Source organism: Falco biarmicus, chromosome 5 (genome assembly GCF_023638135.1).
Source record: "Falco biarmicus isolate bFalBia1 chromosome 5, bFalBia1.pri, whole genome shotgun sequence".
Classification (NCBI taxonomy): domain Eukaryota; kingdom Metazoa; phylum Chordata; class Aves; order Falconiformes; family Falconidae; genus Falco; species Falco biarmicus.
Genome location: NC_079292.1, coordinates 34,174,876 through 34,463,233, shown reverse-complemented (window position 1 = coordinate 34,463,233; position 288,358 = coordinate 34,174,876). Strand labels below are relative to the sequence as shown.

General features: G+C 39.7%; 1 protein-coding gene across 1 annotated transcript; it reads left to right on the top strand.

Moving 5' to 3' along the window:
* Positions 1-50,718: 50,718 nt before the first annotated feature.
* TRHDE (thyrotropin releasing hormone degrading enzyme) lies at positions 50,719-265,025 on the top strand. Its single transcript, XM_056338965.1, has 19 exons — positions 50,719-52,235; positions 58,009-58,282; positions 89,296-89,422; positions 132,422-132,576; positions 138,401-138,514; positions 150,342-150,479; positions 167,237-167,302; positions 185,038-185,103; positions 187,589-187,776; positions 206,901-206,989; positions 215,864-215,997; positions 216,096-216,151; positions 232,180-232,327; positions 234,418-234,515; positions 234,995-235,102; positions 249,617-249,784; positions 250,345-250,485; positions 255,477-255,558; positions 257,434-265,025. The coding sequence occupies exons 1-19, from the start codon at positions 51,424-51,426 to the stop codon at positions 257,575-257,577; spliced, it is 3,108 nt and encodes a 1,035-aa protein (XP_056194940.1). The 5' UTR covers positions 50,719-51,423; the 3' UTR covers positions 257,578-265,025.
* Positions 265,026-288,358: the final 23,333 nt, after the last annotated feature.

The following is a 288,358-nucleotide window of genomic DNA, read 5'->3' as shown; positions in this document are numbered from 1 at the left end:
ATATTTTTTTTTCTTTTGTAAACTCATAAAATGAGCCTGACTGAGAGCTATATGTTTTCACTTCACTTATGAGAGTCAGCCAATTGCTGTATCCAGCTCAATTAACATCTGAATTTGCTTTCATGAAAAAAGGCTATTGGTTCTACCCCAGAGGTCGCAGCAGACTAAGAAAATAAAGGTCATGTTGTAGCTTGAATTCAGAATGTACAGATGTTATATGAAGATAAAATCTGAAACCCAGAAGGGAAAGAAAGACATATTTGCAGCTATACTATGTATATGTAAATGGTAACAGATGATTTACTGCTGGAAGAGTGTGGTATCCTTTTTTCTTTTAACAAAACAATGTCATAAAAATAGGCAAATAAGAAAAAACCAAAATGGACCAGTGAATAACAACACATACTCAATCACTCTTAAATATGAGACTGGGGGAATATATGCCAGTATATGGCCAGTAAATATATAGACCCTTAGTGGCAAATCTGGTTTCTCAGAACATTAGTTCCTATATCACAGATGAAAATAAGGGTATAAACATCAAAAATAAAGGATCGAAACAATACATATACCCATGAGATCTCTGTATAATCCAAATCAGTTGTCTGCAAGAGAGTTAAAAAATACTTTATGTATTCAGGGGATACAGCTTTCCATCAGATAAATAACATAGGTATATCTATAATGTATCAGTGCTGGTCTCGTATTTACTTTCTTTGGGGTTTACTCTGATTTGATTTCATAGTAGCCGTGATTTTCCCTTTGAAGTTCACCATCCTTAACTCAGATGTAGGGACAAGGCAGAACTCTTGGCACAATTTTTGCCCATGTTGTAATTTCATCCTGTTTCACATTTTCAGTCTCCTTCTCTGCCTGCTGTGACTTCTGGCTTGAGCTTGGGCTGAGTAACTGTGGAGTTCACTGTGTTCGAGACATGGCAAGTGCAAAGCTAATACATCATTTCACCCTCCACGGGGTGGGGAGGGACATGTCAACAAGGAGTACAAGGAGTTTGGCCCAGTTTTTCAGCCAAGTTGTCCGTGATAGCTTTCAAAGTTTTATGAAGGAGTTGTCTTTTAAAGCTGTTTGTGGCTCTTACAGACGTATTTGTCTATCTGCCTGTCTGTATTTATTACCAGCTAACTTCAGGAGCGTGGCTGCTATGGCTTATGTACTTAGATAAGTGCCATGTTTAGATATGGGCAGCTTTTAATTTCATTTGGTCTTCTGAGGAGCAGTGCCTCTGTGCGCTGATGCGGATGGAGAGCTAGGTCACCTGCAGCCTTGCTGTGCTTTAACTGCTGTGGACAGACAAGCAGCGCGTACAGTTTTACCTAAGAATTAAGGCTGCCCAAGTACACTTCTTGACAAAACCACAAACCCTGAAGTGCAAAAAATCCTAAATGGGGGCAGCATTCAGGGCTCCCGCCAGAGGCACCAAACATTAGCCAAGTGCTGCTGCAGCTCGGTTATACCATCACGCCAATGACCTTCAGTGCAGCAATACTGTCACTGTGTGTAGTCAAGGAAGAAAAATGATGTTCCAGTGCACGGATTTAAAACTTACAGTATTTGATGAGGCGCTGATGCATTGAATCTGAAAATCATAAATTTTACCATAAAAGAAGAAAAACAAATCAAGCTGATAATTTCTGCCTATCCTACATTACCTAAACCTCACACTTCTAATATGTTTTATTAAAATATATTATGGTTTTTAGAGTGATGGATGATTCACTGTTAACTGAAACCACATACAAACTTATTCTGAAATCTACCCATTCCCTGCTTCTTCTTTATATTCATAATGTACACAGCACTTAAGTGACTGTAGTCTCCAGATGTCAGCGCGGGATGTTCTGTTCAGTCTCACAAAGAGGGAACTGAAGCTCAGACGGAATAAGTTAAGTTCCCTAAAGTCATGTGATGCTTGCAATAGGAAAAAGAGCAGCACTGAACTTCTCTGGTAGATCATTAAATGCGAGACTGTCCTGCCATGGCTTTGTCAGAATAGGCTAGCAACCAGTCAGGGCAGAACGTGAGAGTGTCTGTGTTTTAGCGTGTGCATGTTTGGGAAGACTGGTTTATGACACGATAATCCAATGCATTTATGGAAACTATTAATGTTTTTCATAGGATCATAAGGGCATTGGAGCAGGCTTACAGTCCTGTGTCCTGTCTTCTGTGCCTCAAAAGCAGGTGAAGCAAATCTGCAGCAAACAGGTGTAGAACTTGGCTCTCACATGATATCTCATCCGATTCTCAAATAGAGATCTGCATGACCTTAAAAACAACAGTCTTACATACTCACAGAAGAATATGTTTTGAACTGTGATATATGCTTAGCCTCTATTACAGGTTGAGGTGCTAGATTTCTCTGGTCTTTATTTTAATAAAATGTCTATTGGTTCTTGTGACACAGAAATAGATAAAATATAAACCAGAACACAAATATAATTTAGCAGCGTGGATCAGAAGCCCATACAAACCTGAAGCCAGTAAGTCAGTTGTCATCTCTAAAAGGTCTGGAATTGATTTGTTTGTCTGAATGGTATGAATAGTCTTAGAGCAATTCTAAGGATGATTTTAAATGATAGATTCATAAACTAACAGACTGTGTAATGTATGTGCACAAAAATTTAATCAGCATGTAGTGTATTTCTTACTAATTTTCAAAGGCTGCTCTATGTCCTTCTCAGAAAACACAGAGGTTTAAACTTAGCTGTAGCCAAAATTTTAGTGCAAACTTAGAACTTATCTATTCTTATGTCTACTGAATTCTATATTGTTTATTACTTTGTCTAAATAATGACCTGATAGTACTCCTGGTCCATTTTAGCAGTGAGATTAATGATGTCTTGTGTAACTGATGTCTTAAGTGTGTCCCAGGCTACATCAAAGGACAGTACACTTTTCATTTAATGTGGAACTTCAGTAATAACACTCCCCAGGTTTTCATAGGGTTGGTCATCACGCTGGAGAAAAAGGTGATTTTTTTCTTGCGTACTATTTACTTTTAAAAGTTGATAATACACAAGAAAATTAAGATCTTTTTTCTTGCATAGAAGTAAATAACAACCATTTGATGAATCTTTGCAGCATGTGTAGTAATTAAATTTCACTCTTCAGTCAGTTTATTTAAAATAAAAATCTTGCGTGGTTCCTTACCAGTGATTCCTATCTAGCTCTGGCTTTTGTAAGGGTACCAGGAAGTTACCAATGGAGGCTTGTTTGTTCTCTTGATCCATACAGGAGGAACTGTACTGCAACACAATTTAGGAAAGAAAGGTAACAGTGCAAGGAAGCCCAATTTGAATCCATGCCTGGCTGTATAAATGTCACCTTGATTCTTCATTATCCACCAGAGAAGGTAAAATGTCTGTGTTTGTTAAATATTTGGCCTCAGTCTTACAATTGCCATTCTGGATCTGCAGCCGTGACATTGCAGCTCTCTGTGAAGCTGAATTCAGAACAACCTCACTCTGGCTCCGAAGGCAAATGAAGGGCTTGGATCAACTGATGGCAATATTTGGAACAAGAATTTAACTGGTTGCCTGAGGGTAAAGGGTTTTGTATTTGCTTTATCGATCCCCTGAGCCTCCCAGGCTGGGCCACATCTCATGGTGAATACTAAACTTTGCTATGGATCTGGACTGATCTAGTTAATGGAGCTAGACCTCACCACCTCTGACCTTTCCCAGTCCTCCTTGTCAGACTGGGCTGGGCATTCTCCTCCAACCTGCACCCGGGGTTGCCTTCGCTGAAACCCATGAGCCAATGCTTATTGCATAGCTCCTTTTGCAGGATCCCTGCATTAAGGCCCTCATCTTACATTTACAGCCCTAACATTACAAGTGTGAATTTTCAAATAAAACCCAAAGATTTTCTTTCCCTGTAGACATAGTACACTGTGGCATCTGTAAATACTTTCTGCTCTCCCCTGTGAGTCCAGAATAATGCTGTAGCATGTACAGGTAGATTCAGGGCAGGAATCACCAAAAGTTCCTACTCAGATTAGGAGCTCTTTCCTTTTTTGTTGTTGTCGTAGTGGAACCTGTAGTTTCTTCTAGAGAAATGTCCACTCCTCACGGCTCCTCTGAAAAATCTCCCAGAGATTTCCTATGTGATAAGTTGTCTCTAAAATATCTTGACGAGTAAAGTTGGTAGAGCATTTCAGATATGTTCCTGCAGAGAGTGTAGTACTGTTCCAGGGAGGGGGTTGCCTGGATCTGCTGTCTAATACCTCTTTTATCTGTGGTAGAACTTAGTATAGCTACGACAGGATGAAAAAATGGCTCTCAGTCACCTACCAGTGGAAATTTCTCTTCACAGCATCACTTTAAAAAGAAAGCAGCTCCCCTAAAATGTTAAATTGACATTCCAGCTGAGAAAAATAACAGTAACTTTCAAAAGAGAATTTGATTTTTATACTCTTCTGGTTTAATAGCCAGCAGCCTTAGGTATCAGCAAATATATCCTGAATACATAATCAGCCTATGCTGAAACCAGCACAACTTTCATGTATCTCTTGTAAATACAGCTCCTAAGAAGGATATTTGCACTACAGCAATACACAAAAATCACTGCACAAACTGACAAAGTGCTCTGAAATCCTTTAAAAGTTAGTGCCATCAAGTAAACGTCATTTTCCAGTTTTGTAATGTCATGTGGATAAATACCTCATTTACCAACTGGGAGGGGACCACAAAGCTCTGTTATTGTAAAAGTTTCATTTTCTGTTTCTTGGGATTGGAAAATAAAATACAGATTTGTCCTAGCCTTGTGGCAGAATTGACAAATCATTAATTCCATTGATTCTCATGGCAGTGAAATTTATCAAACGGAAGTCCATTTGTATTAGCAAAAAAGTTTATATGCCATGGCATGGAAAGCCCTCTTCTCTTGCTTTTATATTTTAACCTTTTGGGTTTTTAAGCACTGTTATATACCTTGTAAAGAACCTAGAGTGGTAGATTATGAAGCCTCCTTATTGTCATTCCCCATTGAACTCAATGTGCTTTATGTCAAAACTGCAAATACACCAACTGCTGCAGAACGAAAAACGTTTGCCAGTCTTCAGATGGATTTGGGAGGAGCAAAGGGCTGCATACAGCAGGCTAACCCACTGCACCTCTTCCCCCCCGCCTGCAAGCCTCACTGATGCAAAGGCTTTTGCAGGGTGTCAGACAGGGACCAAATATCCTTTTCTCTTGATTTCAAAAAGAAAACACTCTGTTTCTAGCTTGGGTGGGCTTTCCCCACCCCAGCAGGTTTTTGACCCTGGCTGATGTAGATCAGCACAGCTGCAGCTGGAGCAGTGGTGGTTTACACCACTGGCAATGCTGGTGGTGAGTGCTCTGCTGCTGTGGGAAAGTGCTGTGCTTCCATGGGAGCTCAGCCTCTAAACTCCACAGAGGCACATGAGAAGAGGGGGTTAAGGGAGATCCTGATTAAAGTTCCATTTACTGATGCTCTTCACCAAATTATATCCAAGTGCTGCTTTACTAATTAATGACTGCTCATGAAATGCCATGTGTCAGCAATAAATCACTTACTTTTGTTGCACTTCAGTAGTATATGGCTAATGAGCAAGGACAACTCATATAATTAAAGCCTAAAATAGCCCTGTCGGTAGGACACAATCAAGTCTTTATATCTTGCTGTAGTGGCTGGACCAGACCATATCACTTTCCTGTCTTTGCCTTTGCTAGTTTTACAAGAAAAAAGATAGAGGGTTCAAAAAAATTTGGGTCACTAAACACTTTTTCAAGGGTAGTAGTACTAGGAATTGAATTACATTTCAAAAAACCTAAAATCCTGCCAGTTACCCATATCTGGACTAACCTTAAAATCAGACTGTCTTAATTATTGCTTTTAATGGGCCTCATAAAGATCAAAACTAATTAAAAAATAAATAAAAGGGAGAAACAGCCTGGATGAAACTGGGCAGTTTAGTGCAACATTACAGCAAAATCAGGAGTTTGGTGCTCCACAGCTGCACGTAGCTAGGAAAACTGAGAAACAGTCAAGCCCTCTGTGAATATATGTAGACAGCTGTTCATACTTCAAGCAACATCTTGAAAAATCTGCAACTGAACCAGTAAATAGCATTTCTCCTGCTTGACCTGGTCAGTGCTAGCACAACTGAATATTTGGTCCATCTGTGCACACTACATCCCTTTCCCCACAGTGTTATACATTGTAGCCTGAACCACTGATTTCCTCTAGAAAACCACTAGTTTTCCTCACAGGAGAAAAAAAATAATAAATATCCTATTTCTGAGAGAGCAAGTAGCTACTGTTAGCCAAAGTACACCATGTTGGTAGTCACATGCACAAATGACATAAGGCAAACTGTTTCACAGATTCAGCAGTAGGAAAACTGAATCCCATCTCCTCTTCCAAGGGATAAATCTGTCTCTTGTGGATCAGCTTATTCTGATGAGCATCAGGAAGGAAAGGGAGTGATCTATGTAGTCTATATTGAAAAGATAAAAAAAAAAAGTATTATGGAAGGCATGGGCAGAAGAATGGACTTTTTATTTTAGTATTTTGGGTACAAAATATTTTAATCTTTAGGAGTTTAAGTTTGTTATGAAAAACAGTTTTATGAAAATATGACAACACCCCTCCCCACAATAGCCCCTGACATCTTCCTCCCACTCCCTTTTACACACACCTATGTGGAAATTCAAGTTTTTGTGAAGGAACAAAAAGCTTGACCAACAGTCATGAGTGCTCCTGCTAGAAAAGAGCAATAAAGGTGAACATCCGTTTTCCTTGGAACAGGTTCTGAATACTTTCTCAGTGTGAGCAGACCCAATCTTGCTGCTCAGCAGTAAGAACAACAGCAGCTCTCCTATTATTGCTAGCACGACAAATCAACGTTTGTCCTCGGTATTGTCTGTAGCAAGCACTGGGTAGACCCTTTGTATTGGCCTCATACAGAGGTTTAAAAAAACATCCCATGAAATGAGGATCTTTTCTGAAATGACTTCTACAAATTCTCAGAAAGCTTTGCGAGTGCCTGACAAAAGCCCTCACTCTGGTGCATAAAGGGCAGTAGGATTGCCAGCTGTGTGTTTTCACAGTCTTGTTTAGGAAAAACACTCCACTCAGGTTGAGTGGGGAAGACCTGAATCTCCTTATTCTTGAAAACACTGCAGCCCTCCCCACCTGGTCTCGCTTGAATGTTAAGCAATGAAGATGGATGTGCTGTCTGGATCTTATCACCTTCATGGTCCCCCTGTGATCTCCAGTGACGCCCTGACACCAGGGAGTTCCCCAATGATAAATTGGGAAACAATTCCTCTTGTTGACATCTGCTTTTCCACGTTTGTTCAGTGATTTGGACGCTGTTTGTTTGCATCGACAGAATTGTGGATGGTTATCCCTCCATCTGAGCGGTGAGATTGTGAGAGAAGACCTTGGATGGAATTAATTTAGATATTTTTGGTCTCTTGACATCCATTTTGGGTAAGTCAAGGCTCTCTATAACTGCAGAGTGGAGGCAGGGATGACAGTATGAGACTGTCAGAGCATCTGCAAAATGGGCACTTCATGTTTTTAAAAAACATGCACTGTTGTGGAACAGAAGTGTAATATATGCCATTAACATTAGTGTCATTGAGCAGCCTCTAAATTGCAGATTGGTGGGAAAAAATTGATATGAAAATGTAAACAAGAGAAAATGAAAACTGTAATAAGCTCTCTGCATAAGAAGGGTAATCTACAATTAAATATAAAGGCTAAATTGAAACAATGTGAAAGATGAGATATATTTCCTATTTTAAAGCTAAGACTGATGCTCTGTCTCTAACCCCCAAAGCTGTGACAAAAACTTAATGGTGTGAAGCAGAGACACCATGTCAGACTTCACTCTGCATTCCTGGCTCTGGATGATTTATCACTTGCAGCCATTCTGTTTGCTATTAATTCAGTACAAAAGTTATTTTAGTAAGTTGGTTTGGCTGTGCTGCATCCACTTTTGAGCTTAGTTGAAAGTGAAAACAAAGGCCTTTATTGCAGCTGCTGTAAATTCAGGTTCCAAGTGCATTTCTTTGCATTTGCACACTCATAAAATGAAAAAAGGCAGCCTCAATTCTCTGCTGTAGGTGATCCAACATTTGTTATAACATTTGTTATAAATGTGGTTATAAAAACTGATTACTTCTTAGCAAATATCCTGCATGTATTATAACATAGCCATGAGGATGATGTGATCTGGATGGTATTGCCAGATAATTCTGCGTTTTATTTTTCCCCTGACAGTGGACATATGGGCTTCGGTTTATGCTTTGGAGGGCAATGAACTATTGACCACCAAATGATGGGAGAGCGACGTTTGATGCTGAGAAGGCCCTGCTGAAAGTGCCCTCTGGGAGACACTGCTCAGCAGCACAGGTATTTCTTGGAACTGGAGCTGACTACCAGCCAGGCTTCTGTCTGTAGCTCTGACTGCTTTGGAAATGTCAGTAATGTCAGCCAAAATGGGAGGCTCATGAGAGGGGAAGACAGAGCATCTTGCTCAGCTACAGCAATAACAAATTTGTGGCTGAATGTGAGCTACTGCTACCTACTAGCACAGCTTTCCGTGTTGAGCGGAAAATGCACCCCTTTACACAGCTTTCCTGGTGACGCATCCCTACTCCTCTGGGAACTCAGATAAACACATACCTATGGCAAGGAGCTGTTTTTTTCCCAGCTCTGTTGAAAATGATTTCCTGTTCCTCCTGTTGCATCAGAGGAGTGCTGGTCACCTTCTGTTTCATTCCTGTTTTTCCTTCTGCCCACAGAGTATTAAAGCATTCCCCCATTTTCTTTTTCTTAATGGGAGGTGGGAAGAATGAAAGATAAACTCCAATAAAGGCAGTCCCAGAGTGTCTGGGTAATTGGATGTCTTGCTATTCAAACTACGTTAGAATACAAAATACAAAGCGATGACTGATGTGGCTTTTTGTTCTCCAATCAGCTGATTATAAGGTAAATGCTTCCTTCTTTCTTGTACAATGATGATAAATTGAAGACAAGGTGTGTTTGGGTGATGCAGGGGACCAGACACTCTTGAAATGCAGGATGCGGAAGAGGATTTTGTCCTCCTGGGTGTCTGAAAGTCCCACCGAGCGCTCCTGTCAGAGAATCCCTGTGCGAGTGGGAGAAGTGCAGCGTGGATGAGCTGAGAAAGGACAGCAGGGGCACAAGAGATGGTGGGAGTTAGATACCATGAGCGGCTTCCAGTCCTTTCGTCTGGGTTGCAATCATACACCTTATATCTGTTTATGCCTCCAAGGATCTCCAGAGTTCTGCTGCAACCCTGCACCAGTGTAGCGATGCTGCGCAAAGAAGAAATCCAGCTTTCACTCAGAGTAGAGATTTAAGCGTTCCCCTCTAATTCCATGCCGAACAGCTGTTCGGCAGTTACTTGTGTTGAACTTCTGAGGGGCCAGCCTGCAGCAAACGCTCAAGGTGCTTTAACTAAACACTCTGATCCTGAAGTCATCTCTAAAATTTCAGTAATCCAGACAATCCTTCAACTCCCAGTTCAGCTCATTAAGAAGTGTGGGTCCCCGAGAGCAGCAAACACAGCACAGGATACCTGGTAGGTAGTGCTGTCTTTCCTATGCTGATTCGAACAGCTCTCCAAAAAAGAGGTTCAACTATAGTTTGCCTTGGGAGAGGCTTTCTTCTGAGCTGGCTGAACCCTCCCAAGCCCCATTTACAGACCAGTGCCTACCAGGGTTTGATGTTTGCTGGAGGAGGTCCAGTCCAGGGGCAAGTCACCGGCTCCAGCTCCTGCTGGAGGGGCCAAGTGGCACACAGGCAATGATTGCAAAGAAGCACCTGGGGACTTCAGAAAGACAACACTCCACCCAGAGAGGTCATTTTAATGCCTATCAGTTTCCCAGAGCCAGAATTGCTTGCTTTTCTGAAAGTAAGAATTTTAGCTGGTTGAAATGAGGATACGTGATGAGAGAAATTTAGTCTTGAAGGAATATTCTTATCAATATTTTAATATGACTTTTTGCACTGAAGTATCTCACTGCGCCCCATGAGAACCATCGTTAGACATTTTGAAACACTTTCCATTCAATTCAGAAATTAACAGAGTGGTTTTAATGTTCAAATAAATGCAGTATGAATACAGGGATACAAGACAATTATTTTGTTCACAAATCAAGAAGAAAACAAGCAAGAGCGTATCTGAAGATTACAAAGACAATGTCAAAGAAAATAAAAAGATAAAAGAATGACTGCAGCTATCATTCCCTTGAATATAATGAAATGTGTTTTATGACAATTAGCAATACTCAGGGCTGTTTGCTTGGCTGTGTGATCAGATCTGAATGTGTGTGTATGAGAGAGCAACAGTGGCTGTACAAATTAATTTTCTTGTGAAAAGCTGATTGCTCCACCTGTTATAGTCTGTCTACATCCTATATTCCCATCAAGTGTCGCCAATTAGTTCACAGAATGTAATTGAGGAATGAAAATAGAAGAGCAAAGTGCCTGATTTATAGGCTGAATTGGTTATGCCCAGTGATTTTTTTTTTTAATGCTGGTTTAAATATTCTGTTATTAAATTGATTAAATAATTAAATGCTGCTATAAACGTGTCAGATGGTATTGCACATCAATTTTCTACCGCTGAGCGGGACTCTCATTTACTTACTGAAGTAAAGTTGGTTCTACTGTTGAACAAAAATTCTAAAGAACACCAGGGAAAGAAGGAAGGGATCAAAATGCCCTCTGTAAACACGTTAGTGAAAAGCAGCACGGGCAGCTCATGCTGTTTGCATGTACCTTATTCATGTTAAATATAAAAGGTTTCTTTGCTGGATTGAGCAGAGCTGAAAGAATAACTGATTCCAAATGGAAAAGATTATTTCAATGATACCTTGTTTTCTTTAAAAATAGTTTTGTGACAATACAATCACCAGACCACAAGCTGCACTCCTTGTATTTAGTTGTAGAACTGTATATTTGAGGAAGCACGAAAAGTTAAGACTGTAAGAAATCCCAAGATCAAAACAAAGCCACTTGCTGCAAATCATGATGTTAGTAAAACAGATGAAGTAAAAAATATTTTTTTGGAAAATATATAAGCTGATAAAAGCCAGGTGGACCTGCAGGAAATTAGTACAGCAAACTGTTATAAATACTGTCAGCTGTAGCCAGAGAGAAGGAGATCCAGCTGCTGTGTGTTGCTCTGCACTCAGAGCTAAGGCACTGCAGGAGCTGTGCTCCCTTTGCAGCATCGTAGCTGAGCTCCCTTTCCTCATATCTGATGGCACCTGAACTCCTGCTACCTAGTTTCTATCTTTCAGTTCAGTCCTGCATTTTTTGTTTACCCTGAACTTGCTTGGAGTCTATTTAAGATCTACTAATGGCTGTAGTCTGATTTAATAATCTCTTGTAAGGTCACAGTCATTGCCTGCATTTGCAAATATTTCAAGAGGAAAAATCTGTAGGTGCCTTTCTGATGGTTTTCTGATTTTGATGTGTTATTTGGCCCACTGACTATTCTCCACCATTGTGCACAGAAGAGGATGCAGTTTGTGTGCCATGCAAAGATAGGGTAAAAGAAGTGTGGGAATCCATGAAACCCAAGAATTTCCTTCTGCAGTGGCCTTATTGCATGGCTCAACTGTCACACCCCATCTTGTGCCTTGTTTCTGGCCAAACACACCTTACAATATCCAGAGTGTCTCTATTTGCCCTTCAGAAATACCTGGGGCTTTTTCTGGGTTGTGGACAACATCCCAGATGGATTTTGTTTAGTGAATAAGTAACAGTTATGTGCTTTGGATTGATTGCTACTTCATGCCCAAGCCCCTGCAGTGAAATCAGTGGATTTTGGGCTGCAGAGCAAAAGGAGGCACTACTTCCAGCAGTAACACAGCACCGCTCTGCAGAGGAATCATTCATTTGCACTGTCGGCACAGTACCTAAATATTAATCTGTGTATAAAAATGTTTAAAGACATTTGAAGAAGTTATATTCATTGATACGCTGTTGTCAGGTATATAGCTGGCTTGTCAAAGAGGTTGGCTCCTTCACTGACGCAGGACCCCTCTCATGAGCAGCAAATGTATTTGCATGGAAAGAGATACCATGGTCAATACATTTTTCAAAATGAGTTGAGAGTTTTTGTTGCTGTGCTTTGCTATGATTTTAGTTTTTGTATACCTTTAATTTTTAAGAGCATTCTGGATGCAGTGTATGTATTTTGCCCCTAAGACTTTACTTACTCTTTTTTTTTCTTAATGTATTCCATTAATTTAAAAGAAAATCAAGACAGAGGCTAAAGATATATTCCCTGTATTTGGCAAACAGCAATTTCCATGCACAAGTTTGCCTTATAGCAAATGAAAGACTCTCGTTTTAAACATTCTAGGAGTCCCAATCTACATCAGTCCTCTGCCACAGTGCCCACTTGCATTTCCTCATCCTTTTTCTTGTTCACTGGGTATTTTTGGGACTTAACTGTTTAGTGATTTATAACTTGCATGTGAAGGCAGACATTCCTGCTACTGCAGCGGCAGCCAGAAGCCTGGATACTTCCCTACTCACTGTCATTTTGCAGGTGCAAAGCAGAGGGCTTTTTGCAACTGGTCATTAATCATGAACTGTCGGACTCAGATATAAAGATTGGACACTGCTTAATGCACTTCAGGTTCCCTTTTCAAACCAGTTCTGACTGAGGGAGACTGCACAGTCACTATTCTCTGAATATATATCATAGTGGATTGCATTAAAGTCCCTTTTTAAAAAAACTTGCTGGCAAAGAGATTCATTAAGAACTTATGTTCCAATGTGCCACAAGAAACTTGGGAATTTGACTCACTGGTCTGAAAGTATGTACTCCAGCTGAAAGCATGATAAAGGAGGTAAAATTGGCATTGCGATTTTGAGGCTAAAGTTCCTCCAGATTTATTTAGGAGAGCAAGTTAAATAATACTGCGAACAAAAGCAGAAAGCTTATAAAAGGATCAGGATAAATACTGAAAAATAAAATTATTTTTCAGCAGCAAAGGCACTGGAGAAGGCCTATAGATCTCGGTGACAAGTCAGCAATGATCACTACAAAAGATATACTTGGAATGGACACCTCCACAATTCAAGTGACTGGCTTTACTCCAGGTCTGTATTTCTAAGTCTTAAAAATGTGTCTAAATAGCTCCAATGGCTTGCAGGGTTTGGGTTTTGGTTTTTTTTTTTTTTGTTTTGTTTTTTGTTTTGTTTTTTTTTTTTGGTATAAATTGCTGTAACTAAGAACAGATATGATTAGAACCTGGAAGGCAACATTTGTCACTAAACTTGTTTGCTTATATTTGCAGTTCTTGAAGAAGTATCAAGTGAGGAAGGTTTCAAGTTGAAACAAATCTGCAGTGTTGTTAGAAGACGTGAGAGAGTAGCTCCTTTGAGATGCTCTCTTTCTGTCTTGTAAATATACTTCGTCAATTTTATGTAGTGCATGGAGAGCCAGACATAAGTGTCTGTACATCTCAGTTCATTCGGCACTGTTCAATCTGAGGATTGTACTTTGGTGTACATTTTATTAAGTGCAAAACTGAGAAACAGAGAAAGCTTCTAAGCCCCATGTCAGTGAACCACACACTAAAAGCCCAATTATAGAACTATAATAAATATATATGCACTTAGTACATATTGTAAAGTGTGCACATGCATGGAATAATAAAAGACTTAACACTGAAGCACTTTCTGCTTTGCAGATTACTTTGGGCTACCATGGCCCACCTGCTTTGGAAGCAAGATTATTTTCTTTTGCTAAAAGTGTATATTTTAAGATTTTTATGTGCATGAAGAAGCAAGCACTTACTTGTATCTGTCAAGGAGATGTACATGACATAATGTATCCAGAGTCAATATATTCATGTGGTGTATAATTGTCACTTTTTAGCAAGTGGAACCTCGTCCCTTTCTATGGACAAAAACTGAGGCTTTTTTTGTACTGTTTACTAGGCTTACCCTGATTCTTATTCTGTCAAAATAAACCCTGACATATAAACTCTATTCCTCTGCAGAAAATAAAAGCTCTACAACGTTTTTGTTTTTTTTTTTTTTTTCTTTTTTGTGAATGGAAATAAAGAAGGTTGAGAGATAAATCTGGGGGCTATAATTATACAAATGTATAAATGAAACTGTCAAATAATTCCTTTGAAGACACTTTTTAGCATGTATTTCAGAAAAGGAGCAATTTGTGTGATGCCAACCATCATTAATTGGAATTTCTGTGCCTTTGCTTTAATAAATTTGCTTCAGTTACTTGATCTTTTAAACTCTCCCATTAAGTGCTCTGCGCTTGCTAAGGGAATGGCATGCAGCATGCGGTCTGTGGGTCTGTGTTGAATTCTGCTTAACTGCTACGTCCATGGATGAAAAGATAAGAGGTGCTCATCCACTTACAGCACAAATTACGTGACCTCCTTTCTGTGGAGAAGTAGGTGGAGAAAGAAGGCTGGAAAGGGTGACTTAGACATCTATTTCTGTAGGGCTTTGTCATGCCATTCTGTGAATAACCTGATCTCATTCACCCAAGGAACTGAGCATATGAGTGATTCCCATATGGCTAAACAAGGATTTTAAGGTAAGAATGTGCTTTTGAGTGCAGGATCAAGCCAGTGAACATACACTAAGTGCATGGTAAGCAGTGGCTTGGAAGTAGCTGACAAAAGAATAAAAAACTACATCAGGGTATGTATCGCTAGTAGGAATCTTTCAACTGGATAAGGTCACATAAGGTTTTCTGGGGAAATACTCCAGCCCCTTGCCATCACAGGCCAGGATGTATTTCCATCATGTGGACAGATTGGTGGTCATTTCCCCATGTGACAGATGTGGCAGGAAGGTTCCTGAACCTCAGCCATGGACTCTCCTTGCATAAGTGTTGTGTTTCCACCCAGATGAGAGGACACCAAGAAGTCCTGGTGCAGCATGCAGCTGGCACCTGTCAGCCAGCCTCTGTGTTTTGATTATATGGTGAAGGTGCTTCCTTCTGGCTATATGAAGACATGATGTGGGGCTACAGGGAAAGAGGGCAGCAGGGCTGGCAAGACAATTCAGTATCCCAAGAGAAGGGACAGGATCAGGTCTTGGGCCAGATTCAGTTGTTGCAGCGGACAGACCATTCATAGGGACTGAAGGTTGCTACCTCCAATGCACAGCGAGGTACCTGTCAGTGGTGGTTTGCCTTTTCAGGGATATTGCGCTAATACTTTAATGCACAAACAAAGATTGAGCATGTATACTATGATTCTTCCTCATTTTTCTCAGTATTATTTCAGCTATTATGCTGATACTGTGATAAACATAGTATAAAACCATCACACATGGAGAACGTTAGTTTGCATGTCTTCCAGATTTCTAACAACATGGTAGTACACAGGGGCTGGTAAGTGGGTATAAGTAGGCACAACCAAATCTAATCATTAATGACATCAAGAACATCCTACAGATCACACCTTTAGGCAGGTACAGGCTACAGCCAAAACCTGATGTGTGTAGAAAAAGGTGTCTAAATACGGTGATAAACAAGGATCACCCACCCCCGCAAAAACCTTATCTCTGCTTAACTGCACCTTTGCTCGGCTGGCCTGTCCCAGCCTGATCACCCAGAGGGGCCTGTCTGACACCCAGGCCAGGTAGGGAGGCAGTAGCCTCCCAGGTGGCAGCATCATTGACCTTTTAGATGTCAGCCTAGTTCCCCAGGCGTGCTGTTGCCTGCAGAAACCACATCTGAGCTGCTGGCACACCCAAGCCTGTGCCCATCATCACAGCTTCTTTCTGTGGGTATCCGTACAGTGAGGTCTTGGTGCATAATTGTTACCAAAAAAAGAGGCAAAGAAAAATGGTAGCAAGGGCCTTAGTGGGGCCTTAGGAGTTGCTTCAGCTATAAATTGAAGCTATCTCCATGGATAACTTGAAGGAGTCAGTTCACAATGGGTAGCAGGTCTTTTGCTATGATTAGTAATTAAACACCTAGAGAATATGATCTCTTCCACAAACACGTAATGCATGTACAATTATAAACTAGGTATGAATCATATAATTGTATGTCACCTTTTTAAATGCAGCAACAGATAAAACTACTATTGAGCACCATTTTTGATACTATTTCTTTGAAAGCCACAACTACTGTTGCAATTCTGTGCCCAGTTAGGAAACAGAGTGCCTACCATCCACAGTAATGCGTGTCAGAGGGATGCAAGAGAAGGATTAGTGTTTTATACCAACTTGATTCAGCAAGTGAACTCAAGTTACCTAAATAACATGAAATCCTAGGGTAGCTCATATGCTTTAAGCTAGGATGTCCAAATACCTTGCCGGGCTGATAGGCTTAGGCTTAGGCTTAGAGGATTCCTACAGGAATCTGAAATAATTTCTGTTCCATATAGTCACTGCTGATGTGAATTAGTTATATCTTTATTTTGCACTGAAAAGTAGTGGAGTTTCAGCTTTAGATTTTTGCTCTGCATGTTAGACAGAAGATGGCTTAAAAGGCACCAGGGGATCTTCCTGAGATAGGGAGATATCTCAAGAACAACCACTGGTTGATGGAGGCTTCTGGTGTGCAGAAGAAGTGGCAAATGGGCTCCCTGAAGAGAAAAAATTTACACCTCTATCAACAGCTTGTCAAAATTAGGTAGATTAAGAATTTATTTTCTTCAGCTGGATTTTCACACTTAAATCCATTCTCTTTGATTATCTATTAATTTATAAGCAAATAATCTTCCCTGTAAGTCCTTTTCCTTTCCGTAATCTTCCTTTCTGGCTTCTCAGAAAATAACAATAATAAATTCATAGCATTTGAACTCTCCTGTGCCAAATTAGGATACTTGTGTTTTAGGTACAGAATTAACTGGGAGAATATAAATTACTTACCAGCAGTGGACATGACTGGTAAAGAGTCAGGTGCCACACTGCAACTTTTTAAGTATCTGGTTCCCAGTAAGTAAAATGCTTAACTCTCCCATGCACTGTGCCCCAGAGTGGTAACAGAAAACCCTCTCCACCGAAGTGGAAAATCAAGCAGAGATACTCACAGGAAGCAGTTTAGGGTTACTCAAGAGGAACCCATTCATAGCTGCCTTTTCAACAACAGTCTGGAGCTCCAGTGCTGAACCCAAGGTACCACCTTTCTCAGCCTAAATTTCTCTCTCTTGGATAGCCCCTGACACCCATTTGATCAAACAAATCAGCTTTCTCTTTCCTTGAAATCTGGAATTAATGAGAGAGATTTGTGCAAAACAGAAACAGTCCCAGGAGCAGGAGTAAAACTAGTATCCTTGTTTCTCTGCTGAAGGTCCTGAGCACAGGGCTATAGCCCTGGTGAGGCTGCCCCATCACCAAGACCTCTGCAACTACCATGCCCTGCTGTTCTTTCCAGTGGCTCTGAGACACACCTGCATGGGAAAAGCAGTGGAACAGCCACTGATAGGAACAGTTATTCTCCTCCTTTTTGGGTGAGAGTAACCCAGTTTCACTCTTTGTGAATCTTCCTGCAAAAATGTTGGTTTGGACTCTTGCAGCAGTTGTGAACTCAAGTCCCTTCTGGGTGACAAGGTCCTAAAAAGGTAAGGATTAGGAGAAGGAGGATAACAAGTGGCTTTTTATCTTTATGTCAGAAAGGAACGGCAGGATAAGCACTGTTTGACATTCTATTAAGTGAGCACTGGAGGGTGCCCTGTGTACTTGGCTCCTTCTCTGTGCTGAAATAACTTCAGTGGGAATTCTGTGGTCACAGCTGTCAGGGACAGTCTTATTCACCTACCCTTGCACACCTCTGCACTTTAACACTTCCTTTTTCTTCCTTTAAACAAATAGAGAACAGTATTTCAAAGGTTTCTTTCTGGCTGTATTTATCTACTTTACCTTTTACATCATTTGCATCATTTGAGGCTGTTTGTAGAAAATATACTCGCAGCACTTGGGAATTGAAGCATGGAAGGAAAGAAAATTACATGTTTATCTTTATTTGATTTCTTAATTTGAGAAGCAGGGATAAGTTAATTAATTGACAAAGAGGTTTTAGATTTATCCTATTAGCAGTCAGGGCTGGGACTGCTGAGCAGTTAAGTATTTTCGACATGTCCAGAACCTGAGAAGATTGGTTTTTGTTACATACTGTTTTTTCTCACTTCAGGCTAAGGTACTTTTATATTGTTTTAATATTTTTGCTAAGTAGTGAGAATGCTAATAGTAGCTAACAGGAAAGGATCTCTGCTTCCAATAGTTTATACTGAATCATTATTTTGCTGGGAGACTAACAAGATGATTTTATACTACAAATACATAGCTCTGATTCCATACCTTCTCAACAGCTGATAGTGCTGAGATTCAGAGGTCTTGCTAGATTCTGGTAAGAGACAGCTAAAGATGAACTGGTAAGAATTTGTAGTAGCATTGCAGAATGCTGTTAATGCCAATAACTAATAATTAACTTTTTATCACTTTTGTGATAATTATTTAGATATCTAATCGATAAGCTGAGTCCATTGTGCTAAGTGCTGTAACTGAAAATTGTGGTCTAAATATCTAAAGCAGGCAGATAAGACATTTATACTTAATCCAATGTCCTCTGTGTTCTATATATTTGGAGGAGACATTTAGTCATAGACACATCACTAAGTGAAAGCATCTCTGAAACTCTGTGAGGTTCTTCCACAGCCAAACTCTTGCTCTGGCACAATTCTCCGTATGTCCTTCAATTTCTAATCCCTTTTCCAGGACAGCAGTGCATTAGGTATGGGGTAGGAGAACTCAAAAGTATTTTCATATTCCATTCAGCTCTCAAGTAATTTAATCAACACCCTAAAGAGTTACACCCAGACTTGATCTGGCTCTTTGTATTTAGCATAACCTAATACTAGGGCTTTATTTCCTCTTAAATGATCTGACTGAATGCTGCTGTACATTATTCTGCTTTTATCTGAGCATTATTTCATCTTGGGCTCATGTTTCATAACTCTCAGAATCAGAAGAACTTTTTCAGCTTATTTCCGAGATTTGCTTAGGTGAACTTTATGACACGTCTGCAAGATTTGAAACAACAATACATATCTTGAGGGGTAGAAGGACATCAGTGACATTTCATATTGCCCCAATCACAAAGGGAATGTATTGCATAGCTTAATTCCTCTCTGACACATATAAGATTATGGGGTAATCCAGGCTGGAAGGGGCTTCAGAAGGCTTCTAAGCCAACCCCATACTCACAGCAGGGTCAGCTACAAGGTCAGACCAGGCTGCTGCAGGCTGTACCCAGGGTGTGGGCTTAGAAACCTTCAGGACAGAGGCTTCAGACACAGCCTCCCTGGGCAACCTGGCTCCACTGCTTAGTTGTCCTCATGGGGAAGTACTTCTTTTCGTCCAGTCTGGACCTCTGTGGTATCACCTTATCACAGAATCACAGGATGGTCAGGGTTGGAAGGGACCTCTGGAGATTAGCTTAACCCTCTGACACAGCAAGTTGCACAGGATCACGTCCAGGTGGGTTTTGAGTAACTCCAGAGAAGGAGACTCCACAGACGCTCTGGGCAGCCTGTTCCGGTGCTCTGTCACACTCAGTCTTCCTCATATTCAGGCGGAACTGCCTGTGTTGCTGTTTGTGCCCATTGACTCTTGTCCTGTTACTGGGCACCACAGAAAAGAGCCTGGCCCCGTCCTCTTAACACTTGCCCTTAAGATATTTGTAGACATTGATAAGATCCCTTCTCAGTCTTCTCCAGGCTAAACAGGCCCAGCTCTCTCAGCCTTTCCTCATAAGGGAGATGCTCCAGTCTCATCACCTTCATAGCCTTCCGCTGGACCCTCTCTCTTGAACTGGGGAGCCCAGAACTGGACCCAGCACTCCAGACACGGCCTCACCAGGGCAGAGCAGAGGGGCAGGATCACCTCCCTCCACCTGCCGGCCACGCTCCCCCTAATGCCCCCCAGGATCCCACTGGCCTTCGTGGCCACACGGGCACACTGCTGGCTCGTGGGCGGCTTGCCGTCCACCAGGGCTCCCAGGGCCTTCTCCGCAGAGCTGCCTCCCAGCAGGTCAGCCCCCAGCCTGTGCTGGTGCCTGGGGCTGTCCCTCCCCAGGTGCAGGACCCTACACTTGCCTTTGTTGAACTTTATCAGGTTCCCCTCCGCCCAGCTCTCCAGCCTGCCCAGGTCTCGCTGAATGGCAGCGCAGCCTTCGGGTGTATCAGCCGCTTCTCCCAGTTCTGTGTCATCAGCAAACTTGCTGGGGGTACACTCCATCCCTTCATCCAGGTCACTGATGAACAAGTTGAACAGGACTGGACCCAGTACTGACCCCAGGGGAACGCCGCTGGCTACAGGCCCCCAGCTAGACTCTGTGCCGCTGATCCCAACCCCCTGAGCTCTGCCGTTCAGCCTTTTATGTCCGTTGCCTCTCAGTCTCCAGAGAAGCACTGCTAGGAAAAGCCTGACTCCATCTCCTTGACAAGCTTCTTGTAGGTACTGGGGACTTGTGTGTGGGTCCCCCCCAAGCCATTCCCTCTGCAGGTGAACAAGCCCTGGTCCCTCAGCCTGTCCTCACAGGGTACATGCTCCATCCCTGACCACCGTGGTGGCCCTCCCCGGGGCTTGCTTCAGTTATCAGTGCCTTTCCTGTACTGGGGAGCCCCAAACTGGATGCAGAGCTCTAGATGTGGTGCTCCAACAGCTGCTGAGTACAGGGAACAATCACTTTTCCTCGTTCTGCTGTCTGTGCCCCTGCTGACCCAGCCCAGGGCACTGCTGGCCGCCATCGGTACCAGGGCTCGCTGCCGGCACTGCCAGGACTGCCCCACGGAGCTGCTCCCCAGCCTGCCTTGGTGCACGGGTTTCTTCCTCCCAGGAGCACGGCATTGCATTTGTCCTTGCTGAATTTCATATGGCTCCTGTTGGCCCATTATTGGAACTTGACCTCAGGCAGGGCTGGAAATATAGTGGGAAAAAATTGAAAGGATACAATTGAATTGAGAGGTTGCTCTTGAATCATTCAGGACCAAAATTTAAATACATTAAAGGGAGGAAGAATGTGCAAAGGTATTCCAATGAATCCTCGAAATACCTTGAAATACAGACAGAGCCTTTCATCAAGCTGTGTATGGTGTTAAGTGCAGTGTAAAACCTGCTGCTGCAGAGGCAGAGCCCACAACCACTTGACCAGAAAAAAAATTATTAGCTGTCACAGCATGGAGCCCCATGCCTGGCAGCTGTCAGCTACACAGGCTGAACATCAGGCACCTGAGGCGACAGGAGGTGCTGTGTATGCCCTCACACATACATACGTATACACAGAGTGCAAGAATAAAACTGACAAAATGTTGATGGGACAGGCCTGCACATGGGTGGGAGCATATGCCTGCTTGTCATAGGGATTCTTTAAAATCAAGCAAAACAAATGGAGGCAGCTACTTTAGGTCCTGAGTGTAAACAAAGTTACACAGGCATAACTTCATTGTTCTACCTACTCCATAAATTGGGCCTTTTTGAGAGTTATTTAGTATTGAGGAAGGACATGAATTTAAAGTGAAATAGCTATTCTAATTTTTCATGTAAACAAGCTCTTATTTGATTTTTCTCTGTAATTATTCAGTAGCAAGAAAATTAAAGACTATTCCCTATCAAAAATCTTTGTTGAGTATTTGGCCCAAATGGCTTGATTGTATCATTTTAATGAATACAGAAAAAATTAATCAGCACAAAAATTCATTAATTATAACATGGAAGAAAGCCACTGAAACAGAAAACAATGGTTCTTTAATAGACAGATAATTACTCAGACAATTTCAAAGCCATCTTGCAAATTTATTCAATGTGTGGGCAACAGATTCACCAGGGGTTCATAAAGCCCTCTCGGTGCTTTACCTACACGCCTACGTATTTCAGTAGGAGTCACACTGCTAAGGCTGGCTTATTCTACAGTAATTTATGTACACAAAAGACAGAGGAATTTACTGCAAAAAGTGGATCCTGATATTAGGAACCATCTCTCTTTTCATAAACACAACTTGATCAAAATTGAAGACTTATGAAAAGAGATATTACACATAAAAGAAAGCCAAAGAGATTCTTATATGGATACAATTTAAAGCCACATCAGTGGTACCAGCTACTGCAGTCCTCACAAGGGAGGATTAAATTGTAAGTCTGTATGGGTGACATATTTTAGACCCGCAGAATTCAGGATGCTGTGTCTTTTTCTTGAATGCAGTTCCTTTCTTGGTCCATTTGTTCCAATAAATGGACAGCAATCGACTTCTGAACCAGAATCCCAAACAATAGGTAATATCAAGTGCCTGAAATCTGAAATGCTGCTCCCAGCTTCTTAGACAAGAGAAATTCTGAAGAAGAAAACTGGGACAGTGTCAGCAAAAACATCCTGAAGACAGAAATGGTTCAAAGTGCTTGCTGGCTTCTTGCAGAAAATAGGAAAGCTGCACTATTTTTTTGTCTTTAAATTTTACCCAGTAACAACATAGTAGCAGGACTGTGTCAAGTCCAAAAAATCAGGCTACGAGGATTAGAAATTAAGAGATAATATTTTTATTTATAAAATCTGAAATAGCAAGATCCTTTTATTTGCTTTTGGGTTTCTATTCAAGCATTTAGGCTAGAAAGTAAATATTCTTTTTTCCACACAGATGCTGAGATTCCCTATCAGTGCTGGCACTGCCTGGGAAGCATCAGATGGAGGGAGACCTGGGTTAAACCTGAGAGAGGCTGGAACGCTAAGACTGCAGCAGACACCCTTGCACTGGTGTGTGACTGGAAGACCTACTAGTGATTTCCATGGGCCAGGTCTTCAGATGGTGTAAAGTAAATTAATTGTGAAGAAGTCAATGGAGCTGTGTTGATTCGCACCATCTGGGTATTTGTCTAAATCATTCCCTGACAGAGTTACAGAGCTATAAAGGTGCCAGCGCTCTTCCACCATCACTCTTTGAGGGTTGATTCTATATTTGCTGAAAGAAAACAGTAATTGAGGCACTGATATTTGCTTGACAGATAATACTCATGGCAACAGTCTCTCAGGCAATTATTGTGTACACAGTTACTGAGAACACTGACAGTTTCCCTTCTTTTGATGACATAATAAAATACTACAATTAGTACAAAATGTACTCAGCATTCAAAATTTAGTCGTCCAGTGATATTCATTGTTCTTGTGATCGACAGATTTTAGTGGAGAAGGATTCATTTACTTAAGTGACATTTGCCTGTATTTTTCAATTGATGCTGATTGATTTGAACTAACCAAATGCAATGGGATTTCTAGATTATTTTTTTTCCCTCCCAGGACCACTTATATTTATTTTGAGGTTTCCCATTAATTTATTGAGTAAATTTATTGAGCAAATTACTATTTATTTCATCATGGATAGGTGCATTTCCTATGATGAACAAATGCTTGGTCTTTTGTTCCAGCGGCATGTCACTGAAAGGAATCAATTACTTGTCTCCTTATGCTTTGCTGGCTTTAAGATCACAAAAATAGGAAGTAAGGTCAGTCTTCTTGCTGAAGGAGGCTGTACTAGCACTGCGACATTCACAGGAACAAGGCTGCTTTTCTAATTTTGTTATAGTCAAGTGCTGTGACAGTGCAGTGATATCTAATGGAGTGAACAGTAGGAATACAACAATGTTTGTGCTATGGAGACAGAAATGGTAGAAAGAACCCCTGAAGGATCAGTGGGGGAGATAATGACACACAAGGCCCTGGTAACTCTTCCTGTTACTGCCTAGCAGAATATTCAGAGGGTTTTGATTCCTTCATTCACTATCAGCCACTTGCCATAAAGCATTCAGTTACCATGTAAGTCTTTTGATAGATAGCTGTAGAACAAATGCATGCGAACCTTTATCAGCATGAGCTCAGGATGCTTGCCGAGGCACATCCTCATCAGACATTAAACCTGGGCGAGAACTCAGCTGTGAGGCTTGAAATTTGTATGAATCATTGAAGCTCCCCAGGATATGTGACAACACCCCTTAACTCTGTGCCCTTGGAGGTCAGAGTGCAATAGAATGGTTAGGCTCACTTCTGAACTGAAATAAAAGAAAACCAGTAAGAAACTGCTGTCTGCTTCAGCGAGATCACTACTAATTCTGGAATTGCAGAATGGCAGAGTGAGGAAGTGACTTCTGAAGGTCATCTGGTCCAAGCCCTGGCTTGAAGCAGGTCCACTGAAATCAGATTGCTCAGGAACTTGTCCAGTCACATTTTGAGTACCCTTGTTGACGAAGCTCTATCTTCTCTGGCCAATCTGGTCCAATGTTTGACTGCCCTCAGGGTGATTTTTTTTCTTCTGATTTCTAACAGGAATTTCCTGTGTTGCATCTTGTGCCTTTGTCTCCCATCCTGTCTTTGGGAGGAATCTGTCTCTGCCTTACCTGTACACTTCTATTCCGTAGCTGAAGACAGCCAGAAGATTTATCTCTTCTTAGGCAGTCTCTTCCTAAGATTGCATGAACCCAGCTGTCAGCCACTCCTTGTACACCATGTGGTCCTGCCCCTGCTAAGGTCCAGGAAAAAGAGGGGAAGCGCGAGGAGGCTTCCCTGCTCTTTATTCCCTCTTCTGTTCCTGGATGCTCAAATCAGGTATTGGTGCTGATGTTGGAGTTCAGGGGTAACAAAGAGGAGAGGGACTACTCAGGCAGGTGTGATCTAAGCAGGCTGCTGGTGCCTACGTCTGTGAATTCAAGAAACCAAACTTCAAGCCCAGGCTTAATAAGAAGCAACCAGTTAGGAAATATTACAAGCCAGGGTCATCCTGATTTGGGACAGAGCCTCAGCTCAGAGCCACACAAGCTTTTTGAGAAAAGAGCTGGCTCCTTCAGTGTAAGACTTCTCTGCAGCACAGTGTATACCAATAAAATTTTTGACCATGCAACACATCATGTGCAGAAGTTGTTTATGTTCAGTACAGGTATTTTTAGGATAATTTAAAGACAGTTTTAAAAGATGCTATTGTGGAAGAATACTTGCTTGTATTCTTCCACCTGAACATTCATTCTGAGAGATACAAAGTGTGCACCAAGCAAAGAGGAGCAATGCACTGGTGGTACAAGGACTCATTCAGTGCACCACTGACAAGGCTGGATTCAGGGAGACAAGCTGTCTTCACAAATAAGTTAGCCATCCATGCCCATCCAGCACAGAAAACCTTTCTTCCAATCACTTCCATGACTGTGTTGCTAAATACAGAATACCTGATGGTGTAAGATGAGTTTAGCTTCAGAGGTGAGGTTTCGATTCTACCAGACTCATTCCCGTTCCTTAAACTACTTTGAGCTTGAATGGAGTAAGGGGCGCAGAGGGGAAATGAAGCAGTGGCTCAGTTCTTCCCTGCCTCTTCCCCTGTCCTGCACAGCCGGGTGTGCAGGATGGAAAAGCACACTCTGTCCCTTAAGATACATTGGAGTGGCTGCATTCCCTTGGAGCTCCTACAGCCAAGTAAACACAGATTGCTAAGTTGACACTCTTTCCTGGTACTCAGTGACTGCTCCAATACACCAGTACCCAGCAGCTTTCTGGGGGCTCATCTTCTTGTGAAAATCCAATGAACATCTGCGAGGACATGGCAATTTTTCATGCCTCTCAATCTGTTATTCTGTTGCCAATGCACAGTGTGTCACAGAAACATTTTCAATAGTAGGAAGTAAAGTCTGGTTAATCTCTGTAAAGCCCAGAAATAGTTCTCCTATCATCCCAATTTAATGGGTGATTCTCCAGCAAGGATAGCAATGTCTACAAATTTAAGGTAGCTGTGGATTCAACAGAATACTAACTCAGATACAGGGGCTTTCATAGGACAATCTAGTGAACCATAAAGATATGCATGTACAAGCGGTTTTTAAATTTCAGTTTAAATTTCAAATTGCCATGCAACATCAACAAAACTTTGTCACAATGTTTTGTGGGAAACACTTGGAGCAAAATATTACCTTCTCAGCCAAATATGTGTCAGAGAGAAATATTCATGTCTTTCGATATAGCTGTAGATACAAACTGGATCTAAGAAAAAAAAATAGAACATTTTTAATATAAGCATTTAATTTAGGGTGATTTTTAAATGAAATATTTGACAGCCCTGGAGTACAAATATTATTTACTGCAGGATTTAATTAAAAGATGGCTTTTTTTGGCAAGAATATTATAACTGTCCTGAAATATCAGTGTTACAGTACACAGGCAAAAATAAATAAGGAAACACAATTTTGAAGTCCACATTTATTGTATGTATGCTTTGATGTCCTATTTATGGGTCAAATTCAAGAACCTGTAGAGGACATCTGTGCAGATGAGGAGTCTGTACTGTGGGATGGGAAAAGCAAGTAGGATCCGCATGAGACTCTTGTATCTCTTCTTGCTACCCTCTTTTCTCCCATGGAGGATGGCTGATTTCTCCACATAGTCATGGAGTTTTATTTAAAAGCCAGTAAGTTTTCCTCTTCTTCCCTACCCTATAACTGCACTGCACTCATCGCTGAGTTGGAGTCATTCATATGAAGAAATTGGCGGTGTCTGTCCCAAAACAACTGGTGCAATATGTAAGCAGGTAACTGTAACTTACCCTCAGTTGTAGTGGTGGCAGGGGACTTATTAGGGTTCACAGAGCTTTGAGTCAGAATTGACTTGGGTCTGCAGAGGATTCCATGAGTGGGAGCTGGACCTCCTTGTGGACCCATGTGTTGTGAAGGCAGGCAGAGGAAGGGAGAGCTGCACACATATTCCCAACACTGGGTGTCCTAAACCGAGAAAATACATATTTCACTTATAAGATGGTGGAATTGGCTGGCATTTGGAACAGATGTGGCCGTCTCTGTGAGCAAACCTTTTGCAGAAATAATCTGGATGAGTTCTCCATTGATGCCCTTAAAGTGAACTGCTGGCCAGAAACGTTTGTTATACAGAAAGCCCATCAGGATAGAAAAGAACATGTGCAATACACACCTTCCTTTGAAAACAATGTCACACTGCAGGTGCACAAAAGGCCAATGTTTTCAAACTTTCCTGATCAAAGTGCATAATTGCAAAGGTAGGCTGTGGGCATGCATGTGGAAAACGTGCAACACTACCGTCGGCTACAGGAGAGTCAGGGCTTCCCAGAACTCCACTTCAAGTGATCTTAATGGATGAATACCACAGATTTCCTCCTCTGCTTCTTCCAGGTGCTTTTTCAATAGCACTGCTGGAGAGAATAGCTTTCAATCACACAAGTGGCCTCAGTTTCTAGTCAATGTATTGCTCACACTAACACCCTGAAGGGGAATCTGAAAGAAGGAGGGTCTTAATCCTGTCTGTATTCAAGGCCAAGGTAATCTGTCTCTCCTTGGCTTGCACATGCCGCTGTCTACATCAGGTTAAGAAGGTATAACAATGCTGCTGACAGCTCCCCTTAGGGATTCCCTTAGGAATTCTTACCATGTGGGATAATAAGCAGGGCTCCAGTGAAGCTGAGAGGAAGCTCCGTTTCCCCTTCAGGGACTCCATTGAAGAACTCAAGCTCCCTTGGTCAGCTTTCCCTGTAGGATGGACCAGAATCTAAAGCAAATAAACAGGTAGCTAGAAACAGACAAAACCAAGCAAAAAACAACCTAGCCAATGTCTAAATGGAGGATCCTGCAGCCAGACATAGACAAGCAAATAAGTGATGTTTTTAAGGGTGCGTGTTCCCAGAGCAGCTCCTGGTGTGTTTGGTGGGAATTGCTACCTCCTTGATGTGATGAAAACCAGGTCATTCACTGAGTGACTGAACGTGGATTCAACATCCTTACTGGGGGTGGATGTGGTTTTCCTCTAAGGAACTCCTGGCCTTATGTTACATGCTTGCAAAAACACACGCTTCTCCCCCCAACCCTAAAAAGAAAAATAAAAAAACCCCAACTGCTGTAAATCAAGGAAAATTCATAACTTGCTTGAGGTATAACAGCTGTTGATTTAAGGCTCAACATCTTTGGGAGCGCATTGCTGCTAGGAAGATAAAAATCTTTTTGACAAAGTTGTGACCATAAAAATTGCAAGGCTGTAGTCAACATTTAGAGAGGATTTGCATCTCCCTCATAATAAATAACAATAATAATAGCTCACATTTATATAGTTCTGCCCAGATTCAAAATGTTTTACAAACATCAGCTAATTAATCTTATTGAAATATTTTCCCTCGCAATACAGTGATATACAGTCCAAAATGTATCTCATAAAGGGGGCTGATGACTCATAAAATGCTGCATTTTCCTCGCTGTGTGACTATCACTGGCTTTTAAAATGGCAAATATAAAAATCACACACCTTTATATTTATGCAGCCTATTCTTCAATTATTACATCTGTGCAGTGGCCGCTATGGTTAATTTGGGCTGGGACCATGACTGGAATTTGGATCTCTGGTCTGATTCTCTGGTCTCCTCATTCTGTGCTCTGAGATTTGTTCACCTTACAAAGGACCTGTGGCAGTCATTGTCAGCATGCCAAGGCTGGTGGTCCCCAGCCCCTGCTCAGGGTCTGTGAGCAAAACAGGCTGCTCCCAGGGACAGGTCAGAGTGGGCACCAGCCTGGGGGGGGGACGGGGGCAGCAGGGGAGTTACTTCCCAGTCTGCAAGGTCTGCAGAGGCCATGGAGGGAGAATAACATTGGCAGATCTTGCAAATACTCCCCAAAGTTCTTTGTACTCTGTTTTGGGAATGTAAAGGAGACCTGAAAGGAATATGTGCCAAATTTGCATTCCTCTTGTATCCCCCTCCTTGTATATCCCACCTCATCCCATGTCCCTGAAGGAACATGAAACAAGCCTATGATGGTGAAAAGGCGTTTTTGCTAGCACAGTTTCTAGCACATATTTCTTGACTGACAGTGTATTGGGTTTGCATGGCCAGGTTTTGGTAGTGGGGCAGGCTACAGGGGTGGCTTCTGTGAGAAGTTACTATGAAGCTTCCCCCAAATCTGACAGAGCCCATGCCAGCAGGCTCTGAGACAAACCTGCCGTTGGCCAAGGCCAAGCCCATCAGCGGTGGTGGTAGTGCCTCTGGGATAATATATTTAAGAGAGGGAAAAAAAATGCTGTACAAAAGCAGCCAGAGAGAGGAGTGAGAACATGTGAGAGCAACATCCCTGCAGACACCCAGGTCAGTGCAGAAGGTGCAGGAGGGGCTCCAGGCACCGGAGCAGATTCCCCTGCAGCCTGTGGTGACGACCATGGTGGGGCAGGCTGTGTCCTTCAGCCATGGAGCTCCACGGTGCAGCAGATACTCACCTGCAGCCCACGGAGGACCCCACGCCGGAGCAGGTGGATGCCCGAAGGAGGCTGTGACCCGTGGGAAGCCCAGGCTGGAGCCGGCTCCTGGCAGGACCTGTGGCCCCGTGGGCAGAGGAGCCCCGGCTGGGGCAGGTTTGCTGGCCGGGCTGGTGACCCCGCGGGGGACCCAGGCTGGAGCAGCCTGTGCCTGAAGGGCTGCGCCCCGTGGGGGGGACCCCGGGCTGGGGCAGGGGCAGAGTGTGAGGAGCCTCCCCCTGCGGAGGAAGGAGCAGCAGAGACAGCGTGGGATGGACCGACCGCAGCCCCCACTGCCCGTCCTCTGCACCGCTGCGGGGAGGGGAGCGGGGAGAGAGATGGGGACTGAAGTTGAGCCTGGGGAGAAGGGAGGGGTGGGGGGAAGGTGTTTTAAGATTTTTTTTAATTTTCTCATTGTCCTACTCTGATTTGATTGGTAATAAATTAAGTTGTTTTTTCCCCAAGTCAAGTCTGGTTTGCCCATGATGGTAATTGCTGAGTGATCTCCTTGCCTTTATCCTGACCCATGAGCCTTTTCTCTCCCCTGTCCAGCTGAGGAGATGGAGTGATAAAGTGGCTTTGGTGGACACCTGGCACCTAGCCAGGGTCAGCTCACCACAGCAAGTCAATATTTTTGTGAGAATCCTACCAGACAAACCATACTGTTGATTTACTGTCAATCTGATCAAGGTTTTCCTGCAGTTCCCCAGCAAAAAAGTCTCTGCCTCCCAGTGCAGAGGACATGTCCTCAAAAGCTTGAAGCACAAAATAGGGTTGTAACTAGGGATTTACTTCTCCCAGCATGTGCAGTACCTTTATTCAAAAAGATCAGGTAACTTTACAGCTTTCACCATTGTTTACTGCTCCTTACTTAAAACTGAATGTAGGTGAAAATCCCATAATCTTCAAATTGACTAAAGATGAAACCATACTCAAGCCAACCTTTGCACCAGACACATATACTAATGACTTTTCATGCTAATATACTTCACGCTTTCTTTGATTTATAAATTACTGCTACAACTATGGTAGAATTTTTTTATGGTAAGTGGTAAGGTAATTGCATAGCTGTGGGATTATCTTGTGGGACGGGATCATTAAGTACTTTTGCTTTCTTTCTGTAGAAATTTTGAAAGACTGCATTTTAGGTCTTGACTCTTGCATACATGAATGCTGCTTTACTCCATATACCTCCATATACGTAATATCAGAAGCATTACAGTGAATGCAAAAATAGTTTACTGAGTCTACAAGGCCCTTTTAAGCTGACAGAGTCCTTAAACATTTATGAGAATCGGACTGCTGGGGTTCCTGTTTAGCTTAGATCCATGCTTGGTTTCAAACAGTTTGTTGACTGAAGAAAATGATAGCAGAGGAAATCAAAACCTATGGAGTTTGCTGTCCTCTCACAGGCGGGTCTTTTTGCAAGACAACACAAGAGATGATGGCATCCTAAAAAATTTTCAGCAACTACAAGTGTGTGTCTTTCTGGGCACCAGGTGTACCACTCAGCCTTGCCAGTCCCGGCACATCACAGGTCCTGTGGCAGGTCTGGATCCAAAGCCTCAGCTGCCCTAAGTGACTTGCTGAGACTTTAGGAGAGGGGCAGCCACCAGCAGCGAGGAAAGCCGTGGTAAGTCAGCACTGGAGAAGAAGGACCTGGAGGCATCCAGCCATGGCTGTCAGCTGCTGCCATGTAGGCCTAGCCTGCCCCTTTCCTCCATCCCTGTTCTTGACAGTCCCACCTCCCACAGTGTAGCTCTGGGTTTTCTAGCAGAAGCCCTTACCTGAATAAGCAGGCTTAGAGGTATCTGAATGCTTTAGCTAGTCTTGAAATGCTTTGCCTCAGCTGTGAAAGGTCACTTTGAACAAAGGGGATAATGTAACTAACTGACCTTCTCCCCTTGTGTATTCAGTCATAAATGATGACTCCTGACTCAAATATGTTTGCTACTTTTTCCTTCTGTTACGGCTGAAGAACCACCATTACTGTGGAAGCGTGAGCCAGGTTCTCTCCAATTTGTGCTTTCGTCAGCAGGGAAACTGCCTGAGTTCAGGCTTCAGCATGCTTGTCGCTGGTGATGCGTGAAGTCGGATGCATGGAACCAGTTTTCTGCTCCTAGATCCACTTTGCAGGATTTCCCATTAGCAGAAACTAACTTTTCTTTGGGACTTCAGCAGATTTGTTGACAGTTGTCAGCATGTGAGATGTGAATGTAGAGCCTTTATGGTAGAAGTTCTAAGAAGTTACCTTTTAGACTAGAAACCATACTTTACGCAGTGAGACATGAAGTTTCAGTGACAGGTATGTTTTTCAGATCATACCTTCCTTCTAATAAAATACTTTTTTTGTCTGTTATCACACCACATGAAGATGTTTACACCATCACTGAAAGAGTATTGCCATGACCTCATACTTACAGAGTAATTCCCATGCTTTATTTACACATGTGAGAATGATTTTGTTTAGCTATAATTTCCATTTAAGCCTGAAAATAAACGTTTGAGATATCAAGCATGAGTTTGTTGTTCAGACTATTCTTTACATTCAGTACTGAGCACAGAGCCTTGTCCACATTTTAAAACTAAACCACATTGTCAACTGGGTGAGGAAAAGACTAATGAAGACTTTGCTGGTAAACAGGGATCAGTGCTAAGGAATTGGCATAAATGATTGTGAAACCGCTTAGTGATAAGTAGGAAACAGGTAAGGAAAAAGGTGTTATCATATGACCTGAAATTGCCATGAAACTAGTACCTTCCTCTTTGCAAATAGCTATGTACACAAATTCTCTGGATAGATGCTTAGGCTACTCTATTACAAAAAAAAAAATAAAAAAAAATCTTAGAATCTACAGAAGAGAAATAGGTCAAAATGCGGAGTTAGCTGGTAAGGAACTAAGGAGGACAGGGGAGTCCAAATGGCACATCTTACATCATATGGCTCTTTCAATCATTGTTTTTCTTAAAATCAGAAGGACTCCTCTGCATTTTACAGTCCAGTGGGTAAAGCCTCCAGCCGAGATGTAGTAAACAGAGGGTCACCCCTCCTCTTTTCCGGAGGTCTTGAAAACCACATCTCCATGTGCAAGGAGAGAATGTTGTGTTACCATTTATTTTGGGACATACAGATCTGAATCTTCATTGGGAAAACACCTGTTTCAGTGAAGCTTCTAGCATCAAAGTTTTGAGTTTAAGTGTGCAGGCTTTTGGGTACCCAGGCCAGATCCCATGAGCATTGAGATGACAACACTGCTAAACTGACAGTAGCAGTTATCACAGCACATCTATGGTTTTGATCATAGTATAGGTGTCTTATCTACTTTGATATCAATACCTCTTCTGAAAGAGCTGTTGAAGAGAAGTAACTTTGGGTCTTGTCATATGAGTCCTGTTTGTGCAGGAAGTTTCTGACAAGTAACTGTAATGTCCCTCCTCAGCCTCCTCACAGCCTCTTCTGTCAACCCATACATTATTAACAGAGTTGTTTTATAGATTTTATACATTTTTCTTTTCATGACTTTTAGATCATTTTGATTGAAAAGAAGGCCATTACAGAGAAAATTCAAAACCATTTCTTATACATAAAATGAACATTTTAGCTCCTTTTACTCATGGCTACATATTTGAAGAAAGATGAGAAACCTCTCTGCAGTCCTGGAGGCCCTGTAAAACATCCCTTTCTCTGCATCCTTACCCTTAGAGAACTATAAGGAATAGTTAGGATAACCCCATATAGATTTAAGCCTTTTGTAAAAGTTTGTTCTCCCCAGTTATTACCATTATTTATTTATATATTTTAAAATTTCAAAAGCAAGGGACTTGATATAGTCAAGTATAGTTCTTCCAAGCTAAACCAGACTAAAATTTGACAACCGATGTAGCACACTGTGGAAAGAAGAGAAATAAATAAATCAGCTGGTGAACCATTATCATTCACTTTACATAGTAAAAAACAAATATAGCTGTCATTTTCTAACTTTCATTGAAAAGAAATTGAAAAAGTACATCATTCTTTAACCTAGCCAAGAAAGAGAGAACTGCCTAATATTCTGCAATGCACATTACTTGTGTAATACATATTACAAAGTGGGGGAAAAAAGACTGAAGTAGTGAGATGGTTTAAAGTTGTAAAAGTGGCTTATCATATCCCAGAATCATAAAAGACTCATTTGAAAGAGAGAGAATAAAGAAGGAAAAAATCAATTAAGAGTAAGCAAAGTAAATAGCAGTTGTTTCTATCTTCCTACACTGTTTTGCAGCTACTGTATCAAGCAGATAAAAGGGTAGGTGGGTGTGGGTGTCGTAAAAGTCCAATATTGGAATTGGCTCAAAACCTCAGATTTCTGAAATAGTTTATAACACTGAAGTATTATTTTTCAAGGATGCCAACATAATTGCGTAGACTTTTCTTCTGAAAAGTAAAAGAAACTTACTATCTATTTTCTTCCAGCTCAGTGGACTGGAGTGACACAAACAAAGCAAAGATTAAGACCCCATACTTTGTCAGTGTGTTCAGAGGCATGTGAAACTTTGGTAGCCCAGATGAACTACCACAGTTGCAGTCCATAGGATGTCACCTCTTTTCCAAACACTTGACCTGGGAGTCAGTCAGTCATGCTGAAGACAGTTTTGATCTTCACTCCTCATTGACCAGATTAGGCACTGAGCCCAGTGAGCTCCTTGTGTAGTTCGATGGGTTCAACTGCATGAATCACGCTTGCCCTCCTACAATCAGAGCAAGCCTACAAAACTAATTCCCAGGGCAACGTGAGCACAGTTTACAGTAGGTCTCCTCCAACCCACAAGGTTTTGGACCAAGTAGCTACACAGAAAGATTTCTTAATCACTGTCACTTAACCCTTCTACCACTCAAGGGTGGTTCAGCCCAGTTTCTGGCACTTTGTGTCTCATTACTGCTGAAATCTGTAAGAATAGCAGAATCACTATTTCAGGTTTCAAAAACAGTTTGGTTGAGAATTTGTCCCTCTTGAAGGACTTCAGATAGCCCATGCCAGGGGATGATCGACGGCCAGCTGACATGTCCGAGGTGCTGACAGTTAATGAAACACACACTGATGAGAAACCTGCTCACAAAGATAAAAGGTACCGTATGCAATTTGATTATACATTACAAACACTGTCCAGTTTCCTTGGAGCAGTTGCTGATCACACATAAATTACCCTTTAGAAAAGACCATTACCAAAGGCTAATAGGGTTTAACTCCAATGAGGGGAAAATACTTGTCCTGTAAAATATTTCTTAATAGTTAAGATATAATAACTTCAGAAAAAAATGGCAGATGCCATGTTTAGGGCAAAGTAAAGACTTACATAGTGTTTGGCTCCTTCGGAGGACCTCGGGAGACACAGGACATGAATTATATTCTAATTTATGGTATCCTAATAGTGTCAGTTTACATGGAGAAATAAACAATGCCTTTTTCATACAATATACCTGACAAGCATCTATTATAGCATCCTCCAGAAGCAATTTCCAGGGAGCTGTATTTTCATGCATAGTCTTATTAAAAAGTTAAGGAAATTGGAGAGTGTATTTGACAGATAAAATTAGAAAATTAATGGAAAAGGATAATCCACTCAGATATTCAGAAAAAGTGTGTGAAGGACCAAATACAAGGCACAGGAGAGGAAATACTTCAATTCATGCAGAGAAAAGTGAATGGTACTACTGATTTGCTTTCGTTTTCTTCAGTATTATTAACTGACGTACATTCATACAGTAGCTCCAACCTAACCAAGACTGGAACCTTTTTATATTAAATCTTTTATGTAGACTAAATCTGACACAGTCTGATTCTCCCTTCTTCTCCTTCCTCTCTGAAAATTTCCATTTATACTTTCTACTCAGAGTAAGAAGCACACAAATTGTAACTGAATGCTAAATAGAATTATCATTACAACAATTCTGCTTTGCCCATACAGAGCTTCATGGTGTCACGTAACGTGAATAATTTCCTGGTTTGTGAAGAAAGACATCTAATAATATTGTTTTCACTTTAAAATGCCTGCTATTTCCTGCAGCAGTCTTGGGAAAATGTATGAAATAGTTCATACTACTGCTCAATTCCTTTTAAATACAAGATTTAAACTGTATGTGAGATGGGTGCATCTGTGCAGACTTTAAATGTCATTATATGAAGTTCTGTGCATGACTGTTCATTTTGGAGCCACTGGCAAAGCTCAAATTGATTTTGAACTTTTCATCTGCCATAGGAATGCATACTAACACATGATGGACAAATCTGCAACTTAATACAGTGGCTACTGTGTAAGTGACAAGTCTTACACGGGCTGGAAACGGTGATGTTCAGGATTATTGTCAAGAGAATCTGTCCAAAAGGATGGTTTTTTTCATTGTTTTGAGGATATTCTGCCTGAGAAGATATTTTTTACATAATTTCCTTAATTAATTTTTATGGAGCAAGAAGCCATTTGCAAGCAATTATTTTCAATATTTGGCACTAGGTAAAATGCTCTTTTAGATGATGAATATTATATTTATCTTCAGTTTGGGGAGGTAATACATGAAGATAACAATAAAATAAACCGCAGTCTGTGGTATGCCTTAGATGAGGCATTGATTACGCAGCTGCGACTTTTCCATTGTGCCCTGTTCCTGGCACCCAGTCAAGCTCCTGACAATAATGATTCAGGTTCTCATCCTTACTGAGCATCCCCTTCTATTTCTGTAAAAAGCCTTTTGGCTTAGTTGGCTTCTAAACAGGTGTATCCCGTTTTTCTGTACCTCATTAGGCACCTTGCCAAGGACAGAAAGGCTGATTCAACTTTTGTGTCAAATGGTCTCTTTTAAAGTGGCACCTCTGAAAGTGAGATCCTGTATTTTGCTGGTGTGGCTGGGCTCAAGTTTGGGAGAAAACAGAGCATTCCTGGTTATTACAAAAATTAAATTCTTAAGCTTTAGGTCTTCCTGTGTATCTTAACCAAAAATATATATACATTGTGTTGGACAACATATGACCACAGATAAATAGATCTTTCATGGTTTTCTTAAGGTGGAATTATTCATATGAAAAAAGCTTTTCAGGAGATCCATTCTGATAGTTTTTATTCGGGAAACATTTCCTTTGGAGTAAAAGGGGCCTTGATCCATGCAGAAGCTGGAAAACCAGGTTCTTCATGTAAATAAGGTTATATCTGATGTGTTTAGCTTCTACGTGTTTGGGCTGAAGCCCTCTCCAAAACCTGCTGGGCTGTTCCTCTCTGGGGAGCTACCGCAGCCCCAGTGCCTTTCTGTGTACACCCCCAGCAATGACACCCTGCAGTGCCATTCCCCGTGGCCAACAAAGCTCCTTTTCCTGAGTGACAGTGCCTTGTATGTTCTCTGATTGATTCTGTCAAGGTGGTTTCCCAAGGTACTCAAGATTCTGATTCAGTGACTTACCAGTAGGCAAAAGGCCATCTCTATTTTCATCCCTTCCAGGGTATTTTTGATAGCAGGGGGCCTAGGGACAAATGTTTTGCACTGGAAGTCTCTGGCCTCTGAACTGGTTGCAAGTTGGGGTGTGGGGAATTTTACACCTGGAAAGACCAGAGCTAGGTATGACAGATGTTAAGGCTGAGGCTTACAGAGCCAGCTACAAGGTTTAGCTAGACCACTGCACACGGAATGAATAGCGGTTACGTGGATAATTCTCTAAGTGGTTGAAATTAGACAATGCGGGTGCAAGTGTGGACATGCTGGATGGATAGATGATAATAATAATAATAACAACAACAACAATAATAATAATATTTTTTAAACCACCAGTTTATTCTTGCTTCTTTGTAGATTTAAGTCTGTCATGAGCCAAATTAATTAATTGTCATGAGCCAAAGCTGTGTGTTCAGTACATCACATAGGATTTTGATAATGACTTCCTAAGCTAAAGCTAAGTCTGCTTTGCACATTTGATCATAGTCTCAGCCTACGTTTGTGCTCTTGCTTGCCTGTTTTCCACCCAGCCAGCAACTTACATATAGCTCCCCTCACCCTGGACTCAAATGAGCTCATGAAATAAGTTATCCGGTGCTTTTGCCATGGGACTTGGATGCCACATGAACAACAACTGGCTGCCTCCAGCAAAGCCTGGGGTGTAGGCTTGCCACCCTATGCTCCAGCCACTCGGTGATAGACCCCGTGGTTGTGGTTCTGACCAAGCCCCCTGGGGCACCGTGTTGGGGATCAGCCCCTGGGTGGGTGGTAGTTTCAGCTGGGAGGCAGGAGCTGGCAGTCGTCACTGCCTGGCAGTGGGACCAAGGATGGCCAGCCCCAGCTGTGGGGCCTGCCTGTGTCCAAATCCAGGCTCAGGACCATGACCCAGGAGGCTTCCTTGGCTACCAGCCAAACAGGCTGTATGGCTATATCCCACTCACCTGAACGCACATGTCGTTGTGCTGCTGTAACACCTGTGCTGCTATAGACTACCCTAGACTTCTACCATACAGCCTTAAAAATTAATAATTTAAAGAAAACAAAGGAAAAAATTAATTTAAGGAGCTCTTGATGATGCCAGCTAATGTGGCCATCTATCCAGAAAGAGAAGATTATATACACAAGTTACAAAGAATGTTTGCAAACATTATCGTTAATGTGCACACCTTATCAACATACATTGATTTTATATGCATCCTTTAATTTAAAAAGCTTTGATTTTCTGTCTGGAAGACAAAAGAGAACATTAATAGCCATCGCTTACTGGATTTACAGAACTGTACATTAGCTACTCTAAAATGATCTTGTGTTTGTTATGCTTTAACTATTAATATTTAAAAGAGTATTAAAAATGCTGGAAAACTGAATCAGGTAGACACTACATAAATAAATTGCATTTTTGATATTAATTCACCCTGTTACTTTCTATCATCCTCTACAAAACTGTATACTTCTTGCAAAGCTACCCACAACAATCTCTGTGTGCCAGTTTATTACCTGTATAGATATCATTATTCCCCTGTGACAGCAAAGTCAAATTCAAGGCATTTTTCATAAACTAAGAAAAATTACCTTTCCAGTGACATATGACACAACCTTCAACTACTAAATGAATCCAAGAAAAATTCTCCTTTGGGAAAAGACCTTGCACATGATTTGTCAGCCTTAAAAATATTTTTTGAGAAAGTTAATTCTGAGAGGCTTTACAACTGAATAATGTTTTCTGTTTATATTTAAACTGTCCTCTGCTGTGATGCATTTCAGAATCAAAACTAGAGAAAAATGTTTTGCTTTGCTGTATTTTAGCTTTACAAAGACTATTAGGCTCATATGGTGAGATCTGAGACCTTATTGGAAATCTCACACAAAAATCTTATTTGTAATGTCACGTCATGATTTTCAGCACTGAGGTGTTCCAGGAGATCGATGCTGCGATGAGGAGCCCGAGGAATGGAGACTAAAACTGAGGTGAGATGTCTGGGGATTGACAGGGGAGTTAAAGCAGGATGAAGTAGCTGAAGCAAAAAGCATCGGCTTTGGGGAGGAGGGGAGGACAAAAGGATATTCATAAAAAGAGCACATTCCTTCCAAAATCTCACATAGATTTAATCTTCCTTCTGCTGTTGATAAAGATGTGTCTGTAAAGCCCATTGACACCTGGGCTCCTTAGTGCTGGTCCATATGCAGGCCCAGCTGGGTTACTGGGATGGAGTGAGTCCACTGTGCCTACCCACAGCTCAGGGAAGGGTTAATGAATGGCTTAATTACCTCCGCTAGCTAAGATCAAGCTGTGCATCTGAACCAGCTGCTCCAAGAGACAGCTGCCTGGGTATCATGGGGCAGCAAGCCGTGAGGATGCAGGCTGCTCTGGAGAAGCTTCAGAGATACAGGCTGACAGGAGTGGTGGAAAAAGCAATGAGGAGAGGCAAATTGCCAAACAGGGAGCTAGGAAGCTGCAAAAGAGGGAGAGATAGGGAATGATGATCTGCTGTTGCATGTTCTAGAGCTAGCAGGAAAGAGCATCCTCTGGACATCCCAGGTCCTACCTGAATGGGCTGGGCTAGAGCGTCTGCAAATTAGGGTAGTGGCTCGTAGCTGAGTTTGCAATCCCTTGCATCTACAGGGTGTGACTTTCTGTTTGTTATCTTTGTGGACTAGCTCTCTTATGGTTGGATAGGGCAGCATGGGATGAGGATGCTTGACTGCATTACAAGCATGCGCAACAGCCTTCTGCTGCTCAGAGCAGGCTTCTGCTGCCCTGGTGGGATTCAGCTGTGCAATACCAGCTAGGTGCTGTGCAGAGACCCTGAGGCTACCTCTAATGGCAGCACTGTGTGGCACCTGTGTGGCACTTGGTCTTGCACAGGTGATCTTGCTGAAAAACATGTTGGAGCAGTCTGAACAGCATGGTGTCTAAAGCAGCTAAATCCCTTCAACCCATCTGGATCACAGCTCTTCCAGGTGATGCTATTCTATATAGACACGTGGATAGCTCTATTCACTATAACCGAAACCGCTGCAAAGGCAAGGCTCTGGTGTTTACTGAAGCAGAGTGATGCTGGTAGTCTTCTGTATCTTGCAGTCTGGGAAAATTAAGTTTGCCATCTGCATATAGTGTTAAAATGGGAACTTCCTGCAATGTGGAGAACTTGTATTTCAAATAAATCTATGTGAAATGATTTATATATGCAACTTTTCAAAAGCAAATTGAGCAGCTTCTTCAGGAAGGGAGGTACATGTCTGTCTGAGGAGTGGGGCAGGCAAGACAGTCAAGTCTCTGAAAAACTGTGGTCTGTCTGACTCATGGGACCTGACTAGTCATGAGTGTACCTGCTGGTGAGATGGTTGGACTGTTGACCAGCTAGGGATGAGGGGCACCATGGTGGATGTGTTTGATAGGAAGCTAGGCCTGGCAGAAGCATAGCTTGTGGTACACGCTGTTTCCGAAGCCTCAGAGGCTAAAAACCCTTCATTGAAAATGGAACTCAGTTCTTCCAAAAGTACTTCCAAAAAAAATAATACAAGGCCCTTCTGTAAAAACAATGGTTGCAGTCCTGGGTATCCCGTTCCTTTTTTCTTTAGAGTATTTGTTGTATGCCAATACACTCACTTTCCCCACTTAAACTTCATCTGATGCTTTCAGAGAGGCAGATTAGCAATGCATCTCTTCTGGTGCTGGTAAATATGTAGAAGTACCTGATAACTGATCATAGTCTGGTTTATATGAAGATTTGGGTGGGAAAAGGTGGGGAAAGAGTGGTAAGAATAACTGATGCATGGTGAAGTCACGCAGAGACAGCTGTCTCTGCAGCTGTATCCTGAGCAACTGCTGAGATGTGAGCACAGGGTGAAAGCTCTCTCACTTGTCACGTGACATTCTTCACTCATCCTTATTGCAACTATTATCTGTCCCTTGTCCCGCCCCCCCCACCCCACCCCCCAGTCTTCCCAGTAGAGAAGCATTTGCCCATCAGTGTTTTATAGTGGGTGGCTGTTTGGCTCACAGCAAATTTTGGAATGTGTTTGGCTACAATAGCCACTGCTATCTCAGTATTTCCATGGGGTGCAGCATCCAAACACCATACAGTCATTAATAGCTCTTTTCCTCAAAGGCTTTTCCACTCTTTGGAGGGATAAAGCTAGCAAAGGGGTACAGAAATAGAGGGGTTATGGAAGAAGGCTGTGGCTGTACTGGGAAGTCAGTTGCTGATTTTTTTGCAGCCTGGGCTAGTGAGCTGTCTGTTGGACCATCCTTCCTACTTTACTCTGTTTGCTTGAGCTGAAATTACTGTGTTTAAGACTCAGAGAAACTGCTGAACACCTACCTACTTGGTGGTAGGGTGTATACGCAGGGGAGTTTACGGAGCTTTTCATCCTTGGGAAATCCCACTGAACTCAATGAATTTCAATGCCTGCTGTGGCATGTGCTCCAGTGCAGCTCCCTAGTCTCTTTCCATCTAAGTAATAGCTATACCTGATCATGGGAAACTGCATTTTTCCACTGTCTTGTATTCTCTGTCACTTGGTCTAAGGATGGAATCTAATTTCAGTAAAACCCAAGAGCTACCATTTAAAATGACCCCTATCCTTACCAGCAATATTACCTGGTATAGGAGAACTTGATTTAGTTTGAAGAGATTTTAAGGGATGACTTGCTTTCCTTTGTAAGTCTGTATTTATTAAGAGAGAATGCAAAGGAGGTGGCTAGCTAAACCCCAGAATTTTTAAGCTTGAGGTGGCTTGTTGCTTTTAATGTGTATGCAGAATAAAATGAAGAAATTTTGTTTGTGGGCTTATAGTGTACAAAACCTTCTTTCTCATAGCTTCCAGAACTGTTGGTATTAAGAAAAGCAACAAAAAGGGTTAAGAAAAGTATCAAAAAGGGCTTTTTAAAAATTAGAAACATCAGAAACATTCTCTCTGCTCCTTTCAAGAAGACAAATTGAATATAATTCCACTGTCCACAGTTCCTCCCAGTAATGTATGAGGATGTGTTTGTGCAGTTCTGTAAGGTTAGGGGACAGCTGAGTTATTAGTGCTGTATTAGAGAACATGTATTGTGACTGCACTCCAGCCAAGTCTTGATCTGAATGTCCTTTGCAGTTCATGTGTCCCCTGACACTTTTAATTTTTTATATATGTTTTTGAAGATCTGTGCTTTATCACCAGCAGAAGATGAAGCTGCTCTGCGCAAATCCACCCTGAATTTCACAAGTATGCCATGATATTGCATCTGATCATTCATCTTTTCTGAAAGTGGGATTAGTGGGAGTTTACAATTATCTAGCTTTACTTCTCATGGAAAGCTTCTGCGAAACTAATGGCACTAAGATGCAGGAGCATTTTTCTTGTAGCAAAAACCACACAAGTCAGAGCTTGCCACTTACATTTTCCAAGATAAGTTTGATGATTATCCTGTAAATGAGCATTGATTTTTTTTCTGTAGATCCCATTACTTTCAATCCCAGAGATATTGTTCTGTCTTCTTGCATACCTATTATAAATGTACAGCAAACATTTTATCTGTACGTTATTGCTTTTTCCTTAAAAAAAGGACGCCCTAAACCCCCAAAAACACAAGCTCCCCCCTTCCCCATGATGCTCTGAATGCCAGATCCTGTTTGGGTTTTTTTTTTCCAGCTGGTTTGTGTGCTTTTATAACTGGCTGACCCACAAGGTGGCACTAAAGAGAAAAAGTGACAACTTGGCTAATAAAAAGTGAAAACCAAAGGCAAAATACCATATGCTGAATCAATATTATTTTAATTAGGAGCACGCTTCCTTTATTGTCAGTTAAATTTTATTTTGCAAAAAGCCTTAAAGCTATATAGCAGCAAAGATGGTTCATTCTCCCCATCCCACATCAAAAGTTAAGTTTTAAAGAGAATGAACCAGACATAGGTCATCTACTTATCACAGTTCCAGAATCTCAAGGAGGATAATTCTGATCAAAATGTAGTTAATTAATTTTCCTCTCTAAAGAACAAAGGAATTCAAATGAACTAAAAGCTGAAATTTTCTTTTCAGTTATTAGTCATGTTGGTAAGAGATATGTCATGAAGAATTATTTATCGTCTGCAATGTGAATGAGTTTTCTACTGGAATGTTTTGATTGCTTAATGTTTATGCTTTTGCTGTTGATTGCTCTGGTCTTATTTCATAAACAAATTATTTAAAATAATACAGTTCTATGATCAAGAATTTCATACCAATGGCGGTTAAATCTTGCCATTTTGATAACGAGTATGAATTCTCACCAAAAACATCTTAATCATGAAACTCCTTTTGAGATCCAAGTTAGAAGTGAATGGTCAGATTAACACAAAATTTGTGTTTTAACACAAAAGCAGCACCCATGACTGTTCGGTGGGTGCTGACCTGAAGCTTACAACATGTCATAAATTGCATCAGAGTAATTTCTAGACCTTTATAACAAGACTAGCTATAATATTTTAACCTCTTCTGAGATGTGTGCCTATGGGAACACTACTATTAAGGGCAATGGGGGGCAGGAGTTTACTTGCAGAGACAAACTTAAAATAGCACCAATGCATCAAGAAAAAGAATTCCTTAAAGTGATTCTAAAATATTTTTCTGTGAGGTGAGCAGTATTACAGAATACCTGGTAGTGTGCTCTGGGACCCGCCACACGATCAGATGTATTGGTGTCATGTTTTAACCCCAGCCAGCAACTAAGCACCACGCAGCTGCTTGTTCACCTGCCTCCCCCCACTCACCCCGAGAGGGATGGGGAGGAGATTCAGGAAAAAGATGAAACTCATGTGTTGAGATAAGAACAATGTAATAACTGAAATAAAATAGTAATATTAACAATAATAACAACAACAACCACAACAACAATTGTAATGAGAAGGAAAGAGAGAAGGAGAGAGGAACAAAATCCAAAAGGGAAAAAAACCCCAAACCAAAACCCAAGTGATGCACAATACATCTGCTCACCATTTGCTGACTGATGCCCAGCCATTCCCCGAGCAGTGACCACAGGCCCTGGCCAAGTCCCCCCAGTTCATACACTCAGCATGACATTCTATGGTATGGAATATCCCTTTGGCCAGTTTGGGTCACTTGCCCTGGCTGTGTCCCCTCCTGGTTTCCAGTGCCCCTCCAGCCCTCTTGCTGGCAGGGCCTGAGAAACTGAAAACTCCGTGACTTAGTATAAAGATTACCCAGCAGCAACCAAAAACATTGGTGTGTTATCAACATTGTTCTCCTACTAAATCCAAAACACAGCACTGCACCAGCTACTGAGAAGAAAATTAACTCCATCCCAGCCGAAACCAGGATTGGTAATTGGTAATTTATTTTGATGCTTAATGAAATTGTAACCACCCTGGAAATCAAGAGTGACCCATGTGTAGCTTGAACGACTGGAATCTAGAATTACTAGGGATGATATTTTCATGTATTTTAAACATTGGTTAAAGTTTAAGTGCTGCTGATGCATTCAGAATAGTTTTATCACTGCAAACAGTTCTTTTTTTTTTTTTAATCAATAACTGGTTCGACCTCGTTCGATTGGTTTGCATTATTCACTGTGTGAGGAAATAAGAGTGTCTATTCCTCAGGATCCCAGTAAAAGCAAACCCAGGCAAATTTTGGCTAAGAAGAGCACTGAGGCAAATGATCCTGCCCATTCAGCTGAACTCTGCTTCCCTTTCATAGTTTTTCTCCCCCTGTTTAGTTTATCTCCCCTTTGGCACTTGCTCCATTGTAAAGGCTAGCACAAAGAAAGCCACGTTTCACCATCTACCAAAGTGCTTTGCTGGAATCAATTATAAAAAACACAGAAACCGTAAACACATGCTGACTTTCTTCCTTCCAGTCCTTACTCAGAGAAAGTTTGGGATCAATTTGGACTGAGGAATTTCACAGTCATTCTGTTTGTAGCTGTATTGTATTGTTTTTACAGATCATTCTTCTTGAAGGATTGTTGCAGGCTGCATTTCCCTCAGCTGTTAAATTTTGGGCACATGTCTGCAAAACCTGTCCATTTTACACTTATCAGGACATTCAGCAAGCCACAGATCCCTAAGGTATTTTGATTGGGAAGGTGAAGATCAGTGCCTATATCCTTACAATTACTCAGGGTGTCCATAGGAGAGTACAACTGGTTGTGGTGGAGGTGACTAAATACATTCACATACTTGTACAGTGTCTACTGGACACAAAAATGGGTCTGAGGCAGGTGATGGTGAAGCATAACAAGTGCTCTTGCACAAGGAGGGCCTGTCTAGCTTAGCTGAATCAGGAGACCCACAAGGTAACATCCCTACTTTTTCCTTGTAAAATGGGAATAGGATATTGAAAGAAACAAAAAGAGTGCAAGACACTTACAACACTTTACAAAACACACGAAACTCTGTCTGCATTGACATCCAGTATCAGAAGTCTTTAACACTTATTGTGGAGTTAAATGGATGAAGAGATTATCCACAAATGTTTTTAAAAATGTGGTTTAATATAAATTTTAATAGAAATAAACCCTTGCCTTGCCCATTACCATGTTCCTTGCATTTTTTCAGTGAAAAAGGGGCTGAACTAGAAGATAAGAGAAGATCTAGGTGTGGAATTGTTGGTTCCTAACACAATCTGGAGTTTCCACAAATTCTTCTTCTCCCCTTGAGACTAACTTCTTACCACTAATTGATTCCAATTAGCCAGCTTTAAGTGTAATTATTCTGTGAAAGAAACAAACAGTATTATATCTATGCTCTGCATCCCACTACTAACAACACGGCATTATTGAACTTGTGGAATTGAAATGGCTCATGCTTGGAAAAAAACACCTTCAAGAAGCTGTGTTTAAAAACACTGAGAAAAAAAAAACCCTTTGTAAAGAAATTTAAATATACTTTAACTAAAAGTTGCTAGTGGAGAATGAGGACACTCATTATCCTTAAATTGCTGCTGAAATGTGGAAAAAGAAATGAAAGGAAGAAAAAGAAAAATCAGTTGCTGAATAGACATGGATAAATACAAAAACAAAACATCTGGAGAAAATAATGTATCTCAGCCACCTAATTTGGAAATTTAAAATATTTCTCATGTGAAAGTAGATATTTTTATCCTAAAACTTGAGTTAGAAAATGTTGGCTTTTGAGTAAAAAATGTGTTATGATTTAGTAGGGTAGTACTGAGTAGTTTCAAAAGGATTGAAATAAAAAAGGAAGACAATTCCACAGCAAAGGATGGCGATGGTATGATTTCAAAGCACAGGATGAATGGGAAGCAGTGAGTGGTCACTGGGGCCTGGTGGTACACAGGGAACACTCCATTGATGCCCCCTCAGGTGCTCCTTCCAGCTTGAGAGGTGACCGAAAAGCAAGAGGTGATCATAAGAGAGAAAGGTGGGAGGAGGAGAATGGATCCAGATTACCGGGGAGCCTGTCTGTCCGTCCTGTGGCAAACTTCCAGCTTCTCGTTAGACAGGACTTTACCCACACCATAGTGCAGCACTGTGTCACTTCCTCTTATGTCTGTTCCTTCATAAAATGAAAAATAAAACTAGTCCAAGATGAAGCCGTATCTAGTCATCTGTCAATCTTTAGTTATAAACACATATAGTGCTTAATGTCACTGGACTCAAGTAAGAAAGAAGGTAATTTATACAGGTGACATGAGGGTGAAGGAGCAGAGGAGAATGGTGGAAGGAAAGTTCCTCTTCTTGGTATGTTTAAGCCAGCAAAAATCACTGTGTGTCAGCTTGTTTTACAATCCAATTGTTTTGGCTGTTTTGGCTTTTAATTAGAAAGTCTTTCCCTTAGCATTTTTCTTAGCAGCAATTTTTAAACTAAACAGAAGGTGTATTCCCCAGTGCCATATGTTAAACCTGACATGTTACTGAAAATGTCTTCTGGAAAAAAAACCCAACCCCAAAACAAAACAAAAGCAACCAAAAAACCACTAAAGTTAGGACCACTGTCCTGATTCACTCCATTTGGCCCACTTGCAAGCCTCAAGAGGACACAACAGTCCCTCGTTAGGCAGCAGCACTTCTTCTTTGAGGAATTTGTCACAACTTGCAAAGGCAATGGAGTCATAGGCTGCCGCTTCCCTCTTTGCTTCTCTGGCAGCCTGTTGTGGTTTGGAAACAGTCATCCCCCAGCTGATCTTGTAAGTAACAGCCACATGGAAGCTGGGTCTCTGAGACGTGAATAGTTCATAATACTTCGAGAGGTCACCTTACTGAGGTTTTTAGACCAGTATGTTAGTAGGCTATGAAGTGTATTCTGTTTTAGCACTTAAACAGATGGGATTGAGAGCTATGGGTATCTTCAACTTTGAGGTATGCGAGGAGAATCCAGCTATGACCACAGAAATGGCTGACTGAGGCTGAAAGGGTCACTGGAGCACTAACTGATGTGGGCTGATGTGGTCTTTTCGCCCTGTAATTCTTCCCCATATAAATTCTGGTCGTTTCAGGACTTTGCATAGGAAGACATTTTCTGAGCCCTTTACCATGGTTTTTTTTTTGTGTGAGTGGGTTCAGTCTGCTAAAGCATGTCTGTAAACCTTTGATATACCCAGATGGATGGAAGACAGGTCACTCAGGTTAAGAAGCAGAAAAAGTTAGACAGCCTCAGAAAACTGGAATGTGCTGATCCCCCATTTGGATGAACTGTACCCAGCTGCATGATATACAATAAGGCTGCTCATTTATAGAGCTTTTCTTCCAAGACTGTAAAGCACTGGTGTGAATACTGAGAGGTGTTTGTGTGCAATTTTAACGTAACAAAACCCACAGCTTTATGGGGGTCCCTCGTCAGCTCTTTGCTGGCCACAGTATAAGCTGGTATAGAAATGGAAACCGTGCTGTCTGAAGTTTATCAATGTTTCTTCTGATACTTGTCTAGGGAGGACCATCTCCATAGCAATTCAGTTAAGGTGAGACATGCTCTTTTATTTTGTATGAGTAACTGAAACCCTATTCTATAAGCTCATAAAACGAGATTGCATACAAGATGTTGATGGCCTAGGGGAAGTTTTGAACAACTGGGAGTCATTATGAGGATTTTGCTGAAAAAACGATCTATGATCTGATGTATTTTCCAACAGTCTTTGCAGAAAGACCAAAGGAGTTGCAAGCTTCAGAGGCAATACCCAGGAAATCCATGTCTACGCTTATAACTGTGGACAAATGAAAAAACCCAAGAATTTTTCCCAGATGTATACAAACTGTTTCTCGGGAGCTGCATGCCTTTGTAAATTCTCATCAAAATGGCTATATATAACAATCTGTACAAAGAACTACTTGCAGAAAGCAGCATTTGAGAACAAATTAATAAGTTAATACCTCCCTTGACCTGTATCTGGTCAAGCTACATTTTAGAAACCCATCATTACTAATATGAAGAAGAAGTTAATCTAGTAATGTGCAGTTTTAGAATGATGGATGAGTCCAGGCACATGAGCTATTTAACACAGTACCTAGCAGCACCTTCTTATCGTAAGTCTCCAGACTGACAAGAAGCCCAAGGAGGAGTGGAAGGTGGCTGCAAACCTCTTGATGCTTTGTTTGAGTAATGGGACCAAAGTTGGAGGTGAATATAAACAGCCTTAACTCCCGTCACTCATGCCTTGCTCCAGTATTTTGACTGTGCTATTTCAACTTGGCTTAAAAGGTATTAGCCTCATGGCTTCTTACTAGCATCCACTTTAAATCTTTTACATACCCTCTCTGATACTGGCCTGTCAATTTATAGACTAATATTGTCAAAGCCGAGTTGTGTGACTGATTCCCTTAGCTGCTTTTGGAAGATCTCAGCATGCAGGGTTATCTATTTGTTATTTGTATATCGAGACGGCCAGAATGATGTTCCTGTGCTGTCACACGCAGCTGTACATCCCTCTTTAGAAGTGGCAGCGCTGGTTATCCCAAGCTGCCTGGCACTCAAAGGCTTCGCAAAAACCTTAACCTGTGAAAGGTCTAGCTCTTCAACTGTATTTAATTAAAATGTGATTAAAAATATTTCTAAATGACACTCAAACTCTTCCACAATATTCCAGGCTATTTCAACTCTTGAAGCACATCTTTGCCTGAATGTCTCCCTGCTCTGCTGATGGGAACAAACATAATTTAGAAGCCAGTGCAGAAAGCGATAGAGGGAAACTGCCTATTTTACTAATGCCTGATACTGACAGCCTGCACACAAAATCTTAAGAGCACTCAGGCACTTCTTTTGTGCCCACTTTTAAAGGGTTTAATGAAACATATAGAAACTGACATTTTAAACCTGTAGCTCTGGATATTCTTTTGCTGTGTTGGTTTGTTTGTGGATTTTTTTTGTTTGTTTTGTTTTGGGTTCCCCCCCCCCCTCCAAATCACATAGCAATAGTTTTCTGCATTTCTGCCTCAAACTTCAGTCAAGAAATAATGAAGGTTATTTTCACATAATATAACATTTTTGTTCTTTGGTCTGTTGCCTGTTATAACAGGTGGGCAGCCAAATAACGCCACAGTAAATATGTGGGAACACTAGTTACAGAGCAAAATCTTTGTCCTCTGAGGACATGCACAAATAACAAGTGTGTTGGTATACTTATCATTAAGAATAGTTAAGATTACAAGACTGTGCTGCAAGATAAAAATAAAGGCTCAATTTCCTCCAGGGAGAGCAGACCTGTGCATAATCCCTGTATAGGAATATATAAGGAAATATATAAGGACACTGGTTAAACTCCTTATAAACTGGCATTCCTTAGACTTAAACTGGTTTGAGTGTCAGTAAATGATCATTCGTATTCTGCAACAGCGTGCAAAGTCAGTTAACATTTCTAGAAGACGTAGTAGATTCAGGGAAAACAGAGATCAGGCATTCCTTTGGGAGGTAAAATAGCTAATATATCACATTTCATGAAACCCTGCAGATTTGCTTTGCTTATGAAAGAAGTGTAGGACTTGGTTTTTTTTCCCCCTTCTTTTTTCTTCACTATGGAAAATAAGGCCCTTATTCTGCAAATTGTTATGTACGCATTTAACTTGACATACAGCATATATTCCTATAGATTCTACGGGACTGAATGACATGGATAAACACATCTGTAACTGCTTAAAAGATTGGAGCTAAAGAACTTCAAAAAAGAAAATGAACGGTGATAGTTTTTGAAGTATGCAAGCAAAGTAAGGGGAACAGGGATGCTTCCAGACATTGATCTAGATCCTCGCTGTGCACATTAATTCTGTGTTTCTGCAGTCCTTATGTACAAAGCTTTGGGGGCAGCTGGAAGAAGCGGGTTCCCATTCTGTAATTCGGTTTCCCAGACCGGGGTTCACTCCTGGGGCTACTGAAGCCACGGGCTGGCGCATGACCCCGGGCAGCATGGAACAGATCCTTAAATCCCTCCAGCTGAGAAGCGGGATCCAGCGCGGGCAGGAGGGAGAGCAGAGGCGAGTGGCGGCAGGGGGATTTCGGAGAAGTCCCAGCCAACACTTGGAGAGTGGATTTTTCTCTGCGTATTAATCCTATCGATTTAAGCAGGAGTGTTTATCCCGTTTTCGGCTCCATCCCCGCGTTAGTATGACAGCGCTATCGTCCAAACGCGTGGTCGGCGGCTCTATTAAGTCCGTATCAATGTGACACAGTGCCGGCGTTCGCTGTCTGTGTGGCGAGCACACTCACACGCGTATAATCCCGGGGAGTCCTGCGACCCGGAGGCTTTGCAGCCGGGCAGCCGCTCCGTCCCCGTCCCCGGCGCGGCCGGCTCCCGCCCTCCGCTCGCCCCGGCCGGGGCTCCCGCCGCCGCCACGCCGGCCTCCCCGCCGGAGCCGCCGCGGGTGACACCCCGGAGAAGAGCCTCCCTCGTCCCCGCGTCGCCCCCGCCTCCCGCCCCCGCCCGCTCCCCCGGGGCGCCGCCGTCACCGCCGGCAGCCGGAGCAGCCGCCGAAGCCGAGGGGCGGCGGGGCTTGCCCGCCTCTCCCCCCTTCCCATCCCATCCCTTGCCTTCCCTCGCCTCTCCCCGGTGCCTATATATAGCCGGCTCTGCCCGAGCCAGCCGGGAGATTGCTGCCGTACCTGCAGGAGCAGAAGAGGCAAAGCACGAGAGGAGCCGCGAGGAGTGACTCTCCGGAGCCAGCCCCGCCAGGCGGAGGAGAAGGACGGGCCCGGCCCGGCGCCGCTGTCCGGTGCCGCCGCCCCCGGTGCCCGGCGAGCCCCGCGGGGGGGCCGACCTGCGCGGCGGCGCGGGGCGCGCATGGCTCGGGCGCTGCCGGGGCCGGGCACGGAGCCCGACCCCGGCCCGGGCGGCTCGGGGCGCGGGGGGAGGAGAGCTCCCTGCGGGCGGCGGCGCTAGCGGGGGTGCCGGGGCGGCAGAGCCCTCCCCCTTGGCGCCGAGGTGCGCTCGGCGGCATGTGCTGAAGTGCCCCGCAGAAGCCGCACAAGTTGCCTGCGCGGCGCGGCCCCGGCGGCCGGACGGCGGGGAGCGCCCGCCGCCGCCGGCTCCTGCCCGATCCCGTCCCGTCCTGCTCGGCCAGGGGCCGCTCCCCGGTGGGGCTGCCGGCAGCCAGGGTGATGCGGCTCGTCGGGAAGTGAGAGGCGCGGCGGCGCGACCCCCCCCCCCCGGGCCGAGCCCCCCTCCCCCCCGCCTCGGAGCCTCCCATGCTCTCGGGGCCCCCTCGGGTGGCGGCGGCCCCGCGGGAGGCGGGGGCGGCGCTGCCGTGATGGCCCTGGAGGAGAAGCGGGAGAAGCGCCCGCCTGTCACCCCCATGATGATCGAGGAGGAGGCCGCCCTGCGGAACGGCAGCCGGGGGCTGCCGCCGGGACCCTGGGCCGAGGCAGCGGGGCCGAGACCCCGCACCACGGAGCGGCACATCGCCGTGCACAAGCGCCTGGTGCTGGGCTTCGCCGTCTCCATCCTGGCGCTGCTGGCGGTGACCATGATCGCCGTGCTGCTCAGCGTCCGCTTCGAGGAGTGCGGCGCCGCCGCCGCCGACGGCCCGCCGCGGGCCGGCGGCAACGGGAGCCTCCCGGGGGCGGCCCGGCAGCCACCCGGCGCGGGGCAGCCCCCCGGCCGGCCGGAGGAGGAGGTGCGGGGCGGGGAAGCGGCGGAGGAAGAGGAGGAGGAGGAGGAGTGGCAGCGGCGGCGGGAGCTGCCGCCCTGGGCCCGGCCGCGGCTGCCGCGGCACCTGCGGCCGCTGCACTACAACCTGATGCTGAGCGCCTTCATGGAGAACTTCACCTTCAGCGGGGAGGTGAACGTGCAGCTGGAGGTGCGCAACGCCAGCCGCTACATCGTGCTGCACGCCCACCGCATGCACATCGAGGCGGTCCGCGTGGCCGAGGACAAGCTGGCCGGCGGGGTGCGGGTGGCCCGCTCCTTCCTCTACCCCCAGACTCAGGTCTTCGTCGTCGTCCTCAACCGCAGCCTGGAGGTGCAGAGGAGTTACAACCTCAAGATCATCTACAATGCTCTCATCGAGAACGAGCTGCTGGGCTTCTTCCGCAGCTCCTACGTCCTCCACGGCGAGAGAAGGTAGCGGAGCGGCCGCGTCGCCTCAGCTCAACTCGGGCCGAAGTTGGCGGCCCCCGCCCCTCCGCGGCAGCCCGCGCTGAACTTCGGGCGGGGTGGCGCTAGGACCCGGCGGGCCGCGGCGCCGCCAGGCGGGGGAGGCCGCGGGCTTCGCGGCGCGCTGAGGGGCGAGGTGCCCGGCCGGCTCCCGGGAGGGGGGGCCGGGCTGGCTGTGGGGTGCGGAGTGGCCCCCGCCCCAACGGCCGCCAGCGCGGCTGGACGCCCGGCCGGTGCGGGAGCGCAGGCCTGGCCTCGGCTCCAGCCGCCGCCTTGTCGCGCCGTGCGTCCCTTCCACCGGCCGGCCGCTCCCGAGAGCCGGCGCTGGGAAGGCGGGGCTGCCGAGGCGCTCGGCGCCGCGAGCCCTGATCCGCTCCGCGCCGCCGGCCGGTGTCGGGAGAGCGGCTGCAGGGCGGCCGGCGGCGGCGGCCGAGGCTGAAGGGGTGTGTGGCAGCGAGCGGGGGCAGGCCCGGCGTCGCCGGCGGCGGGCGGAGCTGCCTCGGGCGGGCGGCTGCGGGGCGACTGCGGGCCGTGCCGGGCCGTGCCGGGCGTTAGCCGGGGCCGGGCGAGCGGAGCGCTGCGCCGGGCCGCCCCGCCTCGGGCGGGGAAGGCTGCAGGCTGTAGCCGGCGGGTCAGGAGATGCCCCAGCGCGGGTGGGAGACGGGCGGTGGTAAGGGGCGAAGTTCCAGGGGTGGCACGAGTAAAGCACCCCGCCCGGCACGGAGGCTGCGGGTCTGCTTGATAAACACCCTCTGTGTGCGGCTCCCCGTGCCCTCCTGTGACACAGCCGTGCCAGGTTACAGGCAGCAGCGTGCAGGGGAGCGGAACTTCTCGGCTGCCCTGGTTCTATTTTATTATTTGCAAAGAAAGGTGCTGGGATGTAACTTCCCGTAAGGTGAAAACGTTTACGCCACTTGCTGCAACTGAGTCGCTGCAGATTTACACCCTGTGACAGGGCAGACCTGGTCAGCTTCCACTGCCTTACTGCGGAGTGGGGCTCGATCTTGGTCTCTATGTGCTGCTGTTACTGTAGCCCCTGGGTCCCTGTCGAGGCCCTTGTTAGGTAGGCAGGCCCGCTGTGGAGACCCCCATTTAGGCAGGTACAGAGGCATTTTTTAAATTTTTTTAAGTAGTTTTCTACCCGTAGTCAGGCTTTGTAACAGAAAAGAAGGATGGGATGGGCTTCCTGATAGTTCTGGTGCAGTTTATCATTTTAGAATTAGTTTGTTTTTAAGCTGTCCTTTCTTGAAACGTCTGTGCAGTAGGCAGGTTTTCTCTTACTGTTTGATACTGTGAAGTGAAAAGTTTACAGTTGGAAGAACCGGGCAAACAGTAAGTCAGACAGAAAAAGAGCGCTCACCAATTCAACTAAGTCAACAGCCCTTGTATTAAAACATACTTTCCTTACTATGATTACTGACACTTTTAAACAGCCCAATGTTAGAACTGCTAGCGGAATTGAAATTCCGTTTGTGCGATTTGTCCTCACAGTGAAATAAACTGGAAATCTGATAATGGCATGGTTGTAGGAAAAGATGCAGATAAAATACCTTTTATCACAGAGGAGCGAATGACTAGGGTTATTAGGAGTTCTTACAGACCTGTATGGAAATGGGCAAATCAAAAAACAAAATACTGTTAGCAGCAGGGGGTATAATTCACTTTACAAACCCAACAAATTATTCAAGCAGTTATTATTCTTGTGTATTTAGACTTTGTATAGGGATAATTGAGCTGTCAGGTGTGGCAGTGACATTTCTCCAGAGTTACTGTACTACACTTACATACCAATGCCTCAGTTATGATTTAAAAAACAAAAGGCCTACTCACTTTTTGAATAATCAAGGTAGCTTAAGACACAGGGTGGAAGGTGCTGTTTCCCAGTACTCGTCGTGTAACTTTTCAGATACAAGTTGCTTTGTTTTTGATACACTTGAATATAGCCATATTGGACAAGATCCTTACCTTGGGTAAGGTAGCATTGTTCTATTGAAATCAGTGGCATTTTTTTTTCCTCATACCAGCTCACTTATATTTCTTTCAGTAAAAAGTTGTTTTTAAGACTGTAATCAATGCATGGTTACAGTTACAGGTGTTTAATAGAAGTACTATTTTTCTTTCTCAACTGTCACAGGCTTAACAACTCACTATAGTATAAGGAAATAATACATGTTCTAAACCAGAGAACTTCTTTGTTCAGAGCATGTTCTTGCAGTGTAGCAATTTGCATTTTGATTAATAACCAATTTTTAAGGTAATACCTATAACCATTTGCCGTCCTTAAACATGGACGGCTTCTACTATGTTAGACAGGCTTCTCTCACGCTCTGAGAGACTTTGATGTTCCAGCAGGGCTTTAGCTTCTTGACATCTTTATATTCAATTAAAATACAGCAACCTCGCTGGAGTACCAGTTGCTATAAAAGGCTCTAAACCATCATTTTTCACTTTTGTTGTACATGAGGAGTGAATAACTGGCTAACTGTGAGGCTTCAAAAACATAGTAATGCCTTCACTTTATATTCTTTTTTCCTAAAGTTAGTTAATTTTCTCTGGTCTTCACAGGTGAAAGTCGTAAATCTGCCTGAAATGTTGATAGCTGCATAAAAGTACTTATTTTCTTACTGAAATCTTTGCTACTTTAATTGAAATGTAAAGTGCAAGTGATATGCTACAAATTTGCTTTGCATTATGTGCCAGAATTTACTGGCAGTAATCAACAGGCATTTAATACAGAGCTACTGTGGAGTACCATAAGAATATGCACGCATAATTTAAATGAACATCAAACTTTGGCATAAAGGAAAAGGAAAAAAAGATCTTACATCACATAGACAAAACAAACAGACATATTCTTCCATCTTATCACAACTAAGATGTCAAAATAGATAGGCTGTTGAGGAAACACATGTCTTCCTTTAATAGATAAAGTGGAATTAAAACACCGGCAAATTACTGCCGTGGGTACGCTGAGAAGACAGGCTGCAAGCCTGTCATTCCCAGAAGTACAACTTTTTTATAGTGATATTTTGGGGAATTGGAGATAAAAATGTCAGTGCCCAGGGAGTTGTGTAGAGAGATGGATGAAATACTCAGCCTGCTCTTCACTTTTGGCATGCTTTAGACGTTTTGCTTGTTTCTTCCTCCTAACATAGAGAGAAATAGATAAACATAGACAATGTTTTGGTTTTGGTTTGTTTGTTTGTTTTTTAAAAATGTGTGTAAGGGTTTAGTCTTTGGGAAGCAATTTATAACTTTGTTTTGCTTTTGTTTGGCACAACAAGCAAATTGATGTTTGATGGTAATGCACATGTTATAAATACCACTGCTATTGGTAGCTGATGTATTTTTAGTATGAAATATTGACCATCCAGTGTTTGCCCCGATATGTGTGTGTGGACATATCTATCTATCTGTGAGAATACAGAAGATGCAGCATTTACCAGGTTTTATTAGCCTGCTGAAGGGATTGTTTTGATAACATAACACATAACAAATATTAAAAGACTACTGATAAGACCTCTGAGAAGTAGGAAAAAAAAAGCTTCCTTATTTAGAGAGTGTCAGAATATATACTGTATTCCCTAAGTACGCATTTACATGTGTGTCGGAGCTCATTGAAATTGTTAATTGCAGAGGAAAGTTCATTGTTCTTGCTTTATTAATAGCAGGACAGTACAGTTTTCCATGCTCACTTGAAGCTTCTGTTGATGTCTGTAGCTGTTTAGAGTGTGCCTAGAATGCAGAATCAGGTCCACTTGAAATACTTTGCATATAAATTAAGTTGCTTTGCTTCATTTAATTGGCTGATTTGGCTTAGTTGCACTAGTGCAAATCCACTGATAATATGGAATTTTCTTGGATTAACATTGGAATACCTGGCACCAACTTTTTACTTTATATTTAGCAACCTTATGCAGAATTATGATTTTAGTAATCCATGTTTTATAATGAGACAAGAAAAATGCGCTATGATGAATTTCTTCAATAAATACTAGCCAAATAAGACTTTTTATTTTAGGCAAAAGGCCAATGTTAACTGCTTCAGTGGTGGAAAAATTTTTCAGGTCTTTAAAAAACTAGCCTTATTTGAAAGAGGTGATAATTTCACTGGAAAATATCTATCTAGGTCTATCACGCGTGGATGCACTATAGCAAGATAAAAGTGTAACATTTCAAGAAGTTTTTCTTCTTTGGTTTTTTTTTTTTTTTTATAAAATGAGGCTCCAGAATTTGTATAAAACCCAAGATGTTTTAGAAAAAAATTAATGAGATACTTTATTTTCTTATTATGGGCTACCTATTTTTTCTCCCTTGGCATTAAGAGAGTATCATAATGCAGAATAATGATTATAGACTGATTAATATAGGTGCCACCATTTTCATTATATCAAATCTATCCTCCCACCTTCTTCCCTCAGAGGAATAACAGATGATTAGTCAACCGCTAAAATTCTGATAAATTTTTACCTGGTATCTGAAATCACATAGTTATTTCCACTGACGGAACCTTGGAAAGTGAGACATGAATCAATACCACTCAAAAAGCCTACATATGCGCTACCTTTACAGTTACCTAGTTGGCTTATAGTAATTTTCTCATCCTGCATACCTCCAGAAAATATCCTTATCAAGCTCCATAATGCAGCCTTTTAAGTGTGGCTTCTTGTTTTGCGTAGAGATCGTTGCCACATGGGTTTTCTCCAGGTGTGTAAATACAACTCTTACCCAGAAAGCTTCCTATTCTCTATCTGGATTAAAATCTCTTTAGTTCCAAAGAAAACAGTTACAGATTTTATTGTTGAACTAAACTCTTCCCATTCTGTACAGTGGCATAATAAATATCTTTTCTTCCTTCAGATATCTTTTCATAATTTGAGCCATTAACTGAGAACGTTGATTTGTTGTCTATAAAGTACGCCAGAAAAAAGCACATGTAGAAGACGGGTGAACTACTCTGTGCTTGTTTAATCATTTGCTTGTATTTGGAGTCCTTATCTGGAGATATTAAAAACCCACCTGGATGCGATCCTTTACAGTCTGCTATATGTGAATGTGCTTTAACAGGGCAGTTGGGCTAGATGGTCTCCAGAGGTCACTTCCAACCCCAAACATTCTATGATCCTGTAATTCTGCAAAGCTCACAGGACGGTTTTTTGGACTTGTATGGTCACAGCAGTTTTGTGTAATACTGTGTCTCAGACCTACATGCAGCTGGTAGGGAAGTAATCAGCAGTGGAAAACAGTGACCCTCTTGAGTGTACTATGTGACCGTAAGTTGTCATACCCAAAGGAAGGCAAAGTGCCCTGTCGATGTCTCAGGGCAGAGTGAACTCCCTGAAGGCTGTTGAAATCCTGTTTTGAACAGAGGGCTGTGATTGTTTTACACTGTGTAACCGATATTGGCTAACTTGTTTCACATACTGATGAACAAAAGTGCTAGAACCTGGAGTTTGATTCAAGGCCAGGGATTGTTTATTTAACATCAGTTAGATGTTAAACGGTTGTGTCTGCAAATTTGTAGGAAATTTGTAGACTATTACTTTGTATCAATTGCATAGTCATACAGGTAGCAAGAGTGATAAAGCAGTGTTCCCACACTGCACACTTTGTACAGTTTGGGGTTTTTTCAACCTTTAAACCGCAGTAGTCAAGCAATGTCTTATTTGGTACATCTGTGAATCAAGTGCTGTGCGCAGTCAGTAATTGCTTTCTTTTTTTTTGTTTGCTTCTTTTCTAGGTTTCTTGGTGTTACGCAGTTTTCTCCTACTCATGCCAGAAAAGCCTTTCCTTGCTTTGATGAGCCCATCTACAAGGCCACTTTCAAAATCAGCATCAGGCATCAAGCAACTTACTTATCTTTGTCCAACATGCCGGTTGAAACTTCTGTTTTTGAAGAAGATGGATGGGTTACCGATCATTTTTCACAGACCCCTCTCATGTCCACATATTACCTAGCTTGGGCAGTATGCAATTTTACATACCGGGAAACTGTCACCAAGAGTGGAGTAGTTGTAAGTATTTCTTATGCTGTATGAAATAAATTTCATTATTTTGAAAACCCTCACTTTTTGTAATGGAGCATAGCATCGAGTACTTAAAGTATTTCCTTGATGAGCATTCCTAAAATTTGCCAGTTTATTCAATGATAGTGTGCATTGTTTGGGACCTTTTCTGAAGGTTTGTCTAAAATTTTTGGGTTTTTCTGATGATTTTTGTAACTAGTTAGCTTAGTAAGTGTGGTTATCTGATGAAATTTTAAGCTTTTAAATATGCTATTTCATTTCAGTTCCATTTTCTTGGGAAGTTTTCTCTTGTTTTTCCTGTAGCCTTTTTAATACCAGTGTTCGTGAGACTATTTATTAAAAGAAAGCAGTAATACTGGCAGGGTTTCCAGTCTCCTTTCAGTACTGGCATGCCCCTTGGCATGCTGTGTGCTAGCTCAGGAGGCTGATAAAGTAATTTTTATCTTAGATCTCTTTCTCAGGAGCAGGACTTTACAACCTGTCAGCTTCCTGTTGTTGATGGAAGCACTAACTTTCTGGAACTGTCGTTTCCAAATACGGCATGGTTCCAGGAGTTACGCCATGAAAAAAACAGAGAAAATCCTTTATTTGTGTCAGTTTTGGTTTTGTTTACAAACATCAAGCTCAGAACTATATAACAAGCCAAACGTACATGAGAAATGCTGTCAGCTTAACAGGATATTTCATGGCATCATCATCTTAATTTTTCAGGTGAACATACAGAGAAACCCTTCCTTCATAGTTACTGTGAGTAACAAAACAGAGCTAGTTCTGGAAGCAGAGGGCTAGGTGGCAGCTTAAGCTGGGTGCCTAAGCAAAGTGGGTGTTTACCTTATACTTCTGCAAATGTTGTATGATTTTGTGCTCTAGCCTGGGGGCATGGGAAGGACTGCATCCCTGCCTTCCATGGCTGATCAGGTCAGGAAACGTCTCCATAACCGCTTTTAGCTAGCCTGAGCGTTGATCTGCTGTGGAGGTAGCTGATCCCACTTTCTCTGAGCCAAAGGTATTCCTTTCCTTCCTTGTGCCAGCTTTCAGCTCTGTATAGCCGTATGATCTGACTGAAAACTGACCTGAACAAATAAATGAGAGTGTGGTAAGTTTTCAACTAGATCAGTTCTGATCCAGCGCTTTATGTGACTGCCAGAGCCCTGGTATGAATTCAAGGCTGTGCTGATGGAAGGTGGAACCAGGATGGCCCTCCGCATTGGCAACCCTCGTTTAGGCCGTGCTGAAGTGATCAGGAAATAAGTCTTGGTTTTATCACTCCAACAGCTGGGTAAGGGTCTGACACTGGGGGCCCTTCACTCCTCTCCAGCCCTTCAGTACCATGGCCAGCAGACTATGACGTTACCCTCTGGCCCCATGAAGGAGAGGAGGAGGAAGCGTGGCTAGGAAGTGATTCTCTGAGGTGCTTTAACCTGAGTGTGAGGATGTGGGAACTGCTGAGGCCATGCTTGCAGTCTTCGTGGTTACTTGTGATGGCAGAAAGCCTTTGGGTTTGTGGGGTTGTTGGTTTTTTTCCTGTTGTTTTTTTTTTTTTTTTTTTTTGCTGTTAGTTCAGTGAGTTCACTTAGAAAAGGATCTCACAAGTGCCAAGGCAAAGAAGTAAGGAGGGAGAAGTTGATGCCTGGTTCTTAGCGTTGATACCAGCAGATTAATTATCTGTAGAAGAGGGATTGCTGTTGGGATAAGGAATTGGTTGCCTCTGGCTGTTGTAATAGTCATAGAGTTATATAGATGGTTGGGGTTGGAAGGGATCTTAAAGATCATCTAGTTCCACCCCCCCTGCTATGGGCAGGGATGCCCTCCACTAGACCAGGTTGCTCAAAGCCCCATCCAACCCTGCCTTGAACACTTCCAGGGATGGGGCATCTGTGACTTCTCTGGGCATCCTGTTCCCAGTTCCTGTGTCTCACCACCCACACTGTGAAGAATGTCTAATGTAAATCTACCCTCTTTCAGTTTAATACTGTTACCACTTGTCCTATCACTACACTGTCTGATAAAAAGGAGTGTTCACTGGCCCAGTAGAACAGGATGAGGTATCAGGCCATCTCTTACTCCCTATCAACCACTACTGAAACAGACTTTTGTCTGTGTAGGAGTTGAGGATTTTTTGTAATATACTCCACCTGCTGAAGGATTTAATCTTAAGGTAAGAATGGCCTGGTATTTTTCAGCTTTAGAAAACACTGGTTACTTGAGATTCTCCTGTAAGTGTAATAAGACTGAAGTTTTTGGTGTATGCTGTAGTAGAGAGGTCTTGTGCTCCTTGTGCTCTAATACAGTGTAATGTGTGCAGGTTTGTCCTCTTATCTCACTTTGAAATGTCCTAGACTCATCTGAGAAACAGCTGCAAGCAGTTCAGCTTCCAACATCAGTGTAAGCAAGTACATGAAACGGGCAGGATGGACCTTCAGGACCATTAATTTGAAAGATACAGCCCACTCAACTAATTTTCTTGTAGAGCTTGTATCCTGCAGACTTTTGCTGCTTGAGTATGTTTGATACCCTGAAGACAGAGGCACACTCGTGTCTTATAGGCAATATTTGGTAACTTTCTGCTGTTCTTGTGTTTGGAAAAACTGTTCTAAAGACTTTGGGTTTAACAGGAATCCGAAGAGAAAATCCAAGTATTAATGTGTTAAGAATTTGTGGCTACTAGAGCCTGACAGTTACCTTGAGTCTGTTGGTTCAGCATATGTAGGACATACATACGTATACTGCACTAGCTTGACAGTGCCACTGTACAGAACTTTGCCAACAGTTATGCAAATTACTACATAATCTTCATAAAGATTTGAAGACCAAAAGCCTGCATAGATTGAGATAGTCTCTTATCCCATAAAATTGGTTAGTGTAGAGTTTTAGCTCTTTTTTTATAATGCCTCTATCACAAAGGTATATTAATGCCCAGGAATACCAAAATAGTTTACACTGAGTTATTGGTTAAATACATCTTGCTGTTTTTCAGTCCATTTGTGATCTGATCTTCTTTAATTGTTGTGCAGTTTTTGTTGAAATATAATCATTTAAGGCATGAACTCACAGCAAAGACTTCAGTTCAGAGCTATGTTCATTCAGATGAATTGCTGAGGTGTTCCAGCTTTTTGAGGTGTTTTATTTTATTTTTTTTATTGCCATGCCAGGTGTTCATGGACACTACTGGGTGAATTCGAAATTATCCGAATTCTGGCACATGCAATTTTAAACTTCTTTGTTTCCTGCAAATCCACTTTTTCACTAAAATTGAGTTGCTTCCATATCCATGGCAGTGAACATAAATGTATGGCAGAAGCAAGTTTGCTTCTAAAAATCAATCAACATTCAGGAAAATTAACAAACCTCCATATTGAAACATCTTGATTGGCCATTTCTTGCATGGGGGAATATTTCTTCAGTTAATGCGATGTATATTTTATTTATTTTGTAGACATGTAGAGAAACACCTAAAAGACTTCAGGTAGCATATACTTTTGCTTTTGTTTTGGCACTTTCATGAACCTGATTTTGGTTCACAAAACATTTTGGGATGAGAGGGCTGTCCTTTCAAATTTTGACAGCATACTAATGATAAAATCTCACCTCTCTTCCAGCTGACCGGTCTTAAAGTGCTATGGCCGAGGGTAGGTAAACTCCCCAAGCAACAGAAGAAACCGTGAGATTAAAAAACTTAAAAATGGTTAAGTATTAGCTGTTCAGTTTTTCTTAAAGAATGTCATTGACCTCAAAATTCATTTTAACCTAAGTGTAAGATTCAAATACAAATCAAGTTATAAATAGAAACTGACTTTTGGAAAGCCTAAGTAGCCAATCAAAATTGTAATTTTGATATATCCTGTATAATTCTTGCAGACATGAAGATGTTCTATATTTCATATACTAAAATTAATTTTGGAAAGGGGAATTAAGACAAGCAGTGCTTTTCTATCAGCACAGCCCAGTTGATGTGAATCATTAGCAGAGTTCTTCAGTCCACGTGGGTTTCATCAGAATCCCTTCCAGAACAGGTAATTTGAAAGCAAAGTTGACATTTTATATGCATTACAGGTACATAATGTGTTGTTCAGATCCATTTGGGATTACAGGAAATCACTGCCAACGGCTTTTGCCTTTGGGCAGGGGCTTGATTCCTGCAGCAAGAGCTGTGGTGCAGTCATCTATGCTGCTGTGGACTAGGGAGCATCATAGGTCTACCATGGTGCTGCCTGAGGTAATGCTGTATTGAGGGAGCAGGGGATGCCCTTACAAGCAGGCTTAGCTGATCTTTGTATGGCTCTAGCAGTTGTACCAGCTGTAGTTGGTGAAAATCACGGGATCTGTGTACTGTCATCTTTGCACAGTGCAATAATGCAGAAAACTCCACTTACCTTCACATGCTTGCTTCCTTCAACTTGTATGTTGTGTTTCCTCATCATACCTCTTAGGTATGTTCTTTGTCAGTAATTCTTAAAAGCAAAATATATTTGGCTGGATTGTAATGCCTGTCGCATCATTATCTGTGCTTTCAATCCACCAGGCCTTTTTCTACTATTGTTACTTTATTTTTGCCCTGTCTGGATTCATTTTTACTGTACTTCTATTCCCCAAATCCTCTGTTTCTCATTGCTTTGTCAGGTTGACATGAAAACTCACTATATCCTGCATGCCTTCTCACTGTCTCATATGTTATTTTCATTCCTTTTTTTCCCTGCTAGTTGTTTCTCTTTTCCGCTAGTGGAAGGAGTGAGCACTCGGCGACAAAGCACAGTGTATCAGCAGAGATGAATGCATTGCTGGAAAGAGATGTTTCAGGGAGATTCATCTTCTACCATTCTTGTCTTTTGCTGTGGATGGATTGTGGAGATAGGTATGGAAATAAAGTGCCAACTGGCAGCTTTAAAGTGTTTGGCTCTTATCAGGGGAGTATCTGCTAAAAAGAAAAAAAGAAAGTGCATGGAAGTGACAGGAGTCAGGTGGAATTGCGAGAGCAGGGCTCAGAAGAGCAAGTGCAGTCAGCACCAGAGCAGATGGGAGTGAGCAGCAGTGAAAGGAAGTGGCTATCTGGCTGGATGGTGGTGAGTGGGAGGAGGAATGCTGATGGAAGGCAGTGCTGAAAGAATTTTGCATAGTCTCACTTATGCTACTGCTGTTCCTGTTCCAGAATGGTTGCAGCATATGTTGCAGGGCTGGCAGCATGGGGGCCTGACCACAGCTTGGTCAGCTGCTCAGGGTAGGACTTCTCTGGCTGGTTGAATCTGTGCATGTTACACTTTTGAAGAGACCTCTACAACTGCGTATGTCTTGGTTCAGTGATATTAAATGTTACTGTAGAGTCATCAGTGCCAAGTGATTTGTCATGATGCAGAGAAAGACCTTGAGGCTAAGAAAGATCTTACGAGAAGAGTCATACCACAATAAGGCCAACTTTTATTGCACTGCTGTTTTGTTTTTACTTTATCTAAGATGTAATTAGAGATCACAAGCTCCTGGTTTCTAAAGATCTTAATTCAATACTTTACAGTACAGTTAAGTCTTATCCTGAGCAATGAGGAGGAGCTGTAATTATTGTTTTCATAGCGCTCTCTGGCTTGCAGAGAGCCTGCATGAATGTCCCAGCACTGAATTCTCTTAGGCTCACTCAGTTTGGCTCAGCGTCACAAGAAAAGATAGAGTGGTTTCAAAAATGGGATCTGTATGTGCAGTATACACAGTGCAGTATATGTGCAGTAATAGTGGCTTGATTCTGCACAAGTGAAAAATCTTTTTTGCCCAGGAAGGGCTAGTGGACAGTTGCATAAAGCAGACTGTCAGCAGAATCAGCCTGTGTCCAACAGCTCATGTTAGTTTAGGTCCAGCACTATGGGACTATATTTTTATACTTGTCCTTAGGACAAGATGACTGGAGGTGTAGTGTAGTGCTTTTAGGAATCCATGAGATGCTGGAGAGCTGGGCTGGGCATTCCCTCATCTGCAGTGCAGTGATCAGTCTGAGAAGACTGAAGAGCTGACTTGAATATTCCGAGTAACTTTTTCCCCAGTGGGTTCTGCCATTTTTTCCTTGTGAGAAAAAACCAAAACCATCAGTTCTCTCTAAAATAAGTCTGCACTTATTGTGCAGTTCCACCTGTAGCTTTTAGAAAATTATTCTGTATTTGAAAAATGTATCAATATCTTTATGTAGTAGCAGTTATGACCTCAAGACCAGACATTTTATGTCAGTTAATGACTACCTGGGTTAAAGGCCTGAGGCTCTTCCTTGGGCCCTCTCTTCAGCTGCTGGTTATTAACTGCCAGCAAAGTCTCTCCATCAGTTATTATTTATTAATCAGTATTGAAGCAATTATACACCAGATGATTCTTTGTGGGTGAGCAAATTAGTTACAGCAGAACGATTTAGCTATCAAAAGTAGAATTAGTCCTCAATTAAAATGTGGTTTTCTTCCTCTGCAACCTGAATTTAGTCCAGCTCCAGAGCTGAGCTCTACTTTCTAAGTGCCCCTATACTTGAAATGTAACTTTTGTTAGCCCATCAGTTACCACTGGGAGGCCACGTGTGTATCTGATAAACAGATAGCAGCTAATGCAGGAAGCTCACCAGACGTATTTCTGAAGTCTGGTGCGATGCAGACTTACAACATTTAATTTTAAGATGTCCTGGATTGCTGCTCTCATAGTGATACAATGATATCCATTCATTTTTGATCTTCATTACAAATTTCCCACTCTTGCCTTCTCCAAAATGGCTTTCATCAAACAAAACACAATGCATGTTACAAAGAATGTGTTGAGAGGTATGCAGTTACATCGAGCTAGAAAAGCACATACACTTATGAATGTAGATAGGTGTGTTTGTGCTTTCTTTTGCTTGTATGAAATCTTCTCTGTAGTAGCAGTAGAAAGGCTGGTTCTACAAGTACCTTTTACTCAGTTCAGTGCTTACTGCTGTGAATGGTTTTAGTTAAGTGGGAAACTGTAATTTAATGTAAATCATTAATAATCCAAAGAAATCACAGCTTTCTCAGATTCACCGCATCAATATTTGTTTAGCCATTCTGTTTCAGGTTTGTATATTGAAAATGACTTCTAGTTTATTAATTTTTAAATACTATAGCTACAAACTATGCCACAAACAAACAAAACCCTATGTGATCAGCATGCATGCTAAACTGAATATGCCAGGGAATCTGTTAAAAAAATAAATTGCAAACTTGCAATCCCTTGTTATTGATTTCTGGTTGAATTTGCAAGTTGAATGCACTAGGAAAACACTGTACATGTGTTGTGCTTACTCTTCTAAAAAATGCTTTCCATCAGCACTTGTAGTACATGCAGTATTCAAATGTGGTATTTGTTTTATTAACGTAAACTCCCAGCTGCACTCTGCAAATAACATTATTGAATTGAAAGACACGTTTTGGGGAACATCGTTTTGTTTCAGTTTTGGTTAGGAAGATCACCTGTAGGTATCTGGTGGCAGTGGTGTACTTAAGTTTGTATGTAGTAGCAAGAAGACTGTTGAAAAGCACAATACAGTTTATTAGTTTGTGGGTTTATGGCTTGCCTGCTATAACAGAGAACAGAGAGAGAGGCAGCATGTGTGATTCCTGGTCTGATGGTTGTCAGAACAGCATTCTAATTGCAATTCTGTACTTTCAAGAGCAGTTCAGCCTTTAGTTGCTTCATCTGGGGTCTCTTCTGGCTAATGAGAAGAAAGGTCTGAGACTCTTAGTACTTTCCATTACTTCCTGCCATTTGCTCAGTGGAGAATAGTGTGAAGTCCTTGTAGTTCCTCCCATTTCCTACATTACAGGCAGGGGAAGGAGGGAGATGGAATAGGCAAGACTCTTACATCCTTTTCCCTTCATGTGCTAATGAGCATATGCTTAGTAATACGTGCTATGACAATATAACTCATAGTGAAGGCTGAACACTTGAGCTGTGCTCTGCTTTCTGTACGACATTCTTTCATGTCTCCTTATGCCTCATGTTCTGCTGTCACATTTGACTTCATTAAGTTATTTGTTAAATCTCCGTCCTTGGCATCAACATGAATTCTGCTTTCTGACATCCAAGGAAGTAGCAAGACTCCATTAACATGTTTCCATAAGAGCTCTTGCTATAAAAAAAAAATAAAAAAAATAAATGAAGTGCCGAATAATCTGTAGGAGGTATCTTGTTCCAGGACAATATAAAGGTGAACATTCCTGCACCAGCCTGAACATCTGTCAGTCAAACCAGTGTTACACTGTATACCTACCATAGTAACTGTGCTCTGTGCAGTGAAAATGGATTACTGAGGCAGGTGGCTTAGTTGACATCTAGTTGAGTGACAGATACTGTATTCGTGCGGGAGGAGAGTGATGTGTAATTTTATTATTTATAGACCAGTCTCTCCTCCAGGGTTCAGGTAAGTTTTAATCATATTTTTCATACAGGAACAAAGAATTTAGCTTATTTTTTCCCACTTTTTATAGCCAGCGGTGGGAAAGTAACCACTCATTTCAGAGGTTCGCAACTGTTGCCAGTCCAACCCCTCCTTTTCAGACAGTCAGGTGTCTGTGACATTCACCCTTTTAGGCTTGCCTGTACCTGATCTTTTTTTTTTTTGTGTTGGAAAACCTGCACAAATGCCATCTTATTTTTGCCTTTGTCCCAGTATTTTGTTCCATGGAGTAGATGAAAGGCTCTATGGTTTGTGGTGTTATCCCCATTTGTACTAGTAAAGGAACTAGTCTTTTTGATTTCTCTATGAAGGTGTCTGTAGGGTTACCAAGACTATTTCATTCTTCCAGTGGGATACTTTCACACTTCAGGTACCTCTTCTGAAGACTTTTTTTTTTTTTTTTTTTTTTCTTATCGGATGCCAGAATGGCACAGCTTCATGGTGTAAATGTGCTTTTCCAGGGTACAGGCTGGCTTCACATGTCCTTCCCTGCTACTCTCCGAGGGTGTAATTTGCACAGGGAAAACTGCAGCTGTGGGAATAGCCAGGGTGGCTCTCAACCATCTTGCAGATGGTGGTCTCATTCTTGAGTTTATTCCATCTTGTAGCAGGCTGCTGCAACTGCTCAGCCGCTTTAGCCTGGCATGCGGCTCCATTGCCTGGCACCCCCCTTGGGCAGTGGGGTGGGGACAGGTGGCAGAGAACCAGCTGCATTGGCCTGGTTCCACTAAAACGGTACCCCTAGGAGATTCTCTGCAGTTCCTGTCTGGCAGCTTTCTGGCTGATGCGTGCTGTTGAGACATAGCAAGAGCAGCCAGAGATGAGAACCGAGCCTGTTATCTTCTTATTTGCAACAGCATAATTTGAAAGCAGATTATGTTTCTCTTTGAAGGATAAATGACCTAAAGTGTATTAACAAAAGTTATCCTGCAGTGGATTATCCTGAAAAATATTTAGTGATGCGTTTTGTTTCACAGCATGCAGTGGAGCTGTGTGGCAGTGAGGAACAGAACAAGAAGACTTAATACTTCATTTATTTGAAATGCCTGCAGTGGGGGAGGGGATAAGAAGCTAAAGGTGGCTATTAACATTCACTGGGGGCACCTCTGGGGGTACCCACACTTTCTTGCCTCTCACCCTTCCTTCCCCTAGAGCAGTGGATAGTTTGGTAGTCACAGCAGCTTGGAACCTCAATTAAGAGTTCAGATCCTCAGTGCAGCAAGCAGTACCTTAGTTAATAAAGATAAAAGAAGAAGGGAATAAAAGGTGGAGGAGGAAGAAGGGAAGTGGATTCCTATGGATTAATTTCAAAGAAAGAAGTGTACCTACCAAATCTTTTGCATACCACATATGTGTTTCTTGTAATTCTCCAGTCCTCTGACTAAATAAATCACACTCTGTGGTTGAACAACAGTACATAATGCTATGCTTTGCTTTACTGAAAAGTGTTCCTATATGTATAAAAAATTATAATGCTGTTCTGGAATAAGTTCATTGTTACCTTTTAAATACCATGGGGAAAAAAGTTGTGGGTTTGTTTTTTTTTTATTTATACCTGGTGAGAAAGTTTGATAGTTTTTAGTCTGACCCAGGTAATTCAAAGAGAAGCCCAAATCTGTATGTGGCAATGTCAATGAGTGATAAAATGTGTTGCTTCATTTAAAGTCATAAACATATTTTTGGCTACTGCTGTGTCAGAGAAGACATAAGCTTCCTCCCCTACCCCAGAGTAAAGGAATAACTATCCTGGTTTTACTGAAGTTTTGCTAACTGGATTCAGGTGATGGAAAATGAGTGCTGCCCAAACTTGGCTTCTCTTCATTATCCTTAGCAACTCCGTATGTTTAAAGTATGTTAAATATGCAGTGCCTAGAGTAAGAGAGGAGTGATCACAGAGAATATCTGATACATTTCAGTCCACAGTACTTCTATTATATCATCTTTCTGTGATAAGCACCAGTAAAGGTAGTAGTAGCATTCTGCCCTTGTTTGGAAGCCTCCTATCGTCCCAAGCTCAAGTTGTATTCATGCAAATATTTGTCCATCTACCTGCACAGAGAGTATGCATCTGTGATGCATGTAATGTGTATGTTTGCCTTTGTGCCTGAATTTCAAAACTCTTGATTTTGGTTCCTGTTGGGAAAGAAATATGTATTATTTCCTCTCTATTCCTTTTGTTTCATATGGAGTAAATAGCAGGGGTTTCTTCTGGAACCTGGGACCTTCCTCAGTTTGAGGTTTAGTTGGGGTTCTCCATGTGGCTGTGATTCTTAGTATGGTTTATTGTTATCTACTGTTTTACTCACAAAATGTGGAGTGGTGTTGCCTTTCAATGTTCAAAAAAACCCAAACACAGAAGGTTATACTTTTAATTTCCTTGGTGCTGTTTAATGTTTATTCTTGAGCCAAACCCATTTGGTTTGAACTGGAAATTTAGGCAGTTAATGTGAGCAATTCTAAAATCCCATTGCAGTCACCCTTTGACCCTGACTTTAAAAAAGTTTTAATATGCAGAGGATTAAGAAATAGAGTAAAATCTAGTAAGTTTTCTACTTAAAAATATTACATCTGTTGTGGAAAGGGCTAACAATGAATATGTGAAGTTAATAGGCCCCAAGATAGCAGAAAGGTGAATGCAGTGGGAATATGATATCTTGGTGTAGAAAAAGAAAGTTTGAAACTTTTCCTTGGTCTCTGTATTACTTGGCTTGTGATGATCCACAGAGAACCGATCATTCAGAGTTGCCATGGGAAGTATTGTAGAATTTGTCTGCCAAGTCAAGTTACATTAGCTTCTGGCCATAGGAAATGTGAGGCATACAGAGGAGATACGCTGGTAGCTTAGAGTTAAGAACCTAGTGCAAACCTTTTCATAACACTGTTGTGGAACGCATGAAGAGGCTTGAGAAAGTGGAAGGGGATGAAGACAGCCACCTCTCAGAAAGCTTGGGTCTCCTTGCTGTGAAACAACTTTGAAATGCCTAACTAGGTTGTATGTGAGAGCTGCTTGATCAGCGGAAAAAGTTCGGTGAAAGCATAATTTAGGTATGGAAATGAAGATTTGTAATTTGCATGGTTACAATAGGGCACATTATAACATTTGATTTTACTACAAAATACTTTGATGAACCACACATGACTAGGAATGATTATACCACCATGAAGTATTGTAAGGATAAAAAGGATCAGTGAATCATAGTGCAGCTGGTGGTGTAGAGTTGCCTGGTTTCATAGTTCCTGTTAATCAGAGGTTGATGGCTAAGGAGAAGTATCCTGAGTACTGTTTTTTACGTACATATGTGCTTTAGCAGCATTTAAATTATTTAAATGGATTTAATTATATAGTCTGTTCCCTAATTGAACTCGCCGGTACAATGATACCTTGCAGTACCTATGTCAGGAAGTCCAGAAGAGAACAAAACTGATTTCCTTGCAGAATCTATCTGCTCTGGAAGATGCTTACTTTCAAATGCAGAGATTTACGGATGCTGAGGTGCTTTAATGAAGTTAAACTGCTGTAACAATCACAATAAACACAAATGGAAGTGCTTTTCTGTATTTACTGAGCTCTGTCACCTGTACTTGGACAAGCTCCCCCCTACCCTACCAACTTTTAACACAGATTTTCATATCTTTTTCTTCTTCAGTGGCTGCTTTGTGGCATCTAGTCACTTCAGACTTGCTGTCTTTCAGGTCCAAGGACTTCTGTGTTGTTTGTTCAGCAGACCAAGTTCAAATAATGTTGCTGAACTGCAGGGTGCAGTTTAGCATTGTATGTAATGCAGTGTAGCTGAGAGTTCCTACTGAACAGAGTTGTTCCCTCCCTGCCCTCACCTGCACACTTTTACTGTATCATTTCGGTTCGATCTAGTGATCTCTGGCTAAACAGTGAGCCTGTTCACTGCAATAATCCAAAGGAAAACTAACAACAACATTTAATAACCTTTTGACCGAACCATCTCAACTAATGTGTGGCTAGTCCATGGATCTAACCTGAGAGGAGGATGAAATGCATGACTGTACTTTTTAGAGATAATGCTGTCATAACTGTGGAGTAAGAACAAAATAAAACTGTCTACAAAAGTATTTCACCACTGTGACTTGTGGAGGTGTTACTCTTTCACATCCAAGCTGCAGTCAATATTACTGAGGTGAAGAAGTTAACGCCAGGTGTTTGATATGTGTGAATTACAAGTGAGACCCTTCAGAGGGGTGAGATGTTTTTACCATTTCTATATCTGTACCTCACCTTCCTGTTTATTAAGAACCCATTATGAGTTATTTCCTGGAGTCTAGCTGTGACAGTCACTGTAGCTGGAGAAAAAACCCCAACATATTATCCACAAGGAAGAGGCACTGTGCAAGGGACCCACAGCCAGAGCTGGTCTTCAAGTTATGTGTTAGATCACACTGAAGTATTTTTTTCCAGTCTTTAAAAAAACCCCAACATGCTTATTGTAAGAACAGCCACAGAGGGAAATATATTTCTGTATCCTATATGGAGACCAGTTTAGAGATGACAAAAAGTGGAGGATTACTCCTAGATTCCAGCTATCAGTAACTCTGACCTGGAGTTATACATGGACCACTGGTTTTAATAGCTGCTGAAGAACCTGCTCTCTATGAATGTGCATTGTCTGTGTTGGAAGCCTTTGCTCTCTGTGACATTTGGTGGCAACAAGATTTGTATTTTACTTATGTGTGTTGTTTACTTCAGTGCATTTTTTCCACATTTGCATTGGGTGCCCTCTTCTGCTGTGACGATCAGTGACTGGTTTTCTTCATTCACTTCTTGTGTACCAGTCCTGAATTTATAGATGGTTTAGCTGTCCTTTTTCAGAACTCAAAAGTACTTAATCTCCCCTTGTGTGGGATTCACTTCCCATCTCTTTCTTGTTCTTACCACCTTTCTCTGTGCCTTTTAAGTTCTACAGTGCCTGTTTGAAACACTGAGTGAAAGAGAGGGGTGGTGCCACAACTGCCTGCAGTACTCAAAGTTTATTTGCTTGAGTTTGTTCTGTGGCATAATAATGCTTTGGGTTTTATTCTATCCTTAATCAGTTGTAACATTTTGTTTGCCTACTGAATATCTGCTGAGCCCTGAGCTGATGTTTTCAGAGAGCTGTCCACAGTGACTGCAAGAATTCTTCCCTGAGCAACAGCTAATTTATATACATTACCGTGTATGTGTAGTTATGGTTATTTTTTCCTGTTTATGTTTCTTTGCACTTACTGGTGTTAAATTTCGTCTGCCGTTTTACCAACCAGCCACTCGGTGTCATGAGATTCACCTGCAGCATTTTGTACATATGACTATTCTGAGTAATTCTGTACAGACTGCACACTTTTCTGCTTATATGTCCATGTCAGTTCTGGACACATTCCTTATTGCTTGTCTCTGCTGGTGTGGCAGAAGAGTTCATGTCTAGCAAGAAAACAGCAGCTGCATGTTCTGTTTTGTGGTAAGAAAATTTAGTGGAACTTTACGGAAAAGTCTTGCTGAAAAAGATTCTGACAATGTGATAATATACACATGTAAACAAGTGAACAGAGAATGAGGTTGTTGCTAGAAGTCATGGGTAGTTATGGCTCAGTTCACTGCTGGGTGAGAACTCTAGCGACATCAGCAATGGCAATTGCTGTCCTGAAGGTTGACCAACATCTTCAACACTTTGAGTGTATTTTAGTCACTGTCAGCTGACCTGAGTAGGTTTATCTGTTCTGGAATATTCTGAATCACTCCTTAGGTTCTGTTAACTTTATTGAACAGACCTCCATTGACAGACGGTGGAGGTACAAACGCCATCTTGTAGGCAGACATGTACATCACAGAGACCTTTAGGACCTGAGGGACATCTGTGCTTTATGAAGCATCACTCTAACCATAAGCTGTAGTGTTTTGACTGTAATTCTGTTACATTTGTGTTTGGAGCAAATCTTAGGAAGTTAAACATTCAGCTTTATTTCAAGGGGAGTGTATTGTCTCTCATGAGATGAAATACTTTGGTTTTGTTTCAGTGGGAAAGAGGGTTAAGGCAATATTGATTCAATACTAACAAACTAAGAATGGCAAGTTCAGCTGGTGAACTGAAAAAATCAGTTATTTGCACATCCCTGGTGAGATGCTAACACACTTAAAGGCTAAGTACTAGAACACTGGGAAGATTTTTTTCTTCTTGTTTATATTTCCAGTTTTCCTGATTTTTATGGATTGCTAATAACCTACAAATGTAACAAGTTCAAGGCAAAAAAAAAAAAAGTAATTGTAAAAATTGTGGTTCTGATATATGGAAAACTGTTTTTGCATTGGTCGCTTTATTTTTTTATTAAAAGATCCAAGGCTGTAGTGACAGGAAGATAATTCTTTTCTTAACAGAGCACATTAGGACCATGACAGAAACATCATGTCGCTGAAAGTCTGTCTATTCTAGAGAGGGACAGGTAGTGAAGTATTTAACCGATCTTTATATAGCTGGACAATGCCAAATACACAGCTTCTTTAGGAAGTCCAAAATGGAAAAAGTTGGAGCTTCCATACCTGAACTTTTAGTCTGAAAGAGTCTGTCTTGTGGTTTTGTACCATTTTCTGCTCATCAGCATTCAGCAACACTGCAGGATAGAGGAAAAATACAGAAGCATAAGAAAAAGATAAAAGGAGACTGGGAGCTGAAAAAAGATAAATGACTTTGCCGTCAGTGCAGTATAATGAAAATCAAATCAGTGCTTGGCAATGCACAATTGCCTGGTATGGCTAACCCCAGACAGTGTTTTAAGTAAAATGCATGCCTTTTGTTTTTTGTTCTTGTATTCATATAAAGATAAATTACTTTTTTATTAGTTGATTGCAGGGAAAATAGATGTCCTGATTTTGTAAAGTCATAAGGATGAGTGTGACATGTGTTTAGTGTTTGTTTGGTTATTGGCTTTGCCAATAATGGAGTTTTGTTGTCAAGGTAAGGCCTGTTACAACCCCTTTTTGTTTTGTTTGACCTGGGTATAAAAAGAATTTACAAGCAGGATACAGTCACCCTAAAAGTGTAAAACAATTATTTGTTTCATACCTGGGGGTTAACAAGCTACTAGGCTCTATGTTAGTGTGCTCTCTATTGCTCACAATCTTTGCTGACCTGGCAGGCATTGCCTGGGGAGGAAAGAATGTCCTGTGTGGCTGCTTTCAATAGACCCTCAGTGTTGCTGAGCTGCCATGTATCACCAGCTCTGATAATACTGATGGCTGGAGATGATGGTTCCCAGTGGGGCCAGCTAACTTCTGCATGATTTGGTACCATTGTATTGGTATTTTCTTCTTGAATCCCTGAGCTAGCAATGATGTTGTCTCGGTAATATTAACCTTTGCAACTTTCATATTTTTTTCTGTCACCAGACTTTCTCATAGCCCTTCTTCACGAGTTACACAGCTAGGCAATACTAGAGCTGGATGTTGGCATGCGGGTAGCTGAACCCCTGGGTGGTGAAAGCAGAGTTACCAGAGAGGATTATAGGCTGTAGTGCTAGTATTTACATGACCAAGTTACACTGTAATTGAAAGTAGTATAAAAAATAATTTTAGCAAACTTATCAATTTCTTTTTATCAAAATAAATAATAAAAGTACCTTTTCTGTGTTATTTTCAAATAATATTAATGTTTCAAATTATTATGCATTGGCACAGTGCTGCACTGCTTGTGGGAAATGCACAATGGAAACATAATTCATTTTAGAATGTGCCTACACTGGCATCAAGACACAAAAAGGAATCCACAATAACTTTGAAAGACTTTTGCAAACTTGCATTTTGTTCCTGATTGGATCTGACAATGTATTTTTAATGAATGTAGTCTGGAACATCTGCAAACTGTTTGCAAGCTGGAATTTTCTTTTCGAATAGCTGACTGTGGAATCACAAACTCTGTAATCATGAATGATGTGTTTCCACATTACCTATTTGCAATATAATATAATAATAGCAATAATGAAATCCCGTCCCTCCCAGTTAAAATTCAATATTCTGGATAGCATTTCATACCAGTATAATGTGTTATTGGCTGTTTGTCATGGCTCACAGATGACTGCAAATGGCCTCCAAACACCTTGTACAGCTGAAAATACACTTGTTTTCTCGGTTGTTCCTTTCCAGCTTCTTCATTTTAGTAAGTGAATCCCAGAATCCACCAGTGTACAGGAAACTTGTGAACCAGAGCTCTTCTTTCTTTCCAGGTTAGATTACAATGTATAAACCTGTTGGGAGCCCTATTTTTGTGTCCACAGAATGAACTCAGGTTGCTTCTAACTCTCTCATCATGGGAGTTAAATGAGACAGAATTGTTCTCAGGTTCATATTGTTCCATGCATTCCTGTACTTGATAAATATTTGATTGTTGTGGATTTTAAGGCCTTGGCTACATCCATATGAATGCAGTGCAGTGTACAGCTAGGAGAGCTACTGGTATATAAACTAGCAGGGATAGGTAACATAGCCGCTAAGGTCAGGTGTAGACACACCACTAATTTAAATGGAGATACTGTATAGTTGTGATCATGCTGTGTAACGTGGGAGTAAATGCACCGGAGATCAACTCTTCAAACATTGCAGCATTCAGTGTAGACAAACCCTTAATCTTGTATTTACTTTCTTGGCTCAGTTTTTTTTTTTTAAGCTGCAGGACCAAAAGGGGATGAAGCTATCAGATCTTTTCCTTGCTGTGCTTACTACTGGCTTGCTTATGTGATCGACCTTGTAACTTGGTCTGTTTCTATTCTTGAGCCCCCAGTGACCTAGGATTTGGAGTTTGTTCCAAAATACCCTCTCTTTTTAGCATGTGATGAAGAGGCTTCAGCTTTCATGAGCTCAAAGGCCACCACCTATTAAACTGTTCCCCCCCCCCCCCCCCCCCCCCCCTTCAGTACTACCATACTGGTTTCAGAATGCCTGTTGCTTGAGTCTGAAAACCCCTTGCCCATCTCAGCAGTAATGACAAAGTAAAAATCAGCATTTAAAGAAGAGTAATTTCTCAGGGTCTTCCATGAAAGTGCTTTGCAGAGTGTGCAAGTGCACCGGTGAAATTTGGGTCAGAGAAGATCAATGAAGTGTCCTTTGCTGCAGCTTAAGGGTCTGTGGTGTGGTGTTGAAATGATGGAGAAGAATGTGGAGAACGATGGCTGTTAGCTGACTTACAGCTATCGCACAGCTCATACTTGACCCCATTCCTGCGTTGGCATAAAATGAATGAAGCACATCTGTCCTTTTTAGGGAGAGGTGAGTAATCCTCAGTGGAGTACAGTGCAAGTACAGCATGGTGATCCCTTAATGGACACTGATTTAGCTGCCTCTGGAATAGAGTGAGATAGCAATGTCAGCAGAGTGGTGTGTCCCAGGTCATTTACTGTGCTGCAAGTCAAGGCTTATTAGCTTAGACACAGCTCTTCCTCTGCTGTACACGTGTCTCTGAGCGATGCTGGATTGTAACACGCAGCGATGCCAGTGTGCCTGCTAGCTCTTCTGTGCCATGCTCTGCTGCCTAGGGGAGCTTTCTCCTCACAGGCACAGTCCAGGCTTCTCCTGAGGTTGCATATGTCTCTATGTGCCCTCTCCTCTAAAAGTTTACCATTTTTTTGAGACTGAGCTCACCATCTACAAGGCTGCCCTGATCTTGTGGTTAGTTTGATGGGGTTTTTTTGTGAGTAATGAAGCCTTTTCATCTTATTGGAAAGAAAACCAGAAATGAAATACTCTTTAATTGTTTAACATAACCTGTGACTACTAACCTTGTTAATTTTTTTTTTCATGAGCAAGCAGGGCAATGATCGAATGCAGCTGCAAATGTCACAAGATCTGTTTGGATCTGTAAGTGTAATGCATGGAGGCACTTGGGAACAGCAGCTGGCTGGGTAGTGTTTGGGAGTCCATGAAGTACAGCAGCTGGAGGCTGTCTCTCAAAGGCTTAATCCTCTGGGGTGCTGATGATGAGATTGACTCCTCAAATGAAAGGCCAAAGCTTAAAATGTTTGCTAGTTCAAGGACCAGTCAATCAGCACCGTGAACATGCAGTCCAGCAGCAATGCTTCTCCCGGGGATATCTTGTTCCCTCATCGCTTCCCCCCCACCCCTTTTTTCTCTGCCTAATAGGAAATGAGACAGCTTTGAAGATCCTCATGAGAAAAGTGTAGTAGGTATTTTAGAGGTGGTAGCCACAAGCTGCTTGAGAGCTTTAGGCGAAACTGGCAGCAGAATATTAGGCAGTGATATTTATACAAATGCTTTTCTTAAAAGCTTCTGGTAGCAGTTTCCTTTACTTCATAGGCTGATCTGAAGACTCTCAACTTGTTATTAGTTTATACTTTCATAGCCTAGCTCCTTCAGTCCCCTCTGTTTTTAATAATCTTCCTGCATCCCCATGATGTTAGTGACTGTTTGCCTCCTACAGAAGTCAAATTTTCAAGCACAGGGATCCCACTCCTCACTGATACTTTCTTGGAGATAATTAGAGTACACAAACTGTGGGACAGCATGAGACCGTTTATCCTTCTCTTCCATGGTCCTGCCAATGACAGAGTCAAGCACCAGAAACTTGGGGAAAAAGCATACTTGAGGTCCTATTCTGATATGCCAAACCCTAGAGAAAGCTTCCGTGCAAAGTCACTGCTTGATCCTTTCCAGTGTTCGTATCCCATGGAAGCTTCCAAAAGATTTTGCATTTGTTCATCAGTTACTTACTAAAGTGCACAAGGGCACTTGCTGCCCACACACTGTTGATATTGCCTCTAGTAATTGTTCTTAATGTTTGCTAATCTGCAGATGCGTCAGTTGCAGACACAGTTTATGCTGTGGGTACAGGTACCATGAGAGCAAATAAAGCCTGCCTTTTTAAAGGTTTACTTTGCACTGTGAAGTCAAGGTATGCCTCATGAGAGGGAGTGCTATCTTAGGCTCTTAAAGTGTTAAAAAGAGAGAGACTAATGAAGCTGTTAAATTGATGTGAAAGTCAGCTGGAAGCTAAGCAGGGGAATAGCTTTCTTCATCAACTAGGAAAAAAGAAGGAAGGTCTGTTCAAATAACGGTGATCTGTTCCACTGTCAGCAAAGGAACATATCTGCACAGTCTGTTTTATTGTGCTAGGAACTGAAGAAATGATTGTGGTAAAAATGCCTTTGTCTTCCTATTTCCCTAATTGGCAGGCTGTTTAAGACATTGTGTAAGTTTTAGTTTTTAGTGCGAGTTCAGTATTGCCTGCAGTATGATCGCCATGCTTGCAGCATCTAGAAGGTTGGAAACCAGGTCTCAGAAATATTTCCTTTCTTTCCATCTTCCCATAATCCATCAGACCATGTTGTTGCTTTGTGCTAGTTAGCTTCCTGGGGAAGAAATTAGCTTGACTTTTTTATAAGGGAGGGTTTTAATCCTGTTTCTTCTTGATATGATCCTATTCTAAACAAACTATTTTAATTTAGTGCTAACCAGCATATGTGTATGAATGAAGAGGTTAGCTTTCACCAAATCGTTATTTTGGAAAACCTGTGTGATAGTCATCTAGACCTAGTTTAATCTCAGCTGGTTAGCTGACTGGCTAGCTGTCCAGATGTAAACCAGATGTGTTGTTTGAACGGTGGCTGATCAGAAAGTGTTAGTAAATTGGCCTTTTCCATAGGCACGCAGAGACTATCACCGATTAACTCGCATCTTCCTAATAGGAAATATGTCTTGAGTAGTGAAAGTTTTAAGATGAGGAATGTAATGTGAATGATAAAATGTGCAAAAATATTTTTTTATAATCATAAACACCTGAACATTTCATATATTGAAAGGGATTAGATTAATAACCTTGCAGTTAAACATTACATAGTTTTTTATTTTAATTTAAACAATTCACATGCCATATTAATGTGTTCTGTAGATTAAACCCAGCATGCCTCAGAGTATTATTCATCACATTTGTCTAAGTTTGTTATATCAGAGTACTTGAATTTTGCAACTTTTTCTGTCTTAAGGTGCAAAAACCCCTCTGTTTGCCAGTTCTGATTCTTCGTGTACATGTGATCTGCCACTTCTCATCTGTGTCTCTGCTGGTTAGGCGGTTAATCACTTTGGTCCCTGGTTGTGGCCTTGATCTTTCTAAGATGGGAGTCCTGAGATAGCAATAATGTTCTAATTGATTCAAACCTTCTATTTTGCTTTCTGTATTTATAACTCAATTTGCCTTTGGATTTTTTTTTTCTCCCTCTTCTAATTCGTGTGTTTTACACTGAGATTGGTGTGCTCAGAAGGGATCTGGAATCTGTCCAGCCATGGGTTGGAGAAGTTATTGATAGGTAACTACTGCTTACCTGATTTATTTTCTCTGGCTGAAGTGCTCATTCTGCCCATGGTTTTGTAAGAGGCTAGTTGTGCAAAAGTGTTTGGATACCATTAACACATTTAGCTTTTTTTGTTTCATTTTTATATTGTTCTGTGGATTTGGAAGGTTTATAAAAAACATTTAAAATATTAGTTGAGAGTCAGAAATGGAGCCTTTAATGAAGCTTTTTTAGTGGGTTTTAAAGTGTGTCCATACAAAAAATTTGATTTCTTGTTTCCCTATTTCGTGGCTTATGGATTTTGCTTTTATTGGCCAAATTGTTTGTCTCTCTGCTCTGACAAGTTTTTAGCCTGCAGGAACTCTCACTGTTAATATGGTTGCTGCTTTTATTGATGCAACCCGTTTTTGTTATGGATTTTATACCAGTCAGAGCACAAAATTTCCCATGTGCATATTTTCCTCCATCCTAAGGGCTAGCTATAGTTTTTCAAAAACTATTGTGGGCTCAGTCTAGCGCAATGCAGACTTGTCTACAAAATGCTGAGTTTCCTCAGTGCCAACAAGTTTTAAAGGGTACTTTAAAATTCAGCACCTTACAGTACTGATCTGTTTACCTTGCAAATAGTTTTTCTGTTAAGTTTACATATAGCTCACAAGATACTTTCTTGTGTTCCTTTTGCTTATTGCTGCTGTTATAAGCTGTGTATTGAGTAAATGCATTTGAGCTAGGCGATGAGCTGTGCTCCTGCTTTGCTTTTCTTAGGACTATATTTTGTCATCGGTTCTCTTTATTTACCACAGTTTGGGGTTTTTTTTTCTGTTTTTTTTTTTTTTTTTTTTTCTAATATGAACTGAGATTACTGCAGACATAAAATGAGTAAGGTGAAATGTGTATCTGCCAGGCTATGGTTTCCTCTAAGATTGTGCTGAATTTGATGTGAAACATGAAAGTACTGACGTGCCCTTGCAAACATCTTGGTTGGATTGTCATGTACAGTATACCTCCTCCCAGTTTTTTTGTTACACTGTGGACAGCCACATCAGTAGTGGCTATTTTGTAGGGGACCCCTTTGCTGAAATCTCTTACTTTTAAGTGAATTAATTACTTTTAAGCGATCAATAAAATAGCCTTTCCCTTTAAACAAAGATACCTAGTTTCAGCCTGGTATCCACTTGATGAAAGATGTTATTATGTGAATGGGATTGTTACTGTTAGACATGAGTGAACATGGGGAGTTTCAGTTTTCAGAATGCCTTCTGAAGTTGAGCAGTTTCAGAGGTACAGGTCTACAGTTTGACATAGAGTTTAGGTCTGGCTTTTGAAAAACATATTGTGACTGAGGAACCTGAAACCAGGATATTTTATTTTTTTAAAATTTGTAATAGAAAAGATGCTGTTTTCCAGAAAATGTATTTTAGGAATTGTAATTTTATGATTTATGATGAAAAGATGATTTATCAGTTTGGGGCAGTAAGGAAATTCAAGTTCTATTTCCAGCTGTTTTTCAGATTTTCTTTCTGATACTAAGCACAGTTTTCTTCATCCTTCATGTATAAAATGGAGATAACAAGAGTTAATTTTCCCCATGTTTTGCCTGTCTCTCTTCAGACAGAATGATTTGAGAATAAGTCAACTCTCACTCCTATTTATGTATCCGGCTGAGCACAGGGGAACCTCATTGTCAGCCTCTAGACAATGCCAAAATATAAATCAGCAGTTAGAGTGGCTGCAGATTATAATTTCAAATGGAATTACTCTAAGGTAACATCTGTGTGCTTGTGACAGAGCAGTCTCTAGCCAGATGAAATCGGGCATGCTGTAGGGCTGCTGAACATTGTAGGTCACTTGTTAGCACTTTCTTTAAACTTGCATACTTCTGTAACTCTGTTTTTTATTAGAGTATAGGTGAAATATTATTTATTAATGATGTGCGATGTGAATGCTTTGACTATAAAATAGCCAATGGAAAATAGTGTGAATAAGAGAATTCTATTAAATGTCAATCCAATCCCAGTCCAACCAAAGGAAATGGAAACTATCATTAACCCTTGGAATACATCTGCTGCAGATTTTTCCTGGAGGAAAAAGCCATTCTTACATCATTTTACCACTACTGTTACGATACAGAATTTTTATGTGTAAAAGGTAAATAATGTAAATCTTTGTGCTCTGTTTCTTAAAGCTATGCTGATTTTTCACCTTCTACAAAGAACTGGAAGGGTCTTTAACCACTGGGAATCTCAACAATTTAGACACTGAATTCCCCATAGTAGTGAAGTTTTTCCTCCTAGGTTGAAGGTCTGTGATAACTCAAATTTATCTGTATCCAGTCTATCATGGTCCTCTCTTCTCTCCACAAATGTTTTCTCATTCTGTCTCTAGCACTGACCTGATGGGTGACCAAGTGAGGAAGCTGGGCTGCCTGGACACTATCCACCTGGTTGGCATAGTTGGATAGATCATGTGGCTGACAGCTTGCTGTGAGATGAGATGAACTCTAGCCTGATGTAACGGAAGAGTCAAGGCTGAATGACTGAGTATGTGATGCTGGGATCGTGGCAGTCTTAGGTGGCTGAAATGGCTATGAAATGGTGTCTGTAATTACATTTGCTATACATTAGTTGTTAACATGCTCACTTTCTGTCCCTGAGCCATTTCAACAAGATGATACAGATTCTGAGTGCTCTAAATTAATCTTAATGGCACTGTGGTCAGTGACATAGCCACTATTTTATTTTATGCCAGCTGAACATTGGTTGGATTTATGTGCGAGTGCAGCTCATTAACTTTCCAAAGTATTTTATGATCTCTTCTCAAGTTAGAAATTGTAGCGTATCTTCATGACAGTGTTGCCTCCTGGTGGAATGTATTTTGGTACCTTTGGCTGGAGCTGTCAGCATTTGTTTTTCTTCAGATGAGAAACCGATAAGACAACTAGATGCTTCTCCCATACAGTCATGTTTGTTTAGAAAGGAGATGCAGAAAACTATCCTCCTGCCCCCCCCCCCCCCCATCTCCTTCACAACTCTGAAAATACGTAGCAATCTCTTTACTTAATATTCCTTATTTCCCCACTGTCAGTTGGAACTGCAGAAGGTTCTTTCACTACTTTCCCCTTCAGGATTGTGCTGTGAGTTTGTTTTTTTTTATCCAGGAACATCTGCTATGTCTGTTTGAAGCCTCTTTCCCCTTGCACTGCAACAACGTTCAGGCATCTCTGTGCTTGCATTTTGTTCCCTGAGACTCCCCTCTACCAGTAGAACTCCCTCCATGTCCATTTCTTTCATATAAACTTTATTTGTAGTGGTGACTTCTCTTAATTTGACTGGTTTATTAAACCAGTTAAACCTGTCTTGAATGAGGATGGAAAGATGATATTTGTTTACTTCAAAAAAAGTTCCACCCAATCTCCAGCAAAACTGTTTTCTCAGAAAGTATCAGGTCATTGAACTCTTGACTGTTTCCAGCTTGCTTTAAAAAATACTTCCTAAATTTATTAAATTTTTTTGGTTATAATTACATCCAAAAAATGCTTAGTGCAGTGCTGTGTGTGACTGCTTAGTTTGGAGAAAAGACATCTCCGTGAGCTGTCCCTTTGGTATTCAGTAAGCACATTTCATTACCATACAGTCTCTTTTGGGTTTTGTCCGTGATGAATAATGAATAGGAGATTGAAACAAGGCATTCTTCTGTGATTTGTTCCCATTATCAAGTTTAACTATGTTCACTACAGCAGAATTGATATTTCACTACAGCTACCTCTCTCTTTCTCTCCTTCACTCATCGATGTAAAATTTATTGCATTTGAACACACAAAACTTGTGGAGTTATGCATGCACGTGAAACAATTCATACCCGTTCTTAGTGCAACTTGGCTTGTAGCTTGTTCGCTTATGTAGTGAAGTGTTACTTCTTTTGAATTTATCCCATTTAAAAACTCATTTGAGAGGTAATGCCTTGTTTGCAGAAGGGAGGTTTGTAACCAGGGAGGCTGCAGCCAAGACTGTTGCATCCAGACATCTGTCTGCTGTATTACATGTGTGATGTGAGCATATATTTATCTATGTAACAATAATAAAAACAGTACATGTCCTTAAAATAGTGAGCAAAATAATGATAAAAGAGATCTCAGATTATCAAGTAAATTGAAGCTTTTAAGTACAGAGGCAATGCATGTGTTTTTCGTTTGAAAGTGTCACTTGCTGCAGAACTATTATGGATCTTGAAGCAAAGAGCATGACTTTTCTCCCCCTTTATAAAATTTTTCTCCCCCTTTATAAAATTTTTAAGTGGCTGCTCTGCTGAAATGTTAGGGTGTTCTGAAACACATAGATGCATGGTTGAGGTTAAACACATATTTAAAATTAAACATATGCATAAGTGCTTTCTGAACTGAGATTTTTTAGATCATTGTGAGTTCGATCCCAGATGTACCAGCGCTGGGCTGAGCCTGTGGGTACAGTCACACAGAGGGCTGGAGCTAGTTTGGAGGGGCCTCCCAAGGACTGTGCTTTATGTGGAGTCTGCTGCTTTTGAGGAAGGGATTGAAGAACACGCGTTATTCCCAGGGTGGCATTTCTGACACCAGTTGATGTGCAGAAACATCTGTAAACATGTTAAACATGTAAAGGGAAACATGTAAAGTAAACATGGTAAAGGGAAAGCCCTGCGAGTTGCTTTAAAACACCTGAAAAAGTTAGTTTTAATTCTGCTTGAAGTAGGTGGGAGGGGAAACTTGGTTTTAATTGTGTATTCCTGTGTTGATACAAGGTTACCTAATCCATGCTTGTCTGACAAAACAAAAAGATTTAAAGTTGTCCTCAGACTTTTGCTCAATTTCTGTACCCCCCGTTTGCTCCCAATCTGTTCAAACTTAACTGCAGGTAGCAAACTGGACCAGAAAGGGACAAAAGGGGGAGGGAAAGTCAGGACAGTAGCAACATGGGTAGATGCCATCCTTGGAACATTTCCACATTTGCTTGGAAAGATGCTATAACAGTGCCAAGCTGAAAGAGAGAGATATTCAGGTCTCTTGTGGTCCCACAGGCCTGTGTGATGTGACAGCATTCAGGGCTAGGTAAAGGGGCTCTGTGGATGGGGGTACCTTTGGGAGTGGTTTTGTGTAGTCATGTGTGTGGCAATGTACGTGGTATCAGACGGTGCGAACCAAGGGCTGGGCTTACAGATGCATCTTCTCCCCTTGTCTGAAACAAAGGTGGCCTTGTTGGACGTGATGCTGTGGCAGATGCAGAGCAATGATTACGGCTGTGTAAATTCTGTGTCAGGACGTTTTCAAGATGCAGAGAGTTATTTTACTTACAGCACATGGGATATAAACATAAGATAAGTCAGCAGTCCTGTTCCTCATGTTCTGAATTATCTATCAGTGGTCATGAACACAGCACTGCCATTTAAAGGAATATTTTTAAAACTTATTTTTTCTTTTTTTCCTGTGCACCGCCTAACAAAGACTATTTGAGTAGTGTTCTATAAACATGGGCTGTAGATATGGCAAACGCTGTTGGTGAGGGTTGCCTTGACAGAATAGTCTCTAGCCCAGAGGCTGGATCAGTCATGTCTCCTCTGAAAGTCTGATTTAAAGCCCCTGTACATATCAGGAGTCACTCAGTTGAAATCAGTGGGTGTTGTGTTAGGCCGTTAGAGCCCAATGAGCCATCTGCTCTCACAAGCTTTCCTTTGCTAAAACAGAGGTGCCCTTTATTGCCTTGGAGCAGTATTTCTCATCCAGTGAGCTGTGATCCCCCCGGGGCATCAGGGAAGGCAGTGATGGCAATTGGAGTGGTCTTAAAACATGGAAAAGATGGCTAAACATTTAAAGAAAAGATGCCTTGCAGAATGAATACAGACTGTTTTATGGGATTACTATGAGCAGCAAACTTTACTATTGCAATAAACGAAAGAATAAAAATATGTCTTGATACCAAGCAAGGTGATGCTCTGCTAAAAAGATAACACTACTCTAAGGATGAAGTTTGCAAAGGGGATGCATACATAAAATAGAAGGTGGCATAGAGAATCATGTCTTCAAAAGCAGGCTTCAAATGTAGAAGTGCATATTTGATACTAAAGTAAGAGGTGGGCTCTGGTGTATGGCATGCTTCAGGCTTGCAAGCCTCTTACTGTAACATCCTGATTTCTGCCAGGTTGTCAGCTTCCTTAGTTCTCTGGGGAAGCAGGTTGGCAGGCTTGTGGCACATCTAGCAAAGGTTATTAGTGTCTTCCTCTAGTGCCAGAGGGGGAATATTCTGTGGTTCTTTCTGGTCTTCCTTTGTCTTTGGTGAATTCCTGCAGGAAGAAGGTTGGATAACAATCTTTTTGCAATTAGACATCTGTAAATAATGGATTTTTAATTTTTATGTCCATGGTCAAAATGCTGAATGTATTACATATTCCTCCTACCTGCAAAGCAGAACTGTACAAAGCCTTCAGTTTGACCTGAAATATTTCACAGAATGTGAAAAAATGACTGCAGATTTTCATTTACTGTTCTTGAACCCTTTCATAATTTTCTTTTTTTCCACATACTCCAATTTTAATGAAAAAAAATATGTATTTTTAAAATGTCAAAATAGAACAATTCTACTTCCTGTGAACCTGTCCTGTTTATTATGTGCTGAAATTATCACATGTAGGTGCAAAGGAGTCAGGACCTGCCCCCGAATTTATGTTGACTGAACTTTTTTTTATATTCATAAGTATTATGGTAGTGTCATTACTAATATGTTCCTTCATAATATTTTTCTGGTATTTATGTCACTTAGACGGACAGGGAGCTACACTGCATCAGGCCAAAACCAATGTGCCGTGAATATACCTGTTATCTAAACCAGTCCTACCTTACTAGTTCCCAAACATGGAAGGTGCTTGGTGCAGGCTGTCAGGTGGCTGCAAGGCTGAATGCCATCTTTGAATTCCCTCCCTACCTCTGCCACTGGAGTTGCTATGCGATATCGAGAGCAAATCACATAAACTGATACAGTCTCATTTAGTCACTAATCGTGTGTTACTAATTTTCTTAATACCCAAACTAAGGCACCTGTGACCAGACTGAAAGCTGTATAAAGTGTTCACCACTGCAATAAGATATAATGGAAGCAGTGCTTTAAATGTGTGCAATAAAACTGTTAAGTATAGTTGACAGAGTGTCTCTTTGTTCTGTACTTCCTTACATGAAAATAATAGCATAACCTAACTTTGCAAAGATTGTGAAAAAGAGCTTTGCGAATATTTGCAACGCAGTAGGTGCCATTGCAGTGAGTGATGAATTACACACCTAAGCTAGAAACCTATTTATCTTTTGCAGGAGAACACATACTACTTTTATTTATATTTAGGTCTGACCCTGCAGAAGATTTTTCTGTTCTTTCTCTTATTTAAATTAATGTAAAATCAAATTCACAGCCTAGTGATCAAACAGCCAGTGGGAAAGTATATAATAATTATGTGTTATTGTTCAGTCCAACATAGTTATAATGTAACACAAGATATCCGCCTTTTGAAATGAAAGCAGTAAACAAACAAACAAAACAATATGCTAAACAAATGTCATGTCTTAATCTTCATTCTGTTTTATTTACTTAAGCTCCTCTTTGGAGCAGTATCTGAAAACTTTTCAGTCTTTGTTACTTAACACTCAGAATTTCAATATAAGCTAAGGAAATAATGTAATCCCCATTTTATGGATTTGGAGATAAAACATGGTTAAGATAAGCCCATACACATTAAGGGACATTGGTGTGTGAAAGCCTGGGGGCTTCAATTTGAAGCTTATAGGTGACAGCCTTTAGGCTGAGCTCTGGACTAAGCTCCTTATAGTGTGAATGGCACTTGAGGAGGTGTCATCCAAATCAGCCAGCCAGGTAGGCAGAGCCCTCTGCTAACCAAGAGGGAATTTTCTGAGGCCAGGGGTAGGTCTGCAGCGGTCTCTTTAAGGTTTCTCTATACATTTCACGTTCAGTGGCTGTTGGGGTGAAAGGCAGAAGCAGACCCAGCATCTGAAGATGGTTGGCATGCCTCTGCAATGCCTGTTGCCTCAAAGCCCCTGAGAGGCCTGGGCAAAGGCACCGGTAATTTCTGAGCTGTGTTCCAGCTTAGGGGTGACCTTGGTGTGAGCCATGGAGCCCTGGCAGTTCAGAGCTGTTCTGGGCAGGCAGAGATGCACCCAGGGAAACCTAACAGGCAAAATAAAATTGTATTCAATGTCACGCAGGTGGCAAATGAAAGTTTGCAGCATTGCGGTTTTTGAGCTTTGGTACTCAAGCTCCATCTCAGACACCATTAAATGCCTTTTCTACATTTGCCAAGACACACATTGTAATGCAGAAAGTCGAACCTTGATTTTTCTTGTATGTACCTATTTTTTTCTTCCCTTCTGTTGTCCTATTCCTTATTATGGGCACATTTGGCCACTGTCAAATTGAATGATTTTTTTGCATACTTGGTTGGCTGACATTTTTTTTTTATCCTAATTTGCTGATACAGTCAACTGTGCCAGTAAAGCAATTAGGCAAAATTGTGTATAAAGGTTTAATGATACGAAACAGTGTTCATCACAAATCTAATTGTGATTCTTAACATCCTTCCATAAACTAAAGGTTTTGAGATGTTTGAATTAGGATCTCCGTGGTTGATATCTATTTTGTTAAAAAAATATATTTAGTTTAGTATATAAGGGAACACTTAATGTACATGTCACTGTTAACTTTGGAAGGAAGCAATAAAAAAACCACAAAAAACAACCAGTGACTTGGAGGTATTCAGATAATGAGTTTTATGCTTTCAGGTGGTGATTATGAGAAGTCTGCTTTATTACATGTCTCATTAGGTTACACTGTCACCTGTTTTACATGACAAGTGACAACTACGTGTGGTTGATTGTGCACTGAGTAATACAACAGAACTACAAAAATATAAAGGTGGACATAGTAACAACGAAGAATAATGTGCCTGCATGCTGAAAACAAAGAGATAGTGGGTTAAAACAGAATTGACAGGTACAGTGTGCTGAGGTTTGATATCTATTTTCCACTCGGATAACTGAACTAGTTCAGGAAGAGATCAGTAAAGCAATATTTGGTGATGCTTTCACTGAAGATGAAAATCCCATTGGCTTTTCTTGGTCCAGAACAGAGCATTCAGAAACATTTCAAAACTGATATTTCTCCTTTATGTTTGCATTGATATTTTCTGATTTCTGCCCTGCTGCTTTTCACGGAACCCTGACTGGGATTTAATCCGAACACAGAAGGTATTAGCAAGTCAGATATTATTATTAGGACTGACATTTAGTAGAGTCTCATTTGTATCAGGTCATTATGTACAGCAGGGAGAGACCTGCCGGAGCCACTAGAGACAAAGCACACGCTGCTTCCATCAGACAGCGTATGAGGAGGGAGAATGAGAAGTGGCTCTACTTTATATCCCTTTCTTGGTTTGCACTGAGGAAGCGTTAAAGACTGTAAGGATGGGGAATAGCGAGTAACCTGGCAGTGCTTTCCGCTACCTCCTTTAGCAGGGTCATGCTTGAGTGCTGGATTATGAAGGTGAGTTTTGTTCACTTGGCTGTTCCACGTAGTCAGATGTGTGAGCTGTTTTATACTGAACACAGTGGTCTGTGGCTTGTGTAAACAGCTTTAATTTACTGCTTTCTGAAAACGGAGGCCTGAAGCAGTTGTGGAGGTTTCAGGAATGTTAATTGTTTGTGTACATGAATGAGCTTGTAAATGGTTGTTTTTGCAGTATTCCATAGCTCATCGAGGGTAACTGTGTCACTGCTGGAGAAAAGAAAAGAGAACAATTTTTAATTTTTTTTTTTTCCCCCAGTCTACTAATACTTTCAGGGCTTGATATAATGTGCCTTTAACAAACCATGAACTTCTCTCCTACGGAGCCACTGCATCCTGCCTACATTCAATGTAGGCAGAGAGCCATTATACTAATCCACTCTCCCATCATATCTCTAGCAAACACATGTAAGTGTTTTCTTGGAATATTTATTTTCATGCAAGGAGCATTAAGTTTTTTATTTGGCAACATAAGTAGGAGATTGTGACTTCTGAACTTTATAACCTTAATTGTGAAAGTTCTGGTTTTCAGCTATGACATGTTTTGACAAATGTATGACAGTCATATTTGGCTTTAAGAGAATAATCCTGCCACCTCACAACCACCTTGGAATATTCACCTCTGCAGGTAGGATAGCTTTAAAATGTATTTAAAGATGCTGAAATGATCAGTCTTTCACTTTGTTTTTTAATAGGTGCGGTTATATGCAAGGCCTGATGCAATCCGAAGAGGATCGGGGGACTATGCTCTGAATATTACAAGGAGACTCATTGAATTTTATGAAGATTATTTTAAAGTGCCCTATTCCCTGCCAAAATTAGGTAAGATTTCCCCTAGTACATGAAGTTCACTTGGAAACGGAGCATACTACATTTCAAGGTAAGGAATGTTTGGGTTAATTTAGAAGGATCAATAAGTAAGGAATTTTTCATCCCTTCCTTGCAGAGGAAGAGAGGCCAAATTGTCCCCTGTCCAGCACCACGCTGAAAGAAGCAGAAAGCAGACAGTACTTAAATTTGTTAGGCAATTGGAAGAGAACTTGAGACCTGTCACAGCTGTCACTGATAATTGGGTTAGGGTTTTTTTTTGATGCTGTTTATTTTGGTCCTTGCTTTCCTTAGATAGCCATTGGGAGATGTTTCTTCTGTAATGTTTGTATCTTGATCCCTCAGCTTTAGGTAGGGAACAGAATTGAAAATATTTGTGGAAACTGGGAACCTGTAATAGTGCAAGGCTTTATTTTTTTTATGTTGGCATACGTGGGTTTATTGATGATGATTAGTACATATGCTTAATTGTATTGTTGCTTATTGAAAGAATTGCTGTGAACTTGTTTTGCTGCTCAAATGACCTAAATGTAAAAGCTGTCAATTTCTATTATTTTTTAAATAGTTTCTTGTCCTCCTCGCTTTCACTGCAGTCAGTTGTTATCCTACACACCTGAATACTTTACACCATATTATTACACCCTCCCTCCTTTGGAGCATGCTTGATCAAGATCCAGAAAAGTGTATTGCTCAGCAGCAGGAAGAGAGCTTGTATTTAATCAAAGCGTTAAGAATTGGAACCACAGGTGATCCTCTCAGGAACTTGGGGTCTATTTCATTAATTCCCTTGCCTGCTGAGTAGCTTTTATTAGTCTTACAGCTAACGGTGTAGAAGATGAAGTAATTGATGTTGCTAGATGAGGGTGTTGCATGATATTTTTTTGTAAGAAAGTTGTGGAATTTGTTTCTTGTCTTTAAATGATGGATTACAGGCATATGGGTTAAACATGGCACATGCATCAATCCTTCTGTGTATACTTTCATACCTGGCTTCAGGTATGTAATGATAATTTCATAAAGGAAGTTACAGACTTATAGGTGCCAAAAATTTAGAAGGAAAAAAATAATCAGAAACTTTCCGTTGACTATGAAGGATGAACATCATTACTTCAGGTAGTCTACTGAGGATGCTGGGTAGCAGCAGGCAGTAGTGACTGTATCTGCGTCAGAGTATCTTTCACAATTGCAACATACAGTCTTTCAACTCAATGTGCTGTATGCGTTATTACACTGTGATACATCTTTAAAAAATATCTTATTGGAAACAAGTATGTTCCAGTATGGATCTCTTTGGAACAGAACAGGAGGATGTATTTTTTCATCAAGTATTTCTAGTGAAATTGTTGAGTTAATACGAATACTTCTTGAAAACTTTAATTATTCTGTAGTGATTCTATAGGAAATAGTTTGCAAAGTTTTGTATACTACAGTAAGGTTAAATTTATTTAATGTAAATATAATAAGGACAATTTCAAAAGTCAGTGATACAAGTATTTTCAAAAATGTTATTTGCGTATGAACATAGGTATGTTTGTTCCCAGCTCAGCTGAACACTGATTACTACATTTAAGCATGCGCTACTGCCTTTAACCCTAAGGACTGCTGAATTTATATGTATATATATTTTTTTACTGGAAAATGGAAAGTTAGGGACAGTAGTTTGGTGGGTGAGTAGAAGGACTAAAAGTCTTTCTGTGATAGTGATTTTGCAGTAGTATTAAAGAATTTTCTGAAGGAGAAGACAAACCAGCATTAGCTACAGCAGTGGAAGGTGTGTGCATCAGGAGGATGCATTTATACCAAAAATGTGCCTGTGCTCTCTGAAGCCTTGGAGCTGTCTTGATACACTGCTGTCACTGCTGCAAAGGTTTGTGTACTTCATTAAAGTTTTAGGACAAATCAGAATGGTTTTTGTGGGACATTTTAGGAGTTTTTAATTTGATTTATAAATTAAATGTGAAATGCCATCAAATGGGAGTGAAAACTGAAGAATGTGGTTTAAAAAGCCTTTTAAACCTGTCAGTTTTGTACAAAAGCATTCTATTTCAAATGTAGATGTTTTAAGACATGAAAAATTTTGTTTCATACATTGTCCAACTCTAACAAGAGTGAACATAACGAAATGTAATTATTTTTGTTGAAAACACAATTTATGTTTTCAAAATAATTCTGTTGTTGAAATACTGACTAGTTTACTATGCAAGTGCTGAATCAGCTACTGAGCAATGTGTTGTTAGTGTCAGTCCTGGGAGGGGGGTGTATGTGGGGACAAGGGACCTGTAACCCTTGGTGAAGCACTTCCATCATGTATGTGGGCATCCACTTGAACTCTGTATGTTAGGAGTATCTGAGAACATGTAGGCTTTTGGGATGTGTTGCTCTGTCAGAGGGATCTGTGTTCATTTGCTCATTTCTTATGTCATTGAGGTCCATTTCCAAGGATCCTTAGCATTTGAAACTAGTGCTTCTCATCTGAGTTTTTAATAAAACAGCTAGTGTTCTCTGTAAGAATCACTTTGTCCTGACGTTCTTGACTACTTGACTATTTTTGACCAGGCTTTTTTACTGTACTTACAGGCAGTCAGATGTCTGTGGTTGCTATTGCCAGTTGTGGGCTCCTCTGACTTCTTGGCAGCCTCTATTACTATTGGGAACTGTGGAAAATCTGAGGGAAGCTTTCTGTCACCCAATGACTAAGATTTTTTAGGTCTCCCCTGGTCTGTATGAACTTCTGAATGCACTGGAACAGTAGATCTGCTTGCCAGTTGATGTGAATTCTGGTAATGAATGTGAATTGGGGATTTTTCTAATTTGAATAACCAATTTCCACAGTTAAAAGCTTTACTTGGCTTGTAGATCTGTGCTTTTTTTCTTGCATCGTACTCTGAAATGGAAGGTGCTTGTGTAGTATTTTAAACTAATAATTTTTGTATGAATTTCATTTCTGAAAAGTAAGTCAGGTCTTTAAAAAAACATATTTTTTTTTTCAAGACTGTAATATCATTATAAATGCTAGTTAAAATGAGAGGTGGATAAAGCATTGAGTTTTATTTAATTCTAAAAAGATAAGCAGTAGGGTTTTCAATTGTGTTTCTATGGCTGTTGAATATAAAATATTCTGTATTTGTGTCACATATTTATTTTTAATTCAGTTTGCAATACGAGAAAAATATCTTTGTATGCGTAGAGCTTTTCCTTATGAGGATTTTGGAGACTGGAATAGCTTCTCTACGGGGAATGACCGGGTGAGCAAGTACTCTTTACATGTGGACGGTTGTGAATGATTTGGGGTGGAGGGGCTGACTGCCTTTTCCAACCAAGACTCAAGGGCCACCCAGTGAGGTTAGCAGGAGACAGGTGCAGAGGACACAAAGAGATTCACTGTTGCTGCAGCAGGTGGTAGGCTTGCGAGACTCCTTGTCAAAAGAGATTATAAATGCAAAAAGATTATACAGGTCCAAAGAGAGATGTGGATGAGTACTTGGAGGGGCGGTCCATGGGAGGAAATCCCATGGTTTGAAAATAGAAGCTATGAAGTACTGAAGAGAGTGCTAATTATACTTCCCTGGTCCTACTATTTCCTGTGCATCTGCCTGTGGCTGCTGTTGGAGAGAAGAATACTGAGCTAGGCAGTCTCTTTGTGCGAGCTGGCAAGGTTATCCATGTGTTTGTAGTCTTCCAGTTTTCGTAGAATCTCTTTCCCAGAATATTTCATGTACTGGAACTGGGAACATAAGGCTTCAGTTATGAAAGACTGATAGAACTTGGTGTGGTGCATAAATGAGCCACTGCGAAGAAACCCAGGTGAAGATTTTTGGGTTTCTGGGCCTTGATTTTCCTCCTCTTAACAGCATTGCGGTATCATGGTGTTAGTGGGATGCATTTACTTCTTCTGTAAAAAACTCATTTTACAACTCAGTATATTTTATTCTGATACTTAATTTAGACACCTATGTAATTAGCATAACCATTATGGGTCCTGTAAAGGAACTTGGCTGTCTCAAGGGTTAGGCATACAGTGCCTAACTCAAAGGCACTTTGCTTGGATTCATTCAACTTTAGGCACTCCACTGATGTGTCTAAAATAGAAAGCTGATTGCCCTAGGTTCCTTAGTCATCAATGGAAAGGAGATCTTCCTGGAGGTGATTTGAATCTTATATGGGCAGAGTCCCCTACCAGAGCTGCCCAAGTAAGAGGTTTTATTAACCTCTGAGCTTAATTTGTCATCTGTATCATTAAATTTTTACAATATGCAGACCTGTGAAGGAGATGTTTGATAATGGAGAGGTGTGAACAGGGTTGGGAAGAACGTGGCCTTTCAAAGCTTTTAATTCCCCATTGGAAGTGGCCTGAAAGGTGGAAAAATGAACAGCAGAATTTCACTTTGGGACATGGCTGCATATGTTACAGAAAGACTGAGTAAATCCCCTTGCTGTTTTGTCTTGAGGTCAGCAGATAGGAACCAATATTTGATTTATAAATAACTGGATTTTTTGTGAGCATTATAGTGTTAAAATATATCTTAAAAAAAAAAATTCCAAGACTGTAGGAAGTATCTTTTTTTGTAGATTGGCCATGCAGCAAACTTTGGAGTTTTATCTGATACAGTTTATGGTGGGTTATTTCCCCCCCACCCCCTTACAGGTATGTTCAAGGTATTAATTCCCTTGATAATGCAAAAATGATATGGTCTTGTTTCATGCAGCATAAAACACTTCAAAATTGTGAATGCAGAAAGCTATTTACCAAGGGATTTAGTGAATGTGCTGCACAATGCAAGACAAGATTGGACCATTAACATTTGCTCTTGAGTATTTTTGGAGAACAGGATTCAGTTTTTAAAGTATGTCATGGAAGAATTTAAACTCTGTCTTACGATGTAAAAAATAGCTCAGCCATGTAAAGAAAAAAGTTCAACAGGAACTGTTCTGATTTTTAAAGGAAACTTACTCACCTCTGCTCTGTTCCCTGACTGTTGTCAGTATTTTAGTGAGCAAGACTGCTGCTGCCTGCTGCTGTGTGAGGTATTGCAGGACCAGAATAAAAGTGTTGGATGCTGTTGTAGGATAGCCAAGTGACTTGCTGTGAGCACTAGTGATTAACCGTTCGTTTTGATTTGATTGCTTTACTATCAGCTTGACTATTTGACATGTTCCTAACCTGTTCATTGCAGTATTGTCTTCTGCTCTGCGTGATCTTCCATCATCTTCCTCAGCACTCTTTCTGCTGTGCTACCGCTTTCTTACTTCCCTTTTGTTTATCCTTCCTCCTGCCTCTGATACTCCAAGGATGAACCTCCATGTTGTTGCCTGCATTCTTTGCTTTAGTTCTGCTCAAAGTTTCACAATTCCTGCCCTCAATACTTTGCCTTTCTCCCTAGCAAGGTGAGCTCTTCTTGCCACCTGTCCAGTTCTGACCTGGAATTGCTGTATTACACCAGGCATGATAGCTCATTTTTCCTTCTCCATCTATAAAATGAAAGCAGTAAGTAATATTTTTTGGTCTTGTTTTTGCAGTAGTTGAAAATGATTGTCAGTTTGGTTGCATCTTGATTAAGAAGTTGCCAACCTGAAAATTTAAGAAATGCTGATGTGGTCTAACCCAAAGCATGGCAAGGCTTTGTAGAGTTTCTTAGCATTCTTAAGACATCATAGCTGTAGTGTCTATGTGAACTGTACACAGTCTTTCTGAAAGAGCTCTTCCACTGAGAGAGAATCCATCACAATCCTGTAGGAGAGAGGGAAAGGAACGTTAGAAACGGTTAAGTGTGAATGAGTTGTTAGTTACACAGTCTTCTGAATTGAGAAGAAAGAGGTGCAGAAGGGAGATGCTCTGGGAATGGCATAGAAAACTTTTGGAACGAGGGAGGGTGGGAAAGGAGACACTAAGGACCTGATTCATGTGCCTAAACATAATTAACTGGTACCTTTTATAATGCCATGGAGTATCCTGAAGACCCTTAGCTGCTGCTTCTGCTGGCATCCAGGTTAGATCCTGTTGGGCCATGGCTGGTCCATACCAGACAGCTCCACATAGATTTATTTTTTTAATGTATTTTGTTTTTTAGAACTTAGCCCCATTTGAAATGGTCAATCTCCCATGTTTAGGCAGCAAAATTGACATGCTGTTTTCTTTGACCAGCTACTTGAAACAAGCATAATGCCTGTGCACAGAGAGGACTATTTGTTGGTACAGAGCAGTCGTACACAGAATAAACTATGCCACTTTTACCCTGATGTTTGAAGCCTCTGTTTGAGGTTGTTTGGGTGGTTTTTTTTTTCCTTTTAAATTTCTAAGCTGTGAGCACTTCAAAACGGCAGCTGGTCAGGGCTTCAGAGGGAAAAATTCCAGCTCCAGCCATAGTAAAAAGCTATGTTTGTTCTTAGAAATAAAATACTTTTTAGATAGCTGTGGCTAAAGTAGTTTTCATTATAGCTTCTTTCACTGTGCTTGAGCAGAGCTCTCATCCCTGATTGTCTTCTCCAGGGCTGCTAGTGATTGTCTTTTTGTTAGTTTAATCATACTGTTCTTGACCAGAAATGTTCACTTATGAATATCATATTTTTGAAGGGCAGTACTGATTTCTACTGCAGAATAGTGTTGTTGGAACCAGAGTGCTCTTGACCATGGCCAGATTTTTAACTTTTTTTTTGAAGAGGAGGCTAATGAAGATTTTTGATAACCTGTTAGACCTGACAGTTGAGAGGGTTCATCAGAGACTTTGACCAGCAGCTGAAACCTTTTACAGCAGCAACTGTAGCTTTGTCATAGGTAGAAAAAGAGTTTAGGGCTTGCCCCCACAACGAACTTCCATGTTTGTATAGGCATTGGGTTCTGTGGTTTTTATTATGGGATAGAGGCTATATGTCATTAGGATATTGGAAGAGTTACTTTCTGTGCATGGTACGGCATTGTGAAAATTAGCATGTGGAGATGAGAGCTGCATGGCAGAAAAACAAATACAGAAGGGTTTGGAAGAAAGAGGAACGATGTCACTGAGGATACTGTGATAGATTTAGGTGGTGCTCACGAAGAGGGGTGTGAATCCTTGGACAGTGTGTAGGAAGATTGGATTGCAGTAGGATGTGCTAAACTAGGAAATTTTTCCTTTTAAAAATCATACCTATAATGATTACTTTCAATGAAAGTAGGTAACATGTTTGATCTATATCAATTAACTAGAGTACTGAGGAAATAATGGCCTTTTCTCTCAGAACTGAGGTAGAAACCTGGTACTGTCTGCATCTGAAGCAGTGCTCATCTGCTCAGCTGTATTGTCTTTTGATGGTAAAGGGAAATGACTGTTGGTGACCTAATGAAACATGTAGCCCACCTATACAGTCTTCTGCAGTGACTGATGGTTTAAACAGCACCTTCAAGATAACTATATCCACACACAGAGCTCACAGAGCAGTAGTAATGTGTTCATAATGGCATCATTTGAGTAAATAAGAAAGTTTACTGAGGACTTACTTGACTTGCTGTAATTTTGCGTGTTTGGTTTATATTTATAATCATATGATAAATTTTAAATTAAGATAATTTCAAATTAATTTCATTAAATTCCAGTTTTTCATTTAACCCTATAGTTTCAAGTGTGGGGAAAAAACCAAGGATACTATGGTGACTTCTGTTTTTTCATACATGTGAAGCAGAGGCTTTCCTGCCTGAAGAGTGAAGCTTAGTGATATCAAGCTATTATGCTGATGAGGAAAAAAAAAAAGTAACAGAGTACTGTCCACACTATCAAACACCAACATAGTTCACTCAGACTTTTTTTTTTTATATGTACAGTTTGAGTATAGGACAATTTTAATCTTTTCTAAGGGTTTCTGTTGTGACTTGATTGAAACATACTGGAGCTGCAGCAGTATGTTTCAGTAGTATTTTCTCATTCAGCATTGTGGTAAAGGTTTTTGGCCTCCTGCATTTCATTTGAAAAGTGAAGAAGACTCAGTTACAGGCTAGACTCAGAAACAAGTTCAAATGAATCTAAGAGGAGCGATAAATGATTACAATGGACTCTTTTCTCACAGTCCTGTCTATAAACATGTGTTCTGTACTAGTTTTAGCTCTGCCTAGTGTTATGCTCGCCGAGCCCTGCAGTTGCTGCATTAGCTCTCCAGCCCTGGAAGAGGTAATGTCATGACAAAGCCTGTTCAGACTCTTATTTCAGAAGGACAGCTCATATAGCTTGAAACTTGCAGAGCAACACCAGTATAGCCTATTTCCTTGGTTGAGGCAGGCTAGAAAGGCTTAAAAGAATTTTCTGTTGCATCTTCCCCTCACTCCAGGCACTTAGAGCTGTTATGGTTTGCCCAGCTCCCTGTCTGCTTTCTTTTAGGATATCCTGATGTTTGAAAAGTTGTTAGCTGAAAGTTTTTTTAGGGTGCTTGGCTGTAGTTTCAGAGCTAATTTGTAACTTCTACCATGTACTCAGAGTCTGTGAATGGTTGGAATGACAACTTCTATGCAAAAAGACTAAAAGATAAGGCCAAGAGGGTATTTCAACAATACTTTCATTGCATTGTTTCTTCTTCAGAGATAGCAACTGTTTTCACAGCAATTTCGATAACATTGCCATCATTTTCATGCTGATTAGGACTTTTAAGAGTGTGTGATTTTTATTATTTTTCATATCAGCATCATTGCTAAACTTAAAGGAGAATGGAAAACAAGTTGGTTGGTTTTGGTTTTTTTTTTTTTTTTTTTGCTACAGCACTGGAGAATTGTTCCCGTTAACTCCCCATGTTTGCAATTTTAGAAGGACTGTGCTGCTTTGGGGTAGTTTGTTATACTCTCCAGATGGTACTGTGACAAAGTTTGTTTTCAATTAGATACTGATTTGAGGGCATCAAATATATTACTTTGAGAAACAGAAGTTTCACTAGGCAAAGCTGATGAGAAAGCACTTTGTATACTGACTCACTTAAACTGACTTGCATTTGGTTTTATTTGTTTTCTTATGTTGATCTTGAAATATATACATTTATATATGTATGTATTTCAAAAATTTGACCTTATTTACACTTAATGTAGCACCAAGATCAGGAAAACTCCTTAACTGACCCTACCAAGAACATTTTTCTTCACTGTGGATCTTTTGTGCCAGTAAGAAAATAGATGATTGAAGTACACACACATAAAAATATCTATACAGGTAATATTCTTATTAGGAAATCTGAAACGTAAGAGTTATGCATTACTGATGCAGTGAGAGTTCCTAAAAAGTAACCACTTACTAATAATGTCCTGAATATCAGAAATGGCTTAAAGTCTATATGTAGATGTATAAAATGAGCTTTCATGTCTTCTGTACTGTAAAAAAACCCATAGATACAGACGTAAAGAAGATACATTTTCATGTATCATCAAAGAGCATGAGGAGTTTCTTTCAAGAGATTATGACAGTGTCTTGAAAAAGATTATAGCACATTAAAGTGGGGCTTAAATAGGCCAGAGATTTCTGTTCATAGGAAAGATGTGAAGAAGTATGTAACTACAGAGCTGAATAAACCTATTGCTGCTGCCTAGATTCTGCTGGCTTAGTTATAAACCTTCCACCTGTACTAGCTAGTTTCTGTAAGCTACTGAAATTCAAAGGGATGTATGCGCTCCCCTTTTATTGCTTTTGCTAAGGATATTGTAACTGAAAAGATATCCTAACACAATGAATTATGCTACATTTGCAGCACTATGCCTGAAGCAACTTCATTTTTGCATTAAGGAAACCAATGACTTTCAGTGTAAAGATGAAAATATATAAGATGGCTGAACAACTTTCATCAAAATAAGTGAATTGTCACTGTATGTTCCCTCCCTCTCTGCATGCTGGCAAGCTTCTTAAGATGGTATATGGACATTAGAAGAATCACTTAATAGAAATGCTGTGGAGATCTCTGGCAGATACTGCTAAACTTGCTTTCCGTGTTCTCCCTAGCTGTGTATGAATTCTCCTTTCTTTGCTTCTAATGTATTTAAATGCCATCTGCTTGTGTATTTAAAATGTAACATTTCCAGATTCAGGATCACTTCTGTGAAGACTGCGTTTTCCTTTGCTCTCTCTGATTCTTATCAGTAACACTTCTAACAAAGCTGTCCTCGTGAAGATACATATTTGTCATAGCGATAACACACTTCAGGAAGTGTATTAAGCTAAACCAGCTCCCACTGTTCAACTCAAAAATATGTTCCTTGTCATATGTTACTCCTCACTGAAATTAAACTCAGGCAATATTTTAGTCCTGAGAAACCAAGTCACTTTTTCTCCTGGTGTGTTCAGCTTTAGCATAGCTGAGTGTAGTTCTGCTGTTGTATGTTACTGGACAGTTGAATCCCTGAGCAGATGGGAGGGGGAGGGAAGGGGAAAGATGCACAAAGGAACTTAGAAATGTATTCTGGAGACCCTTGTCGCAAGTTTCTGCAGCTATTGCTGTCTCTCTGGATGGCTTGGATAAATCTTTAGAAACTGTTTCAGAATAGCCCCCAAGTTTGTGGCTTTATAACAGAACCCTCAGATCTGCAACGCTAGAGGACCTGTCAGTGGAACTGATCATGGCAAAAGAGTTCCTATTTGTGTTTTATTCAGCAGGGGGTTTGGTCTGTCACCAACACTATGACATTAGCCATAGATAGATTTCCTTTAAAACACGTGTAAAAAGCACAGGTATTTTGACAGAACATTTATTACACGTGGCTATGTTTATTATGCAACTCCTAAAACAGTAACAAAAACCAGTCATTGAATTCCTCATGTGAAATTATGTGAGGTATTCCCATGGTTGTTATAGTACCTAAGCATTTTATAATCACTACTGGCTGTTTATGCATAATGCATTTGGCAAGTGGAGAAGCACCATGGTTCTGTTGTCCTATTTAGGCAGACAGCTGAAAGCCAAAGAGTGCTGAGAGGTGAAGGCAGGCAGATGTTTTGCTGATCAGGCCTGTATAAAATGTTCACTTGTCAGATAAAATTTGAGTATGTATTGAAACAGAAGGCAGTTGGAACTTGCATCCTTTCATAATTAAGTATTGATTTAGTTTCATGTGAGGGGCATGCAAGTGGCTTCAATATTTCCAACTTCAAAATTGGTCTGGGAGTTATTCTTCCTAGCGTGCTGATTCTCAGGCATGGAAATATATAAAGCTTCACAAGACTGTCAGCTGTAACTTAGATACATAGAAAAATGCATTATGTGTCTTTTCACCGCTAATGTAAAATGGTTTCCTAGGCACCTATTCTCCATATTCTTGAAATGTTTTAAGTTTTGGTTCTATTTTAAGGTAATCACAGACAACTGAATTTTATGAAGCAGCATGGTGGTTACTCAATAACAAACAGATTCATTAGAAACGTGGTTTTATGCTGCATGCCATCTCTCCAGGTATTTTCTGGAGAAACCATACAACGATTTCCAAGTGATTAAAAGGATCTGCACTGTACAAGCTATGATTGATAACAGAATGATATAACGTAGCTCTTAATAAAAAGTTAAGAATCTTGTCAGATGAGACCAAAGGATATTCAGGAATTGCTGTAAGTCATTCAGAGTAACAATGAACAGACTGCTTCCTGTGATGCTTATATTGCATTTGGGGACAGCTGGATGAAAGTCCAGCCCCAGAAGAATTCACTGTGTTTTATCTTTACCAGTCTATATCTTTGGAGAAGAGGAAAAAAAAAAGAAAAAAAAAGGCTTGCTCTTTGCAATCAAAATACCATCGCTGTGTGGCAGCTCTGATAGTTGTGGATATGGAATATGAAATGGTCAAATCCAAATACTCAGTGGAAGGATAATTTAATGTTGCAGTAGTGAAGTGGAGAAATAAAAGAGTACAAGTGAATATAATGCAATTTTAAATGATAAAAGCAGATCTTCCTACAAGTAGATCTAGCCTCCCAAAACTTTACATATATTTTTCTGTGAATGCCTCTGTAACATTAATCTGTCTTTCAACCATACATATGTACACATAGACAATGCCAAACATATGCAGATAAAATACAGCCAGAATAATATGTATGTATGACTGTGATCCTGTTAATTAAGGTTATACAAATACTTATCTGTAGATCAAATCCCTGTCAGCAGGTGCCACAGTCTTTTATGGAGGCTCACCCGGCCATAGTTCCTACCTTTCTGCTATCCCATGTAATGGGGCCAAGTCTGACCATAGGACCAAGAAGTGTTTGCAGCATGGCATAGAGTCTGGGAACAGGAAGACTCACTTCCAAGCATGAGATGAGTTTGGATCTGTGGATCATAAGAGAACTGGGGCAGTGTGCTTGCTTTCAGACCATTATCTGAGGGTCCTATGGGGAAGAGGGGTCCTGTTTACTTGTTGTGGGCTGGACGTCCCTTATTTCACAAGTCTTTCTGACCTTTTTCTAGCTGCCCTGTACTTGCAGATCCTCGCTGCAGTACTCTCATCAGACTCAAGAAAGGTAGGGCAAGCAGACTCTGTCCTACATGCAGTTTCTTAAGACATTAACTTCAGTGGTGTAAAGTAATCTTCTTCCCTTTGATTTTTGGGAGATTATTTTTAATTATCTCTTTCCAGAGATCTGTTTTTCAGGCTGGTCCCACAGTTTAGCTGCACTGCTGAGAAGCAGTGAACTGTAATGTGGAGATGAGGACGGGTGTCTGGGCTGTGGGTGAAATCCAGAACTTCTTAAGACAGCTCTGCTCTCAGTGTTCATGAACCCATAACCCCATGAAGATTATAGTCACAGACGGTACAGCAGGGTAAAGTTCAGAGTAATTCCAAAGTAACTCTTAAGATTCCTATGTAAAGATTTTAATGTTTTTTGTATCTGTGGTATCAAAATTGGGGACCCCGGCATCAGGAAGCCCCTCTTTGCTGTCTGTCAGCAACATAAAGGTGGCAGAGTGTAACTCACCTAGCAAGAAGGAACTGTCTCATGACCTAACAACAATGGCTCATTTCCATTATTCAAGTAGCCTGTAAGTAAAAGTTGGCAGACACAGAAACTGTAAAATCGTTTCATGTCAATATTCATATATAGGAAGAGGCCTCCTACAGAGATAATAGGACTGGAGATAATACAGATGTCTCTCTTCATATCAAAACTTTTGACTTCACAAGCAAGTTATTTTATATTTTGGAAGGTAATTCCATGCAGAACCAGTCTTGTGACAGCATATTCTTTGATCTTTTAGACTGGTGAGCTTTGCTGAAACTCGTTTTAACACTCCTAGCTAGGAATTTGCCTTCACTGCACATCCAGGATTAAGGCATTTTGACCTTATGATTCTGAACAAGTCCAGGCGGCACAGTGTTACTCTTTCTTTGTGTGAAGGTGGAACATTCCTGATAATGTTGGTATTGGTTCCTGATATTAAAACCAGAACTGCTCATGTAGGTGTATTTAAAAGATTTTTTGCATGTCTTCATCCATCTATCATCACTTATACAGGAAAATGCTTTTTTTGTCTTCGAGTTGCTAAAACCTCATCTCTGATGTAGGCCTTTATAGAACTGGATTTAGATAAACACCCACGTGTGGGTGGGTCTCCTCAGTAAGATGTCTTTTCTCTGCCCTAATACTCTAGCACAGTGTTCTTCCTCAAACTAAGCATGCTAATGAAGTGTATGTGCCATAGAAAGGCAGTGAGTTTTGATTTGTTGTTGGTGTTCCCTCAATATGCAAGTTTCTAATTTTTTTTGTCAGTAGCTCCGTGTCTCCTGCTCTGATGGAGATGTTGCACTGTGCATTCACCTCCTATGAACCTCCTTCTTGTCTCGTGACTGACACTTTTCTAGAGGTGTGTGTGGAGTACCCCAAGGAAGGGGCATCTTTTTCACCCCCTCAGAAATCTGTTACAGGGGATACATTCTCAAATGAATAGAGTATACTGCATTACTTTCAGGGTGAATTGGTTGTATGTTTGGTGTCATCTATTTTACAAAGTTGCACCTGTAAAGATTCTTTCTGTCTGTCTGTCTTTCCTTCCTTAGCAGGTGTAGTGAAAATCAAATAGCAGATGCATGCATTGGGTTTTATAATAAAGAAATATTAGAATCTCAGCTTACATTTTTCTTTATGCTGATCCCTGGGTTTTACGATTTCGCCTGTTTGCTTTCCTGGGGAGGATTGACTGTATAGACTGATTGCCAAGCGTCACAGTTATAGGACTAATTGCCTCTGTTATCTTCTTCTGGGTCTTTATGGGTGTGCCATTTCAGGTTGGTAACCACCTCTTAGTCAAGCTGTTTCCTATTTATATGTGATGCTTTTCTATGGTATACTGTGGTTTTCAGCTTTGCTTAACAGGAAGCTGGATCCTGTACCTTACTATTTAAAACTGTCATCTGAGATTTACATCAGATTTAAAATTTTTGTGTGCTCAAATTGTAATAAAGTGTTGATGGGTTTTCTCAGCGTATTAAGATTTGTATTCCTGAAAAAGATTTTTTTCTTTAGCCATTAAAATAGAGGCAAAAGATTTTTTTTTCCTTCATTTATCTCACCTGAAGTCTCACCTTATGACAATTGGGTTTATGGACTTGGATTTTATCTTGATGTTTGGTTTGCCAGGTAGACTGAACAGTTGACTCTGTGGATAATACTAGCTTCTCTTATGTTACTGTCTTAAGTTCTGCATCACTGCCAACATGACTGTGAAGGCAGTATAGCTGTAGAACTCAACAGCATATAAATAACCTTCTGTTTACCTTCTCTGCTCTCAACATTATTTTTACATCCACTGGAACTGTTCTATTATTGAACCCAGCTCTCCATCTTTAAACCTGAATGTGCAGCTCTTCTCTATTACGGCAATCTTTGCTTGACATCTTCCCTTCATGTTGTTATGCATTGTGATGAACAGTGAGATCAGGAATCCAGGTGCTGTTAGACTAGAAATTCAGCACATGGCTGGAGAGCTGCCAGGAGCTGGAATGAGTTGCAGATTTGAGAATCAAAACTGCCTGACTTTACTTGTGGACTACCAGCTGGGTGTCCTTGGTGCTCAGTTTGAATTCTTGATTTATGCTTTAAATTTGATCTATGATTTAAATGGGATTGCACCAAAACATGCACTTTAAAAAGATGCTTTCTGACATGAAGATAATGTTCTGTCTGCTTGATCTTAAGAAGGTGATGTCCTATTTAAGCCTTTGAATTATAGTAATGTTTTCAGATTTAGAATGTTTTCAGTTAAGAGATTTTATTCGGTTGGATCAGACTTCATTAATTTCCTTTATGTTCCTTTAAATCTTAATGTAATTAACAGATGTTAATTTATTTTCTTCTTTTATTCACTCTCCAAAGTGAAAATGTATGTTTGTAGAAGATGAGATTGGGGAGCACTCATATTCTGTATTTATGTAGACACAGATCTTTTTAAAACAGAGTTCTGAACAACTGTGTTGCTGAATGTACAGTTAAGGTATAGTGTATGATCAGTGCACATGGGTTTGTGCTTAAATTTCCCATTGCTGTGCACTAAAACTGAGAAAAACCATACCATATTGAGATCAGAGTATTTTAGATTTTTTTACGCTTACCCCATTGATTAGTGTACCATGGCTACTAATAGCACATTTGTGTATTGTGGGTCGCCTCAACTAGGCTGTAATCCCATCAGCTATCATAAATCAGACATGGCTAGGCGCGATCTGACTTTGCTTGGAGGCTGTCTCGTTGGTAGAACAGTCTTTTAATTCAGTTGGAGATGTTCTGCTTCCGACCAACTCAATTCTTTTGCAACAGGATGAAATAAACCCAAAGAAATACTTCACCACATAGTGCCTTAAAATAGCTGTACATTTTGGGAGGTATAAATATGGATACTTACATTTGGTGAAATTCCAGCATAGAGTAAATTGTGTTTGTATATAAATGAATCTTCAACATCTAAAACCCCACTAATCCAAAATTGCTTCAAAATAATAAGTGATTAAGTCAGCATTGAAGTGCTATAAAATCTGTCATCACTCACTGTTATCCAACCTAAATTGTATACTTCACATAGAATATAATTTGTACTCTTATTTTTTCTTCACTGAAATTATATTGTTGGATGCACAGAATTTATTCTGTATATTGTCTATGGAATATATATATACATATGTAGTACAGAATATGAAGTGAAAGTCTTGTGTTGTACTAAAAATGCCAGAATAAATTACATCCCATATATATTTTCATATGGTGATGGGTAAGGCTGGAAAAATACCTTTGTGACCAGAAATATTTGACATTATGAAGTATGATGACTATGAGGCTGTAGTTTTGATAAGTTTTTACAGCTTGAAAATCTGATTTATAAAAAGATTAACAGTGTTACTAAAGTGATTTCCTGGAATGGTAACATTAGAGTGTAGAGTGATATCTAAATAGGTTAAAAGCATTCCCGCTGAATAAGAATTGGAAAAATAGCCTTGTATTTTATGGTTAAAAATAATTCTATTGATTTTTGTTTTTCAAATAGCAGTAGACGTTTTTGGAAGAAAGGCAGTTTTAAAATGTATCCAGTGGGGTTTTTTTAGGCCTGTTAACTGCCATACCCTCCATGGACATAAGAAATAGCTGTTTTTTTGAGTAAGAACATAATAGAAGAGAAAGAGTTGTGCAGCCCTATACATTCCAATGAATAATTTGCCAATGGAGATTTCAATTCAGTAGCTATTTCAACAAGTCATGTGTTTGAATTTAAGTACATGATTATTTTTACTGACTGAAACCTAACATGTTTAAATACCTCATTGCCCTGAACTTTTAAATACATAGTTGGGAGATGCCAGCAAATGATTTCTAGCTGCAGTGGTATTAAATGTACAGAATATTTGGTAGCTAACAGATGTCAATATCAACTTGCTTACAGAAGAAATGTTTAAAATTCATGGAATAAAGTATAAATGAAGGAGAAGTTGAAATAGATTAGATGCAACACATTTATTTACTTGCAGGAGACTTCATTTTTGAACAAAATGGGTATGCTTAACTTTTTTGGCTTTGACTGTGCTGAGGTTTATGATCCGTAGGAAAGGAAAAAAACATAGGTGGTAAGTAATGGTTTGCAATTGGCCATAGTAAACTTTCATTGCAAAAATACAACCAGTCTTTATGACAGATTTTCAGACAACTTTATCCTGATATCTGATTGCAGAATAAACCATTTTTCAAATTTCTTTCAGTAGTCTTTAGGAAAGAAGAATTTCGTACAATATTTCAGTTAATGGAAGGGACTTACTTTCACCTGCATTCAATGAAATTTTTAATAGGAATTTTCAGTCCTAGGTTTTCAGTTCTGAGTAATCCTTTCCTCTCAAATTGTTAGTGGATTCATTGTTTGCGTGTCATCACATACAAGTAAACTATAAATTGTATTAAAGTGCCATGTGCAGTTTATAAAAAGGTGATCTGCTAATTGATGTGTCATACTGTTAGAGATCCATGAGTAGTAATGTTCTTGTTGGTGCATAGTAGAACTGGATGGGGTCACCTTCTCAACTAACACCTGCCTGAGGAATCTGTGGCTCTTTTGGACAGCACTTCAACATAGCATGGTTCTATAAAACACTCTCTCCAATAGGATTTTCCCATCCTGGAAACACAAACATTGGTAGCAAGAGTAACAGATCAGTAAACCTTTCCATCACCACTTGGGGTTTCCTTGAAATTACTGGCTTAAGGATCAAATCTTAACATTAATCATATATAGATTCAAGTTAAATAAAAATTCAGTTTGCTTTCTGGACTGAGAACTCTTCAGTTGAGCTTTTGAATCCATGGCCTCTTTTTGAGTCTACAAGTCTAGAAAATCTTCCTTGTTGGGTCCTCTCAGACTTTATTTTGGGCTGTGATTATACTAAACATTGGCTTCAGGAGAAAGCTGGCTTAGGAAGCTGTTCTGCCCATTACTGCTTCTTCCTGCTTCCCCCACATATGGCCCATTAAAACTGTTTGTTGGACGCTGCTATAAATCAGCTTGTTGAAATGACACAGGTTAAAATAGCTGCCAGGAAAGATTCCCCTGGACTTTTGGATTTTTTTAAAGATAAACATTCACTTTGTTAAAGATACATTAACAACACCCCTCCCCAGTAAATAATTAACCTCCACAAAAACATTGCATATTAATATGAGGCAGTATTTCATGATAGAATTATTTATTCAAAATATAACAGCAATGGACTGAAGTCACCATTTCTCTAAATCAGACTTAGAAACACCGTGTGGTTCTTTGTCAGCCCCTTTTCTAAGAGTCAGATTTTTCCTATGATTTTTTTTTTCTCTCTGCCAACAAACTGATATTTTATTAGCTTTCAAATGTTTTTCTAAGCACACTTGCCATTTTGGTGCAAAAGCATAAGCAATTGAAAGTTCTGTTTCCCTTTGCAAATGAGCCTGAAATGAGTCACCACTTTTGTGTCTGTGATAACATTAAGGTAGCTGGAGAAGTAAAGGGACAGATTGTTATTGTTGCTAGAAAGTTGTTGATCAGCTGAGAAATGTTCTTCCTCTATGTCTTTTCTTCCTTTCTATAAGATCTTACCTCAAGCTCATGTTGACGAGATAGCAGTGAAAAAGGTTGTTGAGAAGGATATGGCTGTGGTCCCTTGAACAACTAGTATAGTCCCTTGTACGCTGTATCAAAAGATAGTATGTGCCAAGTAAATTATGTAAAAAGAGAGAATCATTTGACATTGACTTTTTACTGGTTGAGAAAGCAAATTGTCTTTTCTATCATGTTGTGGAGAATTTTCATTATTTTGCTAAATGATAAGTAAAAGCACCTGGAAGAAATAATCACAGAGAAAAGCCCAAGGGATAATCTTCAGGTACAGCAAGATAATTAGAGCTTTAGCTATACAGGTTGTTTGAAGTGTGATTCCATGCCCAGTGGAGTCAATGGGAAAACTTGGAATGGTTTCCACAGACATTGATTCAAAGCTTCGAGCTGACAGAAGCAGCAAGCCAGTTTTTTGTTACTGTTCTGTGTGGAAAAAGCTACGCTCTGTGTCCATCAAGCAGTTTTATAAATTCAGAATTTCTTCACAAACTCTAATCTATCTCTTAGTGCTGGGCTGGTCTCAGGAACAAAGAATGTTGTCTTACCTTTGCTGCTTTCTTGTATGGCTGGAAACACTCTGTTGCAGCAAAACACTACACAAATCCCTGGAAAGAAGCTGTCTCTTTATATATAATTATTGATTGTTTCTTCCTTCCCATGTCAGACCAGGGAACAAGATTCTCAAGACAGCAGGGTCTCTGTGCAATAGCTGAATATATGTCCTTTTTTGAGAGTAGATCAACCCTCTGTTAGGAGAGTCTGGTAGATGGGCATCCTAAACTAGTCATGTTGTTCATGTGAAGTAGGTCTGCTGTGCCTTTGTGTTTTAGATGGGCTGTTGGGCATTGTGAAAATGAGGTGCCTGCTGGGCTGCTGAGAGAGAGACTAATACTGTGCTTCTAAGTATTGTTAGAGGCAGAGTTGTGGAAAGTGGGGAGACTGTGTGGCACATGGCAAAAAGCCTCTTCAGGCTTTGCTGAATCCCAGTTCACTGCAAATCTGACTCCAGGTTTAAGTTTGTAGATGGTAGCTGTCAACTGGAATTCCCTTCTGGACTGGAGAAGTGACTTAAGGATTTCTGTATGGTCTATGGAGTATATACCTGGAAGTCTGTCTGCAGGAAGACCTTTTGCTGATTGGGTGCTGCTGTCAAGTTGTTGCGTGCCAAACAGGCAAGAGTCTTCTCACTGGTTCAAGGGAAGGGAGCTGAATTTTGCGCCTAGGTTTCTGTCGGAGACTGTCAGCAAGGTTTCCCTTGGTTTCAGATAGATCATCATCACTACCCTGTCTTTTGCAGCACCACCTGCACATTTTGATTGTAGATTGCTCTCAGGAAATAAGGACGAGAATGACATTACTCTACAGCAGCATGATTGCTGGGTAACCGCTTGTGTTCCTTGAACGGTGGGAGACAAAGCCAATGTCATGTGTACATCGCTGTTGCTAAGTTATCCCACTCAGCAGTGAATTGGTATTTCTAGGAGTAGATTTTTTGGTCAAAGGTGGTGTTATCTAGGGAAATGGTGAACGAGCAAGTGCTTCCTTCCAGCTATCAATTGACTCTGAACACCAAGGAGCATGCTTCTTTCAGTGTGGTGTCCTTTTAGAAGACACCAAAGAAAGGAATTGAAAAAGAGAAAGGTAGACTTGACTTTAGCTACTAATATCTCATTTCTTCAGTCCTTGCATAAGCATCCCAAAATCTTTTTCAAGGATGTGGGACAGTGTTTTTTCTCCATGTTAATTGTGGGAAATGTCAAGTGGTGGAAACATTTTTTAGCAATATTTCTGTCTGCTTTCCATTTGTGTTTCTACAGCATACACGTGGTTTATGTATGCTGGTTGACTTATGTATCAGACTCTTGAGAATCAAAGCTAAAGGAAGCATGCAGACCTGTCTTTGGTGCCAGATTTCCAAAAGGGTCAAGAATGTCTTCAGTTAACTTGTCTTGGCACATGTGACAGTGGCATCCTTCAAATAAATGACCAAGAAACAAGCACAAGCAGACAGAAATACCTGTGTATCTCTTGAGTGCCATGAATTTGTTGTTGTTTTTTCTTTCCCCAAATTGAGTTTTCTTCTAAAATGCTGTTGAGCAACAGCCCCAGAAAGGTAACTTGTATACCTGCTATAAATAAAGACTTATTTTCACAGTGGTAGAAACTGACTTCCTGTGGGACCACCCTGAACAGGAGAAAATGTAGGGTTTGTTAGGGCCGGGTTGAGAGAGTGCATCACGTAGGCTGGGGCACAGCCTAGAAAGGAGGGACCTTGTGGGTCATTGCACCCAGTGGTGTCTCTGTGTTTGACTGCAAGCTATATCAGCAACTCATCAAACTCCAGTTTAGATATGTCTAGAGCCATCTGCTTCTGATATTCCTACCAGAAAATGTTGTGGATTCAGAATTTTTTGACAGAAGTGAATCTTGTGAAGTCTGAATTCTAGTTGGAGTGACCAATAAGATGTTTCATGTCTAGTTTCTCAGAGTTCATTGTGGCCTCGAATGTTTAATTTTGCACTAATTTTTGGAAGAAAATTGAACCATTAATTTTAAAGCGTACCATATAAAACATTGCATATACTTTTTTGTTTTTTCTTCCATAGCAAATGTATCCTGACTTGGTAAAGGAATGAGAGCTGTCTATGAACAAATAGCTGTTTACAACTTGGACTCATTAGCCATCACTGGTCTGTAAGGAGTGGGCAGGAAGGAAAATGTGCAAGTAGGAAAGACTGATCCTGGGCTTTTTGTGGCAGTACATTGGTCTGGAGTAAAACCTTTTGGCTTAGGGCCATACCTTAGGCAGAAAAAAGAAACAAGTCAGAGGAAAAGGGGCTGTTAGTAATCGAGAGGAAAGTCTGACATTTCAGGCATGACATGGTAACCTATTTCCTCCTAGGGCTGCTAGCTACTTAAAAAGCATTAAAGAAAAAAATCCAGGTATCCTATTTTTGACACTTTAAATTAGATATCCCAGCTCAGGTCTAGGACTAACAGTGACTGCATCAGCCATATTGTTTCCATTTTGTAGGATACTGGAATGCTGATTTAAGTGTGTATTCTCTAGGTACTGTATTATTTCACCTTTTCAGTCAGTTCCGTATCACAGATCCACTCAGTTTCTTTCTTCTTCATGTTTTGATAGGGGCCATGGGCAGGTTTACTACAGGCAGTTCTTTCCCAGAGCTGAGTCTTAGAAAATCCATGTTGTATCTGGGGAGGCAGATTAATTTGTGAAACCTGGTGCTTCCAGCTCTCCTCAAGGCCAGAACCTTGTGGGTATTGTGAAGAGTTGGATGAATAAAAGCATTCATTTACAGTAGATTATCCGAGACTTTGTATGAGATGTAAACCCTCTTGCTTCAGCACATAATACAGCTACTGATTGACAGGGATGGAAGGGCAGAAGGGAGAGGACGGCTAACAAGTGAAAAAAGGGAGAAGCTTGTGCTGTTTTTTTTACAGCTGCTCTTCCCAGTGGTGCCGCTCACTGAAGCATTTGGGTAAAGCAAGATTCAAGAGTTACATGGTCACTGGAGGGGATGAGGGATTGCATTTTCTAATTCTGGGTGGAAAGACAGTTTATGATATTCATTAGGGTATCAATGTACCCTTCCAGACCGGATTAAGATCAGTTCATCCCAAACTTATTATCATCCCAAAGAGACTTGTTACCACCATAGCTGCTCTCAGTAAAGAGAGTGTTGCCTTTTGTGTGGGTCACACATCCTCTGTGTACCTCTCTATAAAATAAGAGAGATTAACATATTTAAGTCAGTCAGGCTGTGAGTATGGAATAGTTCAGGCTCCAGTGAAAGGAGTCTTAGGCCTTCTAGCAAATCACTTGTTGAGAGTTCAGTCTTTGTCAGTCTGGGCAGCTAACACTGTTTGGGTGTCACCTTCCACATTAGCATCCCAAAGGAGTACATGGCAAGAAGATAGGTGGAGATACTAGATTTCTTCCTGCCTGGATTGAAGTACGCAAATGAGAGGTTTTCTAGCAGAAGATGGGGAAGTGAGAGAAGAGGCTGAAATGTGAAGAATTCTAATGGTAGATCTGGGTTATAGGAGAAAGAATGCATCTTTTAATTTGGGCTCTTTTCTGGTGGAGGGTGAAGGCTACCTGAAAATGTAGGGCACATGAAAATCATGGCCCTCAGCCAGAAAAACTTATGGCTTACTACCTAAATCATGCAGTGTGGGAGAAACTTCTAAAGCTGGTTGAAGTGCAAAGTAGATGTATGTCTGCTTCTTTCTTCATATCATCTTTATACTATTTTTTTTAATTGTGCAAACAGATGTTTGGATTTAGAAAACTAGTATTTTGTTTCACTTTAACTTGATTTAAGGCTGATTTAAAGACAAGTAGCTAACATCAATAATACACACTATTGTTTGTAATGGCCCTTAAAAATGGGGTACTGGAGTACCTTATCAATTAAGTACCCAGCTCTCACATTCAAGGGCATAGAGAAAGCTGCATCTCCCCTTAAATGGCATTGAATAGGTTTTGATTCAATGCTTTGGGAGAAGTGTCCCTCAGTGATAGAGGGAATGTCTGCCATGTGGTTGGTAATGTGTGTGTTAAAGGAACATCTGCACACTGGAACATACAGAATGATTCTTGGTGGTTTCTGTGAGATACGTGCCAAGCGTAAGTGAAATACAGTAGAAATGTGTATGTGTAGGAGAGGGAAACAGAGCCAAAGAAAGATCTGCAGTGCTGGAACAGAAGCAGAACTCTTTATGTTCTCACAGGCCCTAGGGACCTGATTACATCAGTTTGCTCTTCCTAGGCCTGTTTTGCAGAGAAAACAACTTTTTTTTTTTTTTTTAAACAACCTATAGATGGAAGTCTTTTTTCTTTGGGTTACACATTAGCATTGTTGACAAAGTACTCATGAATTGACTCCAGGTTGTTGCTGTAAGTTGAAAGCCACAGGCAATTTCATTTGTTAGGGGATGAAACTGTTTAAGAAAAAAGAAAGAGGAAGGAAGAGGGGGAAAAATGGAGGGTTTCCTAGGGGATTTTTTAAAATGCTATCTCCATGCTTTGCACCTGCTGAGAAATTAGGACTTAAGCTATCCTCTGTTCCCTATGGCTACTTGCTGTCAGTGCCTGTTTTAGCAACCTCTGCGCAAACAGCGTGGAACAGCTTTGATTCTGTTTCCTCTCCCCTCCTTCCCGTCTGTTGCTTCACTGTGGATCATGAGGTGTGCCAGTCTCCTTGTGCCGAGAGTGAGCTCAAGCAGAGGCTCCTCTGCAAACACTGCCAGAGTCTGAGGCCCCTATAATTGGCATTATTTGCAATGTCCCATGTAGCGGCCGAGGATCTATGGAAACAGAGCAGGGAGTGACACTCAGAGCCTTTGAAGTGGTGGGAGCTGATTACTGAGAAAAGAAGCCCAGTTCTGCAAGTTTCTTGCAGTCTCCTTGTAAGGCAGTGAGAGCATTAGTGTTTTTGAGGCTGATACCTCCCAAAAATCAGTTTTAGCGTCAGTTATGCAGCCAGCACTATGTAACTTTTCCAGCATACGGCATACTAGGACTAATGTCAACTAAAGGCAAAAATGTATAGAAAAGGCTGGTGTGTGTACACTTCAAACTGAAGGCAGAGAGAATATTTTGGTTTTTTTTTAATAATTAACCCATTTTCTATCAAAGCTGAGAGCAGAACAGCAGTCATCTCAGCTCTGAGCCAAATCAAGGATTCTGCCTTTCCCAGGAACAGTGTCAGGTATGGGTGACCAGAGAATACAGGTGATGTGACAATTCCTTCATTAGCTGCCTACTTGTGATTATGAAGTGTGATTGTAAAGGTCTTGTAACACCTGAATTAAAAGGTTTTATTTAATTCTGACTGCCATTTTTGCAGGAATGAAGGTTCCTGTCCTGCTCACAGGAGTTTAGAAAGCTAGTTGGTGTGCTATTAAGAGTTTATAAAGCTATGTTACATAAACACAGCTCTCTAGATTTGGCGGTACCTTTCAGCAGTGAAGTCTGATTTCTTTCCTCTGTTGTAATATTTCATCCTGAAAATTTTTTGTCCTGAACTGGACAAAACCAGTAACATCTGTCCTGGTTTTGGCTGGGATAGAGTTAATTTTCTTCTTAGTAGCTGGTACAAAGCTGTGTTTTGAATTTAGTATGAGAATAAGGTTAATAACACACTGGTGTTTTTAGTTGTTGCTAAGTCTGCTAACTAATGTTTATACTAAATCAGGGACTTTTCAGTTTCTTGGGCCCTGCCAGGGAGGGGGCTGGAGGGGCACAAGATATTGGGAGGGGGCACAAGAATTTGGGAGGGGACACAGCCACAACACTGCCATTACACACTATAGAATGAATATATAAACTGGGGGGAATTGGCTGGGGGCTGCCAACCAATGCCCAGGGACTGGTTGGGCATTGGTCAGCAGGTGCTGAGCAACTGTATTGTGCATCATGTTTTTTTTTGTTTGTTTGTTTGGTTTTTTTTTAATTTTATTTCTTTCTCCCTCTCTCTCCTTTCATTACAGTTGTTGTTGTTGCTGTTATTATTGTTACATCTTAATTTATTTTAATAATTAAATTGCTCTTCTCTCAGCCCATGAGTTTTACCTTTTTCCCGATTCTCCTCCCCATCCTGCTGGGAAGGGTCAGGCTGGAGTGAGTGCTGCATGGTGCTTAGTTGCTAGCTGGGGTTTCAATCATGACAATGTCTTTTCTTATTCCCTTGTTTTCAGGAGAAAAGGAGAGTAGCAATGAAGAAAAATGTATTTTGCAACATTTAAATGATTCAGATAAGAATTATTCTGAGAGATTGAATTTAAAATTAAAAATTACTTGTAACAATCTTTCTCCCTTTTTCCTAGTCTCCCCTGGTTTTATCCAAAACTGGTTTGATTCTGCGAGTACAAATTATGTTGTTGTGGGGATTCTTCACAGAGAGTTTATTAAAGGGAAAAATAAAACAAAATGAATGATGATCAACTACAGTTCATCAGATCCTGCAAGGGACACTGCTACATGTGGCACTCATTGAAAGTGGTAGGAGATTGGTTTAGGACAGATAACAGAAAATATGTTTTTACAGAGTGTCTAGTGAAGTATAGAAGAGAATTTTTGATCACTTTAATAAGAGATCAGAAGGACATTGCCAGCTTTTTACCAGTTTGCAAAACTGCTACTGTGGTTACTACAAATTTAATTTTTAATATTTTCTGGATACACTGGTGTCTTCTGACACTGGCATTGCTGGCTCCTGGGGGTTCAATTGGCACTTTTTCTGTGTGTGTTTATCTCTGATCGTACCCGTGCTTGATATACTTGTGAAATAAAAAAGAAATTAACAGGTCTTGTAGTTTCCCAAACTGTCATGCTAAAATAAATCATAAGCATAATTTGGGAAGCTTGTCAAACTGTAATTGGGATTAGCTTTATTGAAGACTCTGTTGTGGTGGCTACTAAGCAAAAGATAGAACATAATTAATGACAGCCACTTCAAATCACCTCGTATTATGTGCCTTTTAACTGTTGATTTATTGATGCAAAATTACAGTGAGGTGGCAGCGCCTGCCACTTCAGCATATTTGGGTGAGCCATTCAGTCATCTTCAACATACTTCCTATGTGGGCTGGCAGACACAGCTCTGCATCAGGTGGCTTCGCTGCCAAGGGAAGACAATGTACCCTGGAACTGTTCAGGCAAGTGCTGCTTCAAGTATGTGCTTAGTGTTTTTCCTGATCCCTCTTCTACTTCAGCAGCACTAGCTTTGCTCGTGTACCTATACAGGACCTTGACTTCAGTCAAGAAAAAGCACATTATAGCAGAACCACCCTTCTAGACACACTGTATTGCAAGGAAGAACAATCGGTGGTTGTGCTTCAACCAAAATAACACACGGACTCCTGCAAATTCAATAGCCCACTGAAAAAAAAAGTAGATCTCAAAAGAGTATGAAGTCTAGGAAGTGGCAGGTAATTAAGTTTTATGTCAACATCAGTGTGTAACATTCAACTGAAATCTGATCACAGTTATAATATATCTGTAGTTTTCTGATATCCTGTGCTGGAGGAAGAGGGAGGGATAGAAAATTATCAGACCTGCAAGAAACCAATCGAAGAAACTTATCTGGTCACCTTCAATTGCAGATGGCTACTTAATAGTCCTTTAGTTCAGAAGAAACCACAAAATACTTCCTAGCTGCTTGTAGCGTACTTAAAATCTTGAGTACAAAAGGTAAAAGCCTCTAAAGTTGCAAAGAAAGCAGGAGGGACCAAGAGGTCTAAATCTCCATTGTACCTGGAAATGTGTTAAACAGTTTCCCATATGAGCCTGGTAAGCTGATCATAGGTCATTACATAGACTAGATTCGAAAAAATACTATTGACCTGTGCCAGTGTGACTTAAGGAAGGATTCCTGGCATGTCAATGTGATATGTTAACAGGGTGGCAAAATGATGCAGTTGATGATGCTGCCTAATAAAGGCTTGATAACGCTGTTACATAGGTGATTCCTTTGGGTCGATGACTACCTACACACAAAGGATTTTTGGGGATTGATGACACCAATACTTTTCTTTTGCATGGAGTTGCACAAGGTTCAGTTCTTCAGTTTTCTCTTTAGTCCCTTCCAGCATCCAAACATGGTAAGTTGCAAATACACCTAAGCATGTGAAATGCAGTAGTCTGTTATAGGCAAAAAAGGAATAAAGCGTTTTGATCAAGAGGGAAGCATCTTAAAGTAGTAGAAGAGGAGAGGAGTTAACAAATAACATGACCTGGAACAGATATGCTGGAATTGACAAAGGAGAGTTATGGGGAGGCCAGAAGGTCTGTAGAAGTTTGGATTTTCTGTAGGCCAAGTGAAGAGGACATTACAGGGTTTCACGTGCCTGGGGACATGCTCTCTTAACTCTGATTTCAGCAGGATTATTGCGATCAGATTGCATCCTGATACAGATCAAGACATTTCTCTGACTGAAAAAACACTTCAAGAGGAATCTCTAGGAATGACAGCCTTTGCCACTGTCAGAGGACTTGTACTGTATAAACTAAGTGGCAAAATTCTGTGATAACTTCTGTTATCGTGAGGGGTTTTTGCCTTTCTTCATTGGTTGCTAGAATGTATTTCTGTAATCCATGCATTTCTGTGTATTATAGATTGCATACAATTCATTCATTGTGTTTGGACATTTGTTTTCAAATGAAGGTAATCCATAAGTTTATTATGTAAAATAACTTATATGAGAGAATGTCTGTGGAATAAGATATCTAGGATATTAAATGACAAATGGATGAATGTGTTCTGGATCTTAAAGTAATGGCTGGGACTATTCATCTTTTGTCTGATGCTTCTGGAGTTTTCCATTGGTTACTTCAAGTGCAGAAGTTTGAAAAGGCAGGTTATAATCTTGTTCTTCAGCACTCTGTCATGCATATTCCTCCATTCTCTGAAATTTGTGTTGTTGCTTCAACACTGAATATTCAATTGTAAATTAAATAGCACTTCCTTGCATAGCATATAGCTGTGGCAAGAGACAAAAGCGCCTTTTGATAAATAAGTATGTCATTTTTTCTTGCTGGCAGGGTAGCTGGTATTCTTGAAGCCCTTAGTAGTTCAGTCTCTGTGAATGACTGTGTTTGGTCATTGCTGTAAGATCTGCAAGCTGATCTCCCAGGCGGAGTAGACAGCAAGGAATGTACTGAGATCACCTATAGTAATGCAAAGTGCAGTACCTTTCCTGTCATCTTTGAAGAAGGATGTACTGTACTACTTTTAAACAGTTATTAAAGCTTTGAAGAAGAAGAGATTGGGATTGGAATATCCGTAAACAGCTAGTCACATCTGTGGATTTTTATTCCAGATAGCCAGAGGAGGTTCAGCACCTTTGAAGGTATTAAACAAAACCAGCCTTGCTTGTTTTAGCTCTACTTGAAATGCAGGTGGGGCTGTGAGGTGTGGGGTGGAAGTGTTTGCTAAATGAGAGAGAACAAATTGGCTTTAAGAGTAAAATATCTTCTTGAGGGAGTATCAAAATAATAGCATGAAAAACCAAAATAAACTGTCCTCTTACAGAAATACTATAATGTGTCTTTCATCAAGTAAAGCCATGAGATAACGACAGGGTTCCTGCATTGATACAGTTGTCATTGTTCAATGTAAACCAGTAGATTATTAATGCTTGCACCAAGAATCTCCCCTGTTCTCCTTTGTTTTTCTTCATCCTCTTCTGCATCTCTCATTTGCATTCTTAGATGTCAGTGAAGTGCTAGGCTTTGATCTTCCACATACTTAATCATTTGCTTTAAGCAAGTCCTTAGTCCTTTTGAATCTGATTTACATTTGAACCAACACTATTTACACATTGTTCCAGCACTGAAAAGGAGCCAGGAATCACATGAAAATACTGTTTAATTAAGGTTCTTTTATAGTCTGTCTTTTGGAAGAAGGTGATGTCTTCAGTGTAAAGGAGAACTTGGTTTGTAGGCTTCAGTGAGAATCTTGCATACTTTTAGTGCAGATGATTTGATGATTTGGGGTGCTGGTTTACTAAGTTCACTACAGGACTGCAATGGTCCACTGCATGGTAGTATTAAGATTTTTAAGAACACTTCTCTGGTGCATATTAAATTATCTGTGTAGTCTGAACTGTGTTGACAGGAGGCAAAAAGATTTCTATGTTCAAGGACTGTTAGGTCCAGATCCCATACCAGTTGTTCTTTTATACCTTTTATTATTTTGAAGATCTATCAGGTTATTCTCTTGGTTCTAATAGACATTGCAATACTTAATTTGTGCAAATTACTCTTATATTTTCTGGAAAGAAAATCCTGTATGCTCTTTCATGGTCTTCGTCAACCATTACTGATGCAACAAAGTCTTTAATTGGATTATTTTTCTTTGAAGTGGAATGATCAGAAATTGTTTTTTCTGTAAATAATAATGAAGCAAGATGATATGGAAAAATTATGATTCTAAATGAGAAAAATAATCTTAATAGAAACACTTTAAAATGAAAACTATATTATTTTATTGTAAATTATTCATAGGTTATCAAGTTTAGACGAGGATTGTGAACCTAACTTTGTTATGGTTCTTTAATATATCTTTAATATAACTTTAATGTTTAAATCTATGATGCAGGGAATGAAATTCTACTCAGGGAAACCATTTTGATTTCTGTATAATTGGAAAAAGTTTATGTATTCAGTGGGCTAATAGTACTTAGAGCAGACATTTATCTCCATGACTTTGTAATGCCACAGTATAACATCGAACACAGACAAGATTGTACTTGGACAAATAGTGCTTTTTTAGGAAAAGAATGGGCTACATCTGTTGTGCTCTCTTATTGCCAATAAAAGGGATGATCAGGAAAGTTCTCAGCTTCTGTTACCTGGTAGGTGCAATTGGTCGTACTGAATTTCTGTCGACTTTACGTTAACTTTACTCAGATTACTTTTTAAGGCTTCTTTTGCTATTTCAGCTTATTTAACTGCTGTTTTTTCCTTCAACATCTTTGGTGCTCATGTGGTCATTGAATTCTCTTTGTCACTGCCATAAAAACTATAGCTTGCTTTCAAATATGACTCCAACATGTAAAGCTGTTCCTTCAGTAAACGTCAAGCTCCAGTTCTCCCAAGGTTTTATTAATTTCCAGATTTCCTGAGAACTTTTCTGCAGCCCTTCTGGCCATGTAAAGTTCTCCAGAAAGGCAGAGTGCATGAACATCTAAAGTGTTGACATCTCTAGTTAATCACCAGACAGTTGTTGAAGTGAGTTATTTCAATGTCATGAACCTTCAACTCTCTATACTTGAGCAGTGGAGAAGGTGGGCTTTTCCACAGTTTTTTTGTTTTCTTTTGTTCTATGCACTGAAGATATGCAAAACCTTATTGGAAGGCATCTGAGAAATTACAAATGTGCCCTTGCAAGGTGTATTCAAATAGGTGTAATTAAATCGTGTACCCAAGATTAAACCTGTATTCTCTTTCTACATTCAGTTGTTCCCTCTTTTCTTCATCCCCTCAAATGTTTCTTCTGTTTGTATTTATAGTCCCTTTAGCAATATTTCCTCAGCTTCTAGGCTTTTACTGGCTGTCTCAGATTTTTCATGTCATTGACTTGTTTTTCAGTTTGTCAGTGTTTCTCAGCTATTTCAACTATGTGTCTCAAGCCTTGCGGCAACACTTTTCAACTTTTTCCACTGCATTTTTTGGTACTCTGAGACAGGACCTTTCTGTTCCATTAGCAGTTAATCTTCTTTTCTTCGGAAGTAATCTAGTAAATTTTTTTTTAGCACAAGCTAGTGCTTTGCTGGTGTTTGAAGCTACCTACTTGGCTCTTTGGTCATCAACCTGAAAATACGCACAGAAGAGGTAGCAGTAGCCTCTTTGTTTGTCTGCAGTTCTTATGGTTGTTAAGTGCAGAAAAATATGACTTCATTTGGACATGAAGAGTTCCATGTTTACTCCAGAGTAGCGTTCTGAGTAAAACATGCACACTGACAGAAAGACACTTTATAGCGAGTGTATTAGTAAAAATTTACAAAATTCTGTCATTTAAAATGTAATTTAAAGCAGATTTTTCAAAGTTTAAATTAGATTTTAAGCATGAAATATTCTCTTTTGAACTCAGGTTCTAAGTTGTAGTGGATTTTTGGTGGTCTGACTGATCTGTGTTCTTTTGTGCAAATTTAAATTTAAGATAATATTCAAATAGTTTCCTGTTCTGCCGAACTCTTGAAAAATGACACACTGCTAGATTTGGCAAGGTAGTTTTCTAAACCCCATGAAAAAAGAATGTTGAAGTGTTGCATCAGTTTTGGGTAGTTTTAGTTTCTTGTGCTATTAGAAGAATAAAGTTTTATTTACGTTGATTTATTCTGTTTAGTTTCATGGCTCGTTCAACACAGAGTTGAAATACCAGAAAAATTGAAAAACAGGAGTCAGTTTATGTTGAAGAACTAAATTTGAGGGGGTGAGTTTTATTAGTTCAGAAGTCAAAAGACACTGACTGAAGAAACTGGCTTAATTCATACCCTATAGATATAGATGTTGATGCTATTGCTTTATTTGTTATAATAGTCTTGCACCTGGGTCTTTTTTATCCTGCCTGGCTTGACCTCCCTCCAAGCCTGTTTCTTTGTCATGAGCTGAGCAATACTGTCTTCATGCGCCTGGAGTCAGTTCCCCAAATGGGAATGGGGGCTGGGGGACTGTGGTAGAAGAGAGAGGTCATGAGAGAAGGAGCGTGCTCACAGACTACAGCGACAGCTTGCAGTGAGGTCTCTAGCATGGGGTAGAGTTCCTGTGGATAAGGTCTTAGCCCTGGTAAAATGAGGTTGATAAGGAGCATAGGGTAAGAGTGAAGAAGAGAGACCTTGGCTGTATCCGTAGCTTTCAGCTGGGAGGCACATAGCCTCCAGCATTCATTCACCAATAATGCCTCAGAAACAGTATCTTGCCTATAGGTTTAAATGTAGAAGCATCTGGTATGTGCATCATGTAAAATTCAGGATGGCCTGTCTGCACAGATGTGCCTGGATCTTCCTCTTCTGACCAGAACATGGACTTAGCCTGAGTCCTACTTATAATAATTTTGTCTGGGAAGCAGAACCACTTACAACTAAAATTCTCACTGTCTGGTTTTTCTTCAATAATAACATAACAGGGGTATTATAAATTCACCAATCACTTAGCAATTTTTTAACCATACGCATGAACCAAGTTTAGGAAAAGTGTGCTGTTAATCTCTGATCTGCTCAAATTAATAACTTTACTATAAAATACTGGTATTTTGCCGGTGTGGAGATAGTTAATTCATTGTGGTGTCTTGGGATTGATTGCTTAGTTTTTTTGATCACCAAATTTCTTATTTCTTCATTCTTTTAGGGAACTGTAGAAAGTGTGCCTCTTTGTCCTCAGTAAATAAGCGTCTGGAGTCACAGCAATATGTTGCCTCGGCTATCCTATCCTAAAAGCGTTGATTACTTTCTGAAAGGCTTCAGTTCTCTGGCAGTCTCAGGCCATATTTTCTCTGATAACAACCTTTTTGTTGTTGGTATAGACAGCATAGCTCTGGATTTTGTTCCCTGACTATCAGTCCATTAATCCAGAGCATTTGTCTCATTTGCTGAAACTACAAAGATTTGAATTAGGATTCATACATTTGTAGCACACACAAAAAAATCTCAGTTGTATCTTCTGGAAAAAAGGGGAGACAACTTTTTTCTAAGAAAACCCGAGATCAAGTACAGTACTTCTGTTGTATGCCCTTTATGCCTTTTTTTAAGTTTTTGGCATTTTAAAATTTTTTTTCAAAGATGACCAAAGCCTCTTGCCACTCTCCCTTCCTGGTTTTTTCCCGTATCAAGTGCTACTGTGTAAAACTGGATACTCTGCCTGTGCCATCACAAGATGAATGCATAACCTTTTCAAATGGCATCTGCTAGAGTTTTGTGTATTCATCTAAACCAGAAATATTTGACATCCATGGTCTCACGAAACATCTCCCCTTGTAGGCAATTAAAAAAAAAGTTCCAATTTTGCATGAGTTCTGCCTTGTGCAAAAGCAAGGGAAGACATACCTTCTTTATGTTTCCTTATTTGTTATATCCTGCAGTTGTCTTACTCTGCTCTCTGGCTTCAAGAGCGGTGAGGCTGCAATGGGGATCGATCAGTCACTGCAAGCCCTCTGCTATCCCAAAGTGGTTCATTACTGGTGTGTTAGCATTACTGGTCTCAGTTAGCAGTCAGTAATGAGCTGCATACATTTTATTCTATTTAGGTCTTTGTATAATGCAGGTAGAGATTGATACAGAATGTAAGCTCCAGTGGAGGTCACATTAGACATTGAAAAATGCAAATGAATTACCAAAGGGAGGGGGAAATGTTTTTATCCCCTCATTGAAGTCATTGAAGTAAGAAGCTGCTTACCAGCCAGTTTAGTATGGAAGATAATTTCTAGTCCAACAAACAGATATTTGCATATCTAAGGAAGTGAACAAGCACTATTAAGAAAAATGGACAGACCGTGTCTTGAAGATGGGGGAAACAAAATGAGTCAGGATGAAAGATCAAGTCTGTTTAGATCGCAGGAACATTTCAAGGGTGAGATTGGTAAAAGGCTGTTGTGGTTTAACCAAGGGACATGCAGGAATATGAAGATCTAAGAGGGAGTGGAGGAGTGCACCTGAAAGTGTTCTGTGGGAAGTTCATCTCTTGCAGATGTATTCTCAGACCAGAACTTCTGATTAATTTTTTGATGATAAGGAAAACATGAAACAAGGTGTGCACAAGGACTGGAGTTGTGATTGCCTGCTTGTCAGTGGCAGCTGAATATGGATGTGAGTATGGATCAGTGTAAATACGTTAAGCATAGATTTTGTCTATTTGGTGGTAAATTTCATAAGCATTTGTTACAACGTATGTCTGTTTTGAAAGTTACTGATAAAATATGTTTCTGATTTTTGACCTTAATTTGGCTTAAATGTGATTTAAGGGAACAAACAAAGCATATTTCATACAACAGGGGAGCAGTACCATACCCTAGGGCATTTGTGTATTGTAAAGGTACCCAGGAAATACTAATAGGAGTTGGTGTTGCTGTCATCAGCCCCCTTGTCAAGTATAGTCACTCCGTCAGCGGAGGGAAGAGATTTAATCCATCACTTTTCCAGTATTTCTTCCACAACAGTGAAGAGGACTGTCACTTGTCCAGGCTGTCATCGTGTGTGCAGCTCTGCGTGTTCTCAGAGCTCTGCATGATTTTCCGTCGGGTTTCTTTTCTGGTGGGATATTGGATTATCAATCTTACTCACCGTGTCAGAGATCTGACTGATCTCTATAAACTTTGTTCTGGACGGGATGACTCCTATTGTTTGTCAGGCTCTGCTTTTCCTTCTTTCTGTGTCTCCCAGTAGTCTGTTGTTGAGGTACTTGTCCCAGGTCTGTCACAGCCTCTTCTGTTCTCAGCTCTTGTTAGCTCCTTGCCAAACTTCAATAGTACAGTTCAGTTTGTGTCAGTCACCCGCCTTTCTTTAGTGTGTCACTTTTATTTTGTAATTTCAGATTAAAAGCATTTCTTTCTAGAGCTTTGTTTTTACATGGTTTGCAGTATTCTTCCATTTCTGTATCACACTTTCACATTTGGGTTCCACTCTCCGAGTTAATTGAAACTAGTAAACACTTCAAATATGTCTGAAACCACAACTGTCAGGAATAAGGATACTTTCTAATTATTTTCTTTCTTTTTACTAGTACCTATTGCTTCCAGATGCAGAATGAAGCACCATTTCCATCTTTTCCCATTGTTTTCCATGCTTAGAGAGATTTTCGGCTCTGGTGGAGGTTTCAACTGCTCTACTTTTCCATCCTGTTTGTTTATTTTAATTCCTTCCCCCACCCCCTGCTGATAAGCATGTGGGGTTTAGGAGTAACTCTTGGCCCAAGATGCTTAAAAAAGACTTTATTCAGAGACATACTACTGCTTGTCTCTGCGTACCAGGACGTGGGCTGAGTAGAATCTGTAGCTCAGCTTTCCTGTGCCAGGAAAGCAAAGCTTCCTTAGAAGTTCAGGCCCTGGTGCTGCATCTTATTGTGGGAGATTTGGGGTAACTGTGTAGGGAAGGATAACTTTTTTCGGTCACAATCTTGCAAGCCTGCTTTTTAACTGTGATTTTTAACCTGTGATGGGTAACTGTACAGCACATTGCTGGCAGCCTGTGCCTGTGCTGACCTGGAACAGAATGAAGGTGTAAATTCTCTTGGTTAAATCTCTCCGGGATGTCTAAATGGACTAAGAAGTTCAGCTTTAACTTTTTGGTCCCACTGATCCATTGGAGTGTTCCTGTGAGCCTTGTGTAAGGGTCAATACGGACTCTGTGACAAGACAACAGAGTGAGTCCTCTGTTATCCGTGTTTCTCTAGAATTCAGGATTGTGGGGTTTTTTTGTATTATGTCACAGAAAGATACTGGTTCTTGGTGTATAAAAAAATGAATAGATTACTATTTTTACTATTAAGATAGTAAAAAATTATCCTGATGTAATATTATTTAAAGAATTTGCATAAGAATGTGGTATAAACTTTATTTTAGGGCTTAGTATAAACAGCAAGACCTAAAAACAGTATCTCAGGAGCTATCCAGGACAGTGCATCTAGGAGAAGATAAATAGATACAGTCCGCACAAAAACATTGACTTCAGATGGAGCACATATGACTAGTTATATTGTAATTTTATCTCCAACTGGAACACTGTGATACATATTTTTGAGACAATGGTAATGTGAAATACCTGCCTGTTTTCCCAAAATTACTATTTCTACTTCTTCTGCTTAACTGTGCCCGTCGCCTGTGAATACGATCTCACTTTAAAGCAAACATAAAAGAGGTAAATCTGGGTATATGGAGTGTTGTGCTAATGGAAACATTCATATCTTTATTACTGTGATGCAAATCAGTGTTCTGTGTACCAGATGAAAAGAATTATTTACCTCATTATAATCCTTAAGTAGTATTGATTTCTGGAGCTTTCTGCGTACCTGCACCTCAGCTTTGCAGTGAAGGGAAGGAGTATGGCAGTGGCACTTGATCGTTTTCTTTGCAGCAGTATTCATACTGGAAGCGCTCGGTAATCAGTGGTGTGTTGTCTTCAGCTGTAGAATCCTCATGCTCTATTAACTGTGGTGGTAGGAAAATGGCTGTTGGCAATTTTCCATCATGTCAATGCTCTTATATATATTGGAGACAGTATTTATGAAGGCAACAAAAGTCTTTCTTGTTTTTTCTTCTCTCTAGATCTTTTGGTGTTGAGAGTTGGGATACATTTTCTCTGTTCATGTGTTGTGTATATACTGTAAGGGATGCACATACAGTACTACCCCTGTAGCTTAGAGTAACAGAAACCTGAATTTCACTCTCTGCTGATTTGTTCTAACTATGTTATGCTAACTAAGTGTGTAACTCTATGTTCTAATGTATGTCTGAGACTAGAATACCCACATTAGATTGAGGGATGGGAAAAAAGGTTTATGTTTCTAAAGAAACCTTGTGAAAGATTTTTTTTTTTTCCCCTGCCCTGTTTGTTACTGTACAGCAATTACTAATGATCTGACCAGGTATTACTTAAAAGGAAGGCATTGTTCATGTAGAGACTGATACAACCCAGGTGATACATAATCTAGCCTCAATGGGCGATTGCATTCATTTTTCATTTTAACATTGAATCATTTGATATACTTTGAAATGACAAAGAAGTGATCTGTAGATTTGGGTTATGAAAATTGAAAGCAATTTCATAATATGCATGTCAAATAAAATCAACTGGTTTCTATTTTATTTTATTAAACTGAAAACTAGCCATCACCCACTGTCAAGGCTCAGTTGCTTGAAAAAATTGCAAAATTTTTCTTTCTATATTACTGCTTGTTCTCCCCCCTTATGCTCCCCAGCTTTCTCTCCCACATTTATTTTTTTTCTTCCCTCTTGGATTCTTTAGTATTCACATTGCATTAAACATCTGCTATTTGTATCAAACACTCTGGAAATCCATCCATTGTTTATGTCAGTTAATGTTAAGTAATACTTTGTACAGCAATAAGAAGCAATAAAAACCCCAGCAATAAACTGCTGTGTGTCAGTGATTTCTCCTCAGGGTCTGCAACAAGCCATTTGATTTGACTGAAATAATGGCAAACAGTTTTAGACCTTTGCATTAACTCTGCAGGATAACGTCCGTGTGGGTTAGTAAGTGTCATGCTCACAGAAGGGTATTGGTGGTGTAGTCCCAGAGATAACAACTGATGTGTGCCAGAATAACCGTTTGGATAAACAGAACTGCTAGCTGAAGATTTCCCATGGGGCTGTCATCCAGGTTTTTGTGACTTTTGTGTATTTGAATACTTTGCATCTAGTGAGAGAAGACAGAAGAATACTATTAAGCTTAAATAAATACTATTAATTTTAAATAAAAATAATAGCTAAAAGACAGCTAATTTATAGTAGCTAGGTCCTAAGTGCCAAAAGTGAGATAGTGAAATAGTTTAATTTTCAGGAAACGTGCACTCAGTATTTTCTGAAAATCAGGCATTTCAGAGTGAGCATTCAAATCTATTAGTTGTGTTTCGTTCTGCTGTTGCAGTCAGTTGGGGACCTCTCTGTTGGCTTCAGAGAGCTTTCACCAGGTCCTGGGATGCTTGGGTTTTGGGGTTTTTTTCCTTCCCAAATAATTCTTTAAGGTGATGAAATATATACAAGGAAAACTTCGTTTCCAGCGTAAACTTCTCTGCCACATACTAAGCACACAGTGCAGAAAAGAAAGTTTTTCAGTAGCCAGTTTAGATATTTCTTATAAATATGTTAGCAGAAAATACAGATTTTTTTTTTTTTTATAATAACTACTTTTGATTAATGGTTTTGAACCAGAGCTGTCACTTTTTGTAGTTGCTTTGTTCCTTGAAATCTGCATAAATCATTAAATGGTATTCTGTTACTGAAAAGCACCTTCTACTTAGTAAAAGAAATGGCTTTGATTAAGGAATTTGAGTGGCAGAAATATAAACCCTTTTAGTAAATAGTTCTTTTTTTTGTACAACAACATTCATTTAGGAAATTGCACACGACCTTTAAAGAGATTTAATAAAGCTATTCATTGCATTGTACAGCATTAGGAAAAAGCAAAACCATACTTTGTATTTTCATTTGTCAAGAATAAAATAAACTGATGTTAGTCCACACTTTCTCTTAATTTATTGAAATTGTCAAAAAAGTGATATACCTGGTAGCAAAAATCTACATCTGAAACCTTGAAGAAACCCTCTGTGAAGAAATGAATGTAAATAATATTGTCAGAAGCACACAGGTAAATTCAAATTATTTTCGTAGTGCCACTTTTGTAATGAAACCAGGGATTTTAAGGGACAATGGAGTGAACAGTTTATCGCTGTGTGCCTCCTCATTTTATTAAGGAAAATGTGTGTCTAAAATGCTTGATAGAAAATTCTTGTTTCTCACTGTGTGTTCTCATTCACAAGTTGCAGTGTGTCAGGATGCAGATTTATTTGGGTGACTTATGTATGATAACAGAAAATTTGCAGAAATTGTTTACACATTTAGGTAGGTACTCTTCCCCAGCCCCCTACCCCCCCCATATCCCCCCCAGGCGGTGCTTTTTATCTTTCATCTTGAGCATTAGAAATTTAATAGCCATATGTTCTGCAGGATCTAGCCCTCGGTTGCATTTCAACCAGCAGCTAAACCAAATAAAACTGCAGTACGTAGTATTAGTAAATGCTAGTCAATGTGTTAATGCATGCGGATGTCCATCTGTCTTTCTGTGTTTATCCATACAGTCATATTTACATGTATAGTAAGGATGTGTGTCTGTTATACCAGTGGAATCACAGTGGTAGAAAAGGTGCTTAGATATTTGTGAAAGAGTAGGATGATAAAGGGGGGGAGGACCCCCAGATTCAGGATACTCTGCATGGGAGAGTTGTATCTTGTTTTGCGTTTGATCCTATTCAGTTCTGACCCCTCTCTTAACGCAAGAGTGATGTTCCCAGTTGCATGGTTTGGGGAATTCAGTGGTTTTTGAGGGTGCCTAGAAAATACCGTAACTGAGTGGGGGGAAAGAAAAAAAAAATCATTTGTTTGAATTGAACAGATACCAAGTTCTGTGGGATAAAGGTGGGATAAAGTTAAAAAAACATCAAATGTTGATTTGCTTTGTGACCAGCTTAGGTGTTAAATTGCTGATTTCTATTCTGCGCTATGATGATACTTGCTAAATAATGTCAGACAATTATATTTTGATGTAAGCTCACATAATTGTGATGCCTTAATTAAATGTTTGGAAATAAAAGAAGCTGTTGAGCTATGTACAGTTTTTGTAACTTGAAACGTTTTTCATGAGATTCGTACAGAAATAGATTTAAAAAACGTCCAAATGCTCTGCTTGTATTCGAGTAATTGTACCAGTGTAGTAAGTTAGTGTGAAGTTCCAACACGTTTTTGTCCTGATGGCTTTTCTGGCAATTTTATTTTAGCTGTATAGTTTTTACTTCTTGGTCATGAATTTAGTCTCTGTGAAGGCCAAGAGGTGGAAACCCTCTATTATTCCAGCAGTACACAGAACTCTCTGCACTGCTGTATCAGGAAATCTCAAGTAACAGTTTTATGATATATGAGGATATTATTCTCTGCAAGCAATAACATGCATTTCTATTTCCCCAGCAATATCCACGTAATCAAACATTCACAAGTGCTTTACAAAGAATTTAATTAAATAGTGTGCAAAGTAACTGGATGCAGCATGCACACAAGCTGTTATATATTCAGTAGTTCATGTTTTGCAGTTAGTGCAGAACACTTTGAACAGTAATATGTGTGAATGGTATTTCTATCAAAATGTGCATCATCACCCCTCCTTTTGTACTTTGCTCCTTATAAATTACACTAAAACCTTAACAGATGTCACCTCCAGGAGCACAGGATACCTTCCTCAGTGCTCTAATGGCATGATAAAAGCGGGGAAATATAAATTCTCATGTTGAGACTTGAACATCAAACATTGTCCCTCTGGAATCAAACATTTATGACTCCCTGGAGAAAGATATAGATCATTGTGTCTTTTACCACAAAACTAGGCATGTTTGGAATTTTATTTAAAGATAGTGGAGCAATCAAGACCAACTGCTGAAGAATTTAATTTCTAAATTAACACCAGGAAGTGGTCATTCCGAGTTTAGACAGAGACAATGAGAAGCAAAAGATTTCTCATTTTGTGATAATGAATATGTTCAGAGTCTGTTCTGTCAGTCGCTGGAGATTAAGAAAGTCTCTTCTTTGGTATTAAAGTGCAGTGCATCAGACTGTGCAATAGGAAAAGGTGGGAGTGTGTCTCTATGTTGTAGTATGCTTCTTGATTCGTTCGGAGCTCTTGGTATGCTCATGTCACCTGCAAGGATTAGCATTCTGGAAACCAGCAGGGTTATCTATGACGTTTTGTTTTGTCTGTTCAGAAAAGCCCTTTAAGCATTAGCTGATGCATGAGAGGAGTTTCCAGCCTTGCAGAGCAACAGGGCTGTGTTGGATTAGAGTGATTTAGAATATCCCTTTGCAGTTGTCTACCTGCAAGGCAGTTAGCCGTCCATCAGATTGGAAGGTTTTATTGGTATGTCAGTGCTATAAAGTATCGGTCTAAACCAGCACCAATACCAATGACACAAATAGTCAAAGACAGTCTATAATTAGCCTGTAAAGGTGTTTACTATAGGACCTCACCCTAGTTTCGCAGTTCCACTGAGTTGTTCCAGTTTATAACTGGCTGACATTGACAAAAATCTGTCTTTTATGACTGGGAAGAAAGACCAAAAGCCACAAATGAACCCAAAGGACAGAAAGGAAACAAAAGGACCAGTTAAAAGTAGGGAACTGGTTTTACTTTCATGCTAGTTGGATTTCAGTGTTGCCTTGCTTATTTGAGGGGAGTTGCTGAAAATTTAGTTAGTGTAAGTAAGAAGAGGGTATTTCTGCATTCTTCTGAAGATGCCTTTTGGAGGAAAGTTTCATCACTGTAGGAGGAGTTACGGCTTTCTTTACAGAGTTGGGAATGGGAGAGAGCCTGTTTAATGTTAAAGAAGATTTGCTATTAATTTCAGTGATTTCACCCAGTAGACTTTGTGTCTTTTTTTTTTTTCCGTCCTTACCCCTTCTTTGTATAGCGGACAGGAGTTTTTCATTTTGCATGTGATTTATAAAAAATTGCAGTTATTCTAAAAAATAAGTACAGCAAGTTATTTTGAAGTTACTAGCATGTCTAACCTTGAACACCATGTTTCAGATTTTTACTGTATTTTCTTTAATTAGGCTCTTGTTCTAGTGTCTGCTTTTATATAAAATATTTATTCTTTACCATTTGTAGTATGTCTCTGTTTGCAATTTGGATATTTTCAATTTGCTTTTGTTTGGAAGTAGTTGCTAGACTCTCTCTATGCTTCCACTAGAAGGCTGATATTTTTCTGCTTCTTGGAGCAGGCCCTTTTTGGGAGTGCTGGAAAATACCCAATTTTTCCATTCCTGGTATTTCAGTGGCAACTTCCTGTGAATCCTGAAGTAAAGCTCCTGCTGTCAGGTTGTTCTCCAAGCCAATTCCACCACATGTATCAGCAAGCCAAGACAGACAAACCTGGGAGATGTGTCAGTGCTGTGATATAATTTAGAGTGTTATTTAGAATAAGCAGGTCAGAATTTTTTCTTCAGGTTAGGAAGTCAACCCAGAGACCTTTCATCCCACCCAGCGCAGTACCACTGAGAGATACTTGTGTTAACTGTGAATGAACTACCTTTGGAACCAGAAGTAATACAGCCAAATGAGAGGAGTGTGGCAGCCAGGCTAATTAATTAAGAAGCCAGGCTAATTAGTTTGACTGGAGGGAGCACCATGCTGATGTGACAGTGTAGCTTCCAAAATTCTGGCTGATTTGTACACAGGTTATACTGGGCTTCTGGTACGCATACTTGTTGTTTCTGGGCTCTTTCAGATGGTTTTGCCAGGTTGTGTTTTGATTTATTGCCTGTGTCAATTTACTGTAATTTTAAATTTCTTTCCAGTCAATATAAAATAGTCAATTTTAGTTTCTTCTCAATCTTCTGCAGTAAGATTTTTCTAACACATGGGTAGACATTGTAATATTGCCTTGTTCAACCTCATTCCACTGAGAGAAATTCCCCACTGCTTTTTTTTTTTTTTTTACCTGATGAAGGACCTTCCTATCTTCTTCCTAATACTTTGTCACTCGCTGAATATAAAACTGAACACCCCTGACGTTGTGTAGAGCACCGTTGTTCCAGCCTGCAGGGCTGAGAGGTGACTGTCAGCAGCTCTGTTCTCAGAGGACGCATGCTAGCACTACTGCACGCTGAAGGATATCTTGTTTTGTAAGAACTGGTGATTCTGAACCATTCACCATCTTTCTGGTTGTTATGAAACAGTATTTCTTCAGTGCTACCCTTAATGTCAGTCCTTATGGTCTGATGTGCAAGATGTTCATAAAGGAGTCACTTTAATGAAAAGATAAAAAATACTTGTGGTAAAAGTCTGTTTTACTGCATTGTTATTGTATAGTAAACAATGAGAAGCAGTATCAAACCCAGAAGTAAATCAACAAAGTATTAAAAATAAGCTAGATTCTGTATAGAAAACTACAATTAGAAATATTAAGTACTGTGTTACAGCAATAACATGGTAATCATGTGTGAATAGGTAGTGGCATAAGATAAAAAAATGAATATTTTATGAATGTTTCCTAAATAACATTACAAGAGAGCTGAAATTAAGTTTTGTTTTTTACATATATGTTATTTAAAATGCTTTTTGCGATCATTTATGGCCTTACTTTGAATAGTTCTTCAGCATAGTAGCTCCCACAAGGAGTTAATGTATTTTTTCTATTTCTAGATCTGTTAGCTGTGCCTAAGCATCCGTACGCTGCTATGGAGAACTGGGGACTGAGTGTTTTTGTGGAGCAAAGGATACTGCTAGATCCAAGCATTTCTTCTATATCATACCTACTGGATGTCACGATGGTCATTGTACATGAGCTATGTCATCAGGTATTAAAAGTGTTCAGATATTTGATATTAATATCAGAAACCATGCATTCCTTTTCGAAACTGAAAATGATTTTTTGTTGTGCATATAGACAACTGCAACTTTCATTGTAACTAGAGCCCAAATAATATGGAGATATGTAAGACACATCACTGCAACCCTGGAACTGGGAAGACTCAAAATGGGGGTAGAAGAGAAAGTTAGTAGCAATGAACGACTTCCCTATCTTCTGTATGATTATATTTTGTATGTTTGTGTGTGTGTTGTTGATATGTAGACTAAACATGTTAATAACTGTAGAAAATGATTTATTACAGAACAGCAGAGTAATGCTGAGTTCTGTGTTCATGTAAAAAATGTTTTGGTGGAAATCAGTTTGGTAGTTGTCCTCTTCTGTCACATATACACATACTTCCATTTTATTTTTCTTTTCATTTTGTTTTTAAATTTAATACTGGCCCTATGTTCACTAACAGTGGAAAATTGAGTCTTTATGTATACAGAAACTTTTGTATCAATAAGAAAACTTGACAATAAACCCATATTACAATTTATTTTATATTTCTTCCATCTTATCTCAAACTAAACACATTACCAGTGTTTAATAATACTGAGTTGAATGCAAATGTTATTGAAGTAATGTGCTGCAGGGGCAGGAAACCCTTTCTTGCACTCGAAAGAGGCATAATCATAGCCTTCAGGTTAAAATGAATGAAATCCTACTGTGTAATCAGCATGGCTTACATCTGAGACTTTACACAGTATTCTTTAAAAGGCAATGCAAATTCTTAACACTTTCTGCAAATAAAAAGTACCATATAAGAGGGAGCTTTTGTAGTGGAGTTCTGATAGATGAACCTGGAAATAATGTTTGGTTCATATTCATGTTTTGCATTGGGATATGAAGTCTTCAACTACAACATGAAATTCTTATTGAAAGTTATTGCTGGTTTGTTCTCAATATGATCATCTGATTTTGTTATATGCTCTTTATTGTGCAGTACAATAAGAATTGCACACTGTTCTGCTAGAAAAATTACAGGCCCTTTGGAATCAAGTGTAGAAAACACATATTAGGTCATCAAATTCTGGCTCCTGTTAGTATTAGTTTTTTCCATGTGGTGCATTTTGTAGTGCTGGGTTCAGTGCTCCTGATTACAGGGTTACACCGCTTCCCTTAAAACCTTTTGATTAAATCTGATGGTCAATAACTTTTTCCTAGTGTTCAGCTTGTCTCCCTTTTTGTGAAGTCATTCCATTACTCCCAGTCATTCTTTGCACGGCTTTAATAATTTCCTCTGCTTCCAAAGCAATTTATACTTCAAATGTGGGCAATTATCACATCAGTAACTTGCCAAGTTTGTTTATTTGGTTCTCATTGAAACTGAAGCCTTTTTTCATTGCTGTGGGAATATCAGAGGATCATGAAGTAGGTGAAAACTGTATCTGAATTTATTTTAGGGTAACAAAGGACTCTATGACTACATTTAAGTGACCTTAAAATTGCAAATGAGAAGGTTTACTTGGTGTCTGTGTTGATATTACTTCCAGTGCTGTTAGCTTAATTAGAAGTATCTTCTTCCATTAATGTTGCTGCTGTTTCTGTTTTAGTGCCGTGCAGATCAGGTCCTTGCTCAGCTGCTTCACTGGGTAACTAGACAAGATAGAAAATATTCAGGTGGAAGAAATATTATTTCTACCTTTTAGATGCAGAATCGAGTCACAGAGAACATGGTTTGTTCATCTGTAAATAATGTTTAAAGACAGAAACCTTCCAAAAACACAAGCCACAGAACACTGTATAGCACCTCCATCACAGTGTTGTCTTTGTTTAGCCATTTTTTTCTGCTTTTATCTTAACATACTTAGAAGCCTGTCAAGGCAACTGTAGCTGTGGATAGCATAGAGCAGGAACTGTAAACAATACTAATTTAGCTGAAAATATATTGAACTGAGACCAGATTGGGTCCAGCATCTCCTGCCTCTGCTGTTTAATTATTCACTGCATTTTTCATTGTCTTTTGCTGTGCATCATCTTGCCTTCTAACCTGGGGTGGCACATGAATATTCCTTCCCTTCACTCATTTTTTACACACAGAATAATAGAGATTAACTAAGATCACTTCTGTTGCAGCCAAAAGTAGAATCCACATCTCCAGTCTTGATTTCTATTTACCGATTTCTTTAAAATCTCAGGTGAAAGGAAAGGGAACTCTCCTAAAATACGTTTTTCTAAAATATTTTTTTTTTAAGGTTTCAATCATTGTCCTATTTCCCTTGATTTTAAACCCATGACTTTAAGACTTACAGAACATAACTGGGCATGTAGCAACCTGACCTGTGTGAAACCCTTGATAGAGTAATACAGCAGTTGCTTTGCTAATGTTGTTCCCGAGATCAGAAAAATCAGAAGAATATTAAGAATTGGGGTTGTTACTTATAGATATGACTGTTTAAAATCAGAATTCCCCAACATGCTGGGTATTAATGCTTGAGCACAGTGTTCAGGACAGAGAAAAGGAGAGACAGCATTGCAGAAGGACAAATAAATTTTGTGCATGTCAAAATACAGGTAAAAGGCCTGTAAGAAAGAATTTTACGCCTGATTTCTTCACAGGTGATTTGTTGCTTGACTAGATATTTATTTTAGGTACGTGTTTTAGGAGGGACACTTTAACATGGGTAGCTTTAGTTTAGTGATTTTGTAGGTGCTAGAGCTTGATACTGCAGCTTGATTGTTCTTTTAGAATATTTTATATTTAATTTAAAAACCTAGTAATTGGAAGAAAGAGTGTTTTGGCATAAAACCTTCTTTCTCAAGCCCCAAAACACAAATGAGATACTGATCAAAACACACATACTTCTAGGAGCTTAAGTTGGTAGCTTGAAATAATTACCCTAATTTATTAAAATAATCCTATTAAGGTAGTAATCAGTTTTATTTGTGTATCACAGCTCAGTCCCACCTACAGCCTTTGAAGAAGGAGTCATTTGAATTTATGCACCATGATCTTTTGTGATAATTTTCCCACCTGAGTACAAAACTTGGTGTGACAGATTGAGTTAAAGAGGCATCAAAGCAGAAGGAAAATTAAAAATTTCTAAATCAATGTTTTTTTAATAATCTGTAAAGAAGGCATATAGGAAAGTGTCCTTTCAGTGTGTCTGTAAAATAAGTGCCTTCTGCATGTCAGGTTGAATATAATACCTGAAGGAGATGAGAAATTTATGTAGTCAATACATTTAAATTCATTTTTCTTTTCCAAAATAAAAAGAAGTAATGATCTTCACTCCAGGCAAATAGTGTCTAGAGTCAGACACAAATAAATATATAAATAAATAAATAAACAATTACTTAAATAAATGAAGTTGTTAATGTTTTCCTTTCAGTCACATAACACCTAGGAAGATAATAACACCTTTCTGCTGGAAAATTTGGCTTCATTAATTGCAGACTCTGGAGCTGCTCTATTTCTGATATTCATAACTATCTCTGATACTATTCAAGACTAGTTAAGGAAATTCTCTGTGTTTTAATATTGGTATCACATGCTGTTTTAATACTTGTAAAACACTTCTTCCTTTAGGAGGATAATTAAAAGTATTTGTTTAATTGTATCAATAATAAATCAACCTGGAAAACTCAAAAAGGAGTATAAGAAATTCTCTTTTGTGACAGAATAAATTCTTGTTATTAATGCTTTTGAGTTACAAAAGGATGTATTATGAGCTTTAAAACCTTTAGTTTTTGAAAACTCTCTCTGAATAGTCATAGCATACCACCACTGTAACTGGTTTCATACTTGTTCAGCGGTTCTCTTGTAATTCAAGAAATAAACTCTCTGCTATTGTCTGTAGTCTGTTTTCATCAGAAATCATTTAATCAGCCTATTCTATTATCATTTTCATACTCCTCTGTGATATGCTACTCTAATATTTCAGATTGTGAAAAGTGCATTAACTGTATGAATGCATTTCCAGTGTTTCTTCGTGTTGTCAGTTAAGTGTGCATGAGATCAGGGTTGACCTGCATTGGTCTCTCTGAGCTAATTTATCTATAGTCTTCAATATGATCACTGAGTCTCCATTAAGTTTGGTTTCGCATAGTGTGTGAATATGACTTTGGTCAGCCTCATCTTTTCTCTCTAAATTCTTAAGTTGTTATCAGTGACATTCATTGCCATGTTTCACTTTATTTTTTTGTTTAAATCCCGTTTACTGAACATTGCGTGGCAGTCTGGTAGTCTCAGTTCTTGTAGTCTGTTCTTTGGAGCCCTTATATTTGCTTCACTAAGGGTCCTCGTTACAGCATTGATCCTTCCTTGGCACTATTCTCACTCCACAAAGGCACGGAAGTGAGACCTTTCATTTTCAGGTCCCAGACAAAGCCTTCGAATAAGCCAACTGTCATGATAGCAACCGCTTACCGGTCAACTCAGTTTCATTCGTTCCCCACTCTCGTTACCGTATCAGCAGCAGCTCCTCTGCTCTGACATGAGTCTTTCCCTCTGGAATACTTTATTTGCTGCTCCCCTTCTGTGTATTTTCAGAGCTTACGACTCCATGGAAGCTCAGAATCTCTTGATTATGAATTAATCTCATTTCTATTCACATTAAGAAAAAAACTGGCAGAGAATTTTATTGAAACAAAGTTTCAGTATTTGTTTGGCAAAGAAGATGCTGCAGGTTGTGTCAAATATGTTTTCATAATAGCATATGTGTTTCTGCCCATACCACTGGTGTTACAATGATCCTGGTTGCACAGGGCTGCGGCCATCATTTAAACAGCTTCATCCATAGGCTGAAAAATTGATCATGCCTGATTTCCTTTGAATTTTTGTCCTCATTCTTCCAGTGATCATCCCAGCTCTGTCTGAAATCCCTCTGACACCCACGTGTCCTGCACTGTGACAAGTTCTTGGCTGTTGGCAGTTACTGAGCAGAGTATCTAATAGCTGTCGTCTTGCCTTGCCCTCAGATTAGGTCCTTCTCCTCTTTTCAGCTGCTGATCTTCACGTAGCAATTTAACTATCCTTGAGATCTCTTTTCTTCTTTCTAAATTAGATTGAAGTCAGTGGGTAAATTCAAGAGTGACCTGGGGGGAGCAGGAAAGGCAGTCAGCTCGGGTAGGTTTCCTTTGCGTAGACATAGGCGGCCGATGCCATTTTAGATACCCTCTGCCTCTGACTGTTGTTTGTGAAGGCTGCAGATCTCCTGTAAGTCTCGTATGAAATTTTCTACGCCTGTGGTATCTCAGATGCCCTAAGATGTTCTTTAAGTGACATCAACTACCTGCTTTTAGGCATCTGAATCCTGCCCACAAAGAGGTGGCATGTTTGTATAAAACTGCATTCCTTAGGAAACCAGCCAATGACTGGAGCATCTGTAGGACTGTAAATTGTAGTGGGCAGACATTATGGAGAAAGAAATGCTAAAATTTAGGTCTGGGGTGTGGAGTTGTCTTCCCAGTTTTTCAAGATTTGCACTATACATATGTAATCAATCAGATTACTCAAGGTAGAAGCCTTTCTCTGTCCATTGTGTATGTTAGTCCCTTAAACTTAGGGGAGCATCTGCTTTGGATAACTGAATACGCTCCTTAATGCTTCTTTTCTCCTGCTTGTTGTTTTCTAATGTTTTACTTCAGTAACTTGTGCATCCTGTAAAGGCTTAATTCATTATTACATGAAAGAAACAGTTAATGAGTTTCAGTGGGTGGTATATATTACTGTTTTTATTAAAACTTGTGAAGAATATGTTCTGCATAATGGGAGATGTACACAAACATGGTTTCCCAATGGTTGTTAATTTGGAATTTCTTTGCAGTGGTTTGGTGACCTTGTGACTCCAGTTTGGTGGGAGGATGTGTGGTTGAAAGAAGGTTTTGCTCACTATTTTGAATTTGTTGGGACAGACTACCTCTACCCAGGGTGGCACATGGTAAGTCAGTTTTTTATTCTGTTAATTTGGAGACTCCACAGAAAAGTTGCTCTGCTGCTATACTCCTGCTTTTGTTACAGACAGGGACTGCTGAAAAACATCAAATGATGCATGCAAGTATCAGATGTCCAATGAAGCAAAATCACTAGGTGTGAAATAATTTGACAGCCTTCCAAAAGTGTAACCTCTAATTTATTACAAGAGAAATAAGGTCGTGTCTATCATAACCCAACATTAAAATAACTGCTGTCTCTCTGCTCAGAAACATTATGGATTAAAGCAGTTATGATTTAACATGGACTATTTCTGAAAATATTCAAATATTGAATTTTATCCACAAACACAAGGTAAATTGGAAAGAAGTTTTTGTCTAAACCATACTGTAAAACCGAGCATATTTTTTCCTACAGTATTCTGTGCTCTTCTCCCTAAGTTTACTCTTTTTATCTTCCTGCTTTATTTGGCCATCTAGCAGTATGTACTAAGTTAACATGGGTAAATGAGTTGATAATCTAGGTTCCAGTATGATTTCCAGCTGGACATGCTTTGTCAGCTGGTGTGCAAGTGCTGTAGCTCTCTGAGAGCAGACTGGGAAGGCCATGCTGGGGCGCTCTTTTGGAGTCCTTCTCTTATATCGTACCTAGTCAGGTCTCAGTTTATACCAACTGCTGTAGTCTAGAAGTATTGTAAGAAAAAGAAGCGACATGAGACCTCAGGACAAGGAAATTGTGTGTGAGACTATGTTGAGGGTTGCTGTATAGATTTTATTATCCTTTGGAGAAATTTTTCTCTTTGCTACCCTTTCGTGTTTACACATCTTCTAATTATGTAGCAAAATATGTTAGAAATACAGATTGCCTGATAGAGATTTGTTGTAGCTTCAGTATTTTGCTTAAACTCTTGCATACTAGCTTCTGAAAAGTTTTTTCCCATTTCTAGGTGATTTGTTGAGTATTCTTATGCCATTAACTTTTGCGTGTCATGAAGTGAAGATGCTATAATTATGAGTTAAAGCTAATTTTTAAAAATAGTTGTATACTTAGGTATGTGTCCTGTGAAGTTTGAATTCTTTGTAGTATTTTAATTTTTTTCTTTCAGATGTCAATTTTGGTTTATAATTGCATTATGAAAAGAAAAATAAATCTTTATCTGAACTGACATCTGTCTTGCATAGGTAGGCTTGTTGGGTTTACCTGGCTTTGGCTGTATTAAAACTCATTCTCTTCCATCTTTATGAAAAACATATCCTGAATTACAATGTAATGATTCTAATTATGAATGCGATTAAATCTGGCAGTCCTTTATGATTTTAGCACAGTGAAATGTCGTAGATGACAACATTTATACACTGAATTTTATCTTCAAATCATCAGTCATTTGTTCATCACATAATCAGTTTAACAAACCCAGAATAACTTTGCTTTAAAAGTCATTTGGAACATAGAATATTTGCTTGAGATTTCTGTGGAATGAATGTAATGTTCACTGTTATGCAAACGACATGCCCATCACGTGAAATCCTGGCATCTTAGCAGAATACAGGCAAAACGAATGGGTTGAGCAAGGTATGACAGTTAAACTGGGAAATCAGACACATGCTGCATAAATTAGAATTAACTACAGTAACACTGCGGTGCCTGGAAAAATACTCATCTGTCAAGTTTTTCCTTAAATTAGAAAGAAGGTAGACATACACTTTTCATAAGGCTTTGGATATCATTGGCCCTTTATATAAAAATAACCATACTGAAATGTTTAAACAATTAGAAAATCGTTGGCAAGATGGAACACTTGATAAGTTAAACATTTAAACATGCTACATTTTTTTGCAGACTAGAGTAGAAATCAATACTGTGATGCTTAAGCCTTATTACAGAGATTGTTGGAAGAGGAAGCAAAAGTTACATTTACCTGAATTTGGCTTGCTGGATATTTTTGTTATCGGTATAAAGTGCATTTGCTGTTTAGATCATACTGACGTTTGTGATCTTGAAAAAATAAAGAGTGAGCATTTATAAAAATAAAAACTGTTCCAAACAACTTTTTTTTTTTTCCCAAAAGTGAAGGATACAGTATAAGTGTCATAAATCAGCTGCAAAACCAATAACTACAAACCTTACTTTCTGTAATGATGGTTAAACAGACCAATATTCCAGCATTCTGAGTGGTGTTTTGTCAGCAGTAATTCATACTTGTGAATAAAAATACAGAGGTGTTATGGTGTATGATACCACAGCTCTTTGCATCAGGAAAACAGAATAATATGCCAAAATTATCTTTCTGTCTAAAGGAAGTTCTTTCTCTTGTAGTTCTGAAATGTTAGCCTTGAAAGTTTCATCAAGAAGCCCATGGGCTATAAGGTCAAAGTCATCTTATTTTTAGCTTATTAAAGATTTTTTGTCACATTTCATTTTGGATAAATGTAGAAGCAGAAGACTGGTAGTCAATTCCAGAAAAAGGACTTTTGTCTGGAAATGCAGCTTGGGCGATACGGATACATCTGAAACAAATAGATCTATCCACAGCTTCCTACCTAACTTGTTGGATGCTTATAGGCTACAGGCAAATAAGCGTTCACCATTAAAGCTCTGTAAGCCCCTAAAGTTTTGCTACTACTTGTCTGAAGATGTGTCTTTTTTGGCAGAGCCGAGTGTGTTTCACTGTCCATCTTATCTGGCATTCACAAACTTGGTATGTCTGAACCTGAGATTCTTAAGGACAGATATCCATTAGGCATGTTCACACCGTTAATAGGTTAGACCGGCAGCACTGAGTTCTGCACAAAGCGGAGTGCCATGGGTTTTGTCTGAAACCTGTTTTCTGCCTTTTTTCTTCTTCTCTAAGTTCTTTAGCTTGCTTAAACATTTCTTCCTCCTCTGAGGATTTTGATTTTATCAGTTTTTCTTCTATTTTTTTAAGGCTTTTCTTTTACTGCAGTAAAGATGGAGGGATAATAATATAGTCTGAACTGCCACGGAGCTGTAACACTTTATTGTGGCTTCCAGCAGGTCTAGAATTTCTTGTCTTGTGGAGAAGGTGTTTACATACTTCATCAGGGTTGCATAATCTTAGTGAGAAAGGAAATCCAGTCCTTATTAAACCTTTACCATCCTTATTCCCTTGATCCTTTTATTAAAATTTTGGGTGCAGAACAGAATGAAGAGTCGTTCTGATGGAGGTGTCCATTATCCGCTGCAGTTAATGTAAGATACATCATAACTCTCCTGAGGAAGTGGCTGAACTTTTGCTGGTTTTAAAACAGGAGGGTGAGCTTCCTGTGCTGAGATCCTTCATGGTTCCATCACTGGTGTTAATATACTTTTTAAAATGTAAGTTACTTCAAGTTCAAAGCTAAAAATTCTCATTTCCTTCCCTCGCCTAAAAAATAAGTCCCTATATGTTACTTTTTACCTCTTGAAGGTGAAGCTACCTCTGATTTTGCAGGAAATATGTCCCTACTATATAGTCATTAGACATTTGCCGTGGAAATTAATTCACCATTCTTCCCACTCCAGCCTCTTGCCTTGCCTATCCCCCAAATTAGGAGTTTTTTTAGAATTCTTATTCTGAAATGTCTAAAATTCTTATTTTTAAATCTCATTCTTCAACAACTTGGAAGTTTAAGCATTTTTTTTAATGTTGTCAGGATGGTTTCCAAAAGAAAGTTGGCTCTGCAGACTGTTCCCTAGAGAGATCAGAGAATTTCACTTGATCACGTGTACTCAAAGTAGTCATCTGCATGTGAATTCCCTGGCTGGTGCTATTTTATGACTTAGAGATGAGGTTTCTGTATCAGAGGCTGACCATGTAACTGTTTGGTTGTCTCTCCAAGCCATCAAAAAGCAACAGCAATTGGATGTGAGTTTGTGAGCTGTAAGATCTTAACGGCTGATACAAAGTAATCTTACCTCTGTGGACGGTGGCCTCTGCTAGTTTTAGGATCAGAGAAAAGAGAAAATTACAGCAGAAGACTACATGCTGGTAATTTCCACTTCATAGCTCTGTCTTTTCTCATCTACCCTGCTCACCTTCCTCCTTCCAGATGCCTGTTTGCTACTGTGTGTTCTGTCTTCCTCTGTGCTTGTTTCTCTTGTTATCCTGAAGTCCTTTGTATGTGGCTTTGTAAAGGAAGGAATTCAACTGAGGCTTACAGATCAGGAATTTATTGACAGATCTTTTGCCTCCTTATTTTCTGGTAGAAGGAACCATCACGTTTGTCCTTGAATGTCTCTGGTATTGGGGTAGGTTTTGAGGGCTATGACAGCAGGAATTACTGGCATGTAATTTTCCCTTTCATCCATCAAATGAGCGTCAAATACTTCAGCAGTCAGTACCTGGCTTGATGCTGAGAAAGCATTTCACAGAGCCCAGCTGCCTTCTCCCTTTTCTTTATTATATAAAAGTTAGCTTTGCTGACAACTTTATTGCCTGAATGAAGGTGTGGTACATCAGTGATAGCTTTGAATCCTCTGCCTTCTCTATCCATTGAAGCTCTGGGAGAAGATTTCCCACTTTCTTGTGTGATTACTACTTTTATAATGAAGGGTGGTCGTATTTGCCAGACATTTTCTTAGTATTAATCAATTGTGATTACGGTGTTTGGAGTAAACCCTTGTGTCTACGTGAAATGGCATCTTTAATCTTTCTTAAAGTGAACTGTGCTTCCTTCACTCTGTTAGGTTCCACAGCCTGGATGATCCTGCTGTTACTGCAGACAGCTGAAAATAATAATGAGGCTGCATGTCAACATTTCTGTTTTAAAAATACATGCTGCAAGAAATTACCTGTGCCTAAAGAAGTTAAAAGAAAACCATTTAACTGAACTTATTTACATTAAGTACATTGAACATTATGCAACATGCTGCCCGTGTTCTTGGTAAATGATCTTAATTGCCTGTCTCATTGATTCGGTTGAAATAATAAAAGTGAAGATGGCCATTAGACACATGCATGTCTTTAACGTGCTTTGACTCAGATTGCCTCCCAAAGTGTTTGTTTCCACCTATAAAGTTTTTCTGGGCATTGCTTAACTCATAGAAACCTCAGAAAATCATTATAAGTTTTGAAGCAGACTTAAGACATAGGCTTTTTTGATTTATTTCATTATTATTTTGGCATTTCAGACCTGAGCTGTAGCCTGCTTGATCCTTCTAACCCAACATAAATATCACGCTGGCTCAGCATTGAGAGAGATTCAACCTCTCATTTTTTAAAACTACTTTCATCTCTTCTTTTATGGTTAAAGGGTCCCCATGCCAGTAAAAAGTAAGCCTTTAATTAATACCACATGGAGTGTTTTTTCCCCCAGTAACTGCTCAGTGAAGTCAGTCCTTGTATGATTTTCTGTTTTAACTTAACTATGGGGGAAGTGTTCAATGTAAAATTAACTAGAATCTCATGTATAATTGACTTTGGCAGGAAAAAAGAGATATGTAAAGGTAAGCTGCAAGATCTTGTGGTCGCTAATTACTAGTCCTTTTAAAGTGCACCAGTTTAGAAATCCTTATACTAAATTTAGCTTATAACTAAGAAATTAAATTTCCATCTCCACATGGTCTTCCTTAACACAGTTTCTTTTTTTATGCTCTGGCAAGGTGGATTAATATATGGAATTCTTAAATTTAAGTAGTTACCTCTTAACATTTAGAGATCAGACATAAATGAATACCAACATTTAGATGAAACATTTATTCAAGAGAGTAAGTACAGGTTTGGAGAATGTCAGTGTCTCAACTTTCTTCATGTCATTATCTGCTCATCTTGAGAGAGCAGTTAAAATGATATTATGAGGAGAGTTTTTGGGTCATGTGAGTTCAAATCTCGTGAGTTCAGGGTTTAGATGAAGCTTTGGTTTAGAAGAAACTTCAGTGAACTGGCTGAATTTCACATAATTTTGAGTTAGTAACCGCTTTGTCTTCAGTAAAAATGAGAAAGAAACTTTATGGCAACTTTTGCCTCAAGGTGAGGACTCACTGCAGAGTAGCCCTACTGAAACAAGAATACGCATTTCATAAGGAAGTAAAGTTGATATTGGAAGTTTGGTGGCAAAGCTGTAGCTGTGTATTTGAGGGCATCCTTACTGAAGGGCTCTGTTTCTCAAATTTTTAGCTGTACTGAATGTGCTGCTACTGTTTATTTGAAAGTTGGGGCAACGTGTACTTACTTGGAGCACAAGCTGATAAGTAACTTTTGATGTGCCTGCAAAGCATCTTTGGTTCCTTCAGGACTTAGCTCACTGAATCTCATCACCTTCAGGTTGAAACAGAGTCGAGGTGTGCAAGATCTATCCAGCAAATGTCAGAGCACCCAAAAAGTATTCTCATTGATGGTGACCTCTGGCAGTTGTTGCTGGAAGTTGACTGAGTATACCAACCACATCTCAAAGCCACTTGTCATTTAAATATTATTTACTGTTTCTTGAATTGAGGTGAATTTCTGCTACAGATTCCCCCTGTGGAGTTTGAGTTAGAGGATAAACTTCATACTTTGTTGCCTAATATTTTAAAATGCTCTGGAGGCAAACACATGAAGAGAGAGTGGAACTGTGTTCATGTGTTCGCTTAATGACTATTTCTGTGAAGACAGCTACATACAAGGTGACAAAACGTGATCTTGGAGAGTGAAACTGGCCTTTTTTTTAAGTGCTGATGGTCAGTATGTGGTGTTTCCTTTTCTAATGCTCCCTTTTTTATACTGCATCCTCCCATTCTGTAGGCCTCCATTTAGCGTAATGGATGCGATGGAGAACCAAGTCAAAGCTATACCTGAAAAACAGAGTGGTGAGAGGAAACAGTAGTTGAAATAGGTGGTGAAAGTGCTTAAAAACTCTGAATCAACTAACTACCCATCTGCTCGGTAACTTAAGCAGATGGTCATGAATATCTTGTTTGGCACTTCATTGAAAAGAAAATACGTACCCACTTCTCTTTCCTGATACTCAAAGCTATTGGTCTTCCTCAGCTGTGCACTCCTAGAACATCTATGTTGCTTTGTAACAACAAAAAAATTGTCAGTCAATGTGAACGTTTCTCAAGCACGGGGGATGGGTATTTTGCAAGAACTTTGACTGAAAATGCGGAAAAGTGGTTTATGAAGGTAGACATGGAACTGTGACATATTCACAGCTGACAAATGTAGACTATGTTGCAGACCTTCAATGAACGATGCACATAACTGAAGCACACATGCAGAGTTATACGTTAAAAAAAAAAAAAAAAGGCAATCTATAAGCTGCTTAAGCTACTATAAAAAATTATTGTTAGGGAGAGAGAAAGAGAAAGAAACATTGCTTTCATTTGCAAGTATTCAGGAGACTTCCTGTGCTGTGACAACTTAGGATTTTATAAGCATGCAGACAGAAAGAACTTGCTTTTGGCCCCCAGTGGATCTTTGCTGGCCTTAAGGTATTTTATGGAACATTAGGCTTCTTCATAGATGATATACATAGATGATCTACAATCTATCGTATTGTAACTGAACTGCTGGTAGTATATATACTGGTGTTCTTCGATTGCTTTAAAAATTTGCCCCTTTTTCTTTTTCCTGAGGGTGCACTTTCCCTATAAACCCAACTGTTGTGTCTTGCAAATGCTTGTTTTGTCAGGCATGAGAGATCACTTATCTCCTTTGTATGCCTGATGACTAGTAAAGCTTTATATTTTGGAAAAGATATTTCCAGCAAATTTGTCAGGAAAATCATTTGCAGATTTGCACATATATTATTAAGCTTTATTCATGCAGATTTCTCAGTCCATAAACTGTTTGAATGGCTGTCCCAGAACAAAGGCAATGCCTTTAATATTGAGGCCCTTGATCTCTGTTGTGTACTGATTTTCAGTTTTGGCTTTCATTATGCTATTCCTTTTATTCTTCTGTTAGATGTTTTCAATTTTTTTTTTCATTTTAATTATTTTCCCTGGTATTTCATATTAATTTTTAGAAATTATTTTTATTTGACTAACTTTAAGTATTACATTATTGTCATGCTAACTTCTTCTCTTACATTATGCCTCAATATGATATTTTAAAATCACCAGCAGCAACCTCTTTCCATTGCATCATTGTTATCCTGTTATGCACAATAAATTTTTAGTGGGTCTTGAAGGTACAGTCTTTTCTGACAAAAAATGTTATTTCATGATTTCTTTCTTTCCATTTTGAGGTAAACTAGTTGGAAGATGGGTATGCTGTTGGAGGTAAATACACAGAGTGACCACTACCTTTCCATGAACCTTCCTCCCTAGAACAAGGCGAAAATAAGCCAGTACCAGAAAGCTTTCTTGTGGTTAGTCAGTTTCTTAGTCCTGATTCTTTTTGCTATGGAATGATTAACACTACAGATCCACATTTAAAAATCTCCAGATTATTTCCATAATGTGGAAAAATTGCAATAGGTGGAAAATTTCTGACCCTGTGTCGTGGTTTACCTTGTAGCATTTGTGCTGCTTTTACCCAAAGCAGTGAAATTTGAATTTTCACCATGGTTACATATTGAATAAGGAGGGGAGAACACAGAGAAGGGGTAAGTCTTTCAGGACAACCTTGTACCAGACAGAGAAGATCTTATTTGTGAGGGTTAAAATAAGTCATTCCTATGAAGAGACAAGTACCTGAATCTAGTGACCACAGGTGTTTGGGAAATAATCTGAAAATGTAAATCTTTGAGACATGTTTGTCCAATAACAGCACTTCAGTCCCTGCACCTGGAAGCATTCTGAAGAGTAAGAGGGAAAGAAACCAGAAATAATTGGCATGTCCTTTCTTCTGAACACTGGTCTGATCACCCAGGCTTTGACTATCCACAGTTTGCGGAAGGCTCTGGGGAGAGAAGATGAGGAGACAGGACTCCAAGTGGGCAGTAGGAAGGTAAGGAGCAGGGGAGCTTCCTGCTTGCCTTTAAAGAAAGGCAGAAATCTGAGTGGAAAGCACCTCTGTCCTTATTTCAGACTAGGCTTCTGCTGCTGTCATACCAGCTCCTGCTCAGAGCCCTGGCCCTGTGTTAGCGCTGCACAGCACTGCACTTACATGCCGCTACTTACACTTTCCAAGCAGAGCCTCAAGACTCACCTGAAGCCCTCTTTTCCTTACAGGCGGATCGGAGTCTTTGCCTTTTCTTTTGCAGTTGAACTCCCTCCAAGGAGGGTCATCTTGAACAGCATTTTGTCATTGTTTCATGTCTAGCTGCAAACCTGTCACCTACCATGTTGACAGCTCGCTGGCCTCATTAAATGCATTCCAAGATTGATTTTCTTCACAATTTCTGTGCTAGGTGTCTCTTTAGTCCTGTAGGTATCATGTTAGAACAGATCGATTCCACTGTACTGTGTAGGATAAAATAACCAGGGAATAGAAAGCCCCTCTTCCATCACTGTAAGCAGTTTGGTCACATGTGTTGGCCTTTCCCCCTTAATGTTCTGATAGGACTTTAATAGCTGAGGTAGTGTTTCTTCAACATAATTTAAGGCAGTTTTAGTTTTGTTCTGCATTTCTGTTTCCTGTTTCCTCCTCAAGCTGCAGCCCCCCCGTCACCCAGCAAACTCCTCTCTCTTGTTCTCTCTGTGTCTCCCTGAAGTTGTCTTTGAGTCTCCTTTTGAAATCTGGTGTCAGAGGCTTTGTACTAAAGGGAAAAGGTGGGAATGTTTTGGAAATCCTTTTGGATCAATAAATTTAGCTTTATAGGTCAAAAGTCTTCTTAATTCTCACTAAAATGCAGGTTTCCATGTTTGGAGGCATACTAGGTAATCCCGTTGCGTCCCAGTGTGATGGTCTGCCATAAATTTCAAGGAAGACTTCAGCTATGGTAACTTGAATGAGCGATCATGAATGTAAAATGCTCCTTTTCAGCTCTTCAGGAGATAACCAAAGAAACAGAAAACCAAAATGTAGCCTGTCCTTTTTATATCTTTTGCATTATTATAGCCTCACTTTGTTTCCTACATGCTGATTTTCTTGATTCCAGGTGCTGTATTTAAAGTATTAATCTGTGATGAATGAGGGCCCTTTTAATAACTCAATTCCAGGCAGTAACCATCCACTCCCACAGCCAATTGTGATATCCAAACTTGAATCTGGGGACAGGTCCATACCTCTGTGTGTTCTTACCTATATATATTATTTACCATACATCTGATGAAACTGTGGCTGTGTTACTGACTAATAGAGAATGTGGGTGAGGTATAACCAAAGCATCTACAATCCTTTACACCTCAGGAGTTTTCCCCTGAGTAGGACTGTCATAATAATTGTTTCCCTACACCATTTTTTTTCCCCATAAAAAAAGGGCAGTTACTATCTACATATGCCTGAGAAAATTTGGAAATGAACAATAATGTGAACAAGACATTACTTTTCCCTTCACAAACCTTACCTCATGCAGCCAGCTGAGAACACTAAGAGTGTGTTGGGTAATTTGCTTTCCTGCATCCGGTGTTTTTAATTGCCTGAATATACAATTGGCTCAAGGTGCATTTCTTGTGCTCTAATGAATTTTAACATAAAGGTTTATTTCTAGATGGATCAGCACTGGAAGAGCTTTTCAACTGTCTTAAAGTATAATTTAAATCAGCACATTGATACCAAAACCTTGCCACCCAAGAAATTAAACATGGAATATATTATGTAATTGTGTGGTTATTTTATCTGAGGTCATCAGGGTGGCTTTTGAAAAAAATGCAGCATTCCCTAGAGTTTCTGTTTATTGTGGCACTAGGTTGACATTAATTCGGGAACAGTGGTGATTTAGATAAAGTTTGAGATATGTCATTTTGGGGTGAGTAAAGCTTATTTAAGCCTTCCATGATTTTTAACTCACTCTTTGCATTTATTTCTGATTTGAAAACACAAGTAAATGAAGCTCTTCTTTCCTGACACAGTCTTTTGGATTAGAGACATCTATATCAATGCAATATGAGGAGCTTTTAAGGCATGTAATTTCTCAGCTGAAAAAGTCCCATCTAGTTGCACTGTAGAAGTGATTGCAGCCCAGTTCACAGTGTATACGTAAACATTTAATTAATGTTGCTGCCAGAGGAAATATTCGGCAGTTTTGACATGAGTCTGCAGTCCGTATTTATAGAAGGAATAGAAACAAATCAGTATGTTGGACATTATTTGGGTTTGCCTCTGATGTAGCTGTGACTTTGACTATGTCATTTAACTTCTACATGCAGCTATTGTCCTGCTTGTAAAGAGGAATAATTATGGTTTCCTTCAAGTGGAAGTTACAAAGTTTGTAAAGCATACAAGTTCTTGAGGAGAAAGGATTTCTATACCAGAGCTATGAAAGGCAGCGTGGCATCTGCTGTGACACTGCTATGGGCTCTGTTTATTTTCCTGTCCCACACTGACCTGCTGTGTGAACTTGGCACTGAGGGCCAAGTGACTTAAACTTCACTAAATAAAGCAGTAGTAATTGTGTTTACCCATCTCTGTCAAAAGTTTTGTCCCTCCATATGCAATGAACTCGACAACTTGTAGCATGCGTTTTTGTTATTGAAGACTATGCCATTTTGCCTCTTTTCCCACCCCTTGTAACTGAACAAATAGTCATAATCAGAATCGCAGTCTGCACCTACAGATACATTTTCATTCATTTAGTAGTCCTTAATTTCAGTCAGTTTCATTGCAGCAAAAAACCTCAGGTCAGAATCTCTTCCCTGTACCAGTTCAAGATTGTAGGAGGTCATGGTGGCTTACATTCAGACCAGAGGGTCTGATTTTAGTCAACTGTCATATTTATTAGTCAGCTGCCTCTGATAACTGTGCATCATTTCTGTATTGTTGTTAATGTGTATTTGTCTGCGACACTACTGCATATGCTGTATTTCAGGAAAAGCAGAGATTTCTGACAGATGTCCTACATGAAGTGATGCTGCTGGATGGTTTGGCCAGTTCACATCCAGTATCCCAGGAGGTGCAGCAAGCCACAGACATTGACAGGGTGTTTGACTGGATTGCCTATAAAAAGGTGAGATGAATTAAACCTATGTATATATATGTATATATAGATATGTCAGTAACTATTAGAAGGTTGTCTGTAAACCAAATACCATTGTAAAAATATGTACACTTACAATGCCTTTCCCACTTACTAGTTGGAAAACTTGTAATTTTTGTGGAATATATTTAGAATATACTATAGCAATTTTAGCCAATTACATTCAACATATCCAGTGTTATTAAATGTTATAAATAAACTTGGAAGGCTGTCAGAATCCAGCCAAGAAGATTTGGGGGTTTTTATTACTGTTTATTGTGTGGCAGTGTCTGAATTGTGTTAGATGCTTTAAAAAGCAGAAGGATGTGTAGTCTTTGTCCTATTGAAACTCCCTGGAAAACTTGTCAAGTGCTGAAGTTAAATATAAAGTGTTTTCTGTTTTTATTGTGCCTGAGATTTTTTCTGTCAGCTAATTAAAACTCTGAAGTCATTGCTGAACAGTGAGAGTGGAGGAACTGCCTTCTGGGGTGGTGAAGGAATATGTATTAAATTCAGGGAATTTCAAATTGCATTTCAATGCATAGAGAGCCTTTTGGCCAGCTTTGATGCTGAATAGCATCTGTGCCAGAGTGAGAAGGCTGCGCACTTCCACCTTCTCCATCATATGACTAGTCTTGCTGTTAGCATATGACCCAAAAGCTAGTGGTTTCCATTGTACCACATGATTATTCTCTGCTACGTGGTATGACATGTAATATTGTGCCTTACTGTCATGACCCAATGCTCTTGATATGTGATGCAAAGGCTGCTGCCTGCAGCCTTCTGCTGTGAAGACTGTACTGGAGCTCTCTGCTGACCATGCAGTTTTCGACTATCACCTTTGCATTTGATATTTTTTTTTTCTGGATCATTAGCTGCCTAACATCAGGCTGTAACAAGACAGCAGCAGCGTAGCACTGACTGGCCTACCAAGCCTCCATTTTATCCAGTGCTCATTCTGGGCTAAAAAAGATGTGTGTCCTCTCTTACAGTCATCAGCAGTAACTTCGACTTCATCCTCTTCCATGAAAGAATCTTATGCCTTTAAGGATGGGCAAATGAGAGGGTGTGTGTATATGTCCATGTAATAGGTATAGGATGTAATATGCAAACACAAAATACTTAGGAAATTATTTTAAAATGCTGGAGTTGCTCAAGAGCCCAAGGAACGTTTTCAGAAATCCCTTAGCTGGCTTTGAAAACATCACTCTTGGTCAATTAAGCTGTATTAGCCAGCAGCTTTGAGCATACTGAAATATTCTCGTTGTTTAAGTGTTTCAGTCATGTTTACTGGTGATAGCTGAACCTTGGTAGGTTCAGAGGCTTATCTCACGTCAGTATCTTAATATTTCAAGCTAATTATTTTTTCTAATTAATAGGATAATAATAATAATTACATCACACAGGAAACTGTAATCCTTAACACTCTTTGTTTTATGTACACTTAGCAAACATTTGATTTGTAATTGAAAAATAATTTTCATTTACATTGAAATGACAGATAGGACAGTAGTATGCCCCTATATTCTGTTAGCTATTTTATGCAGGCTAATAGGATCACTCTGTTTTCTGTGCAGATTAGAGTACAATCTCTGTCTTGGATCTGTCCATTTAGAGGTTGCTTTTTCAGTGTAACAGTGGCCATGCTCAGTGGATAGGGCAGCATCTCCACTCAGCTTCTGTGCTGGCCACCTCTCCTGAACCCTAGGTGATGCTGAGTGTGCTCATACCAGGGCCTGATCCTGTAAATTTTGAAGCCAGTTACCAGATCTAGCAAACTATTTTGACGAATGGCAATGGAAGAACTTACTTACACACCTTCATAGATGAGGAGATTAAAAGACGCGCTGTTTCACCCATGAAGTCTTTACTTTCCTGCCTGTTTGTCTGCTACTCTCTGTAGCCATTCATCCTTTTGTTTTAGATACAAGCAATATCTAATAAGAAGAAACTTTTCCCACTGACTTTGTAGCTGCTTTTTTCACTGTTTCTGTACCTTTGTCCAGACACCTGACACTGCTTCCTTCTGAGGATAAATTAGAGCAAATTTAACATGTTGTAGATCTTATGCTGTTTCATTCCTATGTAACCTTGTATGCATGGACAGTTTGCACTTAAAATCAACTAGGGAAACAAGCTCATTTATTAGATAGCTAGAACATTTGTCTATCCTTCTAGCCTTCTAGTGTCTGCCTATATAAATACTGTGATGAGTGGTATGTCAATAAAATCCAAACTGTAAAATTATACTGAAGGCTTTTACCTGGTCAGCTGTGTGCTCAAGTATTTTCAGGTGCTTCAAAGCCCTCACACAATGAGCCCTGCTGGAGGGATATTGTTGCTGGTATTTCTGGGATGACTTTTTAGTTTTTTGCTGACTGATTTTTTAAATTGCAGTTAAGTAATTTAAAATTAAATTTAAAATTAAAATTAAGTAATTACTCGGATTTTTTTCTGTTGACTCTAGTAAACATTGGATCAGGACCATTAGTGAGGACTTTTCTACTGTCTTAAATAAGATGTTCATTTTTAAACAGTCTAACACTATTCCCAGTATCTTTTCCTTACATGTTGGTATAGTTTGGTTTTTTTCCATTCTCTTTTAATTATTTTTTTAAATGTCCGTTTTGTATCTCTGGGACCTTGGATTGTCTATGTATTCTCTTTTCTCCTTTCATGATTTTCTACATGATATTGAAATGATGAAACTTTGTACCATCTAATTTTTGTTCAATGAAATGACAGTCATAGAATGTCATTGTCATTTCATTGTCTTTTCTGTCATCAATATGACATAAATCAATTAGACACCATTAAAGTGCCCATCTCTGCTAGACACTCAGGTGTCATTTTAGAGATGTGCCTCTTTATCTTGCTCTGCACTTTAGAGATGACCATTGAAACTGTGCTGTTTAAATGCCTTGGAGCTGAATATATTATTTATTTCCATTTTCTTGTCCTGGGTGATTGTGCATGTTAAAAAATCTCATGACATAAACCCCTGAAGAATGGCATTCAGGTAATCCCACAAGCAGAGTGAAAGAGGCGCTACAGCCTGGCAGCACACAATTTTTTTCCAGTTACGCTCTTAAGGGTAATGTTTGCCTCTTTCAAAAGCCTCATACTAGTCATTCTTCAGACAGAAGCATGCCATCCTCCACTAGGGCCACAAATATGTAGAGAAAATTAAGAAGTCGTGATAGTTCATTAATAAACCAAACTGGTAGATGATTCAAGGCTCTCGAGTTGCATCAGGGTGGATATATCTTCCTAGTGCAGCTGGAAGTGAGATAGTGTCCTCCCACAATGATGGGAAAAGTGGTTATATCGCAAGTGCAGTAGGAAGTATAAGCTGTTGAACACAAGAGTGGATCTGAGAATTGTTAAATCAAAGCAAAAAGTGTGGCAGCGTTTCCACACCAGAAATCACTGACAGCAGGAATCATAGCCCTGGAGAGCTGCATCAACAGAGGAGGAGAGAGCGCAGCAAGAATAACATGAGGAGCAACAGTCAGCAAGGAATGTCTGACTGTAATAAAATGGAGAAACAAGACAGCTGCATTTCAGAGGGAGCAGCCAGACCCAGAGCGGTGGCATGAGGGAGACAGATCCCAGACAGAACTAAAGGAGTCACTGCCCTAGGTGAGCAGTCACAGCCAGATATGAGAAAGGATGAAAAGGCACCAAGGGCACTGTAGAGAGCCAGATAATATCTGAAGTCATTTCAGTCAGCCTGCTGCATGCTTTGAAGCATGCTGGTTGAAGATTCTGGCAGCAAACAGAGCAGGCAAGACCAGTATGACGGAGCGTAGCTATAAAAGTACCCCCAATAGGATATGTTTTGGCAAGTGACAAACACTGATCAGGATGAGGAAGAAGATGGCTGGAATTTGGAAGAATATTCCTTTTTTTGTTCTGCCTGTAAGCAGAATTAACCTCAGCAATGAGATCAGTTACTGAGCCTGGCTTTGTAATGCAAGCAATTCATTATTCCCTAAACCTTTGTATGTATGATTTCCTGTTCCTTTTTATCTTTTTGCCACTTCTTTAAAAATGCTTTTTCCTGCTTTCTGTGTCAAGTGATGGAAGAAAGATGTATTTCTAATAGTAATAAAAGGAGACCATGCTCCCTGCCTCCCCTCAAAGGCAATGTTCTATGTTAGGAAATCTGTTCAGCTAAAGATTTGCACAAAGACAACTGCTCAGCTTCATGTATGTTGCAATAACAGTTCTGGCAAAGAAAAAAATTAAGAAATTGAAAGCAGTGGCTTGCTCTCCCTTTTGAGTGTAATTGTCTTTGAAAATTTACAGCACAACATGTTCTGCAAGAATATGGAAGAACAGGAGAGCTAACTGCAGTCACTGGAAAGGCTCTCTAAAAACTTTGTGCTTCTTACTTCTGTTTCTTTAGGCACTGAGAAGGATATTGACGCTATCATATGAAAACCAAACCAAACCCCAAAACATGTATTCTGCCTAGTAAACCCAGGATGAATATCAGTGCGATGTCCACTCAGTTCATGAGTGCAATGAAATTGTGACAATGTGCGTCTGTGAAATGACCAAAGGAAAGTGAGAGCAGCCCATTAAAAGTGAAAGACATACTAGAGAAATACTTATAAATGGTAAAATATAGTAAAATAGGTTTTATTTTTAAGTATTCGCTGAACTAAATCAATAAGATAAGATGGTATCCAGCTAGTTAAAAGTCTTACAATATAATACAGTTTGCTTTACAACCCACTCCCTTACTGCAGTGTAAAGGGAGAGCTTTTTGTTCTCCCTGACTCGATTAGCTGTGATGTTGCCTGTGCATACCATTAAGTCCTGGGTGCCCTTTTGCCTGTTGCTGGTTTCTGTTCCATGATTTACGAGTGCAGCAGGTCAGTGCCCAGATTGCAGAAGATGCTTTCAGGAGCCATTTGTTTGTAATGCATTTTAACAGAGGAAGTATCTTGTAATGAAAAGAATTGCTTTCTGTATAGATAAAAAGGTTGTAGGTTGATACTGCTTCCAATGTGAAAGCTGTTGAAACTCAAAGTCTGTGTGAATCCTTTAAGTCCAAGTTCAGAGCAGCCCCAAGAACGCCTGACTTAAAGTATGGAGGCTGTTCCACTTCAGCCCCTGGGTACTAGTGCATAAAACTAGGCAGGTGCTTCAGGATGCTTCAAACACCTCTCTTAAGGCATCTGAGCACCTTCCTGACTCAAAAAACTCCTGTCATTAACCTCTTAATCTGTTTAGCGTATGCTGTGATAGTATTTTCTGAAGAAGAAACGTGGGAACCACTGTGTATGATATATAAACAGCAACACACCTACAGTGCTTCAGAAGCATTATGTTTCCCACACTGGGGAGAACTGTATGAGTTTGACTGGAAGTGATAAAAATGAAGCACAAATATTAATAAAAGCATTTGATTTTAAAATAGAGCTTGTTAGACTAGATTACTTAGTCAAGATAGAGCATTTGGGAAGATGCAACCTGTTGTGGTATGACTGTCTTCTGCCTGTTCCCTGCCAAAAGGCAGCTGCAAATGGCAGCTCACAAGGGCTGGAGGAGGCGATCAAAGAAGAAATGGCAACGGTGGCTCCAGACACGGTGTCCTGTCGGCATTTCTTCCTGACAGGAAGTAGAAGGAACAGAACACTGCATCTGTGCCTGATGTTTCCATGGCTTAAAATAAAGTGTTCATAAGTGTGTGCATGGAGTTACCAGCCAGTGCACCAGTTGCTGAAATGCACTTGCCTTTTCTGCTTCTCTGGCTATACTTTGTGATATTTTTTTTTATACTTTGTCATTTTTAGCAAAGGGCAGAGCAGAAAGTAACTTTGTAAGCCTTTACAGGTAGTTTCTGTATTCTGCCAGAAGGAGTCCAAAAACCAGTGATGCCCAAGTAAAGGCAAGGAATGTGTTTTGCTGGCAGACATCCTCGTTCAGATCAGTGAAACAAGAGCAACGATTTCAATTGTTAGAGCAACTCAGAATAAATTGTAAGAATTCAAAAATAAACTGGAGGTAGTGAAATAGAGCTAAAGGAAACCACCTGACATAAAAATATGATCAATGTTTTGATCAAAATGTGGTCCTGCAGGCCCTCTATTCAGGAGGGAACTGTCTGGAACAACCTCTGCCATACTGTTTTCTTGTTGTTGGCTTTTTTTAAAGGTATGTTTAAGTACTGGATAATTTCTGAAGCTTAATAGAGGTATTAAAAGAGAGAAAGTAGAGTAGCGTGTTTAATTAAAGTTAGTTGCAAATCCGTCTTAGGCAAATGGTTTGAGATTCTTATGTGGTATTTAGTGAACTAAAAGTAATCTTAATTTGCATGCTTCATGGAAACAAACCTGGTCAATGGAGAATCACCATGAATTCTGAGTTTTATTTTACTTAATTTGCTTTTGGATTCTCGGTGGAGCTGGTTGGTAAAATGGTGATGCATCTCCTCTTTGAAGTGAAGTAACTGTGACCATGTAAAGACTTCGGCAAATGTTCATCATAAAAAGGATAATCTTTGTTTGTTACTCCTAATGGAAAACAGATTTGTGGAGCCCATTTTATTATTGCAAGAGATTCTTAATACAGTGGTTTTTAAGATGCACTAGTTTATTTGCTACTTAAATTCTGATGATGGCCTGTCTGTGTAAATAATGCCATCAACCTCTCGTGTTTGTCCATCCTTGAAGATTTCCTCGTACGAGTAGTTAATGAAAACATATAATGTGCTTTTGTCCTTGTCAGTGGTGTCAGAACATGTAAGAGAGATTTTGGTGGTAAGGCTAAATAAAACTCCTGTTGTAAATGGAGTCCCAATAGCATTTTGTGTAGGTGACATAGTGTTTTATTGTTCAAGGAAAATAATGTGACAATATTCACCTGAAGAACATGATTACTTATGGTCATTTACCCCTGAATTTTGTTCTTTGTGTCATGTTCCTAAAATTTGCAACAGAATTTATGTCTAAGATAAACATTTCACCAAAGCTCATCTTACCATCTCACCATTTTGGTATTATCCAGCCCTAGGACAGCTGTGTGTGTTAGAATAGAAAATGATTATGATTTCCCAGTGAAAAGCTCTCCTTGAATGTAATGTTGCTTTTTCAGTGATGTTTTAGCATCAGATAAATGGCCTTTCCATCTATAAGAACAACATAAGATGCCTTTATGCATCTTTGACGATTTAGCACACTACATTACATGTTTATAGGTATATCTGCTGATTTTAAAAAATATTGGCTCATCCACACTGTAAATAAAATTTTTAACATCTTGTAAGTTTAATTTATTTATTAAAATATATCCTGGTTTTATTGCGGAGTATCAACAGCACATTAACTTGTGGGTGTGCAGAGCTTGATAAGCAAATATCAATTGGAAATTCTGTACTATTTAAAAAGTAAAGAAGATAAATTAAATGTGGGGGTTTTTCCTAGTCTGTACTGTTAAAATCAAGTAGGGATAGTTTTTCTGGGTCTTTGTAATGAATGTAGTCCCTTACTTTTTAACAATTTATTACCAGGTGCAGGGAAGCCAATCAGACTCAAATTCAGCTGAGTACATAGTTACTTGCTTAATTTTATGTGTGTAAGCTGTGGAATTAAAGTGGGCTGCTTACATGCTTAAGGTACTTAAGTGTGTCACTAAATGATGGCCTGAACGAAGACCTTCAGGATTAGGCTGATACTGTCACGTTTTGTACTAGTGCACTGCGTAGTCTGCATATATCTATCTCCTTACTTACTTCTTACAGCTTTTACATGGGTTTTCCAAAGGGAAAGCCTCTAGGAATGATTTGAACATCTTACATTTCTGCCACAGGGAGGAAATCATAGCCACATGTTTACTCATTTAAACAAATACGTTCTGTTATCCTAATCAAATAAGGAAGTATTCACAGTCATCAAATTCACATGCATTAAGCTTCATTTTTCTTATAGTATTTGGAGGTGCCATTGGAGAATACAGAAAATAGCTAAGCTGGTGTATTACAGTGCTCAGTTTCTGAAAATGAAAGGGGGATTTAGCGCTGGGTGACTCATGATACAGTCTAATTAATTTCCTGAAAAGAATTTCTCGGTGAGTACTTCTGCAGTTCCCAGAGATGAGATATTTTGGATAGAGGCAGCTGAAGAATTCCAGAGAAGGCTTTGCAATTATCTCTGCTCTTACAGCTCGATAGAAGGACTTTAGCAGAAGTCTCTCAGGAGCCTGCCGCAGTACTGTGCTGTAACTGATGGCATGAACGAGACACTCTTGTTCCACAACTGTCAGGGTAAGGCTGCATACCTTGAAAGATAGTTCAGATGACAGAAGTAGGAAGGTAAAATACATTTCAGCGTGACCTTCTGAGTAGGAGCTGAGGAATGGTTGGACTTCTCCCCTTGGGGAAAAAGGAAAAAAGCAAGAGTGTACAGTGACTGTGTTTGCTTAAGGAAGCGCGGTGTAAATGCAACACCTGGATTTGAAAGTGCTTACCCAGCTTTCAGTTGTTCTTACAGGGGAGCTAAAAGATGTCCATTAATTTGCATAATGCCACACCAGTCACTCGGCAGATATTACAGCCAGGCTTCCTTCATGTCTTGGTCCTCCTCTTTAATGTGCTGAGCGTTACAATTCAGTTAATTCAGTGCACTACACGTAGTGTAACACAGCAGCTCAGTTGACCAAATTTATAAGTAATTTATTTACACATTTATATGCTATTCTGTGTGTGACTTGGTCAAAACACATTTTTTGTGTTAAATTTCTCCAGGATTTGACGGATTTAATTTTGGGGTTTAATTTTATGTAAGAGTTCTTTTTAAAGAGTCACATTTTTGCTGCATGTTTGATGTACATTGTTCTTTCACGTTGATTCATGCTGTGTTTTTCCCAATAAGCTAAATTTCATGGGGCATCCAGCTGTGGTTGCTTAGTACCAACAAAGAATGATTGTTTTGGAAAACGTGACTTGGATATTACTTGTTGGCTAGTGTTCACATTACAAAAATAATGTGCAAATATGCATTCTTTGTATAAGTGCCTGGTAAGATGCTCTTCTAATATTGGAAATGAACTTAGAATCACAGAATTATCTAAGATTTTGAGAAATAAATAATAATGTATGAATTCAGGAACTTTGAACTGAAATGAAAATATACTCATTTACTTAACCCATTTGATTATGGATATGCTTAGGCTTCTGTTTGACAGGATACTGTAAAAATTTGTTCAACATTTTAAAGAAAAATACCCAACCTCTTTACTGCTTTTGTTACATTTGCAGTTCTGAAAATATCTTTCTTCAGCACGTTTCATGAAGAATAGGTACATTTCAGCCATTATTCAAAACATATTAGCCAAAATTTGGAAGTTTTTGTGTGATCTTAAGTGATCCTGCTAAGGTACTTCATGCCTGACTTGAATGTATATAGCAGGTATGGCTCTGGCTTTCTGGGTGAGGGGCCATGTCATGGCCAAAGCATAAAAGGGGGACTCAGATTTTCAATAATATAGCAAAGTGCAATGGATTATTTGTATTGGACTTCCCTGCTGAAGAATGGGTTCATTCCCATGCTCAGTTTATTCTTTGTAATGGGTAGGTTGCAGGAACTACCAATTTGAGGTAGGTGTATGGAAACACTAACTAAAAAAGCTGAATTAGCTGTTAGGAAGTTTGCAGAGCTGGGTGGTATCCGTCTGCACCTTCTGAAGGTGGAGCTGCAGGACTTCTGGCAATGGGACGTAGGCCATCCTTACAGACAGCCACTGTGCCAGAGAATTGCTGGAGTAACGTACAGAAGGGGCTCCAGAGGAAGTCCTGGGAGCTGCAGGCGGGTGAGTTTGATTGACTTCCTTCTCCAGTGAGGTGGGGACTCTAGGATATAAAGAGTGAAATAACTGAGCACGTGGATAAGTACATTGGCCTTGCCTGGGCATAACTGCTGCAAAGGGAGATTCTGTCTCACTAACCAGCTGGAGTTCCTGGGGGGAGTCAGTAGACACTGGATTTAAAAAAAATTTTGACAAGGCACCTCACCTATAGCTCAGGGTAAATAGTTTAAGGAGGGAACTGTTTAACTTGTGTGTAATGTGACTGATCAAAAAAAAGAATACTAGTATACATCAGGTATGTATTAGTAGCCATCAAACTTTGTATATTGATTCTCATCTTAAATCAGGAGCTCTTTATGAAAGTATGTGAGTGCCTGTATGTGGTCTGAGCCTTGTTTTAATCAAATAAGATAGTGATTATAAGAAATTATTATTGACAATAATAGCTCTAACAATAATATGAATGAAATCTAGTTATTGAGGTAATTGAGATAGAGGACAGAGTACCTCACATCTCCCTCAAGTAGAGAGAAAGTAACCCTAATCTTGAATCGCAGCGGTACCAGCATACACAAAAAAACCTGTAGGCCTCCTGTCTGTGGCCTGTTGTATTTGAAAAACAAATGGTGCTATTACACATTAATTAAGACTGATTTTGAAATAACTACTGTACGATAGAAGAATGTTAATTAATCACCTATATTAATTGTTGGTTTGTTGTTTTTTTTTTAAATGAGAGAAGGAGAAACAAAATGGATGGTTGGAGGTTTGCGGAAAATTGACATAATTAACGTTTTTGTTTTAGAAATTTGGTCATGTAATTTTTGTTGGTAGTCCAATGCTCCTCTTAGCACCTCACACCCCGCTTACACCTTGGGTACCGCATTGGTGATTTTAGTTTTTATGTCATAAAAGGGATCATTCTGAACTAAATAAAAATAAACAGCTTTCATTGCTAAACAGGGGTGACCAGGTGGACATTCAGTGAAGAAGAGATATATTGAGGTCTGTGTAATTACCTTTGCTGATGTTTGGTGTTACATGAGATAAATGGATAGGTGAGCCTGCAAGATGCTATCTCAGGCTTTGCAAAGTCAGGGAGGTGTTTTTGCACTGTTTACTTTTTTCACGTTTTCTAAGGTTGCTCCGTCAGTTGCAGGATAAAACAGCTTCAGAGGGATTCATGTCACCTCACTTGCAGGAGTCTAACACAGTGAACGTCCCAACTGACTAGTCCTCTAACGTCCCTGTATCATCAGTGAGGATAAACAGGCACTTTTAGGGTGAAATTAATCTGTCCTATTTTAGATGCATGTCTTTGGATGAGATGAATCAGGATGAGCTGAAGTGCTTGCTTCTCTCTCCATGCTTTTAAAGAGTCTAGGCAGCTGGCTCAGCTGTATGCAACTGAGTGTGCATCACATAGCTACAGTGTAGGCATCTGCATTCACTCTGATGAACCTCAATCCTACGGTTAAAACAAGAACAACAAAACACACAAAAGCAGAACCAAAAAGAAGTTGATGTTCTAGTAAAAAATGACAAGTTATGGTGGGAAGGAGGGTGGAAGAGCTATGCTTTTTCTGGCTCAGCCTTTTATGGGCTCTTTTCCTCCCCCCCCTCCAAGACATTTACAAAATGATATATTTCACCCTCACAAGAGTCAGCTGTAGTTCATGGTTTCTGTTTTGTGTTGGTGACATTTCTCTCTCATGAGCACTTTCTAGATTACTGGCATAATTTTTGGTCCTTAAAAGAATAATGCTGAATGAGTTTCTAGCTCATTTGTATCTCTTCACACACAGCCCCTTGCGCTTGCCTCCTTGCTTCTGCATAATCCTGTGTGCTGGTTATACTGACTTCTATATTGTTCCCTTCACTGCAATTGTTTCACCAGTTCATTATTTCAAAGTGCTTTTCTTCACTGTCTCCTAGGTACAGAATATCCACCTTCAGCTAGCAAGCACTCTACCCTCTCTTCAGGGCCCTCTTTCGAATACCTACCCTTGCTGGTTTTCTTATATGAAAGTATGACATGAAGAATAAAGTGAGATACAATATATGTTATTCGACTGCATATATGGAAAAGGATGGTGTCACACCAGTTTTGTATCTCCACAATTCAGAAATTCTTGGGAACAAGGTACTAGTACGGACATTTTGTAACAGAGTGGGGAATCAGAGTATGGCCTTTTTGGATAGCGCAGTTGAATTCATCTCACCTCGCTTTAGGTGCCTGCAGTGCAGATATGTGCATATGAGCTGCTCACCCCAAGCTACTTTTGGAGTGGATTATGAGAGAGGGGTGCTTTTAGGGTACAATTCTCCCAGTCTGTTTAGAGGTCTACTTTAAGATGAGATAAAGTGAACTGAACCCAGAAGTGACTGGTGCAGTCCATTGACTATAAGGGAAGCCTAAACAACTGATGTAAGTTTAGACACAGATACCTGCATTGAGTCAGATGCATGTCCTCCTGCGTGGCTGTATAACCAGTACTGTGTGGTGTGCAGTAGTCATATTTTTGTGGGTTCATACATAAGACTTGCTTTATTTTCCTGTTAAAGAAAATTCCACCTGAAACTTTCTTTTGTATAAGGAATGATTACAGGATGCAAGTTGCAAGTGAAAAGATTAATATAAGAATTCAGTTATAATAAAATTGGGTCGGAGAATTAAATTAACTTACAGTAACTGTGACTTGTAGTGATGCCACAGGATCAGAAAATGTAGGAGTGGGTCTTTAGAAATTAGTTTCATTTAATCTGAGATCAAGATTGCAATCATATTATTTTATGTTGGCATGTAGATACTTAGACTGAATGCCTTAACTGGGACTCTGCATTTTGTAGATTTCAAAGACAAGTTCAGCTCACATGTATAGGAATTTTGCTCCTAATTTCACTTACGGATGGTCTTTACCGTGGTGTGAGTGTGCAATCAAGTTTCTTCAGGAAAAGAAAGAGCATAAACTTACAGCACTTCAGCCAGCGTTGGCTAATTGCCTATGAGCATGCCTATTCCCAAGAGCACTTCGCAGAAAAGGACTGTGTATGATTGAATGTCCAGAGCTGCTGACATGTTCTGCCTTCCTTTCCTGTAGCAGCGGAGTCGCAGCGCTGAGGCTGAGGAAGCTTTGACTGTGTCATCATAGGTTATATAAGGAGCATACTGGGTGATCTCTGGCAAATGAGTTCATCAAGATGTGCCTCAGTTTTCCTTTAATTTTCAGGATATTGGTATCAGTGTCTTATGAAGCACTTACGAGATCTGCTAATGAACAGTGCTTCACCAGAACCAGGTAGTGCCGTTAATCATTGACTGGATATCTGCTGTTTTTGTCTGAGTAGACTGTCATTAAGATGGGGTACAGTGGCTTAAGGTGAGTCAGATTTTACACTGGCAGGAACATAGGTACCTTTTTTGAATAGGAAATAATTGCTTTCCACTAGACCTGTTAAACCAATGTGTTCTACCTCTTGACAAGGTACTAAGTCATCCAGTGCCTGGAGGAAAGTACTTAAATCATCAATAAATAGCCATTCTGCCCTGTCAGAGAGCCAGGTTCACTTCTCAAGACTCTATATGTCATTCCTTGGTTGGACAAATGTTGGCAGAGCAGAAGTGGCCCCAAGATTGGAGTGAGGAGCAGATCAGTTGCATGCCAGAGTGTTCAGGGAAGGATGCTGACAGGTTCCAAAGGGTGTATTCTGCAGCAGGATGAATTTGTTGTGATTTAGGATTTTTCTGTAGGCTTAGGTCTAGGTCAGAGAAGCTTTCAGAAGGTATTGAAGCATAGGTCCTCTGGACTCCATCTAGTTTACTGCTTGCCAGGCAAATAGGCAATGAAAATGCTAGCACATTGGGCCGTTCAGATGACCCCAGGGCTATGTATTCTCTTACTCCTGTAACTGAACTTACTACACATACCTTCTTTACCTCCCAGGACCCTCTGGTTAGAGTCATCCTCCAAGCTCCTCTTTTTTGTAAGCCCCTCTTCTTTATGCCAGTTACTCTGCATACCTCTTGCTTTTTATCCTTCTGCCTGCAAGTCTATTCCTTTTCATCTCTAGTCAGAGTGGCAGTCTTTGCTGCCTTTCCCTTTCCTTCCCAGTGCTGGGAGTATATTGATTGCTTCTGTTCTTCATACAAATGTATCACTGTTCTCTGTTCTGCCTGCTCTCAAACTGCAAGAAAGGTAAAGTGGGTGGTTCCCTCCCTTTCCTTCCTCCCATTTCTTTTCCCTCCACACCAAGGGCTGCATTTGCCCCCATTTCTTCTCCCTTCTCCCAAGACAGTTTTTTCCTTAAGGTTCTCAGGTTTTCTGTTTTCCCCTTTTTGTTCAGAATACCTTCCATTCCTCAAATAAATTAAGAAGGCGTTTGCTTTCCCTGTGTGGGGAAGGTGGCAGAACTGGGACAAGCATATTGCTCTACAAGCTGCAAGTAAGACTTCTGGGTTTCCTGAGAGTAATTAATTGGCAGAAAGTACTTCTAAAGTAGCTGTGAGAAGGGATGGATCCTAAGAGAGTAGTCCTGCCTTTGTGCCTTGGATCTCCTATTCAGTCTTTGCTTGCATTTTTTATTTTCTTTGCTGTGTAATGGCAGCTGTAGTTCCATCCAACGTGTGGCTAAATATTACCTGTGAGAGGAATTTTGTCACTTTTACGTGTTTCTGACTGTTCTTGGTTTCTGGATAGAAGATGACTCTACAGGCAAGATCAGATGAAGGTATTTGCTTGCTTACTTCTCACAGGAATCAGTAGAGTTAAGGTACCTATATAAATATATGACTGTTGCTACGATGTGACATTTAAACTGTGAGAAACAAACAAGGGGATCCTGGAATACTTACAAAGGAGTAGGAAAAGGAATGTGTGATAAGTGGAAAAATGTCAGGGTTTAGGCTGATTACTTTTATATTGTAGACACTTTTGGTTCTGCTACAGAAGTTTTGGGTTGTCCTGCCCAAGTTGCATACAGGATAATAGGATTTATCTATTTATTAGAATTTTTTAATCTTCTCTTTATCTACTTAGACAGATTTATCTGCTGTTTATCTGCTTAAACATCTCTGAGAACTTTACTCCTTCTGTTCCTCTAGTAAAATAAGGGTAATAATGCTTCCTGACCTATGGTCTTGTCTGTTCAGGTAATAATCTGCTTCGAGGGATTATGTTCTGTGCTGCTGTGTCTTCCAGACATGATTGGTCTCCCAGTAAAATTATGTACCACCATAAAAACATAGCAGTGTTAATAATGCAAACACCATCTTCTGGTTTATCCACTGTCCAATTTATATAAGCAACTACAAATACCTCCTCAGTTAATGATTTTTTTTCCTTTTTTTTTTCTTCAGTTACTTTACTATGTATTATTTGTTGTTGCTGCCTATGTGAAGGAACTGTGAAGTTTTCTTACAATTTACTAGTAATTTACAAATCTTTTTGATTTATGCCATTATTTCAAATGTTGGTTAATACAGATATTCCCTCCAGTACTTCAAAAATAGTCTTTATACAAAAAATCAGTGGAACGTGTAAAATGGTCTAAAAATTGTACAACTGTTAAATTGCAAAATTATTCTGAACTTTAATCTAGCAGGAAAAGACATAAAATCTTGTTTTGAAAGCTGAAGCTAGAGATATTCAAATTAGTAAGAAGGTGCACATTTTTACTGTGACAGTAAATATTAGTTGTGACAAGTTATGTAAACATTTTCCTGTTCTTGAATCTTCCTAAAATAGATGCTGTTGTGTAGGTTTTTTGCCTAAATTACTGTTTGACCTCTATTAATGCAGGAAGTCAGATTACATTGTTATAATAGTCCTTTTGGCTTTATAACCTGGGAATTTTTTGGTCTGTGAAATGTTTCTTTTTTTCTTTATTTTCTAATTGAGCATTAGCCTAATTCCTGAACCTATATCTGTAGCTGAGATTGTTGAGTTCTAGCATCATGTTTTCTTACGGCCTTTGAGTTCACTGACTTTAAATCAATAGTGTCCTCCCTGTCATGCAGTGATCAGTACTAAGTATAACATTTGATTAATGGCATCGGAATGTTAGTTGTCTAGAAAATGGATTTCAAAGAGGGATACTATAGCTATATCATCAAATCAGATCTGCAAAGATACTTGTGCTTGAAACAGAGCACTTGTGCACGGGGAAAACACGCAGCAATTGTGGTTCTGAGAGGGAGTGAGAAAATAGAAAAGGGATGCCTTAAAGAAATCTGTTTCTTGGTGTAAGTGCTGAGAAATAGAATCACCTGTGAAACAGAAGAAATCTTTCAGATCTCTCTGCTTTGCCTGAAGGGGCAAAGAACTAATATAAGTAGAGAAAAAGTTTTATACAGGTACTTACCTCTTTGCATGACAGTCTTGGAAATAAGCTGTTGATTAATAAGTCAAATATGTTTATATACATATTATAAAATTCCTATGCAAATGATCCACTTCCAGATCATCAGACCTTGAAGGCTTTTACAAAGGAAAGTAGTCTCACTAAATCCTGTTTTACAGTAGTATAACAAGGGTAAAATTATGAATAATCACTGCAGTATGATTTAGCGTGGATGTTTTTTTCCCTCATTTAAAACTGTGCAGTACTGCTGAGTGCGTAGAAGGGCTGGGGGCAACCAGCTGGGGAGCTGCCACATCTGTGCTCCAGCAGTGGAGTGAGTGTGTTTTATGACCTGTGCCTTATTCAATCTGTGGGACAGGATATTAACAAAGTCAGCCTGCTTCCTCACTTTTGCTTGTAAGTATTTGCATTGTTTTATCTTTCTCTTTTTTTCATTCCAGCTCAAAAGAAGATTTTATTAATCTCCAGTCCAAAATGATAGTGTTGGATGGAAATGCCTACTTCAGGTTTTTATTGTGTAAAACTGACATGCAAAAACAGTAACACCTTTTTTCCTCTATTATTTCCCACAGGGTGCAGCTCTAATTCGAATGTTGGCTAACTTTATGGGTCACTCTGTGTTTCAAATGGGCTTACAAGTAAGTAAAGGCATTTCTGTCTTTGTGTAGGTGTACATTTCCAGCAGATTCTCTTGCTTTCTTTTTTCTTTTTAAACTATGTTTGCATCTGTGGAAGTGTTTCTTTACTTCAGGGCCATCTAAGGCACCAGTGTGTCCCTGAAACTGAATTTGATGGAAGTTGCTGAGTAGTGTAACACACATGGCGGTGCCCCCAGTTTCACCTGTATTTCTTGGTGTGTCAAGCAATTGCATACATTTGTGTCTGTTTTGTGTGGATTGCCACTTGAAAGCCATTTTGTCCATATGACAACTGTATGAAGGGTTACCTGAGGAAGGAGCTACTTCAATTACATTTTCTTGCTGGGCTAACAAATAATAACAAGTGATATCAAGCCAGCTAGAAAATCCACAGCCCTAAAACTAATACTGCTTTTCAGGTAAATACTTTTGCTTTCCCTTCCCCCAAAGCAAAATCATTGAGCTTTATTTTTACCTTTGATAAGCTTGGGATGTTCTGTGCCTTAATGATTTTGTTAAAACTCACTCTGCCTTTTAAAAAAAATTTAGAGAGGTAACATTTCTGTATGAAGAGAAATTCAACATGCTGATTACAAAGGATGAACTCTTTTCAGAAATAATTCAGCACAAATGAGTGTTTTGTAAACTATTTAAAAACAAACAAGCCAAAGCATAAAAAACAATGCAACTCCCTCTATTCCATTGAAATCTGCTTGAATTAATCATGTTACAGGCAGCTGTGATTGATGAATTATGTATGATGCAGCCTGCTACTTAGAAGTGTCCTTTAAAGTAAATTGATGTTCACCTGAAATACAATTATGCTAAGATGGAAAGAGCAATCAATCTTATCTGTTCTTAGTAAGCTTTTCATTTTGAAATTTAAATAAACTATGTCTAGGATCAGGTCATTTTTTAACAGAATAATTCTACCTCTAACCAAAATAAATTGGAAGCTAAAATATAAAACAAAAGTTAAATAAACACATTGGTTATGTCAGAGGTGTGTTCTATGCAATAGGCAATTAAAGGAAACCTGGGGAAATACAGCTTTTTGGAGAGTTTACAGGACATTCAGGGTTTGCAGCATAACTTATTCACAGGACCCAGTTGGATCATTTTCTAAGTTGTAACCAAGTTAGATCACTTTGATATCTTATTATCCAGCTGAGAAATCTTGAAATTGAAATTTTCCTGCATAAAATCTTGTATATGTCATCTCATTTAAGCCAATATGACTTCTGTCCTTAGTCTAGCAAAATCCATGTTCTAGCTAGAAACTTTTGCCTGCACAGATCCATTCATATGGAAATTCAATTTCCCACAAAAAAAAAATTCACTCAGGGTTTTAGAAAAGTTTTAATACGTACATCTCAAACCCTGTTTTTCTATTTTCTTCTATGTTTGCCTGAGAAAAAACAGTGTGCAAGTTGTCCTGAAACAAATTTAGAAAAAAGTTCAGATCAAAGAATAGAGCTATGCAGGGATTAAATAATCATAATTACTATAAAGTTGTAATGGGGCTTTGTTTTTTGATTTGAGTGGTTTCCTATTATTTCTGCTTTTTACCGGTTCTGCTCTAAATAGAAACTCTTCTGTTTGCTAATGAAAGTCTCTGAAAAATCTAACTGAAAAATCTGTGTAGTGAAAGTCTTGGCATGAGTTCAGTAAGATGATGATATTCTAGCTTCTTTTATAAAAAGGGTTTGAAGTCCAGATAGAGATTTTCCATGTGTATGTCTCCAAATTGAACAACATAAAACAAGATTTCATAAGCTTGTTCATAAGCAAAAAGTTATGCAATTGGAAATGTCTGTCAGTTATTTAATTCTTTGTGTTTTGTGGATCTAACAAAATAGTGTTCCTGCACTGTAGATTTGGGAGGCCAGCGTTGCTAACGATAAGCAGAACTGGAGTACTAATTTACCCTTTCTATCATGCATCGGTTTAGGCTTTTTAGCTGTTTAGCCCCAGTACCATCACTTGGGGTTTAGCATTATGGTGTCTTGAATCCAGTTTTTTCATGGAATTCTAATGCTCAATGTAATGGCCTTTCTCAAGGATAGCTGCAAAATCAAGTATCACTACTATTTATAAATCTCTTCAAATAATGAATACTCTGAAAATGCTCTCGATCGTTCATTCCTCCTGGGTTATTCTTGTGGCTTGCTGAGTAACTGAGTTCTGAAGGACCTATGCTTTGCCATATTTACTTTGTTTTTCATTAGATTCCAGTACATGGAACACATCAGTGTTATTAGAATCATAGAATCATTTAGTTTGGAAAGGACCTTTAAGGTCATCAAGCCCAACACTTAACCTAGCATTGCCACATCCACCACTAAACCATGTCCCTAAGTGCCACATCTACACATCTTTTAAATACCTCTGGGATAGTGACTCAACCCCTTCCCTGGGCAGCCTGTTCCAATGCTTGACAACCCTTTCAGTGAAGAATTTTTCCCTAATACCCAATCTAAACCCCCTGGCACAACTTGAGCCATTTCCTCTTGTCCTATCCCTTGTTACTTGGGAGAAGAGACCGATCCCCACGTGGCTACAGCCTCTTGTCAGGCAGCTGTAGAGCACTGAGATCCCTCCTGAGCCTCCTTTTCTCCAGGCTGAACAAACCCAGCTCCCTCAGCCGCTCCTCATTGGAGTTGTGCTCCAGACCTCCTTGCTCGTCTCTGGACACGCTTCAGCACCTCAGTGTCTGTCTTGTGGTGAGGGGCCCAAACCTGAACCCAGGATTCGAGGTGCAGCCTCACCAGTGCTGAGTACAGGGGGACAATCACTGCCCTTGTGCTGCTGGCCACACTGTTTCTGATAAAAGCCAGGACACTATTGGCCTTCTTGACCAGCACCCCCAGGTCCTTTTCTTCCCCAAGCCTGTAGCGTTGTGTAGGGTTGTTGTGACCCACGTGCAGAACCCAGCACTTTGCCTTGTTGAACATCACACAGTTGGCCTCAGCCCATTGGTCCAGCCTGTCCAGATCCCTCTGCAGAGCCTTTTTAAATGTTCCCCCACAACTTAGTGTCATCTGCAAACTTACTGAGCGTGCACTTGATCCCCTTGTCCAGATTGTCAATAAAGTTATTAAATGGAACTTCCGCCAGTCCTGAGGCCTGGGAAACACCACTTGTGACCAGCCACCAGCTGGATGTAACTCCATTCACCACCACCATGTAGTCTTGGCCATCCAGCCAGCTTTTTACCCAGTGTAAAGTACACCTGTCCAAGCCATGAGCAGCCAGTTTCTCCAGGAGAATGCTATGAGAGATGCTGTCAAAGGCTTTAATAAGGTCCAGGTAGAAAACACAACCTTTGCCTCATTCACTGAGCGGGGGTTTTCATAAACCCGTGCTGATCTCCGTGTTGTCCTGTAAGTGCCATGTGATGGCACTCGGGGTGATCTGCTCCATAACCTTTCCTGGCACTGAGGTCAGGCTGACAGACCTGTTTTTTCCCTGGATCCTCCTTCTGGCCCTTCTTGTAGATGGGTGTCACATTTGTTTATCTCCAGTCTGCTGGGACCTCCCCAGTTAGCCAGGACTGCTGACAAATGCTGGCAAGTGGCTTGGTGAACACTTCCGCCAGCTCCCTTGGTACCCTTGGGTGGATACTATCTGGACCCATGGACTTGTGGGTGTTTCAGTGGTGTAGCAGGTTGCTAACTATTTCTTCTTGGATTATGGGGGCTTCATTCTGCTCCTCATCCCTGTCTTCCAGTGTCGGGGGCTGGATACCTGGAGAACAACAGGACTGAGGCAAAGAAGGCATTAAATAACTCAGCCTTTTCCTCCTCCTTTGTCACCATGCTTCTCTCTACATCCAATAAAGGAATGAGATTCTCCTTAGCCCTCCTTTTGTTGCACATGTATTTGCAGAAACTTTTTAACTGCCTTTTATGGCAATAGCCAGATTAAGTTCAAATTAGGCTTTGACACTTCCAATTTTCTCGCTGCACAACCTCATGGCATCCTTGTAGTCCTCCAGAGTTGACTGCCCTTTCTTCCAAAGTTCATAATCTCTCCTTTTCTTCCTGAGTTCCAGAGAAAGCTCTGTGTTCAGCCAGGCCAGTCTTCCCTGTTGGCTTGCCTTTTGGCACATGGGGACAGCCTCCTCCTGTGCCTTTAAGATTTCTGTCTTGAAGAATGTCCAGTCTTTCTAGACTCCTTTGCCCTTCAGGACTACCTCCCAAGGGACTCTGCCAACCAATCTTCTGAACAGGCCAGAGGCTGCTGTCTGGAAGTCCGAGGTAGCAGTTTTGCTGAGCGCCCTCCTTACTTCTCCAAGAATTGAAAACCCGTGTAATTTTGTGATCACTATGTCCAAGATGGCATTCAACCATCACATCACTTGCAAGTCCTTCTCTGTTCACAAACAACAGGTCAACAGGTCTAGTGGAGTGCCTTCCCTAGTTGACCCTCTCACCAGTTGTGTTGGGAAGTTATTTTCCACACACTCCAGGAACCTTCCGGACTGTTTCTTCTCTGCTGTGTTGTACTTCTGGTATTAATATTTTCTCGGTTCTTTTTAGTGTATCAGGTATGTCCTGAAGTGTTTCACAGGTGATAAACAAGAGTATTCCTGTAGTCTCATTACACTAGCATAAACCAAAATGACTAGGTCTTTATTTCTGTTTGCATTGAGTGTTTGTGGTTTCATCGAAATCAAGGTAAAATTCATCATCTCATTAAGAGCTACAGAGTTAGAGCTTTTATATAAGAGAAGCTACAACAAATATGCTAACCTTTGGGCAAGAAGAGTGAAAGATAAGGTTTAGAGCAGGAACAAATGAGATGGCTACCTTTTTTGTTCGTTACCAATTTTTTCTTAATCTAATTACATGCTGTCACCTAGCAGGTGGACTTTCGGAAAAGCGGGTAGAGATAGCTTGGAGGAGAAAAATCCCTTATATGTCAAGGAAAACAATCAATTGTGTTAAAAAGAAGAAAATAAGTTGATGGAGAGCGGGACTCTTTGTTAGATATTCTTCAACAATGAATATGAACTGAAGTAAATGTAAAAAGGTGCACATGATCCCTAACTGCTCAGCAAACTGTTCTGTTGAGGAATCTGCAAGGAGGTAAAATTGTAGAAGAGATGCTCAGTTTTACAGCATAGATGGCCTTGGAGAGATTCATAACTGTCAAGAATAACTGGTCTGTTCCTATCACAGTAAATGTACTGTGAAAGACTATTGGATTATAGTGTGGAAGTTCCACAATAAAACTGCAGCCAAGAGACCACCTAGTGAATGTATGATTTTCTGGAAGCCCTTCAAAGACATACGATGTCTTGAATCATACGACATTTTCAAACAGAGGATTTAGTAACAAAGACAGGACTTTCTCATTGTTTTCACATAGCACACCATAGACAAAACCAAAAGAGAACATACTGATATTGGCTGTAATGAATAATAGAATAACCACAGTAGCAGCCACAGCTGGTAACACTTGCATATGAGGAAGTCACAGCTATTATTATTTTTAGAAAATGTCTAATAAACCCTTCCTTCTCAGAGTAGGCGATTTCTTTCTTTTAAAAAGTCCTGACAACTTTCATGATGTGCAGTTTCTTTATGCTCCAGGGAAATTCAAGAGGTGCACATGACAGAATGCTAGTACTGTTCTTACAGGGTGGTGTTGCTTTTCAGTCAAAAAGCCATTAATCAGCTAGGACAGCAATTAGAGTATGAAGAGGCTTGGTCAGCACCACTTGCTCTGAGTACGTTTCTGAACTGCATAGACTGGTTGAGGAAGCAGCTTTAAGTTGGCCTTATCATTCAGTCATCACTCAGGGCAGTAATATGCAATATAATATTAGATTTGTGTGAGATTTTCATCTGTAGGCTGTTGTTCCCAATCTGTGTGCTTGAAATAGATGGTTGCTTACATGACTGGTGTCACTGTATTACATTTCCTGGAAGGTTTTACTGTTTTATAGCAAGGGACCTCTTCAAGTTCAGTAGTTTGGTTTTTTTTTCCATATTAAATATATAGAGAAAGTGAGTGATTTGAAAGTCTGGTACTTAGATGTGCGTAAAGAGCCACCTCAAGCTCTGTAATAAGACATTTCTGCACTGGTTTGTTTAAATTTTTCTTCTATTTGGCTTGATTATTTTGGAGTCTCATCTCTGTTACTGTACGTTTGTCAACACTGCATTTCATTTCCATGTGGCAGCTCATTGATCACATAGATCTCTATCCTTTTGAACTTCACTTGCTGCTATGCATGTGTTCATAACTCACTCTGATTTAGTGCATCATCAGCAGTTTGAATTAGTTACTTTACTGTAGGAATATCTGCTTCTGTGATAAATTAACTGCTTTTGTACTTTAGGCTTCACATAGTACATTTGGAAGAAGAATTTCCATACAGTGCTTTGGATATACAGTCTTTTTTGGTGCTGTTGAGTGGCCACTGTATTGAAACAAATGGGTCAACCTTTCAGAGGAGCTGTCTGGGGAAATGTGATGTGCAGGCTGTTAAATACAGCAAGATTCATATTTCAATCACTTTTTACTATCATAAAGCTGGCTAGTTAGACTTTCTTTCGTCTAGACTGCTTAGTATTTCCTGCTTTTTAGACACCTCTGTGTGTGCCTGTGTTCTGTTTGAATTGCGGCAGTGAATGTGAAACTCTATCAGAAACTTTCTAGGTGTAAAATAAAGCTTGAATGTGCTATTTTCCATATTGTTTGCCACTTCTGTCCAAGAATCTAGTAGTGCAATAAATGTATTAATCTATTCCCACAGTATTATTTTATAATCCATTTTTACCTAGTATATTAAACAATGTACCCATTTTATCATACCTGTTTATTATATCTTTATTTCTAATTCACAAGTTAGCTAGCTGTATGCTGTTAAAATGAGACATCATTAGAGACTTCTTAATAGAGTTTTCTGTGAAAAATAAATAAATCTGTAAAATGAAAAAACCCAAAAAAATTCAGGCACCTTAGGATCAAGTTCAGTGAAGGAATGAGCTGGAATACGGTCCCAGGATCAACAGTATAGGCAGAACTACCTGGAGTCTTCCCTTGTTCGGTGGGAGGATGTAACTTTTGGCACCAGGCAGGAGTATCTTTAAAGCTGGAGTACCTTTGGTGTTGCAGCTGGTGCATTTAGTAGATATTGGATAAAGTACTTTTCAGCAAATTCTGCACCCATCTCCTCTGGCTTAGAAGAACACAGAATGTATGACCTTGGTGAACATCAAAGTATCACCATTAGCATATTAGCTACATTCTGTCCTTAAGTTAGTTGCTACCGATCCCTTTATTTTTTAAACCATCTCACTTCTACTGGCTGTTGTCAACAAGATAACTTTAAGCATGTTAAAAGCAGGACATAGGAAGTCATAAGAAATCTCACAGGAGCTGACATCACCGTTTTCTACACTGTGTGTCATAAGAGATTGACAACCTTTCACCTTTTCTGGCACCTCAGCATTTCTTATGCTTCTAATTTACATTACTCTGGATTTTAGGATTATATTTGTTAAATGAATTCAGTCTTATGGACTTTTTCTGTAGCTTTTTCCACCATTATTTAAGTAGGTTGTAAAAGTTTACATAAGAAACTTCTGTAAGTTGCAGTGTCACAATATTTTTTTCCTTTGAAAATGTTAAAGATGTACAGCATAGTCAAGCCCTGACTTGGATATCACTACCACAAATGGAGGTCCTTTCTCTAGCTCCAAGAAGATTTGAGTGTACTATGTGTACAGCAAAATGCTTCTGTTTAAAGAAAAAAATGTGTTTGAAGTTGCATAATTTAAATGTACAGTTACTGAAAAATGCTAAAGTTAATTTTATTGTTGCATTCTTTTCCTTTTTTGCATGCACCTTAACTAGGATTTTTAATTATGCAGTTGCCCAGTGTTTTCTACATAGGAAGATGTCCACTTACAAAGTGGACCATGCTAACTGAATTGTCCTTCTATACAATAGCTTTGTATACTTTTCATTTGCTTCATACTCCCAGTTCCTATCTGCTACATGCAGTTCTCTTAGATGCCATCCAGTTATGGTATCAGAGTGCATCACCAACAGTTAGTGAACAGAAGATGTAAACATAGGGAGGGAAGTGGTGGTGCTAGCCTCATTTTAGAAATGGACATCTAGGCCTACAGAAATTTATGTTAAAATTTACACAAGTGTGGAGTATGAGATGACCAGTGCAGCACTTTTCCCTCCCATGTGTCTTAGTACTTATGGATCAGAAGAGTTTATGTGTCCAAAGCACAGCTTCCACTGGCTTGATCGTCAGCTGCAAGCGCTCAGCATGGCTGCAGCTGAGCTGCTAAGGGGCAGCAAGGTGGGCCTTCATACAATGTTGATCGTACAATTAATATGGCTTTAAAGGAGTGCCTGCACATTTTGGGGGAAATTGGACCCATGTGATTAAAATAAAAAAGATCCATGAAGTTTGGATACCTATTTTGGAACCCAAGAAGATGTTCTGTTGATGTAGCATTATAAGCTATTTCGCATATTCAGGACAGACTACGCATCACATTCAGAGTCCAGCTCTGCCACACATCATGCCACAGGGCCGGACATAATGCACCCACGATTATAGCAGCCGTGCATCATGACCGCTGCTGACTTTTGCCCAATATAACGTAGGTGCTGTTCAGAGAGAATTTTTTCCTAAAATGTTGCATTAGCAGCATATTCCTGTTTGGCTATATTAACTTCTTTCCCTCCTTTCTGCTCTGCTTTGTTCTCTGAGCATTTGGATCAGACAGTTTTGTTTCTTGGCTGTCAGGGATTGCTGAGAGAAATGAGACATGGGCTCTTTGCTTTCTGCTTCAGGGCCCTAATCTCCCTCTAAGCTTAAGCATCTGTGAGGCATCAATGGAGGGAGAGAGAGGGACTCTCTAGCTGCTAGGTCACCTAAAGCTGATCAGTGCTGGGAAAAAGCATGTCCCTGAAACAACATCACTTCCCTTCTGACCTTTAGACCCATCCTCCAGTGCAGGGGAATACCAGAACTTTTCACAGGAAAGAGTGACAAGGTAAAATGTGCTGTTTTTCCATACTTTCTTTCTGGTGCTGGCTGAGATTTTGGAGAAGAATTCAGGCTGAAATGGACTTTTTTAAAGGTAAGATTTCAGCTCAGACAGGTACATTTTGGTGACACTGGAGGTCCCAGCAGAGGGAGTTACGAAGAGTGATGATGGGAGATAAGGCTCAAGCTCAGTAGTGGGCAATAGTGCCCACGTTCAGAGCAAGGTCACAACCCATGTCGCTTTCATTACGAGGAAGTCATGCTGTCTTTCAGCCAGGATAAAATGTTGCTTTATGGCTCCATCACTAAAGCTTCTTACAAAAAGAAAAACAATTAGTATATACATGACTGACTTAACTTTTTAAGTTTATTTACTTGGAACAGGATTGCTCTTTATGACAATGTTACAATCAGTCATATTGCAGATACTGCATATGTATTCACTTGACGTGTTTTTAGTCAGCTTCTCTTATTTTGTTGCATGTGAAATTCAGTTATGACTATATTCTCCTTCATTTTTATTATAGAAGTTATTAAGAGAAAGAAGGATATGTATGAATTCTCAGGTAACATCAGCGGGCTGAGCAGCTATTTAAGAAAATGTTTTCTTTTGGAATAAAATTAAACAGCTTTCCTGATACAAGCCCAGTGGCAACCTTGCCTCTGTTGCTATGAGGCAGCACAGTGGGCTATACGGGGTGCTGGAAGTACGTGTTTTGTGTGCAATTCTGCCGTCCTCATGCAATCAAAATTTCTATTAGCCCTTTAGAAGCCAGTGGGGATATTTTCAGCACAAAGATTGCAGTACTGAACTCCTAGTTAACACTTAATGCAGGCTGGAAATTAAATAAACCTACTTCTATTCAGTCCAGTGGAGGACATTCAGAAAAAAAAGCTGAATCCCTACTGGATAAAACAGGCTTTCATCAAAACTTTCTCATTCTCCTCCTCCTCTTCCTTTCTCTTTCTCTACATATATTTAAAGTTCAGTTCCTGTAGCTAGGTAGGCACAGTAGCATACAGCCAGATGTAAATTTTAGAAGGTGTCTTCATTTTGCAAAATTAAATGCAGCTCTAGTGACTGTTTTGTATGCTGGTCTTTTGCACCATGAGAAATATTTGCTCAGTAGATACAAACAACAAATAACTTATAAACAAAGTCGAAGCTTCACTTTAAAGTTACTGCTTTCCTATTTGTTATTCATTGTTACTGTACAAATGATGCAGGTCATTATGATCTAGACACAGTGGCATGCAAATCACACTTACAGCAAGTTTTCTTGAGTGATTTATGGTTAACTTTTCATAGTAAGTAGCATTAATTTCTCTCCAATTCTGGGGCTTCTATAAAAAGTGTAAAAGAAAAGTACAGCAGAGATTTTTTGCCTGGTTAGCAGTCCCTGGGCATAGTTCAAGTTAATGCAGAGAAATGAGCAGCCAGCTTGTCACAATTAGCGGGTGCTATCCAAATATCTCTGGAAAACATTCCATCGTTTTTTTGTGTGCATTAAAAATATATTTATTGAGCAATATATGGGTTTAGGTTCAAATGTATTATATAACCAAACAAGGCAGAACTAAAATGAATGTACAAGTTCAATCAAATATATGCAGTTCAATTTCAAGGAGTACTTTATTTCTGTAAGATTTGTTCTTACCTCAGTAGTTTAGTACCACTACCAAATAATACATCTAATATATTTTTCTTTAAAGCCAAGCTTAATATACTAGCAGGTGTCTCACTGCACAGCAGATACCGTCAGACTCTGCTAGGCAATAACTCTGCAATCCTTCCAACTGTTCCCTTTAGACTTCCCATGTAAACTGTTTTGCCACCACTCTGCAATTGCTGTTGTTGTGTTTCAGTGGAACCTCCTTCCTGTTCATGTTAATAGTTAATAGGTGAAGCTGAGTTTTGCAAGGGAAATAAATGTCTCCATTTAATAATTCTGTTCTTTTAATAAGGATTCCCAGCAAAGCAGGATATATTTTAAAGTAGCTGGAAATTTGCCTGAGTACAAATTTTCACAAATTTTCAATCTGTTTTAGATGCCCCATTCACATTGGATTCACTGAGTTGCAATGCAGAAGAGGTATTAATTACAAAACTGTGCTTCTTACAGTGGTTTGAAATTTGATTCTTGAAATGACGTGGGCTGTGTTGATTTCAGTTGGGTTACTTCTGATTTACAATACTGGTCTCTTACCAACAAGAAGCAAGTAGAATGAAGAAAGTAGTCCCGTTAACTTAATGATGGCTCTTGCCTCCTCGAATCTCTTACTAGTTTCTCTTGTGTCTCATATTCTCTAAATGAATGTTACACTTCCAACACTGTGGCTGAGTTACTGTCAACACTGCTCTAATTGTTCTTCCACTGAAATCAATGTTAAAAATCCCATATCATATCAGAATTGTCACTTCTGCTGATCTGATTATTGTTAGAGCGCATGAAAGTATCACAAAGGAATTAGGAATTACAAAGGAAAAAGGACAAAGTAAAATACTATAATTATGTGAACTATTCAGCATCATTTGCTCTAGAGAAAATTAAGATTTATTTCCATATATGGTTCCAGTATCACTCTTCCTGATTAGTAGTTATAGCTTGCTGTTTGGATATAATGATTTAATTGTAGATATGACATATTGACAGTGGATATTTTCCAGTTGCTGCTGATTGCAAGCATTGTATGGCTATTGTGTGTGAAAAAGATCTAAATATACCTTTTGAAAATAAAAGGCTGGAATTTCAGCTGGTGTACGTTGATGGGATTCCACTGATTTCCTTCCCTGGGATTTTATGCATTGATGGAGATAGTAGTCCAAAGAGTAGGCAAAACACAGCTGAAGTATACTGCACACCTTTCATTCTTTTTTTAACTTCTTTTTGCCAATTTGTGAGTTTGAATCTAGAAGTTAGCTGAAAAGTTCCTGACAGTGGACATGTTAAACACTGCTTTCCTGTGGTACCACATGAAAATGTTACTTACTCTTAAGAATTTTTAAGTGCTTAATGTAGCTAATGGTAAAAATACAGGCTTTTAATTCTAGGCTTGTTAGCTGGTGAGTAACTATTTTTTCTTGGAGGAACACATTTTAATGCAATAGTAGATTAAAGTGTAGGAAGGGTATCAACACTTTTGATCCTCTGGTAGAAGTCACTTACGGAAGTTAAAGTATATTCCGTGACTAGTGTATTCTGTAGGTGGGTGGTTTTTGACAAGACTGCCTGGAAGCAGTTTGGGGCACTCTTATTAAAACTGATGTAGAAGGTGGAGAAGTTGCTTGGCTTACCTGACCTGGAAAAATCTGTTTCCAGGGTTTTTCTGAGCTGGCTTTGCAGTGCTGCTTTGATAAGTGGTCTGAATACAGCTGCTCTTTCAGTTTGGATGTAGCTTTGCAGCTTGATTCACTGGTACAAATTAATTCTGACACAAATAGAGTTAACCCCCATCTAATTTGCCTTATACAGTGTTTACCATGACTGATAAGGTGAATTTACCTACTCCTTCTTTTGTACTCTACTGCTTGCCTGACTGCCCAGCCAGGAGGGTGATCGCTTCTCTTCCTTAAGGCTCTTTTTCAAGGGTTAGTCTGTTGTACAGGTGAAAAAGACTGCAAACCTAGTTGGTTATTTTAGCTTTTCTATTCAGTAGTCTTCCTGTCATATGGGAATCTTCACTTCTTTGTAGCTTGCTGGTAGTGCTTTCCTCTGGTTCTCACTCCCTCTTGTTTGTCACTCACCATTGCAAACATATGCAGTACCTTCCTCCTTCTGACCCTTGCCCAAGCTTTTCTATTTGAATGTTAGGCAATGTCAAGATAATATGTGATAGCAGCTTTGATGTTAGCAGTGTGAAGGAAAGGGGGAAAAAAGGTGGCATGTTATAGTCAGCAAGTCAGCATCTGTCAGATGGTGTCTGGTGGCTTAAGATTAAGTATACAAATTTCTAGGGAAAAAGCCATGCTGGATTTGATAGCTGGAGCCTTAGAGCCTGATTTCCACCTGAACTGAATGTTTTTTATTAGTAGCTCTAAATCTTTGGTGAGATACAGCAGTTGTGTATAAAACTGTTCAACAAGAACATATTGTCGGCTGAAGGGAGGAGGATGTGCACCCAGGAGTAGGAATGAAATACAAAAGAGGGAGGTAAAGGCACGACTGCTGTTTCCTGAGCCCTGAGAAATGAGGGCATTCAGAGTAATGTAGCCACAAGAATTTGATGCCATATTTTGCTACTTTTCTCTCATTCATCTTATATGGTGGAATTTCCCAGTTATCTTTAGGGGGGAAAAAAGAAAAAAAAGGTAAGTTATTCACTGTTAATCTGTTTCAGGTCTCAGCACCACTCATTTAAGTCGGGAGCTGTTCCTTCAGCTAACCAACCAACTTCAAACAGATAAACTGAGAAAGGAGTTTGGTCCTAGAATTGATGTTTCAGTTCCTGGTAATAGATCTGAAGTCCCCCTGAAAGTAAGATAAGTGTTTGGAGACTTACCTCCCCTTTACACTTGTTCAACCTCTTTGCATTTAGCAGCGTGTATCAGTCACTACCTTGTGTTGTGAGCGTTATCATGTTTGGGTGGTAGTGTTGTTCATTTTTTTGAAACAGAGAGGCTCAATCCCTAGCAGTACTGAGAGAACTAAGATTGCAAAGGGGTAAAAGACTTTTTCCTTTTAAGTAATCTCCTTTTCTTAAAGGAATCTAATACAATAAAAGTTGCGCAAGCTTAATTAATACAGCATCACTAAAACATTTGTCAAAATCCTTCAGCACCTTTCACTGTACTCCTACTACTGTTCAAGCTATCTGCTTCAAAAAAAAATAGTGCTTTCAAAAGCACTGAGCCTTTTAATTTTTTGGGGGGAGGGGATTGAGATAACTATTTGACAAAATATTATAGTCTAAATCTGGGAGTTTTTGCAAGATTGTAAGTTTTGATTGTACACTATTTAGACTTTGTTCTCATGGCGTAACAGATTCTGGATAATGTTTTTTTATTTGATGTTAAAAATTGCTAAAACACATGTCAGAAAACCACATTGAATAATATTTTTTATTGCTATAAGTATCATATTCCATTATTTTTTGACAAACGGTGGCTTCATGTTTTAATGCCAAGATGTTAAGAAGAATATTACAAGAGGATGCTTGCTGAAAATGCAAACCAAATTGATCATTTTTGTGTGCATATTTGATTAAGTTTCATGTTGAGTGACACTGCCCTAGGATCTGTGAACTCTCTTTCTCCTTTCCCCATGACAAAAGGTTTAGAGGTGGCATTAAAGTGAAGGAGGAAGGGAGAGTTGTAGAAGACCACTCTGAGTCTTGGGTTGTTAAAGAGGTTTTTGTACCATGTTTTCTCCTCGCACATACCGTAGGGTTATAGCGAAAAGTTAGGAAGGTGGCTGAAGCGTATCTTCATGCTCCAGCATACTCCACCTGGTGGAGCAGCTCTTGTAGGTGATAGACTTGCAAGCTTATGATGGGAAGCAGCATTGCAGCCAGATGGCTCCGGGCATATGTGTTTATAAGAAAGTGGCTTTAAGTCACTTTACCTCCTTTGGAGCTGTGCTGAGCGCAGCTTAGATTCAGGCAGCTGTGTTTTCAGTGTCATCTTCCTTTTCTGTTCCATGGCTTGTGTCTGTTTGCTTTAATTCTTTTCTACTCAGTGTAAAGGCGAAAGGGTGGCTGATCCTGCCCTGGAGAATTACAGTGAATGAGGACATGTCTTCTGCCCCTTTACAAGCTAGTTAAGACTTAGATATGGATCCCCAGGGGGAAGAATGGATTATATTCCTGCTTGGTCCATCCTTGGAACAGAGAAGCAGGGTATATATAGATTTTTGACTCCTGTTTTAGTACTTCCTGGGATGTATTTGATGTTGATATGTATAAGCCTTTTCTCTTCCTTTTTAAGTTTAGTGTCCGTCCATGAAAGGGATTTCAAGGGAGGCTGATAGTTTGGTGATGAAAGTTCAGGCTGGGTCATGGTAACCCTAGCTATCTTTGAAGTCAACAGCTTGGATGATGGTAACAAAACATAAATTTGCAGGATATCTGGGAGTGATTTTGTCTGGTGGTGTTCTCAGTATAAAACCAAGCTCTGGTTTGAGGACACGTATGATACAGATCGGTAAAAGCATGAGTGGCTTGGGGAGAGTGAAGCAGGGAACAGCAATGCACTGCATCTTCTAGTGCCGGAGCTAGGCAGCAGCAGAGAAACCCATCAGTTGGGCAGATGTTTGAAACGGGTGTCTTCACACAACAGATCACTGAAGTGGGAAACACTTTTTTATAAGCTGTTGCAAATGCTAAACATTTTTATGAGTTTAGAAAGCAATTGGCCAAATTCAGAGAAGATAACTGTGAACTACAAAGATACTAATGTGCTCAGGATTCCTTGTGCCATGAAGTGCTGGATAATGGGAGAGCGTATGGGGGAAGTATCACTGTATTCCTGTCCCCTTTTATACCCTTTCTAGGTGTCTGCTACTGGTTGTTGTTAAAAACAGGATACTGAGATATGAGGACTAGTTCAGTAACCTTTTGTTCTTGTGCCTGTAGAAAATGCACTACATTGGATGGCAGTTTAGATTCACTATTGGAAGCATACTTATTGCACACAGTCACTTAGGGCTGTTTTTTGTGTAGTATGCATTCGATAACACTCCTCGTTTGATGCTAAGTGTATGGTCTCAATGCAACTTTCAGGAAATAATGAAAAAATGGGTGAACAAATTGTATGGTACCAGGACTGTACTCATATGTTGTGTTTATCATTGTATTTTCTTATGTCATTGTAAATGCTAGGGTTCCTTTTGTTTTCCTTTGTGTGATAAACATGTTAGGTTGGAGGATAAAAAATTTTTAACGCAGTGATGAGCCACGTCTAAACCTCCCAAACTGTATTGGGGAAAAACCACACATACAAAAGAAAGGGCAGAAGCATTGCATCTCTTTGCAGTCTTTCTGAATGCAAAATGTAAAAGTAATATTTAATGTCTAATGGGAGAATGGTGAACAGAATTTTTGCCTGGATGGATCAAATCCTCAAGTGTTCCACCCATTTTATTTTGTTGTGTAACAATTCTGAAAGCAAACCTCAGAAGGACCAATACATGCAGCATTTTCTAGTACTGCTTAAAATGCACTGTATATTTGTTGTTATTTATTTACCTCATCCCACTTTTGTTTATTCCTATTTTAGCTTTTAAATTTGGAATTCAACTTTTTTAGCTTTGAAAGCTATTGAATATTTAACTGTGCCTTAAATGATTCTGTATTTTTAGACAAAATGGAAGCACGGTGTGCTGTAGGTGCAGCCTATATAATATTTGTCTTTTTTCCAAGGTAGTCTCATACCATTGTTAAGACTCAGCACTGCATTTACAGAGTCAGTGTTCTCATTTAGCCTTCCTAGCCTGTGATCAAATGGGAGTTGCTGCTTGTTGTACTATGAGTTGGCTGACAAAAGCTAAATCTGTCACAGGTGCTACAATTTGTCTTTCAGAAAATTTGCTTTCCAAATACTAATTATTCCCGAAGTACCTTACTTCACACAAAGCACAGATAATAGAGTCAGCAAATTTGTTCCGTTTTATCATTGTGCTGTAAATTAGGGTTTGTCTCCTACCATTATGTAAAGTGAAGATGGTAGAAATTCAAATGCGGGAGAACCCATTGATTTACAACCTCTGATGTGTTTTTTCACTTAATTCTTCCAATCAAAATTCTTGAAATGTATGTTATTGAAATAATCATTGCTGAATTTCACTTCTGTAATTGAATGAGCTGCTATCTAGGGACAGAGGATGGCAGGAAATGAACATTGCTGTCTCTCCAGATGTCATTAAAAATTGGAAGAGTTTTGTGCCTGAAAAGCCCAGACCTAACCTGGTCATATGCTTAAACTGTTAATTTGGGAAGTTAATTTAATATGATGGTAGATTATCAGGAATTATCTTTCTGGTTCCTATGGGAGAAAAATGGACCCTCAGACACTGAGACTGCAGCTGAACCAGTGAAAGCATTCAGTTTATAACCCCCTTAGACTCTGAGTTATGTATGTTGTGAAAACACACATGTAGGTACCTGTGTGCAAGCATGGAGTTGCATTCCCGTCACCTCTCTTCCACTGCTCCCCGTCAGGGAGAGCCTTTGCGATAACCTGTTAGAGCCCCAGTTGCCAGTATGATGTATGTTGACATTGAAGCTTCAGTATCTCCCTAGATAAGAGTTTGTTGTTCAGGTAGGCTGTTGCCCAGTTAAATCTTTTGTGAAAATCTAGCTGTCATCCAAGTGAGCAAATTTTTGATACTAGGTGCAGAATGATCTGCTAAAATAGCAACTGGAACTGTGTTCCAGCAGCTTCTCCTTTCATTGCTGGGAGTTACCTAGGAACCCCTTCTGAGATTAGACAAGTTAACTATATATTCAAAATATTTAGCCTATGGAGTGACTTACACAGAGAAGGAAAAAAATTTAATGCTGTAAATGAAATTTTTAGCAACAATTTTTGCATTGTAAAGTAGCTTAAGAAACTGTTTATTTACTCCCTTAGGATGAACATATTGTATATTTCTAGATTACTGACAAATTTAAACATTGAAGTGATTTAATTTCTAATAACAGTGATTCACAGCTATAGGTGTTTGGCATGTGTATAGTAATACTGATTTGTATTTTTATTTTATTTCTGTAGGACTATTTAACCATTCACAAGTATGGCAATGCAGCCAGAAATGATCTCTGGAACACATTTTCAAAGGTAAAATGCTTTAATCTATTGCACTGAGGGAGAAGCAGGAATTTACTGTCGTGTTTTTCTTGGTGAGGTTAGGAGTGGATAGTGCATATTGAGATTTTCAGATCCCAGAGCAAATATAAAAACTGATGCAAAGAAATTCCATTTGAGTTAACCTAGTGGCAACATCAAAATATGTTTTTTGCGGCATTTCTATTCTTTGTTATGTTAGAATATATTTCCTTGCTTGCGCTGTCACTGATGTGCAGTTAAAGATACTTCATGGAATCTGCTATCATTGACTTTAGTGGCAGCATGCTGAGGCCCATAAGCTGGAAAGCCCACGAAAGTGCTGAGCTTTGGCGTTTACATCGGGTCTGTTTGTGATTTTGTGTGGAGTTATGATTTTTGTGAAGAACAAAACTATTAAAGCTTTAAAGTTTGATGTAAGCAGGTAACTATTTACTGTAACATTTAGCATGCTGTAGAGACTTATATTTGTGCTGTCCATGCTCCCTTTGATTGCTATGCCCAAGCTCATCTTGAGTTTCTGGAGCCTGGTTCAGGGATCTATAAGGGCAGGAGTTTAGTTTTCGTAAAGTAAGCCAAGCACACCTGAATTTCTCACCTACAGAGCTAGTCCGGGCACTCCAGAATAAGGACAGACTGCAAGGCAATGTAGAGTACAGTCAGGGAGTTCGGGCACAGGTACCGACTGAAGCTATGTGTAAACATGACATCTAGTTGTAACTATTGACACCAAAGTTAGGATTCAGCTGGAGTTCCAGATATCTTCATTTATCTGGATGAGCAGCTATATAGATATAAGCTTGGTGTCCAAGCTCCAGTTGTCAATGAGGACTGGATTCAATTGCCTGTTCATAAATACCTTGTAACGACATTTACCTTAATTTATCCTACCTGGCTTCCAGCTACTGCAGGAGATAAACATGTCTGCTATAGGTCCACCAGTTCTGTGAGAATGTGTTGAATGTTTAGGACAACGCATTTGACACTTGGTGCATAGGAATAACTGGAGCCCTATAAACCTAGTCAATATAGTCAGCAGAACATAGAGAGCAATTCAGTTGACTAGCCACTACATGATTATTTTATAATGAGCCTGAACCATTGACTGTTGACTAGGGACTTGAGATAGTTGTTCAAATATAGGCAACTAGCGCCACATTAGGTACAGTAAGATGTTCAAGACATTCTGGTGGGTCTAATCAATTTGACACAAGATCTGTGGGGAAATTGATACTCTTCTGGAGTGGCAGGGCAAGGTCAAATGACATTAGCTACCTATGTGTGGGCAACTGAACTGACTCCTATGTCTGTGCTGACTGTTGATGAGAATTGAGACATGTAACATACAGTCAGGCTCTTAAATTTATGTCTTAATTTGAAGTTGAATGCTACTGCAAAAGTCTTGCTTGCTTGTCACCTGTCTCTGTTAAAGCTTTTGGGACGGTTCTGGGTGATGGGAGGTCTGAGGGATGAATGTAATCTTGAAAGAACAGCAGAACCCACAGCTAATAAAATGGAACAAAAATGAGACTGTATTCTGGTCCCTAACCACTATGGCTGTACCGTGTGCTCAAATCTATTGTTAAGACTAATAATTCCATTTTCCTTACCTGCAAGCACATTTGTTGCCAGCTGCTTTGTTCCTAATGCATTGCAATTGCAGCTTCAGTTCTGAAGACTTCTTGCTGGGTTCTGCTTGTAATCATCAGAGGTTGCTCAGTCTGTGATCTAGGACTGTTAGGCAGCTAGGGAGATTTCAGTTGCTGAAGAACAAATGATGCCTGCCGTCCTTCTCATACCCAGTCTCATCCCCCATGTTGCCATAGTATCTCTTTTTTGTTTCAGATGAAAATCCACTTGTAAAACAGCATTTTTATTGACATATGGCATCAAATATGAACACATTAATCCTCCTTGTGTTATAACAGGTGCAGTTTATGGAGGAGCTGGGGATATCTTGGTGTATATAGCCTCACATTGAACGTGAGGGACAGTATTTTCAAATAACTAGTCATTTGATTTTCAGAACAGAGAAGCTCTGTACTTTTAGAAATCAGGCCCTTTGAATATGCCTTACTGTAGGTACCCTAGATCAACTAACACTGAGATTTTTTTAACCTTATATGGTCAAGAATATCTTTTGGAAATAGCCACCCAGTATTTCTGTGGCTCTTGTTAAAACCCTGTAAAGCAGACTTTTCTTCTGTTACAGCAAAAGTGCCTGGATGATGTAGGAAATGGGACTTGCTGACTCCTCCTCTCTGGGAAGATTGCTCAATGTTTATTTTTAAGATATACAGAGACTGTTGATTAAATCATGTAGTGTGTATGTACTGGGTGTAAATGTGTGTGTGCGCATGTGTGATGGTTATTTAAACCTCTAAAACTAATTTAAGGTCTCTGGGACAAAGAAAAATATTAATTAATGTTTGGTGATGATACTGCTTCAACATACTGAAACTTTTATTTTTTCTTGAAGGCTTTAAAAAGGGTTGGAAAAACTGTAAATATCCAAGAAGTAATGGATCAGTGGACACTACAGATGGGTTACCCTGTTATCACTGTCTTGGGAAATGAAACTACAGGCAATGTTGTTGTTATCTCCCAAGAGCGTTTTGTTTATGATAGGGATGCTAAACCCAAGGATCCTGCCCTTGGAGACCACAGGTACTTACATTTCTCAATATCACTCAAGAGGCTGTAGTTGTTTATGTAAGTGCTTCATGTGTCTGTTTTTATGAAGATGGCTCTTTGGAAATCTCTGAGCTTTCCTTGTTATCAATAGCATGTGGTGACCCTTTCATTTGAACTGTAGTAAAGGCTAGTTAAAAGAATTGAAGAAAATCATTGGAGTAATAGAACCAGTTAAAGCTTTTATGTGCCCATTTGCATCCTGACAGTTCTCTCTGTGACTGTCTTCTGTGTTACATCACACATCCATTTCCTGTCCTTTTCTTTTGATTTTATCACATCCCATGAAGTAATTTGGAATGTGGTTGGAAGGTCTGATAATTCTTTTTAAGTAACTCTTTGGAGTGGTCCTCTCCATGCTCTCATACATTGAGCAGGCAGACGTAACCGTGTGTTAGATACATACCTCACTTGACTTGGGAAGCAGTCAAGAGCTGAACTGGACCTCTGTACAAGGCAGGGGGTTCCAGCTGTTCCATTTTTAAAGCCAGCTGAACTGGCCCTATGGGGACTGTTACACTGGCTGAAACCAGGTCACTTATGCATGCTTGCCCCTACCCTTTTTCCACTTCTTGGATCGTTTCATTCCTGCTCCCAGCTGACTCCACACACCACACACTTCCTTCATCCCACAGACAATCTGACATTCCCAGCTGATGCAGGGGAATCCTCATCTTATTGTTTAAAGCAGTTTTGGCATCATATTTTAAAGCCAAGAATATAGAGCTGATAATAGAGAATTGCATGATAGCCTTAGAACCTTCTGTGTTCACCTATTCATGCTTAGTGGGAAAGAGGGCATGCTGTCAACCTTGAGTACTCTGTGTTTGTCCAGTAGATTTAAATCATTAAAAGGTAAAAAATTATTACCAAATTTTGATTGACACACCTGGAGCTTATAGAATATTCCTGTTGAGGAAGGCCTAAATATAATTATGTTTATTGGGTGGGGCTCAGAAGTTTGTTAACTTTTTAGAACATGAATATTATGGAACTCCAACATGATACATCTGTATATAGTTGTTTTTCTGGCTGTATTTGAACAACCTAGAGGGGTATTAAGCATCTGTTTAAGTTCTGGGCTGAAAATAGTTCCTTTGTGAAAAAGAGATGAAACAAGTGAATGTGGACTGTCAGAAGCGTTCATGACTCACAGTTCAGTGCAGTGTGAGAGAGATTCTCCCTCACTCGCTTGAAAATTTCTTTTGTGCAATTGTATATATGTGTAATGTAATGTGAGTGGATTTCACTACTCAGAAAAAAAAGAGATTATTAGGTTTTTGATTGATTAAAACAGAGATGTTAAACCTTTTAAGTATTGTAGAGACTTTCTTAAATAGATTTGCTATGTACTCAGTATTGATTGTAATAACTGCTGCTGTAGAGACTACTGGGTGTGTAAATGTATTGAAGGTGGAATATCAGGGGTGATGTGGTGGGTTGAACCTGAATGCCAGGTGCCCACCAAAGCTACTTTATCACTCCCTTTCTCAGCCGGCCAGGAGAGAGAAAATATAACAAAAGGCTCATGGGTTGAGATAAAGACAGAGATCACTCTGCAATTACTGTCATGGGCAAAACAGAATCAACTTGGGGAAATTAGTTTAATTTTATTACGAATCAAAATCAGAGTAGGATAATGAGAAATAAAAAATAAATCTTAAAAAACCATCCTCCCCCACCCCTCCCTTCTCTCCGGCTTCAGTTTTACTCCCCATCTCTCTCCCCGCTCCCCGCAGCGGTGCAGAGGACGGGCAGTGGGGGCTGCGGTCGGTCCATCCCACGCTGTCTCTGCTGCTCCTTCCTCCGCAGGGGGAGGCTCCTCACACTCTGCCCCTGCCCCAGCCTGGGCTCCCTCCCACGGGGCGCAGCCCTTCAGGCACAGGCTGCTCCAGCCTGGGTCCCCCGCGGGGTCACCAGCCCGGCCAGCAAACCTGCCCCAGCCGGGGCTCCTCTGCCCACGGGGCCACAGGTCCTGCCAGGAGCCGGCTCCAGCCTGGGCTTCCCACGGGTCACAGCCCCCTCTGGGCATCCACCTGCTCCGGCGTGGGGTCCTCCGTGGGCTGCAGGTGGGGATCTGTTCTGCCACAGACCTCCATGGGCTGCAGGTGGGGATCTGCTGCACCGTGGAGCTCCATGGGCTGAAGGACACAGCCTGCCCCACCATGGTCGTCACCACAGGCTGCAGGGGAATCTCTGCTCCTGTGCCTGGAGCCCCTCCTGCCCCTTCTGCACTGACCTGGGTGTCTGCAGGGATGTTGCTCTCACATGTTCTCACTCCTCTCTCTGGTTGCTGTTGTACAGCATTTTTTCCCCTCTCTTAAATATATTATCCCAGAGGCACTACCGCCACCGCTGATGGGCTTAGTCTTGGCCAGCAGCAGGTCCATCTTTGAGCTGGCTGGCATGGGCTCCATCAGACATGGGGGAAGCTTTATAGCAGCTTCTCACAGAAACCACCCCTATAGTCCCCTGCTACCAAAACCTGGCCACACAAATCCAATACAGGTGAGAATTAGTTTTATCTTTGTATGTGACATTAATTCAGAATTCAAACTGTATCTTGTGATATGCACAAGGGTAGTGTTCTACGCGAGCAGTGTTTGGTCAGGAAGTTGGCAAATGTTTACTGATGTTCCATGAGCCCTGATAGCCCCAGTAGATGTTGTGGGATGCACAGAGGTGTATATATATATACATATATAACATCAACCTGCAGGCTTTGCAGGGGTTATGTATCAGTGGTCTAATTCACAGTCCAATAAAGCTGGTGCTCATCTCCCCTGTGTGACCCATGAATTAGGCGTTGGACGCATGGCTCCCTGGGGAACCATAATAGGCACTGTAAATAACGGGGAGCAAATGGTATTTATGCTACATTTGAGGCCATGCTCTTGCAGGGCAGGCAGCGTTGGCTTCCTTAGGGTAGTTTGTCTATGGATTAATTGTGGTGATCATTTTAAACACTACAAAGAGTAGAGCTGCACAAAACACAGAAAAATGTACAGGTTCAGTCCTTTCCAGGAGTTTATCGTCTAAACAGACAACATGATATGCACTGAAAGGCTCCAGGGAAGGCTCTTAAAGCATCCATCTGCCATATAGTCTTTAGTTATCCAGAGGTGGGGCTGTAGTTCGTCATGGCACAGCAATAAACATCATTTATATTACCTTCAGGGTGATGAGGAGTTTAAACTTGTGGTTCAGACCCTCTCTAGGCAAATTTAACTTTGCCTTACTGTAGAAAGAGTCACTTCAGAGTAGGTCTTTCAGATGTATCTGCTGCATAAGAAGTATAAATAGACAACTGAGTATTTCAGAACAATTCTAGTTTTATAAAATGTCTGTGCTTTTCTTTATGCTATGTATTTATGCAGCAATTAACTGTTGAAAATGAAATATGGAGCAGCATATTTAATTTTTTTTCTGAAATCATATAGAGGAATATAGAACCAGCTAGCAGATTTTTCTAAGTGATAAATAATATACGTGAAAATTGTTGATACCTTTGGCAGTGGTTTACTCCTCATTCTGCCTAGTCTATTACCATAAGTGTCTTTAATTGTACTGCAGAAGAGAATGATTACATATAGTTGATTTTCCCATCTCATGTACAATTGGACTCCTTGTCTCTATAACTGCAGAAAAATGTGTTTCAAGGGCCATACATACATAAACTGTGATTTATTTGAGTGCATAGAATTGGCTGTATGGCACGCTAACATTTGGCCTGAAATTATAGAAGGCATACAGTTTCACTTCTTTGGAAACTGAGCATAGATTTTACTTGACACTTATGCCTTTGCATGATCCATAGTCCTCATTTTATGAGAGAATAAAACTAACAATGACAGACACCGTTTCAAAGGAATGCCATTCCTCAGAAGGGCCAAAATGACTGGCTTTGATTTGAATGTTGAAGCCTGTGGTTGGTACAATGTTTCAGTAACAATTTCAGCTTATCCAAGCAAAAGTTTAAAAATCCTGTAATAACTGTATAATTCATATTCTTCCCCTGAATAACAGTCCTTTAGTTATGTGTAGGTTCAGTCCAGTATACCCCTGTGAGCATGGATTATGCCCTTACATTATGAGGGTACAGGGGAGGAGGTGATACTCCATCTGACAGGGTTCAGTGGGTTTCCCTGCTGACAGAGAAAATGATGATTTTAAGGCAGTGTCTCATCCATCATTACAAAAATAGTTCACAGATATGACAAGAGATCTTACGAAAAATAATCTGTGGTCTAGACAATAAACTAACCAGTTTTAATGAAATCCATAAACCTTTTATATGCTGTATTGAAGAGCGGACCAAAGCTTTCTAGTTATGGGTGTAAGTTTTACCTTTTAAAAATATACAGAGCTTGTCTCTTCAGAAGTGGAGAAATAACCTTTCCAGTGTTATCAAAATAATTAAGTAGGTGTTACTGAGGCAGTATTCACTTGTGTAGTGTTTTTATCATGCACGCAGATTCCATAGCTAATCTTTGCTTGTTCATGGTAATATCCGAAATTATGAGGTGTCTTGTGAGGTGCTGAACACAGCTGGCTGTGAGGAAAGAGAAAAAAGGAAGAGGTAAATACTGGGATACAGACAGGGTACTCAGGCATACTGTAGTGTGGCAATCCTCTGTGCCTTTCTCAGTGTGCCTGGACTAGGGATAATTCAGTTAAACAGTGCAAGCCAGGGACTTGCCCAGCAAAACTAGAGCTGTACAGACTCATAGGTCCAACACCATGTAGTAATTACAACTGAAAGGCTTTACAACAGGCAGCAGAGCTACTCAGCAGTCACTCCACTCCAAGATGAATGATGCACTGAAAAATTTATTTCCCTTCAAGTCTCTTCTGAATTTCCTACACAAAGCTCATTTATTCAGGCTTTGTGGAAAAAGGACTGTGCTTGTCCCTTTACTGGTAATTATTTGAGTAGTAAAAACATAGCTGTGTGTGGATATTGCCATGTGTATTCTTGCTTGTATGGCATTATCACTTGAGCAGTGATGAGGAAATTACTGTGTCCACTTATCAGCTGAGGGGCTAGGTAAACACAAAACAAAATGTTAGGAGCACAAGGGGAATGCTGGTAAGTATCTTTGAAATCCTCCTAGAGCAATTGTGGAGTAGTGTAGCATATGTAGTATTAATTATGTAATAAAAAGGACCATAATATGGACAAATATTGTTCCATAAGCTGAGGAAAAAGGGATAACAAAATATAAATAGAAAAAGGAGTGCTCATTTACGTCCCTGTCTCTGGGAAATACCATCTAATATTCCATTTTCTCGTGTCCTTTGTGTGTTTTCTTGTTACACCTTTTCATCTTTACTATACCTGAAGGATTACACTTATATCAGTGTTTCTACTAGAAACAACTTTTGTGTTGCTACCTAGGGAGTAGATGGGGTACCTTGGTTCATCTTGGCTGACCCGAGTGCCTCTATATCAGCTTATAATGATGAAAAGAATGGGCTCCAGGTGAGGAAGGTACTGGTGTATGAGGCACAGAGGAAATGGAATTATCAGGAGTGAGATTAAAAAAATCAAGCATCCTTAGTGGCGCACAGAACTGTGCGTGAACACAACCAGATATTGATTTAACCAGGTTTTTTTGCTGGTCAAGCAGGGACTTGAAAATACTTGTTCTTGCAGAAGAGTGTGAAAGTGTAAGGAGGTCCTTCTCTTTACACGTACACTGGTGTTTAGTAGAGGACAGCTCTGTAACACCAATAGATTTTGTGTGTGTAGAGACAGTCCTTAACCCCAGCAGCCGCAGAGAGGACCGTGCTGAGCAGAGTGTTGCTTCTCCAAAGGAGCAGGCAGAAGAACTGCTTTTGTGAGTGACCTGGAGGAAGCCTGCTGGCCTCGAGCACTGGCGGGAGGAGTGCTTTTGCTGTTGGATGCCAGTTTTTGCCAGACTAATAATACTTGTGCTGCATGCTGCCTGCTGAAATAGCATCTTTTTTTGTTGTAGAAGCCACTAGAAAGTCCCTAGTCTTTTGTCTTGCCTTTTTATTTTTACAGGCTCTTCTGATTGTTACATTATTAAATCAGAATAGGAAATGCTCTTAAAATTTGTTCCTGCACACATTTGTGCTGGTATCTCTTCAGCAAGATTTTGCTGCTAGCAAAGATCTCAGAAATGCCGATTGTAATTTAACACTTTATTTCCAAAACCATTTCACAGCTTCTATTTGCGAGAAATGCTTCTCACTAGGCAAACTTCCAGGATGCTCTGGTATGCAGGATATGGGCAACTTTCAGTGTCAGAATTTGCAGAATGCTAAAGAAGAAAAAATTGGTGTATTGTGTCATTGCTTCATGTGTGGTGGCAGCGCTCGTATCCTGACGGAAGTTAGGCTGATGGGGAAAAGCTGCTGCTGTATTTTATTATCACTGCAGACTGTGTCACTTTCCTCATCTTATTTGCTAATGCTAACTCTTAGAATTTGCTGGATACCCAAACTAGTTAATTAACTCACATTAATTAAATCAATTTCATGGCAGGGGAAGGAGCATGTACTTGAGGGCAGCACTATGTTTTAATTCAGAGTGAGACGGGGAGACATAGAAGAGAATCAGGGCAGCAGTGCTGGTGGGGAGCTGCCTGACATACAGGGGGAGGGAAAGGGAGTGACGTGTGGCAGGATGCAGACACGAGCTGGGGTTTGGGAGCATTAAAGCTGTGTAACTGGAACAGGCAAATACAGAGAACCAAGGAAATGGAGAAGGTGGATAAGGTGGGGGCTTTGGTGAGTTTAGCAGGTTGGGAAAAGGCCAAACAGAATTTGGCAGAGGCAAGAGTAAAGGGAGGGATGGAGGTGGCTTTGTTGGCTTTGTAGAAAGCAGAGATACGGATTCACCATTGTAGATCAGAGAATGAAACTGCTAATGTGCTTCCTTTTTTACCTCTTCTTCCTTTTGCTTTCTTAAGTTGCTGATAATGGATTTTTTTCCCTTGTTTCTGTATGTGAGCCTTCATGCTCAATAGTAGAATCTCAGATTTTATGGCAGAGATACTTTGGTGGGGGAATTCTAGGGAAGGTTACAGGGGAAAGAGAAGCTATCATAGGAATTGTATTTTGATCTTGCTTAAATTCACCATATTCTGAGGAAAAATCAGAACTAAACATTGGAATATGCTGAAAAAAGCTTGGCACTAAGTCTGTGAGAACACATTAGGAGGATTGTAGGCATAGCTAAATGCTACTCTTGTTCCTGCTGGGGGAGGGTCTTTCCTCAGCCCATAGTGCATCCTTCCACTCTGTTCAGAGAAACCTCAGATCTGCACTCTGTAGTGAAGGGACTATGCTGATGGCTAAAAGACAACATAGAGACAGGGTTTGCATGATCAGCACCACGTGCAATTCTGCAAGAACATTTTGCACTGGTGCAAGATGGAGTAGAAGGTGCTGTATTTAAGAGCCTGTATTCAAGGACAAAGAGGCAACTTTTAGAATAGACAACACTGCTTAAACCCAGCTTCTTTCGATCCATCTCTGACTCAGTACCCACAATTGCTTGTCACTTTTGAAAATGAAGCCTTTTGTGTTTTAGTGTAAAAAGGTAATGCTAGGCAGGGAGGAGAAAGCATGTGCTGACAAAAAACTTGTAGTATTTGTTCTTTACCCACAATATTTTTCTAAATTTAGTAAGATACTTTGCGAGCACTGAAACTGAAATGAGTCAGTTTTAGAGAGCCCCATAATATTTATAACCAGCTGATTTATATTTTATTTTGGTATGAAAAGTTAAGGTAAAATGTATAGAAGGTTTAGTAATCAGATAGTTATAAATAGATAATATTATATTATTCAGACAATGCAATTTTTTTTTTTCTTTTCAAATGGGGTAATTTAACTCAATTTAACTCGTCTACACTACCTTGTGTCCACCCTTAAAAAAGCAATCAGACCAAAGGAGAGTGGGGTTTATATAGGATGAGCAAAGGCATACAGCTGTTTTCTAACAGAATATACATGCTGTCATCTTAAGGCAGTTCCACAGGGCAGAGCCGCACATGGGTTCTTTCATGCTACTGCAGCTGTTACAGCACTGAAGCCTTTTCTTATGTCTGGGACTTTGTTGTTTTGTTGCATCGATAAGGGCTTTGTATTTGGCATAAGACTCCAAAGAATGTACACTGTTTCCCTTATTTCAACTCTAGGACTTACTCATTATTGAAAATTATTCCAAAGATTCTTGTAAAATCCAGGAAGAGTTAGGACTATGGTAGAGTAAAGGAAAAGCACAAAATCTCCGTCTTACATTGCTGTTAAACTTGTTAATCACTGTTCTGACTACATATGAATTATAGTGTCAATGACTGTATACATGCCTCTAAAATACATTCCATTGGCATTGAAGATATTTTCCCCTCCATATCCTTGTATTTTGATCCTTATATGGAAAAACCCTAAATGGTCCACAATCTAGCGTAGAAATAGTTCCACTTAGAAGCAATTATCAATCCTTAGTTTAGAATATGCCAATATAATTGTCTTTTTTGACATGTTTCTAAATGAAAGCATACATAATAGACTATATAAAATTAGCAGCTGTATTGAGGCAGAACTGCAAATAAAGAGGCTTACCATCAGAAGCAAGTCATCTCAGAAGTGCTAGCATCTTTCAAGACTAGAATATAAGCTTCCTAGTCACCCTCTCATGCAATTCTAAATATTTCTCCAAACTATAAAGATTATCCATAGGTTCCTCCATGTATGCAGCTAAGTATGGTTTGTATTCAAAGTTATAATAGACCCACAATTCCAAATACTTTCCAAATCCCCAAGTTTTGTTTCCCTCTGAAATATGTATTAAGTGGATCCAACTACACATCTGACCAGAGCCTTTGAAAACCTCCAAGTAGATAAATCTTAGTAGCTGAAAGGCAAGATTGCTCTAGAAGTTGATTTCTGTTCATCTGCGAGGCATCTATTAAGTTCTTTTCTATTAAAAACTTGCAATGTTCTTAAAAAACTGGCATCACAGGGGTGGAGCCCTTTCAGATCCACCAGGCAGTCAAAACTGTTCTCTGCCTGGCAGCATCTCTCAAAAGCTGACTCCGTTGGGTTGTTTTGGTTGGTGGGTTGCTCTGACTAAAAAGTTGAATTCCACCATAAGTGAGGCATTAGCGATAGAGAAGAAACTGATTAAAAAAGCTCATTTAGCTTTTGACACTGTTGGGTATAGATGCTAACATGAAGACTTGATTTATGAGTAACGTCTGCCTCAATTGCAGTTTTGTTACCTGCTTTGACAATACTGCACATGTATTATGTGGCACCCTAACTGCATTATGGCTGGACTCATGGGTGAAAAAAAATACAGCCTGTATTACAGTCAGGTAGAATACCCTAAAGACTATGCTGGAACACTGTCTTTAATTCACAGAGTTCACCAAACTCCAGATTCTTACCTTGCTTTTGTAAAGGGACTGGAAATGCATCTGTCCAGCATGGTCTGGAAAGGTCTTGGAGTAAATACTTCCACAATCTTTTTCTTTCGATCTTTTTTAGTTGGTCCTGTAATCACTATTACTAACTTCTCAGTCCTGCCTTAGCTTACCTTTTTCCTGTTGGCCAGTCTCTTAGTCTTGGGTGAGGGCAGAACCCGTGGAACCCCAGGATCCCAACCTTAGCACCATTTTCTTTCCTCATTTTGCTCAAGTGCCCCAAACTCTTGATGTACATCCTACAATTAATGTGGTATGGCACACTTACCATGTCCTCCTCTCCACGTTGCTGCAGTCAGCAATTGTCTGTCTGCAGGACTTGTGAAAGTCCTGTCCAATTCAAACACCAATTCAGGCCTTCTCATGTTAATAAAACCTAAGTGCTATCCTTTCTGAATTCACACTGGCTAATTGCAACTTCTTATTTGATTAAAAAGTCTACTATTGTCTGCTTTTTCATTCCACTTGCAGGGGAATCCAAAATATTCAGTTACTTTTACTAACGTAATCAGTTACCTTTACCAGTATTTTTCACCTATTTCTTATTGGTTTTTGCACTAAACTTCTTGTTCTTATTCTAAACATAGGAATTAAAATCATACTGGGCATATGCAGATGACCAGCGAATACTTCCAGGCTGTGCTCGGTTGATCTCAGTTACTTCAAATTGTTCTCCTTTATCCATTTTACATCTTGTATTTGTCTGTGCTACAAAGTTAGTCAGATCTTCCCTTCCTATCTGCCATCTTCTGTGCTGACAAGGTACAAGGAATCCCTTGACACCCTGGCTCAGTGTGGGAGGTGTAATACTTGTGAGAGTGGGAATAGTGTCTTCTTCTGTTGTATTATGCCTCTGGGCACAGCCTATAATCATGTTACTGACACATATTAAATCTAATGAAATCTCTGTGTTCTTCAGTCTTGTGAGAATGATATTCACAACATGAATATATTGTCAGGTCCTTACCCATTAAACAGAACTAACACTCTATAGAATCACACTTAAAAGTATGTGATTTCCTGTGATATTCACATGAGCTTCTCCTGGATCCTGAAATACTCTTTACTGAATGAGATGCTATACTGTATAATAACCTGGGAGAATCTGCATGAAGCTTTTAAATTATCTTTCCCAACACAATCTCTCTGGAAACTGTGGCTTACGAAATTTTACCTGGTACTGCTGAGTTCTGCTTCACATATAATTCTCCTTCTGTAGTAAGAAGCTCTAAAGCTGTTGGGCTGCTCAACAACTTTCATTTGTTTCCCACTGACCACTTATGTCTACTTGTGCTCTCAGCCTAGGAATACATACTTCCAGGTATCATAGCAACAAGGCTGGTAATTTCATAGATCAGCACTTTCAGGTTTTCTGTTAACAATTTATCTTTGAACCTTCCACTATATTAATATTCCAAATTCACTGAAAACAGAGGCCTTCTTTTGCCTTGTGTTGTGGTTTAACTCCAGCTGGCAGCTAAGCACAGTGCAGCTGCTTGCTCACTCCCCCCCCCGTCGGATGGGGGAAAGAACCAGAAGAGTAAAAGTGAGAAAACTCACAGGTTGAGATAAAAACAGTTTAATAGGTAACGCAAAAGCCACATGCACAAGCAAAGCAAAACAAAACAAAGCATTCGTTCACTGCTTCCCATGGGCAGGCAGGTGTTCAGCCATCCCCAGGAGAGCAGGGCTCCATCACGCGTAACGGTTACTTGGGAAGACAAACGTGATCACTCCATCCAAATGTCTCCCTCTTCCTTCTTCTTCCACCAGCTTTGTAGGATGAGCATCATATGGTATAGAATACCTCTTTGGGCAGTTGGGGTCAGCTGTCCCAGCTGTGTCCCATCCCAACTGCTTGTGCCCCCCCAGCCTGCTCGCTGCTGCGGTGGGGTGAGAGGCAGAAAAGGCCTGGGCTCTGTGTAAGTGCTGCTCAGCAGTAACTAAAACATCACTGTGTTATCAGCACTGTTTCCAGCACAAATCCAAAACATAGTCCCATACTAGCTAATATAAAGAAAAATAACTCTCTCCCAGCCAAAATGAGCATACCTTGCTAACACAAACTGCAGTTGTCTTGAAAAAGAAATTGGAGATCTCTGTTCTCTTCCTCCTATACTGATTTAATGTCCAAACGTCACGCTATCCTTTCACTAGTTCATGTTATCAACTCTCCGTGCCCTTTATTTTATAATAGGCTTTAAGGTTATTAGCCAGAAACTTTTGCAGCCATGCAGCTAAATGCTTCTTTTACTGGTCACTATTTGTATATGTATATGCAAAGCGTGCAACTGAAGTAAAAGTACAGATCTCTAATTCATTCTGTAAGACTTGCTTTCCGAAAGGTCCCATTTTCTCATTACTTTGCTTTCACATTCTTTTGTGTCTGAAACCCCAACAACATGAATTTGTACGGAGGGCTCATAGCAAGGTATTCCCTTGGTAGGAAATGCCCCTGTCAGCATCCTCACCTCATCAAGAAATTGCCACTGTTCACAAGGGCTGCACTGGGAAGGTGTCTCCTCCTCAGACTCAGGGCTGCTCACCCAAGCATATGTCTCTGTGTATATGAAATTTAAGCATTCTCCATCTGGTGAACTGAGAATGGGAAACTAATGCCAAGGAGTCCTTGCTCCCTGTTGCTCAGCTTCAGCCACTTTGGATGTACCAGGCTTTTATCTTTAACTGAAGAGACAGAATTGGCATTTTGGTTATCAAGTTCTGGTGGTTAAAACAAGGAGGCAGGTGTCTTAACCAGTCAGTTTTTCTCTTGGATAGTCTTTTTGTCCTTTTTACTCTTAAATTATTTTTATGCCTCACTTTATCTCTGTGTTAAATAGCTTTAATCATATCCTTCAGTGATATGAAGTCTTAGATTATTATGTTCTCCAAATACTTTACAAAGATTAATCAGTGTTACAGATGAGCAAGAAATGGATTCCCATCCCACAGAAATTTCCAACATATCAAAACATTTCACTGTACTGAATCAGGACAGAAATCAAAGCAAAAATTGGGGAAAAATTGGTTTAGAACATTCATTTCAATTCTGTAATTTCAGTACCTTATATTTCAGTTTTACTCATTTTAATCTCTGCCTTCAATTAACTTGTATTTCTAGCTGAAATTCATTTTTAATCAGCAAAGTGAAAGTTTTTATTTAAAACAGTAGTTATAAAATATTTTCAGCAGTTAAGTGCTTTATTTGAAAATCTGTGCTGAAACCTTCTTTTTCTTGTAAGTCGCTTTGTTTTGAAAAGTTGCATTTTTCAGTTAGAAATGCAGAAATGAAAAAGCTTCCTTGGGAAACTTGTGTTTAATTCTGGAAGTTATCATTGTCAACATTGAGTGGATGGAGAGGCCCATTCAGTTACTTGCAGAGGTGACTGGTGCCATTGGAGGTGCCCTCAGGTATCTTACTTGACCTTGTGCTGCCACTACATGGGCAGGAGCATCGGTAGGTGCTCTACCAGATCTTCCAGCCCATGTCAGATGTTTCAAGTACCCCATGGCAGCTTATTTGACACTATTTTGCATAACCAAACTTGCAACACAGAAGAATGATGGTTGAGATTTCACTAGTGCCAACTGATGGGTACATTATTTCTGTTTTTCCAGCCTGGGATAATTTAGACAATTTAATTTCTCATCCTAGTAAGCTGTTTGAAGGTACGCACAGCTTTTGGTGTTCAGTTTTTCTGAAAGTAGTTCTGTAGATGCTTTGCAGTGGGAGAGATTAGGAAAAGCAGGTGGCAACTCATTTGCCACATTTGACTTGACTGACTTCATGTGATGACACTGTGTGATGCCACTGAATGTACAGCCTGTGTATCCTCCTCTGATCTCATGTTCTACCTACAATGAAACTGTTTTCCTGTTGCTGTTGGTGCATTTGAGCGGAGGGCTTTATCTCCTAAGGTCTCTTCCCACCTAAATCATTCTGTGATTGAAGTTAATGATTGTTACTACACTTTAAAATAATTATGCTCATTATATCCTGCTAAAAGGCAGATCACTTAATTTGCTTTTTGTACATAGCATTTTAATTTTGCCCCTTATTCTTCTGTTGTTAGAAGTACTAAAAAATAGTATTTTTTTTCTCAAGTCTGTACCTTGTTCTCCCCCTTTGATTTTCTAGATAAGAATATAATCAAAGTCTATTAATAGATGTCTTCTATATCTAGATGTATCTAGCCTTTTGTCATTTTAACTATTCTTTATGTATTTTTTGATGTTCAGCTTCCTCATTAAAGATTCCTAAAGAAAATAATGTGTACTTGGATGAGAGGGAAGATCTCAGTTAAGGAATACAAGCAAAAAGTGAGAAATTAAATGGTTGAATGTCTCAGTGGAGAGCGATAACCTGTGAAATTCTTGAGAAACCTGTGATGAAGTTTTTCCTGTTCAGTCATGTGATAAAAGGCATGGAAGAGTGAGATGACAGTTTTCTGATAATAGGAGGATTGTGAAGGTAGTAAATCCAAATGTTAATTGCCAACATTATAGAAGTATTCCTCAGTGCTGGTTGACATGGTCATAAAATGGCCAATGAAGCTTAATGCTGATAATGAGTTGATGCATATGGGGAAAACAGTCCTAACTTAGATGCTCAGTGGTGGGTTCAGAAGAAACTGTTCTCTCTTGGGAAAGACATTTTGGAGTTGTGGTAGGTAATTTTCTGTAAACACCAGCTCAGTGTGCAGACACAGTCAAGCAAATAAATATAACAGTAGGGATTAGTAGGAATGGAGAATTAAAAAAAGTATAAAAAGTGTAGAAGAGACAAGAATTATGCCACTCTTAATCCATGGCAGGCATGCCTTCAAAGCAGTGAGGGCAGGCCTGGCTTTCTAACCCGGAAAAGAGTATAATAGATAGAAAATATACAGAGGTGGAAAATAAGAAGGATTAAGTATAGTTTCTGTATAAAGAACAGCAGGATGGATTAGGAGACTTTAACTCAGAGGTCTGTAAAAGCAGAAGGATGTAGAGAGGGATGTGGTCGTTCACTTCTTCTCTCATTCAAAAAAAAGGTAAGCTAAGTCCTGCTTTTTTAGGTATTTTAGGTACAGATGTTCTGTCACTTTGTATGAAGCAATCATATTACTTGTATACTCTTCACAATGGAGCCAGGGGTAATAAGCTTCTGAATACTGAGCAGATACCTTCATTGTTCTGTGAGTAATGACTAGGAATAGCTGAACTTTGTTTAGTTTTGAATCCAGGGGAGAAAGGAGAAATGCCACTGGAAGAACATGGTATTCACTGCTGGCAGTGGGTGGAAGCTTGGCACGTTATGGTTACTGGGAAGATGAATCTTGGAAATGGTTTACATCTCAGCAAAAAAGTTCATTGATGTGAAAAAGTAGAAGTGTGCAAAATCTGACACTCCAAGAACCTTCCCTTTTCTTTTTTAATGATCTGAGATCTTTGTTTTGTCAGTAGAGGAAATAAACGACTGCCCTTTTTTGGCTTTGCATAGCTCTTTATGAAGCAGCCAACTAATTGTTCCACTGACAGTCCAGTGTTACTGGAACATTACGGTTCATCAGAGACAGAACTGTGAGGCATCATGTTTGCTTAACACCATATGGTCTCAGAATTTGCCCACAAAGGGATCTCAATTCCTATTAATTGGAAGTCAAGGAATATGCAAGTACTCATCACAAATGTGATCATTTTCTGAATGAGGTAAAGTACACTAATACTGGCTACGTAGTCATTATGTAATGGTCAAGAAAAAAAATCTATATAATCCAAGCAGCATAATTAGCTAGCTTCTAGTATTGCATGTACCTTGGCAGATGCAAGATTGTATTACTTTATCAAACAAGACACTCTGATAATTCTTTAAGCTTAATGGAGATGCTAACATGCTTTGCTATTATGTATGCATTGAGGTGGTGCTACAAAAAAAAAAAAAAAAAAAAAAAAAGAAGCACCAATGCATTCACTTTAATTGTGCATGTTATCCTGTCAAATGTAACTATTTCACATTAACAGTTTCTCACATGTAAATCAACAGTAGAAGGCTTATTTATGCTACCTTTTAACAAGATCCCTCTTTCCTACATCTCTTTAAGACAGTTATGACTGAACAGTGTTATGCTCGTCACAGTTTGCATTTACCATGTCTGTTCCAGTTTTAGATTTCTCTCCTCCTTATCCTCAGAGTTGGTTTCTTAAATTCCTGAAATAGCCCTTACTTTCCCCCTGATTAAGTGGTCTGCCTTTAGCTCACTCTTAAGGTGACAAAGTTTGTATCCAGAGGGTATTATGTGCAGATCCCTCTGAAGCTCAGCAGCACCTCGGGCAGATTGGACACTTGGTTCGTTAGCTCCATTTCACCCAGGGACTGAGTGTGCTACCTGAACAGGCATCTGATTCCTGCAGACATATTCTTGAGGGCAGGAGGTCCAAACAGATTGTTTCAAGTCCTGCTGCCCTTGCCACTGGGCTCTCAAGGCTAGATACTTGTTTTCACTGGCACTGGTTCGTCACAGCAGGCAGTGGATAGCCAGGTGGAACAGGATGCTTTTTTCCCTGGTCAAATACATAGCTAGACCAAACTGGTGGTGCTCCCAATGTATAAAGAATAAATAAAAGATATATACTACGTTCAGACAAAGCAGGAGGAAAACAGGTGAGTGGGCCCCTTTTTTCCTTTTATCTCTGTAAAGTAGAAAAGTGTGATAGAAAAGTGCAAAAAAAATATAGGACTTCTTCCTAGTCACACCTGGACAACAGAGTCTATACAGGTCACTCAAACATGGTGAGTAGGAGAAATCTTAATGAAAATTCCTGAAAGGAGAGCCAAATACATCTCCTTCACATACGTATGAAAAAGTTAGCCACAGCTGCTTCTGCAACAGCGTCAGAAGTTTCATTGAGAATGAGGAAGACTGGAAGGAGAAAGCAGATAAAGAGAACAGCAGCAATAAAGTAGGAAAAATGAGTTTCTGGAGATGTCTATTGAAAGGAGATCTGTGATTCACCTGGTAAACCAATAACCAAGAGGATGAGACTTGCAGGTTCTGGAGAGTGCCAATAACATCAGGAGGTCTCTCATCTTGGGGAGAAAAAAGTTCAATCTACCAGTACTAATCTTCCCAACTAAATCCACATCTGCTTTCTGAGGATGTGTAGCTTGTCTGACTCCTGTTCCACATCTAGGTCACCTTTCAGCAGAAGATCTGTCCTTATTTCAATAGGATTTACGTTGACTGGAGGTAACATAAAATAGTATAAGGTAATACAAAATTCTTGTCTGTATAGATATTGCAATGTACAGACTATCTTTCTATGAAGTTCCTTCTCAAAATCAAAGGTGTCCATGTATATGTTCATACATTAATGTTTGTGTATGTGTATATATCTGTTTAAATCAGCTACACAGGCAGTTCTTAGTATCTTTTATTGTGCAGTTTAACTTTTTCGGTAGGAGTTGATCTCAAGAGTCATAAAAATACCATTCAAATGTAGTTTTTCATTTATTTTTTTTCATATACCAGAGTTCCTGTTCTTTCAGACGATGTACAAGCTTTATGCTTAATTTTGCCTCATTTTTCTCAATCACAGTTTGACAGCATCTTTTTCATTCTGGAAAAGTATTTAGAACTGGCTGTGTTTTTAAAGAGGATATGTTTCCTAAAGTTTTTTGGACAGACTCTAAAACCTTGGTGGGTGTCTAGTAAGGCATAAGGTATTTAAGAGAGTAGTGAATATTCTCCAGTGCATCACTTCGCAGCATCTCCTGACTACCATCACCTGTCAAACCCAGAAGTTACTGCCACTGTAGCAGAAGCAGCAGGATACAATACATGTTTTCACCGAATTTCTCCAGTTCAGTCCAGATTATTAATTAAGCCAACAATGAAGGTAACTGTGTGAAGACCCCAGACTGAGAACTGGAGAAGCTAATGCACTAGCTGACATCTTTTTCTGCTGGCTGTGCTATGGAGCATGGTAACGTTCAGTACAAGGAGTGGGCAGACTGATAAAGGCAGTAACATCTTCAAATGTCACAGCTTAATGATCTAAAAAGTGTCTGCCAGAGTATGTGCTTATGTGGACCATGTCTTCAGTGCATGAGTAGATCTAATAATTTTCCTAGTGTGTCATGATACCAACATTCAGAGAACCCAAAATCACATGGGACCATTTTTCTTCTCCCATATTGCAATAAACGCCATGTTTTCTTTCTAGTGTCACTCATAGCTCTTTCAGCTGTACAGTTTCCCAAGTATCTCCCCCTCTTTGCTGAATCCCTGCTGTATGGACAAATGTTTCCCGGCACATGTTGTTCTGTTCTGAGCGCTGCAGAGCCCCATGCATGCAGGCTCTTTGTGAATTGGTGGGGAGCTGGGAGCCATGCGTGGCAGCAGGGCCAGCAGGGCAGGGGTCTCTCTCTCCCCCAGCCCCCGGGTGAGGCCAGCAAGGCAGGCCTTGCAAGCCAGCATGTGTTGGCTGCAGTTGTGGCACATTTGGGTGGTGTTTGTAGTTCAGTGGAGCAGGCTTCTAGGAAAGGAGCAAACAAATTTTTTTTTAGTACCATAGCCTAGTTTTGCAATGCTGTGTACTGACAGGAGAGGAGCTGATGTACACATTGAGAACTTGACCACACTGATCATTGCACCATTTTAATGCAATCAGTCTAAAATTATATACTACTTTGATACCAAAGTGGTAGCGTGTGGTGACATCTGAATTGGGGTCATTCTTTTGCCATCCTTAGACACACACATACTCCCTAGGTAGAGGTACCACCTGTACCATTACTGAGTGCTTCCCCTTGAAGTGGTGTACAGTATGACTTGGCAGGCCTGTGAGGGAAACGTCTGTTCTTTCGCTTGCTGGTGAAATGATAGTTTTGAGAGTTCAGGAAGAGAGGTGATAATGAAAACACACAGGAATTCATCCTTTCCATCTCTCCCCGAAAAGATTGACCTCATACAGTCAATTTCAGTTTACTGAGATAAAGATATAAAAGTCTTAGGTATATTATAAGATTTATTCCATATAAGAAATGCTTTGTGATACCTTGTAAGGAAGTTGGGGTCTGATTATGCCAGCATGTCTCCAAATCCACATATAGCATGTTTTGTCCGGTTTGCATACATGTAAGTGATAATAAATGGTGCAAAGAAGTGGATATCCATCCCATTCATTTTGGTTTTATAAACCAGCAGCTATGAAAGCCCATCATAGCTTTTTGAGGAGTTGCTAGAAGAGTATGTTATTTTTAAACTTTGGATTCCTATAAATCAAAGCATGTTTTACCTGAACGTTCTCTTTTTCTAAGTAAATGTAAAAAAGTATTTTTCTTTCTGTGGGAAATCGTTATTTCCTCTTTTGTGAATCGTTTTGCTAAATTAGGAAAGCTTTGCAAAAAGCCCTCATGTGATGATAGTGTGTGAAAAATGTAAAATATAATTTAGGATTTTTTTTAAGATGAATGACTTTTTCATTGTTTTATTGCTAATAGCAAATGCATTTCAAAATCAAGGTAACTTGTTAGAATCCACATCTTTACACTGCTGCTGAAATTGTGTTTTGATTTCTTTGACATGATCCCTGATTGCTGTGAGAAGAATCAGTTCAGTATTTTTGTTCTTAGATTCCCCCTCCTTTGTCTTGCAGCTACTTGTGGCAGATTCCATTAACAATTGCAGTAGGAAATACGAGCCACATCTCATCAGAGGCAATTATATGGGTGTCTAACAAATCAGGTAAAAATAAACTTTCCTCCCAGTGGAATCTCATAAAGCATACTTGTGTTTTCCTCAACTGTTTCTTTGGAATTGATCCTAGATAATTGTTTAGTTACTCTGTACGCAGTTTTAGCTACTTGAAATGAATTACAAAAGAAGGAGAGTTGGGAAGGGAGGGAGGAGGAGTTAAGGATGAGCAACAAGCAAGATCTATAATAATCGCAGAAATTAGACAGTATAATGAAAAGCTTTTACATAGAACGTGTACCTAAGTGCTAAGTGTTTTATATTTAGCAACACATATCAAATAATTGATGAATGCTATTCACTTTATTGATTGGTGAAAGTTAAATGTAATATCTTTACAGCAAAACATCTGATAAGTATTACTTAGTAAATGCAAAGTATTTAGAATTCTAGCATTTTGAACTCTGATCCGTAGTCTGAACCAGGGCTAAGAAATGTTTACTGTCATTAAAAAGTCTCCTTATTGATCTATCAAAGTATTTCTTCTCTCTATTAGATAACTAGATGCTGGGCCTCAAAAGTGCATTTTTCTGTATACTCTTATTTTCTTCCTCCTCTGTTCCTACATGATCGTAATAGCTATTGTCCTGAGGACAGCTAGGGCTAGACACCAGTGGTTTTTTATCATCTAGAACAAGAATTCCATGGTAGAAATTTAATGAAATATTTGTCTATTTCCTTAGCAGTTCATGCGACAGTTTTGGACTGGAATTGAAGAGAGTGAGGGAAGAAATATGGAGATTGAGTGGAGTGATTATATAGAAGGGGAAAGAAGGATCCAAACATCCCTTTGACACATGGGCTGTAGAGGGAGAACTGATGACTCCTTGTAAAATTAGAAGGGTATAGAGACCTCCCTCTGACAGAAATTTAATTGGAGGGAGGAAAGAGTCAGACCTGCGTGAGCCTGTGTTTTTTGCTTTTTTTCCCTTTTATAAGTCACTGAAAGATAATAGTAACTTTGAGCTTAGCAGCCAGCAGGACTAAAAATGAATGGTGCACGATCAGTGGAAATCTGAGTATCCCAACCTTCTAGTGGTATAAAGTCTGCGTTTCTTTTCCCAGATTGTTTGCAGCCTGTCAGAACGTAATATGTTTGATGCTGTCCCCATGACATAATCATCCAGAAATGTGCCAGGACCAGGGCACTTTTTATACCCAGGAAACATACTCTAGTCAGGGCATACAGATGCTGCCTCACTTTACAGAAATATATCATATTGGCCATACTTTTTAATATTAACACCTCCAAAATACTTCAAAACCTGTTTGCACTTTCACAGTCTGCCTTAATGACCTGCTCTACTTTTGTCCTTTAGGGCTTGATTGAACTCTCATTGAAGTTAATAGAAAGATTCCCACTGCCTTCAGAGAGAGTTGATCATCTCATCTCATCTCATCTCTTCTCATCTCATCTCATCTCATTAGGTTGTACATGCATGCCTCCTTCCCTTCACTCCTGCCTTGAAAGTTCAGTATATTACTATTATCTGCACAGTTGCTTCTTCATTGCCTTTTACTTGCAGAGTGCTGTGGAGGAACAAGTCTATAAAACCTCTACCCACTCTTTTAAGATCTACTGCTCCTATCGGAATGCCTTCAAGAAATCAACAAATTAATGATGGCCGGTGTGAGCAATGATTTTGGGGTGGCTGCTATATAGAAATTAAAGAGGAACCTTTCTGAGTCATCAGTTTTCTATGTAGCGAATCAATGCCACTGTGATCTATTGTCATTATCCTTGTCCTTCCCCATTACTTTCTCACTCACTCACTTGCTGTGCCTCACTGAAAATGAGACTGTAAACTTATGACTACAGCAAAGAAGTCCTCTTGCTTCTACGTATTGTTGTCTAGCTCAGCTGAAGAACTCCTCAATGTAAAAAAAGTTAGTAAGAACATCCCTGGATGTACTGAACGTATGATTCATTGTATGTGCTGTTATGTATTGGAGCTGCTATAGATGATTTTGTGATACTTCTGGAGATTTTCTGCCGCTGGTATGTTTGTTTCATGGGGATGTGGCATGATTGTTGTGGATAGGAAGAATCCTGAAGACTTTCTGTTGTACAGAGGACACAGTTTCAGTGTTGTCCCAGCAAGTAGTCTAGGAACAACTCTGCAAGCTGGAGGTGAAACAAACTACTCCAGAGGATATTTGGAATATTGAGAGGGTCACATTGTTCTTCAAGAGATTGTAATTGAATGTAGATACTCAAGTTTGGAGGAAATCCTGATCATGAGGATGATTTCCATGCCCTCTTTAGGAAGGAGCAGGTGCTTCCTTCTTGTTGACTAAACTGCTGTGCTAAAGAAGCTTCCAGTGTAACCTGAAGAGTGGATAGGAGATGATGAACATCTGTCTGTTGTCTGTCAAGTAATACTGGCCACATACTTCATTTCAGCTGCCAATAATGAAGAGGGTCCAAGTTAATGACTACCATTATGATATCTTGGCATATCACTTAATTTTTTCAATAAAATTAACCTTGTCTATGTGTTACCTGAAAGAAATGAAACCACAGCAGTTTTCAAGTAGTTACATATATTGACATCAATAAATATTCCTTTATTGTGGTAGTTTCCCAGGGGAGTACACCCCCTGCCTTGCACTAGGGTTCACCAGGGATAATTATTTACTGATGGAAGAGTCTCTTCCTTCATGAATATCCAAAAGGGCAAGAGAAAGGATTACTGATTTTTGTATCCTCTTTGCTACCATGTCCATCATCTCATCAAGATCTTGTAGGATGCCAATTGACATTTTTATGAGCAAGGGATAAGAGGCTGCTGTCCAGTCTTGTGAAAGTCACTGAATGTAGGATGCTTGGGTTGCTGCTGTCTACTCACCCTGGCCATGTCTGGTTACATAATAGAGATGGTGAGGCATGCAGATCTGTTAAACCATCACAAGATCACTGGTTGTTCAATATGCTGAGCAGGGTTAGTTCAGATAATGCAGGTCATCCCAGCTGCTGTCAACAGAGCTCATTCTGTCCACTTTTCACCACACCAAGGTGAAGGGACACACTGGAAATTACAACTATGCAGTGTCTTTTTGAGATGTAATCCATTGTCCTTTGCAACAAATCCTGTAGAGAGGACGGTGCTAGGCCTTGGCAACATGTCTGACAAAGTGCATAATCTCCAAGATGTTTCATATTTAGTGTAGCTTGCCACACGTTTGTGGACAGTATGTAGTCATAGTTTTGGAAGGTTCTCATTTTGCAAGTGCTTCTGCCAGTCTCTCTTCTCCTTACTCAGTGAACCACAGCATTTATGTAACCATTTTTCTACTCATCAGTTCACATACCAGCCATCAGATGACCTTTTTACTGGCTCAGTTTGTCTGGGCATGTGAAACGGAGCTGTCTCTTTTGCTTTCAGAGTGCTACACAGATACGTCACCACCAGCTTTTTCCCTCTTCGCTCCCCATAACCACGGATGAGGCTGTTCTGCTTCAGGCCAGTGACAGCTATTAGACCTCTGAAAACTAAATTAGTCACAAAGGAGACATCTCATGATTAGCCTTCCTAGCCATGCTGAGGTCAGAGACATCACGCTAAGCTGGCTGCAATGCTCTTTGGGCTACAGTCTTGCAGGTCTGCTGAATGATATATTTCACTGGCACTGTGGAAATCACTGGTGTTAGAAACTTCTGCTCTGTCGTAGATCCGGAGCTTGTTTCTGTTTCTCCTATATAAGTTACCTCTTTTATGATTGCTGAACATTATGTCCACACTGTTTTGGGATCAGCCCAAAATCGGTAGTGGGTAGCAAGTCAAGGACCAGCTTTGAATTCAGCCCATCCCCACAAAATCACTGCTTAGTGGTGCTGGCGGGAAGGTGTTGGCGATTGCTGCCGAAGGCATACTAAGTGTGGAAGCACAGGGTCACCTGTCCTGTGGATCTGGGAGAAGTGACCTTAACCTCAAACCTCAGGTTTAGCTAGCATCCGTTTCAAACAGATGAGCAAGGCTTTGGATAAAGGCATACCTGCCATTCCCTGGGCATGATTTTTCTGGTGCTTAGGCTCCAGGTAGGAAACATCTCCACGTGACTCAGCAAGTGCTGCTGAAGTGATGGACGCAGCTTTACAGTCTGCCTCCCTGCCCTTTCTGTCCGCACCTCCTGTAACTTGGCTGATCTGTTAAGTCCCAGGGAAATACTCCTCTCATGGATATCTCTGCCTCTGGTAAAGTGACTGTCATTCAGACTCTTCTTAGTATCTCCAGAGGGTTGCTATGAGATGGGGGAAGGAGAGTTTAACAGGGCAATTGCCTTCCAAACAGCAAGTCCCAACTTACTACATTATGCCACCTCCTACTAGATAATAAGCCCCCTGACAGTCTGATTCTCCTCCATTAAGTGTCTTGTAGAAGACAGCTGCTTCTGAGCTGAGGTTTGCTGGCTGCCTACTGGGGAATGAAGCATTAGTGCAGCATTAGGAAAATACGCTTTTTTTTTCCTTTCTGAGACTCAGCTGTTGAACTTGACCTGTGTTGATTCCAGACTCTGCTCTTTTGTCTTTCAAAAGCAGGAGGAAGGGAAACACTGTGAAGTAAAATAAATATGCAGGTCCAGCTTTACAACTTTCACCAGCCATAGTAAGGACCAGGAATATATGACCTGCAATCCTGGCATGGTTTTAACAGTGATACGGAATCACTCCCCTTATCCCAACAGCTGAGCAAAGATCCTGTCAGAAGACTGCTGCTTACATTGTGTACCACTTCAGACATTAGCAGTTCCATCATACAGGAATGTTAATGGATGGAAGAGTAGTCTGAGGAAAGAGTATGTGAGCCAGAACATGATCATATTTACTGATGTGTGCTCCATTTGTTGTGTTATTTATTATACCAAAACTTGGGGGTTTTTTCAACATGGAACTATGGCATCATGGCAAGTGAGATGGAAAGAACTTTTCCTTCTGGTTTGCCTTCTCCCTGTATGAAAAGTTCTTGCAAAAAGATTTGCAGAATTTAGTGGAAGCCAGTATATTTTCACAAAATATTGTGATGAAATTCCTCGTGGAATATTTTCATCAGAAAAATTTCACTTGCTGTTGTTGGCATGAAATTGTGCTACCCTTGTGCAGTTATTTTTGCAGGAAAATGGAGTCAGTTCTCCCAGTAGGGATCCTACCAGCATAAACCAATTTCCTAGTACGCTAGGGGTTGTATAAAATGAAAAGTTAAAATACCAACTGTGAGTCCGAACACTTGAAACAGTGGTAGAAATGTGTTTAGCCCACACTCTTGTCGCATTGGAGTAGTGTCTTGCAGAGGGGTGCCCTTTGCCCAGAGCTGCTTCACAAGGCACTCATGTTGCCATGTGGAGGAGCAGGCTTCCATCATTCCTGCTGGTTTTGATGGAGCTGAAGTTGCTCCAGAGCTGGGAGAGCTCAGAGCTTCAAACCACGTGCAGTTAGCACCAGCTGGAGGAGTGTCTCACACTTTCAGAGCAGACAAAATGAGAATCAGACCCTAACTGTTTTTCTTACTTCAAAACAAATGCCATAAAATTTAACTATTTCCTCCTAAATGTCTCCTATATCTATGTGGCAGAACTGTGAGTTTCAAAGCAGTGTTATTTCCTGAGGCATCCAGGCAAAACATGACCATGGAGAAACACTTTCTGATGGAAGAAGATTAAAAAAAGTTCCCTTTAATCTCAAATACAACTGTATATATATTTTAGATTGAATTTTAAGAGGTGAACTAAACCCACCAGAGATAGATTTCTTCCCAAATGAAATCTTTATTGTGGTTTAGAAAGTCATGAATGGTTTAATATAGGGTTTAACACTGAAAGACTATGTTTTCCCTAACTATAACACTTTTAATGGGAAACTAATACATGTCTTTGTGGTAAGTGGAGAAGTTACCCAGGTGTATAGAAATTATCGGTGCTGTAATCATCAAAAGAAAAAAAATGATAAGGAGGCATGAGAATCGATAGACTCAAACACCAAACTCCACTAAATTACATAGAACTATGTGAAGCACATGCATCAGGCAGTCCCTTAAAATAACCACCTCCTTGTATGAGCTGGAAAGGCATGAAAGATTCCTGTCTTGTATTTCAGGAGGTCAACACATGAGTGGTCTTACTGAAAAATAATGATGAGAGGTTATGGTTGGATTTAAATGGACCAAGACAGCAATAATGCCACGGAGCTTTGAAAAGTTACTGTTCTCCATTAAAGCAATATGTGTTGGAGGTGTTAGTTGTGAAATAGGTTATTTTGACCTTGTTGCATTTGACTGGCAACTATCATTCAGTACTCTATTAAAGCATAACTATTTTCCTGACTTTGGAGATCAAAATTTAATAAAAATGCTCAGACAAGAAAAAACATCTGTAGGTTTTTTTATTGCATCTGATTTTGAAAATTTCCATTGAATATATTTATTTACCCAGATATTGATTAATTTGTGCTTATAGCCCATTTGGTATGCTTTTAGGTATCTGAGGTGTAGGCATTAACCAGTTAGAAGTAGATGGTGCCAGGGATGGTGGCATTTAATAGTTTGCAACAGGAAAACATGAGCAGAAAACTACTACATCAAGGTGGTAGGATTTTCTGCCCGGTGTGAACAGCGTGCTCCTGACCCCACACGGCAATATGCCTCTGAAGACCCAGAGAAACTCTAAAAGTCATTGTTTCCCTCAACAGTCTCTCCTAGATACAGAATTGGGTATTTTTGCTATTACTCTTCAGAAGCTCACTAGCTTCATAAGGAACATAGCTGAGGTTTAGGCGCTGATAGACTGTATCCACAGCATTGAACTGGGCAAACTAAATAGAACGGGGTAGATCCAGATTCAAATTCCTTCTCTCCCTGTTTTACAGCAGATCCAAACCTGTTCTAAGAAGGTGCCTTTATCACTGTGCTGTAAATTGTTAATGATCTTTTAAAGTATTATTACAGTAATACTTGTCTTTATAGAAGATTCAGTGATTTACACAGGAACCAGGATTCAAGTCTTCCCTAAGTAGGCTGGAGCAACTGGGTGATTCTAACTTCAGGTTCAGTGAAGAAAAGATTTAAACAGAAGAGCAACTTCACTATAGCAGCCTTAAGAGAGTTTGCTTAGGACTGAACTGTATAGTCCAGTGTTTTACAGACCCTTGTGGAAGGAAGGACACCCGGTATTAAATCTTGCTCCAAATCAGATTGCGTGGCAAAAGCAGCTTAGATGTTTTGACAGTAGGAATGCCTAGAAAGCCCTCAGAGTTCTAGCATTTAATTCTTGTTTTCTCATTCAGTCCCATTTCTGCAGGATATATTGGCTCCTAAAGAATGTGCCTGCTTGGCTCTTTATCACAGATAACTAAATGGATGTAATCAATATTTTAACTAAAACCAGGGATCTGTATTTTTTTTCTCATTTGTTTATATAAAATAATTAAATTGAACTGGTGTGAGTCAGACAAACCCTAAAAGAGCAGTAACAGTTGAATTGAATAGCAATAACTGAGTTATTCTGGGCTTAATATTTCTAAGAAGCATATTTTTAAGAGATTTTAATGATGTCAGAACTACCTAGGTAAGAAGAGGACTTCCTTTTTTAATCCTGCAGCTTTTTATCTAAATTTGCGTGCATAATTCAACTCCATGAGTTTAAAGTTAAACATATAATTAGGTGGTTTTAGGATTGGGGTCTTGCTGTTCTTTGTATTTTTTGCACCTTAAAATGATAGTTAATTGTGTGTTTGCTAGAGATATTTAGTCCAGGCAGAAGCATAACTTTTATTTGTAGTCATAGTCATCTATTATTTCCTCAGAAATCACTTTTTTTATAGGAAAGGCTGAAACAAATCGATTTTTTGAAGTCTAGGTACTAGATAGTACGTGTGAATTGTTAAGGCCATATTGTTAAGGTTTTTTCCTATTTGTTACTTTCAGGGAATTCAAGCACACCAAACAATTCCCTGATGGAATTATGTTTAAAACAAATTTTATGTATTTCTTTTTTATTTTAAAAATGCATAAGAAGATCGTTCCTTTTGTCAACAGTGTACAAACTAATTTTATTATAGTAGAAAAAAACATTGAATTTCTAGCGTTCTGTTTCATGATCAGTTTTGTTGGAATAGTTTATAGATTGAAGGCTTCTTCAAGAGACATAGAAACCTGAGGCTTCATTCCATGATGATTATTTCTGTAGTGAAAGAAGTGTGCAATGTGAGTTCAGGGCTTTTTTGTTGTTGAAATCTCTAATCCTGCAAATAGTTGTGGACTGCCTGACTGTACAAATACTGGACTAAATTTAGACTTTTAGCCCTGAACTGATTACTTAAAAAGAGGGAAAAGAGGAAGAACAGGTTAGTTGATAGAAGGTTAATTGGTATAGCTCTAAAGGGGAGCTTCTCAGTGGTTAGCAGCTGGAAGCTCTACACTTGGAAATACTTTAATTTAAAATCAAATATAAAAGCTACATTGACTACATGCAGCAAAGCTTAAGATTTTTTTTGTTTTAATCACAGACTTAGTCTTCTTCCTATAGCACATCCATTGAATTAATTGAGTTACAGTTGTAGAAAGCTATTTTAGCATAGCCAGCATCAGGGTACCAGACTTAAAATAGGCAGCTCTCATATAAATACTATTTGCCAGGAAAAAAACACCCTTGGATTCTGTGTGGGTAAAAGGTCCCCATAGGAATGTCAGCTGCTGTCTCTCTGCATAGAACAGATAAAGGAAATTATTAATCATTCATAATTATTTTGTTAGTTTTTAAATTAATTTTACTGCTTTCATGGATATTTAAATAAGGAGTGAATTTAACAGATACACCTTCAGAATTTTTAAATGTAAAACCAAGTCCCCTTCCCATCTTGTTCTTTGTTTCCAGAACACCACAGAATTCCTGCTTTGGAAGAGGCAAATTGGTTGCTGGGGAACATCAACCAGACTGGCTACTTCAGAGTTAATTATGATATTAGGAATTGGAGGCTGCTCATTAATCAGCTAACAAGGAACCATGAGGTAAGCTCATCTTCTCATCCCTAAAATCTGCTTTGGTAGGTGAACCTTCACAGTTTCATCACTCTAAATGATTCAATTTTTGTACTTGGCCCTCACAGGTTATCTCTGTCAGTAATCGAGCAGGCTTGATCGATGATGCATTCAATCTAGCCAGGTATGTTTCCTGAAAATAATCTATCCTCATACACATTGCTGCAATAAGTCATGCAGTCATTAACTCAGCAGTTGAGTGTGTTTCAACTTAGATATATTTTAAACACGCTTTGGTTCTTTTCCGCTCCCTTTTATTTTTTTTTGTATGGCACATAAACATGGTCTGTAGCCCATTCACTACTCTTGATCAATAATTGCCGTAGGGTATTTCCGAGTCTGGAAAGGTCTGATCAATTTTGCAGCAAGTTCAATTTAACACTTCGGAGATAAATAATCTCTTTCCTCTTTCTCTAATGAATGAGGGTTTTTTCTTCTGTTTCTCCCTAATGCCTTACCTCTCTTTTTTTATAACTGACCCTTATTCTGTATTTAATTTGTGATGCAAGGCATCTTCAAGCTTCAGTAATTTTTTTTGCCCTGACTTGTACTTTTATATCATTTCTCCAATATCTTTCTTTCCTTGTAATCTGCTAGAACAGACTCTTTTTCTGTGTGATGCTTTTCATGCAGAATGAAAAATCAGAGTTCCATTAAGCATTTCTGGAATTTATGCAACATTTTGTGTTTTATTATGATTAGAGAGAGAATTAACACATACAGTGCTGGTTAGGTAACGCCTTCTTTATGAACTGAGGCGATGGAATTGTACCCATTTTGAAAACAGGACATCTAACATGTTGATAATGAAAGTGTAAAATGAGAGGAAAGTAGTGGAACATTTCAAACTTTTGATTCTTGAGGTACCTGGGAACACTGCCTCAATAAAACACTGTGATGCCAAAGGCAGTGTGAAAAGAATTCCTGATACTACTGGCTTTCCTGTTTGCTGGTGTATTTATAGCCATATTTGAGCAGGGGCTTGCAAGAATTGGCAGTACTGAGGTACATTTCACTACAAACGGTCACCGGAGATCTTTGAGATTCAAGCATAGTGTCACACAGAAATTATCACTCAGTGATGTTCCAGCATCGCTGCAGTAAAACACAGTTGTGTGCCCTACCACGCTGTTCCTGCTGCCAGTGCTAGACTGAATATATGGCCTTTACTTAACAGTCCAGAGACATAGTAGGGAGAGACATCATGGGGAGAGATGGAGGATCCATTTGCTTTTTGCACTGCCCTTCATTCTTGCCCCATAGCATCTTCCCATTGGCAACAGCGAAGGACTGTGATTTGTGTACTCTCAGACTAGTAGAATATTGCAGAATATTCTGAAGTATCTAGACAGTTAGAAGAACACTAAATATTCAGTGATGTAAGAGTCTGTTCTGATTTTATTTGGTTTTGGCACCTCAGAAAAGCAGTGTGCAGTCAGACAGAGTCAGTATGGTGCTTTCTTCTTTTCCCATGCACTGAACACAGTCAGAAGTGGCTAGACTTCCCTGAAAAGCCAGACACCAAAAAAAGCTGTTTCTTAAACCTGTACTTGTAGGTGAGTGTTTTTCTTCTGAGTCAGTACCAAGCCAGTCTTCTAGGATGTCTTGTTCATGAAGCATAAAGGCAAGCCCATCCTACACTGTCTGGCCAAGTTTTGTGTATCTAAAATCCACCCACAGATTGGATGAGTAATGCATTCCCCACTTGCTTTCCAAAGCAGTTTTATGGTGATACTGGATCCTGCTGCTTTTCCAGAGGTAACTACACCAAAGAGTTGTGAAATCTTTCACAAGATTTCACATTGTCAAAACTTGACTTTCTTTTGATAACAATGAGCTGCAGCAGACTGCTGCTGCATTTGCTACTCATGCACCATGGAAAAAAGTAGTTGAGCTAAATATTGGCAGTGTATACACATGTGCATGCATAGATATTACTTATGAGGAAATATTCTTCCAACAGGGATACATAGCTAGATTCCTGTTTCTTTAAAATCTCTGCACAGACTCCTATCAGTAGTGTCACCTTGAGTAAATGCCTTACAAGCCAATCTGGGTGGAGGAAAGATCTATATATTTACAACAGTAGATTTATGTTCCGTATTTCAAGAGTAACAGTAAGATATGTGGACTTGACTAAATGTGCCATGTAGGGTATACTTTTTTTAGTTTATTCATCTATTATCTTTCCTGTTAAAAAAACCCAGACCATTATAGTGATGCTGAAGTAAGTTTAATTAGCTAGCTGACTATTTGGTACCTTTTTACGAAGATATTGGTATTTTTTGTTTCATTTCCCCTCTCCCAGACAAAGAAAGATGAGGAATGGGCCTAATACTTGCTCTGTTCCCTTATCACAAGTAGGACTAGAAAGTCATCAAGAGACTGTTAGAAGAGGAGTGTGTTGGGGGCAGGCCTTGATGGCAGAGTGCCCGAACTTCTGCTATTATGAAAGCAGATGGAGAAGCTCTTGGTGGGACAGGCAACGGGGAATCACATGCCAACACGGTAGTGTGGCACGGCTGCCTCTGCTGTGTCGGGTGCTCCCACGTGACACAGCGGTGTTCCTAAAACAAGCTTCAAGGGCTGCCAAAATCACACAGACCCTTTCAGTTTCCTCAAAAAGTCAGTGTTCAGAAGGCCACCATCGGCCTAAAAGCAGCTAATCTAAACACAGCATGTGTTTCTCCCTGCCCGTATAATGTTACGTGATGGGGAGATTAAATGCATACGATTGTCTCTGACTGTGACATGAGAAGAGGTGAGTAGCCTTGTTGACCAGGCATAGAGGTAGTAATTGGTAGTTTAGACCTGGCTTCGGAGAAGACTGGCTGGTTTTAAGGGTAATTTAGTCCTAAGATGTGGTCCCTAGCTGCACTCGTGTTATCTCCTTGTCTACAACTATAAAGATACACATTTTCAGAGAGAGTACTGTGGAATACATACTTTGGTTTTAATCCCTAGCTGTTATTTTCAGTGATAAAATAATACAAAAATGAAAACATAACTTCTTAAATTCATGCTGGTCCTTTCTAAAAGAATTTCTAACATGAATAGTTCTTTTTAATGTACTTAAGAGACTGTTTCTTCAAAATACCCTGTCCTTCTTAGAAACTTCTGAAATACTCCCTAGTGTGTTGTTGAACTTGATACAGATATAATGTGCAGTCCCCACCAGAAAGGTTTGACTCAGTCTTTCCACTGTCCTAATATGGTGTGTCCTAACATGATATTTCTGTGTAGTTTTACTGCTAACTGATTTTGTTTGTGGAACAAGTACAGGTCTTACCTTCAGTGAAATCTAATAATATTTAACTCTGGAGAAAGATGAAAAAAATTGCTCATATATTTTGGAGCACCACTTTTTTAAAAAAGAAAAAAAAAAGAAAAAAAAAAAGAAAAAAAAAAGTGTGTTTGATTTCATTCCTCCAGAATGTTTATTAGCCTTTTAGTGTCCAGCATAATGACTTCACAAAAATAAATAACATAAACGAATTGATAGCTTCAAGGAGTATTTTAAGCTTTATAACTTTAATTTCATAAGGTTTTGCCCATTTTGTATGGAAATACATTCCTTCTTCTTCCTTCGTGGTGTTTTTTTGGTTCCATAAAATTAATCAAGCAGAGTTTTACTGAATAACAACAATAAAGAAAGCTGGAGCTTGCTCACTGTGTTTGAGTCTTGCAAGCTTGTTTGTTTTTCAGATTTTTAGGTGTAATTCTGTTCTCAGCTGTAGTACTGCACACACCCTGAGGATCTGGGGAACTATAGCCTTGGAAGTAACGTAGCTTATGAAAATACATGCCCCAAATTCTTGAGCAAGAACAGCACCTTGGTGCTATATCTTCCCTTCTTCTTGAAGATCCTTTATCTTTTGTTTTGTATGTTTTCTGTGGAATTTCAGTACAATTTGAAAATGTTTATTATAGTAAATGGGATGTGTTCATTGTGAAAGATGCGTTCTCTCCTAAGCTTAAGCTGAGAAGAGGGCAGTTCAGATAGCTCCAATAAGTAGTATTACAGGAAATAACAAAGATCCTCCTGTTTCTTGAGAGTGTAATGTTGTCAGCTTCTCCTTTCTCTTTCCTTAGGATAAGGGGTCAGTTAGTGAGTATGTGAGGTGGGATGCCTCCCACTTTAAGCATCCCAAAGGTAGATTTGTAAATCTGAGCTTGTCACCTTGCAGTAGACTGACAGTTAATGGAGAGAAACGTGCACCTGACCTGTCAAAGCCACTTAACCACATAGGATAAGATAAATTACCCTCCTAATGTCAGGAGTATTGTGGCACCCCTAGTTCTTCCTTGCTGGCCTCTAAATCTTTATATTCTCTTCCCCTCATTAAACGGTTGACTTAATCCAATATTATGTCAAAGAAATAGATCTGGTTTGTATTCAGTGTTAATCAGTGTTGGATCACATGTGACTGTGGATACCTATTTTACTGTCATATAAAATAGTTATTGTTCTTTCCAGTTCTGGAAGAATCCATCAGTTTTGTCTCTTGAAACCTAATGTGTTTCTCATCACCCTTTGACCATGCCTGCACCATCGTCAGCTTGCCGTATTAAGGCGGCAGGTGCTTGGTTTGTGTGCTAGTTGCTCAGGAAACCTTTTTTGATGCTGACAATATGCCTTGCTGTCAATTAATACCTTGTCTTCTGTTCCATGGTTGAAGAGATAGTGGTGGCGTTCTGTGGGCATTTTCCTGACTTCCTTTTCAGGCGGGTCGTAGGCCTGGGGACAGTACAGTGCATGTCAAGACTTCACTCTGGTTACACATTAGCAAAGGCCAAAGATAAAGCTTAGCAGTAGTTCTTGCATATTCTTAGCAGCATTTCTTTGATGTTTATTGGAAGCTTTTTCTTAACTGGATTAATGAGAAAACATAAAGCAGTGTTGTTAAATAATTGTTCTTCTGCTCCAGTCCCGGATGGCCATGTTGGAGTGCTGTCCATTTCCCTTCACAGATGAGGGGGAGAGTGAGCTATACTCTCTTCAGATGGTTTTTTTTTTAGGCCAGAAAAGCCTGCCCCTGTAGACTTCAGAAATATAGGGAGCTGTGTCAGAAACAAGCAGCTGCAAAAAAAACACTCTTTCAGAATTGTCTGTGACCTAAGCGGCTTCCCTGCTGGAGATGACCTTCATGAGAGTTCTCACCTCTCAGGATTCCATTCACCAGGCCACAGCCAGGAACCTGGTGCAGATACATGATGTTATGAAGGTTGTTTTCCTGCTGTTAATCACATCTTCTTGGCTTGCTTCTTTCTAAGCTGTGAGTTCTGCTGACTGTAGGAAACCAAAGTCTGAGGGTAAGGGAAAAGGCAGTGCCAAGCTACTTTTCAACATATAAATCCAGATTCTCTCCCTTGACACAAATTTATCTTTAACAGCAGGTGCTTATGACTCCAAGGTTGGTTCCAGAAGTAAAATACTGAAGTAATCTAATGCTCACTCTAGATCACCTTCTCACCAACTTGAACAGAGAAATTAATTTTAAAAGTAAGTCTCAGTTAACGTTGAAGTTAAAGTATAGCCTTTGGAACCTGGAAAATCATATCGTTGTTTTATTTTTTTTCTAAAAAATTAAAAAAAACCCAACACACATACACATACAACACACACACCAACAAATCAAAGCCAAGCCTCTGCTTGTTCCTTAAGTTAATTCCTAGATGTGAAGTATTGTGACTCCGACAACAACATATTATCCATTCAGCTACCTGAAGCAACACCACCTCCCAGAATCACAGAATCACAGAATGGTTTGGGTTGGAAGGGACCTTAAAGATCATCTAGTTCCAACCCCCCTGCCATGGGCAGGGACAGACACCTTCCGCTGGACCAGGTTGCTCAAAACCCCATCCAACCTGGCCTTGAACATTTCTGTAAACTGAGAGTTATCTTGTAACTAGTCCTCTAGTTTATACTTTCCATACCATACAACGTCATGCTCATGGGGGGGGTGGGGTGGCTAAGAGGGGCCGATCACTGCTCAGGGGCCGGCTGGGCATGGGTCAGCACGTGGTGAGCAATTGTGTTGTAAATCACTTGTTGTTTTTTCCTTTGGGTTTTATTACTCTCTCTCCCTCCCTCCTTTTCATTACAGTTGTCATTGTTGTTGATACTATTATAATGTTTTATTTTAATTATTAAATTGTGCTTATCTCAACCCACCAGTTTTACTTTTTTCCCCAATTCTCCTCCCCATCCTGCTGCGGGATGGCAGGGAGCGAGTGAGTGGCTCCGTGGTGCTTAGTTGCTGGCTGGGGTTAAACCACAGCAATAACAAACTAAACAGTGGAGTTCAACTGATCATCACTGTTCTTTTCCTTCTCCAGAGATTGTTTCATTTATTGTAACATTTGAAGTCTTCCAATATATATGAGCTAATTGGTTTCATGTTACACTTGTTTGTGTTACTTAAAGTCCTGTTCAGTGTAATGTCAGGGAAAGTCAAGGCATTTGAGGACCCTTTAAAATTCTGGGACTGGATGATAAGTAGGTGACAAAGGTAGAAGTTCTCATCTAGCCCAATTAATGTACTTCAAAATGTTTCAAATTTTCAGCAGCCAGATCCAGGGTTGTTGACCTTGTTTTGCTTGGGTATTTATAAACAGTCATATAGGATCTATTTAAATGAATTTAACTCCAGCCTTCATTATTACTCCTGATCACATTTGCTGATAGTTCAACACAGAGGCAAACAGGTATGTTAAGCAGCTCCCTTAGTTACTGCCTCTGACTACCAGCTAAGAGAGCGAGTATGAGATCGATAGATTGTATTACACTTGATTAATAGTAATATAGGTTTACTATTTTAATAAATGAGGCCTCATCTAAATTATTTCAGCAGATGCTATAGTAACCCTCTTCCACTGTCAGGCAAATGTTGATGATGGTTCACCAGCAATTGATTTAGATATGGCTTCCTACAGAATTTGTTGGATTTCCTTTGACGTAAATACTCTCTGAATGGGCCAGAGCAGCTGTGCCTTTTTTAGAAAAAATGGAAAGCTACAAATGTTTTAAGGTAGCCATCATTCATTCCATATGCTGCATGTCAGTCCATATGTTTTGTGACATATCACAGCCTTGATATCTGCTTTACATGGAGCTACACATTAAAGCTAACATTTGCATATGTTTGTACAAGAAGAATCAAAGCAATTCTGGAGACTAAGCACACTTAAAGTCAATTCTGCCTTTGCAGTAAGTATCATATGTGCATCTGATCCTGTTGCATAGATAAGAGCAGTAAAGCAAGGTGTACAGTACATTCCAGGGAAGTGCCAGTGCTGCCTGGATGATAGAAAAACATGCCAAGAGCTGGGGAAGAAGTTGGAGAATACTCTTCAGCACATACAAAAGAGACACTGTGGATCTGAGTTCTCTGCAGTGTTTAGTGCAGAGGTAGGTCTTGGTCTAGTATACATCTATCCTGTAGAAGTGGGTGATGTTATTCCACATCCCCACAAAATTTGCCTATGCTTCAATTATTTCTGGTACTTCTGAGTTATTATAGCAGCAATTGTTTAATCCTGTAAACTGCATTAACTCTATTCTTAGCTGAACCCAGAATAAACTGACAGGAAAACATGACTCTGGTTTCAAGGGAGTGAAAGAATTATTTTTAGATAATGGCTGTTAGCCCATTGTCTTTTCACTCCGTTGTCTTGGTCTGTTACTGGTCTCTGAAGTCCGCTTGGTATGGATGTATCCATGTTGCAGCTCAGGTGCCAGGGACTGCTGTCTAGTGACAGGGCAGGGGAACAGTCTGTGAAATTATTTTTGGGAACATTAATTAAACCAGGTGTGAATTACATGTCAAGAGAACACCTGACTTGGAGATTGAGGTTAAACAAGAGGAGGAGAGTGACATGAGTGGACCTTGCTGAGCAACTTAGCAACTGAGTATTGGAAAGGGGGCTGAGAGGTGCAATTATGGCTTCACGAATGTGTGTGTTGGTGGGGCACGGGGAAGTCTTCACTCAGCACCTACACCATTCTGTGGGGGCCCTATACTTTCCTACCTAGCATACACCTGTTCCCTGTGCTTTCCTCTCACCTACAGGCTGCTTTTTCTTTCCCACAGCTGCCTGGTCAGCCCTCCTCCCCACCTCCCTTACCCGTCCTCACACAATAAGCAGCTTTTTTTCCTCCTTATCCTTACCCCAGAACCCCATTACTTTTCTTTCTGAGGTTCTGGCAGGGCTAGTATGGAGAGCAAAAGACCCTGCTGCTACCTGGGCCAAGGTAGCAGCAATGAGCCACCCTGAGAGGCTGGAGGTGCTGCTTTAAACAACCTATCCTTTTCCAACACTGACAAAGAATATATGAATGAATGGCAAGAGCCAACTTTTCTAGCTAGAAAAGACAATGCCGATGCCTCATCAGCATAAACAAAATAGTCTGCTGCCTTAGGCTACTGACTGCTTTGCCTGCTGTTTTGACCTGACTGCACCATTGCTTCTCAGACACGATCCTGCTTTTTGGGCTCATCCAATTGCTCTTGGCCAGGATCGTTGTCTAGAGCTCTGGTCTTTGTTGGTGTATGCTCTGTCCGCTTGGCAGAACACACTGCCAGGGTGAACTTTTGAATTCAAAGTGCAGATTATGCTTTCAAGTCTTTTGGTCTTCATTTCATGTACACTAAAGTCCCTTTGCTTGATAAAATTTAGAGAAGTCTTGGGGATCAATGTTGTCTTAGCTCAGCTCCTTCCTATTTAGTTAGAAATGTGGCTTTCTCTACCCAGAAATCAAGCAATAAATGACAGGAAGGACCATACTATGACTAAGACAGTGCACGGGGACTAGAGAAACTTGGGATGCTGTTTCTACTATAGACTTCCTGGGTGATCTTGGTAAAATCACTTAAACTGTGTCTGTTTTCTCTCTGTAGAATGGAGATAAGAGAATAGGTGAGGGGTTATGAGAATTTCAGAGTCTTTTACTATGAATAGCTTTATAGGGAATTGCTTTTGTAGAAACACTATCCAATTCTGTATATATTCTGGAAAACAAAATTCAGATTATATATGTATTTTCAAGATCAGGCTTCTGTGCTTTCCATATGAAGTTTCTAGCTTTTAAACACATATTTCACTTGGCTGACTGATATGCAAATTATAAACATTATAACAGGAAAAAAGATATGAAAAAGTATTGTGCATAATAATAAACAAACTGAATTTTGAATTTGCTCAAACATGCTGTCATAGATAACATTGCCTATTGAGAACTTAAGAAATAGAAAGGCTGTTTCATTCTGCTCTTCCCAACAAAATCATCAAGAAAGAAAACAGGTAACACTTTAAATAATTGAGTCATCTGAAACTGACATCTGTTAGCCCCTGAAATACATTCAAATTTCTTTAGTTAATTTAGGTGTGTGAATTACATACTTCTCAAAAATCAAGGTTTCATGATGATGAAAAACATTACATACCTAACTTACTGCTTAATTTTCAGCAGTGAGATTATTCCTTTTCATCTTGCACTGCTTTGTTTTTATATATATATATATATATTTATATGGGGAAGAAGAGGAAAGAAGAGATACTGAACTCCAATTTGAAGGCATTTTTGTTGCATTTTTACAAATGGGGTTTTAAGTGTGGGTGGGTTTTTTTTCTGTTTTAAACAAAGGTAATTAATACAAATTAATATTAGCCTTTACTTATGTGGCAACTCTAAAAACTGTGCAAGATAACTTAAGCCATATGATACTCTGATAATTACATTGAATTTGAACTATTCTTTGTAGGATGCTTCAAATGCTCTTGTGTCGAGTTGAATGTCACTTGAAGAGTCCTCAAATATTTTGCTTGTAAGAAAACATAACAATAATAATCAGGCTTCACTTAAAACCATCATACTCACTGAATCCTTTGATTTGTAGAGGTTGAATGCTGATTAAATTTAGTACTTAAAATGAGCTTGTAAGCCAAAAGTTGCTGTTGTATTTATCAAAGGGTAGGTGTGTATTCCTGTCCTATTTACGTGGAAGTCCATAGCTGGTACAAATCATAATGCCTCCATTAAGTCACTTTGGATGTCTTAGAAAAGCAGAGTCCTTATCTGGTCCTAAGGCAGCCCAGCCCTGGGAGTGGAAGATGAGGTAGATCATTCATTGATACTGGAGATCACAGGGCCTTTTTTACAGGTTGCCCGTTAGTTTTCTATGAGAAAACATTCTATTTCCAGCTTCCCTTGTTGAACATGGATGGCAGTCATCATAAGTTTTTAATCTTTGACTTCCCAGTCATGCAGGAGTTGAAGGTGAAATCTGTGACTACAGAGTTGGTTTCCCTGTTGCGTGGGTCACCTTGCTTGAAGCCTTTTTTACCTGTCAGGGTTCAACATACCTGTTTTTACTCAGCTGCCAAAGAACTGCTCCTAAAGCAGTGTAGGAAAGAATATCCTGAATACATCAGTAGAGACACCAGTCCTTAGTCGGTCCAGAATAAATGAATAGGGTTAGAAAAAGCCAAATACATTTAAATTGGAACCAAGTTTCTCTGTGAATTATTCTAATCCACACACTTGACTTTAAAGGTAAAAGAATGAATAAGAATCCTAAACTGTCCCTTTACGGGTTAATGAGTATAATCTAATTATTCTTATATTGCACATGCATAGAAATAGAACTGAAGTTGATCAGTTGCACATCTATGTTCTGAAGAGCTGTGTTTTCCTCCTTCAAAACTACCCAGACAAAAAGCTAGTTATGTTTTACTTATTTCATAGGAAACAGATGATGCAGAGTGAGTTTTAAACCAGCAGCAACTAAATCACCTCATTTCCATTGTTTCAACAATGAAGACCAGTTTGCTGCCAGCTTGGATTTTCTAATTTTGATTTAAACACATGACTTATAATGACTTTGTTGAGTGGTGGGACTAAGGGATTTATGGTGCCCTTGTATGTGGGACTCTCATCAGTGTATGGCAACCCTGTCGTTTTTGTGACAGAGTCTGTTTGACTGGTGCTGGATTTATGATAGAAATAATTCAGAACACAGTAATAATTTTCCCTTGGCAATTACACTACCATTTGGTACTTTGTCCCTAAGGGGAAAATGAATGTGCTGGGATCTGTCCATAAGTTCAGCGGCTCAGTGTAAAGAACAAATCAAGGTCAGAATGCAGCTGAATACACACTGATGTTTCATAATATAATCTAGATTTCCTGCTTTCATCTGACGTATTAAAAAACCTCATGTAATTTAGAGATTTGTTTTGATTGCTATGAGATTTTTAGTGGGAATTCTCTGTGAGGGATATTTCATTGCCATGTTCAGTATGTTCTTTTTCTGTTCTTTGCCTCTTTTCTTTGTAGCAATGACCACCCTAGCAATTTCTTCAGTGTAAACAGGATAGTACCTTGCTAAAGGTTGGTGCTTATGGTATAAGCTTATGGTATATGTCATAAGACACTTTATATCTATATCTATATCTATTTGTCTTTTGAAAGGTCATTTTCCACCTTTGCCCTTGTCATAAAAATGGGATATCACCTTTTTACCACAGTTTGTCAGCAGCCTCTTTAAGCATGAAAAATCTGCTGGACCAGAACGTTTGTCTGGTGGTAATTTGTCCGATAACTAAAGGGGATCACTTTGCTACTCTGTGTTCCTGTTCTCCCGTTCTCCACTTTGGTTCAGCCGGCAGTTGTGAAATAAAAAATGTGGATGATAGGACAAACCTCGTGTGGTACAGTGTTTCTAACACATGCTAGAGTTCTCATGTGTAACAGTGGCTACAGAGTGATTGATATGCTGATAAACGGATGAGTAAGGGCAACTATATAAAAAGTGATAAAACAACAAAGCATCTCAAATGTGATCTTTTAGGTTAAATTTTGCTTTTGTAGTCATAGTTTTTTTAATGACTCAGTATGGAGAAGGCTGGCTTAGAGATGGCTTGTAGAGGCTCTTTTTTAAGTCTGGGCTCCTATCTGTGTGACCAGTGATGTCAATCAAAACTCTCTAATCTAGAATACAATAAAGAGGGATGCCTGCTTTTTGTGGTTTATACTGAAGCTAAATAAACAGCAGTTCATTTTAGGACATGAAATGGATCTGTTGGTACCCTTCTGTGAATATTTACATTGCAAAAGACCTGAGTTATAATATTCTTATTATCATGCCTCTGAGAAGAGAAGCACCGAAATTCTAGTGCTCCTAGGATATCCATCACTAGAGGCCTAATTAAACAAAATTAGACAAAGTTCTGTCAGGAATGGCATTGGTATTAATCTGCTTTGGGTAGGGGAGAGAGTAGATGAGTTCTTAAGGTGGCTTCCAGCCTTTTCATTCTAGATGCTATAGGTGAAGTTTTATAAACTTTTCAACCTGCACTTGAGAAGTGCTTAACCTGAACATTGATATTCGTCCAGCCAATGTTTATGAATCAACACTGTTTGATTTGACTATTTTATCTGTTAAGATACTTGCCAAGACTATCCCAGATTCCTCTGCAGAATTTTTATTGATTGTAGATAGGTGCTTGTTAAGATTCTTGGGTGGCTACTGGAGACATACCTGGAGAAACAGTGTGACTGTTTCAGACCAGAATAAGATTGGACATCGCAGTATTTCTGCAGTGTTGGTGTTTTTTACCTGGTTTCAGTATAACCCATAATCAGGTATTGCCCAAGTGGCACAAAATATTTCCATTTTCCTCCAAGATGGCTAACCTGGAAATAACCTTATCTCTTAGCCCTGGCTCCCATGCATTTGGACTTTGGCAGGCAATATCTGATAGTAATTTTTCTGGACTTTAAGGATAGCAGTATGATCGATGGCTAAAAAGACACATGAAAAATAAGGATTTCTGTCACTGACCTTCTAAGTCGCATTGTTGGAAGAGAGTGATAAATCAAGCTGGATGTGTAGATTATGTACTTATACTCTGTAGTGCCTTTGAGTAAATATTTCAAGAAGATTACATGACAGGGAAATTATTTTACATTTTTCCATTTGATGGGAAAGTTGCTACTATTACTTTTCTTATTATTGTAATGATAATTGTTAAACATTTCTGTTTAACATTTCTATGGGTCTGTGTTTTTCCACCAGAGTTCACAGAGATACTCAGAACAGACTCATTCTGTGTTCTGCCTTCTTTCCTCATCTTGGTTGTTGTCCTGCTCCATAAATGACACAAGTGATTTCAATTAGTTGTCAGCCACCTGATGGTGTATGTATTTTACACAAAAAGATAAAACAATGAATGTACTTATCACTACCTCTTGACAGAAACTATTTAATGGCAAATAGTCTGGAAGTGCAGTGTATTTTGAATAAGAGGTTCATAAACACGGCTTAGTGGCTGAGGGGAAAGAACAGGGCTATCGTGGTTTTCTCTAGGCCTCACAATAAAGTAGTGTAGAATATAAAGAACATCCTTCCAAGGCAAAGTTCCTGAAGCACTTCTGTTTTCACCAGGGAAGTACTCCTATCTTAACTGCCACTTGTAAGAGGATTTTAGGTATATATGTCTGTCACAGAGGTCCAGCCTCGCCAGTGTACTTGAAGCACATCTGCCCAGCATGTACTGACAGAGTTTAACATTGATCATAGCAGCCATAAACCACTTTCCCTCAAAATCATGATCTGAAATGATGAATTTTTTGTCATTTATATAGTAATGTCATCCACAAAGACCTCCCCTCATCCCTGTTCGTGCTTTTGGGACTGATTCTGTTGATGATACTGTGGATAAGCTCTTCAAGGGTCATACCCAGAAAGAGAAGGAAGTTCAGGAATAAACAGGAAAAACTCAGACTGCCACAATCTGGTTTTGTGAGGAGGAGTATACCCTCAGGGAAACAATAGGAAAAGTGGGAAACAGGAGAGAGGCAGGCAGAATTGAATGTGCTGATAAATTTAGAAGTCAGAAGCAGTGAATGATGAGAGTAAAAGCTTATGATGTGAACAGGATGATTGCCATCAGTTAAGAATCATGATTTTGAAACTTAATAGGAAGGCCGAGAGAATAGGAATAAGAGATAGATCTCTCTGAGTTCGCTTCTTATGTTTCTTTATGGAGAAGTTAAGTTTAAAAAGAAATAATCTGTTTATTTTGCAGTGATGATTTCCCTTTTGCACTTAGCATACAGAGATTTAATTTCGGAAGCATGATCCTCAATGTCCATTAGTGCAGCTGTAATAAACATTCATCTGTTTATTCCTGAAGCAGCATGTTTCCTAGAGCTAATCCTCTTGTTCCTTACTCCACACTTTCTCATGTCAATCAAGTTATCAGTAACAATAATCACAAATCCCATTAAGAACTAATTACATATGTGCAACTTCAAGCTAGTTTACCTCTTTGCTAACATTATCTCAAAGATTTTTAACTGCAGTCAATCCAGCTTGCTTCTGGCTCCATTAATTATGGTTGCACATCTTTACAAAGTATTAAGACCTACAACTCATCTTAATGATATTCTGCTGCTTCAGAAATAAGAAAGACCTATAAAATGGAGTAACTTGCTCTTCAGATGTGTTGAACTCTGTCTGCCACCCACTCTAAGAGCTCCACCATTCTCATTTCATATCTGCTCAGTTCCTGAGTGACACAGTGAGCTCACCAAGAGATCTTGGTTTTCTTGCTCGAGTATATGCTGTAACTGGAATTAAGAACAGAATCTTGCTGACAAAATGTGGACAAAGATGACAGACAGACTGGAGAGTGTATCATCATAAGGACGTGGCACAGATCCTTTTGAAAGCTGTTACATGAACTCCTTTCTTGAGAACACAAAGGGAACAGGGTGTAACTCTTCCAGTAGAGAGTGTGAAAAACAATGGCTTGTGTGGATGTGATAGGAAACTATGGTTTTGCATCATACCAAAAAGAACAATCTATTTCAAATATTTCAGCAAAGTATTTTTATATGCTGTTACAACTGAGAAAAAAATTTATATCAACATATACGTACTGGTTCATTTCCATAATAATCTGTGTAATTTTCTTTGTTTGTTATATGCATGTATCCCTTCCCCAGACAGTGATGGAAATTAAGGGGAACATTTGCAACCAACAAGGAGAAAAACTAGTCTATGAAGATATATCATACTGTAGCCTATGTTAAATTGAAGCTTGTGGAATCCTCTAACTTTAAGTGTTTAATGAAAACAGAATCATTATCTCTGTTCTAGGCAGGTAGAGACCTCCTCTGGGATTTAAACACATGCATCAAGAGAAGACTAGACCTGTGTGTTTCTGGGAAGTTTGTGCCTACAGTGTTACACTTTGTTTCTCTAGTCTGGATAGTTAAGAAAAGATGCTGTTCTGAAAAAGAAAATGAGAGCAAATCCTAAAGCTTGATGTTTCCTGTACTCAGTTTTAAAAAGCAGCTTTCAAATACTTGTGTCTGTATTGCACCCGTAAAGCTATTAATTTAAAAAGCTTTCCTGAACTGTGCCCCTCCCCGCGCTCCGCCCCCCCCCCCCCAACACACACACACTTTTTCCCTTGCAGGAAGAGGTCTTTTATGATGGAAAAAGAATGGGACAAAGTTCTAGCTGATTGATTTATAAACACCTGAAAAAAACATAGTTCATGTGGAAAGTGCTGGAACATCCTTAACCAAAGTGATGTCACTGGATTAGTCATTCCAAAGTGGCTTAATGTGGATAGAAGACAAGGCAGCTCTAAGGGAGAGGAATAAGAGTGGGGAGGATAACTGTGGAATTAAAGATGCTTCTTCACCACTAGTTCTTTCCAGTTGCCCATGGCCAGTAGAAGTGTTCTCTGAAGCAAAATGCCTTGGGTTGTTGATTTCATGCAGACAGCTTTCAATCTTGCAAAGCAACACCTTCCTTTTGTTTTTTGCTTAAAGTCAATTACTTCATTGTTCATGTCTTTTATAGCCACTGGAATCCATATAAAGTAGGCATAGCTTGTCTAGTTTTCTTTCATGTGTGTTCATCCTTCCTTCATCCAGTAAGTATGCTTGCACATGTCGGGAGAAACTGTGAGTTGCTGATTTTTTATAAGGTTCACTTTTATGTCATTATAGTGTGATGAGTTTATCATGTTTTTCGGTCTTCTAGTTTCGTTTGGAAAAAAAAAGTCATTTTTGCCTTGTCATGTATCTTCTGCAAAACCAATTTAATACTAACTTCTTTTATTGTACAGAGCTGGTTATTTGCCTCAGAATATTCCTTTGGAGATTATCAGATACCTTTCAGAGGAGAAGGATTTTCTGCCTTGGCATGCTGCCAGCCGAGCTCTTTATCCTCTAGATAAATTGCTGGACCGCACAGAGAACTACAACATCTTCAATGTAAGAGATACCGTCTTCCTCTGTTTTTTTCACACAGCCTGCTTCGTTTTTTCCCTTTCTTTCTTTCTCTCACTCTCCTTCCTTTCATTGCCAAGGGTTGAACTGTTCCCCAGTCAGATACTTTAAATGACCTAGGGTTATGAGCTTTCTTCCTAATCATAGCAGTTGTCAAGCTTTGGTTCATTTGCATTTGAACAGTGATAACTGTTGTTTGAGGCATATATGATTAGTAAAAGGAAAGCTAATTATCCCTCCTATTAAATATTATGGCAAATAAAGTATTTCACTTGAAGGAGCCAAAGTAATCTATTTCCAGATTTCCTCTTTTGAGGAGCCCCATGGTGATATTTAGGTTGGTGCCCAAGCTCAGCAAGGACACCAAGTGCAGGCACAACTGAATAGGATGCACGCAACTGAAGTAAAGATTTTTAGTCATTATTTCACCCAAAAGTCATGGTGAATTCAATGCAGTTACCTTAATTAACAAGGATTAAATCGCCATTGAATCAAAAGCCCATTCATAATTGGGTCCGAAGGGACAGCAGTAACAGCTAGCAGTAAATAATTAAGATAGACATGACAAACATTTTAACATTTTACCTGAAAAAAAAAAATAAAAAAATCATAGCTATGCTGAAGCATGGTTTATGAAGTACACAGAATGTGAGGGCAGCCAGTGACAATTATGAACTCTTGGGCGTTTTTGTTTGCTATAAATTTTATGTACTCTACATATTTTAAATGGCGGATATACTGTAATTTTGTAGACCCTTCAAATGAAGGAACTCTTTACAGCCAGAAAAGTATAAAGGTGCTTTTTTTCTTCTCAGACATATATTTGCTTGTGTCTGTGTCCATAGACACACAGGCTTAGACAGCAGGAAGCTAGAGGTGGCTGTATGTATGTATATATGTATAAGTACATATGTGTATATATACGCACACACATACACAAAGCTACCTGCTGACATGGACAATTATTTTTGTAGAACATATACTACAGATTAATAAAGACACAATGAAATTCTTCATGAACCTGCCATGTAGGCCTACATGGAAACTAGAGCCATAATACAAAATTACGTTGAAATAATTTGCATGTTTAGTCTATTGCTAACTGCACAGAAAAATTCTTATGAGTGTGCCATTGCTATTTCACTTTTAATCATGGCTGTGTAAAGAAAACACAATTTCAATAAATAAGGCCAGTAAAATTCACAGCTGGGTTGTGTTTTATCACTGCTGATGAGAGCTTTGAAAGCAGAGGTGATAGCAGAGGAAATAAAAAATATTTTTAGTCACAGAATAACATACATGCTAAAGAAAGCTGCGCTATGAATCTCCTTTTGTGTTGACATCATATATACATGCCTGTGCATTCACAATAATAAAACAGATGCTCTTCTATGCAGGTCTTTATATCTCAGTTCTCTTCTTCAAATGGATGATTTCCACTGGCAAAAGATTACATTGAATACAATGACAGTGGTTTCCCTCACGACTGGTCAGAATATGTAAATATGTCTCCTGTGTAAAAAGTAAAAGTAATTAAAATAGCTCTTGGGCTTGCTTTGTTTTTTAACCACACCAAGAACCTAAACTTAAAGCATAGTGTCACTAAATGTATAAATTTATTTGTGGCCACATTTTTCTGTATTCTGAAGTCAATTGACTGTACTTACGTAACGTTTTTACCATGGCTATGGATATTAAACAATATTCTTCTAAAAGTGAACATGCCCAATGCTGTTGAGAGTAGAAATTAAGCTGTTGCCACTCTTGCAACTTTTCAGCTGTGTATTGTGAGTTCAAAATAGCATGTAAGAAGCTTTTTTAATTGATGGGGCTTATAACAATAAATTGTCATATACTAGGCATCTAATCAAATAGCTGTTCTACAGAGTCTTCTCACTATAGCAATGAAGGAGGATTGCAAGTGGACATGTTGCTTTGCTAAATGGAGATCAAAATCTTTGGAAAGTTGGACATTATTTGAGGGTAAAAAGGCAAAAACTCAATAGTCAGTAGCATTTGAATTCCAAATAAAAAATAAATGTTAACATTAAATATATTTTTCTTTCCCCCCTCAGGAGTATATTTTAAGACAAGTTGCCTCAATGTATCTCAAGCTTGGATGGCCAACGAATAATTTAAACAAATCGCTTGTTCAAGCATCATACCAACATGAGTACTGTTTCATTTCTTTTTTTCTGTTTGATTGTTTGTGGGATATAGTTGTAATAATGCATTCTCCTAAAATTTGGTCTCATCTTCAGCATGCCATACTTCCCTAACTCTGTCATCCTGGTTTTCTTTTCTGGGAGAGCAGCAGATCCTGTGAGATTAATTTCTTTCCTGAGTTTGGAGAACATGATTTCCTAAGCCTTATTTTAGTATCTGACTGCACTGGATATTTAAGAACTTGGAATCATGTGACCACAGAGGTCAGGGAGAGTGCATAGTGTAAATGGGGGCTGGTTTTGGTCCACAACCCTTTATTTGTTGCAGCAGCTGTAGGCATTAAACTGACACTGGGATTTGTATAGCTAGATTATCTTTGCTATTTGCCCAACTATCAGTTGATGCCACTGTTACAAGAAACAGCTTTTTGTAAACATTCAAACACATTTATTAATGCAGCCTTATTGCTTTCTTGAATTTGGACAGAGAGTTGCATCGGGAAGTCATCATGTTGGCCTGCAGCTTCGGTAACAAACACTGTCACCAGCAGGCTGCAACGTTAATCTCGGATTGGATTTCTAGCAATAGGAACCGGTAAGTGGAACTGAAATGTGTATTTCCCATTTCTCCTTCTCAGAGGCAATACAGCTGGCATGCTCTTCCTCTCCTGCCTGCCCCTATCCATGGTGCCTCGTTCTGCAGAGTGGTATGGGAGGAAGCAGAGGTCACTGGCTGTTATTTAAAAATGACTGTGGGGCTTCAGAATGAATTATTTACCTTTGCATGTATGAGTGAGTGAAGGGGACACCCATGCAGCCTCTGCCCTCTCCTGATAAATTGCTGTCAGGCAATTAACGTGCTAGAAGGTAAGAAGATGTGTTCTAACGAAGGGTTTAAATGAAGAAAGATTAGTGATCGCCACATTGGCAGACCAACACGGAGGCTGTGTCGGGGCAAGAGAGCAGAAAGTGCTAAGTGATGAAAGAAGTGAGAGAGGTTAGAGGCAGAACGACTGAGAAGTAAGAAAGGAGACAATCTACTTTAGGGTAATATTATGAAGTACTTAAGGGTGAAGACTTGGAAATTAATGCAGGAATACATGGAAAACGTCACGTGAGGTCTCAGAGATGGGATAATATGATAGCTGATGTGTTGAGCACGAGCAGCACTGTAGGGGTTTGACAACATGTCCGTGGTTTAACCTCAGCTGGTAATTTAAGCCCCACGCAGCTGCTCACTCCCTTGCCCCTCACCCAGAGGGATGGGGAGGAGAATCGGAAAGGGAGGTAAAACTCGAGGGTTGAGATAAGAACCGTTTAATAATTGAAATAAAATAAAAATGAAAGAACAATAATAATAATAACAGTTATAATGAAAAGGAAAGAGAGGGGAGGGGAATGAAATCCGAAGGGAAGGGATGAAAGAAAACAAGTGCACAATACAGCTGCTCACCACCTGCTGAATGATGCCCAGCCAGTCCCTGAGCAGTGAGCAGAAGGCCCCAGCAACAGACACCCCACACACCGCCCCCCCAGTTTATATACTCAGCATGATGTCCCATGGTATGGAATATCCCTTTGGCCAGTTCAGGTCAGCTGCCCTGGCTGTGTCCCCTACCGGTTTTCTGTGCCCCTCCAGCCCTCTGGCTGGCAGGGCCTGAGAAACTGAAACGTCCTTGACTTAGTATAAACATCACCCAGCAGCAACTAAAACCATCAGTGTGCCACCAGCACTGTTCTCACACCAAAGCCAAAATGAAGCACTGCACCAGCTGCTAAGAAGAAAACTTTATCCCAGCCAAAACCAGTACACAGCAGATATGTAAGTTAGGCTGTCCAGACACAGGTTTATTCAGCTGAGGCAAGGGAACACAGGCCATGGATGGTGTATGAAATTTATCTTTTAAAGTTAAGCACCTCAGAAATGATATATTACTGAAAATACAAATATTTAAGTATGTATTGACCTATGGACACTGAGATAAGTACAGAGTATAGGTTAGGACTATGACTTCTTGGGAAAGCATGATGGATTTTCTGATTATATGGAATGCGGGTGTAGAAGTACTTGTGTAAGTACATCATATGATATTTTGTTTTAAAGGAAATTATTGTACTTTCAAGTAACCAAGAAAAAAAAGAAAAGAAAAAAATCTTACATTTTTAGTCCCAATCTTGTACAAGCTCTGCAAAAGGATCAGATCTCTATAGATACAGAGGCAGGTAGGATTTTTCAAAGACATCTTGAGCCAATCAGGTGGTTTTTTGCAATTAAAACATGTCCATCTGTAATCTTTGAAAATCCTTTACAGGCATACCCGTTTACATAGGTACCTGAGTGTTGCCTAAAACCAGCCATGAACAGGGCATAAATGGAAATTGCATTCCTATATGACTTTGAAACTTCTGAAAAAAAAAAATAAATATGTTGAGACTATGACTATGAGCCTTTAAACCTTTAAATAAGCCATATGAGAGGGAGCGGGTTTTCTTGTGTACGATGATACCAGCTATATTTACTATGAAATATATGCACTGGGGTTTTATACAAATTCTTGGTGTCAGTAGCAACAATCGGTATGAAACTATTCAAGAGTAGATTAAAGAGAAAGAATCATTGGAAACAATCTGCAAAAGTAATTTACTTAGATATTAATTTGCAAAAATAGTTAGTCAAACCTAGTGCCACCTATTAACATGCACAGCAGCAGATTATTCATTGTTAAAAAGCTGTCACCCTGCAATGCTTTCTCCCACCCTGTGTCTTCATCCTTTCCAACAAGACTGAAGAAAGAGGCATCAGGAGGAAAAAAAAAAAAAAAAAAAAAGCAGCTTATTGCTTTGCTACCAATAGCAAGAAAGGAAAGGAATACATTTAAGGAGGCATCCGAAGATTTGTCTTAACCTTTCTATGAGGCCATTCTTGCGAGCAAAAAATTGTGGTTGCCAGCATATGACGAGTATTATGACAAAAACATCACAGCAGGGCAGAGGAAGAGAATAGCTACCAAGTTAAAGCAGTGCATTTCTCCAAAGGAACCACACAGTTTTGAAAAACAGTCGCCACAAATAATGTAATTACAGAATACAGATTGACAGTCAGATGATAAACAGGGGTACAACTTGAAAAGAAGTCAGAGACGTGTTTTTATGTATTTCTCAAGGTTATAGGATTGGTTCAATTCCCCACCCCAGAATTTTCCAGTTGCTGTTCTCAGATCAGTCTCACATACTGCATGTAACTAACATATGAGCAGACTAATTTTGTATCTACTTAACATTGAAACGAAATTGTGCAGGCTACTAGGAAACAGCAAGTGGTAGACATAAAATCCACCAGTAACAAAATTCGTAAGGGTTTGTCAGTGTTCTCTGGGAATGTTCAGACCCCGCTACATCGGAGGTACCCTGTATCACCTTTGCTCAGTTTAAACCAAATCAGACTGAAACCTGAAAATAAAGCAAGGGCTGTTTTCCCTGCTTTTCCACTAACAAAATTATGATGATGCTACAATCACAATTTAATTAACATGGTGTTTGAGTCATGCTTCTGCCTCTTTCAGCACTGCAGAGACTATAGCTATCTCAAGTACAGAGGGCAAGCAGGTAAATACAAGATACGTGCAGAAAGCCCACTCAACAGGTGCCATTTTGTATTCTTTCTCATCAATCAAGTGTTTTGCTTTTTGATGCCTTTAACAGTTGTTTGTGAATTTGCTGCAAACAGCTACCTCAGAATCTGTAGGAACCACTCAAAGCTTATTTTCTTACAAAGAAGGGGTAAATCATGCTGGTCATTTTTCTTCAGACTTCTCTGACAACTCCTGGTGCGGAAAGCTGGTGACAGGTGCCAAAACTATATGTATCCTTGTGTGTTCCACTCCTTATCAGCAATGAATAAAGTTGTATCTGCTGAAAACTACTCTGAAAGTTCCTGTAGATGGCCTTCCCTCTTCTGAAACAGAACAAAGACATTGACTGATGTGTTGCAGAATGCCTGGTCTTGGTGGGTTTTGCATAGCCAGAGCACAAAGATAGTGTTCCAGGGAACTCAGAGATATTTTTATATACAGATATAATTTGGATTTGACTATAAGACTAAAAATAAAGGCTAATTTGCAGCCTTTCCACCAATCCCCTCCCAAAATCCTTATTCTGGGAGATGAGATGTTTCATACGGTAAGCTAATTTACAAGCAGTGCATGCTGGAAGAAACACGAATTCTTCAAAGCAGTAGAGGCTATGATATTAGGCTTGTGTCACAAAATTCTAATCAATACAAAATTAGGGTATTATTAAGTTAATATGTGGTGTTATATACCACATAAATTCACAGGTGGTAAATCATGTAAAGAAGGTTTTTCATTGCCTGGCAGTTACTGCAGTTAAAGTTCAAATAATCATAACAGAGAATGTGCAATTAATAATATTGTAGCAATGCTAAAATTCATAACTTTTTAGCCACATTTTTAATCCGTGGCTTTTTAGAAGTACTTTTGAAATGTTTTTTCTGTTTTACTTGTGGCGTTTAATTATGGAAAAAGTGTTGAGTAATAAACAAATACAGTAACATCTAACTGTGTTTTACCAGCATATGCCTACAGTTGCTGTGGGTTTTAGTAATTATATTTAGTTGGATAGGTCCAGAAATTAATTACCATCTACTCTTCACTGTAGGGGATTGAAATAATCATAATAATCAGTTACTGTTGGTACTTTGTAATTACATGTTCTTTACTGTGCAAATAATTTGCCAGTGTTCACCAAGTAAAATAATGGCCATTCATAGCACAAAGCCGGAGGTCCTCTTTATATTTCCAGCATTATTTGAAAAAAGACATTATATTTCTAACTGTAGCACTTCAGATTTTCTTATGGAATTAATAAAAAAACCAAAGCACATGTGATCTGCAAGTTTAGCCTCAGCGCATTGAAGTAGAAGTCAGCTGAGAGGCTTGAAGGCTTGAATTTCTAAAGTGACTTAGGTGTTGCAGCGCTTCATTTTTAGATGCCTGACTCACAGGGCAGAATCAAATGCTTGGGGTTATGCTTCCTGCAAGGGGATTTGGGAACTTCTAAATTAAGTTAGTGGCAGCCACTATGCTGAGTGAAGAGCCTCTTAACATGAGACTGAAGAGAGAGTGGGCCCTCTTAGGGTCCATCACTACAGTGAGAAAGATACTTATATCGAATGAGTATGTAAATAGTGATCATAAGAGTTAGAGGTCCTTGCAAAAGGTGACTTTGCCTTTCAAAATTGTCACTAAAACAGGAAAAGGTCTGCTCCTTTTCTTTTCAAACACCACTGGCAGAGAAGCTGTTCCTTAACCCCCATCTAAACAGTGGTTCTGAGATTGTGGTAGAGCTTCAGCTTAGTACCTCAGCCCTGCATCTGCCACATGCAGAAGACAACCCCAATGACCTGTCTTTGAGGAGTTTTGGATAGTATTAAGACACTGCAACGCACTTTCTTGTTCTGGTTGAAGCTCAGCCACTGGGATTTACTTTGCTATCAAGAGAAATAATACAGCTCTCCAGCCTAAAGATGAAAACATTCATCTGAAAGAGGGAGCCTTGGGTACCTGAAATACCAGGATTACTTAGTATGCAAAGAGCTTTAGGTGGTATTGCTCACTGCCACTTTTGCAGGGCAAAACACAATGCTAAAGCAAGGAACATAGCTCTGAAAAAGAAGTTTGGCTCTACGAGAAGCAAACCAAACACATAACATTACACGTAGAAGAGGCTATAAGGAGACAACTGGTTGTACTTGTTTAGGAATTGATACCATATTTTAATCTTTGCAATTGTTAAAAAAGAAGTGATTATTTCTTTTAGCTGAAAATCTGGGATTAGAGTTCAGGGTATGTCTTACAGTCTTGCTAATCAATGAATTCAAGTAATTTTGCTCTTTTTAAATGACTGATGGCTCCAGCACATTTTACTTGCAAGTCTGCATTGCCTTCTGACTTGATAGTTGATATGAAGGCAAACATTTTCAATCTGTTAAGTTGGGATATATGCTACTCCTGTATTGGAGCAATGGAAGCCCTTGAAAATTCCATGCTGATGTTCAGAATACAAACGTAGCAGAAAACATACAAGCACATTGACATGTCCCTTTATAGTTTGAGAATGTAAGGTTTCTGGGATTCAGTCAACAGCAGAATGCTGTACAAGAGAAGCTACTGTTGGCTGAAAATTAAGATGTTTGCTTCTACCTTCATTTAGCTGAGCTCATCCCTATGAAGCTCTTTCATGTGTGAAGAAATACATTATTCACACTCCTTAGATATAACAGCATTGTGGTTCAGCCTAAAAAATTAACAAAATTACCATACAATGACTGCCTGAGCTTGAGGATCAGCCTTGTTAACCCCTTTAACCTTCACTGCATATCTATTCTGAAAGAAAAACATGTTTCTAAGAGGATTAGCATTTTCAGACTTTCTGCCTTGGATAGACTAAGTAAACGTGTATTTCTGAGGTTCAAGAAAGTATTTGTGGAGAGCTGCAATCTGTAAACTCCTGACAAGAGATATCCTAACAACAGGGAACCTGTCAATGCACACTATGATGGCTCGAAGTATAACTTAGCCGTACACACAAGCGTGTTTTGGCAAACCTCTCTGTGGGTGAAGGCATGATTTTCTTCCAGCTACTGCTGCCATCCATCAGCTACAGGTTGCCACGTACACATTTCTGCTGGCAAAGTGGACCATGGATGTATGTTTGCTTGAGGCAAAGTTCGACCGGATAGCATGAATGTGTGAGTAAGTGAGAGCTGCACCGAACTCAGACAGTTGATTTTGCCTTCAGTAGAAAAAGGAATGTTTTATTGTGGTTCTGTTAGTAGGGTTGTGGTGATACTATTATTTTGCCAATATACAGCAGTGAGCAGTGGGAGATGATAGTATCGCATCAGACGCAATTATGTGGCAATGTTTCTTTAAGATGTTACTGGACCAGTTGGGAGCCTCCCCAGCTAGTCATAACCACTTCAGTTTGCTCTTTCTTTTTTCTTTAGAAGTGTAACCATTTCTATTTATTGGTTGCTGCCTTTCAAATGGAAGCAAAGTACCTTAATTAATTGCCTCAATACCCCTAGAAAACTTACTGTAAATGGATTTGATTGATCCAGACTTCATATCACTTTAGGGTGATTTTAGATTTCATGCAGTTTTTACTATTTTTACTATTATTCTTCTGTCACAAGCACTCTGATCAATTTTGTTTACTTGGAATACTGCCTTACAGATACAATATATTGAAAAAAAAATAATGGAAAAACCCAATATTCCACACACCATCAAACTTGACTAAAGTGAGAGTTGCATTCAGCTGTCTGCAAATTTGGTGTCTCTTGTCTTTGCACCTGTTATGCTGACCTTATGGTTGATGGCAATCTGCTAATCTTTGATGAACAGAGCTAAGCTGGCTATGCTATTTGGAAAGGAGAGCTAATGTAGCTTCTTTCTAATACTTGTTTTTCTTTTTTTTGCAATTCTGAGCGTATGTTCAGCCTACACTTTCTGACACAAGTGATAGGAAGGCATGGGTTTTTTCTTTTTTTCTGTCTCTTAAGGAAAGCAATGCTCAGATGAATAGATGATGTTTGCAGTGGAGTGCAGGCTGCTGCACTGAATTAGACTGAAGTCACCACCATTCTGTAGCCCATGGGTTCATGAAGTTTGCATCTGTCTGTCTTCATGAATGAGAAGTAGAGACTGCCAGACGATCCTGCCTGTAAATCTAGATGTTTTGAGTCTGGTCTGGTCTCTAATCATCCAGGTTGTTCTGAGAAGTCTTGAGCTGCTGATATGGGGCCAGAGATCTCTGAAAGTAGAATATGCCATGAATTTTCCTGTTCAGTCCGTGGGTTTCAAGTCAGAACACTTCCGTATGTCATTTTGCACTATAGATGAACTACTTTTGGTTACTAAAAAATGAAATTGGGATCTTGGATGATTGCATCCTAGTACTCAATTACCTCATTTAATCTTTGTAAGTCTAATAATGTGAATATTGTCTTTTCCAGTGACTTCTGTTTGCCATTTCAAAGACTTTCATGACATTGCTGTGACCGTCACAAACACTAGTTAATTCTTTATCAGTCTTAAGAAAGGTACAAGTTATGAAATAAGATGATTTCCATCACTTAATTTGAACAAAGACAGTGATAACAAACAAGCCTAATTTGAGAGTACTAAATCCCCGTACTTTTTTTGAAGAATTTGTATTTCCTCTGCAAGGAACAATGCATTCTTGTCCATCCAGCTGCCTGAATCGGCAGTGTGCTTATTTGGATGGACCATTAACTACTCAATAGAAATGGCACCAGAAAAATAAATTGCACTGCAGGAGTGTACAGGAGACTGTAACGTGTTTATAAATGAAACTAACCATAGATCTGAGGGAGTGGTAATTAACAAATTACCAGTCATTAATTGAGTTCATTTCAATGAAATCTGGCTTAGGTGATAGAAAATCAAATGTTTTTCCAAACAAAGTATTTTTTCTTCTCCCTTATTTCTCTCTCTAATGACTTGATATACATAATTTTTTTGTTTTGTTTCACATGGGCACACTATTGCTACAGTCTTGCAACAACTTATAAATATACTTATGTTTAACCACCCTCATAAGTATTTGTGGGAACGTGGCCAACAGGTTAATTATGTTTGTTAGTTGCTTGGAAGAGGCACTAGCTTTTTTCACGGGTTTGATGCCCACCAGCTATTTTTGGAAATCAATAGCAGCAAACATGAAAAAATGAGAGTTATTTTCATTTTTTTCACACATGAATGTCTAATAAATGTAAAACAATAAAATAGATCCCTTCTTCTGTGTTCTTAACCCCTAGAAGTTTTAATTACTGAAAAAATTCAGGCATAGCTATTCATACATTTTGAATTGTTACTGGAACTTTGCCAGCTAATGTCAGCCGGTGTTGCTGAAGTGATTTAACTAATTAATAGGTTGTTACAACGTTTGAGTAGAATCTTGCACTCAAGTCAATAAAACTGTTTAAGAAGGAAGAAAACACTGTTGAGTGCATGAGTTAATCAAGGAGATAGTGCTCTGAAAGACCATCTGGGGACTATGTCTGAAAAGAGAGAGGATTTTGTCTTGTGAACGACAAAACTTGGCTTCATGGGGCAGATGGTTCAGGTGGCACTTCTGCCTGCTAACTTCAGTGTGTGATCACAAATAAAGTGATCACACACAAATCGCTTATGTGTAGCGATTATGGATTAGCAATAATTAATTTGCAATCCTTAGAAGTTAGATGGATTTGTCTCCAATTTTCTCATTCAGGAATGATCTCTTCACAACCCTGCAGAACCATTGAACAGAAAGGGCCATATTTTTGTTGCAAAAACTGTCCAGAAAGGACAAAACAAGGATATCTGCTGAGGCATTAGTCTCAGAAAGAAGTGCTTAACTCACTACTCAGTCATTAAAATCAGTGTTGAAGAGCTTGAGCGTGCTAGTCACGTGTTAGTCAGACCCATGCAATACCTGAAGCTCTGAAGCAGAGAACTGGGATTGAGGAGATGTGTCTGTGCATAGCTTTGCCACAGACACCGAGAAGCCACATCCTCAGTTAATATCCCCTGAATTCAATGCGTGATAGGCAGCTGGATGTCAAGCCCGTGACAGCTCTGTGCCTCAGTTTTCAAGGGGAAATGCTGCCCTTTCTTTTCAGACTGGGTTTGTGCCAGCAGTGTGCAGTGGTGCCAGCAGCATGGCTCCTGGACTCTGTAATAGAGCATGGGAGTATAGGTTTTGGGACTGCCATCTTATAAACTAAACATTGCGTGGTGCTGTTCCTTATAACAGAATCTGTGTTTCAGATCTGCCAAGAAAGTACCAGTGCTTCATTGTTATTTGTTATCTGAGCCTTGTAACTTATTAAGTGAGACTATAAATATAGTCATCAAGAAAAATAGTCCTAAGTTGAATGTTAAATAGTTGCAAAAATAAAAATTAATGTTTCTGATTAATTTTCTTTCTCAAATAGTACCCTAAATGGTATTGAAATTTGTCACTTAATCAAAGAACTGTCTAAACTGTGTGCTATTACATTTCGAAAAAATAGAACACAATTTGCCCAGAAGATAAATAATTATGGTCCAATTTTGTAAGTGTATCTCCAGTTGTAAGAACATACTTTAAATAGGAGCAAGTATGTACCAATTAATTATAACTTAGAAGATTATTCTTAGCTCATTGTAGAGTTTTATTATTCACTCTTGAAAAAAAATCCCTGTAAAGGCACATCACAATTTTAATTAATTTTTTTCTAACTGTTTAATTTTTAATTTTTTCCCAAAGTGTTTAATTTTTAAACATGAGCTCTGCTAGCTACATATTTCATTCTCACCATCATATCTGTTAAGCAAGAAAAATAAAGTTAAATAAATTGGATCAGTATTCAAATAAAAGCCATTTAAAATGATGCTTTCAAAAATTAATCTTTATCTTTATTCTTCTGAAGTGTCCATCAATCATATTAGCTCTTTAAATATGAGCAGCCTTGAAGGCCCAGATAAGGTTTAATATAACATGGGGATACGTTCTGCAGTGTTACTACCTAAGCGGTACTGAAACAATGGTAATTTTATCCACTTGATTCAGTTAATACAGAGGGAAAACATTTCACATGCTGATCTAGTGCCTTGGAACTGCAATCTTGGAACATTTTACATGAAGATATAAAAATAAAAAATCTGTAGACTGGGGAGATTTCACATGTTTAGGTAACAATTAAATGCAAAACCATAATGACTGGAGGAGAGAGAAAGAAAAATCCCCACAAATGGAGAAAATTCAGTTAGAGGGCTCTTTGTTGAGGCAATAGTTAAAGAGAAATTACTTTGAGGATACTCACATTTTCATAAACAATTTTCCTTTCCACAAGAAGAACCCTCCTGTCTACAGTCCTGATTACAAGCCTCTCACAGGAGTAATTTGTAGTTTTTTGTAACCATAGGTTTTGCAGTTTCTGAAGCTAAGCCAGTTAAAATCAGTATTTGTTTTGATGTCTTGGTTTGTAGGGACGAGTTTTTTTCACATTATCCTAGTGACTTAACTTATAGATAGAGACCTAAAACCTTCCCTGGAGCAACTGGTTGGACTTTATTGAGTAGATCTGCTGCAGTACTGCAAGTATGCTATTACCGATTTGGTGGCAATAGAGTTTTCTTAGCAAGGAGCATAATGACATTTACAATATGGGCATGGGATCAGTGCCATCACTTGTCTTAAGTCCTCCTTCCTTGCCAGAGCATGGAAATGACCTTGCATTCACTGACCACACCGCTGCTAAAATTGCTGGTGTTGGCCCTTAGAATGTAAAAATAGAGTAGCTGGCAAAGCCCGTTGAATTGTTATGTTTCACAGTAATTTTCAAAAATGTAAACCTCACAAGTGAGCAATGCTGACCTTTCTGGGGTTAGACATCCACTCCTAGGGTACCTCTGCTACTGACTGTACTAGCCAAACACAGAGTGACGGTCCTTCCAGCACACAGTTCTTCCCTGAATTAATGGGGCAATCAACCAAAAAAGAATTACCTTTTCCAGTGCCTTATAGTTCCTTAGAGTATCTGTTGGCTGAACTGCATCTCTTGTAGTAAACCAGAGATAATATTTCTGCCAGCAAACTCAGGAAAAACTATGTGTGTGTCTAAGAAAATGATTTAGTGTTTGTCAAGATATAAAGTCCTTCCTTCATTGAAATAAGACTTGACTGGGTTCAGTTCATCTTCATATTCAGATATCATATGATAAGACAGATTGGGGGTAAGGGCTTGGTTGGTCCCGTGGTCAGGATAGCATCCCTTAGTCCTTTTGGTTTAGCATGTGTTCTCATGACTGCTGTCAGTGTATGAAATGCCAAACTAAAACCAAAAAAAGTCTTAAGCTGGTAAGGAAGTTGTGCTTTAAAGACAAATAACGTAGTATATCAGAAAGTCAAGACACAATGATAATTAATATCACTTTCACATTCTATACAGTATATGTGTATATGGCCGCATATTTATGTTGCTGTAATTGCTGACCCAAAGTTTTGAGAGCTGCAGTTATTTAGAAAACTTCAAGCCTCATTCTGAGTTAATAGAAGCCAACAGAAAAGCAGCACCTAAATATCTGCTCCATTAATTTTAGTGTCTTGTTTGAATATGTATTCTTAATTTTCTGTGATAGACTCAATGTTATGCAGTTTCATTTGCGTGCACATTCTGAAACAAGGGTTGGATGCATAAAAATAAACTGTTGATATTCATTACTGTTGCAATATTGCTTCAATATTTATTATTTATTGCTTTCAATATTGAAATATTGTTGAAATATCTATATTAATGATAGACTTTGAGTAAGAAGTGCAAATTCCATTTCAGTGAAATGGAAATTCAGCACCTAGCACATATGGATAATTCTGTAAATGTCAACCAAACTCACATTTTACTAATGTTAACTCTGGATTTGAGAATCAAAATTCAGCAGTATGGAAAGGCTGGTGAAAGTTTTCATTTTTTTTCTTTACTGCCCATGTATGTTTAAACATTATTTCTTTTAATGGATCTGGTTAGCTTTAAGGATTTTCGTACTTCCTTGGTCTTGGCATAGCAGTTCTATAGGGACCACAGAAGCAGTTGCATAGAACATACATAAGCCAATACCTACTGATCCTGGGAAATCTGAGAAGAGTTACTAACTTTTTTCAAGATTCTAAGATGTTAACAGGAAGCATCAAGGGGAGAAACTGTGGAACGTGCATTTTTTGGAGGTCCCATCTATGTGTTGGTGACATGTAGGATTTGCTTGAGCTATGTGGTCATAACCATAGCAGTGCTGATTGCCTGCATGGCTTGGGATATGCATATTCTCACACGGCAATTTGGTGATGAGAGGAGAAGAAACAGTAAGATCTTGAATCCATGCCAGGTTCTGCACTGTAATACCAGTCTACCCTGGCCAGATGGAAGCAGTTCATGGCAGAGATCATAGAATCATAGAATCGTTTGGGTTGGAAAAGACTTTCAAGATCATCAAGTTCAACTGTAGTTGCAAGTTGATTAATTGCTCTAGGATTAAGCTTTGACCCAGCAGTACTTCTGGATGAAGACATTGCACCTCTGATTTTGCTTTAGAAGGCAATATTACTGGTGTGTGCTGCGCATAGTTAAAGGTTTCTTATTCCTAGTAACATTGAAATGGATTATATTTCTCTTGCCTGCCATTTCAGTTTTGCTTTGGAGAGTTTACTCCTGAATAAATGTCTGGGTTTGTCTGCACCAAATGCAAAATACCTCAGTGCTAGTCAAGGCAGCCCTTTGTGGCTCTGTTAGTGTGGGGCTCTGCTAAAAATCTCTAAGCAGCAGCACTATCCTGAGCTATGTCAGCTCAGCAGAAGCAAAATTCATGTGACTGCATCTAAACCTGCAGATACGCCCCCTGAGCTGATGACTACAGTTGCCAGAGAACATGAATAAAACCTCAACCTCAGGATGTTTTTGCTGTTCAGAAAAAGCATAAAAAAAAGCAGTAGGCATTAATTCCCCACAGTTCTTTGGCCAGTAGTAGGAGGAGTGCACTTTTCCCCCTGGTTTTGCCTTAATTTAGCTACATATTCCTGTTATTCTTTTTCTCAAGAAACCATCATAGCTGTTGGGACCAGCTAACCGCATAGAGGCAACAACAGTTTGTAACACTTCAAAGTCATCAATATATGGTTTCTTACCTTGCCTGCTTCCTTCTGAAGTACCAAAGAAGAACCAAAACTTCGAAGTGCTGAAAAACCACACTGGTTTCGTTTTCCAGGGACTCAGACATGTCCAAAGAGATTAGCTGAAGTTTTTTAACAAAAATACTCATCACAGAGCCCAACAATAGAATATCTCAATGGACAAAAGTTTTTTTTTCTGGAGAATGAATAGATGGAAGTAAAAGAACCTCTTTGCTTTTGACTGGGATAGCCCAGTCTATGGTATAAGACATTGGTGAAAGTCTTAAAGTATTGATGTAACCTTTTCTTTCTGTGTTGTGTCAGTATTGATACCATATTTTACGGAGGTAATTTCATTTTTTGTCCCACTGTATTCGTGTCCAGGGACCGACAGCAGCTGTATCTGCTTCCAGATTCTCTAAAGAGGCCTTGCATATGAAGTTTCAGAGTTGTTTCAGCCCGGGTATTAGCAACTGTGTTTTGGTATAAATTTTATCAAGAAATGGGGCATTCATTCCTTCCTGCAAATCAGAAACTTATTCCTCTGGGAAGCATCTAGCTTTATCTGCAGGAATACCCTTTAGCTCACAAATGTTTCAGGTTCTATGCTTGTATAGGAAACAGAAGCAGGGTAGGCAATTGAAAGCCCAGCTGAGATCTTTTTAGAAGAAAATGGTACATATGCAGATCCTATTCTAGGTCTGAATTTGGCTTCAAGAAGCTTTCATTTAACCCAGTCAGAGTTTATATTACTTGAGCAGTGCTCACAGTTCACAACCATCCTGTGGCATAGCTGGTTTTCTACTGGTATTATATATATGCTGAATTAATGTACAGATCTTTCTATTGTTGTCACTCCTGAAAACAGCATTTTTAAGTAGCATTGTCTCAGTATATCCTTCCTTACTTGCATGTTGCTATATGAAGATGGAGCACTTTACAGCACAAGCAAGGGGGAGTTTCTGGTTGATCAGCTCCTGTTCTAAAACCTCAGCACTAAGGACAAGAAGAGGAGATTTGGCTTAGAGCCCAGCAACAGGGCGATAAGATCCCATGCTAATTTGGAGAGCTTATGTTACCTGTCCCGCAGGTTATGTGGCACATTATGTGCTGATGAACTGGATGACTATAATTTATACTGTCCTGACAATGTGACTGAGTTAGGAAAAGAATGGCAAACATGTGTTACCCATTAGAAAAATCCGTTAGGATAGCCTGGAAGATTTTGGTGGCAGTAAAGAGATGAAAATGTAATCTTCCAAAAAATTATTACTGTTGCACTTTAATTCTGGAGTCTCATAAGTGTAGTCACCTTTGTTCCAAATATCGGGAGGCTGCTTATTTACCACAATGCTCTTACTGATTTCTTTTATAGAATCCCACTCAATGTGAGAGACATTGTCTACTGTACAGGAGTTTCACTGATGGATGAAGATGTATGGGAGTTCATTTGGATGAAGTTTCATTCTACCACAGCAGTGTCTGAGAAGAAAATATTATTAGAAGCCTTAACTTGCAGTGATGACAGAAACTTGCTCAACAGGTACAGAAATATATATCTGTATCTGTAACTGATTACTGGTAATCAATTCAACATTTATAGATCATTGCCTGAGCTTTGGTCTAAATGAAAGAACTTTGCTTTTCAAGCACAGGCTTGCTGTCTGTTTAAACTGTCTTCTATTTTTGTATTAATGCATACAAAAATTCACATGTATTATGTCTTTTCACTTCCAAATTTTCCTGTATTCATTGGAAATGATTGAAATCCTATAATAATTGCTGTTATTTTTTTGGTATAGCATATCCTTTATTTAAATGTGTTGAGCAGTCTGTCTGATCTTAGTTTTTTTCATTAAAATGCACATGTAAAGTTCCACTCTGCTTTTACTGAAATCCTTTTACATCAAGATTTTTATGACTCATAAATGTGACTGGTGTTTGAAATCATAGAAATAAACCACGGAACTCATTTGGAGATTTAAACAAACCATTTGGCAGTGGTCGTGGTTTTTTTTTTCCTGAGAGTTTTCTGATGTGCTGTTGTGAGACTATGTGTTGGTGAAACTAGACAAGATTTTTTTCCCTTGTTTCTCCCACTAGGCTTTTGAATTTGTCTCTCAACTCAGAAGTTGTCCTGGATCAGGATGCAATTGATGTGATAATCCATGTAGCTCGAAATCCACATGGGAGGGATCTTGCTTGGAAGTTTTTCAGAGAAAAATGGAAAATATTAAACACTAGGTAAAGATAAAAAGTCTAAATTTATTTTGATGTAATTTATGTAAGTATCGTATACATATGTAGTCATGTAAGTTCCTGAATCTAGTCCATGCTCTTTTAATCCAGAAATGGAGGTGTCATTAAATATGAAATACATACATATGAGTCATAAATGCATTTATTCATGGATTATCACACACATGCATAGAAACATTTATCTCTTAGCTATCTTCTTTATATATCTATTACTGTATTGTGTCTGTGCTTATGATAATGAATTCTATCTATATGTCAATTGCTGCAGTTCTACTTTTACATAGATAAAAAAGCAGCACTTCCCAAAGGAATTTTGCTGACTTTAAGTCTGATAGAAAAAAAATATCTTTTCAAGAACATTATTTCAACTGTGGCAAAAACCACCAAACTCTTTTTGAAACAGTTCTGTTTTCAAAAGGATGCTAATGTAGTGTCATCCTCTTTCCTCCTCTCTGTGTTTCAGGTGAGTTTCAAGTAACAGAGGAGCAACATTTTGAATTAAAAATAAATGAACAGGAAGGAGACGGGGTTCTTCGTTACACCTACTTCTCTTTCTTTTTGAACAAGTGCTACATGGTCCTATTCAGAAGCCCAGTCAACATTTTAAAATCCTTTTTGATTAAGATCTTGATATTAATTCAATGAATGACAAATTTCTTTAGTTCTTTAGGGACAGCCTGAGGGTCTGAAATATTTCACAGCCGCTCATCTGATACTGACAGGTTAGGAGAGACCACAGCTCAGATGAGGTTCAAGTTCTTAAAGGCAGGTGCCCAAGAACTTCAAACACCCCACACCAGACCACTCCCACGGTGTTGACAGAAAAACTATTGGAGATCTGTTCCATTTTGAACTTATGAGGAACCATCTAGTGTATCACAGAATATTTGAAATGGTATATTTAAGATGCTGTGTTTAAGCAACTAAATCCTAGAGCCTGATGAATACAGGTACAAACATACTATAGATTTCACGGCTCCAAAAGAAGAGTCAAGGAAACTCAGAGACTGTGCAACTTCCTTGAAGATTCAAAAAGTTGTTCATGCTGTTTTGGATCATACTTTATAGTTTGGTGGGATTTTAGAAGAAGTTCAGCTGGAAGAATAGGTCTGAGCTGGAATTGGTTTCAGAAGTTTATATTGCAGGAGAATACTTCTTGAAAGCAATTTCCAAAAATCTTTAAGAGTGCTGAAGAGTTTAAAAATTAAGAATCCTCCGCTTCTGGCATGATTATTCTAGGAACTGGACTTTTACAGAGAAAGTGGATGGCAGGCCCATTACTATTACGCAACCCAATGCAGTTAGTTATGCTCTGGATAGCAAATAATTTTTCAGGTTCCTCCAGGACAGAGTTTAGGCATAAATCTATTAAAATCTGTATTGCTACAAACACATACTCAGTACTTGTGTCCTGCCTTAGCCAGTACATTGATCTGACAACCTGGCTAACACCTGTGATTTTAGACATGGACAAAGTTAAGCAGCGTAGACAAATGGACAAGATTTAGAAAACTGTACCACATGCCAAATTTTTTGTGTTTTAGTTTTAACAGCTTACCTTCACTTAAAATTTGGATTTTATTTATCTCACTTGCATCATTGTCTCAGTTCCTAACAATCATCAAGGCCTCATCAAAAACCTGTTACTGTCCTTCCCTAATAAGAAAATAACAGAGGCTGCCTCTTTGCCCGACACTGACTTTATGTTATCTACATTCAGTTTGATCTCCAAACACAAGTCAGAGCTGCCAAAAGGAATGCAGTGGTTGCATTATTCTGAAAGGGACAGCCAGCTGAGTTTCTGTCAATCGCCAAAAGGTTCAACACAGTGGAATGAAGTAGTTCATACAAACTGTACATATGTGATATATATAGGAAATAAATTTGTTTTTATTAATTTGTAATTATAGGTTAAAACTCTTTAAGACAGACTTTGAGAGGGTGGAATTAGTCTAACACCTTGGCCCTTAGTGTTCAGTGAAACAGTGACATGATAGGATGCAAAATTAGGCTTCTGATTTAAGCTTGCCCCACTAGTACATTTTTAAAATACAAGCTTTATTGCAAAATTATAGTTCAGGTATACTCTGTCCCAAGGCATGTTTTTTCTACAATTTTCTACTTAAATATATTAATTAAATAAATGTAAAGAAATAAGTACATTTAAATTATTATTTAATTTTATTTAAAATAAACCACTGTACAAAACATTGATTTAATAAGGTGCTATCACAATGGTATTTTCCATTGAATTTATTATAAAAAGTGTTGACATTTGAGATAGTAATATGAAGTAGCTGAGGGTGGTTAAATTATACTATAATGCTGTTTCCTCTAACTTTGAAACACAGCATGTCGAAGACTTAGAATGACAACAAAATATTGTTATCCCTTTATATTTTTACAATATGCTTGTATTCACATTGTCTGGAAGATATTGATAATGTATAAAGTCTTCAAAATCATTCATATCCCATTTACAAAGGTGACTAGAAATTGAGGTGTTTAACAAGTCTTTCATAAGAAATCCATGTGACTAAGCTAAAATTCTGAAGAAGAGAATTGACAATACTGTGCTTGATTTCCTGTTACTTGAGCATGCACTGCCTTGGCTCCTAAATAATTTTGCTCATGTATGCACATGCGTGTCTGTGTGTGAAAATTTAATCCAACAGAATTCCTTCGTTCTCAAGTGCTGAATCATTTGTCAGCATTTGGGAATTTGACAGTATTTGGGAAGCCATTTATATCTGTCCAAAGTAAATGGACTATGCTGCCTCTCAAGTCAAGTTCACACAAGTCCAAAGCCCGTACAAATATGAGGCATTGGAGGTTCTCACCCCCAGAAGTAAAGGAGCAGATGGAGAGCCTGTAACTCCAGGATGTTTCCAGGGAGCTTAGACATGTAAGGTCCTGGTTCTGCTGTGCTGTTGTCTTTCCTGTGAAGGCTGGGAAAACTGATACTTGCAAGACCAAACACTTTTTCTGTTTATTCATATATTTCACACCTGCAAAATACTGTTTTGGGAGGTGGCATTTCTGTAATTTCTGCCAGCAGAGCCTGTTTAGAAATTGCTGTTAGTGGCTGGGTTTTTACCAAGTGTATGCAATGGGCAGTAATCAGCACAGGTATTTGTGAAAGTATCATTTTCAGTGGAAGAAATTCTGCTACTTTTGTTTGCACTGTGACTACAGTACAGACTGCAAGAAAAATAAAATCTCTGCAGCTGTTTTTATGAGGTCGCTTCTGTAAAGTGGATTGGTAACCTTGTCAAAAGACCCCATCAAGAGGAGCTTCCAGTTTTCCAAGCAGTCAATTATGAGGCTAAGCTGAGACTGTAATAATAAAGGGCTTTGTTAGAAAGCCTAAATGTGCTTAAAGGACCATGAAATCCATACTTCCCATAGGAGGCGTTTGCCTCTGGATGTCTGTATATGTCAGTGTGACTGAAGTTTTGGAAAAAGAGATGTACTTCTGAAATATCCATGAATAATTCAGTTATTAGTGGTCAGGGAGTAGGATTTTTGATACCTATAACTGTGTTTCCCCTCACACAAGTTCAAGGTAGCAAGCAACACAGCGTAGACCTTCCCTAAAACAGAATCTTCTTAAAGAAAACCCAGTTCTCTTCCCTCTGCCTCTTTCTATCCTCTCCCTGGGGCTATCCCTTTCCTTTTCTCTTTCTTTCTCCCTTTTGAAAGGACTGTGGCTTATGGTACCTAAACATCTAAGGGTAATTAATTTAGGATTAATAGAAGCAGAACAGAAAGCTGCGACTGTGCTAGTTCATTTCACTTTGAATTTTGAATTCCTCCTCTAAATCAGTTTTTAATAGTGGGTATAAACTGAATTGTTCCCCCAGATAACCTTAATTACAGTAAAGTCTGTTGGTATTACTTACACATGTCTGAAAGGAGAGCTGGATTCCTTATCTTAAAAACAGTCATGTTCAGATTAGCTAGATATTGCTTTGGATGTATGTGCAGATAAAGATAAGGATAAATATTTGTCAAGTGCATTTTGCTGTGCTGGATGGCATCTACCTTGAACGAATGGCATGCTTTCGGTTTCCAATGGAATTATATTCTTCCTGTTAAAGAATTTGAAAAACAAAATCTGCCACAAACTATTACCACATGAAATGCAAACCTTCAGGAGTAGTCTGGTTAATCTTATAAGTGCTGTAGATACTTCATTTGTGTGATTGGAAAAAACTTGTGGAAAAGCAACTGAAATAGCCGGATTTGAATGGCCAGTTTCAAAGCAATACCTGCAGAAGGTCATTGCTGATTGCTGCTGAATATCCTACCTTTTAAATATTCCTTGCCCAAGCTTTCAAATTTTAATTCCAGTTTGGTTCTTTGAAGATGCTACATCATGGCCCGGGGGATTATTTTAGCAGTATTATTCCCTATCAGTATTATTTATTTTAATTATCAGGTACTGGAACAAGAAAATTTGATTCGGTTCACTTATCAAGAGGCTATTTGTAATGTAGATGAGGTGGATGAATACAAAATGCAGAGAAGGCTGCAGCACTTCAAAAAGTCTGTTTTTAATGGTACAGCTAGAAGGGTTCCTCAGAATACTTCTCCATAGTTGCTGCTCCATTCCTTCTTTGGCACCTGTATTTTGAGCTGCTTGCTGTCATTACATAGAAAGCTGTTTTATTAAGCTTGAGGTGTGGTGATTTGGGCCTCCCCTCTGGAGCTCTCATCTGAGGCTGTGGTTAAACCCATTCTGCTTAGGAGCATTTTACTGAAAGTTAACTACAAATAACTCGGACTAGAAAAATGTCTCAGTCCAGGTGTTTAACATGGAACACTGCAACAGCAGTGTCCAGTTCCAGTGCTATTCCCTTGGATCCCCAGAGTTGGTCCCATGTCTTCTCCCTTGCTTATAGAAGTCTACTTTTTAACTTTCAGCTTGTCTGGGACTTGCACTAACTCTGTGCATCTTCTTTTTGCCCTTGCAGGTACGGAGAAGCATTATTTATGAATTCAAAGCTTATTAGTGGGGTCACAGAATTTCTCAATACTGAAGAAGAGCTAAGAGAGGTAATTTTTAAATTACTTTTGGCACGTGAGGCTGTATTCGTTGTAAGCAGGGAGCAGTGCAGGAGCAATGAGATGTTGATTGCTGAGGAGCTCTGGTTGCTCAGCTGGGGTCGCAGGCCCATGCTGCAGCTGGGCAGCGTGAGAAGGAAAAGCAGGTTGCACAGGCACTCAGGTGAGTACGTCAGGGTGAGTGAGGTGGCATCAGGATGTGGGTAGTACAGGCACTTCTCTGTGCTTGGCTGGATATGTAGGTTTGGTTTTTTTCTCTGGAATGCTCATTGAGAAACTAAAGATGAGATCTTTCTAGCCACATTAGTTTATACTGCAGAGGGCGGCCCTAGAAAACCCCAGGGTTGAAATTAGAAGCTGCCTGTCCCTTTGTGGTTTTTTTGCCTACAGTATTTCTGTGATGAGAAAAGCCGAATGAAATGACAATAATTGGTTCTAAATGCTAAGTACTTCTTACTTAGATTGCAAAGGTTTCTCATTTTACCTTAACATCTGCCCTAACTGAGGTAGTTCTGTGGTTGAGTTATGCTCTGCTTAGCAGCTGCTCGACATTACCCCAAATGGATCAAAGGATTCTTATGCAGCACAATCATCATTAATTGACCTCTGATTATGTTATGATATTTTGTGTCCAACCATTTGGCCTCAGGAAGTTAGGGCAGAGCTGCAGCTGTTTTCCTCAAAGCTGGTTTCCTCAAAACTGTCCAGGTAGAAAGGACTGGGCTGGCCAGGTTTGAGTATCTGCCCTGCCCAAGGAAGCCTCCTGTACTCTTAGCTTTCACCTCCATGATAGCATTGACAGGCTGCCTGTTTATACTTCCCCTAAAAGAAGCTGGCCTTGTAAACATTTTGCTATAATGTTTAATGTAATATACAGAGATCAGGTAAAGTCTGATTTTGGTAGTTAGTTTCCAGCTCCCTCTCATACTTTTGACTGTGATGGGAATGAGGCAGTTGCATGATCAGCCTTTTAAGTTTGAGCCCATGCACAAAGAGGTGTTGTTGGAAGTTAGATTTAAATAAACAAGATTAATTTGGTGTCACCAGGACGCAAAAATTAACTAGTTATTAATAAGTGTTGCTAAAACTGCCTGATTTTATACAAGTCAACATAACCAGCAACCTACAGTGCAGATCAGCCTTGCAGTTCTCGTTTAAAAACCCCAGTAATTCAAAGCACATTGGTGCCATCAGCTACAATAACCCAGGTGATAGTGCTGTAATTTGAGTATACACAGGAACAGAGCAAGGGCCTTTTCAGTCTGCTGAAAAAAGATCAAAGTTTTCTCATAAGGGAAGGAATCTGTTTCAGGCATTCAAAGATCATCAAATGAGTTCCCAGTTGCTCTTTTGCCATTGTCTTCAGGCTGTAATCTTCCCTTCTTTTTCTAAACAACCAACCTGCATGGTATCATCAAAAGGGTTCTGCAAATCAAAGTGAAATAAACTCGTTGTGAAGCTTGATAAAACCAAAGGACATCAGGACTGCCTTCTGCTGATATTTGCATATAAACCTGAATTAGAAGCATTTCCAGTGCTCCCAGTTTGGTTTCTTAGATAGAAATAAAAGTTTAGATCAGCCCAGCTGTCTTATGTGTTGCTGCAGGAGAGAAGGAGGTAATGATATTGATGTGATCCGGCACTGACAAGTCAGTATCTTCTGGTGTAATGTGAAGCAATTGCATCACATCTAATTGACAGTCTGCTGTCTTATTACATTTCCTATTAAATCTTTCTGTACGATACAGCATTTACTTCAACAGTGATCATGGAGGTTTGTCCTAAATGCCTGACTTTTTTGTATGCACTGGAAATATTTACTTTCTTTGGTTCCTGAAAATTTAACTTGTTAACTTGTATTTCCAGCTAAAGAACTTTATGAAGAGTTATGAAGGGGGAGCTGCTGCTTCTTTCTCTCGTGCCGTGGAAACAGTGGAAGCCAACGTGCGGTGGCAAAGGCTTTATAAGGAAGAACTATTCCAGTGGCTAAGAAAATCCTTGACACACTAATCTGTCTTTACAGCCAACCATTTAACAGAAAACTCTGCAAAAGGAAGAGGAGTCACGTTAGAAGTGTTCAACATTAAAATCATGAAGACAAGATCAGATTGCAGGGATAAGATTTTTTTCTTTTTTTTTTTTTTAACTGTGGGATTTTTTTTACACTGGGCTCTTGTGAAATTGTCAAGAAGCTTTTCAGGAGAAGATCATGAATGCTTGTGAAATCCAGTCATCAGTGTGTACAACCAAACATATTAAGTGGTGCATGTAAATGTTGAAGAGAAACAAACAGAAACCCCTTCAAAGACTATTTTCTGCATGCTTGTACCATCCCTGCCTGTATTCTAGCATGCTTATGTGTAGCAGCCACATTTTGTATGTGAGTTCCAGTTACATCAAAGATGGGCATTATACAAAGCACAAAGACTATCTACGACAATCAGTGTTGCAATGAACAAGAGGAAAGCAAGGAAAAGGAAATGCAGAAGGCTTCCAGCTTGGGGCAGTATGAGATGTAAAGTCAACTTTCCTGCTAGCTGCCAATTGGTCTACCACTCATATTGTCTCTTAATCATTACAAAGATGCCAGCTCATTTTTTTTAGTTGCCAGTTGTTGTACCAGCAGTCTCCATATTCCCATATTTAAATTAGCAGGATATATAGAGACAGGAGAGAGAAGGGGGTGAGGAGTGGGGGCGAGAGAGAAAATGAGAAGGACATCATCCATGCATTTTAATCATGTACATTATTCACTGCCGATCAGTGGAACAGTAGTTCTAGCTGTGAATGTATGCAGTGTTGGAGAGGAACTTCGCATTGATTTCACAGAATCCATGAACCACCTCTTCTCAGCTATTTTACAAGGAGTGATACTGACAACGGGTCACCCAACCTGTTCAGCTGATAGTGCACGAGTATTATAAATAAACATAAGATTCAAATGGAAATCAGCACAAAAGGATAATATCTTGCATGCAGACATAAAATTACCCAAGAGGGCTGTCTTGCATGTGGTAGACCAGCCTCTGTAGGGATTTAATATGATGGACAGGTCAGATTCTCTATGTGGGCAATACTTTTGGAAATATGAGATGTACCATTTATGCCTACTTAGAAAAGTGAAATATGGAGAAAAGGGTGTGTGTGTGTGTTAATTTTTGCTGGCTAATACCAAAAGCACCATTTTCTTTCTATTTCCTTGAATTTCACATGGACTGTTGTAGATGAGTGATACTTTTCTTAATCATATGTGTATTTCTTTCTTCTCAATCCCTAATCTGAAAGATCAAGGTCAGTGACATGGTGGAACTGCTACTTGTATAATGACTATCTGGATAAAACTGATGGGCGCTAAATACTCTCCTATGTCTATACCAGGGAGAAAAAAACCCCACAAAACTATGGAGAGTTTTCAGGAGGTAGATTGCAGGAGCTTCAGAGGAGGAATGTAGATGTACAACAGTGGGGTTTTTTAATCTCATCCCAGCCTGTCACAATTGTCTGACCACACCATGGTCCTCAACATAGGGAACGTGGCCAGCCAAAGCAGAGAGCAGCCATTTTATCTGGTTGTTTCCTTCACAAGGCATGGAAGTTACCAACACACTTTATGATTGCGGTTGCTTATCCCCAGTAAGTTGTGAATTGATGCGCTAGTGCAAAAAGAACCAAACCCAAGCATGTTCAGATATTATCAGAGTTCTGTGGAGACAGTATTCTTTGCGAGGCTCTCATTCCCATAGTACTCTGCTCCTCAAGACTGGTAGATGCATCCCATAACTAAGCTGTTGTACCCATCCTGAGCCTGTCATTTTGTGTCTTTTACTGTGCAGAGGGTGCTGTTTGTGGATTGGGTGCATGAAATCTTTGTGTTGGGCATTTGCTCTGCTGTTCGGTGCTGTGTGGCACCACGTTAGCTTGACCACATGTAGCCAAAAGAAGAGGGAGTCCTGTGCTCTTGTACTGTTAACTCTTTGCCTTATAAATAAGCCCTAAACCTTTGTGCTGTGTTGCAATGCTAGTGAACCTAATGCCCAGAGACATGATCATGTCCGAGTTGAGTGAAATCCTCCTTCTCCTCCTATGTATTTTACCTACCTCACAGGGGTGTTGTGAGGCTTGACTAATGTTAGCAAAGCACTTGAATATCCTCTGATGAGAGGCATTTAAAATTGCAAAGTATTATTTTATGTGGTTGACCAAACTCAACCTCAATGCCAGTATGTAGCATCACATTTTTAATTTCTACTGAACAAAATCATATACAGATTTTTTATAATAAAAATAAAGCCAAATATTATTTAATATAACCTCTACCCTGTAGTGAAGGCCAAAATCATGATATCCAAAGAGTGTGCAGAAAACCAATTCCTCAAACGTGAATTGTTTTGAGGATTTCAGAGAAAAGAAGTGTGTAATGGTCTGTCCCTTTGCGATTTTATTCAAGACTGTCTTTGATGACTTTTCTTTTTCAGCACCACAGATTAAACTACGTACTTCCAGGATGTGCATAGAAGTTTCTGGTCTTTGCACTGGTAAAGGGCAGGCTAACAATATGTTCCAAAGTCATAAGTTTATTTCAGCCTGTGTATTATGCAGAGTGCACAGAATTTTCCACTATTGCTCATTTGAATTGAAGTTATTGCACATTTAGTTGGTGTTGGATGTAAATTAATATTTTAGTGGCCTTGAGCAACTGGTCTACCACAACTATCAAGCCCTAAATGTATTAAACATACCTACTGATGTATTGCTTATAATTGTTGTATTCTAGTAATGTGATATTACTGCTACAGCTAAGGTTGAACTGGCCTTTCCGTTATAATTCCCTATTCTTTTATTTTTTATATTTTGTATTTTACTGTTTCACACTGAATCAGGATTAAATTTAAATGGATTAAATCCAACAAAACTATAGGTGTTTTCTACAATATTCAACACCCCTGCATTTAATTATATGACTTTAGAAAGTTGTTTTTAATAGGAAGTTGCACACAGCTCTGTGATAAAGAATAGTTGATACCTCATGGAAAACTCTATTACAGTCTGCTTAGAAAAATCTATTTATCTTACTGATTTTCTTTCTCCGTTACCAGTCCTTTTCTTCTTTTGTCCTTATCTAAATATGGCCCCCATTTTTATAATTTAGATTGTGATTAAGAAGCCAAAACTTTTCAGCATTTTCAAATGGATTTAATTTTGTGCTTTCTAAGGAGAGGAGATGCTGCAAAATGCGGGTCTAGGCTGGACATGGACCTCACCAAGGCCCTGGGCATCATTTTATAGAGATTTGATAAGGCCTCTATGTCTAATCAGCCTTTGTATGACTCGGGATCCTTTGCCATTATTAATTGATATGGCTGGCTAAATCATACAGGAAAGCATATGAATAGACATGATTTTATTCCAGCATAACAATGCACCTACTGCAAAGTATCTATTGTATTTTTATGGCATTTTCCACTACAAAAACGTCAACCTATTACTTTGTAGCTGGTAGAATTATTCATGTATCCACTGCTAATAGCTGTTAAAATGATAGTAGCTACTAATTGTGACTAGGACAGAACAATGCGAAAACATTGTTCTAAAACAAAATGTCACCACTTCTATTACTGGGAGTACTTGGGCATTGATTTTGACTTCATGTCTCCTTAAGTACATCCAAATTTGTGACCTTTGATGATCTTTTCAGTGAACATAGCAAGAATTGCAATACTATGTTGGGAACTGAAGGTGAATTTTGCATAACTTTTGGGCTGTTGTGGATATTTCACTGAGCTTTAGAGTGTCAAAGGAAGTATCTCCACTGATGCAGAAGGGTGCTTTCACAGCAAAGATCCTGAATGACACAATTAAATCCTTAGTAGGGAGGAATAAAAAAGGAAAATTTTATACATATATATATTCATGTGGAAAATCCTCTGTAGTGATAATTTTCCCATAAAATGTCAGTAGGTCTGATTATTTAGATAGAATGAAGTGAAGCCAATATTTGCAGATGAGGGTGCCTTTGTTTAGATATCTGCATAATAAGATTTTGGTTTTCCACATGATCATAGCCTATACTGAAGTAAATGAAAATAGATTTTGCATCAAATGTGCAGCTTCCTCTTTGAGGAAAAGGGATGTGGCTTTGAAAATTGTTCATGTGTATTATCAATTTACCACCACTCCTGTTATGAGTACTCACCATATCAGGCTGCCTGTCCTAAGCAGGGTTTATAGCCCCCGTGTCAGTACGAGCATGAAGGAGTAAAAGGACCATGCTGCTTCTGAGCAGCCTGAATAGAGGTTGTTTGGCCAGCTTTGGATGGAGCAGTCTAAAAACTGCTGACTGTATCACTTGCCACTGCTGCCAGCCTGAGTCAGGAGGGCAGCTGGGAACCACTGAAGTGCAGAGAGGCGCCATCCAGGTTTCTCTCAGCTGGATGGGGCAGGGGGGAAGAGAAGATGCCTTTTCTAATCATGAGTTATGGGTGATCTTCAGAGATTGGTGTCATTGCCTCGTGCTAGCAGGAAACAAAGGTCCAGCTGGTGAGCCTGCATTTCCCAGAAAAAACTGAGCTCTGGTCGCCCCAGCTGGAAAGTGTTGACCAAAGTGCTTGTAAAGGTCTAGAATATAATGTCCATTCTTCAGAAGTAATTTCAAACAGTCAAATATTTTGAATTTATCAGGTATGCATAAGGACACAGGCAGCCTTTTCCATTATGAAAAATTACTACAAATTATTTGTGGTGGTAATACAAGTAATAGCAGCTACTGTACTAATACTAAAAAAAAACCTTCAGATGCCTGTCCAAACCTGTATGGCACTAATGACTGAGCAGTTCCCTTTTTACATACAAAACCATAAAAGATTGGCCACATTGTTTCTCATAAGACTGCGGAAGCTTCCGCCTATCTTAAACCAAATACTGAAACCCAGTGAAGCCACTCTGACTTGAGCAAGTAGTCAATGCTGACATGAGTGATTTAATTTTCAGAGAGAGGGAAGGGGAGAAAGGGACTGCTGTGTGTAAGGATTTTTCACCAAAGTAAGGCCATGTGCCCTAATCGGAGCAGAATTTAAAAATTAAGAATGTTTTGAAGAAGCCGGTTAAACTTAGCTCCATCTTGTGTCCATGCTGCCAGTGGAGGTTAGCTTGATCTCAGAATACCCCTACATGGTAAAACAGTTAGGTCAGTCGGCTCTTATCAAAGACGTGTGGAGCCAGTTTCATTGGGATGTGTTTAAGGAGAATCACTGACATAAGCAAGTTCTGTGGGTCAGACCCAACGTCCTTTCTCAGAAAAAAAACACATTTGGCTGATTTGTAACCACTGAAGTTAGTGCAATGATGCCAAATAGTATTTCTGAATGCTTTGCATGTTTTATGTGCACCATTTTGTAAGGATGTCAAAGTGATGTTGGTAGAACGTAGAGGTGAGCAGCGTTGTGAGAGCAGAGGGGACTGTGCTGCAGCAAGCAGTGACGAGTTAGGAGGCTTTAGGCAGAGTGCCCCAGCGTTTCCTGGACAGCATCACTTGGATTTGCCTGATCAGGATAGCCTAGGTGCAACGAGCGAGGCCAAGAGCCAAGATGCAGTCTCAACTCTCTGCGATATGTTTCAGTCCACTTAATATGTTCATTTCTGTAACTTCATAATAACCTGTAGCCAAACTGATGACACATGTGGCCGCACATCCTCTGTGGTGCACAGTGAGGTAGATCCGTTGAAGTGACTGATGTGAATTGCAGCTGAGGATCTAACCCATTGCTCTCGAAACAGCCCCCTGAGGTGACGGCTGAGCAGGTGTACAGGAGGTTTTGCATATTTGTTTGCATATGCATTTCAGTAGCACATATTGGATGACAAATTTTTTTTGTTTTCCTTTTGCTTTTCATTAGAATAATACTTTGTGATCAGTTCCAATGTGATAAAGCTTTATAATATGTTTGGAGAACTGTAGAATACTATACTGTGAAGAGTGTGGCCACTCTGTTTTTTTTCCTGCAAATGGTAGATTTCAGCAGAGGTGGACTTCTGTGGACTTAGACACTCTGTGAAAAAAAAAATCTGACAGTTTCTAATGGAAACATCATTGTAATTACTGTATAACTACCTTGTACAAAGTCAGCCTTATTATATGTGTAAATGTAAATTTGTTATGTTGTTTTTATGTTTGAGGGACAATAGGCTTTGGGGTGGGTGAGACGTATAGCCTTATAAAAAGAGATTGTAGCTCCCTGTCTGATGTTTTACAGGAAGGTGTTTGTTTGCTCTATTTTTGCAGAAGATAAACATAAACCAGTTCCCTGAAAACTAGCAATCTATTCCACTACACACACATCAATGACATAAATGAATCATACTATTGAAAATAAAGGGTTGATAATAAATTACATTATTTTCCCAAGAGACTCCACATGTAAGAACTTTTGACACCTTAAGAAGAAGGAAGAAGTCCTGCAGCTATTAATGCTGGTTATAATGGATGAGTCCCTCTATTAATTCTGTCTCAGCCTTAGATTAATTTTGAATACTGTAATTAGAAGAACATATTTTTCCATCACTTCTCAAATCTGTACTCTTTGGAATTCAGTTCTTTGTAAAGTAAGAGGTGGAGCTCAGTTTAGATACATTTCACCAATGGTTTCATACAAACGAGTGTTTGCAATATCAGAATGCCATTTTCCTTTAAAGGAAATACAGATAGTTGCATAATGTCACAGTTTTTTCTCTATGTACCATATACACATGCATGTATAGCTTCTAGTTGTGGACGATTTGCTTTGAAAAAGCTTCCATTGGTTGTTTGTATTTATAGGTCTTACTCAAAGGTTCCAACTCAGCAAAGAAGTTGGACATAGGCATGATGTGAGGCTGTGTTGACCATGACTGAACCACGTATATAGGCATGTAGGCAGTCCCACTGATTTCTGCGGAATTAATCACATGCTTCTAATTAATGTATCAAATCATGCATATGGCTGAAACAGTCTTCCTGGAAAGTGATTTAGGTTGAAACCTGTTTCTGCACAGGTTTCAGGTGCAGGATATGGTGATGTGTTGCTGAATTTAAAATCACAACTTTCTATAGAGCCAGCTGCTCTTCTCTCTTTTCTTTTTTTATAGGAAAGCATATATTTTGCATATAGAGGGGAGATACTAACTGATTCTCAGTATATCTAAAAATGCCAAATTTAATAAGGTTTTTCATTTATTATTTGAATCATCTTAGGATTTCAGAATAAAAGCAGAATTATTCTTACAATGTTAATTATTGAATATAGAACTAATGAGCAATTTAAACCGTTGGCCAAATAAAATACATGAATTTCTGTTACAGTTTACCAAAACAGTGTTTTTCTATGATATGCCTTTAAAAATGACTCCATAAATATGGGACCGCTATGTGTTCAACATAAAATTTTTATTCAACTCTAAGGACTGACTAAACAGATTATTTTTTTTTAAATGAGAAACTTTATCTTCTGTATTTTAAGCAGAACAAATTTGAATTTTGTCTCTGATAATAAAATTTTGTATAGTAATGTGTAATTCATCACTGTCTTAATTTTCTGACGTGGAGACATGGCTAAGATAAATAATACCCAGCCTTTTGATTATGTTCCCATTTCAGTTCAGATAACAGTTTAATAATGCTGAATAGATACACTGAGGGCTTACAATGAAAAGCATGCAAGGAAACGTATTTTTTTGATATGAGGAATTTTTCAAAACATTAAAATACTGGGACTAGGAGAAAGCAGAGATCCACAGAAAATACAAAATTTGGGCTTGGAAGTACTCTTAAGCACTCGAAGACTAACAGGACTGAGACTAGAATGGAGAGCAAGGTCTGTCTTTGTGCTTTTCTAATTATGTAAATTTTGAATAAGCAAAAAGACCTTTTCATTGGTAAAAGTGATTTCAACTGGAATGCAGTTCAAATGACTTTTTAATAGAGTCCTTGAATTCAGGCTATTATTTTCCTTTTTTGAAGAACAGTTTTCAGTAACAATGAGATGTGAAAAATGTGCAATTATTTACCCATTGGATACAATCATGTTCCCACTGAAGTCAATTGGCGCTTTGACATTGACATCACTGGGAGTAAAAGCCAACCCTGTATTTTTCAAAATATATCTTTCAATGCCAGAATGTCTTTTTCTTTAACAATACAGATGTTTTCCTCTGTACTGCACATCTTAGTCTGCTGAAAAGCTGAAGGGAATTTTTAAGGTCTTGATTTTGCAAAGCACAACAGGCAGCATTGGTGCTTTGAGCACAGGTGACCAGAGCTGGGGCCTAAATGAGTATGTTTATAGTATCTTACCATTAAACACTTCACTGTATTGTACTGGGACTTGAGTTTTGACCATCCTATGGGCGTATGTCAGCAGAGTATGGAGTTGTATGCCTCATACCTCTTTTTTTCCTGAGTTCAGGTCTGCAGCAAGAGTTCAGGAGGCCTGAGGAGGTGGCTTGGGGGCCAGTAGAGAACTTTCACATTAAGAGGGCATACTGGTATGTAGGATGAACTATGAAAGGCTAGGACATACTGCCCCCAAAAGGAGTCTGGTCCCTCCCTTTTATGCTACATATAGCTCTGCAGGAGTGTTGAAACAGCTGAGAAAAAGTGCAAGGCCACCTTGAAAGCATCCTTGTGAGAGGAGGCAAAATGTGTGGAGGGAGAAATGGCACTTCCCTCTGAAATCCCAGTGGCAGCACATCTCATAACCAAACATCAGAAAGAACATGTTTGTTTCTTCTCCAGCGTGGCCGCTGCAATCAGCAGCACTTCAGTCGGTGGCTGAGCTGCTTCCAAGTTGAACATTTTCGTACAAGACCAAATGAAGAGCTGTTTATTTGCACTCAGCTCAGCTCTTCAGTAAGAGCTGTACTTTAAAGTCACCCGTTTGCTTTGAAAGCTCCACAGCTGAGCTGGAGGGAGTAGGAGGGAGAGAAGTTACAGTCTTTGGTTTGTAAATTGACTTAGGAGTATTTGCTATCTTAATAACAGAAAGGCAGCTTGTGCTGACTAATTCCCTGCTTCCTCGTATTCCTCACAAAAAATATCTAGCTTCTTTTAAGCTGCACTTTCAGCATAGAAGCCACCACGCAGAGTCCCACTGCTGTCAGAGGCACTGGTGACTCCTGCATACTGCAAGGACCAAGGCCTTGGGAGAGGAGAGAAACAACTCAGTGAGCTGGTGACAATCCTGGCTTTTCTGAGAACCAGGTGCATAAACCCCATGTTAGAGAGACAGTATTGAGAACAACGTATTTTGATGGCTGAGGCTGTCTTAGGGGTGGGAGGGGAAAATGAGCACAAAGATAGTTGTCAGAAAAGTGTAGTGAAGGCAAAGCTGAAATGGTGTGAAAGAACGAGAATGTGCTTGGGAAATTAAAGCCTCATTGTGTAGAAACTTAGTCTTTGAGTCAGCAGCCACATCTACTGTGGCCAAAATCTAGTTAAACAGAAATTGGTGAATGGCGAAAAAGAGGCATCCTACCGGTGGTGATTGTTTGCATCATGTGCTGATGTCAAACTACAGAAACTCCTCTGTACTGAATTCAGCCCATACTGTCCTGTATGTCTGTACCAATTTCTTCTATGTCACCCTGTTAGAATGTGGACTAATGGTGCAAGGCTGAATGAGAACTGCATCAGCAGGGCCATGGTGAGACCTGATCCTCAGGTACGCTTCCCATTCTCCCCTTTCTGACATGGTCCAGCTGCTGTTCTTCTCAGACCACAGCAACTGTAGGAACAGCAGGTAGATCCTGGGTGTATTTTGTATGGTTTTGCCTTCCTATCACCCTGCCTCTCAGCAGGAATTAGAAGGCTGCAGTGAAGAAACCGGGGCAGAAAGATCTAAGTGTCCTTGATTTCCGTGGTGCTAGCCATACTGCCCCTGACCCACCAAAGTGCCTCACTACCTGAACTAGCTAAACTCCTAGGGCCTGAGGAGCAGAATTAGGACTTGATCCCTAGCACAGCACATTCATATTGCAGTATATAGAACATGATGTTAATTACTCATTGTGCTGCCAAAACATTACTTTTAGCAAGCATCTTTTTGCTTCTTGAACTTACTCAGGAATCACTTTTGTCTGTTACACTTACCATAATTTTTGACCTGCTCATTGCAGAAGGTTAAGAAAAAGAAAGAGGAGGAAGAGGGGGAGGATAATAAGATGCTATTACATGACATGTCTATTACAGTAATTCGTTTCATGTGGCAGAGAACTGTTGCCAGTGATAAATGCATGTTCCTAGTACAATTATGAGATGTACCTTGAACTTTTCAACAATAAAACTGTCAAAAGGTTGCAATAAGCACAAGCACAAATGTGAATCTGTCCCTTAAAAAGATGAAACATCTCCACAAATATGATTTTAATAAATGGTACTATTTTCAGAGATGCACTTTTAGATCCATTAACTACTATTAACAGTTAATACCAAAACTGTATATTGTTTCCACTCTACAATTGTGGATGTAACCCATTTTTTCCCACCCTACTCAGTTGCTTAGCTGATTGACACATTTCAGATGTTTTCCATGGAGGTATGAGTAATGATGATGTAGAAGTCAGCACAAAATCAGCATATATTTCCATATGTACAGATGGAAATCAGAGCAGTTCTGTAGGTTTCAAAATGCCTGTAAGGTTTTGGGTGGTTTTTATCAAAAGCAGGTTAACCCAAGCAGGTCAGTAACCCCATGTCAGATGAGTTACTCCAAAAGAGCACATCAGGTTGGAAAGCAGAGGCACTTGGAAGGGGAAGGGGGAGGGAGTCTTTCTTAGTTGTTTTCAAAAGATTTGTACAGATGTAAGGGACAAGCAGAGGAAAACCTCAACCAAAGATGCAAACAAGAATTGGGACTATGGCTCTGAGAAAAGCTTACAGAAAAGTCACTTTGGGCTAAATGCTGAATTCAAAGACCGAAAAAATATGTACAGAGAATTATTTCACATTGTCAGGAACCAGAGAGAGCTCAAGTTTTTATCTTAGTCTTCACTGACCAGTATCATAAGACTAATGAGGCACATGCATTTTAAAACTTACCTCCTATAGTTACCAACAACTGTAAGGCAAGTTATTTCTGCTTAAGAAAAACACTGGGTGGTGGTTACCACTAAATGCGGTGGGTTTGAGAGGCAGTAAAAGATGAAGACTTCCTTAGTGCCTCACTGCAACTGGTCTGGTCTGGTGGGCTAGGAGCCTTGGTTAGGATTTCAGCTGGTGTGCTGTGCAACTGCAGATATTTCCCTTTAGTTTTAAAACAGTGTAAGCCATAAGCTGTACCATGTATACAGAGTGCTTGTACAATATTGAAATACATGAACTGCTTAGAGGAGCTCTTGCTTGAACTAAGATTAGTTCACAGAATTCAGCAGCAGATAAATGGTTGAGTCAGGATTTTTTTTTGTTCTGTTTAAATCTCCTTATCACTGAGGGTGTTTTTCAGTAACTCATAGTTCAGCCTGGGAAGAACAGTTAGTTGAATAAAAAGTAAGGACAAAATATCAGGATCACGGTCCATAAAAACTGTCTCTGCATCTGTCTTTACATAATTCATTCTTCTGTGACCTTGCCCAATACCAACATTTCATAGGCATGTGTGGGGGTTGCATTTTGCTATTTTTATGTTCACAGTATTACACTAAATTAAAATGGGCAAATATTTAATTGATATAGGTGCATGGAATTTCTATGGAGGCTAAGTACTCAAAATTACACATACGCTAAATGGGAAAATGAAGGTCACAGGTTTAAAATCACATGTGCAATTGCAATTACAATTTTAAAAACATTTCACTTGTGTTCAGCAATTGTACTTTGTAATAGGGTATAAAATGGTGATACACATTTTAACTGTCTGAAAGTGATTTGTTTAGGCTATAAAAGGAGAGAAGTCCTTCCTACATATGTTAAACTTGCAGCTTCTGCTAACCAGATACAAACCTGACAGAGCATAAAGGTACAACAAGCTAATTGTGCTGCATTTGAAAAACTGAAGTAAATAATGAGATTTGCTGACACCAAGGGATTAAGGCAAATATGTAATGAGAATTGACTACAAACTTCAGCAAGTTAAGTGCAGAAATGTATAGACGAGTGGACAAACTCAAATAAACAGAGTTGACCCACTTTCAGCTGGGCAAGATCAAGTTTGTCTTCCTAGTAAGTAAGTATACTCACTTTCTCTACATTGTGCTAGCACCTTCTAATTTCTATCAGAGTTGGTGATGGAAGAATTGTGTCCACTGGTCTGAAGGCACAGCAGGACTAGGACTTCCATGTGTCCTGGTAGTAATGATTCAATTAATGTACTATCCAGTCTTATTTTAGCAGAGCTAGAGAGATTTGAACAGCTGAGACTAAGCAGTTCAATACACTACCAGGCAAAGAGCCTGGCTCCTACAGTGTGTGTCAGACTTGCTCAGTTTAGTTGTCTACTAGACAGATGTCTGCATCAGAGCTAGTTATCGAGGATCCCTTAGTCAACGTGGATAAAAAACCAACCACATCATAAAATATCCAGCTAGTGCAGTAATGTGGATAGAAAAGGTGAGTAACATTAATTTCAGTAGCAGGATAATGTACTCAGGAAACTTTTAAGGCATAACTTAAAGTGAATGTTGAACTTCTTGGAAAAACTGGCTCCATTTACTCTATAATGAAATAAGTAATTGAAGCCTAACTCCAGGAGTTGGTCAGAACTGGAATGTAAAAAAGTAACCATAAAACCAAGGGAGTCTCAGTAGGGCTTTTGTTTTGTTTTGTTTTTCATAGACCTCTCTCAGTTGTGTGAGATGGGAAGCAATATATCGTAGTCAAAATATGTTTGAGAGACACTTCTGACAGATGACAATCCTCTGATAGCAGGTAATTGCTGCAAAGTTGATAAACAGATTCTTATATCCTGATTTAAACCCAGATAATTTTTGTCCACACCACATGGGGGATATTAGCTTTTGTTCACTTAATTAGTAGTTGGGGTTTGACTGTTTCTTGATGATATTAGTCAAGAACAGACATGGAATAGTGCGTTTGGCTAAAACTAGTGTAGCTCCTGAAGTACTCCAAGGGCAGAGAGCCCACACATTTTCTGAGCAAGACTCTGGTTTTGTTATTCATGAATAATATAATTTCTTCCTGACTCTTTGATGACATTGTAGGGGAGTTGTTGTCTGATACAGAAAATACTTTATATTGTCTGTGTCTTTTCAGTTTGTAATGTATTACATCATAAAACCAGAAGTAGTATCTAAGCACTACTACGTGTTGGCAAATGTAAGGTGGTGCAATGATTTTCTTCTCAGTGAAGGCAACTGGCAATAAGAAATGAACAAGGTGGCTGTAGAAAAAAAAAAGGTAGGTTGTAGGAATATAAAAAAATAACAAAAGTGTTCATGGCCTTGAACAAAGGCATTGGACTGAAATGAATTAACATTCCACTTTAATCTGAGACAAGAAAAGAGCACCAGGTAACTGAGTACTTAGAGAAAGAAGATATTGAGTGAGAAGTATGGAAGTGGAACAGTACAGTACAGCATCAATAATCTGGAAATTATGTATAAAGATGAACTATTTCCTTTGACCAAGCAAGAAGCAGCTTTAGGCTTCATAGCCCCTACACACATTTCAAACCATTATTAGTAACACAGTGGGCAAATGGCAGAATAGAAATGGAGATATAGATTAAAACAATTATTACCTACTGCTGGTCTTCAGAAAATTGGAGGTGGCAACACACAATGATTTGACTTAGGCAGCCAGAGTATTACCCTTTAATAAGTCTAACTTTGATCATCAGGTTGCTAAAGAAGAAGTGTTGGGGGAAAGAGGCATTTCTGGACTTCTGGAGGATAATGAAAGCAACAGCATTATATAGTGTGAACTTACCAAGTACAGATCTTGCAAGACAAACTTGATTATTGCTTTTCTGATAGAATTGCAAAATTATTGGGATAATTCAGAGTAGTAGCTATCACTTATTTGTATTTTAATAAAGCATTTGACAGAAGCTTTCAAAATTAATTCAGATTGCCCAGGGAATAAACATGTTCACAGGGACTGAAGTTATCTGAAGAACTGTTAACAAAAGATACGAAGAAGTGGCCCTTTGTAAGATTTGCGTGAGATATCTAGTGGATACCTGGGTTTGCTCAAGTTTTAATTGTTAATGATTGCTCAGAAAAGAAGGAAAAATCAGCCTCTTAATGAAATTTACAGTGTGAGGGACTTGTTAACAATGGTAAGGACAGGGAAAATTTACAAGACCCTACCTAAAGAATTGAATAATGGGCAGGAAATAAGATTAACTTCTAAACGCACGCTAATTCTCCTGGGAAAAATAATTCACAAACTCAGTTACTCAGTAAAATGGGGAAAATTCAATAATACCAGTGGAAAATAGTCTAAAGGATTTAGCGGAGCAAAGCAAGTACATTTTGCAATCAGTTACAGTAGCAAAATGAGCTAGTACCATTACGGGATCACACTGTAATGAATAATGTCACCTAGAAAGGAGTTATAATCTTTGTCTACCAATTTTTGTTTGACTGCAATTGGATATGGTTTTTCATTCTCAGAAAGAATTTAGGAAATGGGAAAGAATTCAAGATGAGAAACAAAACAGGGTTTAGGGAGGTAGTATTTGATTGCTCTAATTAGATATAGGTAAGGTAGTATATTTACTCAAATTCACTTACAGAATCACAGGATGGTCAGGGTTGGAAGGGACGTCTGGAGATCATCTAGTCCAACCCCCTGCTAAAGCAGGTTCACCTACAGCACGTTGCACAGGATCATGTCCAGGCAGGTTTTGAATGTCTCCAGAGAAGGAGACTCCACATCCTCTCTCGGCAGCCTGTTCCAGTGCTCCGTCACCCACAAATTAAAGAAGTTTTTCCTCATATTCAGGTGGAACTTTCTGTGTTGCAGTTTGTGCCTTGCTCCTTGTTCTGTCGCTGGGCACCACTGAAAAGACCCTGGCCCCGTCCTCTTGACAGTTGCCCTTAAGATATTTGCATACATTGATAAGGTCCCCTCTCAGTATTCTCTTCTCCAGGCTAAACAGCCCCAGCTCTCTCAGCCTTTCCTCATCAGGGAGATGTTCCAGTCCCCCCATCATCTTTGCAGCCTCCACTGGGCCCTCTCCAGTAGTTCCCTGTCTCTCTTGAACTGGACCCAGCACTCCAGACGCAGCCTCACCAGGGCAGAGCAGAGGGGCAGGATCACCTCCCTCCACCTGCCGGCCACGCTCCCCCTAATGCCCCCCAGGATCCCGCTGGCCTTCGTGGCCACACGGGCACACTGCTGGCTCGTGGGCGGCTTGCCGTCCACCAGGGCTCCCAGGGCCTTCTCCGCAGAGCTGCCTCCCAGCAGGTCAGCCCCCAGCCTGTGTTACCTCAATTTGTTAATAAAATGAAGTCCTTGACAAAGAGATTATGAAAATAAAAACTGTCTGTGTGTTTATATGCACATTGGATAGGTATAAGATAATTAAGAAAATCTTAAATGAAAGACCAGTGGCAGTCTATGAGTAACCTAAACACAGTAAAGGACAGGATGTTTCTATGATTATATCTGAAGACAAGAGAAGTCCTAATACCTATAAGAGTATTTGCAATGCCATCTTGAATTTTTTGGATCATTTATGTGCTTAGCATTTGGATCCTTACATCAGTTGTGGTAATATGTGCCTTCAGAGGCAATAGGAATAGAAGAGGTGCCATAGTTTAGCTATCTCAAATTTCCTAGAATGAACAGTGTGAATCCTCCATTAAGAGTAATGGGATGAAGTTAATTACAGGAACGCCAGACCCAGGTGAGCAGACTGCAAGTACCCTCTCAGTGTTTCCATTGACTCTCCACTCTGTAAAACATTACAAAGACTGAATCGAAATCATCAGCAGGCCAGATTTACTGCCCTGACTGCATCTTTAAAATTTTCCAGCTGCTATCAGTTTGTATCTTTAGAAGATAATATCTGAAGAACACCTTCCCTCACTAGCTAAACGATGTGTAGATTGACGTATGCTACTGGAAATCGATTGCAGCTACCTGCCAATAACAGAGTTGCAAAGACCTTGCTGTCCTTACTGGGAGCTGCAAGAAGCACATGGAACAGAAGGGTTTCGGCTTACTGTACCCCTGCCAGGGTCTGGAAATCAGCTCATGACCAATCTTAGCATAGTGATGGTCTGAAGGGATGGCTTTGGGGTGAGTAATTATTGATAAGAAAATACAAAGCGTATAATTTAATTTTAATTTATTCCATCTGTAGCTTTTTTGTGTGATTGCGACTATACCTTGCAAAACTCTTACATGACTCTAATTTCTAATCCTCAGACTCTCCCAGAAACAAATTATAGCAGTGCTCAGAAACTCACCCCATTGGTAATTGAAAGCTCTTTGGGCATCTTAAAAATGAGATTTTGATGCATAGATAAATCTAGCGACACATTACAATATTGCCCTCTGAAAGTGTGCAAGATATTCCTGGCTTGCTGCATATTACATAACATAGCCATTAAATGCAGATTATCTTTCAAAGGAGAGGCAGAGATTAATGAGTCAAACAAAAATGATGAATTAAATGAGCCCGATCAGACACACTTACAAAATTAGCTAGCAAAGAGTTCTATAGAAACAAGAAATATTAGAGCTAGATTGCTCAAACACAATTTTAAGAAGAGTGGCAATGCATATAAACATACATTATTACATTATAGTATTCTTGTTATATTCTTCTTTTTTTTTCTTCTGTCAAACACATAATGCAAAGACATTGCAGGCATTACTCAGCAAATAGTACCTTGGGCAAGAAGAGGGGTGCCTGCCTTCTCCTAGATTGAGTACTGAGACTCAAACTGTTGGATTCTGAGCCTGCACTGGCTCTTTCTCTAGTGGGGGCTGGAGACTTCAGTGGGGCTCCATGCGAATCCGAAAGAGTCTTCCCTTGCAGTCAGGCTAGATCAGAGCTATAAATCAAAGCAACTGATTTGCTCTGTGTCTTTAGGCAAATCATTTATCCTTAGCAGAATGCAAGTCATTTAGCTTTTGCATAATAACACTCCCCCCGAGGGATATTGGGAGCTCTGAGTATTGAGAGGTGGGAAAAAGTTCAGCGAGCCTTTGGTAATAGTTGTTTTGCGAATACAAAGTTGTCTTGCTTTTACATGCTATAATGGGCAGGAAGATGATGACTTGCCATTCTTGGCACTTGTTTCCTGCTCATATCTGCCAGCAGGTTTCCTTGTGTGTTGGCAAGGCTGTCACTGATGCAGTTGTTATCGAGCTATCACTAATATTGACCCTGGAACACAAGGTTAACACCCTCCCAACCACTTTATGTCCATGCAAAGTGTTGCGCAAAAAGAACACTTCCGATTCCACAAAGATGCATCTTGCCTTCAGAGCATTTAATGAGATCCCCAGACTTTCAAGGCATGTCTGCAGAGATCCCCCCCAGCACAGCTCACAGCCTGACCTGGAACAGTGGCCTTTCTACCTCCCTTCTGTAATCAGCTTGTCAGCTTAAGGGCTGCACTGTTCAAAGGTGGCTGCTTGCTGGTAGTCCTTTTTCTTCCTCAGGTACAAAATGTTCTCTTGTCCCAGACTTACCAGTTAACACAGTTAAAGTGGCAATCTGAACTCGTCTGTAGGTTGTTCTGTTTCAAAGCTAAAGAAGGGCTCATGTGCCTGAAATCTTAGATTTCCTCCAAATCTATCAGTAGGTTCAATAAAAGATGTATTTCTGCCTACCGGCTTTGTACAGCCTTCATGTGGACCATACTGGAACAATAACTGTACCTCTGCAAAAATTTACAAACAGTATATTCAGTGGAGACTGCCAAGATGCCTTGCTGACACTACTTTAATTACCATATCATCTGATAAATGACTGCATAGCTTAGTGAGATTCCTTTGGTGAGGGAGATCAAGACACTGGCTCCACCAGACTGAATACAACCTCTTCACTTAATTTATGTAAATCTCTGAAATCAGTCATATCCCCAGCATATGTTTCTGGAACTCCATCCATCACCGTCATGATGTCTTTATCAGTTGATGCTAATACTGCTGTTTCCAACTTGAAAGCTAAAAGAAAATGTGAAAATTGATGGATAGATGAATAGCTGCTACCATGGAGATTTCTTATAGTTGATGGATTTGGGGCTGACAGGTATGTGTTGAGTGTATTCAACAACATCCTGAGTGTGTTTGTAATTACATTCTCCATCATTATTTTTATAATAATTCAGTATTTAGCATCAATGTTCCAAAATATTGTTGTTAAAGAGCTGTGATCTATAACACTCTAACCAGAGATTGAACTGAGAGTAATATATTTTCTGAAAATGGGCAATAGAAATCACTAGAGAAAATGAAATGAATTCAGATGCTTGATCACTGGCAGAGGCACTGGCCTTGGAGAATGTAATTCTAGCAAAAAAGGAACATACAAGATCTATGTGTGGCTGTGCTGATGGCAGCCCTGTTTAATTAACTCAGATAGCCGACCTTCCTGGATGCCTTCTAATGTGAGGGATTTTCGTCATACTTTACAAAGAAGATGGAGAGGACGCTGAGAAATGTCTCTGGAAGAGTCAAAGGGGTCAAGGAAGGGCAAAAGCACTGCCACTGCAGTTCACATCTGCTGGCAGAGGGCTGGAAAAGGAGGTTTCAGCTCACAAGTGGGCTGTATTAGGGAAGAGCTCAATGCCCAGCATCCTCAAGAGAGGCACAGCACAACTACCAGGCTGTGACCGCAGATGAAATCAAGAAACGGCTGCTTTAGGACTGCCATCCCTGAGTCCTCTGCTCCCTCTCTTCTCCCAGCAGCTCCTGCCACTGGGCTGTGCTGGTGGCTGGTGAGCCCTTGGCTGGGTGTGCAGACAGCCAAGCCAATGTCTTGCCTTGACACAGGGCTCTGTGTTGAGGTGGGCTGGCTGCTGGCTCTGTTTGTTCCCTGGCTTCCCAGCCTCGGGGCTGGACACACCCAGAGTTTGCCAAATATCTCAGTAAAAAGGTGGCCGAGGTCTATTTCTGCTGTGGAAATAGCAGGTAACTTTTTCTTCTGGTCCAGGTTAGCTAACAGTAGGGGGTTTTTTGGGGGTTTGGTGTTTGGTTTTTTTTTTTGATGCTTCCATCTGTTACAGTTTTTGACATTGCTGATTCCCAGGAGTTATTTGGTCCCTACAGCAACCTGAGAGATACATCACTGTCATCTGGGGAGATCCCTACAAAATCTTCGCATGTTTTCCTTTGAGAAAGATGGAGACAAAGAAATCCAATGGCAGAGCACCTCTTCCAAAGACTTCTGGTGCTCTGCTTCAAGTCAGTGTCTTGGCAAAGCAGCAATAATTTCAGCGGTTAGTGATCTCATGAGAAGAACAGCACTGCCTGATCAGAGAAACACTTCAAAGCACTATCAAAATTATGATAATTCCTTCATTTAAGAACTCTTTCTGGCTTCCTATCAAAGTGTATGCCTACACTGTAGCCACACAAGTGTTATTATAGATAGCTTTAAGCTCATATGTAGCTTTCATAATAGGACAAGTAAGCTGATACTTTTCTGTATGCTGCCTCTGAACCGAGAAACTTTAGACGCTGCTTACAGGCAGTTCTCGTGATGTTTACAATCTTTAGCTCATATCTCTGGTCTAACTTCATACTATGGTCATTTTCAAGTTCTTAATTGAATCTTTCTTTTTCCAGAGCCTCCAGGGAAGATGCATGGCTAGAAATTACTCTCCTTGAGGCCTCACATGCAAATGGCATCATTTGAGTGAAGGCTGCTTCTTCTGCAGGACACAGTCAAAACTATGTTCTTCTGGGGCTAACAATGACATTCACCCACCTTTTGTGAAACGCAGTAAAGCACTGGTCCAAATTTTCCTTTTGGAAGGTGAACTGAAAGCATTGGATATTTATAGCCTGAGCCAGCTAACACCTGATGAAGGCCATGGGATCAAGTCCAGACTTTGGAAAGGACAGTGGATGCCATCTTGGCTGATGACTTACTGCCTCTTCAAATAATGGTGATACTGTGACTGTGGTAATTAATTGGCATTACCAGACAATTCACCAAAAGAATGATATCTTTTTGCAAGAGTAATATTAGAATATTCAGTCATGAGCAGCACACACTATTGTCTTTTAAGGAAAGACGGCAAAATAGAAGTTTATATAGTCAGTTTTCTTACATTGTAAGCAGGCACATTTAGCAAAGGAAGATTGTCATTTTCTATCAAGTAACTTTGATCAAGACTAATTACTTTCCTTCAAACTCCTGTTTTTCTTCAGATCTCCATACTTCCTGTAAAAACCAAGCTTATAATTATATTCTTCCCTAGACAAGGACTTTACGAAAACAAATCTTGAGCCTTGCAGCACTTCAGCTTTATACTCTTACTTCCTATTATTAGTATAATTAAACAAGTCAATTTCACAAAGCCTATGGACACATTTTTATTATACATTGCAGGCTCTCCAATAGTACATCCTGCAGAGTTATTTCCACAGGATCCTGTATTCTTTCTTCTTTCTTTGACCATATAACTCTGGGACTCTAAGAGAACAGTTTTTTAAGGGATTGTTCTCTGCTTGCATTTTATTGGGCAAAACAAGCATATTTTCAAAAGAGCTCTATAGGCATTGTCCTATTTCTTTTCCCATGAGGTTAATTGTAAATTTCTGTTTATTCTCTGGGAGCAGAGTTATACAAAGCTATACCATCTAAGTACATTTTTATGCATTAAACTTGGTGAATTTTGAGCAGCTTGCTCAATCGATATTTATTAAATGATCAGTCCTAACAATGAAGTGTAGTCAAAGTAAGTGGTAGGCCTAAACCGCAACATTTTTGATTACTAGAGATTTAATCAATTGAAGAAAACAGTGAGGCAAAATAATGAGTGATTGAAATACCGCACATGAATCATTTTAATAGCCTAATTAGGCTAAAAGTAATAACACAGCCTTTGTCAAGCTTGTCTGCAACAAAATGCTACTGTGCTGAAACTCCAGAATCAAATTTCACATTCCCCATCACATGGTGCAGAAGAAAGCAAATGAGATAAATTACAGCCTGAAGTGCCAAAGGAAGGCACTTGCAGGATAAATATACCTACATATTGACAAAATACAGCACTACACATTTTTTTCATCTGCATCAACAATATGTACCATGGGAACAGAGAAGGGTGTAAGCTGGCAGAATTAGATTTTAGTGTTCAAATACTTTAAGGAGTGACAGAATTTGTGCTGCAGTGTGCTATGTTTTGAGTGATCTGAGTCCTAATGGAGAAAGCACAAGCGCAGGTAACAGCAGTGGCAATATATCCCTCTGTTGATAGGATAATAGAGGGGGAGGATGCAGTGTTCCAGAAGTTCAGATAGGAGTGTGAATGCATTGCAATTATTTATCAACCCATTTTCCTAATGAAATTAGTTACCTTGGCATACAAGGGTAAAAAGCACTTGAACAAAAGAAAAGTGAAGGTTGAATTCTGGCATCTTGGCTCCCAGAAGGGTGGTTGTCCACATCTTTTGTCCCTTCTACTTTGCAGAAAACTATCTGTGGTTAAGGAAAACTGCAGTACCATCTCTTCAGAAATTGCCAGAGTTGTTCAATGCATGCACATATACAAATGAGAAGAAAAAAATGATTCAAAATTACATCACATGAAGTGTATAGTGTTAAAATGTGGCATAGTGAGTCATTGGCTAAGACTGCATTAGCCAGCTCTGTGTGTGTGTGTTAGGAACAGCAGTTCTATACAGAGAAACTGGATATAACACCAGGAGTTTTATTTCAGAGTAGCTCAGGAGTGCTCCCATGGACTAAATGCCTGTTAGCTGCTGGAGTCCATCTCCTGGCTCAGTTTCCTCTGGAAGGAATCCAGTGCAACCTTTCCAGTACGGATCCCTAATGTGAATCAAAGTGCAATAAGGTCTGGGGGAACAACGGAGAATTCTCTTGGAAGGTATGCTCATGAACTTTGTGTTAAGATGCACAAGTATTATTTCAAGTATTATTTATAGGCTGTTTGTTCAAATACTTCGAAAAAGTAAAGCCCTAAAGGTGTAATATTATTAGCTACTATAATAGAGTACAAAACCATTCTTTCACTGATCTTATTCATACTTAAAATAAAGGGTAATATAAAGTTCTTTTTACATTTGAGGACCTAAACGTATACATGGTAAGTAATCACATAAAAACCCCTAAATATGCTAATGACATAAAAACCTTAAAACTGATTGTAATGTTATCTAAAGAGGAACTTCAATATCAAACTTTGATGTCTTAAATTTGATTTTTTGTTAGGACACTGCATTATGAAGTTGCTTAGGGCACTTAGAGTTTAGCACTATGCAAACAGACAATAAGAAAAGTATATTTAAATTAGTCATCTGGTCTTTTCATAGTTAATGGGGAGAAGCATGGTGCTGTTCATCCCATTGTAATGTGGATATCCAAATTATGTCAGGTGGTTATATATTACCTACGTTGCCCATGCAACCCTAAATAATCAAAGGGTGCAGGCAAATGCATATAGGTAGGTGAAGGGTGATGAATATCAATCATAATATCTCAAGTGTACAGGATATTATTGAATCTTACCTTGATGCAGCATAAATAGATTTTATATAGTCATTACTTCATGCAAGGATAATGGACTTCATGCTTTTTATGTCTGTGCCACAGCTTGTATATAAAAACTCTTTTGAAATTGGGTGGTATTAAACCAGTATGAGAACATTATGGAGGGCAGAAAAATCGCGTTTATGTTCAAACTACTGCAATAGTGTTGATTTACCTAACTGGCAATAATTTAATTGCTAAAAACTTTTAATTATTCACAGTTTACAAATTAAACCTTAATGCCCATTTTCCCATTTTCCTTCGGTTAAGCACTTGAAATGAGACTTACAAAATGTCAATGATTTTTTATTTTAACTGCTGGTCATTTCAAGCAATAACATAAGTAGCGTTCATCTTTATTTTTGTATAGTTAGGAATAAGATTGTCTCTGTTCCTGAATCTTCAAGAATCAGTAATATACACACAAAAAAATTTACCTGGATTTTATTTGTTTACTGCACAGAAAAAGTGTGTGCACTTCCCATGGCAGCCTTACTTTCTTCAATAACACTTGGCACATACATGAGGTACTGATCTTAATGGAATATATTTACTCATATAAGCTATGAATGCACTGGAAATTACATCAAACGTAGGACAGGACTCTGCATCAAGGTGAGACACTCAGCTTCTCTGTCCTTTTTTTCCCTACTAATAGCCTGGCTGTTTCTTTCAAACAAATTAATGTCTCTGAGCCTCTGTCATTTCCCAGTCTTCCCTTGTCAGATGTCTGCTTTGCTGTTGTTAGGGACTTCAGCTCCTGCTGAAGCTCATGCAGCTCCTACCAGGGTGGGAGCCAACTCCTGTGAGTGGCTTGCTGCTGACCTCGTACCATGCACAGCCTCTACACAGCAGTAGAGGCAAGCCAAGAAATTGCTGTCTGAATTTATTGATGACCATCTTGTCTAAAGTTATCTCTTTCTAGTCTTTATAGCAGTGAAAAATCAGTCCTGATCATGTGATGGATATGAGATGCCAGCCATGTGAAGAACTGTGTAATGCTCTGCACATGTTTACGTATTTATGTGTTTATTTACCGGTGCTATTATATCTCCTAACACGTGTCCCATGGTTAGGAGTCAGCAGAATCCCATGCTGCTGGCAGAGGAGCACACAGACCCCAAGCCAACATACCAGTTCTTCCTCCCCTGGTGTGACCTGGCCTGTGACTCCAGATCTCAGTGGTGTCCTTTCCTGAGCTGTGGCAGCTGTTACAGATGTCCCTCCAGAGTTCAGTCTGGATTTCCTCCTTCACTCTCTCTGGGTCAAAAGGTGGTCCTTCTTACCACCAGGAGCAATCTCCATGACTGATACTTCCCGGGATGAGGGCATAGACGAGACAAGGTCCCAAGCCCCTCCGGAGCTTTCTCAGGAAAGGATTCAGGAGGAAATAAGTGATGTCAAGGTCCAACGTGACATTTCCATGACTGCCAATTTTTTTTTTTTTTGTACAGATATTACCTCTGAGGATGATGACTCATTGTCTGAAGCTGCTGGTACCTGGGGGCCTTGCAGAAAATCCCCATCCTTCTTCAGAACAGACAGCCTCTGCGGTTGTTTTAAGATGCCTGTGCAGGAGATAACTCAGTTGACAGTTCAGCCTGGTTTCCAAGAAACCTTCACGTCCTGTATGATGCAGTACAGACATCTTCCACCTCTAGGCTACATCCACTCTGCTAAAAGGCATCTACTCTGGGGAATGGTGCCTAGCTCCCTGGCCAAATCATAACATATTTTGTATTCATTCACATCGTTCTGTAGACCAAGTTCATATCTTCTTTGGGCTCTGGGTAGCATGCTTATGGCCTCAGGAAATAATTGCTTGCTTGCTTTGTGCATTTTCCTCAGTTCAAAGAAAATGTCTGGAATAACGCGAGGGCTGTGTTACAGCCTGCCAGACAGCTCACATTTTCTTTTCTGTCATGTACTACCTGCCCTAGGGCATGGCAGGGGGATGCAGGATGGAGTTTGAGGGGTGCAAAACCTTTTGGATAGTTTATGAGGGCTGAGGTAGCCAAAGGTGGCTGGTCATGTTTATGAAGTGTGGGCTGTATCCCAGCCTGAGTCCAGTTCCTGAGTCGCTTCACCTCAAAAGAGAGTTGAAGAGTGACTGAAGGCACATGGATACAGTTTGTCTAAGGTCAGGAGAGCAGGGCCTGGGAAGGAGCTGAGGAGCTAAATTGTCTGATAGCAAAGGCTCGTCCACAGTAAAGGCTGCCTAAAACAGCTCTGTAATTTTTCTGAAGGAAAAACATGCACAAAAAAGCCGATAATTATGATAACAATTGAAATGGATGGTTCAGAAGTAAAACAGAAAGTTACAGCTGTAATGACAAACGATATCATCAGAGTAAGATAAATGGGATGAGCTTTTGTTTTGTTTTTAAGCAGGATAGCACGGCAAGAAGATAATGTCTTTTCCATAACATTAAAATTATGCAAAATTATTTTATAAAGACTCCATCCACTTATTTTGGAAAAGAGTGCCATACTACAGACAATATCCTATATGCAGGTTTTGGCAAGAGGTTCTTTTTAGTCTGGTTTTTTTTTTTTGGGGGGGGGGTTGCTGTTTTTTTAAATACAATACTGTAGATTTTATGCACTGTAATTGTTTGCATTCTGAGAATATGGGATGTAATTGCACCACTGAACATGAAAGAGCCCACTGATGCATTTGCCGAGCTACAGTGCACATATTGCCTAGGGATGGGAGATAAATCTATTGTTTCTTTTCTGTATGATGCAATTAAATTTTCTTTTCTGTACAGTGCAAGTCACAACAGCTTGTCAGTCCTCACTGGAGGCTTTGGGAATTACTAGAATGTCAATATTTATTTACTCTTTTTCTACCAATATACAGCAAAGCTAAAGTCTCCTTGTATATAAGTGTGTATGTGTGTATGTCAAGCAAGTACTCTAGAGTGTATAAGGGATAATCAGCTATAGGGTTAAAAATTAATATAATTTCCAAAGAGAGCAAACACTGTAAATGAAATGTTTGTGCAAAAGATGAACTCGATCTCATTGTAAATGGAAAAAAAAAATATTGGATATAAAAATATATAGAACAAGACAGTATCTTTCCCAAAGGATATGTGAAAGGGAAAGTAAGCAATACAGATTAGCCAGTGTTTGTAATTGTATTAGTGTGAGCATATAGTTCTTTATGTGTTAATGAGAGGATAAGAAGGATGCTCTTTGAGATATGGTCATGTTTTCCCTGTAGAATGAGGAATTATGACCGCAGCTCTTTAATCTGATACCCTCAGGAGGTGTGAGTTTAATCCCTCTTACATCAGAAAATCTTAGCATGAGTGGTGTTACGGTGGTAGCAGCAGGGGAAGAGATGAGGCAGTGAGAGGAGGGCTATGTGTTTAATTTTAATGAAATGATACATGTTGCATTAGACAAGATAGACCTGGTGGTAAAGTCCAATACAATTTTTAAAAGCTTTCCATACATTTTTGACACAGACTTTAACATTTAATGAAAATATTATGCTTGCTACAAGTTTCTATTGCATGGATTCAGTATATCTTTAGGGAGGGTAGAATTCTCATTAAAAATTATCATGTTAAAAGAAATATAGAAAAAAGAAATTTAGACAGTTTCTGGGCTATCATTTGCTATTTTTTTATATATATATATTTTTTTAAGAAAAAGTATGATCAAACATATCTTTTCATATTTTCACTGGCTAGTGTTGAAACTGTCTCAGGGATCTCTTCATCAATGTCTTTGCGAATATGTTTTTTAAAGAGTCTTTGTACAAATTGCCTGATCCAGACCCCACTAAATAAATTGTCAAGAGTTCCACTGATTTTGCTGGCCTTTAGATTAGATCCCGAATGGTCTTGGAAGAGTGTTGTAGTGTGAATGCCTCAAACCCTATTCTACACGGCTTATCTAGCCTACAGATATACAGCAGTATCACAGAGACTTACCATGGCAAGTGTCTGAGGAACAGTAGATTGGAGCAGTAAAATGAATAAATCAATGTGAAATTACCAGTTGAATGGTACACCTTGTCCCCAGCGAGCAGAAACTTTAAAAGGAGATGTTTAAAAAAGTGACTTATTAAAAACACTGTGGAGCGTGTGTGTATGTATATATATATATATATGTGTGACTCTCATGGTATGTGATTTGTGCTTACGTAACTCTCAAGTCTGCACAAATCCTCTGCACATTAGACTGAGACATCCCTATAATTTTAGACAAATTCTTTTTCTGAAACAACATATTTCTAACTAGTGTCTGACTACTCCCCTGTGGAAGCCAGGAGGCACAGATTAGTTACACAATCAGGGAAAGGGTGATATTTCATAGTCTTGTCTTTTAAAAGTATAGAAAAATTCTAAAAGAAGTTGTTTGAACCCTGAAATGGTAACAGAACTGATAATGACTTTGGCTTTGGGCATAAAAGCACTGCACATTACGTAGCTACTGCACAGCAGCTCCTTGGGTTGGTGCTCACAAACCACCACCCCCCACAACCCCCCACCCCCCATCAGTATGATGATGTTCGCCCTCTTCCATGTGTTCCGCTTTGGTTAACAGCATCCATGCAGGAAATTCCACAGAGTTACCAGTACCTTGCGAGTTAACACATTTCCTATCCACGACAACATGCATCTTTCTTGGCCTGCAGTGTGTATACGTGGATGAGAGCTATCTGAAAGGGTTTAGGAAGCTGGGACTGTCTCTCCCCATTCCATTGCCAGCTCTCTGTGTTCCAGTCCTGGTAGCCCTGCACTCCTGTTAGGCATGCCAACTCCCTGCTTCCCCCTGGGCTAGCTCTATTGCCCTAATCTTTCAACCATATAAGTGACAGGACAAGCTCCGGTGGGCAGAAGCCAAGGAGCCAGAGAGTCACGAGTGCTGCCGTGCCCTTCCTTAGCCAAGCGGAAAGCCTGGAGTCCTGAACCGCGCTGTGTCTGACAGCACACAGCTGATGGTTACGCAGCCTCTTTGCCAGAAGTTGCTTTTGCCTGAAGCACCACCCGACTTGCCAAATCCCATTTTGACTGTTTCCTGGATCCTACCTTTTCATCTGCAGCAAGCTTTTTTGGTGAGGGCTGCAACAGACTTCAGAAACTGTAGATCCCAGGGGCCAGCAGCAATACGGGGGGGAGAGAAGGAGAGGGATAGGAAGTGTCTGTAGATGACAACAGGTAAGATGGGTCATGAGTCAGTTTGCAAACCTCTCCTGTCCTTGCTGCTCAGCTATTCCCATCTTCGGATGAGATTCCACTTACATCTCAGACTTGACCATCTTTCCCGGCTGATCTGACCCAGGGATGAGGACTGAAGAAGGAGGATGTGGCCACACAGTGCAAGTTATGGCCAGGATTTGGCTCTGGGAACACTTGGCCAAAGTGACTGTAAACACAGCTCTTCAGTGGTCACTGTGATATATAAATTGAGAAAAAGCGGAAAAAAGAGAGAATTAATTCATCGTACAGTGGAGCAGAAAACTCACATCTGTCCTTTATACAAGCCAGTACACCCCATTTATTAATGCTGTTCTCCGCACTGCCTGGTCTAGGCAATTAACTACCCCTGACTGGCTTCCCTAGTGTGAGGAAGGATAGAGAGTATGTTTATCATAGGAACATATTGATTTCTTTTTTAAAATTCTCAAGTAAATTGCATAATTTTCAATATGTTAGAGACTAGAAGATAAATGCCTCGTCACTTGCAATAATTAAGGGATGAACTTAATCCTCTAAATTCTGGGGCTGAAACACCCCTTAAACTGTAAACATGTGAAAGGCAATTCTAAGTAAATCCAAGATTTGGTTTCTTTAGTCTGCAAATTAAGGGCCAGGTTCACAACTCCAGGCATTTCTATACCCCGGAAAAATGCATAAAAAATTAGCCCTTCACACGTGCAAGCATTAATTGCATAAAAAGCATCAGATTTTCTGAGCATCAGATTTTCTGAGATAGACAACCACGTGCAGCATGCATCTGAGATTAAAATTCACTAGCCCTAAGGCACCTATTTGTAAAAAAGATATTTAGGTCATTTTAGTGCCCATTCTTTGTGCTTTGATGTGGAAAAATATTTAACACTAGCTTTTATATAAAGCTTATACCTTCAACTTGTTAACTCTCCTTCCTCCCTCCTCAAGTCTCTCAGTCTTATCTCACCTCTGGTATAGTCTAAGCTGAAAGGAAAGAAAGGGTTCAAAATTAAGAGCTGACAAAATTTTCAAAGCAAACGGCTGTACTCAGTACACAGAAAACTGGATGATTAAGATGCGTTGTCACCTCCAACATTTTAGAAAGATTTGGCCTGTTTACTCGTAGCCTCCTTACTCAAATTTTATTTTACCCTGACGTTTTCCACTTTGAACAGACGGTGAATCAACCTTCCTGGTATAAGGCTGGCTGGGTTTTTTTAAAAGGATTTAAAATAATAAATAAAAGGATGGATAAAGTGCATCATCATGGAGAGACTGTATGAGCAAATACAAAGCACAGAGCATGGCTAAGATTAAATGTAGAGAAGTGGAAGCTGCATCTGTCAGGAGCAAGGTAAAACGTAGCACGTTCTTGCATACTGAGGGCCGGACTCTGCCAATCGTCCTGACGCGGCACATTGCCTTACCCTGCAGGTTGCTGCTGGAGGCAGGAGTCAGAGGCTTGCCAGCAGCTGTAAGATGGCAGGGTGCTTCTGCCAAGCTGGGGGAGCAGGGACAGCTCTGCAGCGCTGATCCATGCAGGAACAGACAACTTGCAGTGTGCTTGTCCAAACCTTTTGGCTTTAATCAGGTACGGATGGCCATTCTTTTCTCCAGAACTACTCTGGGGCTTGCAACAGCAAGCTCAGGAAATTTGAATTCCAAATGTCATTTGAAGGAGCCTCATATGAAAAAAAGGTAATTTAGGATCAAAGCCAGCAGGAAGTGTTGCTGTAGAGGCTGAGAGCAGTAGTCCAAAGAATAAGGGCAGCCTGATGGAAATGGAAATAACAGTAAAAAAATGGAGGCAATAGCAACAAAATCAAAAAACAAGTGGAGAGCCATAAAGCAAATACTAGGCCAACAAATGAGAACACCTGATTACAAAATATCACGAAGAAATGACCTCTGAGGAAAATGTCATGAAGATGTAAAACAGAGGAAAATTAACAGAGGGGAAGAACTGGCTAAACCAAATGCAAAAGAGAAGCAGAAAACTCAGACATGGAAATGACCATATCTAGAAATAGAAAAAAATGCAATTAGTGCCAGAGAGCGAAAACTGGGTGTATATTTAAGAAGCTCACTAGTGGTGTGGTTCCTGGTACCAGGGAGCCTCTGCAGGGTCCGGGCACTGCGATGCTCCCAGCCACGGCCCTTGCTGCACCCAGGAGATGCACCGACCCTGTGTGTTTTCCAGGCAGCTCCTGCTGGCTAAGCTCTGTGAAATCTGGCTGTAGTTTAAAGCCATAGATAGCACTGTTAGCCATCCACTGGGTTGGATGTTTCAACTGGCACAGAACTGCTGGCAATGAATCAAGCAGTCAGTGAATGAAAAATAAGTGCAGCCAGACGTTTGATAACAAAAGTATTGTCAGAGAAAATCTCCAGCTCATTGAGAGCTGTCTGTTGTTGTGCTCAAGGTGTCTGTATGCTTCGGGACCTGGGCAGAAAGCAGAACACAAGCCACACTGCTTCACTAAAGTGTAAACACACCATGGGTTTTAATCTGTTTCAACAAACTGCTTTTTTTGGAAAATTTTCAACGATCCACAGGAAGTGTTGGTGAAAAACCAGAACTGGATGCTATCAAACAAAGGACACTTCTCTGAGCAAGGCAAGGGGTAAATATCTGTTCTGCTTAACTCTGGAAGTGATGTGGCTTAGGATTGTACCTTCTTAGGTGGGCAGCCTTACCACTGGGTTGAGAATTCACACTCAGGGCAGAAAATTTCTGATGGATCCAGCTCTGGCAGTTTAAGAAGCTGCTGCCCGCAGTTGTCTGCTCTGTCTCTCTGCCAAAGGTTGCTGGTATTAAGATGTCAAGCTACAAACTCCAGTGGCCAAGGTATGGGTTCATTTTAATCAAGTCTGATTTGTAATCCCTGGTGAAGTGTCAAGTTAAGCAGTGATTAAGATGGTCTTAAAGCA

Coding starts and splice junctions, on each gene's coding strand:
- TRHDE (XM_056338965.1), top strand. CDS start 51,424: ATGGCCCTGGAGGAGAAGCGGGAGAAGCGCCCGCCTGTCACCCCCATG. Junction 138,515..150,341: donor TCTACCCAGGGTGGCACATG/GTAAGTCAGTTT, acceptor GCTGTATTTCAG/GAAAAGCAGAGATTTCTGAC. Junction 249,785..250,344: donor GACAGAAACTTGCTCAACAG/GTACAGAAATAT, acceptor TTCTCCCACTAG/GCTTTTGAATTTGTCTCTCA.